We start from the raw sequence: 273,656 nt of genomic DNA, 5'->3' as shown, positions 1-273,656 counted from the left end.
GGTGATAGAATGGAAGACTGTAATGACAACATGCTTTCAAGGTGTGAGGTTTGAAGGAAATTGGATCTTTTCCTTTTTTAATTTTATTTTTATATGTACAATATCATTAGCAGGATTCCAATCTTTCCCTACCCACATTTTACTTTATTTTTTAAATGAGTAATTAGCTGTGAATTAGTAACCATTTCTTAGAGAATCCAAGAGCTGAGCCAGAACAAGCAACAGCAGGAAGTGGTGAAGACACCAAATTGAAAGATTTGGATTTATGGTTACCAGCACTGCCAACCTGTTTATTCAGACAAAAGCAAAGCAAAGCAAAACAAAACCAATAAAACTTTTGATTTAATTTTAAGAATTTAGGTTTTTTCAAATATTGCCTATAGAATTATGTAGAAAAACAACTACATTTCATGTTTACAGATGTCTACAGTCTCCACCGCAGAGCTTTTAGCGTACATGTTAATTGATGCCAGTCGTGTTCTTGATGATGAATGCCGTGTACCAGCTTGGCCGTCAGCCAGCCCTGACAGTGTACTTTTCCTCACACGCTCTCCCTTCTGGATGCCTTCAAAGCTCTGCATGCTTGTAAGCAAGTTTTGTTTTGTTTATAATTTGTTGATAATCTATTGCAAGTAACAGATTTGACTTTTGCTGTGCGAATTTTCTTACCTCCTTTTGTTTTATCCTTAGTAATAAGTATGTTTCCCGAGACTTTCCAGGGTCATGAATATATATCTTGTAGTTAAAGTGGTAAAATATTTTATTTTACAATTCTTATAATTTTGCTACTCCATAGAATTTTAAAATGAGTGACGATTTATTTTCCGCATGATTTTAATGAAGTTATGACTTATCCGAGTGCTTTAAAAGTGAGAGAGAAAAATAAAATTCCATCAGTTCTCCTTGCCATCTCCTATCATTCATTGTATTAAAATGTTATTTTTTGACCCCAGAACCCCCCTTCATGTCCTCTTCCAGCCACTAGCTTCCAAAGACTCGTCACTATTCTGACATCTGTCACCACAGATTAATTTTCTGTTTTTGTACTTTGTATAAATGGAATCAAACATTAAAAAAATGTTATTTTTGTTCAATTTTAGTCCATTTTAAAAGTTCACCTTTAGTGATATGCGAGTATTGGTCATTTAATTACATCTCTACCCTCACTTTAGATTCCCCATGTATGGAATACGAAGTGCATGTGCAGCCTGGGCCCGTCTATATTTGTTTGGTACCATGTATTTTTATCTTTTTTGCTGTCCGCACTTATCCTTCAATTGTTAAAGTGATTTGAGTTTGCTTTACTTTTGAATTTTATCCTTTCTGTTCTTGGTGTTGCTACTTTGTAAATATTTCCTTATTAGAGTAGTGTTGTCTTATAGATTGTTTGCTTTTTAATACATATTGGCCATGCCTCTGGATGTTTTAAACATTTTTATGATAGTATTGAAGCATTTTTGTCAAGCACTGACAATTTAAAACTCCTATCCTTTTTGTGTAGTGATTCCTTCTTGTTCTATAGCATTAAGTAATGTATGTTAGAATTTGTATTTTAATTTTTTTTTCCTAAATCTCAGTTGTCATCCTGTATGCATTTCTTGTTTCCTTTGATGTGTATTTATTTTCACTCTCTTTGACGTTCATACTGTTTCACTGAGAGTCAAGGTTGATCTTGGGGAAAAGAAAACCACATTTGTAGGAAAGTCAGGTTTTTGAGAGCTGGTTAGGCGAGCAGGTAGTCATTCCTAGAGTGGTTCTAACTCTGAAGAAAATTTCTAACTCATGAGTCGAGTCCTTGTCTCCTGACCCCTTGCCTTTGACAGAGTGGACCAGCTTATGGAGCAAATGAATATCCCTTGTTCAGTTTTGTAGCTTTTTTTGTACCCTTCTTAAATAATGATAGTTAAAAAAAAATACTTTGTGCATCCCAGCAGACATTTTCCACCTTACAGTTGTTAATAAAGAAAAAAAATTTTTTTTGGAATAGAAAGACCAGGACATGAATTCGGCAATCTCTGCTTAGAAGAGAAGTGCATAGGTTATTGTTTCTTAATTACTTTTGCCTGGATGATCTGAGTTTTAATTAAGTTCTTTCCACTCTATGTACTCTCCCATTTTTCTACTTTTGTATTGACGTATTCCACTATAATGCACCTCCTTCGTCACTGGAGAAGGCTTTGAGGGATGTAGAATGTTGTAGCACCATTGCCAGCTGTCTTCAAGTTTCAATAGCCACCAGCTTCATGGGGTTATTATCAGGCCTTTCAAATGAATTCTCCCCTTCCCTCACAATCCCAAACGACTCATCTTTTTTCTAAGAGAGTCTGTTGTATTACTAATTAAGACTTTGGGGTTACTTTATTAAAACAGGATTAATTTCCGAAAGATTTATATCAAAGATAAAATAGAGGCTAAGTATTTTATTTTAAGGATGACTATTGGAAGTCAATTAATGGCCACAGTGACTTTCATTCTTTTGTGATGGCTCTGGTGACTTCTGGAGAGTTCCGTCTGCACCTCTCCATCCAGTTTCAGGGCCTAAGAATGGAAGAGCCCTGGAGGCTGAAGTATTGTAGCCAAGGTGGAGGAAAGAGCCCCTTTTCAGAGAAGGTGTTTCTTTCTCCGAAGCTGTTAATCCAGGATCTATTAGCACATAGGAAAGTTATAAGCCCTTGCAACTTTCAAAGTGTCTGTCTATGTACCGATTTATATAGCCTCTAATTAAAAAATAATATTTTTGGAAGGAATATGTGTGTGTTTATATGTTCACTTGTGCCTAAAACAGGTCTGAGGGGAAGACCATTAGTTATTCCATGTCTTCTGAAAAAATTGTCTTCTGGAATGAAAACATGAAAAAAAAACTTTTTTTCATTATTGCTTTTCCTTTTCATGACAGAAACCAGTGCTGCATAACCCATATTTTTATCAATATTTATTATGTTTTAAAAACCATTTAGGGCCAGCCCCGTGGCTTAGTGGTTAAGTGCGCGCGCTCTGCTACTGGCGGCCTGGGTTCGGATCCCGGGCATGCGCCGACACACCGCTTCTCCGGCCATGCTGAGGTCGCGTCCCACATACAGCAACTAGAAGGATGTGCAGCTATGACATACAACTATCTACTGGGGCTTTGGGGGAAAAATAAATAAATAAAATTAAAAAAATAAAAAATAAAAACCATTTAATAATGATGGTTTATGCATCCTATTTTAAAGTCAGGATTTTAAAGACCTTTTATTTGTTATTACTAATTTGGGGGGATTTTGAAAATTTTTCAATTTAAATGTTGAATTAAAAGTGTAACCTTTTAGGGCTGGCCCCGTGGCTTAGCAGTTAAGTGCATGCACTCCGCTACTCGTGGCCCCGGTTCGGATCCCAGGTGCACACCGACGCACCGCTTCTCCGGGCATGCTGAGGCTGCATCCCATATCCAGCAACTAGAAGGATGTGCAACTATGACATACAACTATCTACTGGGGCTTTGGGGAAAAAAAAAAGGAGGAGGATTGGCAATAGATGTTAGCTCAGAGCCGGTCTTCCTCAGCAAAAGGAGGAGGATTAGGGTGGATGTTAGCTCAGGGCTGATCTTCCTCACAAAAAAAAAAAAAAAAAAGTATAACCTTTTATAAATATGTGGCCAAAAATGTTTTGTTAATTTTAAACTTTGTAAAGAAATTTTATTAGTTTGAAGTGTACTTAGATTTAATTCTTCTTGACTTTTTAAGATAATTGGACTATTTTTAAAACTACAAATAAATAATTGGATTTTAATTTGATAATCATATAGGTTTGTTATATTTGAATTTTTTTGACTATTGTAAAAATTCTTCTAGTGCAATATTTGTTGGAAAATATTCATCATCGTTTGTATAGGTTTATTTTTAATTATATTAAATGTAAAATCAGAAAAATATGTAATATTTGTTATAATTTTCTGGGGAAAAAGACAAATTTGACAACATTGAAAGAATGGATTGCCTGCAAAACACTGACATGGTGGAGTCACGGAGCCGCAGGGCCTTAGAGCTCATTTACCCGTGAAGGAACCCCTTCTCCAGCATCTCCTAGTAGATTCTATCTCCAGCCTCCGCTTCCAATGAGAGCACTGAAGTAGAATTCACAGTGGTTTCCAGGCTTGTCTGCATGTTGGAATCATCTAAGAGTTTCCAAAAATACTGATGCCTGGGTTGCATCTCCAAAGATTGTGATTTCATTCTTCTGGAGTGTGGTCTGGGCTTTGGAATTTTTGAAGATCTCCAGGTGATTCTAATGTGCAGACAAGTTTGGGAACTGCTGGTAAATCATGTGGATAACCACATCACCCTTTTTCAACATGAGAGAATCCACACCGGGGAGGAACCCTGGCTGATGTTATAAAGGTTCTAGAAGCATTTGGGTGTCGCTTCAGAGGATTTACAGCTACATGTACGTGTACACTGGTGTTTGTGTAAGATGTAGGAAACATTTCCACTTAAATTCAAGAACCATTTAATAGGAAGACCTCACTAGTGGCCAAGAATCCATGATTATGGTGTAGTAGAAACTACTGGGGACTGAGTGTTAGGATCCTGGCTCTGTCATTCTCTAATTATATGATTTGTTTTTTCCTTCTAGAGTTTAGAGGAAAAAGTCTAAAAGTTCTAGACTGTGAGTGTTTAAATTTTTTTCTAACTTTTCAATTTGAAATCATTTCAAACTTATGAAAAACTTGCAAAAGTACTAGGAACAATTCCCATGTGCCCTTCACCTAGCTTCCCCAAATGTTACCATCTTACAAAGTTATTAAAATCAGGAAATCAACATAAATTTTATTAACTTATCTGCAAATTTTGCCAATTATCCCACTACTATACTTTTTCTAGGTTAAGAGCCAATCTGGGATCACACATTGTATTTAGTTGTGTGTATATGTGTGTGTTTAATTGTCAACTTTGAAAAAAAAATTCGAAACCTATCCAAAAAAGTTGCAACAACAGTACAACTAATTCTAGTATGCCCTTCCCCTAGATAGATCAATTGTTAGCAGCCTGCCACATTTGCGGTTAAGCTCTCTCTCTGTATAATTCTTTTTTTTTACTGAAGCATTTCAGAATTAAGTTGCAGACATTGTGATCCTTTATCCTAAATATGTGAGTGAGCATCTTCTAAGAACAAGGACTTTTTTTTTTATAATAACCATCTTATAATTATCAAATTTAGGAAATTTAACATTGTTACAGTACTATTAATCTAACAGATGCTCCATATTCAAATTTCACCAATTGCCTCAATACTGTCCTTTATAGTAATTTTTTTCATGATCCAGGACCTAATCCGGAATCAAGTTTTACATTTAGTTGTCACATCTCCTTCATTTCCCTTTATCTGGAATAGCTCTTCAGCCTTTCTTTGTCTTTCATGACGTTGATATTTTTGAAGAATACAGGCCAGTTGTTTTATAGAATGGCCCTCAATTTGCATTTGTCTAGACCAGTGTTTCTCAAAGTCTGTGACTAGTGCTGGTCTACACATTGGTGTCACCCAAGCGTGTCAACATAGAAATAATTTTATGTCTCTTTAATAATAAAAATTGGGGGCGCCAGTGCCAGTCTTCCTCAGCAAAAAAAAAAAAAAAAAAAGAGGAGGATTGGCAAATGTTACCACAGGGCTGATCTCCTCACAAAAAAAAAAATTGGGGGCTTATATTTTTATGTCTTTTGATTTTGTTTTTTTAAGAATTCATTTCTATTATATTTTACAAAATACCAGTCCTCAATGGGTTGGACAGTTTCTTTAAAAAGGGTCCCTCATCACAGCTACTTTGAGCAGCACTCTAGATGAGATTTTGGAGGCTAGGGGCTGTGCTTTATTCATCTCCGAATCCATTACACCCAGACCACACCTGGCAGATTTCAGTAAATGGTTGCCTGCGGGATGATTGAAATGGCCCATACCTTTATTAGAGAAGCTTTTCTTATGCTGAGTCAAAATCTGTCTCTCCATAAATTCTGCATGGGAACCTTAAATCTGTCTTCAAAAACATCATATGACATGTCTACTCCTATAGTTAGGTGTTGGTTTGTCAGAGATTTAAAGATTGATATCCGGGTGGCTGGTGGCGTCGAAATTAAGTTCGTGCGTTCCACTTCTGGGGGCCGGGGTTCGTAGGTTCAGATCCTGGGCGCCGACCTATGCACTGCTCATCAAGCCATGCTGAGGCGGTGTCCCACATAGAGCAACTAGAAGGATGTACAAGGATGACATACAACTATCTACTGGGGCTTTGGGGGGATAAAAGAAAGGAAAAAAGGAGTAAGATTGGCAACAGATGTTAGCTCACAGCCAATCTTCCTCAGGAAGAAAAAAAAAAGACTGACATCATGTCTTAAACCCCCAGTGTACTCCAAGCAAAACTAGCTCTGTTCCTTTTACCATTTATAATGATTAGGATTAAGTTCTGCTGAAAATGAGAACACCTCAAATACGAGTGGCTTGTTGACTTTGTTTCTTATGTTCCACAAGTTCAGAAGTGTCATTCTAGGGCTGGTGGGAAGTTTCAGAAATCAATAGGGACCCAGCACCCCTGTCTTTGCTGTCCCATTGTGCTCAGTGTGTAGCTTCTACACCATGGCCCAGGATGGCTGCTCATGCTCCAGCTATTACATCTGCATGCCTGCCAGCAGAAGGAGGAAGAGGTGAAAAAGAGCACATTCCTCCCTTTGAGGACATTTCCCAGGAATCACACAAAACACTTCCATTTGTATTACTTTGGTCAGAACTTGGTCATATGGCCACAGTTAGCCCAAAGAGAGGCTTGGAAATGTCGTCTTTTATTTTGGAGATCTCTGTGCTCAGCGAAAAATTGGTGGCTTTTGTTTTTGGCTAAGATTCACCCTGAGCTAACATCTGTGCCAATCTTCCTCTATTTTGTATATGGGTCACGGCCTCAGCATGGCTGATGAGTGGTGTATGTCTCTACCTGGGATCCAAACCCACGAACCTGGGCCACTGAAGCGGAGTGTGCCAAACTTAACCACTAAGCCACGGGGCTGGCCCCTGATGGCTTTTTTAAGAAAGAAGGGAAAATAGATATTGGTTGACAAGTAGCAGTCTCTGCCATATTGTCGTTGTATGCGTGTTCTCGTATGTACGTCTCTTCTTAAATCTTCTGATTACTTGTTGGACGTTTTCATGAATTTAAATATAGTTCCAAATTGTATGTGATTTTCCAAAAGCAAGTTGGACATAATGTGTCTTATATAAATGACCTCAGTGTTAACCAGCATTTGAGTACCATGTCTCAACACTATGCAGCAATAAAGGACATGCAAAGTCAGAGACTTCCATAAACCCCTAAGAATATATACTCATTTGTTTGAGAAGCATTTATGAAGCTTCTGTTGTGTGCTTTGGAGTTGAATGAAAGATTGGCAAAGGTATTAGAAGATATGTTTTCTTGTGTGTTTACAGGAATTAAATAGATGTGAAATTGGTAAAAATGATAACACAGGTATACAAGATTAACATATTTTTATTTTTCTTTAAACGCTAATAAAATATAAATGGTGAAACCTGCCAATATTACTCCTTTTACTTTTTTGGTAATTTCTCCAGTTTCCACAGGGTGATATGTATGTGTTACAACATTGTGAATCACCATTCTGGGCAAGTATAGGGATTCATCATATATTTCCACTGGGGACGTTATTTAATGATGTCAGTAATAGCAGAACAGTAAAGGCTCCCTGGAGGAGGTAGCAGTTGAGAAGAGCTGTAAGTTAGGATTTTAGAATTCTATAGCTGGACCTAACCTTGCAGATTTCTACGTGTTAAAACTGTGGCCCCAAATCTATATCCTTCTGATGGTCTATCAGCTAGTTGGTGTCAATGTGGGCACCCTGCTTATCTCCCAGGTCTATGGTCTTTCCAGTATGCACTCTGTTTGTTCTGCAGATAACTGAGTATGTAAATATCTGCCTAGTTACTGACAGTACCGCTAACTCTAAATTCACTATGCCAGTAAGACTACTCTATGAGGGATTTGACCCAAACCTCACTTGATTCTGTAATTCTTACAAGAGCCCTGCAGGGAATTTTACTATCTCAATTTTAGAGAAGTGGAAACAGGCTGGGGGTGTGAGGTAACTTGCCCACTGTTCCACAAATGACAGATGGCATAGCTGGCATTAGAGTCCAGGTCTGCCTGTGGTTTTCTGTAGATTACACTCTTTTTAATGATGTAAGGAAAAAAAATTAAGTAGGATCAATGAGACTACTGGGATGCAAGATGCTGGGGAAAGAGGCGTGTGCATTTATAATAACAGCAATGCCTCATGTGTTCGGAACTTTGCAGTTAAGTTGACTATAAATCGGTCTAGAGGTGGTAAAATTTAATGATCACTGAATGAGCATTTTAGGTTATACCTGACGAGGGAGGTCACAAGCCACTTTTTGGTTAGTAAGGGGATGGGAAATAAAGGACCGCCATCAGACGTTTCACTGAAGTGTCTGGGAGATACAAATTTGGCTTTTGGCTTAGGTAATGTAAGTTTTTTTTTTTTGGTAAGATCGGCCCTGAGCTAACATCTGCCAATCCTCCTCTTTTTTTTGCTGAGGAAGACTGGCCCTGGGCTAACATCCATGCCCATCTTCCTCTACTTTATATGGGACGCCGCCACAGCATGGCTTGACAAGCGGTGCGTGGGGTGTGCACCCAGGATCCGAACCAGCGAACCGGGGCCGCCCCATCAGACCGCGCGCACTTAACCGCTTGCGCCACCAGGCCAGCCCCCTAAGTTTTTTTTTTTTTAAGTAATAGAAGTTTACCATATCAATGGTAAGAACAGTCACCCCCAACGCGTGCGGTGGGTTCCTGCATTGCATTCACTAAACACCCTTAGTGGATCCTCATTAGAGCAGCGCCTCAGGCGCATCGGATCCTGGCCTCAGTTTACAAAGTGAACCGATAGGCTGAACTGTATCCTGGGTCCGGACGCCGCGCGCTTGGAGGTGAGGTCGGCCTGCTCACTGCGGCGCTCCCAGCCCCACCCGCTCCGCATGCGCCGCTGATCGCTTCCCGCCCAACCCACTCCGCCTGCGCCGCACGCTGTGGCTGAGCGGGTCCGCGATCCTTTCCCGCAACACCGGCTCCCCGTGCGCCGCTGGCGGAGGTGTGGCCGGGCGGGTCAGCTGATCGCTTCCAGCCCCACCCGCTGAGCGAGCGCCGCTGGCGGAGGTGTGGCCGGTCACGTCGCTCGCCAAGAGTTTCCTCCCTTGTGAAAGGAGTAACCAAAACGGCTTCGCAGAGTTGTAGAAGGGGCCCAAAGATCTAGGAGGTGCAAATGCGCCGTTAGGTAATTCCGTCTGCGTACAAGCCGGGCCGCTGCGCGGGAGTGTTCCTGTCGCCGCTCGGTTTTAAGATCGGAACTTCAGAGGGAGACTTCGTGGGCGGCGGCCTCGAGGCGGACCTAGGCCGGGGCGATCCCACCCAAACCTCGCCGGGCTGCGAACATGGAGGAGGCGGCAGCAGGCCGCGCATCGTGGGGCTTCGTGCGGCTGCTCCCCGTTCTGGTTCTGGGCCTGTGGAGCACGCTGCCCACCGCAGGTAGGACCGCGGGGCCTGGAAGGGAGGGAAGGAGGGGCAGTTGTCTCTAGGGAGTCCCGCCTGAGGTCGGCATCCCCCTGGGGCTATACTTTAAAGAACCCCAACTCTGAGCTCTCCTTTGTGAAATGCGGATTCATGTACTGATTGGACAATTATGTATTGACATCTACTATGTGCACCTGTAGGAGGAGCCTTGAGACTGAGTTCTTCCTTCAGTGTTGTGCAGAGCGCTCTGTAAACTTAAGCGCCCCTTGCATCATTCTAGGTGCTGGAACTGAGAAGAAAAATCGGGAGGGGGGGAAATAAGTGTACTCCACTTGCGTACCAATGAGGCATCTTGACTGTGAGGGGAGTGTTTTAACCTCACGGTGACATTCAGACGTTCCCTTTCACTTTTTTTGGGACACTGATGGACGTTTCTGTCTAATTATCGCACAAGAAGCCACAGGCTGAAAGGCATTTGAAGACATATTTAAACTCATTACTAACAATAGAATAGAAGTTAAAACAATAAGATACCACTTGATACTTATTAGACTGGCCAGAATAGGCCGGGCTATGCCAAGTGGTGGTGGTGGGGCATGTGGCAATCTAAGTGTAAGTGTCTGAGTGTACTTCAGTGGGGATGTCCATGAGCTAAATGTGGATGCTCACCATGGAGAACTGGGCAGCAGCTTCAAGCAATGGGCTAGCTGTACACATAGCATTGTGGAACCATCTTGAAGGCATAGCGCTAAGAGAGAAACAATGACATAGAACTCAATACCGTTTACAGAAGTTTGAGAAATAAAATAAGACACAGTTTAAAACAAAAACAAAAATAAAGACATTAAACATCTTAGAATGATTGCCTGATAGGGGAGCGCAATGGAAATAAAAAAGCATAGTATTTCTATACACTTGCAATGAGTGATCTGAAAATAAAATTAAGAAAACAATTTCATTTACAATACCATCACAAAGAATAAAATAGGAATAAATTTAACAAAAGAAGCACAAAACTTATTACTCTGAAAGCTATAAAATATAAAACCATTGTTGGAAGAAATTTAAGAAGATCTAAATAAATGAAATGGAAAAACATCCTGTTTTAATCTTCTTGGGCTGCGAGTGGCTTAAACAGTAGAAATTTACTTCTCACAGTTCTGGAGCCTGGGAGGTCCAATATCAAGGTGCTGGCTGATTTGGTTCCTCGGGAGGGCCCTCTTTCTGGCTTGTAGAGGGACACCTTCTTGCTATATCCCCAGGTGTGGAGAGAGAGAGATCATTTCTCTCATCTCTGGAAGTCTTTTATAAGAGCACTAATCCCGTTCATGAGGGCTCCACCCTCATGATCTAATTACCTCCCAAAGGCCCCACCTCCAAATACCATCCCATTGGAGATAAGGCCTCAACAAAATGAATTTTGGGGGGACACAAACATTCAGTCCATAGCACATCCCAAAAACATGTTCATGGATTTGAAGACCACATTGTTAAGATGGCAGTACTCCTCAAATTGATCTATAGATTCAATGCAATTCCCATTAGAATCTCAGCTGACTTCTTTGTAGAAATTGATGAACTGATTCTAAAATTACTATGAAATTGCCAAAACAATCTTGAAAAAGAACAGAGTTGGAGGATCTTACGTGGATTAATGAAGGACTACGAATTCAGGGCCTGTGTACCTGAGACACCCCCTCTCCCCCCAAAAAGGAATTTGTTTCCAATTACATGGTAGTGTTGGAGAGTACCAGGCCTAGTACTTTCCAGGGTCTCCCTTAACTGAATCCTCTTGTTGCCACAGATTTCCTGGAAGTAGAGATGGCAGAGAAGCCTCAGATTGTGTTGCTGAATGACAACGCCACCATCTTTTGCAAGGTCCCTGGTTCCCTACCCCTTGATATCAAGTATATGGGTATCATCTGGTATCAGAAGAGTCGAGTGTCTAAAACAGAGAGCAAGCTGTTTGAGTTTTTCGGGGACCACCAAAAGGCATTCCGACGTGGAGCCATTGTGTCTCCACAGAGGCTGGAGATGGGAGACGCCTCTCTGCAGCTGCCTGCGGTCCAGTTGAGTGATGCGGGCGAGTACCGATGTGAGGTGGTGGTCACCCCTGAGAAGGCAGAGGGAACAGTCCAGGTAGAGGTTTTGGGTGAGTGCCTGAGGGCAGTGCCCTGTGGTTCCCATGGTGCTGAGGCTTGGGGTGGAGTTGTGGATGGGCTGAGTGGAGCAGAGGTTTAAAACATGGGCCAAGGAGTCAGATAGACATGAGTTTGAGTCCTGGTCTTCCATGGACAGCTGGACAACTTTGGGCAGGTTATTAATCATGCTGACCTCAATGTCCTCCCTCTAAACAAATGTAATAGTACCCACCTTAGAGGATTCGTTGTAGGGAAGAGTCTGTGGAAAAGGCAGGTAAGATGCTTAGCATAGTGCTTGGCCCATTGTAGGTGCTCATAAAAGATAAGCATAGTAATTATTATATAATGCACCTGTGGGCATCAGTGTTCACTGAAGAGGTGCCTCTGAGAGGTAGCTGGGAAAGGAGATGCTGCGCTCTGGCTCCACAGCTGAATCCTATTCCAGTTTGGCTGCTTACAAATTGAGTGATGGGGTCAGTCATTTAACATCTTTGGACCTGAATTTTCCCATGTACAAAACGGGGTGGTGAGTCATACCTGCCTCTTAGTGTTCTGAGGATTACAGACGATAATGTATGAACATGCTTAGCTGAGTGCTGTTGTGAGGTAGGTGCTCAGTCAAGACTTATAACAATATCCCCTAAGCACCTCTTTGAGCTCCACTTTATTATAAATAGGTCTGATATATGTGAATTTGCTTGGGAGGTGTATTAGTTTGCTAGGGCTCTCATAACAAAATACCACTGACTGGGTGGTTTAAATAAAAAAAGTTTATTTTCTCACAATTCTGGAGTCTAGAAGTCTGAGATCAAGGTGTCAGCAGGGTTGGTTGCTTCTGAGGCCTCTCTGCTTGGCTTGTAGATGCCTGTCTTCACATGGTCTTCCCTCTGTGCACATGTGTCCTAATCTCCTCTTCTTATAAAGACATCAGTCACATTAGATTAGGGCCCAACCCAATGACCTCATTTTAACTTAATAACCTCAATAAACCCCTGTTTCTGAATAAAGTCACAGTCTGAGGGCCTGGGGTGAGGACTTCAACATATGAATTTTGGGGGGCCACAATTCAGCCTATAACAGGGAGGCAATGTCTATGAGCCCTCCAAAATTGTACTTATGACTTTTAATATTTTACACATGTTGATTTTGGGGATAGGGATTTATATTAGTTAGGGTTCATTTCCTCTGCAGTTGACAGAAAGCCTAAAATAAAAGTTTTTATAAAAAAATTAATAGACTTTATTTTTTAGAACAGTTTTAGATTTACAGAAAAATTGCAGATAACAGAGTTCCCATATTACTCCCGCCTCCACACACCACTTTCCCTATTATTAACATCTTGCATAGTACAGTATATTTGTTATAATTAATGAACCAATACTGATTACTTACTATTAATTAATGTCTGTAGTTTATTCAGATTTCCTTAGTTTTTAACCTGACGTCCCTGATAATTTTCCTTGTTCTGAAGGCTGCTTTGAAATTCATATACATAGCTATTCCTGCTTTCTTTGGATTAGTGTTAGTGTAATGTATCTTTCTCAATCTCTTTACTTTTAACCTACCTGGGTCTTCATGTTTAAAGTGGGTTTCCTATAGAAAATGCATATTTGAAGTCTTTTTTTTTTTAATTCACTCTGACAGTCTCTGTCTTTTGGTTGGTGAATTTAGACCATTCATTTAAAGTGATTGTGTCTATAGTTGGATTACTATGTCCCATGTTTGTATCTGTTTTCTATCTGATGTACCTGTTCTTTATTTTTTTATCTTCCTCTCTTTTTATGCCTTCTCTGGTTTTAATTGAACATTTTGTACGATTTTATTTTCTCTCTCTTTGTATATTAATTTATACTTCTTTAAATTTTTTTTTTTTTTTAGTGGTTGCCCTAGAGTTGCAATGTACATTTACAACTGATCTAGGTCCACTTTCAAATAACACTGTACTGCTTCATGGTGGTTCAGATACTTTATAACAGAGTATTCCTAATTCTTCCCTCCTATCTCTTATAACATTACTGTCATTCATTTCACTTATCCATATGCTATAACCACCCAATACCTTGTTGCTATTATTATTTTGAATGAACAATTATCTATTAAATCAATTAAGCATAAGAAAAATATATGTTTTATTTTACCTTCACTTATTCCTTCTCTGTCACGCTTCCTTTCTTTATGTAGATTCTAGTTTCTGACCTATATCATTTTCCTTCTCTCTGAAGAACTTTTTAATATCTTCTAAGGCAGGTCTACTGGTGGCAACTTCCCTCAGTTTTCGTTTGTCTGAAAAAGTCTTTATACTTCACTTTTTGAGAATAATTTTTCTGGATATAGGATTCTAGATGGGTGAGTTTTTTTCTTTCAACACTATTTCACTCCACTCTCTTCCTGTGTGCATTTCAGAAGTCCTTTGTCATTCTTTTCCTTGTTCCTCTATAGGTATGTTATTTTTTTTCCTTTGGCTTCTTTCAAGATTTTCTCTTTGTTTTTGTTTTTCTGTGTTTTGAATATGATATGCCTTGGTGTAGATTTTTTGGTATTTTCTGTTCTCCAAGCTTCCTGGATCTGTGCTTTGGTGTCTGTCACTAATTTCGGAAAATTCTTAGCCATTCTTTTTCTTTTTGTTTTCTTTTTTTTTTTTTTTTTTTTAAATCTTAGGGAGTTTACTTTATTTTATTTTATTTTTTTTTGTGAGGAAGACCAGCCCTGAGCTAACATCTGATGCCAATCCTCCTCTTTTTTGCTGAGGAAGACTGGCCCTGGGCTACCATGCATGCCCATCTTCCTCTACTTTATATGGGACGCCGCCACAGCATAGCCTGCCAAGCAGTGTGTTGGTGTGTGCCCAGGATCCGAACCGGCAAACCCCGGGCCACTACAGTGGAGTACACGCACTTAACCGCTTGCGCCACCGGGCCGGTGCCAGCCATTATTTTTCAAAATATTTCTTCTGCTCCTTTCTCTTTTCTTCCTCTGGTATTCCTATGACGTGTACATTACACTTTTTGCAGTTGTCCATAGTTCTTGGATATTCCGTTCCCTTCTGTTTTTTTTTTCCCCATTCTTTTTTCTCTTTGCATTTCAGTTTGGGAAATTTTTATTGACATCTTTAGCTAGCTGATTCTTTCCTTGGCATTTTTAAGGCTACCGATGAGCCCATCAAAGGCATTCTTCATTTCTTTTATAGTGTTTTTGATTTCTAACATTTCCTTTTGATTCTTTCCTAGAGTTTCCATCTCTCTGCTTACATTATCCATCTGTTCTTGCATGTTGTCTGCTTTTTCTGTTAGTACTTTTAATTTTAATCATAGTTATTTTAGATTCCTTATCTGATAATTCCAAAATCTGTGTCATACCTGAATCTAGTTCTCATGCTTGCTTTGTCTTTTCACACTTTTCAGCATGCCTGGTAATTTTTTGCTGAAAGCCAAATGTTATGTATCAGGTAATAGGAACTGAGGTAAATAGGCTTTTTGTGTGAGATTCTGTGTTAATTTGGCTAGGAGCTGGGCTGTGTTTAATGTTAATGCTGTAGCTGTAGGCACCAGAGACTTCACTTTCCTCTAGTGTCTTTTTTCCCCCTTCCCTGTTTTCTTTGAGCTTCCCAATGAACTCCTTCTTAAATAGAGTCTGTGTCTTGCAGCTGTCTCAGTTGTAATCTGCTGTTATTATGCTGGAGCCCTGTTGATGTGATTGGGAGGGGAAGCGGTTTATAATCTTATGATTAAATCTCATTCTTTGAGTGGCCTGAGCCCCTAGGCTGTGACCTTCAGAAGTGTCCTGGGTGGGACAGGAAGGTTAGAGGGGGCTGGAGATGGCTAATCATCCTTCTCTCAGGCCAGATAAGGCTCTGTCATGGAGAATACACTGGGTATATTTTTAAATCGTATTTTTCCTGTCTGAGTTTTTCTTGAATGTTCACTGTGAGAACCTGGTGGGGTTCCTGGAGATAAAACCATTAAAGTGTGGTGGCCCCCAAGAGTTTTTACTCTCAAGCTAGTCTACACTCATCCTTTAGCAACTCATAGTAAGAGTTACTGCTTAAGTGCTTGTACCAGTTATGGCTCCAGCAGCTTCTTTTTACGGTAATATGATTTTGACTGTGATTCTCTCAATCTTCCTGTCTCTCTAGTTTTCAGGGTGGTGGTTTGGCCTGCCATCTCAATTCTCTGATGGATCTAAGAAAAGTTGTTGATTTTTCTTTGTTCAGCTCAGCTTTTTTTCTTGTTTTGAGGATAGGAGTGATGACTTCCAAGGTCTTTACACATCAGAGGGGAAACCAGAAATCAACAGTGACTTTTAAAATGGTAGTTTAGGGGGCCGGCCCAGTGGCGTAGTGGTTAAGTTCGCACGCTCTGCTTCAGCAGCCCGGGGTTCGCAGGTTTGGATCCTGAGCGTGGAACTACGTACTGCTCATCAAGCCATGCTGTGGCGGTGTCCCATATACAAAATAGAGGAAGATGGGCACAGATGTTAGCTCAGGGCTAATCTTCCTCAGCAAAACGAGGAAGATTGGCAACAGATTTTGGCAACAGATTTTAGCTCAGGGCCAATCTCCCTCACCAAAAAAAAAAAAAAAAGGAATTACATTAAAAAAATAAATAAAAGAGAAAATGAAAAGGTAGTTTATTTTTCTTCCACACAAATGTAGCCAAACCAGGGCAGGTATGGCAGTTCTGTGATCATGTGGGACTCAGGACCCTTCTATCTTGTCACTTTGCTGTCCTCAGCTTGTAGCCTCCACCTTGTGTTTGGAAATGGCTTCTCCATCTCTAGCCATCGCATGGTATTCCAGCCATTCTGCAGGAAGGAGGAAGAGTAGGGGGAGAGAAGGGCACAGTCCTTTTCTTTAGGATACCCTTATTATTTAAAGATACTTCCTGGAAGTTGCTCTTGCCACTTCTGATACATCCAAACTACTAGAAACCCTGTGTTCACATGGCTACACCCAGCTGCAGTGGAGGTTGGGAAATGTAGCTTTAACTCAGATGTGTCATTGAAGAATGGAAATTGGCAGCAATAGCAGTCTGTACCACGACAGTATTCCAAGGCTTTCCTCAGATTCTGAAAGGTGTCTGTGACACAAAGTAGCTTAAGAAACTGCTTTATCAAATTGCTGTAGGAGTCAAGGTCACAGCATATCAGCACCCTGCTGGCACGGGGACCAAGATATCCAGAATATTTAGCCTGAGCAGAATCCCATTCAGTTCACTGACCTTTCCTGCAGGCCTCCCAAAGGTAAGACATTGGGCTGATAATAAGCTAGTCTCTACCTACCTTCAAGGCATGACTTCTGTCCCCTGGCAGCTCACCCCGTCAGCAGCTTGTTCCTGAAGCAAGCCATGGTGAACAATAGTGAAGACAAAGTTATGTTGTGTAAGTCAAGTGGGTTCTACCCAGAGAACATTAATATAACGTGGAAAAGGTGGACCCAGAAGGACCCCCAATACCGGGAGGTTTCTGACGGCATTATCACTGGTCCCACTGTCAAGAATGAGGATGGTACCTATAATGTCACCAGCTCCTTGATGCTGAAGCCCTCTCTGGAAGACAATGTGGCCATCTACCAGTGTGAAATTTGGCACATATCTATGACCACCTCCCAGAAGCTCAACTTCACCCTGACTCTGACAGGTAAGCATCCACCTGGACATTTTGCCTACTGTTCACCTTGAGGGGGTATAACATAAAACTTTGGTTCCCAGACAGTCTAGCTGAAGATGAGGGCCAATGGGAAAGGAGAGAAAGCTTGGTCTGGCTTAGCTCAGCCCCAAAGTCAGCAGTCCAGACTAGGTCCCTAAGCCAGGGTAGATGGACTAATAGTGGAGAGTGCTGACAATAGTCCTCATGTGGAAACAGGGCTACTTGTTTGCTCATGGCCGTTTAAGTGATCTGAGTAGTCTATATGCCTTGAAGTGGGAAGCTTGCCAGCTGCTGGGAGAAAGAGGACAGTATCCTGTCCATGTCCCCTGAGGATAAGGGTCTGTCAGGGGCCAGGAACCCAGCCCTGCCAGCAACTCTTCTGGTCAGGCTCCAGGTGCACTGCAAACTGTTGGCTGGTAGAGGCTGAATCAATAGTTCTGTCTTACAGGTTGTGCCCAAGATGAGGAGGCCATAGTAGGGTGGTCCTGCAGTTGCCCAGGACTTTCCCCAGGCACACTGGATCCTTAGCTTAGGATGACACAACTCACTCCAGAACCCCACCTGCTGATGGGGTGGGGTTCATTGAGCTCATATCCTGGCTTCTGTGCTCATGGCTCTGGTCCTGAGTGGTTAGATGCATCTGCCTGGAGCTGAGAGGGGTGAGTAAGGCAGGAGCTGACCAGGGGCCCTGGGAGATGTGGTATTTCTGGCAAGTGCTAGCTGGGGACTGGGATAGTCCTGGAGGGAAAGAGGAATTGTTCTTGGAAGTGAGGGCCGGGGTGTGTGTGGGTGGTGTGTGCAGGGTATGTGCAGGGCATGTGGAATGTGAAATTGAGGTATGCTTTATGTGTATGGTATAAGGGGTTTTCCTGGGTGATATGTATGTCTTAGTCCATTTGGGATGGTATAACAAATTGCCACAGACTGGGTAGTTTATAAACAACAGAACTTTATTTCTCACAGTTTTGGAGGCTGGAAGTCCGAGATCAGTGTGCCAGCAGGATTGGGTGAGGGCCCTCTTCCAAGTTCAGACTTCTCATTGTATCCTCACATGGTGGAAGGGGTGAGGGAGCCTGCTAGGGCCACTTTTATAAGGGAACTAATCCCATTCTTGTGGGCTCCACCCTCACGACTTAATCACCACCCAAAAGCCCACCTCCTAATACCATCACTTTGGACATTAGGATGTCAACATATGAATTTTGGGGGGACACAGACATTTAATCTATAGCAACATATAAACAGTATAAGACAGTGTAGTAGTGTGGAAGCTCTGAACGTTGCGTTCACGTGTAGGTGGTGTTTGATATTGCGATGTATTTCTGGCAAGTGCTAAACACACTGTTCGATGTGTGGAGGTGTGTGTGATAGGAATGGAGGATGTCACCACGTGTGGCAGAGGGTTGGTGGTTATCTCTCTGACAGGAAAAGTGACACACAACCACACAGATCCTAGCAGCAGTTGTGTGGTCTCTCTGGGCTTCCTCTTAATGTTCTCCTCCTCTTTTTCTCTGCAGAATCCGAGAAGATAACCCACTTGGAGATCATTGTTTCCTCTATTGTAGCAATCTTAACTGGATTGATTTTCTTATCTTGGTGGCTTTGGAGAAGGTAAGGGCTCCAAGACAGAGTTTAGCTCTGTGCTGTGGTGTTGGCTCTGGGAGTTCAGGGGTCATGGCCAGTGGATGGGGTTGGGGAGTTCTCAGGGTTGATGCTGTGGGATTCCAAGTGTAGTGTGTGGTTTTTGCTGGTGCTGCGTTGGGAAGGACTTTCTCATCTGATCTCTGTGTGGTAGCTTGTGACTCTGGGGAGACGCACTGCAGAGCTCCTCTGCCTCTTCATAATAATCATCTCACTGTGAATTGAACCTGACCTGATTGGTTCAGATGAGGCCTTTGAACTCTGTGTGGGCAGCATTGTTGTTCTCACACAGAGAAGCCATGGCTCAGAGAGGGGAATTCTTTCCTCCAGGTGCTCAGATTTTGTTCATAGCTCAATGGAATAACTTACCACCAGATTTCACTGGCTTCATCAAGAATTTCTAACCCTCACCCTCAACCCTCATGTTCCCAAACTAAAATATGTTTCCAAATATCCTTATCCCTGACTCTGGCCCAAAGAGCCATTAAAAACACTCAAGCTGTAGAGGCTGGAGACCAGTGTAAATGTGTTGGTTAAAATGGTTCTAGACAATAAAATTGCCCTCAGCTATTTATAGGCCTGCCATGGCAGAATATGTGCAGTAGCTAAGACCTCTCATTATAAAAGCTTTAGGAAAAGCAGAATAATCAATTAATCAAGAAAAGAGGCTGTTTGTTTGTCTAAAGTTGGCCAACTGATTCATGGGACTTATTCTCCTGATTGGACCTAGGCCAATGAGAAAACTGGATATAAAGTGGTTTTCAAGTGTTTCTGGTGATATTTGTGAATGTTCTCTTTTTTCTTGCCTTCCTCTGGCTTCTGATATCCAGGTGCTGTTGTGGTAGCCAGACATTTGGCAACGATATTTGTTGAAAAAGACACTAAAGCCTTCATGGTCAGCCTGGGTTCTGTGGTTTGTAATGATGGCTCCAATCCTTCAGGCTTCTCTGTGTCTGTGTCCTTTGCCATGTAACTTTGCGGTGTTCTCCAACTTGGGGCTGCCCCTTGGGCTCAACCTTGTGATTCGCTTTGACCAATAGAATGAGACTGGAGTAAAAGCGTGCCAGTTCCAAGTCTAGGCCTCAAGAAGCACTGTGCGTTTCCATGTGCTCTCTTTTGCACTTCTGACGTTACTGAGAGGACATGTCCAGGCTACCCTGCTGGAGGATGAGAGACACTGGACGCTACAGCTAATTGCTCTGGTGGACGCCAGTCTGGGTCAGATGACAGCCACCCAATTCCCAGACACGCGAGCAAATCTAGCTGAGATTATCAGTGCTGACAAAGCCAACTCTCAAATGTGTGAGAAATACTTATTTTTTTAAAGCCACTGCATCTTAGGCTTGTTTACACAGCAAGAGCTAACTAATACAGCTCCTCAGGAAGCTGAGTTTTGACCAAAAGGTATGGTTGCCATGGAGATGTGCTGCTGAGACCTCCTTCTAGAGCCTGCTATGAAGAGTGTATTCAGTCAGCGTGCTCCAGCTGTGGCACCTCAGGGATCTGCCGCAGTATTTAAGCTTATGCCATGTTCCCCTGGGCAGCTCCAGCCAGTGGCTGAGCAAGGCAGGAGTCTTTGGCGCTCTCTGTTGGGATGGCTGAGACTGTCTCAGAGTTGCACTGTAGTCTGAGGCTCTTGCTACCCAATCCTCCCTCCTCCTCCCTTCACAGATATCAGATCTGCATCGTGCTCTGAAGGTTTTTCCCGCCTATTCCTGTACCCTCTCCCCTTTATCTTTCACACGCACTACCTCCAATAACTCTCTTGTACTGCCAACTCCATCTGGAAAGCTGCTTCTCAGAAGACCCACACTGAACAAGGAGGGACTGAAGAACTATATCGGGGTGCTTTCACTATGGTGCATTCGTGGCTTATTCAGATGAAGGAACCACTAAAAGGACATTGGCAGTTCTTACACAGAGCCAGACAGCAGAGACCACAAGGTTCCTCAGAGAATGCATAAGTAACTGAAATTTCTTTTCCTGATGACCCAGACAGCTTGCTTAAGAGCTGACTGTTCAAGCTGCCCTCCTTGATAGCCTCCCACCAGTCAGCTTATCCAAGAAAATGAAAGCAATACTTTCCAAAGAAGACATACAGATGAACAGGAACATGAAAAGTTGCTCAACATCACTAATCCTCAGGGAAATGCAAATCAAAACTTACTGTTTCCACATACTACAAAGCAATAGTAATCAAAACAGCATGGTACTGGTACAAAAACAGACACACAGATCAATGGAACAGAATTGAAAGCCCAGAAATAAAACCACACATATATGGACAGCTAATTTTCGACAAAGGTGCTAAGAACACGCAATGGAGAAAGGAAAGTCTCTTCAATAAATGGTGTTGGGAAAACTGGACAGCCACATGCAAAAGAATGAAAGTGGACCATGTGCTATCACCATTCACAAAAATTAACTCAAAATGGATCAAAGACCTGAAGGTGAGACCTGAAACTATAAAACTCATAGAAGAAAATATAGGCAACACACTATTTGACATTGGTTTTAAAGGAATCTTTTCAGATGACATGCCTACCCAGACTAGGGAAACTAAAGAAAAAATAAACAAGTGGAACTTTATCAGATTAAAGAGCTTTTATAAGACAAATGAAACCAGAATCAAGATGAACAGACAACCAACCAGCTGGGAGAGAATATTTGCAAAACATACATCTGACAAGGGGTTGATCTCCATAGTATATAAAGAACTCACACAACTGAACAACAAAAAAACAAACAACCCGATCAAAAAATGGGCAGAGGAAATGAAGAGACACTTCTCCAAGGAAGATATACAGATGGCCAACAGGCACATGAAAAGATGCTCAACATCACTAATCATCAGGGAAATGCAAATCAAAACAACACTAAGATACCACCTCACGCCCGTTAGAATGGTTATAATCACCAAGACAAAAAACAACAAATTTTGGAGAGGATGTGGAGAAACAGGAACCCTCATACACAGCTGGTGGGAATGCAAGTTGGTGCAGCCTCTATGGAAAACGGTATGGAGATTCCTCAAAGAATTAAAAATAGAGATGCCCTATGATCCAGCCATCCCACTACTGGGAATCTATCCAACGAACCTGAAATCAACAATCCAAAGAGGCTTATGCACCCCTATGTTCATTGCAGCATTATTCACCATAGCCAAGAAGGGGAAGCAACCTAAGTGTCCCTCGACTGACAATTGGATCAAGAAAATGTGGTGTATATATATACAATGGAATACTACTCAGCCATAAAAAAAAGACAAAATCGTCCCATTTGCAACAACATGGATGGGCCTGGAGCATATTATGTTAAGTGAAATAAGCCAGAAAGAGAAAGACAAACACTGTATGATCTCACTCATATGTGGAATATAAACCAACACATGGACAGAGAAAACTGGACTGTGGTTACCAGGGGCAGTGGGGGGGGTGGGCACAAGGGGTGAAGGGAGTCATATATATGGTAATGGACAAACAAAAATGTACAACCCAAAATTTCACAATGTTAGAAACCATTAAAACATCAATAAAATATATATATATACTATTAAAAAAAAAAAAAAACTTACTGTTTCCAGACTGTGGTCTGTTTCCATTTCAAACAGACTGTGGTCTGTTTCTTCTACTTTGTTCAGGGAACTCAATCTATACATGCCAATATATGAATAAAAATATTCAGCTGTCCTTTTAATTTAATATCTCTGAGTTATTCTTTGATGGAAGATAAGTGACTTGCTCTGGTCTCATGGCTAGTAAAGAGTGGAGCTCAGATTCTTAATCAAAATGCCATACCTCCAAGGAAGGTCCAGGGAGGGGGCAGGGTGGGGTTGGGCTGTGAAGGATAAGCCTGATCATTAGGTCTGGAGGACAGGCTCACTCTGTCCAGTTCTAGTCTGTTCTTAGTGGAGGACCTGTTGGTTGCTACGTTTGGGCCTTGCCTTGTTTTCTGTAACCAAACCAAGGTGGCTGATGCTCTTCCTAAGTGGATGTAAGTATGGGTGCCTCATCCAGGACAGAGGTGGAGTGTGGAGTGTCTCACCCCACAGCCGGGCTGTGGAGTGTCTCATGGCAGATGTTGGTCACAGGTAAGATACAGTGTGGTTCTGAGTGCAGTTATCAGGGATGTGCAGTTCTATTTCACAACCTTTGTGGGGCAGAGAAGCCCTGTTCCCATCTCTACTGGGAGTTGGACTAATGAGCCTGAGAAACAGTTCTTAGGTCACTTTGAAGGGGCACAATGAGCACATGGGGGCATAACTTGACATAGAAGTCTCTTGGCTTAGAGAGATGAATAGAACAGACTCCCCATTGCTGAGCTCCCACCTGAGGGTGATGTAGAGTGGCCTCTGGTGGCGGCTCCCAGGATTGCAGATGTGTTGGTGCCTGTTACAAGAATGTTATGATTGGAGGAGCCGATGAATCTCCAAGTGTGCAACTGGAAGGAGGATCGAGGCAGCAGTCAGAACTGTGGAACAAATGAAGTAGTCCAAAGCTGCTGACAGTGGTTGAAAGAGACAGACACCCTTTGGAAAAAAGGAGTAAGGCAATTAAGATTTTATAAATTTAGTGAAAGAAATTATAATAATTTTGTATAGATAGTAATAGAGTAAAATAACACAAGGGAAAAAAGGAAGAAAAGAAAATTAGATGAGGAAATCACAAATGGGATCTTTTTATAGGAAGATTAAAAAATTAGATGTAAAATGTGGGGGACTGTCGAATAGGCATTATTGATCAGAAGGGACTCTATGATGCAGAAAAAAAAGGCATCGAGGAGTTACTGAGTATGCTGGTCAGACCTTGAGAGACCTGAAGAGAGGCATGAAAGAGGCAGAATTATGGGATGACTTTCATTCTTCTACTTCTAAGATGGATGGGAAGCCAAGGAGACAGTAGGAATTTAACAAAGGAGAATCCAAGTCTCAGTCAGAACTGTATTGCATTTACTTCTCTCTGGGTTACCCTGGAGTAACTTCCCTGAAGATAATGGCACTATGAGAAAAACTGGAATTGATCAGATGAAGTAGAGAGCTTACAGAGGCAGGGTACCCCCACTCTGGGTTTGCTTTACTTTCGGTGCTGTTGGTCTGCAGAGGAGGAGTTCGGGACGTATCTGTGCTGCAAAGAAGGATACACTTTCACGAAGGGGCGGTATATGACTAGCATGAACTGAAGAGAGCTTCTGGGTCCTGCTGACCTGATCTGTCCTGTACACGGCTTCTCCCAGGGAAGGTACTAGATTGTGGCGTTTCAAATGCTCTTTGTATCACTGTTCCACTCATTTTCTGGAAGGACCCGAGGTCGGCGAGAGGCAGAAGTTCCCACTCCTGTACCCAAGATGGCCAGTCCAGATGGCCTGCTGTTCACGTCACACCAGAGGTGGGCCTGCCCAGAGTGGAAACAGAATAGGGTGTAGGTGGCACCTGCTTCCCTTCGCATGAAGGGAAGGGAAGGTGGACCTGGCAGAGAAGATGCCAATAATCTAGATTCTAGTGCAACAAACCCACTCTCTGGAACCCAGTTCTGACTTAAATCCCACTGTTCTGCCTTTCCCCAGCTCCTTTCAAGCTGGAACAGATGTGTTGTTCTTCAGACCTGCCCCAGTCTGGGTTCAGCATGACTTGGACGTGCAGAATTCATGTTTTCTTCCCCAAACTCTTCTGCATATCTTGGTACAAAATAGGGTGTCTGATACTTGGACCTGGGGAGACCTCAGAGATGAGCCCAGAGACCTGTGGGGAGTCAGGCTACTCTGCTCCTTACAGCAAGCTCCCTAGGAAAGTTCTCCTAAGGGAAAGATGTTGGGGAGGAGCTCAAGTGCAGGATGGAGCTGGAAGGATGCCACCTGTGGAGAGCAAGTGGATCCTGCAGAAGCTTGGTGAGTCCTCTCCAGCAGAAGGGCCAGAGGACCACTTCAGTGGGTCACACTTGGGCCATGTGGTGACTGGCTGGAGATGCCAAATCCATAGGCGTTAGGCCTGGCAGGTTTTCAGTAAGGCTAGTGGGCTGGTTTTCCCAGACTAGCAATTTAGTTTCACTACAGGAAGAGGGTGGCTTGGCTTTCCTCCCCTGTTGAGCTCAGGATTGAGGCCCAGGACACATGTCACACCATCTGGGTGTGGTTGGGGACAGACAGGTGGCAGATGTGCCCCATCAGGCTGCATTGCCTTCTGATTGGCCGGGGGAAGGATAGCCTGGAAGGTAGGGACCCCAGTCCTCCTGTAGGAAGGAGGGCGATGGAGGGTTCATCATGCACGTGGGTGAGAGAAAGTGTCAGTGAGGTCCCTCTGGCTCCCTGGATGTCTGGGACATAATCTAGGCTGTCACTTTCACAGCTGAGCCTGCCATCAGTCTCAAATCTGGGAGCTCAGGGAGGCCCAGGGGCTTCTGAATTACACTTTCCCTCTTGTTCTTGGTCTAGAGACAACTGTCTCCCTGCTCTCGCCCAACTCGCTCTCTGGATTTGACACTTAGAGCAAGGTGGCACCCCTAGTAAAAGCTGGAGTCCAGGGCACTGGGCCTGTGCAGCAGGGAGAAAGGAGCAGGGTTTTGGCGTGAGACAGACTTGGGTCCAAATCTTGGGCCTGCCACTTACTGGCTGTGAGATCTTAGCAAGTTAATGCCACATCTTGTTTCCTCATCTCCAAACTTGGAGGAGAACAGTGCCTCCCCCAGCACTGGACCACGGTGACACGAGGTACTTCCCTTCCCTCTCCCAGGGGCCCAGAGGAGAGCAGGTTCTGCACACAGGGTGCGGACTAGCTTGGACTGTTCTGTCTGCTCTTACGTGATGCCAATGCTGTCCTGGAGGCAGAATATCAGAAACAAATTCTCAGAGAAGTTCCTGCTGGGCTGAGTGGAGCTCAGGGAGAGCTTCCTTGTCCAGTTTAGGCCAGTGCCTTAAAGAGGGGGTGCCCCCGGATGGAGGGAGCACTATCAGTGGGCAAGAACATTCGGGGGGGTCAAGGAAGGCTTGGTCCAGCTGCTCCCTCAATGCCTGGAACTTTCCAGCTCCTCTCTGAGCTAAGCCTTAGGCTGGGGGTCTCTGGAAAGACTAGGACTAGTGGCCCCTGTTTTCTGGGATCAAGTAGGTCTTCTCTGTGACCAGCAGGTGGCGCTGAGCCCTCAGTTCTGCCGGTTCACTGTCACCAACAGCTTAAGGTGTGTGAGGGCATGGAGGAAGGTTACTCTGGATGGCGCCCCAAGGATGGTGCTGCTGAGGGGCTCCTCATTAGTGAGTCTGGCCCCTCCCCTGGCCTTAAGGACAGCCAAGCTGTGTCCCAAGAGCCAGGCACTGTCCTCGGAACTCTGGGCTGACTGAGTAGCTTCTCATCCCTTCTTCCTCTAAACCAGAAACGGGTCAGTTCAGCAAGGGAGAGGGTCAATGTTGCAGGACTGTGTGGGTGCAGGGAGGGGGCAGCCTAGAGCGTGGACCAGCAGCAGCAGCTTCCTGGCCCCTCAGCCCTGCCTCTGGAGTAGCTTGGGACAAACTTGCACTGATCCCGCAAAAGCCCTCTGCAGACCTCATACTGCAGCAATGACCCTGGCTTGTTATCCTGCACCCTCTCCATCATTCATTCATTCAGCACTTAGTGCCAGGCACAGTGCTGAGTCAGACACAGTCTCTGACCACAAGGAGTCAAGGACTTGGGGATGAGGAGGCAGACCCATAAACACAGGCAAAAGTAGAATGCCCACAAACACAGAAGAAGGGTAGGGACCATCTCTTTTCAGAGGAATCAGGTAAGGCCTCAAGGAGGCATCATTTGGCCTGGACTTTTATGGATTTCAACAGGCAGAGATGAGGCCTGGGTAGTCCAGCAAAGGGAACAACATAAGCAAAAGCTCAGAGGTAGGAAGGTCAATGTTATATACAAGGAGGGGATAGCGAGGCTGCCAGGGGGATGGGTGGCCAGAGAACCATAAGGTTGGAAAGCAGGCTAAGCCCAAAATGGCGGGCTACTGGGTCTAGCCTTGACCCAGAAGGTCATGGGGAACTACTGAAGGTACTTGACAGGGGAGGGAATGATCGCAACCCTTTTAATAAGACCACTCTGGTGGCTGCCTGGCCGATGGACTGCAGGGGGGTGATGGAGACAAGAAGACCAGGTAATAGGCTCTGCCACAGCCCATCATCAGGGTCTGAGCTGGGAGGGGACTCTGTGAAGAACATAAGCCCAGGCAGAGAAACTCAGCACCGAGGGGACACGTAACAGCACCCTCTCTGTTAACATTCGCTGGGTCAGCTGTCTCACCATGTGGCTAATTCAACATCCTAACAGTTAACATTTATCGAGCTGTTATTATGGACGAGGCACTTAAGCATTTTATATATGTTTTCCACTTACTCCCACAACAATTCTATGAGGTAGGTACTGTTAGTATCCCTACTTTATAGATGAGGCAACTGAGGCACAGAGGGTTATGTTACTTGACCAAGGTCTTAGAGCCAGAGCCAGGATTTGAACTCAAGCAGCTGGCTTACGCTTCAGTCATTACACTAACACATAAGGTGTCCCCGCCTTTCTCCCTGAGCACCCCAGCCTTCCAGCAGATCCCCGGGAGTGGAGGCAGGGCCCAGGGCTATAAGCCTGGTGGACGCCCAAAGGTTGAGATGGCCAGACAGGCTGGCAGGGCTGGGCTACCTGAGGCAGAAGAGGAAAGTGTCTCTGAACCAGGGGAAGAGGACCAGCCCCAGGTCTTTTTTCTGGCCTCCCAGCTGGGGTCTATGGCACCTCTGGAATGTGGGCTGGCAGCCCCCACCCTCCCTGTCCACCAGCACACCCTCTGCCTCCCCAGCAAGAACAGCCCAGAGTTTAGGTCATGAAGGGGGAGGCTTTATTGACAACGGAGAAGAAGGCAGAATTCTAGGCAAGTACACACAGCTCTGCGCCAAGAGTCCAGGCCTGGGGTCAGTCCTGTCAGGACCAAGGGCTTCTTTGCCTCAGGGACCTCACTCACCTCCACCATCCTGAGCTTTCCAACATCTCCTTTTCTAGCGACTCAAAGACCCTCCACGGCCAGCCTCTGGACAAAGTGAGTGGCAGCCAGCAGTGGGGAGCCAATACCAGAGTTTGGTCTGAGGCTCACCAAGTGTGGTGGGCCCAAGACTTTCTCTCCTCAGCCTCTCTCTGGCTTGCTGGTGTCTGCCCCAGCCCAGAGTGGGGGACAGAATGGGGCAGGCAGGCACAGCAGCCCCAGCCCATGGAGCCCTCACCATGGAAGCCTTGGTGTCAGGGGCAATGGGCAGGGGCACAGGGCCCCTCTCTTCTTCCCTGTGCCTGAGCAGGGCTCAGCAAAGCTGAGGGTCCTCATGCCATCTCCTTCCCGTCTGAGCCTGCCCCGAGGAGGGGAGTCCTGTCAGCCTCAGCCTGTCCCTGTCTGTGTAGGCTCCGCACCTCCAATCCTCCAGCTGGAATGCGCTCCCTCATTGACTGGCAGCCCTCCCCAGCTGGCCGGGCCCACCCTTTAGCCCATCACTTTTTCAGGGACCAAGGGCAGTTGTGGCCTGACCACAGGCATCTCTTGGGACCACAGAAACAGAGCAGTAGGCCCCCAACCTGGGGACCGTTTTTCCCCAGCCACCTGCCCAGCTTCTGGCCAGTCTATCATGGGGGCCCAGGACTGGCAGGAGACCCAGCTTTAGGGCCGGACACTTCCCACAGCTTTCCCAGCCTTGGGTGGGGGAAGGAGCACCAACCAGTCCTGAGCTGGGGCTGGGAGGAGCAGGGACAAAAATAACCCAGTACAGGCTCCTGCCGAGGCCAGAAATAGCGTAGTGACAAGTGCCTTGTAACACCCTGGGTGAGCAGCAGGCGGGGAGGCTGAGCAGAGAAAGGCCCAGCCTCACACCAGGTCCTGGCCTGGCCAAGGGGCCCACACCACGTCCACTCTACATCCCATACTGCCCGTGCGCACACAAGCGGTGTGGGGCCCCAGGGACCATGTCTCAGGACAGGGAATCCGGAAAGATGCTAAACTTGGGCCTGGCCTTGGCCACGGCCAGGCTGCGCTTGCGCAGGGGCCCACGGGCAGAAGCAAGGGTCAGGGCGTCCAGCAGGCTGTGGTCCTCATCAAGCTGGCGGGCCGTGCAGAGTGGTGTGGGCACTTTGATGGTGTTGCCAAATTTGGAGTAGTCCACAGAGTAGCGGCCATCCTCCTCGGCCACAATGGGGACAAAGCGCTGGCCCCACAGGATCTCGTCAGCCAGGTAGGAGGTGCGGGCCTGGGTGGTGATGCCCGTGGTTTCCACCACGCCTTCCAGGATGACGATGATCTCAAGGTCCTGATGGTGGTGCAGGTCACTGGGCGCCAGGTCGTAGAGCGGACTGTTGGCATCAATGATGTGGTAGATGATGAGGGGAGCCACCAGGAAGATGCTGTTGCCACCCACACCGTTCTCCATGGGGATGTCCACCTGGTGGAGGGGCACCACCTCGCCCTCCGGGCTGGTGGTCTTGCGCACCACCTGCATGCGGATGGTGGCGCTGATGATCATGCTCTTGCGGAGGTCGCCCACACGCAGCATGAAGCAGAGGCGGCTGTGGCGCAAGGCGATGACTGCATGCTTGCTGAAGATGAGGGTCTCGGCCCGCCGGTGGGCCTGAGCAGTCTTCATGAAGATGCAGCCCAGCATGATGGCGTTGATCATGAGCCCCACGATGTTCTGCACAATGAGGATCAGGATGGCCAGCGGGCACTCCTCGGTCACCATGCGTCCACCGAAACCAATGGTCACTTGGACCTCAATGGAGAAAAGGAAGGCGGATGAAAAGGAGTGGATGCTGGTGACACAGGGCACAGCAGAGCCCTCGTCCGGGGCCAGGTCCCCGTGGGCAAAGGCGATGAGCCACCAGGCCATGGCGAAGAGCAGCCAGCTGCACAGGAAGGACATGGTGAAGATGAGCAGCGTGTGCGGCCACTTGAGGTCCACCAGCGTGGTGAACACGTCCTGTAGGAAGCGGCCCTGCTCCCGGATGTTTTTGTGGGCCACGTTGCAGTTGCCGTTCTTGGACACGAAGCGGGCCTTCCGCTCACGGGCACGGTACCGGGGCTCCGCGGGGTCCTCTGCCAGCCGTGTCAGCACATACTCCTCGGGGATGATGCCCTTGCGCGACAGCATGGCTCCAGCGAGCACCAGGAGGGGCTTCCCCCATGGGGATGCCCTCCTGTCAGAGCCTAGGGCCTGGCTGTGGAGTTCCCTCCCTGGGCACCCTTCCACTCCGGGACCACCCTCAGTCTGTGCTGGCCTCACTTCTGAGATGCCTCCCCAACCAGCCTCATCCTCACCTCCACCTGGCCCCTGCTTCGCTTCTTTATTCCAGCCTCACACCTCAGCCCACCTGCCCATTGCCTAGTGAGCCCCTACCTGTTCCCCACCTGGCCCTGGATCCCAGCTCAACTCTCCTCCACCCGCTGGCCACCCCTGGGTGTCCCCCTAGGACCCCTACTCCCCACCCAGCCTTCCTTCTCAACCCACCTCTCTCACCTCGGAACGTCCCACCTCCGGATCCTACCAACTGACCAGACCTCACACAACCCCCACCGTGTCTCCCGTCTCACCCATTTCTGCCCCCGGCTCCCCTCCCAGCCCCAGTTTCATATCCTGACCGCCCTCAGTCTCACCTCCAGGTAAGGCCCCTCTTTCCTACCCCACCCCCGTGGCGCTCTCGCCGCTCTTCAAATCCCCCTCCAGCTCTCGTCCTTGCTGTCTCCTTGGGATCCTCCGCCCTCCAGAGCCACCACCCCACCCGGCTCAACTCCGGATCCCCTCGCCCCCGGAGCGACCCGGCGGGGCTCACCCGGAGTCTCTGCCTCCAGCCCCCCGCCGCCGCACGCAAGCCGGCGCCGCGCCCCCGCCCGCGTTCGGTCCCCGCCCCGCCCGCCCGTCGCCGCGGCACCTGCTCCTGCTCCTCAAGCCGCAGCCGCCGCCTCCCCGCCCCCTCCTGCGCCCGGGCGCTCGCGGCGGGCCGTGCTCCGTCCGTCTGTCCCTCCGCGGAGACCGACCTGTGCTAGGTGGCGGTAGAAGATCGAGGGCGGGGGGCGCCCGAGGAGTGGAGCGGGGGCCGGGGGCCGCCAGGGGGAGCCCGACCTATTCCTGAGCTGGAGGGGGGCGGCCACGGGCGCAGGCCCCGCCCCTCGCCATTCACATCCCCACTGCCCTCCTTCTTCGGACTCACAGTCTGGCCTTGGGGGTTTGCCCAATCAGATGCACCAAAGAGGTTCCTCCTGCCCATGGTATGAAATTCGGGCGGGGGGTTGGGTAGTGAAAGGAGTCGAAAGGAGTCATGACCCGCCCTCCCGGTCCGGGCACCGCAGCCCCTGTCGCCCTGGCTCCCCTCCCCCAATTTTCGCATACTCAGTCGGGTCAATATCCGCCTCTCGCGCAGTGCTGGGCTTTGCGGGTTCCCAGCCAAAAGAGGCACTGAGGGGCGACGTCACCAGCCCGGTGACTGGGGGACTTCTGTAATTAGGTGGCCCGAGGACTTCTCAACTGACCGCTAAGAAGAAAAGACTCTCTGGGGACGCTCTGAATCTTTTCTGAGTCGTGGATCCTTTGAGAATCTGATGAAAGCCACGGACTCCCTCCCCAGAGAAAAATGTACCTTAGTGGGTGTAGAAGCACAGTTTAACACCCACCACAGAGGATGCTGGATGCTGCACCCCGGAAGCCTGGGTGGTTGCATCCTCTCAATAGTGACCAACCCCCACCCCACTCCTGCATTTTGAAAAGGGTTTGACCTACTGGCGCTTGCTTTACACCTCCCTACACCTGGAGCCTGATTGCTTCTACCTTAGGTAATGGGGGGCATCTGGGTCTGAGGGGCTGTATTGGGCTGGCTTGGGCACTGGGGGACCCAAGCCCTTGGCCTGGATGTGAGTGGTGTTTCTACTGCAGGCATCAGCCTAGGGTTGCCCTGTGGCTTGGGCCCCAGTGGGGGTCCCCAGTTCTCAGCTGGGCCTGCTAGGTCTCTATGGTTGTGGCAGTAATGGCCCCACCTCCTCTCTGGGGCTCAGGTCCTTATGGAGGAACCCTTGACCCATATGTGTCCATTTATTGGAGTGGCAGCTTGAGGCAAGGGCCTGGAAAGATAGGGACAGTGGGGATGTGGGGCAGTGGGGGAGGGTGTGACTCATATTTTTTCCTCTTTCTTTGCCATTCCCACCTACAGGCAGAGTGAACACTACTACTCAGGGTAAGTGTGATCTTGGGCTATATCACCAGAGGTGCAGTGTCTCGGGTGGGGAGGGGAAAACAGGATGAGCAGAGTGAGGAGCTTAAGGAGACAGGGTTATGCAGGAAACTTCTGGGGCAACTAGAGCTGTTCGGCCATCAGAAAAGGATCCCTGGAGAGCTCCCCAGGGAGTTCGGGCACCATTGCAGAAACCCCTGGGGTCCAAGGAGGATGGACCTGTAGTTTTGTGTGACCCAAAGTGTAGAGCCAGTATAAACACTGAGTGGGACAGAGGCAGGCTTTGATTTCACGTGTGGAAGAGTCAGTTCTAATAACCAGAGATGACCCACATCCATGGAGTGTCCAAGTCAAGGTTGGCAGACGGTCAGGGATGCGGAGAGGGGTTTGGGCTGGAATGGCCTTGGGCATCCTGCAGGACTTCAGTGTGGGCAGGGCCCCTGTGACTTCCCTTCAATCCCATGGAGTATGGTGGGCGTGGAGGGGTGGGAATCCTCTTCCCCCTCCCCAGGCTCTGCTCCTGGGAGACCTCACAGTGGAGGGAGCTGCTGGGCCCCCAGAGGCATCTCAGAGCTGGAAAGGCCAGGCCCTGCCTCATGGTGTGGCTCTGAGGCTCCAGCCTTTCCAGGAGGGTGAGCCCCTTACCCAAAAGGCTCAGCCTCCTGCTCTGCTCTGTCCTGCTCCTCCTCATACTCATCTCCCCCAAACACTGCACTTCTCAGGCCCCTTTCTTGCTCAGATAGCTTCTCCACTTCCCTTTTGTTCATCGGCTTATCCCAGACTCCTTGTCCTGGCATTCAAGGCTCTCTCATCTTATTCCCACCTCCCCAAACCCCCCACGATGGGCCCTTTTCTCTAACCCTCTGCCTATCCAATTCCTACTCCTCCCATGCCCAACTCAAATCCTCCCTCTCCCAGGCAGCCTGCTGGGCCTTATAAGACTCTCCCTTCCTGAGCTCCTCTGGCTGCTGGAAGATCTGGAAGGGTCTGTGCTGGGCCCCTCTCCAATGACTGGTGCGTTTTCCTCATGTTGTACGGCTCTGACCCCTCACAGTCAAGAGGGACACAGGCCCAAGACTCCTGGGTCTGCACCCCAGGGCCTGGTACAGCCAGTACTGAAGGCAACGTGTAAATGATAATAAAATGATATGTAAGTGAGCACCTGCCATTTCTTGGCTGAGGGCAGGTGTGCACGCCTGTTTCATGATGCAGATGGTGTCTGAGGACAGCTGTTGTTTTGTCTCCCCTCTGTCTGGGCTCCGGCATCTCTTGGCTACCACCTGTCTGACTTGTGGTATATGCACTGTGCTTTCCCTCTGAAAGACCACCCTTCTCCCACTTCTGAATGTCCCTATTTGGGGAGCAGAGATGGGGACATGTGACCCAGGCCTAGCCAGTCAGTGTATTCAGCCCTCTGACCACAGTGACTGGGTAGGGGTGGGGATGTGACCCAATTTGATCCATTAAGATTTGCTCCCAATATTTTTGCTGGAACTTTTTTCGAAAGAAAGAAAGGGCATCTTTTTTTCAGAGGGGTAGTAAGTAAATTGGAGCGGCTAGTGGTCATCTGTCATTGGGGAGGGAAAGGAAGATGGAACTCAGAAATGGAGACACATCCCTGATGTCAAGCACCTGGATCCAGCTATACTTGAAGTAGTACACCTCCTGGCCTTCTCAGTCACATACGACAAAAAATTACAGTTTCTGTTTAAGCCCCTTGGAGCTGGGTTCCTGTCATTTGCAAGGGAAATAGTGCTAATCCAGGGTACCAAGGGCCCTACAATTTTAATCCAAGAATTAAAGTGAGAGGGAAGGGGGCCAAGCTATATGGAGATCTGCTACCTTATCTGATGAAATAATCACAAAAATGCTATAACACTTGTTACGGACTGAATTGTGTTGCCCCCAAAATCATATGTTAAGCCCTAATTCATATGTTGAAGCCTCCCAAGGTGACTGTATTTGGAGATAGGCCCTGTGAAGAGGTAATTAAGTTAAATGAGGTCCTAGGAGTGAGGCCCTCATCCAGTATGACAGGTCTTCTAATAAGAGGAGAGAGAGACACCAGGACTGTCTCCAGCCAAGGACGGAGGCCTCAGGAGAAATCAAATCTGCTGACACCTTGATCTGGGACCTCCAGCCTCCAGAACTGTCAGAAATAAAGTTCTGTTGTTGAAGCCGGCCAGTGTGTGGTATTTTGTTACGGCAGCCCTAGCAGACTAGTACAATGCTCATTTCACAGACAAAGAAGCACGCTTTGCCCACACTCCCACAGCGTCTTCAGGTCTCCCCGATGCCAGAGTCAGGCTGGCTCCACTGGACCCACGGCCACCCCAGCCCCTGCCCACCAGACCAAGCCCTGTTAGGAAATAACCAGTCTCTTTATTTGCGCGTGATTTACAGTTCGAAAACCCAGGTGGGAGGTGGGGCAGGGTGGCACGGGCTCCAAAAGGTCACTTGTCTGCACGGACAAAGGAGGCGAAGACGCTGTCCTCCCGGATGAGCAGCTTCTCTGGCGTGTCGAACTCGAGGATGGCGCCGCGCTTCAGGACAATCACCAGGTCGGCACTCAGGATGGTGTGCACGCGGTGCTGGGCGGGGCAGAAGGGGCTGGTCCGCGTGGGGCACGGGGCGGGGCAGCTGAGCGCACCCCCCTGCAGCTTGGAGGAGGGGGCATGGGGCCAGAATGTCCTGTCTCTGTGGTGGCTGCCCTTTCCTGGGGTGGCCCTGACCCCAAGGCCTCCATCCACTATGACGCGTTCTCCCCTCACTAAGTCTCAGCTCTGCCCTCCCCTCTAGGCTTCAAGACTCAGGGATCCCCCAGGCCCCTCATCCCCTACTTCTTGTGGAGAAGTAACCCTAGCTCAGCTCACAGGCCTTGGGATGGGGCGGGCCTTGGAACTTGGAGAATGAGGGGGAGGCCTGAGAGAAGTGTAGGTGCAAATCCCCCCTCACCCCAAATCCTGCAATCTGGGCTCCCTGTGAGCCCCCTGGACTCCTTGCCCTGTGCTGCTCCAGGGTCCTCTCTTGATTACCAGGCCCAGGTGAGCCCAGGGGCTGTCCACCGATGGCAGCCTCAGGAGGCCAGCCCTCCTTCAGGGTGTCCCACTGTACCCCATCAGTGGGGCCCTTACCGCGATGGTGACCACAGTGCGGTCTGCGAAGGCCGTCATCACCACCTTCTGGAGGATGTTTTCCTGCCAGGTGGGAGCAGCAGCTGTTGGTCCACCTGCCCAGTGGATGGGTCTGGCCTAGCTTCGGGGATGTGGGGCCTAGGTTTGTGGCCCAGCTCCCATCTGACCCCTCCCTCTGTCTGGCTCTAGTTCGCATAGGACTGACCAGGTTCCTGGCATTCAGGGGCTGGACTCAGCCTGTTGGGAGCCCAGCTCTGTGTACATATGTGTGCTATGTGATGGGTGATGGGTATGAAGTCTTTGTGGGTCTGTGTGCAGCTTGTGTGTGTGTTATGAACATGCCCTCAGACTAGCTGGAGTCGGGGTCCCCCTGGCCCTTTGCCTTTTCTGCCACAAATGGCCCTTGATGTTAAAGGCAACTTGAGCTTCAGGACTATGGTGCACACTTCTCCCTAATGCCCCACGAAAACCCTCTCCAAGACCCCCATCCCATGCATGTGCCCAGGACCGACCGTGGCCATGTCGATGGAAGCCGTGGCCTCGTCCATGATGAAGATGCTGGTCTTCCTCACGAAGGCCCGTGCCAGGCAGAACAGCTGCCTCTGGCCCTGGCTGAAATTCTCCCCGCCTTCCGTGATGATGGCGTCTGAAATGAGCCCCAGGGAGGGGGAGCAGTGCTGAGTTAACCCTGCGTTGTGAGTGGAGTAGATGGTGTGGCTTAGGGGGGTGTCAGGAAATGTGCGTACAGGGGTAAATATGTGGGCGAGTGTCGTGGGTACCGGTGTGTGCAGGGTTGCTGCACCTTACACAGCAACACGGATGCCGCATACGTGGAGTACAAGGAGAAGAGCAGCCCCTGGCGTTGTGCACTGCTGTGGCCCTGGGCAGTTCTGGGAGGGGTGTGTGCACTGAGTGTGAATGTGCTGCCTGTGTGTGGGCCTGGAGGGGGGCATTCTCTGAAGTCATCCCCCACTGCCCCAGGGGCTGCAGCAAATACACCAAGTCTCTGTCGACCGCTGGCCGGGGGCAGAGTCTTCCTAGAAGCCTTGATGAGTGACCTGTGCCTGTGATTTCCCAGTCTGTCCTCTCCTTCCTCCTTCCGGCAGAACTGGGCAGGCAGGTGGACGAGGAAGGGCAGGGCTGAGTATACCACCACGGTATCGAGGACTTGCAAGCTCTGTTGCACAGTGACCCCTACTGTCCCAACCCTGTGCCCTGCAGGAGGGGCCAGACCCTGAACTGACCAGTTGTGTGACCTGGGGCAAGTCACTTGACCTCTCTGAGCTTCTGCATGGTGAGAGGTAGGACTAAATGGTCTCTGGGGTCCTGCCAGACCCCAGACTCCAAAATCTGGGAAAGCCTGAGACATGAGTGTGACTTTTCGCTCTGCAGCCCTCACAGGGTCCCTCAGTGCCCAACCCGCTGCTCAGCCAGGAGTAGTTACCGAGGCCTCCTGGCAGCGCCTTCACCACCAGCTTCAGCTGGGCTATCTCCAGGGCCTCCCACAGCGTGCTGTCGGAGCACTTCTTCTCTGGGTCCAGGTTAAATCTGCAGGGAGACCCAGAAGGCCCCTCAGGGAGGGGAGCAGCACCCTGGCTCCATCCCCGGGGTACCCACAGAGGGCGAGGCTGGTGAAGGGAGCAGTGAGGACTGATTGACTTGGGGGCCTGGCTAGGAGAGGGGCACCAAGGTGGTGGCATCCCAGACCTGAGGGTTGGGGGACCCCTACAATGCCTGCCCAAGCCTAACAGGAAAGAGAAGGGCGTGAGGGTAAAACTCCTCTGAAGAACCAGCGCCAGCCCATGGTGCCTGGAGCCTGAGCAGGGCTGCTTGCCCAGGGAGGTGGGTACCCAGCTGAATGCTCCTGGCCTCGCCCACCCGCCTCCTCTTTAGGCTCCAGATCCAATGGAGCCGCGCCAGGCCTGGGGCTGTGGCAGGCCTGGCGGGCTGGCGGGACTCACCGGATGGTGCCGCTGAAGAGGACAGGGTCCTGCAGGATGATGGAGAGGCGTGAGCGCAGGGTGTGCAGTGGCAGTTTGGCGATGTCAATGCCATCAATGATGATGCGCCCTGCGTGGAGACAATGTCACAGGTGGGGCACCACAGAGGGCGATGGTGGTCCTGGGGATGGGTTCAGCCTGGGACATGGGTCTCAACAAGGATGCAGGAAAAGGCAGTGATTGCTGGGCCTCCTGTGATGTCTGACCATACACCAGGACTGAGGTCCCATCTGGTGGCTGTGTGTATACGGGGTGCCCACCATACAACTCACCTTCGCACACGTCCACCATGCGGAAGAAGGCGAGAGAGAAGGAGGACTTCCCACTGCCTGTGCGGCCACAGATCCCAATCTGGAAAGAGAGGAGCAGGTATGCTGTGGGCACCTGGCGTGGCTGGGAGCTCTAGTGCCAGCTCTGGGAGTGTGCAGGTGTGGGAGGTCACAGCATTTCTTCCTGTCCTGGTTTTCTGACCAGCTTCTCTTTGGCCAAGGGTGGGCCTGGGGTGTGGGCTTGTTTCCTGCAGTGGGTCCAGAGGGGCCTCCCATGGGGACCCACAGGCAAATGCAGGGTGTAGATGTCCATTTGCCTTGGCCTGGGTGTGGGCCTGGCTGTGCCTGGTATGTGGCCGTGGGGGAGTTGGGGGCACTAGTGTGTCTCTATGTGCATGGGTGTGGCAGGAGGGCACGGGGGGCTGAGTGTGGTGTGCAGGGATGTGTCTGTCTGTCCCACCTTAAACTGGAGCCATCTCTAACCCCATCGCTTCCTGGTCCTTGGGTACCAACAGAAATGACAGTAAATGGGTACCAACAGAAATGACAGAGACCATGAGGTGACTCCATGAGGCTGTCCAGCCCTGTGCCCTCCGCACCCCTGACCTTCTGTCCTGGGGAGATGAGGGCATTGACGTGCTTCAGCACCGGCTTCAGGGAGCTGTCATAGCGCACACTGAGGTTCTGGATCTGGATCTTCCCTTGGTCTGGCCAGTTCTTCGGGATCAGCGATGGTTCTGGAGGCAGGGCTGGGGGTCAGCCACCAGGTGTGGGCCACAGCCAGTATCCGTCCTACCCCCAGACTCTTTTGTGGTCCCCCCTAACCCAAACATGCCCCTTCCCTGGAAGTCCTCCTCCTGTACCCCTTACCCAGCAGCCCCTCGTAGCTCTCTGCTTCAGTTTTCAGGAGCCCGTGGATGCGTTTCACGGCCCCCAGCTGGATCTCCATGTCTGCCAGGTTCCTCACCATCCAATTGAGGTAGTTGGAGACCTGTGGGGAGTAAGCCAGTCACAGTCAGTGATCACTTGGTCCTATCTTTGGCCGCCAGGTGGCTCTTCCTACAGCTGAGAGCCCCCTCAAGCCTTTTGCTGCCCTCTGGCTGGCTGTTCAGGGTGGCCCTCCCTGGAGGTACAGGGAGGGTTACAATGAATGTGGCTCCTCACCCAGCACCGTCTGGGGCCCAGGCCCTGGGTGAAGAGGCAGGGCCCTGCAGTCAGCCTTCCTGCCCACATGGTCCCTCTGGCATCAGACTCAGAGTAGCTTAGGGTAAGGCCAGGGGGTGTTTCAGTTGGGGAAGGTGCCCTGGGGTTCCCTGAGTGCCAGTGTCTGACTGCTCCCGCAGCCCCTTCTGCTGCCACTCACCATTAGGGCGTAGGTGAGGCCCAGGCCCACCAGGCCGGCGGAGAGCTCCCTGTGCAGGGAGTTGGAGATGGAGGTCACGGCTGCGATGAGGACCACACAGGCACCGATGTACTCCTGTGGAGGGAAGGGAGCTGGCTTGGGCCCTTGGGGGTTGGAGCCACAGCACCCCCAACCCCCCAACCCCACTCCCTTCAGGGCAGAGAGCAGGTCAGCTGAGGCGCAACCCCAGCCCCACAACTCACTACACATCATCAGACACACAGGAGGCCTGGGAAGGCTGGAGCCCCAGGAGACAACACATGCACACAGCTTATGCTCCCCTCACTCCCCAGCCCCCTGTACATGCCTAAACACGCACGCATGCCTCACCAGCTGGCCCACACACGTACACAACCATGTGTGTCACATGACCCACCTCAGATCCACGCTCATCCCAGTTAAACACACAACTATTCTCACTATTGGCACACACCACAGATACTCAAGCCCCCAGGGAGTGATATGGGGAAGAGGGGCTCAGGTCAGACACAGGGAGGACCACCAGGGCGGGGAGAAGCAGGAGGGCTCAGTAACCCCACTGTGCGCACACGAGCTGGTAGTCCATCCTCTCTTCCCACGCACTGGCCTGTGTTTGGCCCTTGCTCTGGCTCCACAGGCCTATCAGAACCCCCTGTCCCGAGGCTTGGGGTTGGGGAGGGTGGCACTTGCCATGCGGACTTCTAGCCATCTGTTGGCAGCTGTAAGGAAGAGGGAGGCAATGTTGTTGGAGTCCGTGTATTCGAGGAGCTTCTGCTGGAACCGGGCTTCGTACCTTGGGGGAGGATGAGGAGGGTCTGAGGGAATAATCTTGGTCTACGTAGCCCTTGAGACTCTCTACCTATAGAGGAGGCCACCTGGGCCTCACCAGCCCGCAGACCTGTCACCTCTGCCATTTTATCTATGCTGTTCCTCTGTGGAATGCCCTCCCAGCTCCTTTGGACTTATTGAAACCTGTCAAGAGTCCCACCTCCTTCAAACTCTTATTTTCACCCCAAGACCTGTTCTCTCTAGGGCTTCCCTATTACAGTAAAGGCCCCTCCACCCACCCAGTTGCTCAGGCCAGAAACCCAGGAATCGTCTGGATTCACATCCAATCCCTCAGCAAACCCTCTTATTTCTGTCTCCCAAATAGCTCTTGCCTCTGCCCACTTCTCTCCTGCTTTGTGCCCACCACAAACTCACCTGGACTACTGATCAACTTCCAGATAGGTCTACCTGCTGGCTCCCTCAGTCTACTCTCCACATAGTAGCCAGCGTCATCTTTCTAAGTCATAAATTCATCCTACTTCTCTTCTTCTTAGAATACCAATGGCTTTTAGGATAGAGAACCATCTCCCTGCCAGGAGCCTGTGTGAGCTTGCTTCTGCCAACCTCACCAGCCTCCTTCCATGCCACAGATTCCCTTGCTCAAACGTTGCAGCCACTCTGGATTTTCTACTTTTATGACAATACCAATTTCTTCCCCACCTCAGGGCCTTGTACATGCTGTTCCTCTACCTGGAATGTTTTCTCCTCTGCTCTTCTCAAGGCTGACTCCTCTCAACCTTCAGGCTTTACCTTAAACGGCACCTCCTCAGAGTGGCCTTTCCTGGCCTATTGTTCTCCATCTCTGCAGCCTGTGTGTTTCATAATCTCTGTGCATATACTCATCTCCCTTACTAGACTGCAAACTCCATGAGGATGGAGGCCACATCTGATTTGTTCACCAGCGTATCCCCAGCAATTGGCACTCTCAAGAAATAGTTGTTGAATGAATGAGTGGAACCTTCCCTGGCCCTCTAAGGTAGATGGGATCTCTCTACCAGGAACTCCAGAGGCTTCTTCCTGTCCTCGTGGCCACATCACATTCTCACCTGCATGACTGCGTATGGATCTGCCTCCTCTCTCTCCTCAGCCACCCGCTCAGACCTGGCTGGCCTGGGCTGGGCCCAGAGGAGGGGGCAGGAGCACTTGTTTGACGAGGATTAAAGGAACAAATGAAAGCCATCTCAGCCCTGGTCTCAGGGACACGACGGAGGAGACTCGGAGGACTCCAGACGAGCCTTGTCGGGCATTTGCTTCTCCCTCTCGGGGGGTGTTTGGTCTGCTATGATCATTTCTGGGTGGAGGGCCTGTGACTGAACTATGTGTCTGAGGAGAGCGAAGAGGGTCTCTGATGTGTGAGAGAGTGTGCAATCGCACAGCCACGGGTGGGTGTGTGTGACTGGGTGATGTGTCTGAGGCGAGTGTGAAACCGTACGTCTGAAGGGTTTGAGTATGTGTTGAAGATGTGTGTGCAAGTGCATGAGTGTGGATGGGAGAGTCTGGGGGAATGTGTGACTGGTCTGCGGGGTGGGTGTGCGTGAGGGTGTGTGTGAGCATCTGTGACAGGTGTGGACGGTGTCAGGGCTGTGGGAGGAGCCCCAGCTTTGGGGCTATGCAGACCCAGGTTGGAGTCGAGCATTATTACTTACTGGCTGTGTCAGGACCGAGACTCAGTTTCCTCATCAGTAAGATGGGGACAGTAATAGTTCCTACATGGACTGGAACAATCTCTGAGCCCAACACTGAGCCCACAGCTGGGCACTCTTGCAACTCTTTTGGGAAAAAGCGGGGCCTCCTGGGAAAGCCCAGACAGGCCTGGGTTCTAAGCCCAGCACCAGCTCTCATCCTGTGTGACCTCAGGTTGGTTACCTGGCCTCTCTGGGTCTCGTCTCTTCACCCGTAAAACGTGGCTACTCGTCCCTATGTCACGGGGCTCTTGTGAGGATTAGATGCAGTGATGCACAAACAGCACTTAGCAGAGTGCCTGGCACGAGGTTAGCGTGCGATCAACACACACTAATTGGCTCTCGACAGGGCAGGCTGCGTGGCAAAAGCCAGTGAATTAAACACATGCAGGGGATGATTAAAAAGTCCTTCATTCGAATTTTAAAATCATCCAGCGTGTCAGTGCAGGGTGTGGAGGCCTCGCTGGGCAGCAGTTCCTCATTGATCACAGGCTTTGGTCTGAGGCTGGTTACAGGATGCTGGGACCCACTCAGATCCTACTGAGAGGGGCTGGCCCACTCTAGGAAAGTCGCCATCTCTCTGCCCCAGTCCTAGCCCGAAGGCCTGCAGGACACCAATCATAAAAGGAACATCACCAAAACTTAGAGTAGAGGCCCCGGGGTGTTGGGGGGCCTGGAACTGAAGGCACTGGGGAAATTCAGGCTTGAGAAGAGAGGGGGCTGCGGGGAGACCCTAGAGGCGCGCCAAGCCCCAAGGATCTTCTGTGTGGAAGCCAGCCCAGGCTAGGACAGGGGCAGGGGGTGTCCAGGGGGCAGAGCCAAAGCGAGGGCAGAGCCCGGCTTTGCTTTGTGTTGCTTAGACAAGACCCCTAAGAGGACCTCCACTGGCCCTAGATGCCCAGGGAGTGAATGGGGGCTGCAGTGCCGCCCCAGGGGCCTGGGCACCTCGCCCAGGGCTGCAGCTGGATGTTGGGGCTTGGAGGGAGGAGATATAAGCCTCCCTGGACCCCCTTGGTTGGTCCTTGAGCGCTAAGGTTACTCCTGGACACAGGGCTTAGTGTTGCATGGTTACTGTCACACCCCACACAGCTGTGCCATCCTAAAAATAACCTGGAATCACTCTCTGGGTGAGGCTTAGACACCAGAACCCAACTATCTGGGTCAGGGGTCTTTGGCCTGTCTGGCTGGAGGAGAGATGCCCTAGAGAGGAGAGACTGGGGCAGGGAGCAACAGTACCCCATACTCCACAGGCAGCTTCAGATGCTCCCCTCCAGCCCAACATCATGACTCAGGGTGGCAAGAGAACGGCAGGCGCACTGAAGTTTTCAGGGAATTCCTCCAGCCTGGTGATCTCTCACCTATCCTTTGAGTCCTATCTCCCATAACACCTCCTCTATGAAGCCTTCCATGACTGCTCCCTTCTATACTCCCATCGCCTGTGTCGTGCCCCTCGCTTTCATTCAGAGTACTTGTCACATGGGTTTGTCCTGGCCTGCGCAAAGCCTGGACTGTAAATGCCTCCAGGCCAGGGGCTCATCTGACTCGGCTCTGTCTTTTTAGTGCCTGGCATGGGGCTTAGCACATGGTGAATGCTCAGTAAATGCTGAATGAACAAGCGGGTTCAAGTCTGGGCTCTGTGGGACCTTACACAGAGAGGTTATAACTCTCTCAGCCTCAGCTTTCTTATCCGAGAAATGGGAATAATCACGCTCACCACCTAGGGTTGCAGGTGCAGAATGAATGAGATTGCATGTAAAACACTCAACATGGTGTCTGGCTCACCGGAGAGCCTCAATAAAGACGCCCTCAGGGCTGGCCTACATGACATAAGGGCCTTTCCAGCATTGACACGTGGGGACTCTTGTCCCAGCTTTGTTTCTCTTCTTGTTCCACCTTAGTTCACAGAGGCCCTGGGTTTGGCTGCAGGGCTGAGATCTTCCTTTCTGGATTGTACAGCTGGAGCTGACCTGGCCTGTCCCCTCTGGTGGACATCGTCTGGGCCTTGGGGCCTGAGGACGGTTGGGAGAGGTGTGTCCTGGGCCTTCCTAGATGGAGCCCTCAGAACTGAATCTCGTGACCTGTGACCCTGGCTCCACCCCCCCCCGCACCCCGACCCTGGGGTGAATCTGGTACCTGAAGGCCCGGATGGTAGTGAGGCCTTCCACGGTTTCAGCAAAGTGCGAGAGCAGCGGGAGCTGGGTGGTGTCATCCAGCTGCTGCAGGTCCCTGTGGGGGGAGCAGAGTGGAACGGTGAAGGATGGTTAAGAGGGCAGGCGCATGGCTCAGCCTGGGTCTGAATCCCAGCTCCACCCCCTACTCCAGTGTGGGCAAATGGCTTCACCTCTCTAGGCCTCAGTTTCTCATCTGTAAAGCACCTCCCCATTAAGCTGTTGTGAGTCCTGGACGAGCTCGTTAATGTAAAATGCTTCAACAGAGCACACCGGCACAGTTACTGTTATCCTGGGCTCCACCTACCTCGCGTGCACCTGTCTGTGCACATCTGCTGCACGGCCTTGCCCTGCGGTAAGGCTCAGCAGACAGTGTCAGTTTCCTTTCACAGGTGAACAACCTGAACCTTGGGGCAGCTGGTCAGAGGAAGAGAAAGACCAGCTCAAAGCTCTCTGCCCCCTCCCCAGTAACCACAATAGGTTTCAGCACATCACAGCCCAGGATCTAAGGAACTCCTTGAGGGATAAAGGCCAGAGGTTTCCACGGCAACATAATTGCTCCTGCTCCCCACAGCTGCACTTGACAGGCGCGTTAGTGCCCGCGAGGCCAGGTTGGGATACAGGAAACAGCTTTCCTGGGCAAACAGGCCAGGTTAGGATATGGGAAAGAGCTTTCCTGGGCAAACAGTCTCCAGGGCCAGAGTGGGTGCCAGGGGCATGGGGGAGTTTCTCTGGCAGAAGAAATGAACTTTGTAGAACAGCTTGTACACTGTTTAAAAGCCACTGTGATTTTGTGAATATCAACACGCTATGCTCCTCATGAGTACCAGGGGATCTGGATCATCCAGGTAAAAAGCCATTTATACAAATCTTGATCCTTGTGGGCAAGGAAATTGTGGCCAGAATGTATCTAAATTTAATTATTATTATTGGTATTTTGACCTTAGTTTCCAACCAACTATGTGCACTTGGGGAAGGTACTTAATTTTTCTGACCACAACCTGCAGTAAGAAATGCATCTTACATCACAAATCAGTGCACAGACACACACACACACCCCTACACAACCTAAACAAAGATTTCATGTAGCAAAGCCTGCTGTTACTATGTGAATACAGTCTGATATTTTCTGTTCTATTTCATTTTTTAAAAATGCAGGTTGCGATCTGTGACATTGATTTCATGACCCACTGATAGGTTGTAACTGACAGTTTGAGAAACACTGGCCTAGAAGTTCTTTAAAATTTTCCCTACAATTCGTTGAATCTATGAGTTTAACACAATCACTCCCAGAAAGAACTTCCTAGAGAATGTTCTTAGAAAATTCTAAGTAGGAAGGAAGCATATGTGGCTCTGAGGCTCATGGGGGCGAAAGTGATCAATTAGAACAGCTGTGAGAGGCTCCCTCAAGTCAGGCCTTCCAGTCACGCTCTGGACCCATGTGGGCTGGGTTGCCATAGCATCCCTCACCTCCATGCCCACTGACTTCACATATCAGCAATCAGCCTGGTCCCTGCAATCATACAACCCTCCTGGGCAGCATTTTGGCAAAATGAATGAAGGGCATACACATGTGCATTTATCCTGACCTGGCAATTCCCTTCCTGACCACATCTCTCGAGGAAATAGTTCAGATATTAACTGCAGTGTGTGTGTGCTGACAGATGGTTATGTTAGGGTCATGGACTATGAATATTTCTATTTCCTTCATTTCTATTTTCCTTTTTTGGGGACCATGACTCTACGATTTTTATGATGATGACGTTCGTAAGAGCACCAAACTGCCCACTGCAAAGCACATCCCATCCTCCACCCCCTGAGGCCACAAATGCTACCATCACCTGGATGCCACCCGGAAGTACTTCTGGATGAAGTAGCACACGACGGCCAGGGGCAGGAGGGCCACGAGGAACACAGGTGTGACATAGGAGATGACACCCAGAGCAGAGACGCAGAGCAGGGTGGAGCGGCTCAGGCACTCCAGCGTAGACGGGATGTGCTGGGGGGGTGGTGAGAGAGGGAGGCGAGTGTTGCTATTTGATTCTGTGCCGTGTTACCTGCCAACATGTTTTGCTCTCACTTTTTTACAGGCATCGTCTTAATCTCCCCAGCTACACTGTAGGCTCCCTAAGGGCAGGAATCAGGACTTTCTTTTCTCACCATTCAGTACGATGGCAAACAAAGAACACAGGCTGAATCAAAATGAATATTCTCCACAAAATCAGTCACCTTGGTTCAGAATATGCTGGAACCTTACTGTGGGAGCCAGGGGGGTCTTGGATGGAAGCCAAAGGGATGTGGTTTCCCTCAGGCCTTATTATGAAGGTCTCTGAGGGGAGGCCCCCCTCCCTGAGGCAGCATTACAATCAGATGGGGGGCTGCTGGCTTCCTCCCACAGGGCTCTGATCACCGGATCTGGGGAGGCCAGCACCAGACAGGAGAAGCTGCCAGGGGCCCGGCCGTTCTTTGAACTGGGGAAATGGATCGCTGTCCTGCGTACCTGGTCGATGGTGTTACAGTCAGATGAAAATCTGTTTAGGATGCTTCCAAGGGGCGTGGTCTCAAAAAACCTAAGAGGCAACCAGAAGGACAATTACTCATTCGTTTATTGATTTTCTTCCTGTTTATTGAACAAGGGTAGTTATTTCTTTCATTTCAGTGTCTCTGGAGTCATCCCCAGGTCTGGCTTCCCAGGGGCGGTTGCCTTTGCAGGTCTGTAGGCATCTGGCCTGTGTCCCTGAGAATTCCTGCAGCCTCCCAAAGGCTGCTGGCTCCTCGCTAGCCTCTCTGACTCTCAAGCCCACGTGTGACCACTGCCACCTTTCTCGGCTGCTCGCTCGGCCTGACTCACTCAGCAGCTGTCCTCCCAGGGACGCAGAGTCCTTTCTAGAGGGACAACCCGCCAGGGGGAACAGGCCCTGGGGACAGCCTTTTGGCTGACTTCCCTACAAGGCCATTCTGGCCGTCATCACTCTGGCCGTGACTGGGAATAGGCCCAAGCCCAACCAGAGAATTTCAGAACCACAGATCTGGGGCAAATAGAAGGTAAGTAAACTTCAAGGCAATGTCTGTGGGCCACAGAAAGCTCACGAGGCTGCAAAGTAAAAAGTGCAGTCAGCTGGGGAGGTCTGGCACTGACAAGGGTCAGATGACCTGTTTGCCTGTTGTGTTGTTAAACCAAGAGGGCCAGCCAATTGGGCAGTGACAGCTTTAAACCTCTTTTATACCAGGCAGCCTTCGGAGTTTTTATCCACCCCATTACGGGAGATTAGAACAGCTATCCTGTGTCCCCAGTGTCAGAGCCTGCAGGCTGGCTGAGGGAGGAGAGAGAGGCGGGGAGGGGGAGAGCTGAACTCGTGGGTGGAGACGGGCAGATGGTACCTGCTTGGGGAAGGGAAACTAACATTTATGCAGAGCCTGCAGACACTCACTTGGAAGGGCTGTTGTGACAATTAGATGAGTAACCATGTAAAATGCCTCCACCGTGTCTGGCTAAGTAAATGGCGGTTTCCCTCTGCTTCCTGCACCGAGGAGGGCACTTGCACACACATTGTCTCCCTGGGTCACCCACCCCAGAGCCTGTGACAGAGGTTGTGCATACTTGTTTCATAGATGGGAGAACTGAGGCCTCGAGTATGGCCGGGTAAGAGGGGTACCTCATGGGAGCCAGGATGATCTGGTTCAGCAGGCTGCGGTGCAACCTCTTGGCCACCTTCAGCCCCGTCCACTCTACTGTGACAGATGTGACGAGGCACAGCACGATGCCCAGGCTGCAGAGCACCGTGAACACCATGGCGTAGACTGTCTGATCGAGGGAGCACTCCTGGGCCAGGTAGAGAGTGAGGCGGGGTCCCGGGGGTGTCCGTGGCTCAGCCCTGTCCCCCCAGCCCCTGCCCTGGGGCTGCGGCCACACCTGGCTGAGGGAGCAGTTCCTGGCCGTGGGGCTCAGGGTCAGGGCGCTGTCGGTCCACTTGGCCAGCCAGTAGTCGATGGCCACCAAGACCATGTGCTTGAGCAGCTGGGAGAAGACGAGCAGCGACAGGAGCAGGATGCCGGCGGATGACAGGTACTTGGTGCAGGCTCTCCACGGGATCTTGGCGCGCTGGTGCAGCACCGAGGACAGGTCGTCCTCCTCCTCGCTCTCGGCCGCCTCCTCTGCAGGCCGCAAGAACCCACCCTGTGGCTGCACAGTTCACATCCCTCCAAGGGTGAACCAGGGGGTATGTTATCCCCACTTACAGATGGGAAGACTGAGGCACACAGACGGGAAGGGATTTCATCAAAGGCACACTATCTCGCCACTCCCAGAACCTCTAACCTTAGTCTCCCCACGGCTGATCAGACCTCAGGCCATGATTTCACTCCCAGTCCCACTGTCTGTACCTTCCTCCTCTTCCTCATCCTGCAGGAGGCCATCTCTCGAGGACACGGCCCGGGGCAGGCCCTGGGGTGGCTCTGTGGCTTTTCTCTCCATGACAGTCTCCTGAAAGACAGATGGGGCCTGGCCAAGTCCTCAGGGTGTGCAGAGGGGAAAAGGCAGTATAGGGGGCAGCTACCCCTGGTGATGACCAGTGTCAGTTTCCAGGTTGCCCCTACCTAAGGGAGGGTCCAGATATGTTTCACCCAGAATTTGCTCCCTCCCCTTCATCAGTTAATAGCACCCCAATATTCCTGTGGGAGACCACCTCTTCCCTATCCTTAGTCTCTGTGATTCAGGTGGGCTGATCATTCTCCCTGGCTCTGGGGGTGGGCATGTGCACCAGGACTGGCCAGTCTGTGCATTCCACATCCCTGGCCACAATGACTTGTTCAGGGGTGGGTACTTGGCCAAAGTGGACCAACAGGAGTCAGTCCTGGGACTTTTGCTAAACTATGGTGAAAGAGACACTCTCTTTCTGGCAGAGTTGTTGATCTGGGAGAATGTAAGCTTGAGACTGCTGATGGTCCTCACTGCTACCATGAGAACGAAGCCCGTTTGAGGGCAGCAGAGCTAAGGGATAGGGAGAAACAGATTCCTGATGACATTGTTTGACATCCTGGATCCAGTTCCACCTGAAGCTATGACACCCCTGGACTTTTCGGTTTCATGAGCCAATAAATCCTTAATTTACCCCCTTTTTTCCTTTACTTAGTCAGTTTGAATTGATCTTCTGAAACTTTGTAACTAAATGGTATCTGACTATCTCAGGAAAGGGGATGGCGTCCACCTGAGTCTGCCTTGGGTAGCTGGCACAGGTACTGGCTCTCCTCTGGCAGGAGCGAGTTCATGCCCAGCTGCCACATGTCCTTGGGGGGTTTCCTGGAGCAACGAGGGTGGGAAAGCCTTTACGTGTTCAGATTCTAGCAGAACCATCCCCTTGGGGGTGGCTGCCTGGCCCCCAGGATATAGCCACCTTCTCCAGCTCTTGGTCCTGCCGGTTCATGAGGGTCTTCCAGTGCTCAAAGAGCTGGCACTCAGACCTCTGGAAGTCCTTGAGTGTGCCCTCCCTCTGGATGGTGCCGTCCTTCATAGCGATGATCTGGAAAGGGGGAAACGGGCTGGCTGGGGAGGAAGCATGGCGGTCACACAGCCGCCTGACCGCGGAGTCTGAGATGGACACTCGCACATCCTTCCCCCCCAACAAATGGCCTCCCGCTCGTCCACTGCAGTGAGCCGGTAGTGATAACCTACCCTTACCAACACACTCTCAGGATTAAGAGCTTGGGACATCTTGGGGTAATTCTCACTGGCTGCCCCATACTTGATAAGAGCAGAGCAAATCAGTGCATCCTAGTCAAGCTGTCTGGGTACCCACAAGGACACCACCAGTGGCAGCTGTTTGCATATACTTAACAGGCTATTGCACACTACCCTTAGCTCCTCACAATGGAGGGTCTGGTAGGTTCCACCAGTGTTTGGTGAAGCACCTGTTGTGTGTGTGTCCACGCCTCTTTGAAATCAATAGAACTTATTTTATTTGAAATGCTCAATCTTTCATACTTCTGTAGACTCATCATTAATTCAGAAACCTGATCTCTCACTCGTGCTGGGGCTTAGGGACGGGTGCCCAGGAGTCCTGTTCACTGGTACTTCAAGGAACCAGGCACCTCCGTGTCCACCTTCTTTTGACTAAGGATTGTCCTGAACTGTCTTGCAAGGGTCACCACTGAAACCCAGACACAAACCTTCTGCACCTGTTTTAACAGCTTTTGTTAAAAATCTGGATTTTTAAAAAATCTTTTCCGATACATAGAAGGAAGACTTATTTGGGGAAAATTAGCAGGGCCCTTTGGCACTGGCCTGAAGCTCAGGGATGACCTCAGTGTTCAGAGACAAATTTATATAGGAGTCAGGCAAGGCCCAGAGGTCAAAAGTTGTATGATTTCCATCTTAAAAAATTAAATGCTTTCCAATTAATTGAAAAGTAACTATTGTCTACATGTTGAGGAATATGGGAATTTAATTAATGTGAGGTTTCCCCAAATTGCATTCTATTGATAACATTGAAGTTTCTATTACTACTGCTATTGTTTGTTTCCAGATTTTCCATCTGCTCCTAACTTGAATCCATCTACCCTCAATGGGTCAGAGGGTAGGAAGATGGCTCTCCCATCCAAATGGGCACTTGCCAAGGCCAGGGGGATGAGTCATCAACTGGGCAGGAAACAGAAGGTAGGAACTGAGAGTCTGCTTCTTTCTCAGACTCCTTGTGCTAGCCTCGCGTGTACCCACAGGGGCCCCAGGCCAGGAGGGGAATGTCTGCAGCTCTAGGTGACATCAAACCCTTGATCCGTGCAGGGCCTGCATGAAGCCATCCAGCACTCACCTCTTCTGCTTTGCGGCCCTCAGCAATTACTACTGAGACACTAATCAACTCCTTGGAAGACATTCGACCGACTCTCCCACCTCAGCCCTCCACAGCTTAGGCCTCTTGTGGCTCCTTACCCAGTCTGCGTGCGGCAGGTACTGTAGCTTGTGGGTCACTAGGACCACTGTGCTATTATCATCTCGGAGCAGCTCAAGGATCCCAGCCTGCATCAGGTGGTCACTCAGATGAACATCCAGAGCTGAGAAGGGGTCATCCTGGGCAGAGGGAAGAGTGTAGGGGCAAGTGTGGGGGGAGGGGGTAACAGTGAGTGTAAAAACCATCAGAGTTATACCAGCTCTGCTCTAGGGACTGACACTAGTTAGCTGTGTGGCCTTGGATAAAGCACCTTACCTCTCTGGGCCTCAATGGCCTCATCTTAAAATGGGGCTGTTAAAGTTATCACTCTCAAGCACATCCAATCACAAGCACTTCCTGACTCCTGAACCTCCAGTGGCCCCCCATTGTCTATAAAGTCCTAATTCCTTAGCAATAGTCCAGGCCCTTTACAGCCTGCTCAGTCTTCCTTTCCAGCCTCCCTTCTCATCTGTCTTGTCTAAGCTCCCTACACTCTAGGTTTCCAGGGAACTTGCCATTCCAGGCCGTTGCCTAAGCTGTTTTGCCTTTTGTCTTCCTGATGAACTCCTACTCATCCTTCAGTGCCCCACCTAAGCACTAGCTCTTTCTGTGTCCTTTCCTCACCCCCACGCCTAGCCTTCCCTCCTCTCTGTTCCCGTGATTCCTGCACAAAGTCAGATCTGGTAGTTTGTCCACTCCTAACCGTGAGGCCCCAAGAACTGAGACCCCATGTGCCTATAGCTGGTACAGAGTAGGAGCTTAATAGAAGTTTGCTGAAATAAATGAAAATATCCACTTATTTCTCTCTAACAAGGTTGTTTAAAGCTCACATGGGATCATGAATGAAGTAATTCTTTGTAAAATGCTGTGTATGTGTCAGAAGATAACAAAGACCATGAACTTTACATTATGAAGTGTGTTTAGCGGGGAGGGTTTGTGTGTATTGGGGGGGAGAGAGAATAAAGCTGGGATCAGAGACCTGTGTCCAAATGGCCTCCCTCTTTCCTTCTGTTTAACTGACTCACTCTTCAACGCCGTCCTCCAGGAAGTCCTCCCTGATTAGCCCTCATAGTTGTCTCTCTGGCAAGGACCATCATAGCCTGTGCCACACAGTTTGGCTTTCGACTGGGCTGTGGCTCTTGAGTGTGAGAGAGCTCTGTCTCCCTAATCAGACTCTAAATCTTTGAGGCCAATGGTTGGGTTTTAGAATTTTTCAGTATCAACTAAGGTGCCTAACAGAACTTGGCATGAAGTAGGGCAGGGATAACTAAGAAGTTTTATCTCTTGTGTGATTGCTAGTGGTTATCTGGAGGGAGAAGGATTCTGAGGCCAAGTTAAGATTCTATGGGAGGGTCGGCCCTGTGGCTTGGTGGTTAAGTGCGCGCGCTGCAATGCTGGTGGCCCGGGTTCGGATCCCGGGTGCGCATTGAGGCACCACTTCTCCGTCCATCCTGAGGCTGAGTCCCACATACAGCAACTAGAAGGATGTGCAGCTATGACATACAACTATCTACTGGGGCTTTGGGGGGAAAAAATAAAATAAATAAAATCTTTAAAAAAAAAAAAAAAAAAAAAAAAGATTCTATGGGAAAGAAAGCCCTGATCGAATAGCAGTGTCTGCCCTGGCATGAGATGGGAAGTGGCAGCACACAGTCCACGTATTTGCCATTCTTATAGTCGGGTGAAATAAGTGTTGATAGCTTGGGGCTGTCCTACAGGGAGGCGGCCTGTGACTACTACTCGCCTCCCCTCACAGCCACTGCAGAGCTCAGTGTGAAGTCCACAGCGGGTCATTGCACTATCCTTGCCTCAGCTTTCCCATCAATAAGATGAGTAGGTAATGTCTCCAGCAGGAGAGATTTGCTCCTGGAGAGGGAGGCTGTTGGGTGATGGGGTGTGTGTGTGTGTGTATAGACAATCAGCCAGGGAGGCAGCCAGGGACAAGGGCCCCAAGGGAGGTGCCGGCTGGTGTACTCACCAAGAAGACAACGTTGGTGTGCTGGTAGAGGGCTCGGGCCACACTGATTCGCTGGCGCTGGCCACCAGACAGGTTGATGCCCTGTCACCAAAGGGGAGGAAAGGTCATGCCCTCATAGCCCTTCAGGAGAGACTGTCCTGGCACCTTCTTGACTGTGAGCTCCCTGGGATAGAGGCCTGGATCTCTCCACCTCCGTGCCTCTCCTCACCTCGCAGAGAGGAGGAACCTGTACGTGTTTACTGGATTCATTCGGAAGTGGGGAGTATGACGCCCAAGTCTTTGAAGATTCATCATGTAGGTGCTAGGGACCATCTGACCAGTGAAAACCAAGACACAGGAAGTAGGGATTTAAATCACATACAAGGAGGACAGCCATGGGAGGATCCTATTTGTTTAAGTTTTTGGAGGACGGGCCCCACCTGGAGAGGGAACAGGAGAAACATAGCCCCGAGCTAGCACAGCGCTGTGTGGGCTCTCAGGATATACTCGGGGCTTGAATGAAGGACAGGTCAAGTTGTCTCCAGCCTGGGAAGGAGCTCAGCTGACCTTTGCACCAAGCAGGCCTGTAAACTGGTCAAGGTCAGCCACCAGCCCAGGCCTCAAGGACATCCTTTTGACCCCACTGCAAGCAACTCTTCAGCCTTCACCCTCTCTCGTTTCCCAGTTACCTGCTCTCCCTGAGAAGGATCTCAGGGCATGGTGGTGGTGATGGGTGGGGAGCAGGGGAGATGGAGGGCCCCAGCTTTGAGAAAACCCTGTGGAGGCTGCTACGAACCCGTTCCCCAATCTGGGTCTGGTCTCCATGGGGCAGGATGTCGATGTCCGGCTGCAGGGAGCAGGCTTCGATGACCATCTTGTACCTGGAGTGGGGTGGGGCAGGGACACAGCCGATCAGCCTGGACAGAGTTGTGCCTGGGCACTTCCAGAGGGCCATTAGCCTCTGGGCAGTTGTGCCCAGGGTGAGCAATGGCTTTAATGGGCCTCCTGATGGAGTGCAAGCAAACACCATGTGAGCTCGAAAAGAGCTGAGGGCAGCACCTCACACAGTCTCGGAGCAAGTTAAATATTTGAAGGATGAAATTGGATGGGAGCAAATATGCCACATAGGTGACAAGAGAGGGCCTGTGGCCTCTGTGTGGTGGGAAAGGCTCCAGCCAGAGCCCACGCTTGGGGCACTGCCAGAGGAAATCACTGCTGGTTGGTTTCTGCAGTAATGATGATGGCTGCTCAAATATTTGCCCAGCCTGCTCCTCTCATACTTCCCTGGCGAGCTCTTCACCTGGGCAGGTGCCAGCCAGGGTTCATGCAGGCATCAGAGTGTCTTGGTGACACATTCTTGGGTGTCAGGCAGCCTTGGATTTGAGACCCATTTCTGTCACTTACTAGCTGGGTAGCCTTGGGCAAGTTCCTAACCTTTCTGAGGCTTGGTTTCCTCATCTGTAAAATGGGGATGATAACAGCACCTGCCTGCTGGGGTTGTCACTAGCATTAGAGGAAATCACGTGTACAAAGAGCTTGGCACCTGGTAAGAGCTCAGTCGATGTCAGCGGTTATTACTATCACAGGAGGGAAAATAGTGCACGGGCTGCGGAGCTGGGGGAGGGAATCACGAGAATGGAGGGTCACAGAGAGCTGGGTCAGCCTTCCCACTGGCCACAAGAAAAGGCAGCGGGAGTCCTCCCCTCCTGCTCCCTCACCCACGGGAGCTGGACTGCCCCATGCCCAGGCACATCTGGATCGTTTCCAGATGGACCATATGGAACAAGCCGAAATCCAGATAAGCAGGCTGGAGAGCAGGATGGCTGGGTGTGGAGATTGAGGGAGGGGCAGGGCAGCTGGTGGGGCTTGGGGACTGGGGGCAGGTGGCTAACGCTGCCCACAACCAATTTCTCCCCTCCCCCAGCCTGCCTCCCTCTGAGAGGCTTTTACCGTTGTTTGTTGAAGGGACTCTCAAAGGTGATGTTCTCCTCCACGGTGGCATTAAGCAGCCACGGTTTCTGAGAAGCATAGGCCACGGGGCCTCTCTTCCTAGAAAAAGCAGGGTGGGAGCAGGGGAGACACTCTCAGGGCTGATTCTCAGAGGCAGTTGTCCAGCTGATGGCTTAGACGGGGCACGGGGTGGAGGCAGCTCTAAGAGGAGGAGGTGCAGTTGGCAGAAATCTGCTTTGTGTGGCCCCTGGTGGCCTCTCCTTCCCCCAGGGCCGGTGGCAGGCTTGGGTGCCAGGTCTTAGCTGACTGGAGGGGATGGGACCTCGACCCCTCCCTGCCTTACAGCCTGCCTGCCCTGCCCCTACAGTCCTTTCTCCTTTCTGAGTCTCTACCCAGAGCCAGGAGGAGGCCAAAGTGTGACCAAACCAAGTAACCACTGGACCCCTGGTTCCCTCCTTCCTTGAGTGGCCCTCAAACCGCTCGACTTTGAGGTTAGCAGGGGACTCTCATAACGGAAGTTTTTAAAAGAGCGGAACCAAGGAAACCACATTTAGTGTGACGTGGTTTTGAAGACAAAAAAAAAAAAAGAAAAGGAAAAGATGACCACCAGATAGAAGTGATCTGGTGTGCAGGGAGCAGCTTGATGTACAGATGCAGTGGAGGCTTCCAAACCACCTGATGGAGCACAGAGCCCCCCCTGGCCTCCTCTGCAGCTGGGCTGGGACCTGGGGGGCTGCTCTCCAGAGCTCTATGGCTCCCTCGGCCTGAGAGCCCCTCTGAGGAAGCCTGCCCTGGAGGCAGGTGCTCCCAGGACACAGTACCTGACTTCTGCATCGGCCACCGGCTCCCGCTCTGGGCTGCAGGGAGGAGGAAAGATGCACCTTCAGGGGACCGCATTCGCCATAGATGTCTGAGCTCCCTCAAACCCAGTCTGAATGCTCTTGTAATCCCTGGGACCAAATCTGCGGCCACAAATGCTGCATGAAGAATGGGGTGTGGCCATCCTGGGGGCACCTCCACTGCCTGAACCTGTGTAGTGTCCAGAACCCACGTGGGGTGTGTGAGGAGGGACCCAGGGTTAAGTTAAGGAGAGTGGGGGAAAGGCACCATTGGTGTAGGCTCATGGGGGGGGGGACTTCTTGTGTCAGAGGAGAATGAGGCGCAACATGCGGCTCCCCCAGACCCAGCCTCGCACCGCGGCTCAAACGCACTGGCTGAGGTCTCAGGCCCCCTGAGCTGCACAAACAGCTGAGGCAGGGAGTGCTCTCTGGCCAGAGCCGGGCGGGCAGGGCAGGCCGACATCAGCGCCTGCAGTGTGTGGGCGGGGACCTATAGCCGATGGAACTCCGAGAGGCACCTAGAAAGCCCACAGGGGCTCCAGGGTAATTTGCAGCCCCATGCGGCCCTGTCAGAAGACAGCCGTGGAATCTGGGGGGGTCTCCGGGAGAGACATGGTCAGCTGCAGTGCCCGTGTGCCCTGGACTGCCCCTAAGTGCTCCAGTGTCAACTATTCTGTCCCGTTGTTCTCATCCACACGTTCACACTTGTCACATACCACGAGCTCTGATTTTTGGCTCAAGAAATATGGTCACCATGGCTAGAGAGGCGGGGCCTGTCATCACACCCTGGCACTTGGGGACAAGGTGGGAAAGGGCAGAGGAAACACGGGGAAGTGAAACCTCTTTGGTGTTGGAGAGCGAAGGACAAAAGCTTAAACTTATTTAAGTTTAACCTTCCCAGTCCTGACTTCCCAGCATCTCCAGGGTGCTTCGAATGTTCTTGGGGAGGTGACATTAGGGAGGGTTTTGAGGGTCTCAGAGCCGCATTAACCTATTTCACTTGGACTTTTTAGACAACAAGAACATAAAGCACATTGAATGTAAAGCAACAAGACCAAATTTTCTGCTGGCCTGGGGGATACTCACCTCTTCTCCTTACAGCTGTGTTTCTCAAGTTTTTTTCATGATCACCCCCTAGGGCCATTTTAGACTATTTTTTCTAATTGTCCTTTCCCTGCCACATTTCTTTTCCAATTCAGTGGTTTTCATTATATACACAAGGCTGTGCAACCATCACCTCTATCTAATTCCAGAACATTTTCATCACCCCCAAAAGAAACCCCGGACCCATTAGCAGCCACTCCCTTCCTCCCTTCCCACACCCCGTGGCAACCACTCATCTACTTTCTGACTCTATTCACCATGAAATTTTAATACCGCAGAGGCACTGTGTGTCTGTTTATATACTATGGCCCACTGTAATATCTAAGTTTTTTCTCTCCCCAAGAACCAGATTTTGCCCTTGTTGAGAACGCATGTCTTATTACAAGGCCTCACACGTCTGAAATTATGTAGGCTGCACACCCCTGAATCCATACTCAGGATTGCCCCCTAGAGGCACCCCCTGCCCCCACCCAGCCCCTTCCCTTTATCAGGACCCACTCCCAACCCAGTTCCAAGGCTGTACCTGGGGTCCTCTCCCGTCTCACCATCAGGAAGGCTGCTGGGGCACAAATGGGAAAAAACACCACCAGTTAATTCTCACTCCATTGCCTTTCTCTCCATCACACTGGGGCTTTGGGGAAGCAATCCGCACCCCTCCCACCCAACCCCAGGGTCCCTAAGTGGCTTCCTTGGGGGCAGAAACTGCTCTTCTCAACCTTCGTCCTCCCGCAGCACCTGGCCGGGCACCCTCCAAAAGCAGGGCTTAATCCACGCTCCTGGCACGACTCAGAGCAGCAGGGAGGCTGGCTGGGCACCAAGGTTGTTTTATAGTCCAGAAAGCCAAAGCTCAGAGAGGGAAAGTGACTTTCCCAAGGGCGTAATCATTTCATACGGTGTTTTCAAACTGTGGGACCCAACAATTGGGTCTGAAATAAATGAATTGTAACTGCACTAAATAAAAAATCAGTGTTCACTGCATGTCGTCAAGATGTGTATTTTTTTGTGAATTTTTTCCCTTATCGATCCATGCGTGAACTTATGGACTGTGATGTAAAATGCATCTCATACTGTGGATTAGAGTGAACGTTTTTGAGAACCACTGAGTGAGGTGACCTGAATTTTGGTGCCAACTTTGCCAGTGCTCTTTCCCCTGCCCCAGGCACCACTCAACCTCCCAGAAGCGGCCTCCTGCCTGTGAAATGTGTACTTCTGCACATTTGGGGAAAAACGATCTGCTCTGTCGTCATACAGATCTTACTTTAATGACACTAAAACTGGCTAACATTTATTGCACTTTTATAAGCTATTTTATTTATTTATTTATTTATTTATTTTTGGTGAGGAAGATTGTCCCTGAGCTAACATCTGAGCCAATCTTCCTCTATTTTGTATGTGGGATGCCACCACAACATGGCTTGATGAGTGGTGTGTAGCTCCGCGCCCAGGATCCCAACCCATGAACCCCAAGCTGCCGAAGCGGAGCACGCGAATTTAACAACTACTCCACCGGCCCGGCCCCTTATAAGCTATTTTAAAGCTCAAAATAACAGTATGAAGGAGTTTTGACGCTTTCCACTTTACAAAGAAAGTGAGGCTCAGAAAGGCTGAGTAACTTACCCAAAGTCACACAGCCAGCAAGGAGCAGAGAAAATAGATTTGTTTGACTCCAAAGCTTCATGCTCTTAATGACCACACTACATTACTCGACAGTGATTACCCATGCCATAGCTCTAATAAATGCCTTCTTGTCAGGAACACCAGGATGGACAAAAACAGGGATGGAAAGAAGCCTGATGAAATTCTTTTCTGTCCTCTGCTGAGCGGCAGAACTGAATGGATATGTAATCACCAGATCCTGTTCTCCAAACTTTGTGGTCTCATTTCACTCTCAACTCAACCTAACCTCAAGTTCCCTAACCATCAGACTGCTGTAATTTATGGACAAGCTGGTAATGTGAGACAGATAAAAAACTCGAAGCTTACAAATTCCAACTCTGCGGCCACAGCCCAGACAAGCTTATCTCTGGAGTCTTCTGCCTTGACTGCTTCCAGAGTTGCAAAGGCTGTTATTTATCTGGAGGAAAGCGCATCTGCGGCCTCCCTGAGGACCCAGCGCACGGTGAGCTCTCTCGGCCCTAACTCAGTTTGTATCATTGTCTGGGCTGCTCAATTAGCCCTTATAATGGACTACCTTCCTCTCTAATCAACTCCTGTGTGAGTCTTTTATCCCCAGTGGGATTTTAAGGCAGGAAGAGCATGTTTTCAGCCCCCACAGTGCTTAGCACAAGACAGATCTGTAATAAACGGAGGTTGTTAACTGACAAGTTAATCATTTGCAAAGAAGGAGGGAGGGGGATTAGCACTCAATGCGGGCAGTCCTCATGCTGGGCACTGTGTGAAGTTGTTCGTATTCACCTCTGCATCCTCCCAACAACCCCAGAAAGAGGTGTCAGGATCCCCATTTTACAGATGGGGAAACTGAGGCTCAGAGTTTGCACACTGTGCCCAATGTTACAGAGCTAGGAAGAGGGGAAGCTGGGGTGTGAATCCAGGTTCATCTTTTCCTCTTTATATTGTAGTCCCAGCCTCCCTAGAATGAACCTCCCCAAGACTTAAGCATGCATATGTTTTAATCTGAAAAGTATAGAATGGTACATGGGACAAGCACTTTCTCTCAGCAATTGCTGGGCTCTTAAATGAGTGTTGGGGGCATTCGATTCCTCCTCTGCCTGCACTTTTGGGACCAAGCACTGAGCTGAAAGGATGATTCCCCCCAGCTCTCCAACCCCGTATCCTTCCCTCCAGCCAGCTACGGGCTGGGTGTGAGAGCCTGCCCCTGGGGGGCCCACCGTCTGCAGAGGCAATCAGACAGGAACAGAAGGCAGAAAGTTATAAGGGCCAAAAGAAAAGTAGGAGCAAGAAAGAATCATAGAAATGTTGGGGTAAAGTACACACAAACACACATGCAAATGCTTAGAGAAAAGACTGGAGACTTCTGGGCAATGGGATATTATCTGTTTTTTATCTTCTTCTTTATACTTGTATATCTCTTCTAATTTAATGTACATGCTTTTAGAATCAGAGAAAAATGTAATTTTTAAAAGTAGTTTGGAGAAGGAAGAAATCTGAGAAAGTGAGGAAGGGCCCCTAGAAGTTACAGCCGAGCTGAGCCTTGAAGGGGAAGGATGGAGACAGTGGCGATGGAGGGAGGGAATTCTAGGCGGGAGGAGGAGGCAGCCTATGGGCACAGGCAGGGCCGAGAAGTGCACAGAACATGGGCTCTAAAGTGTGTCCGAGGGGCTTCTCCACTCACTGGGTGTGAAACCTTCAGCAAGTCCCTTTACTTAGGGGAGCCTGTCTTTCCTTATCTATAAAATTGGGGTAACGGTACAAACCTCATAGCGACACTGGGAGAATGTATTATAAATACATCTCCTAGCTGTTTGGAGGGAAGGATGAGGGATTGGAGAGCTGGGGGATTGTCCTTTCAGTGCTTAGTCCCAAAAGTGCAGGCTGAGGAGGAAGGGGACGGCCCCACCACTCATCTAAGAGCCCAGCAGTAAATAAAAAGGGAAGAGGTGGAAACTGAGGTGGGAAGAGGAAGTTAGGACTCATAGGTCTCTGCAGTCCATTCATCCCGCCCCAGACAGGCTTGTTGCTGCCCTGAAATGTTACCTTTCTCCCACACTGCCCTTTCCAATTGATGTCATTGGGTCCTCATGCCAAGCCTCCAGGAGAGGAAAGGGTTTTTCTCATTGTCCAGGTGAGGAAACTAAGCGTCAGAGAGGTGAAGTAACTCGCTCAAGGTCACACAGCAGGCAAATGGCAGAGTCAGGACTATAACCAGAGACCATCCGGTTCCCAAGCCTGGCTCGTCACCTCCACACAGTGCCCCCTCTCCTGTCTGCCACCATCTCACCACACTGCCCCTCCAGGAAACCTGGGGTGCCCCTGAGCCCCTGACCCCAACTCCCCAAAGGCTCCAGGAACTGTATGGTCAGAACGGACCATAGGGGAGTCCTGAGAGGAGCCTATTTCTCACCCCTGGCGAATCAGGGATCTCAGGAGGCAGCCTTCACACCAACCACAACAAGACAACAGCATTCTGAGGCAGGCCCAGGGCAAGCAGGGCCCAGGCCCCCTGAGTGGGCGCAGACAGAAGTAATGAATAGTTGATGTGTGGGAGCCTCCGCAGGTGGTGGGGGCGGGGCAGCAGGGAGCTCCTCATAAGTCAGATCATCTTCCCCAGCCCCCCTCGCCCCAATGCTTTCCTGGGGCCCTGCTTCCTGCTGGTTCCCAGGGGACATTTATAATCATTCTACTGTGGACGTTAATGGCCCTATTCTTTATTTCTAGGCAAAGAATTTCACTTGAGCATATCTGCTAAAATTGACTTTTTATCAAAATGTTTTCCTCTTTGATATTAAGAAGAAAGTCTGCAAATTCCCACGTTAGTGCATTGAAGCAGAGAGCCAGGCAAGGGCAGGTGACTATTATTAAAGTGGATGTCTGGGAGCCGCATGGTTCTCCCTGAGACCCAGGGCGGCGTGGCTGATGTGACAGATCCGCTCAGGGCTGCAGCGTAACTCTCCCACCTGGAACTCAGAACCTCACCCCACGGACCCTCCGTGCCCACCCCAGGGCTCTGTCTGCATGCTTCTGTCCACCCAGGACTGGTGAGGTCCCTGAGGGCAGGCCTAGGTCTTCTCTGTAGCTTACATGGAGTGGTTCACAGAATACACATCCTGCGCTGGGCACCTGGGGTACAATGTGGAATAACCCTCCAGCCCCGTCCTCAAGGAGCTCTGTGTGAGGGGGGAGACAGACGCATCAGCAGATAACCACAATACAGTGCAAGGCACGCACTAATGGGATTCATACATTCCCGACGCTGATGGAAAAGTTGGTGGCAGAATTCTGGACAGCTTGGGCAAAGACATGTGGGAAGGAGAGAGATGTAGAGATGCTCCCATAACATTATAACTTTATAATAGCAGTCTCTTGAAGGTCATAAGTTGCCCCTGGTTCATTCATTTAGCAAATGAATTCATTTAGCAAAGGCACTGTGGATATGGAGAGACAAGTAAGATATAGTCCCTGTCCCCAGGGAACTCACTACGGTCTCTCTTGGGAGACTGGCTGGAGTCCAATTAAAGAGTAGTAGGGGACTTATGTTCCTGGCATAGAAGTACATTGTTGAAGAATAATATTTATCATAATATTTATAGGGCATTTACCATGTGCTAGGTTAAGCCTCACATCAACTCCATGGGTAATAAGAGAAAACTGGTAGAGAAAGGCCATGGAATTTCCCAAAGCACAGAGCCCAGATTTGAACCCAGGCAACCTGCCTCCAGAGCCTTTGTTCCTATCTGCTCAGCCATATTGCTCACTTGTTCATTGAAGGAATAAGTGAATGTTGTACAAACAAACCAATGTCCCCAGGGCATTCTCCATTCTGTACTTCCTAATCCCCCAGCTGCCTGCCTTGTGCCTCCTGGAACATTTTCTGGCAGCCTAGTCACCAGGTCTTGGCCCCAGTATGGATGAAAAACCTCAGAGCAGCCTGGCATTGCCCTTGCCTCTGGCTACAGCAGGCAGACTCAGGGGAGGGGCTGCTAGGTCAAAAGCTATTGTGCACTGGGCTCACTTTGCATGTGCATCATCGCCCTGCAGACCTGGGGCCCAGTGTTTGAGGCACGGAGCTCCTGCAAGTAATGGAGGGCAGCCCTCAATACTCAGCCCCCACACTTAACTCACTGCCCAGAATAGGTGGGCTGGACAGAGCTGTGTATGAGTCCAGGGTTTTGAGAGGCAGACAGCAGATGAAGCTGAGTGGTGTCTGCCCAGATTCCTCCTCCTCCCAGCCACTGTGATGAGCTCTTAACCGATCTCCCCGCCCACAATCTCTCTCCGATCCCTCACCCTTTGTCACCAGCATGATTCTTCAACAGCCTTCAGGCTAAATCTTATTCCCAGGCCTGGGATATAGGGGTGTCTGGCCTCAGCCCAGCCCACTTTGTCAGTCCTGTCTTCCCCCACTGCACCCCACACACCCACAGCTCCAGGCACCAGAACCACGTTCTTTCACATCAGCAGCCTTTGCCCATGCCGACACTCCTGCCTGGAACACCTTCCTCTCCCGCCCCTGCCTTTTCCATCTGATGACACCACACTCATCCTTCAAGGCTCAGACACCACATCCAGATGAGCCTTCTCTCCTTGACAGCAAAGTTCACTGTTCCTCCTCTGCTCCATTATGGCACTGATCTGCTTTCCCCTCCCTTAAGAGCAGGTGCTAGGTCTAATCATCTTTGCAACCCTATTGCTGTGCCCAGGGTCTGGCACACAGTAGGTGCTTAATAAATATGGGGTGAGTGAATACATCAATGTAGAGAGACCAGAGCATGAGTTTAGCATGAACAAATTCCCACAACTTCCTAGGGTTGGCTGCAAGCTAGCCTGATGCGTCTCGCTGTGCCTGGGAGGAAAGTGTGCCGTGGAAGAGGGCAAACCAGAGAAATGAGGACGTTCTCACCACCACCCCCTCCCCCAGCCCTGAACAGAGCCCGGAGCTGGGTCCCAGGCTGCCTGTTGAGGAGAGTGAGTGTCGAAGAGGACAGAACTGTGAGCACCCACCCGTGCAGTGGCTCTGCTGAGGAGGTGGGGGTGTGTCCCGGCCAGAGGGGCTGCTGGCCTTGGGACTGTCACACCAGCTATTTCTTCCTGTTGCTCCGGAGCCCCTTCCCTCTCAGCACACACTGGAAAGCCCATGCACTCGAGCACCTGGGTGCAAATCCCTCTTTTGCCATTCAAAAGCTGGGTGCCGTGGGCAACTTGCTTCACCTCAGTTTCCTTATCTGTTAAATGGGGATAATGACAATATCTACCTCACAGAGTTTGAAGACTGACTGAGACAATGAAGTAAATACAGTGTCTTGCACACTGTCTGGCACATAAGAGGCCTCTTGTATCCCCTGGGCTGGAGCAGAGGTTTCTGAAGAGAGTGGAGGCAGCAGTCAGACCCTGAGGGTTGGCACAGCTTGGAGAAGAGATGGGGGCAGAGGCAGGGCGGGGCTGAGCTGCTATCCAACACGCCTTCTTCCTCTGCAGAGGACAGATTGGTGCTGACGCTGGCGTGAGGGCAGCTGAGAGTGAGGGGGTTGGGGAGGAGAGGAAGAAAGTGGGGCGAAGGACCAGACTCACAGAGGGTTTGACTCAGGCTGAGTGGGACACTCGGGCTCTGTAATCCCATCTAGAAGAGGCCTGCCCTGAGAGAGGACCTGAATCCATCTTGCCCTCTACGTGGAACTTGGAGAATAATCCTTGGGACAAGGACCCGGGGACCCCAGCCTAAGGCAGCAGCCAGGCTTGAGGGAAAGAGCCTGGGCTTTGTTCCCTGCTCCACGCACTGACATGTAAGTCACCCAACCTCTCTGCCTTCAGTTCCTCCTTCTGTGAAATGGGGTGATAACATCCGTGGGAGACTTCAATGAGCTCATACTTGCAGTGCACTTCACAAAGGGCCCGGCCCATAGCAGGTGCCCAGTCAATGCTGGCTGCTTTCTTCAGTTCACAGTTCACGGGGGGGCTCCTGTCTTCCTGTCACAGACACACACTGTCAGCCAATGGGCCAGGCTCCTCACTCCAAAGCTGAGGGGCAGTAGGTACAAGGGACTGGCAAAGTGACCCCAAACCCAACACCTGGACCTTCCCAGTCAGGCTGTGCTGAGAAATCCCCAAATAAGACAGGGAATGGAGGCCAAGAACCCTCTGCCCCCAAACACACGACAGTCCCTGATGGAATTCAGGCTTCAGAGACCGAGGTCATAGGAAACCCAAGAGGCTCGTCTGCCAGCCCACAGCCCCGTTGAGGAGGGAAACTTGCCATCTGTTGGATGCACCATTCAGGGACATTCTGGAATAGCAGGAAAGGGGGGTCACGCAGGCATTCAGACACTGGGCCTAAGGCCTTTCTGCTCAGTTCTGTGCTCACACTTATGAAAAACCTGACATCCTGAATGATAATTTCCCCCTGGAAAGGATTGCTAAAACTTGCCCTCTGCTGAACTGGCTGCAACCTTTGTTCCTGAAGGAGCTTTACAAACCTCGATCAGTCCCTCTTCCCCTCGGTTACTGGGGGGCTCCCAGCCAGGTTTTGTGTCGACTGCATCCTCTGCAGCCATCCTCTGTCCAGCTTTCTGAACTCCTTTCCACCCTCTTCATTTCTCAGCTCTTCTTTTCTTACTTTTTAAAAGGCTTTTATTTTATATGTATCTATATCAACTAGTTTTAAGTGCTTTTTGGAAGTAGGTGGGTATAAATAATAGATTCATGATGGACTCAGCCTGGGGTTCTGCTCTTTAATTAAGACAGTGATCTTTGCCCAGACACCCACGTTTGTCTGGGTTATCTCTGGCTCCTCAAAACACCCACTGAACGGTGTGTGTCAGCTTTGCCGATGACCCAGCCGGAAACCAATGTTTGTGCTGTTGCTCCTCACGCTGGGGTCAATGCAGCCGAGTGAACGTGGGATCTGGAGTCAGACAGAGCTGAGTTCGAATTCCAGCTCTGCCACTTATTAGCTAGGTGAACTAGGGCAGGTAGTTTAACCCTCATCTATAAAACAAGAACTGTTAACAGTGCTTACCTTGCTGGTTGTCACAGGATTAAATGAAATAATGCATGCAGAGGACTTAGCAAAGCACCTGGTACATAGTTAGGGTTTACTAAATACCAATGACGACAATGAGAATAAGAATTAACTGCATTTATTGAGTACTCACTGAACACACAGGAGGTACTCAATAAATACACGATGCATCCTCAACTGAGAAGGATGGTTGAAAGGGGGCTGCCCACCTGCCCACTGTTAGTCTCTCTCCACTAGCTGAGCCCTGAGGATGCATTTAGTACCTGTTCCAGAAGACGGCCCCTGAGATCTTCTGCATCTCCCCTAGGGTGGCCAGGAGGAGAGAGGACTTGCCGCAGCCCACCTGCCCCACGATCATGGTCAGCTGGCCTGCAGGGAGGGAGGGAGGGCAGCCGATGGGAGTGGGGCCAGGAGGGAGTCTGAATGACCACCACCCTGAGAGACATACAGACAGATACACCCAATCCTGGGGCCCCCATTTGCTTTCCTCCTTCCTAGAATCCCCAGGGAGTCCTTTCCCCCTTTGAGCCTTTCCTTCTGGAAACCTACATCCTCCTTCTGGTTCCCCAGGTCCTTCCTCCACGGCTGATCCTCCTGCCCCTTCCTAAGCACTCACTTCTCCCTTTCTGTGCCCACACTGTCCCCAGTGTGAGTCTAGCTCCTCATGGTCCCAACAAAAGCCACCCTGGGTCTCACCTTCATCCCACCTCCCTGCTTCGCTCATGGTGCTGCTTCTGCCAGGATGGCCACCCTGCCTCATGGCCCGAGGGACCCTGCTCATTCTCAGAACCACCACCTCTTCCACAAAGTCCTCCCTCACTGCTCGGGACTGCTCTTCTTTTTGTGAAGTGCCCATACTGTCTGTCACAGATGGTTTGACATCAAAGCCCCGCTGTCTTGCCCTGTCCTTGCTGCAGCACTCCCACCTAGCACACGGACTCCTTGAGGATGTAGCCCACACCCTCGCTAGCCTTCATTTCCCAGAGCACCCACCAAGAGTGTGCACAGAGAGCAGGTATTCAAGGAAGGCTGATTTTCCCTTTTCTCTCCATGTCATTCAGTGGGACATGGGGAGGGGGCACTTCAGACATGACTCCAAGGGGGATGCTCCCAGACCATGATGGAGAGGTGAGCTGGGCCATACCTCGGGGGATACGGATGGTGATGTTGGACAGTGTGGGGATTCCATCGGGGGTCCACGTGAAGAAGCCTCCGATGATCTTCATTGGCGGCACCCCACCACCCGGAAGAGAACAGAAAGGCAGCTGGGTTCGCAGTGTGACTCGTCTCTTGCCTCCTCTCCCCCATGAAAGCCAAAAAACACTGATTCCAGTCCCTGGATCACTTCCAGGACAGGGGAGGGAGGAATGGCCTTCTCATGCAGATCCCTGCCCGAGGCACTCACCCCCAGGGGACAGCCATGGGCCCCCCATTAGGTGGAGATGGAAGCATTGTCCCTGGTCTCGGGACTCCTATGGACCCCACAGGCAGGTAGGGTGACCTCCGGGGCAGAGGACTCAGCCCTTCAAGTGCTGAGCTCCCTCCTGGAAACGGCGCTGGGGGGCTGGGCATGGGGGTGCAGGATCTAGGACTCACTTGGACACAGCAGTTGTCAGCATCCCCGTCTGCACCGGGGGCCAGCCTCTGCAGTGGGCCTGGGAGGCCCCGACAATCCTCCCGGGCTGGACGCTTGCGGTTCACAACCTTGAGGGGCTGGGGATGGTTAGGAGGAGGTGAGGGCCCACGGGGCTGGGAGCCATGCAGGGAAGGGAGCCCCCTTCCTGTGAGAAAAGGCTGGAGTATGACACAGCAGGGCGGGAGCAGCAGGCATTAGAGAAAAGCGTGAGTGGCAAGCGGAGGCCCGGGCACTCACCACCGCTGGGTACTTGCTGGGTTGGCCCTGGGGCGCAGGCTCCCGGGGAGCACACTGCTCCTTGCGGATCTCGGCACTGGACAGGAACTCACTCAGCTTTTGCACACTGCAGAGGAGGCACAGACACACCCCCCACCCTGCCAGGGGCAGAGGGCAGGGGAGAGAGGGGAGGGGGAGGCCTGAGGGAGCAGCTCTGAGAAGGTTCTGGGTCCTAGATGCGGCCCCCACAGAGCCCACACTGGAGGGGGATATGGGCATCCCGTTGAGGGGTGGGTAATAAGTGTTACCAGGATTTGTCAGGGCCGACTAGTCAGCTGAAGTAGGTTAGGGTCTGGATTAGGGTGGGATTGGCTAGTTTTAGAGTTAGTTTAATGTTAAAGTGGGTTAGTCTGGGTTATTAGACTGAAGGATGGTTGGTGTTGAACTTTATCACTTCCTCTTAGAGTTAAGGTTGGTCACTGTTAAGGTTAGTTAGGACTACGATTGGTTGTTAACAATAACTAATATTTTTTGAGCACATACTATATGTCAGACACTTACCTCCTGCTGGGGGAGGTATGGGGGAGGTGTTATTATTCCCAACTCCTGGAGGACAAGGCTATCCACTGCCGCCCCCCACCCCCATGGAATTTCCCTATGGACCCAGAGAAGGTTCGGAAAGCTTCATTCTTTTGATTCATTCTCTCCTATCCCTGGGGGTGTGGAAGCTTGAGAATTGTTTGTATGCTCTTTCCTCCATTTTGCTTGAATGTCCCTCAGGCCTGGGGCCAGACAAGCCCTCCCACTCTCAAGGCAGAACAGTCTGGGGCTCTAATGGAGCTGCGGCCCCGGTTTCCGTTCTGTGCACGACCCGGCCCCCCACCAGGAGGAGACTGCCAGCCTCTGCCGGCTTCCCCGCCCGTCTGCGCTCCAGCACTCTCTCTGCAGTGACCGGGAGGGTGGAGCTGGCCTCGGGTAAAGCTTCAGATTGGGTCCTACTCCACCTTCCCCAGAGTCTGATCTCCCTCTTTAAAAAGGCCTCAGCTACCCTGGTGACGGTGAGACTAGGAACGTTTGCATATGGAAATGCTCCTGGATCCGGCAAAGGACTTCCCACAGGTGTAGCGTCCTTGAATCTGTGGTTTCTACACAGAATCACAGGGCTGGGGTGGCGGTGGGTCAGGAGGGGTGATTACAGAAGTCACAATATCATGGCCAATAAAACTGAGCCAGCACAGCCAACCCTGGAAACGGGAGCTAATCCCTTTCCAGCCAGCTACTTCCTGGTCAGAGACTCCTACGACCACAGTTCTGCTGAGTTAGGCCCCCTTCTATCCATGAACTCCTGCCAGAGCTTCCTCATGCAAGCTGCTCCTTCCATCAGCTGCTTCATTCTGACAGCTACTCCTTCCTGCAGGCTGCCTAGGATCTGCCAGGGTCCCATGAGACAGGGGTGTTGCTTTCCTCAAGACTGAAAGGGCTTGGGTATAGAGGACGTTTTACTGTCTGGTTCCATTGGCGATGGGAAAGGACAGAGCCAGCTCTCCCAGAGGCATGGCAGGCCCTTGCTTTCAAGCAGCTATTTCTGAGGCCCAAGGAAATCCTCACACTCCAGCTATGGCATTCCCCAGCCAGAGCATCAGCCCGCTACCTTCAGGCTTGCATGCCCAAGAGGGTGATGCCTCTGGGTGAGTGGCAGAGTCACCACTGGGCTCTAGAGCCCCGAAGTAGGGGCCTCCCAGAGCCGTGGGCCAAGTGGGGACAGGACGGCAGGCACATGGTAGAAGTGCTTCCCTGGCTGGGGCTGTGAAGGCTCTGAGACCCATGGACAGAACAGAGGATGTTCAGCCCCAGGAAGACAAAGATTTAGTGGATACCTTCCGAAATCTGAGGGGCCAACATGTGCAGGAGGGATGGCACTCATTCTGTGTGGCTCTACAGGGCAGATCTAGGACCAGTGAGGTAGAATTATGAGGATATATCAATTTTGGCTCAACGTTGAATTTTTTTTTTTACAGAGTTGTCTTGGAGGTGATGTTGAGTTCCCTCTCCTGGGAGATATGTAAGCAAGTTGACTAGTCCCTTCTCAGTATGGCGTGGAGGGAAGCTACACATGGCCTATGTCCGTCTGACCAACCACGACCAGCTGCAGCAGGCCCAGATCAACGGGGAGGTGTGTCCTGGGACCAAACAGCTGTGGTTGCAGTGGTCACCGGAGCCAGCCCTGGGGCTGCCACAGGAGCTGCCTGTCCAGTGCCCTTGCTGGACCCTCCTCTCACCTGACTAGAGCTTTGACTGTAGACCGGACCACACTGGACAGCAGGAACAGCGGTGTGACCAGGATGTGGAAGAGGGAGAGGGAGGCGAAGGCCACCGAGGGGGAGAAGTCAGCCTCTTTGAAGAAGCTGACGTGGCCCACGAAGGTCTGTGGACAGAGGCACACGTGAGACGGGGGTGACTCAGAGTGTGGTCCCCTCCCACACTGGCAGCACTCAGCCCCCAGGAAGGAAACGAGAGGGCTGGAACAGGGGACCCAAGGGGACCTTCAGTTAGAGACACCGTCATCATCCTCAATCTCTCATGGCAACGTCCCCCGCAGGTTCAGGACTTCAAGCTGGAGGGCTGGGGCTGCTCCCTCCCTGTGCTGCCCCCTCCTTGCCAGGAATGACCAGGGAGAAGCCCTCAGGTTAGGTCAGCTCTGCCCCCTCTCAGACCTCAGTCCTCAGTCGGGGAAACGTAAACACCACAATTACAGAACCACCTCCTCGCCTGCCTGCCCCTGGCTACCTGGCTGGCTCATGGCCTCTGTTACCCAGAGTTCCCCGAAGAGCCAGGCCAGGAACCAGCCCGATAAATCATGTCCAAAGTGAATTCCCAAGTGTGCCTGACAGGCTGTGAACTCGCCACAGCTCAGGGACGTCGGCCCTGGGGGAAATAAATGCATCTTTTTAAAGAACTGCAGCCAGCACAGAAGCCAGGGATGGGAGCCCCGGGTGAAGGGGCTGTGGGCTCCTGGGGGCCCAGGCCTTTCCGAAGGGGGCTCACTGCCACCCCCACTGCTGAGCTCATGCACAGCTTTGGTCCAGATCACTTTAGAAAACCACCATTGTAATATTTAACAACGTAGAGAACTGTTCCTGCCATATTCTTAAATTTTAAAAAGCAGGTTAGGGGCAGGCCTGGTGGCGTAGTGGTTAAGTTCATATGCTCCACTTCGTCGGCCCGGGGTTTGCAGGCTCGGATCCTGGGCGTGCATCGACACACCGCTTGTCGAGCCATGCTGTGGCAGCGTCCCATATAGAGTAGAGGAAGATGGGCATGGATGTTAGCCCAGGGCCAATCTTCCTCAGCAAAAAGAGGAGGATTGGCAACAGATGTTAGCTCGGGGTTAATCTTCCTCACACACACAAAAAAACCAAAAAAAATAAAATAAAAATAAAAAGCAGGTTACAAAACTGCATGTGCAGCACAATCCTATTTTTGTCAGAATGTTATATTACGTGCCTTAAAAAAAGACTAAGAAATACATTCAAGATGTTGCCAGTGGGATTATGGGTGATTTAAATTCTCTTTGCCTTTTCCTTTCTGAATTTCCCAACGTTTCTAGAATAAATGTGTTTCAATTTTATAATTAAAAAGTTTGATAGCTATTTTTCAAAGAAAGCTTAGTTTCTTCAAAGACTAAGCCTCAGGTCTTCCAGGCCCAAAGGGTGAGGCCCCTGTCTGCCTGGAGTGGGGGAGGGCCCTCTCTGAATATAGACTTTCAGTCCATCGCTCTGTTTTCAGTCCCACTGCTGAGCCCATCTTCAGAATTATGTGCAGAGAAGGCCAAACCCTGGGCGGCCTCCCACTACAGACATTCCGCGCCCCGCCTCCCCCCACAATCCCAGGAGATGGAGCAAGGATCCACTTACGATGAGAACGGCTGCAATGGGGATGGCCGTGTTCATGAAAACTGCGGAGGAAGCACAGGGGCAGTTTAGCGGGAGGGATGAGGCCGCTAAAAATGGTGGTCTGGAGGCAGTGTAGCCTCTGGGGTCCGTTCACCAGCCTGTGGAGTGGAGCTGGGCAGGGTGGGAGCAGACCTCTAGCCCTGTGGCACCTCCGGCTCCTCAAAGCTCCTTGAAGTCCTGTTTCCCTCAGGACTCTCGTTCCACGTCTCTGAGACTTAAGCCTTTAAATAAAGGCTTAAACGCTCCTATTCTGCTCCACGTGGACAGGGTGAGGAAAGTGGCAGGAGCTATGTGTGGTTGGTGATGGTCAAGGGCCCAAGAGAAAGTGGCAGGAGAAGGGACTGGAGAGCTGGCTGCCTGTGGTCAACCGTGAGGTCAGCAGCGTATGTTTCTGGGGGCACCAAGTTGCTACTCCTTCCTGTGCCTTTGGTCCCTGTATCCCCCCACGCCAGGTTCTCTCTGAGGTTTGGAGGCTTCCTAATCTCCCATGGCTCTTGGGAAGGATTTCAAACTCATTTACACTAAGGTATTAGTGACTAAGGACAGCTTAAAACAGGGTCTCCCTTAGCTCTAAGGCTTAGAGTCCATGAGGTGGGGCGGTTGGTTTGCTGGAACAGAGGTTCTCTCCTTATTCTGTTTAAAGTGTGGCCCTCAGATCCTTCAAAAGGACCCCAGAGAGCAAAGAGAGCTGGACTTAAAGTCAAAGAAGGGTGAAGTCCCTCTTATGTATAAGCTGGGCAGGTCATTTGCCTTCCCTGTGCCTCAGTTTCTTCACCTGATTTTTGTAAACGTGTACTTACTTGTCCACACACTCTGGCTCTCTCCACGGTGAGAGGAGATAATATAGGGGAACAGGCTCTGTGAGCCAGAGGGCTGCCTGAATACCACACCTCACGGGCTACTAGCCTGCTCCATGGGTCACTGCTTCTCTGGCCCAAGTGTGAGATGTCCGAGGTCTGGGCATGGGGTCCTGAACTTTCAGAGACAGCAGCCGCCCCCCCCGAGTAAGGGATGACCACCCTAGCTGCCACCTTCCAATCTCATCCTCTTTCCTTCCAGGAGTCTCTTCCAGGCCAGCCCAGAAAGGAGTCTGGTTCTTTAATTAGCCCAATTAAAGCAGAAGGAGCCAGGAGCCAGAGGCCAAGGGCTTAGCCTGTGCACGTGAACTCGATCTAACGAATGGCAAAGTCTCTGACACTCTAAAGAAGTACAAATGGTCAACATCATTCCAAGAAGCTGACTGTCCACTTACTCCAAGAATTCTGCACCTAACTGGTACACACACAGTGCATGCTGGAGATGTGGAACCCCATGTGGATGGAAGAACATGGCCCCTGCCCTCAGGGGGCTCCTAGTCTGAGGAGGGAGACAGAACTATGCTTCCAGGAAGCCCCTGATATGATGGGGAGACAGGGAACATGCCCCTAGGGAGGTCGCAAGCAGAGAGGAAAGATATTGTGTCCATTTTTGGGGAATTCCTAATCTCATGGGGGGAGACACAGCCCTGCCATTGGAGAGCTCCCGGTCTCAAGGAGGAGATATGGCTAGAGCTCTCAGGGCCTGCTAATTTCTCTGACCACAGGCTTTGTATCAACACCAATATCACATACGACCGTGCTTTAACTGCCCTTCCTGAAGAAGGCTCCATTGTCTCCAGTGCCACCACAATGCCATAGCCCTCCCTCCCTCATAGTCTCTGGCAGGGGGCAGTATGAGCATTATTGGTTTTCCTACAGTATAAAGGACCCAGATCTGGGACATAGGACATAGCATAGTCATCCTGGCTTGGGAGAGGGAGGGGGAGGAGGATGCCCATGAGGTCTGGGCCCTTGACCATCACCAACCACATAGCTCTAAGTACGAGTAGCCTTGCCCATCCCCTCCAGGGCCAGTTATTCCAGAGGGGTCCTGCAGGGCAGGGGCCTCCTGCTGTTCCTCTCCTGCCCATCCCCATCAATTACCCAAGAGGAGGGGCTCAGGCTACAGAAGGCACCTGTGCACCCCCCCTCAGTCCCTTGCCCCAGCCTGAGACCCCTCCCACACATTCTGGGCTCAACTCCCAGCCAAAGAACAGGTTCAGAGTCAGATCATCAATCAGCCCAACTCTGCTTGGAAAGCAATCTGGCGCTCTGGAGCCAGAGCCACACAGAAGTTCAGACTTCTGATCCCGTAATCCTCTCCTGGGAATTTATCCCGAATAATCACTCACAAAGCCCTCAGCAAGACGGTGTTAGCTGTAGCATTGTCTGTCATAGCAGAACAAAACCCACAACCACAGCAACCAACCATCAGAAACGAAATACACTGGGAGCATCCATCGAGAGGGCTGCTTTAGTAAGCGTGGTACCTCAGCTCTAGTGGGGAATCCTGCAGCTGGAAAACGTGGGACAACTGACATTTTGTTCTACTGCATGTTTTCCCTGTCGTAATTTTTTTTCATTCATATTTTTTCTACTTTATTGTCTTTATTCTTGAAGCTGCCTAAAGTCCTTTGAGGAACGAGACAAGCCATAAATAAATATGAAAATGAGTGTTCCAAAGCTGATGCAGCAACATGGAGAATGCTTACGATAGAGTTAATTTCTGCCCTGTTCTGGCTGTTATATGGAGATGCTAAAGAATGAACATGTAATTTTCCACTTCCCTCATCCTCTCCTGGAAGGACGGCCTCTGTGTAGGGAGCTCTGCTCTTCGGGGTGGGGGTTGGGGGAACGGAATCACCAGCTGCTGTGTTTTAAAGGCCTCTCTGAAGATCCCCATTGGGCTCTGGGGTGGACATGGCTCAGACTGGGGATGTCAGTGCAGAGCCGGGAAGGCCTGGGATGCTAGAGGCTCTGGCCCCTCTCTGAGCTAAGCAGACGCCCTGTGTCCTAGTGCAGGTGGGGACAGAAGGGAGCTGGGCCTCCAGCTATCAAGGGTTGAACACCTGTGGCCTTGCCTCCATTTTCCTGAGCCACATAAGGCCCTGAAAGACCCTAAAGGTAGTGGAGCCGTGAGAAATATGACCAGGAATAGATTTCTCTCCAACGTTGGCATGGGGTGGGCTGACTCACTTTGATTTGATCTAGGGAAAAAACAAAAAGGAAGAACACGACAGTGCTCAAATCTTGAATGTCAGGGGGCAAGAAATACTGAGAAATAACACTAAGCGTAAGCAGAAGATTATAAAATGATGTGTGAGTGTGATGCTGTTATGCAAAAGTTTAGTTGCACGTAGGCAGGCCTGAAAGGCCACCTTCAAAAGCGAAAGCCTTCTGTAATGGTGTGGAGATATGCGTAGGTGTGGTTTTAATCCCCCCCAAAAATATTCCTTAAGAAATATTCATTCAAAAATTATGTTTTGAGGGTCTTCCCTGTTCCAGGCATTGTGCTGGGTTCTGGGGGTCCAGTAGCAAACAGTGTGTTAGCTTTTCATAACCCCCCAAACAAAACAAAACATCAACTGGAACCAGAGCCGAGCTCTGCTCCCCCACTCCCCGTGACTTTGCCCAAGGAATGCTGCCTGGCCTTGTGGGTGGCAGACCGGCACTGCAATACAAGGAGCTTTTCATTTCCAAAGCCTCGATAAATATTTCAGAAGCCATGTGTCAGGAAGGCACAGGCAGCCATTCGTGCCTCTGATTAAATTCATCTTTGTCCCCCGAGGAAGGCCCAGGGAGGAGCCGCAGGCCCACAGCCTGGGCCTAATCGCAGCTTGCACCTGCAGGAGGGGAACTGTATTTTGAAACTCAGAGGGCTACTTCCCATTCAGTCTGATAGCAAAGTCAACAGAGGGAGAAGGAATGGTGTGTCTGCCGCCGGCAGCAGGGGCAGAAACATGGCAGGAGGCCCGCAGTCGCACTGATTTCTGCCTCCTTAATTGATGAACTGCCCCAGCTCTCCATCAGCCACCTCCCCTCCAGGATATGCATCAGCAACCCCCTGTGGCTGCCCAGCTGGTGGAAGGAAGGGCAGATATGGAAGAGGTTCAGAGAGGCTGGAGAAGGAAGGGGGACCAGGTCTGGAGGTCACCTTGCCCCCCAACACTGGCTATTCTGAGTCAGGGTCTCCACCGAGGAGGACAGAAGGAGCACAAGACATGCCGAGAATGGTCAGGCCCTGGGTTGTGGACAAGGGCAGGTGCTGGGTGCCCTGCGAATGGGGTCCACCAGCACCATCCTGCCCCCGCCCCTCATTCACAGCAGATTTGGGTTTTGGGGTTTGATTTTGCTTTTCAAGACACGGTATGAGGCCAGTCACATTCATCCAGGGAGGGGCCCACCTGACTGTGGTTCAGACCCAACTGGGAAGAGGGAAGACCCCCGGCCACAGAACACTGGAAGAGATGGCAAGCACGTCTTTCCTTTACTTAAACTCCTTCACTGGCTCCCCCGCCTCAGGAGAAAGCCAGCAGCCTGAACACAGCACACAAGGTGCTGCCTGATCTGGTCTTGTTACCCTCTCCTCACCAAATTATGCTCTAGTCTTGAACACACCATCGTCCTTCCCGCCTCTAGGCCTTGGTGCCTGGAACATTCTTCCCCTCATCTGGCTAAGTTGTACTCATCCTTTGGGCATCAGCAACAGGCTTCACCTCTGACAGGGCTTCCTTGACATCCACCACCCCTAACACTAGGTTGGGTACAACTCTTATGGGCGCCTAGAATACCTCTTTCTGTTACTGTCACATGGCACCGCTGTGTGTCGGCTTCCCTACTAGACTGTGAGCAACCTGCAAGCAGGGACCAATATTTCTTCCTACCACCATATCCCCCATGCTTAGCACAGGGCCTGGCATACAGTAAATATTTGTTAAATAACTGAATGAAAGAAGCAAAAAGGCTGGGGCCAGATGAATAACACAAAAGAGAAAGTGGGGCAGTTGGAACTGACCCCGCGGCTCTGACCACATGCATGGCCACTGTTCATGGCAGGTCTCCCACAGGTCTGTGAGGGCGAGGATCACGCCTGCCTGCCCTTTAACACCCGGGGCCTCAGGAGAGTCTGGCACAGAGAGAAGGCTCTGGAATGGATGCTGCACAAAGGATAGAACGAATTGGCAGCATGTCAGTTGGTTGACTGCTAAGGCCTAGGACCCCCTCCGTCACTCCTGCAAAGCTTGTCCTCAAATACATGTCTGGGCTGGACGCCTGGAGTTATGCTGCTTCTGCAAGGAAACAAGGATTGAAGTGACTTCTAAGGGGGTGGCCACAACACTTCCTTCCAGCTTTTTCCCACTTTATCTTCTACTTGCGTGGTGCAGCCCAAGCCTCCTCTTGCATGGAGCTCTGTGTGAGCTCCCAGCCCACATGGGCTTCCTTCTTCTCTGTTCTCTGCCATTTGCTGGCTGAGGACCTCAGAGAGTCACTTCATCTCACTGAGCCTCAGTCTTCTGTACTGTAAAATGGGACAATAGAGCTACATACCTCACAGAGTTGTTATGAGGATTGCGTGCAGTCAGGTTTGCTAGGCGGCCAGCACAGAGCCTGCCACACCGTTTCATGTATGTTATATAAACTCCTTGAGAACGGGCAGCGCATCTTACTGTCTTTTGCATCCCTCCCGGTACTTAGCACAGGGCCAGGCAAACAGGGCTGGGCTCACACAACACCCACTGAGTAACTTACTTACATCTCTGTTTTTCTTTGATTCTGGATTTTGATGGTGGGGAAATAGTACCCACTTTCCTTTCAGCCCCCTGTACTGCCCTGCTCTGCGTGAGCTCAGGGCTCTATGCACAGGAGCTCTCAGTGATGCTGACAGCGAGACCATTAGATAGAGTGTCAGAGGCAACCCTGTCTGCCTGACAGTCTGACTGCCTGGAGTGCGAGGACCGGAATGAAAGGCCAGCAGGCAGCACCAGGATGGGCGGCATCAGGAAACGGGAACCTAAGGCTCCTCTCTGGCGCCAGGACCCTACGGCTGGCGCCAGGGGCGAGAATGAAAGATGCCCCATTACTTCAGGTCTAATCATCTGTGTCCTGATCCCTGGTGACAGAGAGCAGAAGGCAGGAAGTCTGGGAGGAGGTAAATGAAAACACACTCAAAGCATATACGTGCAGCTGGGAGGTGCCCCAACCCTACCACCCCATCTCTCCCTGCCCCATTGCCCACCAACACAAAGAAACCCATTCCAAGAAGGGCTGCGAACAAACCTGAGCAAACAGCATTTGTCTTTCAAAGCCCTCCTGCAGGGCTCGACCTTTTCCCTCTCCAGTGTCCTCTTCTAGGGACTAGCCTGGGCTGCTCTGTTTATCCTCTAGGTTGCCGAGTCCTGGAGAGGTAAGGGGCCCTGGGCAGACCCCTTCTTGGCTCCAGAGCCCCTCACTCCTTCCAGAGTCACCTCAGCTCTCGACGACATGGAGTCTCCTTTCCCCAGGTCCTCCTGGCCCCAGACCCTTCACAAAGCCATCGCTTGTCTTCTGAGGGCCCCATGGGACAAAAAGCATTTGTTAGATGGGCTTCAGTGGGCTAGCCTGGGAACCTAGACATCTTATAATGTTGTTTACAAAGGAAAACACGGCTCAGGTTGCAGTTTGGAACGCAGGAAATGAGTGCACATCTCCTAGAAGCAAAGCAGCCGCCACCTGCCTCCAGCTATACAACACGATCTGCCCCTACTTTGCTGCCAGGAATCTTGGGGAGCCAGTGCCCCCAATCCCCTTGCTGCTTCCCTCCCCTCTCTCTCATTGCAGCAACGGTGAGCCTGCCCCACCCCACCCTGCTGTGTTATTACAGAGAGGAAGTCGCCTGGCTGAGGGGAAGCCCTCCCCCACCTCAGCAGCTGCTCCCGCAGGTGGGGTGTCTGAAAGCCAGGTGTCTGAAAGCCAGTGGCTGTAACTCAGGTGGTGTACACAGGGTGGGGTTACTGTTAACACAACCAGACCCGGGGGCAGGCAGAGTTGGCAGAGAGGATGGAGAGGGCCCGGGGTGTGTGGACACTGATTTCTGAGCTCCCCAGATGGTCCTTCCCAATTTCTCCAGTCCTCTGGAGAGCCTCTGAGCACCACAGGGTCAGGGATGAGGGTTGAGGGGCAAGACCAGGAACCCGGAGTGTCTTGGTGAGGAATCCAGAGAGCAATGGCTGCCTGCCATACTCACAGCTCCATTCTGAGAGAATCGGGTCCTAGCAAGACTTTCTGCAGAAAGATGTGCTGTGTATGGTGAATGGCCTGGCCACTGCTGACTGGACCAGGGTTCCGCCGGAGGCACAGGACGCCACGGTCTGGCTGGACACGGGGAGGCGGGACGCCTGGGGGGCTCAGTGCAAGCCCTGCCCTGTGAGAACCTCTGGGTTGCATGATGGCTACCTGGCCCCACCAAACCCTCTCTAGGCAGTATGGACGCCAGGAACACACAGATGACCTGAGGGACCGTCTCGTCCTCCACGAGCCTATCGGGGAGACACAGCTAACACACTCTCCACTACTGCCCCACCACCTGCCACCCCCACAATGGTGTCCCTTCCTGGCACACCAAAAGAATCAATTTCAGCAGGGGAGGTGATCAGCAGTGTCCATCTCTCCTAACTTCCTCCCCTGTTTCCCATTCCCGTCAGAGCCCATTCTAGGTTGTTTCTCTTCTACTAAGAGAAAATAGACTGAAAATGATGCCCATTGTGTCCTAAATCTTCTTCATCCCATATAGGTTCTCAGCTCTGTGGAAAATAACACAAGGCCAGGAGGTAAGAGACTGTGGAGGATTTAGTCTGAGCCATGCTGTTAACCTCAGGAGGGACCTGACCTCAGGAAGGCGCCTGGCTCTGGGCCTCAATTTCCATCTGTAAAACCATTCTCCCAACTTGCAGAAAACATTTTCCATTTACCTCTCCTGGCCACAGTCTGTATAATTTCCACAGCTCTACCTTTTAAATCACAAATTCTCTCTTCAGCTCTGTTAATTCATTTAACCTGTACACTGAGTTGCTGTTGGTTTACTTTTTGTTTTCTCTCTCTGGGGGCTTCCTCTTGGCCCTTCCTATCATAACAGTTCTTAAACCCGACAGGTCAGGGAACCAGCTGCTAAAGATCTACATCCCAATTATGCACTTGAAAAGTAACCACCATGGGGTGGGTCCATGGAGCCACCAGACCAACTGGGAGAAACTTGCGCCAGGACTCCATCAGCCACCTGACCTCCATCAGCCCTGACTCTGATCTGGGGACTATTCGCCACCAAATTAATTTCAATGACAAAACTTTTAATTTCTAGAAGTTCTTTTGGCTCTCTTTTCCCCCAACACTTTCCTGTTTTGTCTTGTGGGTTTTATACTTCCTTAAGCTCTAATTATTTTAAACATATTTATTTTATTCTCTTCTTTAGACTATTCTGTCATCTCCAGGTATTGAGGGACCAATCCTCCTATTTTTTTTTGCATTTGCTGACTTTCACTCCGAGGGTGGAGCACTTTTCTCTGGTGGACTTTTATTCTTTATTATTAGCTCCTTGTTCAACAGGAACGTTCACCATAGGAGCCCTATGTTCTCTGAAGAGTGGTTTTAAACGTGTGTTTGCTGGGACCCTATGAGTTTTATTAGTTTTGGTCTTTTTTTCTCTATTTTCTGGGTTTGGGGTTCCCAAACCACTTGGTTAATGTAAATTCAGTCCCTGCACCTGTGAGTACCTCAAACTTGAGCTTCCGCTGTTGAAAGAGCAAGTTTCTCCTTCTCACAGCCCTGGTAGATGGAAGCTTCCTGGGGCAGTGGAAGCTCAGGCTGACTTATTGAAAGGAAGTCCTCACGCTTAGGAGGATTCAAGATGGTTGTTATTTATTCGTTTATTGCTGTCTCTAATAACATATCAGCTCAACAACATGTCAAAGACCTCATCTGTCTTTCTCATCACTGCACACTGAGGGCCAGCACGGTGCCCCGCACACAGCAGGCTCTCAGCACATATTTGCTGGATAAGTGACGGAAGAACACTGTGATTTCGCGGGGCTGTGCTACAAGAGAAAGTCTGAGGCTCGCCGGGATTGGATGATCGCAAAGCCTCCCGCTTCTGCCACCCTAACCCTCACCCAAGCCCTGACACCCTATCCTAGAATTCAGGCAGCAGCACGCAGGGCTGGCTGGTTGGGGTGGACTCACTGGAGATGGAGGTGTAGACGGCGAAGGCCCTGAGGCTGGTCATCTCCTTCTTGCGGGTCATCTCCACTCGCGTGCGGAAGATGTTCTCCCAGGCGTACAGCTTGAGTAGCTTGATGCCACGGAGCATCTCATTGGTCTGCTTCAGCCTCTCGTTGGAATACTCCTGCCAGGGGTCACCGAGTCAGAGAAGGGTTTCCTCTGCCCCCATCCCACCCAAGAGGAAGGAGATGAGTCAATGCCCTCACCATTTCACAGATATGCCCAGCTCCTGTCCCACAGGGATGCCCCTTCCCTTCTCCATTAATCCCATTTCACAGACAAAGAAACTGAGGCCTGGACAATGATAGTGTGGATGTGTGTGTGTTGGGAGGCTGTTTGGTGGCATCTGGGGGAAGAATGAAGAGACCTGCTGATGTGAGGGGGGAGGGAGCAGGCAGACACATGAGGGAAGGATGGGGAAAAGGGCCATGTGCACATCTGTGGACACTCACCAGTGTGCTCCGCTGGGCCTGAGAGAGCTTGGTGGCCACAAAGTACTGGACAGGGGCCAGGAGAATGATGACAGCTGCCCCGATTAAGGCACTGACTCCGAGGATGTAGTAAAGGAGAATCACACCCACGATGATCTGAGGGAGGGTCATAGGATGAGTTCTCTTTGACCTGGTGGCTGCCCTGCCAGGGGGTGTTGGCAAAATTCCCCCATCCCCAGTCCCCTAAAATGGGACATGCCTTGGTGCCCGGGTTTCCAAATTGTCTTGGGGGAGAGAGGAGGTGTGACAAAGCAGTCTCAGAAGGAGGGATTAGCACGATGGGCTCTCACACAAGCAGACAGTCTCTGGGCTGGTAACTAACCGCTTTTGTCTGCAAGGCTGGCTGAAGCGTTAACTCGCTCCCAGTCTACTTTCCAGATGGAAGTCTCAGAGCGGAGGCTGCACAATGAGTGTGACAGCACCTTTTGTTCTGCTTGCTGCTTATCAAGGCTGACATTTCACCCTCATTGGAAAAAAGTGATACATGAGGAAACGGGCCAAACTGCCACATCCGTGTCACGTAAAACCAGTCCAGGGTCAGAGAGTTTACTTTTCACTCTTATGCTCCTGGTGTCTTTAATTTTTTAGTGATTCTGGCAGGTGTTCTCTGAAAAGAGAATTCACTGTTTCTCGCTTTATGTAAATGACTGCCTGCTTCTGAATATTTATGAGAAGTGTAAATTACTCTCACCAGCCCCCAAAGCATCAAGATGACAATTTCTCAGGTTGCCTTCAAAAGCAGGCACTTCTAAATTCAGGGCTTATTCTAGAGGAACAGATGTGCTGTCTTCCTTAATTGAAAAAAAAAAAGTCTGCCTGGGTTAGCCCTGCACTCCCAAGCCCTCTACCAAATCGGCACTAAGCTCCTCGCAGCATCTCAAGGACAGAGAAGCGGGAGGGTGGCTCTGTAACTTCCATTAATTAGAGAATGCCTCCTGCATCAGCAGGTTCTTAGGGGCTGAATGGCCCCTTCACCACCTGCCTCCCAGTGGTTAACTGATGCGAAATGCTGGCACGGATGGGCAGAGGAGCACATTAGGAGATGAAGAACCGCCCACTCCTGCTGGGCCCTGCTCCCATCACCCTCCTGGCAAAGTATTCCTGGCATCCAGTCCTTTCATTAGCCACCCTTGTATGGAGGCAATCAGTGTGCCACTCAGCCAACTCGGGTTGATCCAGACACCAAGGAAGCTCCCAGGGCACTTCCAGAGTCACCACCAGGGCACCAGCTGGGGTCGGTGCCTGCACCCCCACCACCTCAAGTGCTGGCAGCCACTGGGGCAGGGGCTGTGCCCACCCCTCGTCCCGCTCCCCAGACTCTTCTGGTCACTCCTCTCTTCTGCATGGGTCTGAATGGACCCCACAGGGGAATACTCCAGAAATCAGGAATTCTGAGTGCGCACAGCAAGTGTGGGGAATAAAAGTGGTATTTTACCTCCTAGTCACAGGTTAGGAAAGCAATCTAGTGTAGCAGTGGGGAGATCACCATCCCTGGAGTCGGTAGCCCAGAGTTTGAATGCCGTCCCAGCACTTATTGGCTGTGCAATCTTGGGCAAGTTACTTAACCTCTCGGAGTCTCAGCTTCTTCATCTTTAAAATGGTGATTTTAATGCCCACTTAGCATGACTGTTGTGAAGATTAAATGAACACATACGATGAGCACCTAGAATAGCACCTGGTACATAGCTGGAGACCAGGTGGCAGACCCTCCTTCTTAAAAACAAACAAACAAACAAAAAGGTCTCATGGGAACCCTGTCACTAGGGAACCACAGAAAGGAGATACCTGGGTATGGTGCTGCTACCAGTTCACTGTGTAGCCCAGGGTAAGGCCCCTGCCCTCTCTGGGCCTCTGATGCCCACGGGATGAGGAAATGCAGAGCCCCTCACTATGGCTGAGTTTCTTCACTTGGTGTCCATAGCCTCAGGGGGCCCATAAAGCCCCTGACATTGTAGGCAAAATGTGTTAATGCACGTTTGTTTTTCTGAGAAGGTTTCATTAGATTCTCAGGAGTATATGTAGATTATATATATATGGTGGTCTAGGGCGGGGGTAGGGATGAGGAGTGACCACCAATGGGTATGGGTTTCTTTTTGGGGTGATGAAAATGTTCTAAAATGGTGATGATGGTTGCACAATTCTGTGAATATGTTAAAATCCATTGAACTGTATACTTTAAATGAGTGAATTATATCTCAATAAATCTGTTATTTAAAAAAAGGTATATGTGACCCAAAAATGATTAAAAACCAGGGAGAGCCCTTGGGGACAAAGGAATGGGTTCCTGAGCTAATTTCAATATTATCAAAAGCCTTGTGTGCAGTGTGGCCAACCAGGCTATACCTGACCAGGTTGAAGGGATTGTATCAACTCAGTGTGGTAACACTGGGTCTTGAAGGCTGGTCAAAGCTGTAAGTGGCAAAGGCGTAGCCCTTGAGGAATTAAAAATGGAAAACCAAGTCATACTTCATGATAAATAAACAAAGGTAAGTAATTAGTGGAGATAAAAATTCCTACCCCACAGTGTTGCGAGGGTTAATTACACAGGTGAGAGAGGCTGGGGCAGGGCCAGGCATAGGCCAGGGTTCTTCGTTGTTAGTTAGTATTTGTTAGTATTGTTAGCAAGGTGCATGTGCAATAAACATTATAAGTAACAGTAACGATAACAGTGCAACAGGTTTGGTGGACAGAATCTTTTGAAACAGGTTGTTCAGGGGACATAACAGAAAGGGTAAAAGGCTGGTGACTGTATTGGATGAACCCTCCAGGCCCTTTTGTAGATCTTGTAGTCACTGATCCAGCTTGGCAGAGTGGAAGGGGACACAGGGGTCTGGGCCTGGGTAAGTGGGAATGGGGCATGGCATACAGGGCTGTTTCCATAAAAAGGACCACCAGCTTCCCTGTCCCACACCCCCACCTTGTCTAGCTGCCTCCCTGTCCGAGCCTTTCTTCCTATTTTCCTTTAATGTCTTTTAAATATAAGCTTTACAAGTAAGGAGGACCAATAAAAGTCACTTGAGATTAAGGTTTATGGAATCTGCATCCCAAGAAGCAATGGCGTCTGGACTGGTAAAGTCCTCACTCCCACGACAGTGTGCAAGTTACAGGATCTGATCTTGACTGAGTGACTGCTCTGTGCTGGGCACTCTGCTCGCTGCTTTACTTACATCATCTAACTGAACTGTCATAGCAACTCCAGAGGGTAGGGATCCCCCCCATTTCATAGATGAGGATACCGAGGCTCAGAGGGGTTACGTATTTGAATCAGTCTTCTCACACAAGTCTATGGGTCTACGAGACTTTCCTCTATGCCAGGCAGACCCTGTGGAGCCTGCAGGCCCTTTGGGAATGGGTCCACTTCCAGCCTGAGCACCAAGGCAAAGATTCACTCCCAGGCACGGGACAGGAATCCCAGACTCTGTGGTGGAAGACCTCCGTGGGAGTTAGAGCAGACGAGGCCGGGAATCAAGTAAACCACGTGGAGAATCCTCCCGCTATCACGGGGGAGAATGCACCTCCTTCAGAGCCAGCCCCAAAGGTTGCTTGGCTTTTAAAACAAGCATGTTTCTGATTTTCAAAAATAATACCTGCTTATTGGAGAAATAAATGCATAAAGAAAATAAAAATCACTTGTAATCCCACCATGTGGCCTTCCAGTTCTTTTTTCTGTGTGAATCTGTGCACAAGTATACATATAGACATTCCAATTTAGTAGGAAACACACCGAGTATGCTATTTTGTAATTTACTCTTTTTGCTTAAAAATACATCATGAACACTTTTCAATGTAATTAAGTACCTTGCTACAACATAATTGTTTTTTTTTTTAATTTTATTTATTTATTTATTTTTCCCCCAAAGCCCCAGTAGATAGCTGTATGTCATAGCTGCACATTCTTCTAGTTGCTGTATGTGGGACGCGGCCTCAGCATGGCCAGAGAAGCAGTGCGTCGGTGCACGCCCGGGATCTGAACCCGGGCCGCCAGCATCGGAGCGCACGCACTTAACCGCTAAGCCACGGGGCCGGCCCCAACATAACTGTTAATGTCTGCAAAAGTGCTCCACATGTGACTATTCTGTAGTTTTGTAGTTAAAATGGCTGCATTTTAAAAGTCTTAACGATATTGCTGTCTCTGATCATCAAGCGAGATCCTAGACCACTTGCAGAGTGTGAGACAGTATAGGGACCCAGGGGTACACCCCATGGAGACCCCAGAGGGTGGAGGGTACAGGCGAACATAGAATGGAAGATGGTGAGCTCCCAGTCACCGGACATGTACCAGCAGATTCTGGTTTGTGTCCCCTCCCACTCCCCTCTCCACAAAGCACACATGCCTTACCTGTACCGGCATAGCCCAGAGGTTTGGGCACAAGAAGAAAAACCACATGAGCTGGTTGGTGTCAATGGCAACCAGGTTACAGATCTGCCCGGCAGTCATTTCCCCCATGGATAGGTTGGAGGTGGACAGGTGCATAATTTTATTGTAAATCTTGGTCTAAAAATGAGAGCAGAGTGTTTCACATTTGTCATCATCATCATCCTAGTCACCACCACAGATGTGACAAGTCTACAATTTGCCAGGGACTTCTCAGACAGTCTCCGTGGAGCCCCAGAGCAGCTCCATAAGGGGCACTGCATTATTGCTCCAATTTTACAAATGAGGCACCTAAGGCTCAGAGAGGTAAAGGCTTTGATTACAGATCAAGCAAGTCAGAGAGGCAGCATTCAAACGAGGAATCCATGCCAGCACGGCAAGCTGCCTCCCCAGCAAGCAAGATCTCTCCCTTGGGGACAGGACTTTATTAACTCTTAAATCTTAAAAGCAGATCTTCATGTCCGTGTGTTTTCTTGATTTACCAGAAGCCAATGGAGAACACGCTTCTGAGCCATAAAAATGATGAGGTGGGGCAGCCGCGTGTTTTAGTGTAGCCATCTCCACCCGGGGCAGGGAATATGCTCTGGGGCCAAGTCTTGTCTTAACTGAGCCTTGAAACAAAACAAGGGTTCAGCCTGTGATGGTCACATGTGAGGCACGACATATGAGTGTCGATCAGCCCTGGCACTGTCCTGGAGTGCAGCCCCTCCAAGGATCTTGTTCTGCCTCCTGGGGCAGATGGGGAACAGCATGGTAATGGCTCCCCATTAAAGTTCTGAACCTCAAAGCTCTACATGCAGAGTGATCATGCCTCCCAGAAAGATGGCAATTTTCAGGCTATGCGTTCTTGAACAAGGGAAAATGCACTCCTGTCTTAAATGTCCTAGGGATGCCTGCTCTTGAATCAGATTCTGGGCATTCTGTGGATTCCCAGCTCTTAATTCATCTTTTGTGTAAACCCAGGCTTTTTTATGGGTCAGCTTTGCTTAAAGCACGAAACTATTCTATGTATTTTTGTGATTTTATATACACCACAGGTAAGGTTTAAAATAACGGCAATGACATTTCTGGACAAATCTATGCACATCCTAGATTATGTGAAATCAGTCTTCAAAGAATAATAATAAACGTTGTTTTAGTGAAGTAGGGACATAGAGTAATCTATCAAACAAAGCATTATTAAGTAAAGACCAGGATAAACAGAAATACACAACTGACTGACAGCTAGTATACTTCAGCTATGTATAATATAGGAATTTTGCTTAATAACTTTTCATGCAAGAAATGTGGTTATTCTCAAATGCATGAAGACATAGACTCTTATCTATAATTTTCTGTAAATCTCTGAAAGGAAGAAGGTTTTTTTCCCTAATTTGTTTGCATAATTAATGCCAGTATTAATTGTGTCATATGAATTAATTTCTTTTTTTTTTTTTTTTTTAAAGATTTTATTTATTTTATTTTTTCCCCCCAAAGCCCCAGTGGATAGCTGTATGTCGTAGCTGCACATCCTTCCAGCTGCTGCATGTGGGACTCGGCCTCAGGATGAATGGAGAAGCGGTGCCTCGATGCGCACCCGGGATCCGAACCCGGGCCACCAGCATCGCAGCGCGCGCACTTAACCACCAAACCACAGGGCCGGCCCAGAATTAATTTCTTATTAATCCAAAAGATTCAGAGAGTTTGAGAAAAACAATTAGATGTTAATACATTAAAAAACCATTTTTGGCTCTTTTAGTGTAATTAGAAAACATTGGGCCAGTGTGTGATTTACGACATACAAATACAAAACAGATTCAATTACAAAACCGCTTGACTACAAAATTGGCTGCTGTTTGTGGTGATGCATGCCTGCCTGTCTCTGGAGGGGTCTGGGTAGAGGCTGGGATTTTCAGAGAGGTTTTCTGAACTGAGCAATAGCTTGATTCCTCCTAACTCTGAACCCCTCTGAGTCTTAGAGGGTCTTAGATTTTCCTGGGCTTTTTCACCATTCTCATACGACATCCTTGAGGAAACGGCTCTGCTTTCTCAATGGAAAACCACTGGGGATGGGCAGAGCTGTCAAGTACAGCTGCACAGGGTGTCCCCTCACACTCTAGGGGGCGCCATTCACATGGGCTACACCAAGATACCCAGAGTTTGGACCCTGACATTGTCCCCAGCCCAGGCTATATCCTTCTCCTCTCAGTCCCTTTTCTGCAAAGCCTCTGGTCCTGGCTCCCAGAGGACCAGGCAGTGTTAACGATTCTGAGGAATATTTCCGAAGAACGAGATGGCTTTGGGATTTAGTCACAACTTCCTAATGTCCTAATTCCTGGGAATTGCTTGGTATGGCAGAATCCCCCAGTATTCATTCTCTCCTTTTCACAAGGAGAATTTCTAGAAGGCTGGCAGAGCAACATTAGGGAAGGATTCAAGGTCTCCGATGACTGTGTAGCTGCTATACCAGCCCTGACTAAATGTGAAAATAAACCCCTATGCTATTTAAATCACAATCCTCCTCGGCCTCTCCATTCCAACAGCTGAACCAAGATTCTAATGAAAACAGTGGGACTTGGACTTAGACAACTCTCGTCACCACCTTGCCTGCAGGGGCCCTGAATCCTCCCTGACTTTGATTATCTTTCCAACTGACTCTGGGAAGGAAGCCACAAGAGGCAGCAGCAAGAGGCTAGACCCAGGGACCTATCAGGCCAGGTAAGTCTCTGTCATTAAGACCCAAGATCTAAGAGCTCAGATAGATCTTAGAGGCTATCTAGTCCTGTTACGTCAAACACGTTTCTTTTTTTGCACCCAAAGAAGGCTGTCTGGTAGCAGAACTTTGGAGCAGCATCTAGAGAAGAATTCTGAGGCTGTATTTGCGTCCAGCAGGAAAGAGTGCTGTGATTGATTAGTGATGTCTGTCACTTTCAAGGCTGGAAAATGTGGAGGCCTAAACCACTTCCCACCATCCCACACTGCCTTGTCAATGGTTATTGTTGCAAAACACCTTTAAAGGGCAACAGAAAAATAAATTCACAGCAGAATTATTCTTGAGTGTCCATGAGGATGAATAATGCGGGTTTTACTGTGAAGGGCAAAAATAATCATCCAAGTACCTGTATGGCTCCCCTCAAGTTAATTCCGGTTTCAATGGCGACATAGTAGGATGCTTGCAGAAATGTCCTTTGCAGCAGCAGGGCGAGGAACAGAAGGACGGCTAAGACATAGGCGTTAGCAAGGAACTCTTGGGATGAGACAAAGTAAACTCCGAGAAATTGCGTCTGTTGGGAAGAGAAGTTGAGGTGCTGTCATCGCCAGCAAAATGACGGCCATTAGTACCTGTTACTGTGCCATAATGGCCATTATTAGAGGACCCTCTATGCTTGCAAAGCCTGGTGCAATTGTTTATGAGTGAAATATCAGACAGATAAACCCAACTAAACATTCTTCTAACCACAGAGAGGACTGCCTTTACTGTCTTCCTCCTCCCACTGAGGGGCACAGAATGTGGCCCAGGTCTAACCTCATGCCCATAAATATGACTCCCAGCATTGTGGCCACTGGGCCCAGGGGAGCTCACTCTGAATGGAACAAGAATAAAAAGAGTGACTAGCAGAGCAGCCAAAACCAGAACTGCTATAACAAATCCCACGATGTGTGTTCTCTGCTACAAAAATGGAATCAGCTGAGGCCTTGGCCCACACTCACCCACAGCCTGCTCTGTGGTAATTTCTGGGCAGAGAAGACCAGTGGAAAATATGGCACCATAGTGCTCCAGGCGAGAGAGGAGAACTCATTGCCTATAATAGACTGGAAAGATCTCAGACCCAAGCCCCCCAGCCTCGTGGGCTCCTGGGACCTACTTTTAAATTTAAGGTTCTCTTATTGCACCCCAGCAAGATCTCAGATGATAAGCAATGGAAAAAAAGCAAATGTTTTGACTTTTTTGCTAAAGATACCAGGGAACAACAGCATGCCTGTTTCCAAATTCAGCATCAACAGCTCTCAGGAAAACTTTGATCTTGATTAAGTCCCTCACTCCCCAGCAGAGCCACATCAATGTTTCCATGAAGACAGAACTCTCCCCTTCCTGAGACTCTGCCCTGAACTCTGCAAGCTATTTGGAAGGCTGTGGGAGCTGCTGCAGGGTAAAGAGTGGCGGGAACAAAGTTAGGAGAAGGAGCCCGAGGGCACATCCGTGACCAAGATCAGGCTGAAAGTGGCAGGACTCTGAGTGGAGTCCTTTTCCTAGAGTCAGCAATCCTTGAATCCTGGATACAGGGTTTCCTAATGGTAGAAAAGATCTTGCCTCTAGGTTCAACAGGGCCCTCTACACCAGCCCTCACTGCTCCAGGGAGCCGGTTCTGCTTATAACCGTCTCTCCCTTGCTCTGTGGGACAGGGGTTTCTCCCTTTTGGGGAGAGCAGGAAACAGACACAGGGAGACCATTGAGGGATACATGCAGGACTCTTAGAGGAAGGCCCTACCGAGGCCTGAAGCCCCCAACTCTCTTTCTCATTCATCAAAGTACCGGAGGGGAAGGCAGAGGGAGAAGGGAGAGGGTGGGGGTGGGCTGGCAGCAGCAAAATGGACCTGAAAATTAGGCTGCAGGGAAGAGGCCTGACCTTACAGGAAAGCGAGGGACAGGACAGAATATTTATCAGGTGCAGAACTCCATCCTCATAAACCCTAATGAGAAGGGTACCATTATTAGCCCAATTTTGTACATGAGGAAAAGTAGTTTCAGCACAGTTAAGTGGCTGGCCCAAAGTCGTGTGCCGGTAAGGGAGAACATGTGAACATGAACATGTGTGATGCCAAAAACCCTACCCTAGACCCACTGCCTAGGCCTCATCCAGCCCTTTGACCTGAGTCTCTTGTTGTCAGCTACAAGCTTGTGGGGGACAGAAACATGGCCACCTGGCTGGTTCTGGGTCAAAAATGAAGGCATGCGGGCTTGGAAAAACCTTATTCTTTTAACACGTCTTGGGATTCTTCCGTCCTACTGCCTTCTGCAGAGACCCAGCTCTGGAGAACAGAGTCTATTATTTTAAAGCAACAAAGCACATCGTGGGAATTCCTGCCAAAGGAAATAATTTAACATAAGGAAATGGCTGTACATGCAAAGATGTCTCTCTCTGGATTAGAGCAGGGCAGAGAGCAAAAATCCATGTAAATGTCCAACCACAGAGAACAGTTAGATATATAATGATACCCATGGGAATGCTATGCACCCAAGAACACTGATCATCATGAAAGCTCTTGAGCAGCATGGAATGCCACTCATGTGCCACGTCACAATGATCAGAAAACACAAAGGCTAGAGAATGAGGGCTGGAAAAATCAATGGATCATGAATGCTGGTTAGGATATGGGTGGTATTTATTAATGCACTCATCAATATTTGTGCTTTTTAAACAAAACAACAAATTCTCTTTTTGCAGCTCTAAAGGCAAAGACTTGACCCCTTTCCCCTGCAACACATCTCCCCTAGGGTCAGAAACTATATTTCTTTGGATCAATAATTTTGTGACCTGTTAAAAATGAAAATCTCCCTGCAGGTATAAGTCATTAGGTCATTATTTGATCTCTCTTCAAAGAGACAGGTTAAAAGGGACAGGGCCCAGAATAACTGTTTTGATTAAGAAGTGGGTACTAGATTAGCCAAAGAGGCCTGCCCAAGGAAGGTGGGCCCTGGTGAAGTCTGGCGAGAAGAGGGTGGTGAACGGGTGTGAGGGCGCTGGCCACCCAGCATGCTGAAGGCCAGAAAGAACAGGCCAAGGACCTACAACTTGACGTTTGGTGGGGGGCAAATGCTTTGGAAGATCAGACGCCCTAGTCTCACATTTTCACAAGTTCTCAGGGTAGAACTTGTGTTTGTTTCCGGAGATTTCCCCAGTAGCACTCAATAAATATTTTTCAGTTAATCGATGCATATGATCTTCATCTCGCACCTACTTTCTTCAGAAGTTATCACACATTTCCCCATTTTCCAGTTGAGCCAACTGAGGCCTGCAGCCTGTAGGTGACTGCTGACGAGCACAGAGTCGCTGCAGAGGTCGGACTAGAACTCGGGCCTCTTGACTCCACAGTACCGAACCCCATTGCCCCTGCGGCCAGAAGTGTGGGGGGAAAGGCCCCCTTCCCTTGTCCTCTGGAGCTTAAAGGAGAGGCGGTCACCTGGGGGCTTGCTTCGATATTGGCAGGGGCCAAAAAGTGAACTCCCCACAGGTCCCAGCCCTGGAAGGCCCTGGGTAAACACAATGAGAACTATCTTTGACCACTCACGGGCCAACACAGCCACCTATCCATCCACAGCCCTTTCACATGTGGGTTAGAGCCTGGACTTTGAGGTTAGCATATCTGTGTTTGAGTCCTGACTCATGATATATTAGCCATTGTGTCCTTAGGTAAGTTCCTCAACCTCTCTGAGCCTCTGTTTCCGCACCTGTAAAATGAGGCCATTAAGGGTTTCTACTTCAGAGAGTTGTGAGAATTCAATGTAGCAATGCAGATATCTAATGTAAAAGAAACGTTTAGTAAGAGCAAGCACTCAATATACGGTGACTTCTGTATTATTCACTGAAGAGTCATTCCTCCTCTGCCTTCTGAGGGTCAGGCATGGAGCTGGGTGCTGGGCACACAGAGGTCAGACAATGCAGTTCCTGTCTTAGGGGGCCCAGGGTCGAGGTGGGGAGAGAGACAAGGAATGCTTTCATGGTGCAAGCACAGGATGTCATGGGAGCACAGAGGAGGAGCATCAAATTCAACCAGAGGAAGGCTTCCTGGAGGAGGTGACATTTGAGCTGATTCTTGGTGGCTGAGAAGGGGTTAGTGAGGTGAAGGGAGGCACGTCAGGCTGGAGCAGCTGCCTGGGCATTGTCCTGAAGAGACCAACCCACACGCTGACATCACAAAGTCACAGAAATGCATGTAAGTTCACAAAGTCACCCACAGTGATAGCTGCAAACAAGTGTACCAAAATGGGGACACAGACACAAGGAAAAAGACATATCAGGAGACACAGGACAAACAGAGGGACACACATATAGAATCATACGCAGTTCCCAGGAGAAGTGGTTCAGAAACAAACACATACGCACTCACACACCTACACACGTTTTCTCACTGAGGTTTAGAGGCCGTTCGAAGCTTTGGCCCTTAGATCAAAGCCAGATTTTCTTTCTTTCTCTGCTCAGCTGACAGCCGAGAGCAGTGCTGGCAGGTTTCAGACACCAGCAGTTCTTTATGCATTCAATTCCCTCGCTCTCCAGCCAGATCAGTGGCACCTATGGCAGGTGACAGATTGTGGGTGGGGGTTGGGCAGGAGAGGAAGCTGGAAAGAGACAGATCATGGGCTGTGCCCAGCCTGGGTCCCAACTTTCCCTGGGGAGTGATGGGGGACAAGCACATCAAAGATCTAGCAGGCCATGAGACACTTCCAGTAATTAAAGAAGAAATAAGGAATGTTTGTCCTTGCGGATGCCAAGGGAGGTGTGATTCTTGCCAACTGTGAGTGTCCTGGGAAGGGAAGAGGGGACAAGGCAGCCACTGATAATGAAGTAAACAGTGGTGCTCGGCTGTGCAGACTGCAGCAGGATGGACTCAGGGTGAGTGGAAAGCAGGCTTTCTCACCGCATCGGTTGTCAAACACCACAGCACGTAGCTAGAGCGCTTCCTTCTTTGTAGGTTCATGAAGACCAGAATAGCACCTGCCTCTCCAGATTAGAGCTGCTGGGAGGCAGGGGGATGAATCAAATAACCTCATAAATGACCCCTTTTCCTCATTTTCTGGGCCCGGGAGCCCAAATGAGAAGTAAGCCATATCCCAGGCAACCACACGATTGAGGACACCTTGTTGCTGACACGAGACTGTATGTACTTTCCGTTTCCCCGTCTGTAATTTGCTGATTGTATTTGGGCTGCAGAGAACAAACATTAAATCTGATAAGGCCTGCTGCCACTGAGGCAGGCCATCTGTCTCGGGGATTTACATGCTGACAAGGAACCCGGACAGGAGCATTCCAGTGAGAGGGCAAGGTCTGTGTATAAACAAAGAGAAGAGAGAAGGCAAAGCTGGCGTTCAGATGGGATAAAATTCCAAGTGTTCTCACACCTCTTTGGCGCATCCTGCCTCAGAGCTGTCTCCTTAGGAGACTCCTATAGGAGTTTTGGGGATCACGGGAAGAAGACCATGCGGACAAGCTGATCGAGGACCTCCCTGTGTCACTTCCCCCTAATATTAACAACTGGCTCCATGTTGCTGTGGATTATCAATGCAGAGTATTCTGGGGTCGCCTATGGTCAGGCTAACACTAACGGTGACACCCCTGTGGACAAGAGAAGCTGTCTCTTCCCCTCTCTTTTTGGGCCAAGGGAAGCTGAGAGGCTCAAAAGCCATCAAAGTCTAAATAAGCAAAAAGAGTACTCACATTCTGGATTGAACAAGAAATCTGCCCATCTTAGCCTGGCCAATTCATACTCACCTGTCAAGGCCCCATTCAAATTCCCCCTCCTCTATGAAGCTGTCATACCACTGGCTCAGTTAGTCTCTCCCTCTTCCCATATATAGTTCCCTGTATATACCTCCTAATAGTGGTATTTAACACACCATACAAAAATATTTTATTTAGATTTCTCTCTCCTCCACTGGATTTCACAATCCTTGGAGCCAGAGGTGATAGCTTGATAATAATAATAAATGTCAGTTTAGCATCATGGTTGTCCAGACCATGGAGTGAAAGAGACTTGGGTTCGAATCCTGACTCTGTCACTGACTAGCTGAGGGCCCCTAGGGAAAGTTACTTAACCTCTCTGAGCCTCAAGTTCCTCATCTGTAAAATGGGGATAAAAATATCCACTTCGTAAGTTGTATGCTATGTGACATATCTCAATAAAGCTTTTACAAAAAAATTCCCTAAAAGGTTGTTTTACAGATCAAATGAGATAACACACACAGATAACTCCCACATGTGGCCAGGCATGTATTAAGCGGTCAATAAGTGGTTATTATTACTGTTAATAGTCCTGATCATAACCACTGCCGCTGTATTCCCACAGCCCAACCCAGGTCTGGCACATAGTAGGGTTCAATAAATGCTTGCTGAATAAATCAGACAAATAGACTTGGAGCATCTCATATTCTCGGCCAAAAGTGCTCAGCTGATTAACTATATCTCTAGAAAAAAATAATATAAACCTTCTGAGGATTAAATGCTATCTGTGATTTGGAGCCCATGAGATGAATAACATTAAGCAAGGGAGTGTCATAAATTATTGAGATCTCTGATTCTCTGCACCATTTTCGAACTGTCTGTCTGGGGTTAAAAAGTTATAATGATATTCTTGCTGGGAAAACAAAACTCTGAATCTTATTAGAGGTGAAAAGTTTGCCATTTTCTGACCATCTAAACCTAAGTGGCAGCAAAGAAGCAGATGAAAGAATTAAGTACCCCACCCATACCCCCAGAGTGGCTGCCATTGTCCCAAGTGGGGCAAATAAACCCCCAGGAAGATTTTCTGTCTCTTTTGTCCAACAAATGTCAGTTTGCAGCATCTTTAGAGCTGGAAAGGCCATTGGATATCATCTTGTCCAAAGGGTTTCCATTATTTGTAAGACATGGAACGCTTTTTAAAAAGTAATTGTTAGTGGGACAGTCTAACATATTAATAAAACTGGGGTAGCTTTGAATGAAATCTAGAGTGTAGGGAGAAAAAGCCTTTCTCATGGAGGTTTCCCACTCCCCTCACCTCCGACAGCAGCCCCCAAGATGCCCCTGTAGAAACTCGAGTGCCATGGATATACAGAACTGAAGAAGACAGACCCCTGAAAAGGTATTCAGAGTCTGTTAAGATGACATGAACTAAAAGCCAACACATCCAACAAATCATAGACACTCTAGACACTGAATAAATGCTTCCTGCAACTTTCTGAATGACTAAATAACTGGGAGAGGGGCCAGCCCAGTGGCGTAGTGGTTAAGTTTGCGTGCTCTGCTTTGGTGGCCCAGGGTTCACAGGCTCAGATCCCAGGTGCGGACATACTCACTGCTCATCAAGCCATGCTGTGGCGGCATCCCACGTACAAAACAGAGGAAGATGGGCACAGATGTTAGCTCAGGGCTAATCTTCCTCAGCAAAAAGAGGAAGATTGGCAACAGATGTTAGCTTAGGGCCAATCTTCCTCACCAAAAAAAAAACCTAAAAAAAATAAATAAGCAGGAGAGGTATTATAGTGGTGATGGTGTGGTGAGGAGAGCAGGGCACCATAAACCCTCCTGAGGCACAAGCTCGCCTCCTGGCATTTCTGTTGACCGGATGCAGAGCATCTTCTGGAGGGGATGCAGCCAAGGGCCTTGTGCACGTGTGAGGAGCTGCCCAGGGCAGCCACAGCTCACAGACATTGACCTCTTACATGTTCTCATGCACGAGTGAAAACCTTCCGAAGGGTGCCCTGCTCTACCCCTGGGGCAGCCTACCTTGGTCTGGGAGACACGGTTCTCCTTCCCGAGGTGGTCCACGATCCCGAAGATGCACAGCGGTCCGGCAAAGCCCAGCAGGTCGGCCAAGATGCGGAAAGTGCTGCTGAGGACCAGGCGTCTCCCGAAGGCATGGGAGAGTGCCCGCCAGATGGCCCGGGCGCCCTGCGTACTCTGCGCATCCTTTCTCTGCCCAGGGAGACCCACAGCCAGGTCAGAGTGACCGAGGACCTGTTCATGGCACGGCCTGGCCTCCCAGGAAGCCCCTGGCTCTTGCTGCCTGAGGAAACCCAGTGGCCACATCTGCTGCAAACAAGTGAACTCCAGGAAGAAATCATGGAACCATCAAGTGCACCGTTGGGGGGGCCCTATCAATGCCATCATGGTCCAGGTGGGGAAACTGAGGCCAGATGATTGATCAAGGTCACACAGCTGGTCAGGGACTATGTGACGAGCACAGCACTGCACTGAGGGCGTGGCAGGTGCCATGCTCACTCGTTACCACCAGCCACTGCATCTGCCTCAGTGTCTCCCTGCTGTGCTGGGGCAGAGGCAGCGAAGCAGTACTGGACCGGGAGCTGAGAAACTGGCTCTGCCACCTACCAGCTGTGGGCCAGCTCTGGGCAGGTCACGGCCTTTCTTGGGGCCTCAGTTTCCACCTCAGTGATATGGGGAGACCCCTGCCTGGCCCAACTCAAAGAGTTATTTTAAGAATCAGACCACTAAAACCTTTGCTCTAAAATGGGTGAAAATTCCCACCTTTATAGTCATTGAGCTTCAGAAGGAAGGACACAGAGCCTGGGGGAATCCAATAGGGTCACTTCCCTTCTTGGGGCCTCAGTTTCCCCATCTGGACAATGTGGGTGTTAGATAAGATGACTTAAACTGTAAGGGCCATTCCAGCTGTGACTGGCCTATGAATCTTTAGTCCTGGACTTGTCCCTGGTTCACAGGGCAAGACTCTTCCCCTCACTGGGCCTCAGTTTCCCCACCTGTCTCACCAGGGGTTTGACCTGATGCTTTCTGAGGTCCCCATCTATGACTCTAAACTGGAGGGTGGGGAATGGATGGTGTGGCCGTGCCCCCACTGACCGCCTGGGTGTCGAAGGCCTTGCAGAGCCGCCGGTAGTTGGTGAGGGCCCTCATGGCGATAGGCAGCTTCCCAATGGCTCGGAGATCAATGGGCTTCTTGTGGGCAGTCTTGATGAAGGCGTTCATCCACCAGTAGGTGCCTTTGGACAGCAGGTTCACGAAGGGCTGCAGGAAGCGCACCCCCAAGTCCTGCAGGTCCTCAGGGGGCTTCACCTCCCTTGGCGTCTTGAAGAAGATATATCTCTGTGGGGCACATGGGCCACCAGGGAGCGGTAAGTGCAGCTTCTCACCACTCCCCACTTAGCCCCAGCAAAGACCTGGGCTCATGACATCCCAGCCTTGACCTCTAACAGATGGGGCCATCTCTTGCCTATTCCCAGGAAAAGGATCCCCCCATATCTCTTGGCAACAAATGCCAGGGCCTCCTGACTTGTAACTCTTCATTGAGGTCTACTCTGAATCCCCCTGGCTGGATTAAGTTGAGTTCAAGTTGGGTTGGGGAAGAGCAGGAGTCTCCATATACCATCTTCTCCACAGATCTGAGGATACCACCACGTTTCATGTCGAGTTTGCAGAAAGCAAGTGGAGTCATGCAGACCCGGGTTCAAATCCTGCCTCTTGCACTTACTAGCAAGATGTGTTTGGACAAGTTTCTTCTAAAATGTTTCCTCATCTAAAAAGGGGGTGGTACTTGCATCACAGGGGTGCTGTGAGGGTCAGATGAGGCAGGGAATGTAGAAGGCCTTTGCCCTGCAAATCACCAACTAAAAGCAGAGGAGTCAGAAAAATGCAAATTAAAGTAGTGCTTTATACTCGCGAGACTGGCACAAATTAGGAATGGCTATACTGCCACAGCTGGCTGGAGGAAGGGAGAGGGTTTTCTTATTCATTGCTGGTAGTTTACAGCCTTGCTGGAAGGCAGTCTGCAACATCAATTAAAATTTAAAAGACCAGGCCGGCCCCGTGGCTTAGCGGTTAAGTGCCTGCGCTCCGCTGCTGGCGGCCCAGGTTCGGAACCCCGGGCGCGCACCGACGCACTGCTTCTCCGGCCATGCTGAGGCCGCGTCCCACATACAGCAACTAGAAGGATGTGCAACTGTGACATACAACTATCTACTGGGCTTTGGGGGAAATAAATAAATAAATAAATAAAAATTTAAAAGACCCTTTGAACCAGCAACTCCACTCCTTGGACTCTCTCCCACAGAAATAAAAGCAGCAATACATAAAGATATAAGTGTGTTTAATACACTATTATTTGTGAAGGCAAAAACTTGGCAACAAAATGAATACCTATCAATAGGGCAATGGCTGAATAAATGATGGCTCATCCACATGATGGAATATTATGCAGCCATTAAGGAAATTAAATTAGCCATACCAGACTTGGAGGGGAGACTATCTCCTAAGAGATAGATGCTGGGTAAGAAAAGCAAGATGTAGAAAACTGTGTATTGATACCATTTTCATAAAACGAATATTGAGGGAAAAAACCTGCATACTTATATATGTGTTGAGAAAAAAGAACCCCGAATAGATACATGTATTGGCATTATATTAATAAAAACAAAGAGTGGAAAGACACATACCAGGTTGTTAATGTGGGTTACTTGGGGAGGGAAAGGTTGGGGGAGGGGAGAGAAGGGAGGGGGCAAACAAAAATGACAACAAAACAAAGACTTGTATGCAGCCACATGTACTCATCCATGTACATGTGTGACTATATGAATACATTGAAATAAAAACAAGTCTCCCCTCCAACCCAGAAAACTCCAAACAGCAAACCTCAGGAGAAGCCAGGACCTGAAGCTTTTCCCCTCTCTATGGGATTAAACCCAGAATCCTTCAGCCTCGGCTAACATATCCTGTCCCTTCCTTTCCCTCTGGGAGCCTGGGGTAGAGGGCAGCTGGGCTAGATGGAATGTTCCTCCAGAAGGTTCTCCCCTGGCCTCAACTCCCCTTTTGGGGGCAGGTAAAACAAGCTGACTCCTTCTACTCGGCTGAGAAGCAGGGTGGAGGCCCACTCGCCGGGCAGGACACTGGTCAGAGCCCAGTGTGTCCTCAGGTGGGTGGCAGAAGGGTGGCAGCTCAGGAGTGGCCTGCTTACCCTCACCCTGATGACGTTGACCTCCACGAGGAGCAGCAGCCCGTAGAGAATCACCAGCAGCCCCGTGAGGCAGAAGCGCAGCTGCGAGAAGCCGATGGCGTGGTCGTAGAACTTGACAAACTTGATGGTCTTGGTGATGAAGGCCAGGGTCCAGTAGACCAGCAGGGCTGCCGGAGAGAGACGGGAGAGCACAGAGGACTTGCGTGCGCACATTCGCGTGTGTGTGCACTCGCGTGTGTAAGTATAGGGGAGCAAAGGAAAGAAAACGAATGTGTCAGAGGAGGTGTGTGTGTAATACAAGTGTTAGGGTGTGAGTGTGCACATTTCTGAGGCAAGGGAGGTGTGTGAATATATGAGTGTGTCATTTTGAGATGACGTACATACATTAAAACATTCATGATAGGTGTGTTCACAAACATTAATAATCTGTAGAAGTCAAGCTGGTCAGCCAAATTTCCCTTTGCAATAAATAAGAAGACAAATAGGAAAATTATTTCTTGAATTTAACTAAGTTACAGGCACTGTGCCAAGTAAGTACTTTAACACATAATCTCATTTATTCCTTACAATAACCTTGTGAGGGAAGCACTGTGTCACACCCCCATTTAACAGACAAAGGAATCAAGGCTCAGGAAGGTTAGGTAACTGATCCGAGGTCACACAGTCATTAAGCAGCAGGGTAGCACGAGACCTCATCCTACAATGGTTTCCTTTTGGGATTTCCAAGCCAGGAAGATCTTCAAGGTCCTTCAATCCAGCTCTTTCATTTTACAGATGAGGAAAATGAAGCCCAGAGAGAGGAGGTGACCTGCCCAAGCTCACTGCAAGCTAGTGACAGAGAGAGGGTGAGGGCCTAGGTGCCTGGTCCGCGGTCCAGAGCCCACTACAGCATGAGGATGCTCCTCAGGGAGCCTGGGGGGGTGGGGATACAAAAAAGTGTCACAGTCCTGCGAGGCAGTGCAGATAGTGGTTAGAGCCGGCGCTGCAGCCAGATACGCCTGGGTCAGATCCTATGACTGAACAGCTATGTGACTTTGGGTAAGTCATTTAACCCATCCAGGCCTCAGGGTCCTCATCCATAAGATGGGGATAATGACAGTGTTACCTCTAAGGTTGTTGTGAGCAATGTATGGAAAGCATTTAGCACAGGGAGCCTGGCACACTGGGGGTGCTCTTTGGACAACAGCTGTTAATATTTTTATTATCTCCAGACTTCAGACCTGAGACCATGACCATCAGAAGCCATTAGTGGATTCTATCCCCTTAATCCCCACCACCACCACCCACTAATAAACCGTGGTTAGTTGGCAACAACCAAAACCAGCATTAACTAAGTGCCCTTTTAGGGGGTGCTTTAGCCCAGGCAGCTGTTCCCCGCTCACTCCCTAGAGCCACCAGCAGATCAGGCCCCTAGATCCCCTAGAGCTCCTCTTCAGCGGAACCAGAGAGGGAAGGAGAGCGTCACCCTGCTCCCCATCCCCAGGTGGGCCTGGACATGAACGCCAGCACGTCTCTTGGGGACGAAAGCTGGGGTCTGCCCCAGCCTGGCTCTGGGCTGGGAACTAGATCAAGATGTTGAACTTGCCCGGGGAGGGCAAATGCCCTCCATCTCAGGTCCCTGAGTGATAGCATTAGGACAGAGGGCAGAAGCATCTGCTTTGTGGTCCCAGCCCTCAGGACTGGGATGATGTTCCCTCAGCTTGGTCTGGTCTCCAGGTCACAAGGACCCCACAGCTGGAGGCCATCCCCCTGCTCCACCCCTACCCTTCCCCAGACAAACTCTATCCCAGGCATCAGAACCTCTGTCACCCTTAGTGATGGTCATCTTCTGGGTCCACGCCTTGAAAATATGCCTCACACTGGCCTTGCCTCTAACACTTAACAGACAGAGTCTGAACTGATCTTCATAACAATCCTATGACTTAGGCGGGGACTTACATTCCTATCCAGATGGGGAAACTGAGGCTCAGAGAGCCTGAGTGTCTTGTCTAAGGTCACACAGGGAGTTAGTGGTGGACCCAGGACTAAGCCCAGGGTTCTTTCCACAGTCCCATCCTACAGTGCTGAGCCCTCGGCCTTTGCCAGACACAGCAGCACTGGCAAAAGCTTCATGCTTGACTGAGAGAAAAGGAGACAGGGAAGAAAGTGGTGCGACACAGGGGCTGCCGGTGAGTTTAAGCTTTGAATTCCCATTACCCCGCTTCTTCCCTCCCTTCCCCTCCTCAGCCCCACATCCCACCCATCACCAAGTTCTCTCTATTTTACCTCCTGAATCTCTTAAATTCATCTACTTCTTTCCATTTGGGTGGCCACCTGGGTCCCAGCCGCCATCAGGTCTCCCCCGGACCACCTTGAGAGCCTTCTCATGGTTTCCCCACTTCCCCTCCTCCAATTTAGCCTCCTTAAAGCAGCAAATACACTCACATATGATCTCAATGCCCCCATGTGCACAGCAGCACTATTCACAATAGACAAAGGTGGAAGCAGCCCAAGTGTCCCTCGATGGATGAACAGATAAACAAAATGTGGTCCATCCATACAACGGAATATTATTCAGCCTTAAAAAGGAAGGAAATTCTGCTACAACACAGGTGAACCTGGACATTATTATGCTAAGTTAAATGAGCCAGTGACGAAAGGACAAAATAGTGTGTGAGTCCACTTATATGAGATACCTAGAGGAGTCAGATTCATAGAGACAGAAAGAACGGTGGTTGCAAGGGGCTGGGGGAGAGGGGAATGGGGAGTTATTGTTTAACGGGGACAGGATTTCAGTTTGGGAAGATGAAAAAGTTTTGGAGACGGATGGTGGTGGTTGTATAATATGAATGTACTTAATGCCACTGAACTATACACTTAAAAGTGGTTAAAAAGGTTAATTTTATGTTATGTATATGTTACTTAACACACACACACACACACACACACACACACACAGACACACACACACACAAAACCCAATCCTCAATGGCTTCCCATTGCCCTTGGGATAAAGACCAAGGCTTGTGGTATGGTCTTCAAGGCTCTGCCTGGTGCAGGCTCCACCTGCCACTCCAGCCTTCAAAGTTCAGTTCCCTTCTGCTCTCTGCACTCCAGCCACTGCTTTTCTCCTGGATTTCCTAATGTGCTTTGCTCTTCCTGCCTCAGGGCATTTGCACATGCTGTTCCTTCTGCCTGAAGCACTCCCCTCTCCCTTCTCTCAGTTAGTTCCTACCCATCCTTCAGTTCTCAGCTCAAGCATGACTTTCTGCTGGAACATTTCCTTGCTCTCATCTGGAGCCCCAGAATCAAAGTTATTTCACGGGACAATCTAAGCCGCATCGTGATTCACCCTTTTGCAGGACTCCGGACCTGTGACCAGACAGTAGCCTCCTCAGAGGCCAGCTGTTCCCCCAACACCCACTGCCCTCTATCTCTGCAGCTCCTGGGTACGTCCTTTTCACTTTTCCCCGTTCTAGGATTTCTTGCTCTGTAGAGAGCAAACCTCTAACAAAGAGGAATGGAAGGAGTTAGCCCTTGTTCCTTGGAGCATTCCTGGTCCAACCATGGGTGGTATTTGTGCTCTAAGGAGAGAACATTATGTGCTTTCTGGAGAAGGAGAAAATGAACTTGCCAGACGCCCAGACAGAGTGCTTCCGGGGGCACAGTCAGCCAGGCCCTGGTGGTTAACGAGGGCTTCTCTGTGCGTGAGAAGCTGCTTCAGAACCTGGAGCAGGAGGCTCGCTGAAGCCTGAATTTAACACCTCTCAACCTGCTGCCCCCGAGGCCCCCAACCACACTCACATGGGGGCCCCCGGGTGCGGCATCCCTGGATGATCCTGATGGAGCCCAGCTCTCACTTTACATGGGGAGGCAGACCTGTGATCATCTCAGGAAACACCTGCCGCCCCCTCACGTCACCACACTGTCACTGGGTTAGCAAAGAGTGTTCCAGACTCTGGATGTCAACTAGATGCTGTGACTCCTAAAAATCACAGTCTGACTTAATGACACACAGTCTGACCACAGCCTGACAGCCAGATGTACAGCTCCAGCCTTAGTCTTGCAAACTGAGCCCAACACAGAGGCAGACCTGTGGCCCAAGCACAGCCTGAGGACCCTGAGACACGTGGTCTCAGAAACGGTAAGAACCTGCCCGGGTGCCAGACCCTCAGGATCTAAACCCTGCTCTGCCCCTTGACGGGCTGGGCAGACTCGTGCAAGTCGCGTAACCTCTGAGCCTCGGTTTCCTGATGCGTGAAGGGGAGATAATAATGGCACCTGCCTCATCGCGTGGTTGTGAGGATTAAACGAGTTAATATAAGCAAACCGCTTAGGATCGTGCCTGACACCTAAGGGCTATGCGAGTGCTCACTGTTGTTATTTGTGACCTCTGAGTTTCAAGGGCCACACCTGTAAAACGGGGACAGCAACAGCACCAACAGGGAGATTGTGGGAATTAAGAGAGAGAACACGTGTGGGGAGCTTAGCACCGAGCCTGGCACACAGGACATGTTCAACAGATGTCAACAGTTGTCACTGTTGTTTCTGCCTGGGCCCCAGCCACACAGAGTCAGAGGGTCTAAGCGTCCCTGCTAAATGTTGGCAAACCACAGGCGCTGCTGCTGGGGCCGTCCTCTTCTTTCTCCAGGTGACCTCGTCTGGGCTCGAGCTTTAGACACCATCTGTAGGCCCAGGACTGCTGACTGTGTATCTCCAGCCCTGACCTCCCCCTGAAGGCCCGACTCATTTATCCAACTGCCCACCTGACCCTTGAGTTGGCTGTTCTCAAACTCGACATGCCCCCACACCACAACTCCTGCCCCTTCGCCACATCAGTTATTGATACCACCATCCGCCCAGGCGCTCAGGCCCAGAGCCCAGGAGTCATCCTTGCTCCTCTCCTGCCCCCTGACCTCATCTCCTACCATTCTTCCCCTTGCTCATTTGGCTTTGCCACACTGGCCTCTTTGCCAAGTTTGCTCCCATCAGAAGCCCTTTGCACATGCTGGTCCATCTGCATGGAACACTCTTCCCCCAAGTATCTGCCATGTTCACTCTTGTCAGAGGCCCTCCCTGAGCACCCTATATAGACAGCAACGTTGCCATCACTCTCCACCCCATACCCAGCCTTATTTTCTTCATAGCGCCATCACTACCTATCGGTTGGTTTGTATATTTACTGTCTTTGCCTGTCTGTCTCCTCCACCGACTATAAGCTCCATAAAGGCAGGGATTTTTCCTTCTCTACTTCTGAACCTCTAGCACCTAGAACAGGGCCCAACACGCAGTAAGTCCTCAGTAAACATTATCTGAACAAATGAATGGAGGAATCTGTCCCTATTCCGCCCCTTCCCCCCCTACCGATCAGCAGCTTGGGGAAGTTGGAGGTCTCGATGTTGTGATAGTAGACCACGGAGGTGACGGTAGCCATGAACGCCATCCCAGCCGGCATGTACAGGTGGAGATGGCGGGATTCGGTCACCCTGAGACAGAAGTGAGAGAGAGAGAGAGAAACAGGATGTGGATGTGCTGAGTTCCCCAACAGAGCAGCCCAGGCCTTGTGCTTTGGGCTCAGCCCCCAGCAGGGCCTCCAGATCACACGTGCAGCTCTGCACCATATACTGGCAGCTCTGCCCAGCCCATACCCCAAACACGCCCATTAACTAAGGGGCCCGAGAGTCCACACAGTGACGCTATGAGGGCTCATGTTCAGGCTTCAGCATTCATGGCCTTCTCTCCCTGGGTCCGTGATGACAGAACCTGGCCTAGGGAAGCCAGTGTTGGCAATTGCAGCTGCAAAGCCTCTGGCCTGGAACCAGTTCTCTGGGAATGAACACGACTGGATCCCTGTCCCTGGTGTTCCCTGGGCAGTACAGGGGTCTGTGACCACAGCTCACTGAGAGACAGCCCCATTTAACGTGAACAGAAGAAGTCAGCATTGGCACCCCTCCCCAGGTGGTGTAATAACAACACTGATAGTCAGTATTATTGGGCATTTACCCTGTGCCAGGCACTGTTCTAAGCATTTGATATATCTTAACTCATTTAGTCTTCATAAAATCCCCTGGAGTTGGTACTCTTAGTCTCCTCACTTTACGGTAGAGGAAAGTGAGGCATAGAGAGGCTGAGTAACAAGCCCAAGGTCACTGCTTTTGTTTCCTCCCTTGGATGGGGATGGAGGCAGCCAATACCAGCTCACCCTCTCCCCATTTTAACTCACAGAGGCCTCGGTGGCAGGTGGACTCTGGTCTGGTGATAAGACCCATAGGGGGCCGGAGCTCTCTCCCAGACCTCAGGCTTCCCCATGATGGTGAGGAGGCTCACCTTAACTGGCCCGATCGTGCCCTTCCACGGCTCCCTCCTACAGATGGCAAAACCCTCAGCCCGCAGCCTGGCATCAAAGGTCCAGGTGATGTGGCCTCAAGTCACTTTTCCAGCACTGCCCAGCCTGCTATTTCTGCTGAAGCTGTGTTGGGATCCCCTCCATTCCAAGAAGGCCTCCTCCAATCTCCTGCCTCAGCGCTGCCCTTGCTTGTGCTGCTGTTTCTAACCAGCATGCCAAGGGTCCCTGCCCTCAAGAAGCTGACAACGAGGGTGGCAAGTGGTGGGATGGTGGCAACCATGCTCAGAGCTAACTGTTTGACAGTCTAAAGAAGTCTAGGGAAGTGAGTCTGCAGATGGACAGAAGGCTGAGAGCACAAAGGAGGGGGTGGGCAACAAGGGAAAGCTTCACAGAGGAGGTAGCACCACACTGGACTTTGAAGGATGAGCAGGAGTTCAACAGAGGAGTGGGGACACGAGAGCCATGTTGGGACCCCAAGTGGTCCGGTAGGACTAGAGTGTAGGCATAGAGCCAGTGTGAGCTGTTCACCAAATACAATGCTCCCTTCTTCCTTGCTAAAGGAACCACAGTTTGCTCCAGCAGCAATGTGCCCAGCCCCAGGGAATAAACGGTGATTGGTTCAAGCAGCCACGCAATTCCACACCCCTTTGCCAGCGATTGGTCCAAGGGTGGTCATATAACCCAATTCTGGCCAATGAGATGTACAGGCAAGTCAGTGGAAGAAGATATCCTGCACAAAGAAGAGGCATGTGAGGAGCCTGCCCCCTTTGCCCTTGCCTAAGTGATAGCCGTCTTGTGACCATGGGGGAAGACATGGCGGACACACAGAGGATGGTGTAGAAAGAGAAAGGGAAGAGGATGGCTTCCTGATGCCATCACTAAGCCATCAAATCAACTGGAAAAGGTGACCTCCAGATTTCTTATTAAATGAGACTGTAAATGTTAATATTCTTTAAGCCTTGATTGGTGGATATTCTCAGCAAAAGGTCTTTAAACTGATACAGGAGGTATAAGGCAATCAGTCACTAGTGGGGATGCTGAGAACAGCCAATACCCTGCCCAGGGCTCTCCAAAACTCTTGCCTCTGTACTCCTTGAAATAATTTAGAAAAACTCTATACATCCTCACATATTTTAAAGTGACATTCAAAGTGTTATATCATAAGTTTAAAGAAATTCTTTTTTTGCAATGGGAGTTAGAAATGATAAAAATTTTATAAAGTTACATAAGATAAATAATAATCATAATTGAAAAAAATATTTCGTGACATCACAATAAAATAGATTTTGGCTGCTTTAATGAATAATATACACTGAATTAGGTAAGAGATTAGGTAAAAGGGTTAGATCTGGGCTTTTCCCAGTGTATGGTGGTCTGGGAAAACATTCTATATTTAAAAAAAAATCCTCACTAACCTATACTGCTTTGGTTGTTCTGAATTCAGAGCATCACACAGAAATAATACCCACACGAAGACAGGAAGCCCTACAGGTTAATGATGCCTTAATTAACCACCGAATGAGGCTGACCCTAAACCAAAGTCAAGTTTGAAAACCACTGCTTTACGCAGCCCCCACTCCCAACTGCCCCCTAGCCTTCCAGGCAGATCTGCAACCCCAGGCCCCCTAGCCTTCCAGGCAGATCTGCAACCCCAGGCTGGGGTGGACTGGGGGTGCCCCAGGGCAGGGGCTGTGGCTACTCCTCCCATCTGCTCCCTTCCCATGTCCTTCCTTCATGCTTGGATGCCCAGGGGTGTAGGCCCACAGATTGAGGCTAGCAAACACCAGGTAACAAGTGTCCAGTTGAGGAGCCCACCTGCCCGCTGAGGAGGGAATGGTGGTTCGCACTGAGCTGGAGAGGTTTGGGGTACAGGTGCAGCCCTACATAGGAGGGGCTGCTGGACAGCCAGCAGGAAGGACTCCTCGACCTGATTCATGCCAGTCTCCCACCTACTGGGAATATACTACCTACCCAGGGCTCTGCCACTCTGTCCGTGCTCTAATTTCATCCTCCATGGCCCTGTGAGGCAGGCAAGGCAGGGATTATGATGCTCATTTCACAGGTGGAGAAAGTGAGGCCCAGAAAGGCTGGGTGGCTTGTCCACAGCCCCACAGGTGGTACATAGCAGAAGCGCTAGCCAAAGACCCAGGTCTACCTTCTCCACGGGAAGGGGATTTTCCTCTCCATCACCCCGCTAATTATAACCCCTTGAGTACCTTCTGGCCTGAGGCCTCAAAGGCATCCCTCCCCTCTCTAGCATTTCTGCTGCTTTGGAAGGGGTGTTGGGGGTGGGGGCTGGGGGGCAGACTTGTCAGCTGCTAGTTACGTGGCAGTGTGCATTCTGGTCTTCTTGCTGGTCTGGGGCTTTGATCACGAGGAGGAGGCCCTAGGCAGGCAGTTGTCACAGAGAGTACTGCGGAAACCAGGATGCAGGGACATCGCGGGTGGGAGGGTGAGGGAGTGTGTGTGGGGGATCCCATCCCCCTGCCATCCAGCTGCAGGAGCCAGGGCCGGCAGGAGTGGAGTCTGGGCGTAGTCTGACTGCAGCTCAGAGAGGTGGAACCTCAGGTATTTAAGCCAAATGCCTCCCACCCTCCACCACCTCACTGAGGCCATCACTGAGCCTTGCCAATTCTTTGATTCTTCCTTGGTGAGATGGAAGAATTCCATCTCCTCCAAAGGAGGAGGAGAAGAATCTCCTCCTTTTCTGCGCCCTCAACTGCTGACACACCATTTCTGGCTGCAGTTCTCTCTCACCTGGCCTACTGCAGTCACCTCTTAAGAGCAGTTTCTACCTCCAGCCTCTCCCTGCCTCCAACCTACCCTGGACACCCCCTCAGGTTCTCACCTAAAAGTGCTGCGCGGATTACATCTCTTCTGTTCCAAACTGCTGACAAAATCCAACCCAAATACTCAGCCTGGCATTCGAAGCCCTCCTAGAGATGCCCCAACCCAATGTCCCAGTCTCAGCCTCCATCGCTCCCTTGTGCGTGTTTCATGCCTCAGCCCCGCTGCGCTGCTCCTACCCCACCTGCCTTCCTCCCGGCGGCTTTGCTCCTCCTTCCTCTGGCCCCGCTGGCCCTCTCCCTCTGAAATCCTCTGCCTGCCGGAACCCTAGTCATCCTTCCGGGCTCAGCTCAGAAGCCCCCTCGACCAGGAAGCTTGCCCAACCCTGCCTTTCTTTCTCCTCCCAGAGTATTTACTTGTGACATTATTTCATTCATTCTCTTAAAGTCAATAAATGTCTGCGGAGCTTTGTCATGTGCCTGGAACTGTGAATACAGAGATGAATAAAACCCAGGTTCCAACTCTGAGGCCTTTCTGTCTTGGGGGGTGGTGGTGGGGAACAGTGTGCAAACAGATATAAGCCGTGACATACAGGGTGATCTACGCTGTGGCAGAGGTACAAGGAGTGTGCTGTGAGGCCCAGAGGAAAGGTGGGCATGAGAAGTCCCCAGGGAATGAGGCTGGAGGCAGGGAGTGTTGACTGGGAGGACTTTGGATGCCAGACTGAGGACTTGGGGCCTTATAAACAACTGGGAACCAAGGAAAGATCTTAAGAAGAATAATTTTTTCCCCCAACAAGGTAACTCCAGCAGCTTGTGGAAGAGGCTGGGCATCTTCCACCAGAGTTGGGGCACTTTGATAAGCTCTAGGACTATTTCACCAAGACTTGGCAAGCAGATTTGGGTTCCCTCTACCCTGCTGCACTGAGAGCAGGGCCTGGGCCTCACTTGCGTCCAGTGCCTGACACAGGGGTGTTGCGTAAACAGTGGCTGGATTTATCAGCAGATGATACTGGCTCACAGAATGCAGGTGAGCTGAGGCCTCCCTGGGCCTTTCAGGAAGCACCTGGAGCAGATCCCCTCTCCTGAGTCCTCCGAGGGTCACTCACCCGTCAGACAGGATGCCCTCCGCGATCTCACACACCAGGACAAAGAGCAGCATGAAGGTCAGGATCCAGCGCAGGTTGTGTCCAGGGAAGTGGAGCCACGTGCTGTGGTGGATGTGTACCTTGGAGCTCTGACTGCCCCATCCTGCGAGGAGAGACAGGAAGAGGGGGGAAGCCTGGCTCACCTGGACGGGGGGTGTATGAACCCCAGGAAGGTGCTTGAGCATTGGGGGTGAGGAGTGTACCTATCTGCACACCTGTGCATGAGGATTCCTGAGTCTGGTAAACATGAACTAAATGTCCAAGCATGAAGCCTAGACCCGAGCAGGCCCACCTATGCAGGTACCCATTTTACACGCTAATTGTCTTGTGTGACAAGTTATCATGTAAGTAAACCATTTGGTTGAGAACAGAAGTGTAAATACTGGTACAATTTTTGATACGCATATGAGCATACATTGCATATGCTTCCTTCCTATTTCTGTCTAATTGTTTGTCTTTGTCAATAACTTTGTCTTGGCTTCTGCAGCATCTTCCTCCTCTTTTTAATTTAATTTTGTGACGATTTTTCCTTTCTTTCCAAAAGCTGTTATCAATGTTAAGATTTGCTTTTTTTCTTGAAATAAATTAACACATTTGGGGGAGGCAAGGGACACCCTATGAGTTGACAGAGCTAGCCTGCTTGGGAAAGTCGAGGTCTTGAAGAGAGATGAGGGGGCCTGGAGTCAAGAGGCACGCATGACTATCGCGGCGGTGGAGCCCAACTTTGCAGATGTCTTTTAAGCAGGGCGCTGGGGGCCGCTGGGGTCCCTGCATCCCTGAGTCGGGGCTGCTCAGCACGGAGGCTGAGAAGTTGTCTTCTGGAGACACACGCCCGGTGGGGTGCCATGGAAAGCGCATCCAAGTCCTCAGCTGCCGCCTCTCCTTGACCAGGGCAAGTGGGACCCCGGGACTGTCAGAGGCTACTGACCACCGTCTGGCTCAGCCCCGGGGAAGCACGGGAGTTCGCAGGGCCTCCATCTCGGCCTCCGAGGCGCAGGTTGCACTCTTCCCCGGGCGCAGCTGCGGCTGACAGGGAGGGTGCCTTGGGGGAGGGGTGACCCGGCTCCCTACACAGCACCACTGAGGGTGCAGCCCGATCTTTCCAGCGCGTACAGAACCCTCTTCTTTCCCCGTTCTCCACCCCAGGTCTGGCCTTGCGGTGGCAAAACTTGGGGATCCCCGGGGTCAGGAGCGTCCGCTGTCTGGTGCGGGTTCAGGGGCACCCTGGGGAGTGAGGGGACGCGCCGGTGTGCGAGCGCGGGGACCGCGGGGTAGAGCACACAGCCGGGGACCCAGGGAGCGAGGCGAGCGGCAGTCGCGGGGCCGGAAGAGGACACCGAGCGGCGGGCGCGCAGCGCCTCCCCCTCCTGCCTCCCCGCCTCTGCCCAGCCCTCCTCCGCGGCTCGCGGCGCGCTCACCGATGAAGAGGATGGGGAAGGTGATGAAGAGCAGGAAGACGTGCGGCACCACGTTGAGCGCGTCCACGAAGCAGCCGTTGTTGAGGACGCCCTGGTCCACCCGGTAGGCGGCCGAGTGGTTCTCGCTGCCGCAGAAGGCCAGGGGCATGGCGGCGCGGGCTCGGCTGCGGCTGGCTCCACGCGCCTCCCGCGCCTCCCGCGCCTCTGTCCCTCTCCGCTCCGCCGCGGCCCGGCCGTCAGGCCCTCCCCTCCCACCCTCCCCCGGCCCCGCCCCGCCCCGCCCGCGCTCCCGCTCCCGCTCCCCCACCCCGCCGCTCCGCTACCTGCGGGGCCGGGCGGGGCAGCCGGGAGCCCCACCCGCCTGGCGGCACTGGGCCCGCGTTCCAGCTGCGGCGGCCCGTGCGCCCAGATGTGCTCGGGACGTTTGTGAGTGCCCCGCTGCGCGCGTGCGCTGGGAAGAGAGGTGGCTGGGCACGCTCGAGTCTGGATGGGAGAGTAGGGGGTGCAGAAGAGAGGTGGAGGGTCCCCGTGGGTCCAGAGTGGGAGAGTTCGGGGTCTCGAGTGTGAGCTCCCTGCCCGGGGTCTGAGATGGGGGCTGACCTGGGCATGGTGCGGGTGGATGTAGTTAGATCGGAGGGACGTGGTGGGAGCAGAGTGGAGCAAGCGCCCACCCCATATGGGTAAGAAAAGCAGTGAGGAACATTACCTTGGGGGGCGCTTGAATATTTTCAAAAGCGGTCCCAGGCGCGGGGCGCTCAGAGGTGCTTTACAGCACATCCAGCCCTTTCAGAAACGGGATCTCCCTACACTCCTGCTGAGTACAGGTTACAATTTCTCCCGTTTTTCTGATGAGGAAGCAGACTCAGGGAATTTGCAGGACTGACGCAAGGTCTCACTGCCACCAAGTGGGGAAGCGTAACTTGAACCCAGCTCCTCAGAGCCCCCCAGCCCCATCTCCCTCAGGCTTGCATCTAATTCGTTGAAGCCGCCCGGCCACTGGCAGGTGAATGAGTAGAACGGTTCCCGCCCAAGGCTGAAAAAAAGGCGCTTGTGGAATTGTATCCAGCGAAAGCAATGGAGGCAGCTAGAAGGGGTGGCAAGAGAGAATGTTACCCCCCGGGCTGTATTCTTAACCTGCCACAGACAGGCTTAAGGAGTTCAAGGACCTGGTGAAATTGTAAAGACAGTGTTATGCCTTCCTACACTTTTTGGAGAGATTCTCACAGGTCCATAGCCAAAAAAGTTTCCGTCCTATGAAGAAAGAAGAGAAAATGGGATTTTAGGTTAGATTTTAGAAGAATTTCCTGAGTGAGGAGTATGGAGCATAAATGCATATGTTCCCAGAAGGGGCCGGGGCACACCAGGAGAAGATCATTGAGGCTCCGTGCCTTTGCAGGATGACGTCAGGCCAGGCCTCAGCTCTGCCTCAGGCCCTGCGAGAGGCCAGGACAGAGCCCGGTACCAGGGCAGAGGGCAGGGGGCTGGGTGAACAGCCTGGGGAGGGCAGGAGCTCAGGGTCTGAAGGCCTCAGACAGTCTCTGACTTTTGGGAATCTCTCTGAAGCTGAAAGATGTTTCATGCAGTTTCAGCCAAAATAGTGAAAATTTGGTGGCAGGAAATGTCCAGCACCAGTGGCAGGAGTTAATTAACCTGGGTGAATGCAGCCACAGAAAAGGTGACCGCTGAGTCCATGTAGCAAGTGGGAAAAGCTTGTGAGATAATGTCAGTTGGAAAGGCAGGAAACAAAATTGTGTTTCCCATGATTACAGCTCTATTAAATATGTGTGTTTGAATGCGAGCCCCAGGGGGATGCTCACACCCGGAAATGGCTGTTGAGTTAGGGTGGTGGAAATGGCTGTTGAGTTAGGGTGGTGGAAATGGCTGTTGAGTTAGGGTGGTGCGCAGTGTATATTAGCTACCTTTGCTGTGCTTATTAGTATTGTTATCATCATTCTCTTTCTGTAAAAATGAGACAGCTGAGGTTGAGAGAGATGAGATGGTGTGCCCACAGTCACCTAACAAGATTTTTTTTAATTTTGTTTTTTTATGGTTTTGAAACTTTCTGCAATGTTGCCATTTTGTTTTTGTAGTTACAATGTCAGTTTTCACCCTTTCAGCAATGCTATTTTTCCTTTTAGTAGTAATAGTGTATGTATTTTTAAAGGACAAGTCCCCAGTCCTGGATTCACCACTGTTAGTTGTGTGATGCTGGACGAGTCACCATTCTGTGCTTCAATTTCCTCATTTCTAAACGGGGAAGATAATAATACAGACCCCAGAGGATTAAAATGAGATCACCAGTGTAAATGTGCTTTGTAAGCCAGGAAGCTAGTCCAGCCTGCTTCATCCCCTGGGGGCCTACACAGGGGATCCCCTCAATCAATGAAGGTTATCTAGTGGTCTTTCCTTCCAAGGGACTCAGCACACAGTGCCTGGCACAACCCAACCACCTGTCTCTTCTGGACCATTTGAAATAAACAAAAAGCCCGGTCCAACCCCAGCTGGACCCAAGCATAAAGGACTATTAAGGGAGCATCAACTGGGACTAAGAGAGGTTACGTCTGTGCCTTGGGGGCGGGGGGGGGGGTGGCGCGTTTGCCTTCTCTAGTACAAAAACCTACTGTGTGACCCTCCTCCACACCTAGCTTTATAGTGAGGACACCCATCACACTGTCTGCCGTGTGGTGCCAGAGTTATTTTGAAAAGTGTAGAGTCAGGTGAACAAAGAGGCAGGAAAGGACTTCTGCTGTAGCGTGGATTATAATCTTGTAAACAACCCAAATGTCCATCAATAGAGGGCTGGTTAAAACAAAACCAACAAACAAAAAACATGGTATTATCCATACTGTGGAATACTGTGAGGCAAGTGCAGCGAATAAAGAAGGGTTCTATATTCTGACACGGAAAGACGTTCACGGCATAGACGTGGAGCAGCCTATGCTGCATGAAACCATTTATTTCGACAACAGAAGCAGACACGGAGCTACACAAGTCTCTGTGGGGAGGCGCTGGGTCTCAGGCTTTCCCACCTCCGGCGATGCCTCTCGCTTCTGTTGCAGGGCGCAGAAGACGAAGGACGGCACCAGGAGCTTGCTCCCCACAAAGCTATTCATTTTGAGAATTCTCGGTTGTCCTCCTGGCAGAATGGAAAACCTGGGTTGGATTTAAGGGACCTGGATTCTCACACTCGCTGGCCCACTGGGTGGGTGTGGCCTCAGGCAGGTCCCCTTCTCTCCTTTGTGTGGGGAAAGGGTTGACACAAAGCTTCAAAAAAGTCCCTTCCAGCTCAGATGTTGTTCAGGCTTTAGTGCCCTGTCTCTGTCTGGCTGACCAGGTGTGTCAGTGACCATGGCATAGGGAGTCATCAGGATAATAATGGTGACAGAGTGGGGTGATATTTCAAGAAATTAACCCTTTCAATAACCCCGATCAATAGTGAGTTGGTTAAAAACAAAGAAAAATCATGGTGTTATCCGTACTATGGAATACGGTGTAACAAGTACAGAGACTAGAGTAGGGCCATCTGTACTGACTTAGAAAGGTGTCTGTGTCGTTCACCGCCCACCCCCCACCCCAGACCGCCTTTAAGCAGATGACTGTGAAGCTGCGGCCACAGCTGCTTTCCACACTGTGGAAAGCACACACTGGCATATCAAAGCCTGTGTCCCCAGGGGGACTTAGAAGACTGTAAAATCACTAAGAGTGAGGATTGAGTAATAGACAAAATGTCATGGCTGGAACCTGGGAGAGAAGTAATTTCCCCTTTCAGCTCCATCCTACCCTACTGTCAGGAGGAAGGAAGAGGAAAGGAAGTTCTTGAGAGCAGAAACCTGTGCCCAGCCTCCGTGTCTGCCTGCTGTGTGTAGATTGTGCCAGAAAATCCACACATGGACTGTTTTGAAGAAAGGTTCCCTTAGTCCAGAGCAGGGCCACCAGACTGACAGAAGCAGGGGCCCCTCAGCCATACCCGCATGGGTGGATCATGCAGAAACAAGATGGACCCTCCCTGTCTCTCGGCACCACGTGACTGAGGAGGTGGAGAAAGAACTCCGAGAAAGCCCAGTGTTGATGTTTTCTGCCAGCCTGGTGGGATGGGGGCTTGAAGTAGAAATTAAATAAAATTCTTGTTCTTGCCCACCTAAGTTTTGGTCCAAGATCACCCTCACTACACCCTCTTCTACAGCAACATGACCCAGAAGGGCATCTCCATGTCTGGCCTGGTTGCTCTACACCCTTGAGGCCACTTGAGGTCAAACTCAGCCTCTCATTGCATCCCCCAAAAGATCCACCTCCCCAGTGCGTCTATTAAAAGTGGAGGCTTTACTGAACTCTTCATGGGGATGTGGGAAGACATGATTTGCATACTCACAGCAGAAACTTAGTAAAATTCCCCCGTTTCTCTATCCCCAAGGGTCTTCTCCTTTGTGTGTTAATTTATGTCTCCTCTTCCTCTCTTCCACACAGCCTTTTCTTAAAAACATGCCACTTGTTCTCCAGAGCAATTCAGCATTTGCCATCTGCTTGCCTGCCCACCTAGGTTTTCTCAACCCTGACTGTTTCCCTTCCTGAGCTGCTGACCATCCTCAAAACTGCTCTCTTCCTGCATAGGTGAATGGGGGAGGGGAGAGAGAATAAGATTTTCTCCCTTTTGGTTCACTAACATTTGTTGAGTGTTCAGTACATGCCACACACTTTACCTGTTTTAAATCTCAGAGGAGCTGCCTGGTAGTTACTATTACCAGAGAAAATGGAGGCTCAGAGGAGTTAAGCCCTTTTCCCAGGATCACACAGCTGGGAATTGGTAGAGAAAGGATTCAAACCCAGTCAGGCTTGGCTTCAAAGCCTGCGCTGTTAATCACTTCCCAAAGGGATGCCAGGGGTCTGAGGATTTCTCTGCCTGTCAGACTTTGTCTGCTGAGGAGGGAGTACAGGCCCCAAAGAACAGACCTTTGGGGAAAACTGCACATCTGTGCATTTTGCCTTTTCTCTGTCTTAGGAACCAAAGGAAACACCCCGTCACGGCATCAGGCACTGGCTTCAGTCAGGGGGCCGGATGGGAGGGCTTGAGCGTGAGGGGCTCTGCTGACTGGGCTTCACCCTGTGCGTGAGGCAGGCACACAAACGACCCCGCAGTGATTTGCTTTGGAGACAATCCTATTACTGATAGAGGGAAATGAGCGCGTATGAACTGCACGGGGGTCCCCAGGTGAGCTGGCCTGCTCCTCTCCCCACCCGAGGCCACACTGCAGCAGAATCTCCATCTGGGCTCAGCCACAGAGAACACCGGTCTCTGGTACAGCCTGTCCCCTGACAGGTGGCCTCTCTCTGGCACAGCATGGCTTCAGCAGTCTGGGCCGGGATGGCCCTGCCGGAGCTGTGGCTGAGGCCAGGTGAAGCGGAGTGCTGCTGAATAATCTGCCTTCCCTTCACTTCCCCACCTCCTGCCACAGAGGGACCTCAGCGCCTGTCCCCTAAGCAGAGGCTGCCTGGACCCAAACTCTGTGCTGGGAAAGTTCAGGTCCCGGCTCTACCCTTGAGCAGCTGTGTGACCTTGGGCAAGTCAACCTCCCAGAGCCCCAAGTGTAAAAGAGGAAGAATCGTCTCTTCCTCATGGATCATGTGTATGAGAAAGCCAGGTGCACAGCAGACCTCAGATCAAGCTTTTCCGTTTTCAGATCAGCTGAGGGTTTCTTTCCCCAAATCCCAAGACTTATTGATTTTTCCCCAGTTTTACTGAGATACAGTTGACATATAACATTGTATAAGTTTGATTATGTATAACATAATGATTTGATATATATATATAGAAATGATTACCACAATAAATTCAGTTAACATTCATCACCTCACATAGCTACAATTGTTTTTCTTTCGTTAACTTAAGATTTACTTTCTTAGCAACTGTCAAATATGCAATACAGTGTTATTAACTGTAGTCACCATGATGTACGTTACATCCCCAGGACTTATTTATCTTATAACTGAAGTTTGTACATTTTGACCTCCACCAATTTCCCCCACTTCCCACCCGCTGCCTCTGGGAACCATCAATCTGTTCTCTGTTTCTATGAGTTTGGCTTTTTTAGATTTTACATATGTGAGATCATACAGTATTTTCTTTCTCTGTGTGATTTATTTCACCTAGCCTAATGCCCTCAAGGTCTATTTACGTTATCACAAATGGCAGGATTTCCTTCTTTTTATGGCTGAATAATATTCCATTGCATATATATATATATATATATATATATATATATATACACACACACCACATATTCTTTATCCATTCATCCATCTGTGGACACTTAGGTTGTTTCCATGTCTTGGCTATTGTAAATAATGCTGTAACACTTACTGATTTTTAATAATTGATTGAGTTCCTACCTAAAACTTAGGTGGGCAAGAACAAAGTGCCAAGCTCTTTATTGCTTGTCTGGCTTGATCATCATCTCTCTTTAAGCCAGGTGTTGTAATCGTCGTTACACAGGGCAGAATAAGGCAAAGAGAAAACTCACTTGCCGAAGGTCCCCCAGCAAAGTAGGTAGCAGAGCCTGGTTCCTACTTGGAGCATCCTGCTGAGAAACAGGGCTGGGCTGGGGAAGGGGTGGGGTAAACAAGAAAGGCAAGAAGGGAAGTGGGAGCTCTCCAGTTGGAAGGAGGTGTGAGGTGGGGAGTGGGGGAACGTGTCTGGAGGTGGTGTCTGCAAGGCAAGCCCACGGTCCTTATTTAACCTTGGCTGCCTGAATGTGTGCCTGTAGGTAACGTATGTAGCTGAGTTCCCTGTGTGCTAGTGAAAACTCAGTGTGTAAATGGAGGTAAGTGTGGGCCTGCCTGCGACTGATTCTATGAGGGAGGAGGGCAGAAGACCCTTCTCTCTGCTGCTTGGGCAATGAAAGACCTCTCCACTCAGATTAGCAGAGACCTTAAAAGGAGGGAGGGAGGGAGGGAGGGCTGGGGGTGAGGGTGACAGAGACTCACAGCCACAACCTAACATTTACCTTCTTGAAGGAAACGTTGATGGACTACTTCCCTCATACCCCATGTAGAGTCAAAATCTATTTTTACCTCAAATGAGTACATTAAAAATTCAAATTGGTGAATGTATTCAATTTGGAGCTTTTTAGATAGCAGTGTGCTCTTGAGAAGATAACCATTTAATGATGTGGGTGCTCTGGGGCTTGGGCAAAGAACAGAGCGTGGAGTTTTGTTAAGAAGAGTGAGCCCAGTGGTTTGGAGAGAAGCATTGCCTTTTCCATTGGAGCTGGAGAAATCAAATCAGATTCCTCTGCTGGCCCAGTCCCCCGGCGGGAGAGGGTGGAGGAGGAGGGCGTTGAGGTGTTGCTTGCTCCTGTAATTGGGAGAGAGAACCTGGCTCAGCCACTGAGTGCTCAGATCTGTAGCTGAGGCAATTAGCCAATCAATTAACAGGCATTTCATGAGTATCTACTGTGTGCCAGCTGGGTTCCTCTGTAACCCTGCAAAGTGAGTATTATTGTGTCCTTAGGAATCTGAGGCCCAGAGAGGCTAAGGGACTTGCCCTAGCTCACACAGCCAGTGAGATGTGTAGCCTAGACTGAAACCCAGTTTCAGCAGAGTCTGGAACCTGTGTGTTTCCCATACCAGTGGTTCTCGAAGTGTGGTCCCTGGACCGGCAGCATCACCTGGGAATTTGTTAGAAATGCAAATTCTCTGGCCCATCCCAGACCTACTAAATCTGAAACTCTGGGGAAAGAGTTCAGAAATCTAGTTTAACGAGTCCTTCAGGTGATTCTGATGCACGAAAAGTTTGAGTTGCTCTCTACCACACTGTCTCCTGACAAACAATAGTAACAGATTGTCCCTGCCCTCAGGGGCTTGCAATCTGGTTGAGAAAACAAGATAAACATACATTTATTAAAAAAAAAAAAAATGGTGACTAGGCTTGGAGAGGTAGCCTGCTGGAAGCTTTAGGGGAAAAGGTGGCTTTGGGGGATGGCCCAGCCTGTACTGGTGAAGAAGGGGCAATACGGGCCGGCTGGGGAGGGATCTTGGTGTGTGTCAGGGTGGGGAAGCTGGAAGAAGACTTTCCAGACACAGAGCGTGAACCAAGAGTCCTGCTGGGATGAGGCGCACTGGGAGGAGTCATGGAAAATAGTGGGTGGCCGGATGGCTAGTGCTCTGGAATTCCCAGCGAGGGAGTACCCCGCATAGATTCCGCCCCTGCAGACGGCCGCTGTTCATTGACAAGCCACGTCGAGGAAGCACCCGTGATGTGTGCCCAGCATGGGACCGTGGAAGCTACAGACAGGCTCCCTCACCCGCTGACCACCTGCTTCTCAGCTCTCGGCCCTGGGCTCCAATGTCACTTCCTCAGGGAAGCTGTCCCGACCCGCCTGCAAGGAGCTGCTTCCCGGCTGAGCCCGAGTCTTCTGCAGGTCTGGTTCTGACACAGAGTAGGTGCTCAACCTCAGTAAATAGTTGTTAAATGAATGAATGAGTGGACGAATGAACAAATGAATCAGTCAGTGACAATGTTTACCCATGGACATAACAGCTGTGTGCTTGCTCAGCTAAGTGACAAGCTGACGTCTATAAATTGGATTCAACTTCCCCATTGACTTACGTTATATCATTGAGGTGCATTTTCCTTGTTTTTGACAGAGTCTTCATTCATTTGTTGGCACGTCTTTATTGAGATCAGGCTATGTGCTAGGTGCCTTACTAAGTGCTGGAGATACAGTGGTGAGTACAGGGCCTGCTCTGAGGAGCTCACTGTTTCATCTTTTGGAAGTTCCTGACACCTCTCTATTAAGGTTTTTGTGTTTTGTTTTAATTGTCACCCTTTTATGAGAATGGATTTAACCTCTTTTGGGTCAGAGATGCTTTTGAAAATCTGATAAAAGCTTTGGACCACTTCTCCAAAAGGAGATTCAAAAGCTGGGATTCATAAACCCTCCCTAAATCCATTTGTGGACCCTGAGTTAGGAGCTGTAGGCCTGGGGTGGCTGCCGGGTGGGTGTTTGTTGGAGTGGGCTGAGGGTTTGGAGCCGCATCAGGCAGAATTTTGCTCCCTGGTACCTGTCCAGTGAGTGATGGGGCCTGAACAGTAGAGTCTGAACTGACTCACTGGTCTCAGGGTTGCCCTTGACCGATGAAAGTCTGCGGCCAGAGTGGCCAGCTGTGCAGCACTCAGGCAGAAACTCTGCTTCCTCTGAGGCGGCTGCCTTTGTTGCTTGCATGTGATGCTTGCTGAGAACCTAATTTGTCTGTCCACCTGTGACCAGCACGTGGACTGTGGGGAAATAAAACTCGCTTGGATTTCTCAGTCCTCCTGTAAACAGCCCTAGCCTTCTGAGACTTGGAAATGTATAAGATATAAAGATAGGGAATTTTTGCTTTCACTTTCCCTAGATGCATTTTGCCCTTCATGTACCACGAAAATTAGATCTGTAGCCATTTGTCTAGATAATTGCTCTGATCCAAAAGGATAATAAAACATATCCTGAAACTCCACTTATATGCCCCAAAATAATTGAAAGCAGAGTCTCAAGGAGATATTTGTACACCCATGTTCGTAGCAGCATTATTCATAATAGCCAAAGGTGGAAGCAACACAAGTGTTCATCGACAGATGAATGGATAAGCAAAATGTGGAATATCATTCAGCCTTAAGAAAGAAGGAAATCCTGACACATGCTACAACATGGATGAACCTTGAGGACATTATGCTTAAGTGAAATAAGCCAGTCACAAAATGACAAATACTGTATGATTCCACTTATATGCGGTACCTACAGTAGTCAAATTCATAGACACAGAAAGTAGAATGCTAGTTGCCAGGGGCTGAAGGCACAGGGGAATGAGGAGTTATTGTTTAATGGGTACAGAGTTTCAGTTCTGCAAGATGAAAAGGGTTCTGGAGATGGATGGTGGTGATGGTTGCACAGTAATGTGAATGTACTGCATATCACTGAACTGTCACTTAAAATGATTAAGATGGCAAATTTTACGTTATGTGTATTTTACCACAATTTAAAAAAAATGATAATAAAACTTCTCTTATCTTCCCCAGAGGACAGAAGGGTTATAGCCAGGACCAGGTCTCTAGGTTAAGCCCCTAAGGTCCCAGAGGACCAGAGCACTATCCCCCTACATGTGCACATTCCAGAAGTTTAGGGTGAGAATCCATGATTCTTTCCATGCCTTCTTAAAGAAGCAAAGTTTTTTTTTTTTTTTTTTCCTCTTTCTGGAGAGGAGAAGGATAGCTGTCTCTCTCCTGTGTATAAATGGAGAAAATCCATTGTTTTCCATCCCTTGCCCGTGGAGTGTCCACCACTCATGTAGGAGATTTTTCCATCTGGTTTTCATTGCATCATCCCAGGAGTAAGGTCTGGGGCAATGGCAGGGGAGAGGAGGCAGGGGGCAGATACGCTTATCATTTACTGTGAGGTAATTGATAAGAAATCTGTCTCTGTTCTCAAATACCTCGTGTGTACACTCAGGATAAAATTAATAAAGATGGATATTGAAAACCCTGCCTGTACACATGTGTGCGCATGCACGTGCACACACAGGCACGTGCACACACATACACACACACGCACACACGCACATGCACTCAGCTGGGGGCCTGTCGGGGGAGCTAGTGCTGCTTCCCTAGGACGGGAAGGTGCATGGAGGACTTTGTACACCTAACCTGCGGGGAGGGGAGACAGCGCCCCCAGGTTCAGTAGTCGTAAGTGTGGGGACACAGAGGCAGGACAAGGAACACTCTTTGCTTCAGAACCTGGCTTTGGGAAGCTCCATCCTAAGAGGTGAAATGAGCCCCAAGCTGCTCTTCCTACAGCATCTGTCCCAGATTTATAAAAAGTTAACGTTAATTTGAGATCCAAGAACTGTGTCTAAGCACTTCATCTATATTCCTTTTGAGTCTCATAATTTATGAAGTGGGTACTATTTATATCCCTTTTATAGTTGAAGAAGCGGAGATAGAGATTAAGTAACGTGGCCAAGGTCAGATTTCAGTGTTCACTTCTCAGAATGTTTGGGGAGTAAGTGTTGGAACCCCTGTATCTCAGCCCTGAGAGGTCTGTGGTCAGAGCAGACCCCTCATTTCCCCATTTCTTGTCTCCAGCTGGTGGCCGAGCAGCAAGCCGTGGCAGCTGGGAGTTGGAGAGTGTTCCATACGCCTAGGGAGTTAGCCCTTGGCCTCCTGAGCCCCAGGTTCCTCCTAGAGGAGGTCACAGGGAGACGAAAAGGGCAGAACAGAAGGAAAGGAGAGGGGGAGATTTGGGGACAGAGGTCCTTAGTGGACACTGCTTTGTGCCTGCCCAGGTCCCTTCCTTCTTCTATAATGCCACCCCGATCTTCCTTTTGGAACTCGCCTTTCCCTTCACTCAGTCCATGGGGTGCTAGGGGGGCTACATGAGAGGATGTGGGACCCAGGCCTGGCCAGTCAGGGAAGGACTTACCTCCAAGCTAATCAGAGTAAATCCTCAGGATTTAGCTGGAACTTTAGGACAGAGGTGTGCTTTATCCACTGGGGTTGCACTACCTGGTAGAGTTCATTTGGAATACTTGAGGCCATCTTGGCATCAGATGGGAAGAACCTATCTGAGAATACAGCCACCCAGAGGAGGGTAGAGTCAAGAGCTGGTGTGATGGGTAATTTTATGTGTCAACTTGGCTAGGCCACTGTACCCAGATATTTGGTCAAACACGTCTGAATGTTGCTGTGAAGGTATTTTTTAGACGAAATTAACATTTAACTTAGTAGACTTGGGATAAAGAAGATTATCCTCCATAATGTGGGTGGGCCTCCTCCAATCAACGAAAGGCCTTAATAGAAAAAAGACTGATGTTCCCTGAGGAAGAGGAAATTCTGCCTCCAGATGTCTTCTGTACACAACATTGACTCTTCCCTGGGCCTCCAGCCTGCCAGCCTGCCCTACAGATTTTGGACTTACAATTCCTTAAAATAAATCTCTCTCTCTTTCTCTGTTTCTCTGGCGACCCCTAACAGTTACAGATGACCAGAACAGATTCCTGATGTCATTAACTCCTGGATCCAGCCAGACCTGACATCAGATACTCCAGGATTTTTCACTTCGGTGGTCGTCTTTAGTTGGGTTTCTGTCACTTACAACCCAAAGGGTCCATCTCAGGAGGGAGCAAGAGCTCATACTGACTGAGCCATCATTCCATGCCAGGCCCAGTGTCCCCCTTTTAAAATTGACCCGGGCTTTGAAGGATGCATAGAAATTCATGTGGACATGAGAAGGACGGGGTAGAGTGAATGTGTGCAAAGACACAGAGAAGTGACGGAGCATGGCATGCCCAGGAGACCGAAGAGTTCAGTGTGGCTGATGTGAAAGAAGCGACTGGCAAGAGACCAGGCTGGAGAGGTTGTTGGGGGCCAGGTGATGTGGGACTTCGAATGCCAAGCTGGGGAGTTTGGACTTTGTCCTGAGGACAGCAAGGGAGCCATTGAAGAGTTTTAAGCAGAGCTTAAACATGAACATGATCCGATTCAGGCTGTGGTTGGTTCACTCCGTAGTGTGAAGGACACAATGGAGCAGAGAGGAATTATCCTATGGCTGGAGTTTTTCCCGGTGCTCTGACCTCCTATGCTAAGCGTCATTTCTCTCTCATCTGCTTGAAGCAGGGTAGCACAGTGGGTAATGATGTGGACTCCTGGAGCCCCCCACCCGGTCTCCATCCCGGCTCTGGGGCTCACTGTCTATTTAACCGCAGGCATGTTACTTAAGTCTGGGTACGTCTGTTTCCTCAGTGAAGATACCATCTCTACCTCTTAGGGTTCGCTGTGATGATGATAGGTGAGTCACTACGTCTTTAGGGCTCAGCTCAGCACGGTGCTTGCCACACAGTAAACACCCAGTGATTAGCAGCAGTCTTATGACTACCATGGCCAATGGGTGGGCTGTGCACCCCAGGCCCCAGGAGGCCCTCTGCCCTCTGCCCTCTCCCTGTGCCAGCCCCACCTGCCTTTCCCAGGGGGCCGCGCCTGCCCCTCCAGTTCTCACAGATGCATGGCCAGCCTGGGCCCCAGGAAGCCGGGACAGGTCACTGCAGGGACATGAGGAGAAAAGGGCTTTCGGCTCTGGAAACAGATCCTTCTCCAAATCTCAGGCTTGGGAATTAGGCTGGTATCAGGTGAACATCAGCTTCTCAGCCCCGCACAGGCCCACAGTGGGTGTCTCGGAAGCACAGAGGCTGTAAACTCAGCCATTTCCCTCCGGCTTCCAGATGCAGAGGTGAGAGGCTCTGAGCTACTCAGCAGACCCCGGGGACCAGCTGTGGGAGGAACGTCCATGAGTCAGAGAAAATGCTAAAATTCGGAGTCAAAGAGCATCCTTGAATTCCCAGCCTTTCTAAGTTTTGTTTCCACTATGTAGTGCGGTAGAACGGCAGCTCTGCCACCACCTTAGGGGACCCTGGACATGTCACCCCTCCTTTGCTTCATTTCCTGAATCCAGTGATGAGGGTTAGATTCAAAGGTGGCAATAGTGTTCATCTCGTGGGCCAGGTGTGATCAGCTGTTAGTGGCTGCCTGGTTGGCGGGTCAGAGAGCGCGGGGTTGAAGTGGCGTCTGCCATACCTGGGGGAGGGGGTGGGTGGCGCATGGGCGGTCCTTGGCCTGGATGGGTCTTAGTCCCGAATACTTGGTCTGGGTCACTGAAATGGACGCCCATGCCTGGCCCAGTCCCCCCTCTGGACTCTGGCTCAGCAGTGTCCCTCACGGCCCCCACGGGAGGTCAGGAACTGCCTTAGGCCCCCACCTCTATACAAATTTTCCACTTCTTACCTGGTTAATGCCAGTGTCTGTTGGGGGAGAGCTGTGTACTTTGGGTGCAACATGGGACAACTTTCCAATACATGGGAATTGATTTCCTGATGACAGTGAAGAGGGAGTCCAGGCCTCATAAAAAAGGAGCCCATTGTAGCCCACACACCCTGCCAGCCCTCAGTGACCTTCTGGCTCAGGACTTATGTCACCCGTGTCCCCCGCCTCCCCTCATTCCAGTCTGCGTAGTGACACACCTTCCATGCCCCTCTCCTCTAACCAGGGGTTCCAAGTCCTTTTTATGGTCTCACTCATCAAGTCCTGAAAAGCACTGAGAAACTCATTCACTCTGAGGTGCCAATAACTAAGAATAGCTGGAGATGAATCTCAAATGATGAGATTCCAGGCATCAGCAGCTCAAAGGCCTCAGCAGCAGTATTTGTAGGTCACAAGAGGAGGTAACCATCCCTGAACAGCAGAACATTAGTTGTTCTTCAACTGTGGGGAGAATTGTTCTGCCAGCAGTCTAGAACTTGAGACAGTCCAGTGAGGGTTGCTCTGCCCCATACGGCACAGAGTGGAGAATAGTATGGTCTCTGGAGCCAGAGTGCCTGGGTTTTGAATGCCAGCTCCACTCCCTCCTCACTGTGTGACAGAGTCACTTAGCCTCTTTGTGCCTCGATCGTCTCTTAATAAAATGGGGTTGGTGATCATAGCAGTACCCACCTCGTGGGGCTGCTGACGAGGAGAAGAGCTTAGTGCTCAGAACAGGCCCTGGCATACAGTCCGTGCTACCTAGGTGTTGGCTGTTAGCACCAGGCTCCTTGGGGGCCCCGCACCAATCCCAGGCATTGCAGTTTGAGACGGCAGACACCAGGGTCCGGCCCAGGCCTGGCACACGGAAGGAGTCAGCAAATATGTACCCCTCCTTTTACCTTCGTTTTGGGATTGTCTCCAGAGCCAGGTTAGGAGCTACATAAGAAAACACAGAGAATTCCTCAGGCTGGCCGCTGTCTCTGGGAGCCAGCTATTAGAAGGTCATTGTGGCTTTGTCACCACTGAGATCAGCAAGTCCAGCAGTTTCTCTCTCTCTCTTTCCCCCTCCCATTGATCACGACTCACTGCCCACAGTCGCTGCTGCCTCAGCAGCCATGTTGGGTGGGATATGACCCCAGCCCCAGCCACAGCTGATTGGACCTGGGATTGGTCCCTGACCCAAGGGCCACACTCAGGTGAGTTGGTCCAATCAGATTCTCCCTCAGGAATTTGGAATTGGGAAATGGAGACTCAGCCAGGTGGTGGTGGTGGAGCTACAACTGAAAGGTCACCTAGAGTGGCAGAAGATCGTGATGGCCGTGTTCAAGCTAAGCTCTGAGGATGCAAGGGAAGCTGGTGGCAGACAGGAGGCCTGACTGGAGAGAGCTGCTCCTCTGAGACACTTTAAACCGGAACCACCTTCCACTTCCAATTCTCAGGAAGCCTGGGGACACCATGTCTTCTTGTCTTGGATTTCCCTGAGATACTTACAGTGACATGACCCCATCTCTTTCCCGAGCTAGCCTGAGAGCGTCCTTAGGCCCTTTAACCAGGAGGGCCTCGACTTACCACCTGCCAGCCCCTTGGATCTACATCCTTCTGCTTCAAGCCCTTGCCTCCTTCCATGAGGTTCTGCTGGATGTAATTTCATGGATGGAGTGGAGCCCCTGCACCTCCCTCCCTCACATTTTGTCTAGGTGACCTCAGGAGGAGCCGCTGAGGCCATGCTGTCCCTCAGAGAAGCTGGGGCACCCCACACCTTGAGGTGACACTCTGGGGCTCCTACCGTCAGCTGCGCTTTCCTGAATTGAGCAAAGTTTCTGCCCCACGGGCTTCATTTCCTGCCCTCCTTCTGCTGAGAAGACACTGGACCCCAGCCTAGCCCGTCTCCCGCTGCCCAGATCCTACTCCAAGCCAGCCCCTGGCCATTTGATCATATCCTTCATGTCGGACCCAGATCCCAGCACTGGCTTCTGTTTCTCACTCTTGAATGGGAGCCAAAACCTTATGATTTTCTATTTGACAGCCTTGAATCTGTCGCCCAAATCCACACTCACTCCTGTAAGTTGGAAAAGAAATCTGTTTATTTGATTAATGAGTTCAGCATAAGGATTGTGGCAGCAATCTTAGCAACAATGACAGCAGGAGAGAGGACAGGGATGGAGAGAGAGATCCAAGAGCCAGGTCCTATTAGAGTTTAAGGGAGGAGGCTCCTGGGGCCGGGAGAGACCAAATTCACAGGGCCAGAGAAAAGATGTGCGAGTCTGGGTCCCAGAAGGCCTCTTCAGAATGGCTGGCTGCTCCCTCCTCTATCTTGGCCTTCAGAAGAGTGGCCTGAGGTGTTCCTTACGCAGCCCTACTGCAGGGCCAGAGGGAGTCTGAAACCCCTGGGTGCTGGCTGTGGGTTTCCAGGTGCCTGCAGGCTAGTGTCTCTCAAGGCTGGTTCCAGGCTTTGTGTCCAGGAGGGTGGGTCCAGAGCTCACTGGCGTCTAGGTGTGAATTTGGTTTCTCCTTCTGGACTTCAGAAGAAGGTCCTGTGGGGAAGAGGACAGAGACCAGGCGGGTGCAGGCCTTGTGGGTGCACATTCAGCCCAGGGCAGGGCCTGACAGCAGGGAGCACCCTGCTGGCAGCACAAGGCCTGCCAACCTCTGAAGGCCCCTCTTGGTGCAGGCCCCAAGCAGCAACACAGCAGCCGTAGCCACGGCACACAGGAGGCTAGGGAGAAAGCAGAAGGCACGCCTGGGCTGAGGCAGGAGGGGACCAGAAGGCAGAGGAGCTGGGGTCCCTTGCAAAGAGCAGATGACAAGTGATGGGAAACACAGAGCCACTGAGGCCATCCCAGAAGCCATGGCAGAGCAGGCCAAGTGTCTTGGGAACATGAGGCCCTAATGTAACTTGAGAAACTTGTAACAGAAAAGTCAACAAGTCCAGGCTTGGGTCTGCCCCAGATGCTGCCAGCTGTGGGTTTGAGGCCACACCAAACACCAGTTTCATGGCCACCTGCCAGCTCTGTCCATAGGCACAGCCCTTTCATGGGGTGGGAAACACATCCCAAAGCTGGGCTCCACAGTGTCCCGTAGACAGAGGCCGGAGCCAAAGGAAAGAGAAGGCATGGAAGACAGATTGGTCTGAGCAGGGCTCGGGCCATGATAGGTCACAACAGGACGTAAGCAACTCTCATAGGCCAACCCTGGTTCTTTGGACCAGACTAATCGTCTCTTACTTGCCCTGGCTCTGCCCACGCACGGGGGCCCCGTGGGGTAGGGGCTTCCAGAGGGTAGTGCTCCCAGGGACGGGGAAATCCAGGCTGTGCTTCCTCTGGGCTGTCCCAGCCCATCATGCCCGGTTAGAGGCACTGTGTGTGCCCGGCAGAGAACGGGTGCCCACTGCTCCATCCTGCTCATTTGGGTGCTGCGTGGGACCCGTGGCATGTGCCAAGGGCTGTCGTGAGTCAGGACACCCAGGGCCCAAGCTTGCTACTAACTGAGCTCTGCTCGGCTCCCCCGAGTGGGAGGGCCTTTGAGTCAGACAGAATTCAGTGTGGCCAACAGCAGGCCCGGGTGGCACTTCAGGAACGTTGCCTCGTGCACCCCTCCAGACACTGGTCCAAAGAACCTGCCGACACGTGGGCAACAGACGGCCACTACATGCAGCATGGACAGACGGGCCCCTGCAGCCCGCCTGCCTATTCACCGTGGGGGCTGCCAGGCGCCAGCTACAGGAGGAGCCCGCGTCCATGCACGGCAGCACGGTCTTCAAGGAGCTTTCGGACCGGCTGGGGGCTTTCGGCTGCAGAGGAGGGAAGAGAAGAGCTACATACACAGAGCAGAGCAGGAAACACAAAACAGGGCTCGGTTACTCCCAGGCAGAGCTCCACCCAACCTCTCCCTTCACTTGGCTCCCGCCTCGGGTCCTGCCCAGGCCCTGAGGTCCAGAATTAGTTACTACAAGACCTCAGTTTCTCCAAGACATGCACAGAACTCAGCCTCTGCTGGGCAGGGGAGCAAACGAGTGCAGCCATGACAGGCAAGCAGAGGGTGAGGAGTGAGTGTGTGGGCAGTGGGGTTGGGGGGAAGGTAGGGAGGTTATGATAAGGTGAGGATGGAGGCCAGATGCCGCAGAGGCAGAGAGAGAGAGAGAGACAGAGAAAGAGAGAAAAATGGATGCAGAGTGACAAAGATGGAGAAGCAGGGACTCAGAGCCAGGGACAGAGAGAAGGAAGAAAAGGAGAGGGTAGGAGAGAAGGGGGAGAGGGATGAGGGAAGGAGGATGAAGGGGAGAAGGGCAGATGGGAGAGAGAGATTGACAGGAAGGAAGAGGAGAGGGGGAGAGGGGAAGGAGGGACAGAGAGAGAAATCCACACAGATACAGAGACAGGGGTGAAACAGATACAAAGAGAGACAGACACAGGGAATCACAGAGAAAGATGGAGATCAGGCCAGGGCTCCCTGGAGAGCCTGCAGGATGGGCCAAAGCCCGTGGTCCTGGCCTCTTGGAGTTGCAGCAAGAGGGAATTGCAGTTACATGATCAGGAAGGCTTTCCAGAGAGTAAAAGACAGAAACCTTTAAACCAGCTGATGATGATGGTGCAGGGGTTCTCAGTGGGGAATTGAATCCGGAGGCTTTGTCCCAACTTCATCATTTACTTGGTCTGAGACCTTGAACCTCTCTGGGCCTCGGTTTTCCATATGGAAAGAAGAATTTGGACAAGACAGTCTTGGCAGCTCTGACAACCTTGAGGACAGTGACTTAGTTCTAGGCTTTCTCCAGCCTGGGAGCTCTATAGAGCGATTACTACTAGACGCTGTGTGCTTGGGCCATTCCTTCAGGCTGGATGAAGACTGGGGGTGGGCTGGGAGAAGGGGGCCAAGATTCAGGAGGAGGAGGAAGAGGAGGTAGCAGGCCAGGCGCCCGTACACACTTACAGCTCATCGTCGTACTCCTTGGGGGGACAGACAGCGACCACAAGGTCGATCCAGTCCTGTGGGGAGAAGCTGTGTGACTCTGGGGCACGCTCAGGAGTCGCCCCTGACACTCCATTCCCATTCCTGGGCACCACAGCCCAGGATCAGCCGGTTGGGGCCTTTTTCCCATGGGGAGGCAGGCTCAGGTGGAGCTGGAGGTCTGCCTGGTGGGGATGGGCCTCACTGTGGAGTCCCATGGTCTGGGGAAGCTTCCAGTCTCTGGGGCTTCAGGACCATAGAGGCCCAGGTTCCCAGGCCCTCGAATGACACTAAGTTCCCAAATGCTGATCTGTGGACCAGGGCCAGGCAGCAACCTCAGAATCACTTGGGGAACTTCTTAAAACTCTAGACTCATGGACTTGGCCCCTGGAAATGTTGGGTAGGTCCTGGGAAACAGTGTTTTTAACAAGCTCCCTAGGTCATTCTGATGCACAGCCAATTGGGGGACTTGAGGCTTAGCTTTTTGATCCTAACACTTGAATACCCTCAATGGCATCACTGCCATCTTGGCTTGTTCATCATTGTCCATCCTTGGGTGTATCCACTAAAAAGTACATGAACTATCACTGGACCTCTCTACCATGCAATAGCTCCCAATACTGAACTGAAATCTCTTCCCAGGACCTCCGGCCATCCAATCCACTTCTGCCCTCAAGAATCACAGAGAACACTTCTGCCCCCTCTAGCCTAATGCAGCCCTTCAGATAATCAAAGTCATTACGTTACCCGTGAGTCTTCTCTTCTCCATATCCCTTCATGTGGGTCCCAGGCCCATCTGGTCAGCTTCCTCGGCACTGAACTTAATACCTCAGGCTCGGCTGCCTGCATACAGTTGCACAGATTGTGCACTGCACATCAGCGGGCACCATTCACACTGTAGTCTATAGGAGGGCACCTCCTCGGACTGTGCAGTGCACAGCCTGGGCGACCTTATGTGGTGGCCTTGACCTAGGTGAGTGTCTACTGAGCACAGAGAAGACTACCACCAGACCCTCCTCCATTCTGGACCCTCTACTTCTATTAATGCTTTCAAGTGACCCCAAGCCCTCTCTTGATTCCTGTTCAGAGTGCACTCAGAGACCTTGAGTCTTCTTTTCTTGGGTGGGTTGCCACGCCTGGTCTTCTGAAGTCTGTATTTGTGCCACTTGCTTTTTGGATTCAAGATCAGGAACCGCCATTTATTTTTCTGAACCCCATCTTGTCAGACTGAGACCACTGTCTGAATGGGGTACGTGGGTGTCACCCAAGAGTTGCCTGGACCCTAGACCCTGGCCCTGGGCAGCTGCACCCTGGCTGCAGGGGCCAGAGTTTGAGGCAGGCAAAGAAGGGAGGCAGGGAGGGGACTGCCCTTACTCCCTGATTCCAGGCCTTCTGCAGGGCGGCTTCAGCCTCGGCCAGGGTGTAGTCGGTCACAGTCTTGCCGTTGATTGCCATGACCTCGTCCCCTTTCACAACGCCACCTGCAGGAAGACGAGGCTGATTGACCACCTGGGCTGTATGTGACACAGGGCTTGGCAAAGAGGGTCACTGTAGGGCCCCAGAAGGAGCCTGATTCCTGGATTCTAAAAGCTCACATGAGCTCAGAAAGCGCAGGGGAAACGATCCACCAGGTTACTCAGAGGGCACTTCCTTCCCACTCCATCCACCCCCGCTCGCCGCAGCTCAGTAGAATCAGGACACCAGTGATGAATCCCACCCCAGCTACCCCAGCTTTCGTAGGGCCTCTGCTATTGCAGAAGGAGACAAACTAGCATTTCCAGTGGAGTTGTCAGAAACAGGAGCTAGTTCTGTGTGCCGTCCCTCTCTGCGCTCCAGCCCTGCTGGTCTGCCTCAGGTCCCTGAGCCCGCTGAGCTCTTTCCTGCCTCAGAGCCTTCACGTGCTGTTCCACCTGGAACACTTGTCCCTGCTCTCTTTCTTCTCTTCTTCTAGGTCTGAGATGACATGTCTCCTCCTCAGACAGGTCTTTTCTGACCCCCACTCACTCTAAAGTAGGTCTTTCCTCTTATTCTCTCACAGCATCCTGGTCTTTTCCTGCAGAGCATTTTTCACAATTTGTCCTCATCTATCTCTCTGTTGACTGATGGCCTCTCCCACCAGCCTGTCAGCCTCGTGAGGGCAGGGATTCTCTTTTGGGTTCACCTCTACATCCCCAGCACTTGACGTAATACCTAGCACAAAACAGGAATTCAATGGATATTTCTTGAATAAATGAATGATGTTGAAGGTGTTCCTGGATGAGATGACCTGTGATCTGATAAATTTGGGAAAAGCTGAGTTATAAGCTAAACACTTACTCACCGCAGGACTTGTCAGAACCTTGAATACGCTAATATGGATGTGGCTTTCTAAGAAGCAGACAGATTGTGCATGGTTTCCCATGTATCTTCAACCTCAGAACCTTTTTCTTGAGGAATTTCTGCCAGTCCTGATGTCTACAGAACACTCTGGGTTATGTTGAAAGACATCACCCAGAAGCCTTGCGGGCATGAAGGCCCATAGGAATGTGGTGTGTGTTACTGAAGATGGCAGCTGTGGTAGCATAAAACACACGTGCTCCTGGGAAACTCCCACCAGCTGCTTGTGTGTCCAAAGCAGTGCGGGAGCAAACTGTAGACAGCAGTTCCCTCTGGACAGCGGGCCTGGGCAGAGGTGACTTTCACGTTTTCATTTTGCACAAACCCAAGATGGAGCCCCAGGGGCAGTAAGGCTGTGGTTGGGCTGGGGCTTGGAGGGGGAGGGCCCAGGAAAGTTGGCCGTCCATCCTGGTCCTCGTTCCCTGCTAGACACGCAGACAGGTGGCCTCCCTGGGCCAAGCAGCGACCTTGCCTCAAATGGCACAGAAATAGGACAGAGGAGGAGGGTGTGGGCCGGGTGGGCAGCGTGGGCCATGCAGCTGCCGAGCTGAGGAGGCCCCCGTCCTACAGCTGAAATGAAGGCTCAGAGTGTGGCAGTGAGGGGCCTGAGGTCCACGAGGCCGTGGGTGGCAGAGCTGGACTTGCCGTAGTAACCCACAGAGCCTGGCTGCTGGCGACCCAGTGACCTCATCACTCCACCTCCTGCCCCAGGCCCTCACCCACCTCCATTCTACCACCTCGGGCTTGTGGGAGAGCCTGACTCCGGCCTAGCCCTGCCCAGAAGGGGTCCGATCACGGCATTCCCTGCTCTGGCCTGGAAAGGGGAGGAGGAGGGCCTTGGGCTCCTCCTTCGAGGATACCTACTCCTCCACAAAAGGCTCGGGAGTACTGAAAAGCCTCCCGGACCTGGAAGAAGAAACCACTAACGGTGGCGTTTCAGACACTGTCTGCCAGGGCAGTGGGTGGATAGTCTGAGGCAAGAGTCTGTGCCTGCGGTCGGCGAGGCTTTGCTCCTCAGCAGAGCGCGTTTCTCTTGATAAGGGGATCAAAGCAAAGCAAGAAGATCATGCCGCAGAGAGACCCAGGGTGGGGGGCGCCCGCCCCTCTGGGAGGGGGCGAGGCAGAGGGGCACTCGTGCTGGGCCGTAAAGCACAATGACCCAACTGCCTGGGTTCAAGTCCCGCCTCCACCGCCTGCTGGCTGCGGGTCCTTGAACAAGAAATTTAACCTCCCTGTGCCTCAGTTTCCTAAGCTGTAAAATGAGAATAATAACAGGACCCGCTTTTGGGGTCGTTGTAAGGATTAAATGAGTTAATACACACCAACTACTCAGACACAAGATGATGTGCCAGGTACTTAGAACAGCATCCGGCACATCGTTCGTTCCTGACAGACACTGGCTCTTATCCTTGCTAGAAGGATGGGTAAGGTTTTGATGGTTTGTCCCCTGCCTTTACACGTGCTGTCTCCTCTTCCTGGAAAGCTCTTTCCCACCTTCATGAGGCTAACACCGACTGATCTTTTAAGGCCCAGCTGAGGCATCACCCTTCTAGGGAGCCTTCCCGGCAGCCCCCTTTCCCTTGGTGGGTTAGGGGCCCCTCCGGGTTCCCACAGCTTCCCTTCACCCCCCGAGTCCTCTGTCAGCCCTTAGCAGACCGCACTGTTATCGTCAGTACTAGGCAATTCTGAGCATATTTTCACCACAGGATGGGGCGACCCTGCAGGGCAGGGTGGCATCTAGTTGGCTGAGTACCCACAGGTCTTGGCACCACTGTATGCCCATGGGCAACGTGTGGGACTGACTGGATGGATGGACAGAGCCAGGTGGGGGTCATTCTTGAGCAACTCTTGACTCACTCCAAGCGGGCAGCTGGTGGCTTTCCTGGAGGGCCCTGTATAACCATCACACCGTCGCCACTCACCGTGCCGCTCAGCGGCTCCCCCCTCGTAAACAGCTGAGACGACCACCTTCCCGATCGGGGAGTCCACACCACCTTCCAGGGCCAGGTCTAAGGATCCTTCCTGGTTAGAGGAAAATAGGCCTTAAGGAGCCAAGCAGACAGCAACCTGTGGGCACTTGAGCAGCCAAGAGCCTCGTGATAGGGCCACAGAGAGGGCAGGAGAAAGCATGGGGCCAATGGCAGTGCTGCAAGGGAGAAAATGAGGCATGGACGCGAAGCGGGGCCTGGGTGTGCGGTCTCACCACAGGAAGGGCATTGTCAGGGACAGAAGAGCATAGTCGGGATCTGAGGGGTCACCCAGGAGTCATCTTGAGAGCAGGAGATGCAGGGGCCAAGATAGGAGGGGGCAGGGCAGAGAAGGGGGGTGGCCCACCCCACCTCCATGTACCCAGGTACCTTCTTGATGCGTAGGAGCCGGACATCCTTCCCTATGATCTGCTCGGGGGTGAACTGGAGGAAAAAGACAGTGGGGAACTGTGAGTCCACCTGAAGGATAAGGGTGGGGGCGGGGGTGGGAGGGGAAGCCAGGCACCCATGGGACATTGGGCCTCACAGAATACATGGACAAGGGGATCCTTCCTAGCCCCACCCCCAACCGTCTTCAACCGGGGGTCCCAAGCCCCATGGGGGACACATGGACACATATGCAGAGGTGGCCACACAGATCCCAGATCCATTCTTCCGGGGAATATTGTGAGACTGGGTGAGAGCATGCCCTGTAAACGCACAGCACGGTACCTGGCACCTAGTTACTGCTCAGTGGGTGTAACTGTTGTAATGAACCACACACACACACACACACACACACACTCCAGCCGTACAGTTCACACTAGAATGTAGTTTGAAATAAGCCTTCCCAGGAAAGGACAGTTGGGGCCTCCTTGGGGCTCCTCCCATGCCCCCCTCATCCCCGGGACCCCCAGGGCCCAGAATGCACCACCAAACACGCTATAATCTCCTGGACCATTCCTGGGATACCCCCTGGGGGAGGAGTTCTCTCTCACCATGGAATAGGGGTCGAAGCTTTCCTCATATTTCCGGAAATCCTGGGAGCAGAGGGAGGGTTTTAGGGCAACAGAGCAGAGGCCCCTGAGGGTGACTCAGGAAACAAGCTTAGGGCAGAGGAAGATGATGGTGAATGGGTCAGAGGCGGGGGGGAGGGGGGCAGGTGTGGCCTGCACTGGGGACACAGGGAGGAGGCTGGCAGCCCCAAGAGCCAGAGCACCCCTGCCCGGGGAGAAGCAGGAAGCTACGGAAGCGTGTGTACGACCCTGGCCCTGGCCCCCGCGCTGTTCCAGTGGGGTGGGCATCTGGCTGGCAGGGGCACCCGCAGACATCTAGGTGGCCTGGGCAGGTAGTGCTGGCCTTGCTGCAGGTCTCCTCTGCCCACAGCCCCAGGTCTTTTAGGTCCACCCTCAGCTCCTCCAAGCGCCCACACGAGGCCGGGTCCAGGCTCTGGGGGTGCAGCCCAGCTTTTCTCCACCCAGTACTCTGACCCCAAAGAAGCACCAAGACTGCTCAAGAGGCTGCTCTCCCTGGGGAAACCAGCCACAAAATGAAGAGGGGGGGGACAAAGGGACATCAGGCACAAAGAGGAAAAGGGGGGCGGTCTGTGCTTGCCCGGTGCCCGGCACTGTTAATGTGATGCTTATCTAGAAGGCAAGAGGCCTCCCCAGAACCTCAGCCAGGGGAGGAAGCAGGAGGACACCCAGCTTAGGGGACCTGGCTTGGTGGGGGCTGTGGGAACAACTTCCCCAAGATACAGAAACAAGGTGGTGAGAAGGGGGCAGAGCCAGAACACACCGCCTTCCCAGGAGTCACATGCAGAGAGCGGGAGCCCTGGGGCCACAGACTGAGGGACCAGGCACGCCAAGCCCGAGGGCAGCAAAGCCTCGGATAGTCCTCACATGAAGGTGGGAGCGAACGAGAGGCCCTGTGGCAGGGGCCCACACAGACCTTGCTGGACTGAGTGGCACCACCCCTGGCACACAGTTCCCTAGGCCACACCAAGTGTCCCCTAGGTCAACATCATGGGGAGGCCACAGTCCCCTCTATGCTCAGCTTCAGTAACGAAGCTCTGGGCACAAGATGAGGGCCAAATATCAGCAGAGGGGTCCCTGGGCAGCTGCCTGCCCTCCCTCATTGGCCTTCATCACTCAGGCTCGACCCCAAAGAGCCTGGCCCAGCTCTGAGGCCACCCCCAGGTCAGTCTGTGGGTGTCAGGGCAGCAGACAGAGGCAGTGATGCAGCAAATCCATGGGTAAGAGGACTATCAGGCAGCACTGGGGGTCAATGCTCTTTCACTGAGAGGGCCCTGCCTAACCCTGCCTGTTTCTTCTGGAAACCAGGCAATGCTGGCTATGGGTCTCCCTCCCCTTGAGAATCCGCTCTCAGCGACTGGCCAGGTGGCAATTTGTGTCTTGTGTGAATTTAGATCAGAGACTTGTAGGCTACTACAGCTGGTCAGCCCTTGTGGAGGGAGCCCAACCCTTCATCCAATGGATGGAGAAACTGAGGCCCAGAGAGGTGACATTCATGCCCAGGTCACCCAGTCAGTGGCCAGTGGAGCGAGGGTTTATCTCCCTTGGACACCTCATCTTCCCGCCTCTCTCCTTTGAGACCTGTTGCGTCCTAAACAACAAGTCCCCTAAATGTCTATTTCATAATCACGGTGCTTTGAGAGGCAGGAAAGCATAGCATTTAGGAGCCTGACTCTAGAGCCCGACCTCCTGCATTCAAACCTGGGGTCTCACGCTAGCTGTGCCATCACGGGCACGTTTCCTCATCTCTTTGCGTCGGTTTCTCATCTACAAAATGGGGATGATAACAGTACTTACCTCCTAGGGTTGTTGTAAAGAGTAAATTAGTTAATATACATAAAGTATTTAGAAACAGTGCTTGGCACAGTACACCTTCTAAGTGTTATCTGTCACCTGTCACTGCCCAGTCATGTCTCACTCTACAGCTGGCACCTCCTCTTTGCTCCCTGCCTGTGGTCGAATCAGCCCGTGGTTGGGAGGTTGGCTGCAAGGGCTGGAGCAAGATCTCCATCTTGGGGTCTCTTTCATGGGTGGTGAGACAGCCAATCCCATGCCTGGCTCTAGGACATAATCCCCAGGAGGGGTGAGGAAGTGGCTGCCTGCCTGATACCACTCATGGACCAGTAAGGACTTCTGCAGCCCTGTGCACAGGAGCACCCCAGGCAGATGGAGGACCTGGGCCTCCACTTCCTCTCTGATGCTGGGTCAGTGTCAGGTGGGGTTTGGTGAAGCTGTCATCTGCCTTGAGGGGACAAGCCAGGGGAAGGGGCAGGGAAACACCTCAGGCAGCCCCTTCTTCTGTCCTAGTGCTGGAGCAAGCACCCAGCTTGGCCTCTGTGACCCTCTGAGGGTTCCTTCTGCCTGCTCTTCTATGAACAAACAGCAGCAAAAGAACTGAGGCCCCGAGATCCTGCTGCTTTCTCAGCTGGGGCACCGGGTCTAACAAGCCCAGGTCCCCACCTGATATGACATCCTCCTCAACCCCTGGCTGCGGGCAATAGGGGACACAGTGCTGGCCTGAGGCTCCTGGCAGATGGCGCAGGGGGCCACCTCAGAGCCAACGGGCACTCCCAGAGAGAGAAGTCAGAGGGGAAGGGACAGGGGTGGCGGGGAGGACCACAGACACACGATGGATATCATTTTACTTGTCTGAACGCTGTCTGATAAACCACCATCCTCTTCAACATCTCCTGCGGCTGCCAGAAAAAAAAAATAGTTCCACACTGGACATCACTGATAGGTCTCGTCTGCCCCCTGGTGCCAGAGCCTGAGCCTGCCAGCCAGGGCTGCCCTGGCAACATCCCCCCAAACAGACACAGCCTGACTTATGTGAGGGGCCTGCTCGACGTCCCCAGACACAGCAGCTACCCAGTTCCAGTCAAGCAGACAGCACCCTGTCATCAGCCAGAGAACGCAAGGCGGATGCATCAGCAGGCCGTCACAGGAGCATGAACTTGGCTCTTGGGGAGCTGACAGGACAGCGAAAGCTCAAAATAAGTATCTGAGCCGTGCTGCCCTGACATTTGGATAGGGTTTCCTTGAAAGACGAATAAAAATTCTGGCATGACTCCTCCTACTGTGGGAGGGCCTGCACCCCTGGAGGGGGACACATATGAGTCCCAGCTCTCTCAGCTGAAGGTGACTGGGGGTGGGCAGATGCTCCCCACACCCCAGAACCACCCCTCACACTCCCAGTCCCAGCGAGCAGTGAGAAGTGAGGTGGAGAAAGGGAGCGGGTCTGCTTTGGCCAGCTCCTCATCTGAGGTGGCCCACGACACAACAGGCCTTAGGGGCGGAGGCCAGGCAACTGGAGTCACTGTAGGTTCTGGCAAGATGGCAACGGAGGTAAGAACTTGGGCTCTGGAGTCAGAAAGACGCTGGAGTAAGGAGTAAGTCCTGGCGCTGCCTCGGGCAACCGACTTAATCTTGTAAGCCTCAGTTTCCTCAAGTGTCAAACACGGAGAACAACAGGAACCCTCTCCCGGATTGTTGGGAGGATTAAATGAGAGCGTGCAGAGCCCAACACACGGTAGGCTCGTAATTAGTCTGGGATGTTATTATCAATCCTTTTAGACGGCGCTCCAGCCTGTTGGTCAGGTGAGGAACAGAGTTTCACTGGTCGTGTCAACACCCGCTTACACCCATGTGGATTCACCTCTTGGCCAGTGAGAAGGTTAGGAGATGGCACCTGATATGAGTTTGTATCCCACCTCTCTCTGTCTCCAGCAGAACCCAGGGGAGACAGCCCTTGTCTGCTCCTCTAGAGAGGCCCTGGAGTGGACCCGAGGGGCTTACCAGGACCTCGGATTTCACGGCTGGCCTGTAGATGAAGTTGGACTCCTGGTGGACCATGACAGGTTTGGAGATGGTGGACACGCCAGGGCCTCGTGCAGGCTGTGGGCTTGGGCAAAATGTCTACAGAGTTAGTTTAAGAGAAACCCATGTGACGTCATGGCAGGGGTGGCCTGGGCCAACCATGGCACTTCAATACACATGCAAATGCACACCACGCACGTGCTGAGCCAGCCTGGTCTGCTCGCCCTGCCCTAGGGGCTATGGGTGTGATCTTCAGCAGAGAGACGAGAAGTCCACTGGCCACAGTATGCTATGAGGCCACACAAACTACTGGGTGGCTCTAAGGAACCAGGGATTGAGCCAGAGCCTAGTTGTGGGGCGCCAGCAGCCACTGTCACTCAGAGGATACACTTTCAATGCTCTCTCCTGGTGGCCTCAGGTGCCATCCAGCCTCCTCTCTCCCTAAGGGCTCTCTCTTCTGGCCACAGTTCCAGTCCTGGACTACACGCAAAGCATATGCTGTTCCTGGTGGGTGGGCACAGAGTCTCTGGAGGCCGGGGGTGAGGACCAGTGAGAGCAGCATCCAGAAGAGCTGATGTAACCTGTTTGCTCTGTTCTAATCCACCTCACCATCTCGGGCAAGACAAACTGGATCAGGTCACAACCCTGCCCCCAACCCCTGATGGGTCCCCACTGACTCCTGAGCTCCTTGGCTTGATCCTCAAGGTCCTTCATGAGCTTCTCTACCTTCCTTTGCAGCCTCATTCCTCACTCCTCACCTTCCTCACACTGCCTAATGTTAGCCTCCCAAATGCCAGGCTTCCTTGCCTCAGGGTTTTTGCACATGCTCGTCCCTCCTCCTGCTTTACCTGCCCAGGTCTTAGCTTGGCTATCGCTGCCTTCAGGAAGCATTCCTTGAACTTTCTTCTGCATCACCACCCCTCATCACAGCACCTGTGGTTCCCCCATCCCCCCGGAAGTGTGGTAGTTTCTTGCTTAGTTGTCTGTCTTCCCCCAAGACTGTCTCGGGCCAGGACTGCGCTGCCTATTTTGTGGTGGCTCTCCAGGCCCAGCATAGTCTGGCATATAGTAGGTGCTCATGAAACATGTTGCATGAATAAACGAATGACTCAATAATATGGTGGGCACATGGGACAGCGCCTGGGGGTAGATATGGCCCTGAAAACCTTCCTCAGGAAGGTGGTGGTGTGGCAGGCACACGTGCCAGGGTGACACAGGTGTTTGTTTCTACCATCTGAGGCCTGCTGGGATGGGGCTGGCTGCAGGTGTGTGATCACCACACTTCCTGCTGCAGCCCTGATGACCACCTGCCCGGAGCATCAGGGAGGAGGCAGGGTTGGGCAGGTGGTGCCAGGGCCAGGTGCGGACGTGGGCAGGACGCAGCTAACCAAATGGCAGCCCCCCCGCCTTCGTGTCAGGGACGACCCTGGCTTTGATGTCACTTAAGCAGTGATGGTCAGTTCTTCAGAGGCTCCTCGTGTTGGGGGAGCTTTTAACGTTCCCTGTTCTCTGAAGGGGAACTAAGAGTGGGAACTTTGTGATTCCTGGAGAAATCCGAGAAAGCTGGACCCTGTTTTGAATCTTGACCCTGACTCAAAAGTTTGCAGAGTTTACCTCCAATCTCATGTTGGTAGTTTCATCCAAATTTTCTTGTACCCTCATATGTCACTGATCATAGTTAATGTCTACTGAGCACCGACTACGTGCCCGCCCCCTCCTAAGTATTCATTTAGAATGAGTTCATGTATTAACTCACTTGATCCTCATAATAGGTAGGTACCATTAGCATTCCATTTTATGGACGAGGATACCCAGGCTCAGACAGATGAAGTAATGCAGACCCTAAGTCATCCAGCCAGTGGCCGAGCCAGGATTCACACCCAGGAGGTTCCTCCTTGCCATCTTTATGTTCCCTGCACTTGCAATGCCCTCCCTCCCATCCTCCATATCGCCATCTCTCAAGGCTCCGCTCATAAGCCCTTTACTCTACAGAGGCTCCTTCACCTCCCACTAGTATGAATCCCTCCCACAGCACCTGGCCAGTGCCAATTTCATAGCTGAATCCTGCCTGCTCAGCTGCTCATCCTTCCGACGGCAAAGTCCTAGAAAGCACAGGTGTGCCAACCTTCTGTGTGACTCGTCAGCACTGCTCCCCGGCCCCCTCACACAGAGAGGTGCAAAGCAGGCGCTCAATCAATAATTGCTGAATGGGATTTGTCGAGGAAAAGCTGCCACCCATCTTGGTGGGGACCACTCACAAGAAGGATGTGGTCCTCTTCATCAGGCTAAGTGAACCCCCTGCGAACCTGCTCCCGGCTGGGCTCTGAGGCAAGACATCCCTGGGACAGACAGACTTCCTTCTGTCGGCTGCAGGGCTCAAGACTCCACCGGAGGTCCAGAGCAAGTCCCTCTGAGAGTCCCCCGCCAGAAGCTGCAGCCTTGGCGGCATCCGGCACTTCCTTCACTCCCACCTTCGTTCCCCTGAGCGCTCTTGAATGCTCTGAGATGCCTACTCTACTCTTCACGCAGGAACTCAAATCCATGCAGGGAAGGTTCATAAAAACCACTGATCACGTACTGACTGCGCCCCGCCCCCCCCCCCCCCCATCAGCGACATGAGCTGCTTTAGCTCTGACTCAAGCTACTGGTGTCTACTGAGTAGACAGCTACTGATGCAGAGGAATATTCTGTTTTTCCATCAGCGAGACCAAAGCTCCACGTCTTCCTTGGGGATTGCCTCTTCCAAAATAGTCTTCGGATTAAGAACAATTAATAAGAAATATGTCTTTTGGGGAAAGATCACTGTTCTGCCTCCTGACATCCAAGACAAAGATCCCTAGTCTTTTAAAAGTAAATTTGGAGGTTTCTAGGAACTCTCCATCTTCATCTTTCCTGTAGCTGGAAGTTGGCCAGAAATTTCTGGGTTCATACTTCAAGCCAAGGTAGTTGGCTAGTGCTGTAGAAAATGGCGTGGCCATGTCCTAATACCGCATTGGACAGTGTTACCACCTCATTTACGGACGCTAATACTGCTCCACTGCCCCCCCTCCCTTCTCCCCTGTTAAACCAGGGGTTTATTTCTCATCGTCAAGGCTTTATCGAGAAATGACTGGCTGTAACAGAGAGCTCTGGCTATTCATTAACATAGCCTTGCAAGTACTACATTGAATGTTACCAGCCCATACTAGCCAAGAGCAGTAAAGAGAGAGCAACGAACATTGACACACCGTTGCTCATCCCAAGTTATCACAGGCAATTCACCATACAATACAGCACTTCAAAATCAGCAAAAACCACACCCATGCTGGATGACCACAATACGCTGGCTGCAAAGCTCATTCCTAGAAAGTGGGGTGGGGTGATGTTTCCTCCCACCTCCACTCACAGGAGCAGAGGAGGACACGGGAAACAGCAGCCCTGCCCACTCGTCCCACTTCCCAGCACAGCATTCAGCACAGGGGTAGTACCTTTGCCGGGAGTGGGAAGCTCCGTCCAGGGATGGGGGAGCTGGTGGGCTTCCCACTGTGGTTCTTGGGCTCCCAGTCCTCTGTTGGATTGCCTGTATCCCCAGTGCGGAAGGGGTGGCTGCCCAGTGCCTCTTCCAGGGCCGAGGGCAGTGGGCGGGTAGGAGTGAGGTCTTGGGTGGGAATAGATGGAGGGGGAGGGATGGGGATAGGGGGTGGAGTGCGCTGCACCCAGGGCGAGGACGAGGCGCTCACGCGGCCTGAAGAGGGAAGGACAGGGGGTGCCGGGACCTTGGGGGGTGGGTTGGAGGGTGGAGGGTGGGGCATCACAGGCAAGGCAGAGGGAGTCTTGGGGGGATAGTAGAACATGTCCAAGGGGATGTCATCCAGGTCAGTGGTGTGCAGGTGCAGCCCGCCTGCGAAGCGTCTCAGGGGTGGGGCCAGGGGAGACACAGAAGGCGGGGGAGGCGGGGGCCCTGTGGTCATCTGGGGGGTTACAAGGAAGTTCTGTAATTGTCCGACTAGGGCTCCACTTCACAATACATCGAGTATAATGCTCCTCCTTCTGTGTGTCTTGCTGCTGGAGACCCACCGCCCTCAAACCAGAACCACAGGGCTGTCATTTCTCTGTCCCCTGGGTGCCCAGCTGAGCCCACACCAGACAGCCGGTAGGGAGTGCCCAAATGCAGGAGGGTCCCGAGTTCCGCCAGATGTGGGTGATACGGTGACCACACAATTTATCATCTAAACTAGACCACACTTGACAGCGAAAGGGGCACTCGGTAATTACATGAGGACAACAGGCCTCACTGGGACCATCTCAGACGAGCTGAGACCTGTTGGTCACTCTGGAGACAAGCCCAGATCCACAGATACGTTCCCCTGCTCAAGAGAGGAAGGAGGAGTGGGCTGGTGAGGGTGGGCCCTGGACAGTGAAGCTTCCCATGGCCATCTCGCCTACCGCTGCCCCCAGGGTGGGTGGTTCTCAAGGCTGCAGGGGGCTCTATGTGGAGAGAAGGGCCCTGTTACCTCTGAAATCTCATTATCGGCAGAGGAAATCTGCTCGAGGCGCGTCTGACAGAGCCTCTCCACCCAATACTGAATCTTTTCCGACTCCTCAAGGTCTTCCCGCTCTGTCTCGGACACCTGGGACCCAGGGCCGGCGCAACAAGGGGAGGACAGAGGGGACACTTGCGTCACATGTGGGCGGCACACTCGGACCAGCAGCACAGAAGCACTTCTTAAAAACCCCAGAGCACTGTCGGGTGTGTCAGCTTTCTCGAAAAAGACCCAGCTTGTTCTCCCTGGCCCCAGAGGATGAGGAAACTAGGGGGAGAGGGTGTCGAGGTGTCCGGTTATTATGGGCACTTGCAGGCAAAATTAGAGAAAGGGCTCATGCATTACGTGGGATTAGCTGGCCCCCAGGATCCCCACCAATGCTGAGGCTCTTAAGATTCTCCAAGAATGGTTCTTTTGTAGGCTCCCGGCACATTCCAAGAGTTTAACTTTACTCTTTTTTTTTGCCCCCTCCAGGCTGCCTTGTCCTCAGAAGAACAATTTGATTTTATTTTTAATTTTGTAGCTAATTTGTTCCTAATGCCAGACCTAATGCACTTCACATTTTCCAGGACTTCTCTGGTTTTGTAATCTAATCAGCTTGGCATTCTGATTCATGAAAGCATTAAAGAGAAGCAGAACCAATAACATCTTCAACAGCTAGGGAGTTAAGGTCACCCGTCTCACCTAGGAAATAGGAATTACTCGTGCAGGAAGACTGCTTTTGGCATGTCTGCAAGGGGACAGCCTTAGATATATTCCCGGGTTGAGGTCTAGATTCAGACACACCCCATGTTGATGGGAGCAGCCTCAGACTCTTAGCCTGATTAACTGGGGGATAGCCTCAGACGCTTCACCTGCACAAAGGGGCTAGCCTCAGACCCATACCCTCAGAGCTGAGACAGGTTGGGGAAACCTAGTCTTTGACTCATAACCTGGGTAGTGGGCCAAACTGACTCAGACCTCATGACAGGTGGGGGGAAGGCTAACTGCACATCTACAGTCTAGGCAGAGGGGTTAGCCTCAGACTCACACCTTGAGTAGGGAGATAGGCCTAACAGCCACATCTCAGGTGGAGAGGCCTAGCCTTGGACTCATACTCTGGTGGGGTGGGGGCAGAGAGGACAGACTCAAACCTCTTGCCAGGTGTGTGGAGGGCTAATCTGAGTTCTCCAATGTGGGCAGAGGGGCAAGCCTCAGACAATACCTCAGCAAGGAGGCTGGTCTCAATCCGAAACATACACCTAAGCGGGAAGCTAGTCTCAGAAGACCCAGCGCGGGTGGGATGGTCTCCCTCTCCAGGAGGAGGGCAGGGCTCACTCCATCCTTGGACTCCATTTGCGGAGAACAACTCCAGCTGGTTCCCTGGTAGCACGGTGGGGAACAACTGAATCGCACCCCAGGGACCTTCACCTGGCCTGTGAGCAGGACACGCACCTCCTGGGCCAGCCGGTTGATCTTCAGTTGCTTTTCCTTTTCCAGCATTTCCTCTTTCTCTTTGTAAAGCTTTTGTTCAAACTCCAGTTCCTTCTTATTCTTTCTCAACTCCTGCAGGCTGTCATACTTGGCTTTCTTCTTATCTTTTCCTTTCTGAGCAGATGTGGCATTGTTTACATGACAAGGGCTACACGGGAGTGTTCACACTGGCACAGCACGGCAAACAGGGCATTCAGTCCTCAGACAACAGCAGGCAACCAGCCCACGGTTGGTTGGAAACCCTCCCCCAGCCCTGCCCCTCCACCCTGGGCATCGGACCTCAGGTTCAGGACAGGCAGGCCGCTGCCACCCATTGCGGAGTGGGAGAGTTCACTAACTAGCTGGGTGACCTTGGCTAAGTTCCTTAGCCTCTCTGGGCTTGATTCACCTCATCTCCAAAATGAGGGAAAAAACCACCCCATAGCCTTGCCATCCAGAGCCAATGAAATAATATCTATGAGAAAGCTTTGTGAACTTCAGAGTGCTGTATAAATAAAACCCATTGTATTTATTTCCTAGTATCTGGGCACATGCCTTCTCTATCATCTGGAGAGAAAGGTGTCTCATGTTCAGACACCACAGATGCATCCTGGGAGATTCTACAGAAAATCGGGGAGAGCTGGCAAGCCCCATGCACGGATCCTCTGTCCTGAGCTAGAGAGGTGGGCACCAGCCTCAGACCTGGGAGCCCAGAGCCAGGGACATCAGATTTGGCCCCGATGTTTAAGCTCCAGACCATTTCATCCTGGAGAATCCAAACCCACTGTTCCCTCTGGACGAGGCCCCTGAACTGAGGATTAGCCAGAAACTATAGGGCTGGGAGATGGGGGTAGGGGGAGAGACCAGCCTGACTGCTTTTTACCGGCTGTCAGTGTTTGAGAGGATTTGGGAGGGAGATGCAGGGCAGACAGACTCCTTATTTTTCCTGTTGGACTTGCACCTGCAAAGCCTGCTTTCCTGGCTGCTTCTCCCATGGGGTTGCAGGGAAGCCAAGGAGAAAGAAAGGAAGAGAATGAACATCTGTGGACTGCCTATGTACTGAGGGATTGACATTATCTCACATGTAGATATCGTCCTCTCTCTCGATGAAGGAGCCCAGGCGCAGAGAGGTGAAGTCCCTTGCCTGGTGTTAAACACCTAGCAAGTGGTGGTGCCAGGTTTTGGACCTGAGTCTTCTGGGTCCCACAAATTATCTACTGTGCCCTGACGAGCTGGGGGAAACGGGAGAACGGCAGGAGGAAGGTCAGCCCCCGTCACACACAGTATGGAGCACAGAGCACTCGGGAGAGGGGACAGCAGAGAGTCAACACTCTGGGGAATTCTGGGTGAAGGAGGGAACCCGCATGTTCACTGAGCTCACCCCCACCCTCTACAAGCTTCCTGGGGCCTGCTCTCAGAATTCCTGAATCATCCAAGCATCCAAGGCCAGGAGTGAGCAGTGGAACTTCCCCGCAACAGACACACAACTTCGTCCACAGCTGGAGGGACATGGGGGGTTATTTTGGACCTATGCCTGAGTCATCCTGCCTCCTCTCCTAAGGACAACCCCACCTCTGTACACAGGTAATGTGCTTTTGAGATGGTCTCCCATCTGGGGGACAGGGACCCACCCCACAGCAGTCTCTGAACCACATGAGAAAATGGTTCTCATTGCTTCCGAGTCCTGCCTGCTCCCTCCGCGTGCCCTGTTCACTAGACTCTTGGCTCAGTTGATAGATGAATCCTTCTCATTATGTTGTAGATTTAGACAGCAATTCCCCAAGAGGAGCCAGACACATCCTGCCTAATGGCAGCCTGCTAGAGTAAGGGCATGGCCTCCCACAGGGACCACCATGATAGGAAAGGCCGTTCTGTTGGTTTTAAAAAGCCCACGAGAGGTAAGATTTGAGAGCTAGGGTTCCTGGCTGGAGCACGCAGATGGGACTGCTTCCTTCCACTGCAATCCTCATCGCATTGCCTGCTGACCATGGCCTAGCCTCCTCCGTACGGGTTACATAGCTGGGGGTGGATCTGCCTCCCCCGCCAGAGGAGGGCTCCTAAGCAGGGCTGGTCTGCTTGATTGTCTCAAGCAGTCCTGGTGAAAGGGCTGCATCAGAACCTGAATCCTTCAGGCCCCGGCACAGACTTTGTGGGGCCACTGGCCTGGGGGCCTTGAGATCCAGAGGGACTCACTGCCAGGTTAGGAATAGAAGACATTGAGTTATTTTTTCAAATAAGGGGAATTCCGTGCATTGATGATCAGGGCCTTAGAGAGCCACTTGTACCACCTGGGGACTCAGTGCTCCACTTGCTGGGAGACAAAGCATCTCGCATGGTTCTGGGGAAAAAGACAATGGATTTTCAGAGCCAGCGGGAGGGAAGTGATTCTGTTGTCCTTCAGATGTCAGTTAAATTTATGGCAAATACTTCTTCTGGTCCTGACTGAGAGGAGAGGTAGATGAGGTGGACGTGCTCTTGTTTCTACCTAGAAGCAATTTTCCTCTCAATTGGAAATGAAATGAAAACTGTAATACCAGCTATATGTGGAATGACAGAACTAATGAACAGGGGAAAACAGGCCTCTTTACCAACAGCAATTTTCAAGTGACATGATTTCTGAAGGGAGGTGTGTGTGGAGGAGACGCTAATTCTTTTACATTTACCTGGTTATTAGTGCCTGGAAACCAGTTTACCTGTCTGTCTCCTTTTATTATTTTTTTTCAAGTAAAATCCTGTGTGTGTGTGTATGTGTGTGTGTGTGTGTGTGTGTGTGTGTATGTTTTGTCCCCTCTAGTTGAGTTCTAGGAGAGACTGTATACAGAGAAGAATTAGAAATCTAACCCCAGGAGACATCCTAAGCCATAGAGGCAGACTGCAAAATGAAAAGCACGGTCTATGAGGCCAAGGCCTTTCTGAGACCACAGTGGGGTGGAAAGCAGGCCCCTGAGGTGCTCTGTCCTAAGTTTATTCCATGTCATACGAGTCATGATCTGTGCTCCTAGGTAAAGACCTTCACCTCTGTCAGGAATAACATTGCCGCCTATTATCTTAACAGTGTCAGGTTGGAGGAAGGGGGTAGATGTTTCCAGCACATCAGATATTCCCATTTTACAGGCAAGGAGAAGTTCCGTATCATCAAGGTCACCCAGCTGCCAGCGCTTTGGTTTCTGGGGGACCAATATCCCGCCAGACAGAGCTGGTTGAGTGATGACACCTAAATTAGTTCACCCAGATTTACACTGATGCCTGATTCGCAAATACCAAGTCATCTCGAATGTCCGGTCTGCAGACAGTAACAGCAGCGTTTTCATAATCAAATGCCAAAGTGATTTAGAAAGAAAAAGGACGAGAGAGTTTTATGGGGCCTGGAGATACAATAATAAGATTTAGAGAGAAAATTCAGGGCCCCAGAGGCAAGAAAAATGCATTATCCTGGGCACACGCAGAGACATTTCTAGGAGAGAGTCACGGATAGTGTAGATCTTTGTCCCAACCTGAGGCAGCAAATCCTCCCTCAGCAGCCAGTCGGTGTCTGCCACAGTCGGTCTCACAACCTGCACTGTGTACACTCAACCTGATACTTCACTCTGTCTGACCTTCCGGTCTTGGCCTCTGATTCTACTTAACAGAGGAAGAAGCAGAAGCTTCCTGCCTCGGCCCGGCCCTGCCCTGCCCTGTGCCCACTGGGGCTGGCGCTGACCCAGATGGTGCCTGATGGTACTGGGGCAGGTCTCATTCCGTGAATACTTTCCCCACAATACCTCCGTGACAGCGCCCTGCCTTCTGACATCAGCCTGACAGAGAGGTGCATGGGGGGTTAGCCCTCCAAGTGAACAGGCCGGGTCACACTGTAGAGACTTGACAGGAAAAGAAACAAAGTTTGGAAAAGGCCAAAACCCACAGCAAACTCAGCAGCAAACCAGCATGGCACCCAGTCCTGTCCTACCTTCCGGATGGTTGGGAATTTGCCATCGTAACGATAAAACCACCCAAAGGCTGTAAGAACACAGAGAACAAAGCCATGAGACGCAGCACAGCTCAGCCCAGAGTGTCCACAGGCAGCAGCCAGGAGTGGGGTTCCCAAGGAACGTGTGGCTTTGTGGGATGACGAGCGGCACTGGCAGATCCAGCAGCAGAACTGCCCCCTCTGTCCGACTCTCCACTTACCTGGCCTCACCTGGGGTGGAAAGCAGGCCCAAGACCTCCTGAGAAAGGCCCCGATGCCCAGGACCTGGGCCAATGTCAACTGCCTCTCCCAGGACACTGGCTTCAGAAGTCAGTGCCAGAAAATCAGAGAAAGCCCCTTGTGGAAGGATGAGCTTTTCCAAATCACGGCCATAGCTCTCCAAACACAAAGCCCCATTGAAAGAGAACAAGGCCTCTCCTGACTGACATCGGCTTCCTCCATCCAAGAAATGGCCCGAGACAAAAAGGAGCCTGGGTGTCTGCCTAGAGCTGCTGTCAGATGGAACAAACTGTCTTGTCTCCTGGTACAGGCCAAGTCCTCTGCTTTCAATGTCGAAAGAGAAGGCACTGGCCGGGGGCAGCTCTGGGAAGGACGGCTCAGGCAGCAGTGGGCAGGAGATCTGCCTCCAGAAAAGCATATCCCCATCCAGGCCAGATAACCAGGGCACCAGCCCCCTGTCTTCCCCAGGCAACAGCACAACGGGGTAATACTGCAAACCTGAAGCTCCCCGGGCCAGCGGTGATGGCTTAAATGATTATCCACCCTTGACCAGCCTGAGTTCTGGAACAAGATCTTGAACCAAGCACTACCCCCTTAGTTGCTGGATCTTGGGGAGATCTAGGGAGTCCTGGGGGAGAGGCCAGAGCAGCAGAGCAAGGACTTAGGCAGGGGCAGGACTTAAATGTTTGAACCAGTAGTTCCGCTGTACTAGTGTGCGCCAGCTGACACGTCAGTCCTGTCCTCAAGGTTGTGTGGGCAGTGCTTGGACCAAGCCGGGGCTTGGAGGAGCTTCATAGACTCCAGTGGTCCCCACCACATGCTGACCCCTTGGAGTTGGGTGTCTGCAGGGCTAGCAGGAGGAGGCAGGCAGGGCAAGCAGAGCAGCAAGGCCAGGGAGTGAAGCGGGGGCTGCAAACCTGCTCTCCCCGCTCCTCCGTGCCTCCATCCGGGTCGTCTGCTGGCTCAAGCTCGGGCTCCACTCCCTGATCATCTACCCAGGAAAAGAGGAGGAAGCTGGTGAACCAAGAGAGACTTGGGGGACCAAGAGGCCAGAGGCGTTTCCGAGGAGCCTGGGGACCTGTGACCAGCTTCCTCTATGGGAGCTGTGAGGTCAGGGCAGGAACAGCACTCAGGAGCCCAGAGCAAAGGTTTGTTGCTCTGGGACGGTGCATGCAGTGCTTTCAACCTTGGTAGCTTTAGTTTCTCTGTCTGTAAAATGGGCTAACAACAGGGGCCTCTGATCTGACCGCAGAGTGACAGCCATTTTGCAGGGCATTCGGTTGAAACTTGGGAGTGTGGTACAGGGGATGGGAATATCTGAGTATTGTACACGTTTGGTGCCAAGGGCTTACAATGGGAGAGCAGATCCTCCTGGCTTCTTCTTACCACCTTTGGAGCCCTGGGTCCCGGGGATGTCAGAGCTGTGCGGGTGGGTTGGGGATCTTAAGGAGGTGAGGAGATTCCAAAGGGTAAAAGGGGCACATGTGGTTAGCAAGACGTGAATTTTGACGCAACATGGAGAATAGCAAACCACCCATTCCAGTGGTTTCCAACCTGGACTCTGGACTCCCTGGGACCTGGAAGGTAGTGTATGAGTCTGCTGTGAGCTGGTTATTAATAATTCAAAATATTAATTAGAAGAACTTGTCCATTAACCTTTAAAAAGGCTGCAAGTTAAGTTCCTTTGCTTTTGGTTCAATTTATGCTTATTCAACAGTGGAGCACTGACACTATCTTGCTAATAAGAATGTCTACTTAATAAAACAAAGGGAACACAAATGATTACTTAATAGTTTGGTAGGAAAAAAATTCAACTTCCAAACCATGGGGTCTATTGGGGATGGAGGCTAACTGACAGGGTCCTTGATGGGGAGAGAAGGCTGGAAATCTCTTGCTTAAACCTTTTCATCTCTCAAGACTCCTTCCAGCTCTGGGGTCTTTAATACCCTCCCCGCATTGCTTTAGCTAAGGAAAGTTCTTCTGGGGGCCTCTGTGACAGTGTGTCATGGACTTGAGGGCTGGGTTGGATGTTGGGGTTCTGCTGGGTCGGCCATGGTAGCCAGGCAGAGCCCCCGGGACAGGTGGTGGTGAGGGGAGCAGTCAGTCCCACCCACATTGTTAGGATGAGTGGCTTCATTTTCCAGGCAAGAGATACTCCACATTCTTTCCTATCTGTTCAAAAAATGCAGGGTCCACTCTTCACAGGCACAGATACCTGAGTCAGGTATGACCCCAGAGCTGAGGAGTGGTCAGGGAGGGGCTGGCTGCAGCCTGGTCCTGCAGACCCAACACGGCCAAGACCATCCCAGCCTCCCAGGAATGGGGAGAAAGGCAGGAGTTCAGCTGGCTCAGAGGCCTTCCTGTATGTCCTGACTTATCTCCAAACTGGAATTAAATCGCTGGTGCGTATGGAGATGGATGGAGGCGGCAGTGCCCCAGCTCAGGCCGGCAGACTCCGGTCATCAATCTCACGCTTCATGGCATTCCCTTAGAAAACATTTATATCTCGAGCAAAGGGAAATTTCTTACTCCTTTTATTCAAAAAGCTTGACTAAATAAATAGCTAGCTAGAGAACAGGTTTTTGTTTTCTATAGTTCCTGAGAGGGTGTGTTTGTTCTAAAGCCAAGACCCAGCTTCTAGGAAGTTACTACATTGACTAGGATTACTTTCATGAAAAGCAATTAAAATCGATTTCTCTCCTTCTAAAGCTCCTACTGCACTCATAAGAGCACATTAACTCCCTGTCTAAAACACAGATTATTCACCGGGAATTTAGCTCTGACCATATCCTCAACTAATACCGAATGTCACGGGGGAGGCTGATGAGAGCATGCTTTGTCCTTCAGAGAGGACCCTGAGGTGACACTGTGCCCTGCTGCCAGGAAAGAATGTGCTGGGAGCTGTTTGCCCTGCACTGGGGTGGGGGGAAATGGAACCATCCAGATGCCCTGCACCTCTTCGTTGATCCAAGTTGATGTCCCTCTAGGGCTCGGGTATGATTCAAAGTTGGGGCCAGAGCTGTCCAGACCCCATCACAGCATCCCAAATGGTTGCCACACAGCAGGAATGGGGAACCTTGGTTCTTGGGTGCAGATTCACCCCGTATCCGGAGGTTCCCAGGTCAGCTGAGCACAATAAGCTGGAGTAGAACCTGCCCCATGTCAGGTACAAATCAAAACAGTTGTCAAGTGAGAGTAAAGGCCCCACCAGGCATCCTGGATGTGTGATTGCCACGGTCCCCAAGCTGCCTGGCTCCTGGCTCCCCACCACAGGCCCAGTGAAGAAGCACTGAGATTGAGCCCCCCACTTTGCTCTGGTGGTGTGAGCTGCCCCTTGAAGAGACACCCTGGGAGTTAGGGTTGAGAGCAGGTGGGCAGGGGAGCAGTTGGTTGAGGTCTGGACTGAAACTGGAGGTGAGACTGCAGGACAGATCAAGAAAGGAGATGGGAGGGCAGAGGGAGCTGAGGCCCCAGGATGGCCGCAGTTTGGTGCCTAGGAGGGGTTTCACAGTCCCGACTCCATCCGTGGAAGGGTAGGACCACACAGGGTCCACGTACAGGGATGCAGGTGGTGGGGCACTTCAGGTAAGCTCCTCTCACAGTCGCCCATCAACCCTGGACCACCAGAGTCCTCTCTAACATGAGCCCCGTCCCCTCTTTCTTGCTGCTGTTTCACCCCAGCCCCAGTTAAGAACCAGGCGGGAAGAGGACCTGACACCCAACAACTAAGATGATAATCCCACGAGCAGTTCACTTTTGACACAGCTCTCCACTCCTTCTTCAGCAGCTCAAGGGCGGGGGAGGGGTCCGCCTGCCTGTGTCATGAGGCCCCCAGGACAAGAAGGGCAGACAGATCTCACCCCAAGGCCCAGATGATAATCCCATGAGCAGTTCACTTTGACACAGCTCTCCATTCCTTCTTCAGCAGCCCAAGGGCAGGGGAGGGGTCTGCCTGAGTCTGTGTAGTCGGGGAGAGCCTGGCAGAAGACCCCCAGGACAAGGAGGGTAGACAGATCCCACCTCAACGCCCTGGCAGACAGCCCCTGGCACATGGCTGCCCCTCCATGAAGGAAACGCAGCCCAGACAGCCACGGGCTATCCACCTGGGGAGGTGGTGGTGAGTGAAGGGAGACCAGCGTCTCCGTCTGGACCCCCAGTCCCCGGCCCCAGAAGGAAGCCCTCCCCTTGCACGGGATACGTACACTTGGGCTTGCGAAGGGGCACTGGGTGCACCTCGGCGGTGATGGTTTTAGGCGAGAGCAGCTGTTCCTTAGAGCCCCAGTCTTCTTCCCACTGCTTCTTAAACTTCTCTTCCTCCTCCGCGATCCTGAAATAAGACCCCCACGCCTGTGACTGGAGTCAGAACCTTCTCGGGCCCAGCTTCTGCCTATGGGGAAACCCCAGCCAGCCTGGGAGAGGCCACATGGTTCTAGCCGTGGTGGAGAAAACAAAGTCCCTGGCACTTGTCTTCTAAATAGAGTGTGAACCCCACCCTGCAATTATAAGACTCTGTTCTAGTGACCCTAATGTGATGGGCTTTACTAGGATTAAGGAACGGCTGTAAACAAGGGAGGATCCACCAGGGGACCAAAGGGCCAGTTAGACTGGGCCTGGAGATGGCCTCTGGCTGCCACACTCCCGAGAGCACCCTCACGTCCACACACAGACACGTGTGTGCAGACATGTGGAACCAGGGTACTCACTGTTCCATCTCCTTCCGGTATCTCTCATTTTCCTCTGCTGCCTTCTGGGCAATTTCCTTTCTCCTTCTGAAACACAAATGTAAGTTGGTATGTTGGAGTCTAAGCAAGAGAAGTTAACTCTCCCTTGTGGCTAATTCCTGCTTTGACAAAAGTTTTAAGTATTTCTTCCAGGCTCCCTCCCAAGGACGCATGGACCAGAGGGGGATGCTGAGGATGTGGGTCTGACAAAGCCTGGGCTGCATACTCTGTGGTTTTGGCTGGCACTGCTGAGCAGAGATTTTGTGCTGTCAGAGCTAGGAGGCAGGTCTATGTGGGCCACATTCTACGGGTCCACCTCCAAACCCTTAGATAAAGTGACTGACCATGGGCAGGGCCTGGCCTGAGTAAGGTCCTCCACGAGGAGGGCCCCAGACCCCAGGTAGCCAGGGCTGCTAACCAAGGCCAGGGCAACGGGCAGAGGTACCACCCAGGGTGCTTCTCCAGGCCAATTCTGTGATGGGGAGATGGGAAGATCCTGTTTACCTTCCTTTTCCAAATTCTTATTATGCTCCTACAACATACCTGGATTTGGGTTTTGATAGTAGTTTTTGATTTAGGAATTGTTTCCCTCATTTATTTTCTCAGTCCATCATCTCAACTAGTCTGGGGGGTCGGGGGTTGGTCGTATCACCATAGACGGGTATGAATCCCAGCTTGGCCATGTGCACTTTGTACACAAGTGGCTTAACCTCTCTGAGTCTCAGTCTCCTCACCTGTAAAATGGGTTAATACCATCTACCTCCCAGGGCTATTGTGGGAATGAAATTAAATAACATAGACAAGGCCCTAATACAACGCCAGCCACATGGCTGGTACTCAACAAATGTTACCTACTGCTAGTAGCATCCTCATTTTCCATATTCTCGGGTCTTGGAAATTGAGGGCTCTTCTCGGTAAAGAGGGAGATGCCCAGTGGTCTAGAGGTAGGGGATGGATAGACCAACCACCAATGAACCCATCTGGTCTAAGGACAGGCCTCAGAGGGAGAGGATGAAGTTGGCCCAGGACACAGTGGGCAGGAAGCCAAGTGGGTGGGGTCGCATGGTGGCCTGGGGGGGTGAGGAGGGGCATCCTGGCTGGCCACACTCACTGGCGCTCCATCTCCTGCTGCTCCTGGAGGATCTTGTTGGACTCCATCGCCAGCCGCTTCTGCATCAGAAGCTCCTGCCGTTGCAGTTCACGCTGTCGCACCTCTGCCAGCCGCTCCCGGTCTGTCATGAACAGCTCCCGGCCCTCGTGGGGGAGAAAAGAGGGCCTCTGCTCAGTCCGCTAGGGAACCCGGGCATCCACTGCCACAGCCCTGGCGGCCGAGATGTGGGCTGTCTTATTGCTGCGGCCCCCAGTGTCAGGCACTGTGGTTCCTGCTGTCTCTGACCAAACTTCTCCTGGCTGGGTAGAGATCCTCTCCCTCTGCTCTGTCAGAGCTTCAGGAAAGGAGACCCCTGGCCCTTCCCAAGGGGCCAAGGAGTATGCGGCAGAGATCAGGGCTCTGAGCAGCTGGGGCTGGAGGTCAGGGGTCATGGGGCCCCCACCAGCTCATTCTGGACTTACAGCTCCAGCTACGATGGAGATGGTCAGGCTGCGGCTGCTCTTCAGGATGTTCACGGCCTGTGGGGACAGGTGGACAGCTGGCTGAGGCCTGACAGACCAGCGCAGTCAAGGCCCCTAGAGAGCACAGAAGGTCTCAGACACCATGGCAGATGGAGGGGCGTGAGAAATGGAGGGCAGAGATGATCATGGCCGGCAGATGCAGGCCCCTCATCTCACCTCCTTGTGGTCCAGGCTGGAGAAGTCGATGCCATTGACTTCGACAATCTGATCCCCTATCTGGAGGAGAAATGGAGACAAATCAGCGTGTTTGCACTATTTGTACACTCACTCATCTACAGGAAGGGCTTCCCCTGGAGTCCAGGGTCAGACGTTGGGTCTTCAAGTGGCTGGACCTCAACTCTTCCCAAGGAGCAGAGTGGTTGGAAAGCTCTGATGGGGCCCTGGGAGGACCCCAAATGCCCCTCCACCCCATATCTCTTTCATCAGCTGTTAGTATTACACCATTAGAAGTTCATTTCTTTGGCTGAATTTATGACATTTGCTTTAAAAATTCAGTTTGTAGACATAGGAGCCTTTGGGCTTTTCATATAGCAGAGGCTATGTTGAGTCATAATAATAATTGATAAAATAGCTAGATTCATTGATCCCTTACTATGTGCCAGGCACAGTTCTAAGCCTATGTATTAATTCATTTAATCCACACATGACCCTAGAAGGAAGGCTATTATCCCCATTTTACAGGAGAGGAAACTGAAGCACAGAAATAGGAAGTAACTTGTCTAAAGTAGAGGTTAAGAGTTCCGGCTCTGGCACCAGATCATCTAGGTTTGAATCCCAGCCTTACCATACTGGGTGCATGGTCTTGGAAAAATCACATATTTTCTCTGGGTCTCAGTTTTCTCATCTGTATAATGAGGATAATGATAGGAGCTAATTCTCAGAGTTCTTGTAAATTTTAAAGGGCTGAGAACAATGTCCCATCCAGTAAACACTCCATGAATGTCAACTCTTTGACTATTGTTATTACATTCCCAAGCTCAGGACTAAAGGCTGTCAGAGCTGAGGACTGTAGAAAGGGTCAAATGTTACTCCCTCTGTGCAGCCTTCCCTTGGGGGGTGAGTGGGAAGCATTAGCCACTGAGAGCAGACTGTGTGGGAGGTGCCTCCATCACGTGCGATCGCACGCTGACCCTGAACCCCATTGGGGCCCCAGTGGGGCTGGCCCAGGGTCACTCACCTCCAACCCCACCTCAGCAGACAGGGAGCTGGGCTTCACCTGGCTGATGAAGATGCCAGGTTTCTGGACAGGGCCGCTGGAAATGCTGTGGGAGAGATGGGAAATGCAGGTGAGGCTGCGCTCACCCCCTGCAGTGCTTGCTCACTCTCAGTGTCCTGCACCCTTTGCCTGTGTGTGCGGAGCTCTGGCCACTCAGCATACAAGTGACCTGTGAGCTAAGTACCCAAGGCCCGCCCTCTGCTGTCTATCTGTCCAGCCTCATTGCCCTGTGGCATTAGCCACAGAAAACTACTTGTAATCTCTCCCACCTGATTCCTCACCCAATATATCACATATGCTGTTTCTTCTCTCTTTCCAGTGCTTTCCTATTCATTCCTTAAGATTCAAATGCTATCTCCTCTACAAGATTTTAACCAAACTCCTTATTCTAGTTGCTCCCTTCTTGGGGCTCCTAAAACACCTAGAGCAAGGATGGCACTTGTACTGTTATTCTCCCCTTCCAAATCTGTTGCAGACATCACTAATCGATCACAGCACTCTTTCCCACCAAGTCTAGATAAAACTTTAGAGTTCTTTTCAAACTCTTTAGCGTTCTTTTCCTACTCCAGGCAGCCATGACTAATTGAATAGAGACAGCACAGGATAGGAAACCTATTTGCCATCCCTGACTCAGAATGTAGCTCCATTAGCATCCTTGTCACTCTATACTGTAACTATTTATGTGGTTGGCTTCTATATTGGGCTGTAATCTAGAAAAGAGGGACTTTTTATCACTTACACTTGGCTGAAAAGTGTTGAATAAATGTGGATGAATGGAAATAATAAGAATAACTTAAATAATCATAGCTAATATTTACCAGCTGCTTACTACCTGCTAGGCACTAAGCTTGGTACTTTACTTCTGTCATCTCCTTCCTCCTCACGATAAACCTGTGATGTGGGTATTATCACTCTCAAATTACAGAGGGAGAAACTGAGGCTCAGAGTGGTTAAGTAACCAGTTCAAGGTTCTAGAGCTCACAGGTGGCAGAGCAGTAGCTGGAGCCTAGATCTATGACTGTAGTACCTACGTACTTAACAAGAAGGCCCCTATGGACTGATGCCTGTTTGCAATTCCCTGGCTGCCTCTTAAAGAAGTCCCACAAGGTGATAAGTGACAAGAGAACTGTGACAGAGATGACCAGCTGGAAAGGCTCCTTTTGCAGTGATTCAAGGCCCCACCAAAGGAACACGACTCTGTCTTTGGGCCTAAGTTTCCTCACCTGTAGCATGGGCCTGTTAGAGCTGTCCCTCTGGCCCTACTTGGCTGTTGTGAAGCTCAGAGGGAAAGCAGGCACCAAGAAGTGTCATCACTAGTGGACAAAAGTCTCCTCGGAAGCAGCAGTGAGAAAGAGGAGAGGTGCTAGGGGCCCGCTGGGGTCCACTGGCCATGAGTGAGCCCAGGGCACGCCTGCCACCCACCTGCAGCCAAGGCCCCGCGAGCCCACCAGGCTGATGAAGACCTTCTTCTCCTTGTTGTCCCGACTGCCGGGGGAGCCCAGGCTGCTCCACCCGCCCTGGAGGAGGGACAGGATAAGGGTCACTGGGTGTCCACATGTGTGCAAGTGGCCTCTTGAGCTCATAAGGCCTTCAGGACGAGCACTGCTGTCCCCATGTGAGCCTGACTGTCGTTCTGTCCCTGGCGGTGTGTCTGCACCAGCTGCACCCACCTGAGGGCCCACTGCCCACAGGGGCATTCTGGATGTGCTGGGGGCCTGTGTGCAGCCCTGAGGGCACATCCTAGAGCAAGCCCTCCCTTCAGGAGCAGCTGCCCCTTCTTGGAGACCACCCCATCCAGACCCCATCGCAGGTGGTGCCAACCCTTACCCCAGATTCCGACACAAACTGATCCACATACTGCCACTTGAGAGGCTCGTCGGGAGAGCTGATGGGAGGGGAAAGTACAAGGGAGGTCATTAGGGAGAGGTGTTTGAGGGACCAGGCCCCAAATCCAGATCTGCCACCTCTGGAGTATCTAGCGACTGCTGGCCCTGGGGCAGTGCTGGCCTGGGGGAAGTCAGACCTCAGTGCTGAGCCCGCAGGGAAGAGTCTGTCTACAGAGGAGGGTCCTGCTCACCTCTTCACGGGGATCAGGCCGATGTCTGTGGGAGAAAGGCACAGGGGTTAGGACGTCTCCTCTGCCCTCCTTCCTCCCGCAGGAGCTGGGTGCCCCGCTGCCCTCCCCACCCCACCGTCGGCACCTCCTGCTCTTCAGCCTCACTCACGTCTCACTTTGATGGACACAGTCTTCTTGGTGCGGATGAGGTTGATGACCTCCTCGTGGGTGCAGGAGGAGATGGAATACCCGTTGATCCGGACGATCTCGTCCCCGACCTTGGCCACAGACAGAGGGAATGAGCACCAGGCTGAGGGAGCATCAGGCAGCTGGGCAGGCTCATCACCAGATGCTCTGGGCCTGCTCTCCAGGAAAGGGGATGATAGCCATGCCCTCCCTCAGGAGAAACCTTGATATGTGTCCTAGTGCCTGTCACAACCAACCCACCTCCATCAGCCTGATGGACCCCAGGGCAGGTGGCACTGCCAAGCAGTCTTTCTGCCCCATTTTACAGATGAGGGAACTGAGGCGGGGGGTGAGGGGCACAGAGAGTGGGTAGCAGAGCTGGGAGTAGAACTCAGGACTCAGCACCCTCACTCCGGTGTCCCTTTCACCCCATTGGGGCACCATCAGGTTCTGGAATCCATGCAAAGGGCAACCCTTCACCCAGATTCCCACAGCTCTTCCCTGGCCTTTGTCCCACCCCACCCAAGGAGCAGACTCTCCTGTCTGTTAATCACCGCAACGCCGTAGCCGAGTCGGGGCGGGGAACGTCCACGGCTCCTGACTGGAGCTCACGTCATCGACACACACACCTCCCCTTTTTTCCCCTCTGTGGACACTCAGTGGACATTTTCACTCTGCCATGGCCCTGATCTCTGAGCTCCCATTCTGGGAGTAAGCAAAGAACAGCGAATGAACACAAGGCTTTGGCATCAGATGTCCTGGGTTCAAACCCCTGCTTTTATTCTTACTAGCTGCGTGACCTTGGGCAAGTCTCTTGAACTTTTTGACCCTCAGTTCCCCTGATCTGTAAAATGGGGGAATACTGTGGTTGCTGTGAGAATTAAGTGAGCGTGTACGTGTGAAGCCAGCCAGTGCCTGGCACAGCGTAAAGAACCAATAAGTGGTTGCTATTGTTATCGTTAGGCCTGAGCCCTAAATATTCTGCTCAGATCCCTCTTCTCAGACTTAGGCCTCATTAGACTGGGAGAGATGGGGGCCCCGGGGCCTGCAGGGCCAGCCCTGGGGACAGATCGTGGTGAGCTTGCCCCCGCTGGACACTGCTGTGGGCTCCTCCTAACACCTTGGCACTGGGGGTCAGTCCTGAAGTTCCTCATTTAGTAACTGAAGGGCCGGAAGGACCCTCAGACATCAGGTGAAACTGAGGCCCAGGGAGGTGATGCTTTCTCCAAGGTCACATAGCCATTAGCTGCAAACCAGGGACTGGATCCTGGATGCCTGTCTCCACCCTGAGGCCAGCGCGGGTCAGCTGCAGGCTTAACCCACACTGCACGTGCTGACCCTCTGGAGACCTGTTGGTATGTGTGGGGGACGCAGCTGCGCTCCCTGTGGGGTCTGGGGGCTGGGCGGGCACACAGCCTCTGAAGGGTCCTCTAGGCCAACTCCTACCTCTGCAACGCCCTCACAGAGTCACCTTCTTGCTACTGCTACCTGAACACTTCCCTTCCACGCCTGGACACAGATCCCAGTCTTCTCAAGGGCCTGACAGGAGTGGCAAGGGGCTCAAAAAGGTGCCACAGTGAGGGGCTCGCTAAAGAACTTTCTGGGTACATCTCATGTAAGGAGAACAGCTGGAGTAGCTCCTTGCACCCACTTTTTACAACAACTCTGTGTTTCTGTGAATCATATGAGGAAACTGAGGGTCAGAGAGGTAACCCTTGCTCAGGGTCACCCAGCTAGTCCACAGTGTTCCTGGGATTCAGAGTTAGATAACAAGCGTTGTCTCTTGGGCATCTGGCCAAGCCTGGCTGCAGCTCCCTGCGTCCTGCCCTCTCTGGATCCTTGCCACCTGTCAGAGCTCTCAAGTCCCATAGGAAAGGCACGGATTACTCTGTCCATTTTACAGCTGGGACAACCAAGGCACACAGAATCATTCTCTAGCTCCAGACTATATAGCAAGGCCACCCTGTGCAGGGCAGAGGAAGTAGACGCAGACACGATACACTTGAAAAAACATCAAAATATCTCCAGTAGGGGGACAAGAGCAGAGAGCTAGAGTCCCAGGGCTGGGTCCTATTGGTGGGTCCAAGCTCCCCACCCGGGGCCCAGCCTCACAGGTCATATCAGCAGGGTCGTCAGTCCAGCCAGGCTGTGAGTGAACATGCCCCTCCCCTGCCTTCCAGAATCTTCTCCCAGCCACCCTCAGCATGAGAGCTCCCCAGAAACATGACCCCAGACAGGTGAATAGATGCAGACATTTTCCCCGAGCTCCTCTGAGTGAAGTTCCCTGTCCTGTTCCTACAGGGCACCTGCCCGGGACCCAGTCAGAATGATTCCCACACAGCCCCCGGCTCAGGTGGCGGGATCAGCTTTCCTCTCCCTCTCGCTCCCAGGTGGGGCCCTGCAAAAGGCCCTTTGTGCAAGACCCACAGTGAAACGACGATCTGAGGGACAGTGGCACAAAGGAGAGATGAGCCTGTCAGCCTGAGAAAGGGTGGATACTTCATAAGCCTGAGAAACAGGCGGGAAGGGAAAATTCTAAGTTTCATTAAAACGCCCTGAGGCCCCCAGCCACGGAGGCATGGTTGAGAAAGGTCTGTCCTCAGAGGAGAGCTCACCCTGGAAAAAGAGGGCCTCAGCTGACGCCCGGAGAGGAACTCATTATGTTTTTTCTCTGGCTGCGTTTCTGGGCTGGAAAATGTGCCGCACAGGAGAGGAATAATGAGGGGGGCTGAAATTTCAGACGCCACCGGCGAGCCGTGAGACAGGGATTTAGAACAAAGCGATGTCTGTCAGCTCCCAGTTTCCACCTCCCACTCCACGGTGTCTTGTACCATTAGCCCTCGAGCCCCCTGAAGCCCCTGGCTTGGCAGCCAGATTGGGATGTTGATAAGGAACGTGCTGGAAGCTCTGGGAGGGGGTGGGAAGGGTGGGAGGGATGGGAGGCCCTCTTTTATCTGGACATACAAAAACACAGCCCTGGGCTCTGGCAGGAGTGAGACCTGGCAGTCTGCCCATCTCTGCTCAGACAGTGAGGTGTGGGGACCCCAAGGGAGAGGCATCTAGGGTACTGAAGAGAGATCCCGGGGCTTGGCAGTCAGGAGCCCTGGGTTCAAATCGTGGCTCTGCCACTGACTGGCTGTGACACTAGTCACATCTCTGAGCCTCTAGCATCTCTGTAAAATGGGGGTGATACAGCCAAGGCATATAATGAGAGCTGGTTGTGAGCATGTTACCTGGCACGTTACAGGTGTTTACTGAATCTGCCTCTCTGCTTACTTAACAAACACACAGCACCGATGTGCCAGGCACTGTCACAAGTACAATATGAATTCATTATTTCTCATAACAACCTGACAAGGTAGGCCGTATTATCCTCATCCTCATCTCACAGATGAGAAACTGAGGCATGAGGTTAAGTCATTTCACCAAAGTCACACAGCTAATGAACAGCGCAGCCAGGACAGCCGGCTCCAGAGTCTGCTCTGCAGCACCGCACGACACTGGGATTTCCTTCTCCCTTCCAGTAGAAGGCCAGGTGTCCCAAGCTTCAGGGGCCAGGACACTACCATTCTCCTCCTTCGGGAAGTGGGGGGGTGGGGTGAGGGCAGCAGTAGCAGCCGCTGGAGCCAGGTTCCCAGCTCGACTCAAGAACACAGGTAATTGCCTGCAGCCTGACTTCTATGGGCCTGAGGAACATCTGTCAGGATGCGTCAGCCTCTTCCTCTCAAAGGCTCAGAAAGGTGAGGTGACCATGTTATGCCACACAGCCTAGCGAGCGAGGGAGGCCCTGGCCCCCCACCCCCCCAGACTCCGCTTGCTCACCTGGAGCCCGACGCTGTCTGCCTGACCCCCTTTGATGAGGTGGGAGATGAAGAGCCCACAGCCGAACTCAAGGCCGCCACGCACGCTGAGGCCGAGGCCTTCCGGGTGCAGACGGTCCAGGCGCACCTCCTTCAGCTTCCTGTCACAGGAGAGGCTGGTGACGGCCCAGCCCTGCCCTGACTGCCAGTGCTGCTCCACGCACTAGTGAGTGACCCTGTCCACCCCAGGGTGACCTCTCCCTCCCCCTGCTTCTAGCCTGGAGGCTCCCTCACACCTGGAGCGCCGGGGTGTCAGTTGGTCGTATTCCACCTGGTGCTTCAGTGGGATCAGAGGCCTGATGGCATCAAACAGGGGCAGGCGGCTGGGCTCATTGATGACCAGCTTCAGGTCTCCCACAAGCACGACCACGTCCATGGTCCTGCGGAGACATGGGGACACCTGGAGCCTCAGGCATGACCATGACCTCTGAGACCCAAGGATTCTCAGAGGAAGCCTTGGAATTGAGAAATCTCCTGAAAAGCCCAGGTGCCTGGGAAGACTTAGTTCTCTCATGTAGGTATCACAGGGAAACTGGTGAGGTAGGGATTGTTAACCCATTTTGCAGATGAAACTACACCAGGATTCAAACTCAGCTCTGGCTAGTTCTGAAGCCCAGGATCTTTCCAGACAGGAAACTTCTGTGTGAAGCAGTAGTGACCCCTTTCATACCCTCATCTCCCACCTCTGATTGGCAGTAAATTCTCTGTAAATTCTCCCCTCACGATGTGTCTCACAGCCCTCCTCCCCACCCCGTTCAGACCCTCAGCGTCTCTGGCCTGCACTGCTCCAGCTGCCTGCCGACTTGCTCACTCTCATCTTTTCTAAATGTAAGTCATTCCCTTTTCAAAACCCTTTGATGGCTCCCTACGGCCAGAGGACACGAACCATTCTCCTTGGCAGGCTCAGGGCCTCCATGACCTGTCTCCATGGAACTGCTCTGGGCTCATGGCTGTATATGGTCTCGGTGTGCCCTGAGTTCTGTTCCCCAGATTACTTATCACTTCCCACTCACACCCGCACCTTTGCCAATGTTGATCCCTCAGCCTGGAATGTCCTTCTCTAATACTTCCACATATCAAAATCCTTATCCTTCAAAACCTAGCTCCAGCCTTGTTGGTCCTTCCCCCCACAGTTAGAAGTGACAACTCCTTTCTTCACATCCTGCTCTTCCTTCTCCTTAGCAGTTATTTTATTGTAACTTACATCATAATACGTGTTTGTAGTGTCTGTCCGTCTTCCCCCACTAGACCCTGAGTTACCGAGGACGAAAGCAGATCTTATTAATTTCCAGACTTTGCATGGTGTCCAGCAAGTGGCAGGAGCTTATAAACATACACTGAATGAATCAAAAAGCAGGCGGGTGACAGGAGACATCTGATGCTGGTGCTGGGGCCAGCTGGCATTTCCTGTCCTATCGCAGCAATCACACTGTTGAACCCATCTGGATCCTTGACAACCTCCCCCACTAGACTGTGAGCAACCTAAGGGCAGCAACCAGCCTGTCTTGTTCACACATGTGCCCTTAGGACAGAGCCATGCATAGAGTGTTTGTGTAAATATTTGCTGAGACAACTGAATGGCGTGTCCATTTGATTTCTAGGAGCATTGAGCATCTGCTCTGAGATCCCCAGGATGGGAGAAGGGGTCCTCCTGTCTCAGAACAACCCATCCCAGGGCTCCCTGAAGACAGAGGTACCCAGGGTGGTCCACAGGAGCTGGAGCCAACACACTTACTGGTGGTACATCCGTAGCACGTCATAGAGATAGTCCTTCTCTGCATCATTTTCAATCAGAAAATCAACCTGGAAAACCCAAGGGCAGAATTACAGTTCCAGGCCAGCACCCCCACAGCAGACCCCAGGGACACAGAGGCTCCCGCTGGGGACCTCCTTAGCCTCTCCTCAGGGCTGGGGTTGTGGGGAGAGGAGGGAAGCCAGGCTAGGCTGGTCCTCTGACCCCAATACATCAGACCCCTGCAGACCACCCCAGCATAGCCACAGGAGTGCCTCTGCACATCCAGACGTGGCAGGCTGAGCCTCGTCCCCAGGTGGGGTGACATGTGTGCACACAGGGACACACACATGCACACATGTGAACCCCCACATGACAGCGATGTACCCCGATGGCAGCAGTGCTGCCGCTCACCCCCTGGCTATGTCACTCGTGTCCAGGGTGGCAAGGCCAGTGCTGGCTCCCCGGTCTGGAAGAAGTCCACTGTCATACCTGATGGTGGCTGTAGTGCCGGAGAACTGCTTTCAGGAAGGATTTGGGCCACTTGCTCAGATAGCACATCCCACCCACGGAAGCACCCTACCACCCAGGTCTTCTGTGTCACCAATGCCAGGGGCAACTCTGCCCTGTCCTGTCCTGGCCTAAGCTGGTTGACTTATGGCCACTCCTTCCCCTCTCCAGGTCCCTGCATGTGTCCCCCCCGACCCCCACCCCCGACAGGGGGAGAGTCAGGTTGCATTATTTCAACTTTGCTGACGTCAATGGCCAGGACTCCAAGGTCGGGGTCAGGAACTGTTTCATTAGCACCCCAATCCCAGGGGAGCTGGTGGGCCAGGAGCCCCAGATTCCACTGCCTGGGAAGGCTCAGTGTGAATCTCTATGCACTTTATCCTTGGCTCTCTCTTCAGCCCAAGACTGAGCAAGAGGGCAAGGTGGAGGCTCGAGGGATCACTGGGTCCCTCCCTCCTCCAGCCTTCAGGCCCAACAGCATGGTCCAGGGCCTCGGGTCCTCACAGCGAAAGGCTGCTGCTGGAAGCTGCAAGCTCCCACCTGACTGGTCCTCAGAGGAGGGCCGGAGCAGCCCTGCCTTTCTGTGGGTATCTCAGGGTGCTGGGAGGCTGGGGGCAGTCTGTCTTCCCAACACAGAGGAGACATGCTGGGATTTCTGGCCTGAACAGGGGATACAGAAGGCAGATTTCTGCTCTCCACCTGGCAGTACCCCCCTTCCCTCTAAAATCAGGCTGAGCATCTCACTGAAGATGAGAATAACCGAGAAGGCCTGCCCCCTACTGACTCACAGCTGGGCTTCAGGGGCTGCAGAAGTTCACCCCACCTGCTCCAAGAAGGGCACTCTTGCTTTCTCCTATGTCACTGCCCCTCTCTTCCAGGAAGGGGCTCCCAACCAGCTAGAAGATGGGGGACAGAAGCACCTGCTTGAGTGGGTGGTACCAAAATCTTAGGGTGGCAGCGCAGGATCCTGCATACAGCACATATGTGGGCACCTCTGAAAGCTCATCTCCATGAACAGCACTCCGTCTGGGCCTATAGGAGAAGCGGGGGACCTCCCTAAGACAGGCCTGGGCTGCCCACATTTGGCTATGGTGGAGGAGTCTGAGCAGAGAAAATTCTGAACTCCTCTAGGATCAGGGGCCAGAAATACCTTTATAAATTGGATCATGTCACTTGCTTGCTAATAGCTTCTCATTGTACTTAAAACAAAACCCAAATCCAAATTCCTCACTTTGACTTATCAAAGCCCAACATCACCTACTGCCACTCTTCCTGGCTACACGGGCTCCCTAACAGTGCCTCCACAGACCACACTCGCTCCAGCCTCAGGGCCTTGGCATATGCTGTTCCCTCTGCCTGGATTGCCTCCCCACTTCCTTGCATGGCTGGCCTCCTTCCCAGAGAGGTCTTCCCTGCTCACCTACCCAAACAGAACCCATTCCCATCCCCCCAGAGATGTTCCAACTCCTTGATTACTACATCACAATTTGTAATTAAAGGCTTGCTTTTTTGTGAATTATTTTGTCTCCTTCATTGGACAGAAAACCCCAAAAGGGGAAGGATGAAGTCTGTTTTGTTCTAAATACCTTGTGCCTAACACATCATAAGTGGTCAATAAGTAAGTACGGAGTGAATTTGTCCATCCTCCTGGCTCCTGGTGTGCCCACACAAATGAGCTGGGAGGAGGAAATCCTAGAACAGCAGGGGAAGGGAAATACACATCTGCAGAGTCCCTGTGAATCCCCCTGGGATGGCCTCATGAGCTGCTCATGGGCTTTCTTCCACTGATCTCAAAAGCCTTTGGAGGCCGATACTCTCACACTGTTTTGCAGATGAGGAAACTGAAGATCAGAGAGGTTAAGTCAACTCACCCAAGATCCTACAGCAAATAAGAACAGAGCTCAGATTTGAACCTCGGTCTATCTGATTCCAAAGGCCACGCTCCTGCTGATGCACCACTTAGCGTGTGACCCAAGCCTTTCAGGGAAACGCTCCAGGGCCTCCTTAGGCCGAAATTTCAAACTCTTTGCTCTCAAGACGATCTTCCTTATCTCGAATCCCCATCTCTCTCCTCTGCACTGTTAAGAAAACCCTTTTGGCTTGGTCCATAATGAGCATGTCTGTATCGAATGACTCTTTGATGTTCTGCTCTCCAAGGGGAGCATGCAATCCCATCGGCTTTGGTTGCAGTGAGGACACCCTAACCAAAGGACCTCTAGCCTAATTCCAGCCGTGGCTGGTGACACGAGGAAAAGGATGGGAGAGGGAATCTCTCATTGGCCAAGGCCTTAGGACTGAAGCTCTCTCCCACCCCTCTCGCTGCATCATTCGGTGTAAAAAGTGATGGAGTGTCCTCAGTAGACAGTGTTTACCATGGGCTGGGTGTGGGAGTAGAAAACCAAGCCAATTTCAAATGGTAGAGCCTAGGATTCCATTTTTCCACCTTCCTGGGCCAAGCACAGACCACCTGGAAATGGTCTTTGTGGCAAAGAGCCCATTTCTGGGGTCCCCGGCTCCCGGTCGTTGTAGGCAGCCCTCCAATGCTGACCACTGAATCCAGACATCCCTACCCAGAAATCACATCCTCCCGGTCTCCTTCTGAGGCAGCAGCACAGTTCAGCTCTTTAGCGTGAAGTCCACCCACTCTCACCAGTTAGGTTCCTCAAATCCTGGTCTCCAGTTCTGCCCTTACCCGCTTCTCCAGGGTCATCTCCACCATTTCCTAAGCGGACTCAGGCTACAGCTGAGCAGACCTTCCCCCTCACACATGGGAACCTCCCCATCCTCACTCCAAATGTCCCATCTTCCTCATAACTCCAACTGGCCCATTTAAAAAATTATCCATATACCATAACAGCCGGGAAAACACCTGGTTTATGTGGAATGCCCTTTAAAAACGAATCTAAGTGATAAACCAAAATGGAGGTCACATCTCGACCCTGAACATTCCCCCCTGGAAATGTCTCCAAAGAGACTCAGCGATGACAGCACTGCTTTGTTCTTTGACCACACCCGAGTGGAAACACACTCACATCTTACTCTCTGGGTTTCAAAAGGCGCCAAGAAAGACAACTGAGAAAGACCGAAGTGTCTCTGGAAGCCTGAATGTGCAGTAACATCACCAGGGTAATTCAAATTTCACTTTTTAAATAGTTAAAAAACTTACACTCCCTCCTCCTGGAATCTGAGTTCAAGCAAACTCCTCAGGAAGGTCTGCCTGGCACCAGGCCAAGGATCAGCTTTGGGAGCCCCCGGTCTAGGGCACTCTGTACCATTCTCCCAGTGCCTTGCGCTCAGGTACCTGTAAAGCACGTGCGTACAGCGGGTCTCCGACAGCACCGCGCCGGGCACACGGGCACACAGTGCTCAGCGGTGTCTGCTGAATGATGCGTGAACTCCAGTTGCTCTAGTCTAGAGCCTTCCTTCCACCCTCTTGGCCCGGTCCTGGGTCACCACCTCCCCACGGCTCCTCAGCACACACCTGCTGCAGCCTCCTGGATCTGCCTCCTCTTAGCTCACTTCCAGCTCATCAGAGAAGAGTGGGTCCCAGATGCATGCACGATAGACTGCCCTTCCTTCTACCTCCTGATCCCTGCCGTCATTTAAGGGGAGCCCAAGCCCCCTCTTCTAGAGTCCTTTCCGACCATGCCCAGCCCAGAGTCTCCTCATCCGCCTCCCGGGCTGAGGCCCTTCTTGCCTGGCTCCTGTATTCGCGCCAGACTCTGCTTACTGACCGTCTACCGTCAGAGGAACTTTACACATATTATCTTTCACCTCCCAACGACCCTCTGAGGTGGATGGGCATTATCATCCCCATTTGACGGATGAGGAAATAGAGGCTCAGAGAAGTGGCAGAGCTGAGACTCCAACCTACACCTGCTGGCTCCAAAACCCCTGCTTTTTTTCAAACTACCACATGGTATCCACTTACCAGACAGAACTTTCTGTATGCATTTGTCTAATACACATTTATTGAGCACCTCCTGTGTGCAAGACACCAACTTCTTTCTCCAACTAGATTTAGAAAGCTTTTCCTTGTCTTGGATCCCTCTTAATATGGGCTCAGACACCTAAAGAAGCCCACCATCTACAAATAACTGTTGGGGGGAGTCTCTTTATCACATCACTCCCCCCATCCCGGCCCACTTTGTGTCTGGTCCCCTCCACCCAGCATCGGTGTTCTCTGGCTGATGCTCAGCTGGCTCTGTGCTATCGGCCTATATGGGGGTGGGGTATGGTTCAGGCCCCTTGTCTGGGGCACTGGAGGCAAATTCTGGGTTTGGCCTCGGGCCCTCTCCAGCCTCGTCTCCCAGCATTCTTCCATATGGAATGGCCCTTCGGGACAGCTTCACAGGGGAAGCACACAACATTCAGCTCACGCAAATTCAACTCCATGTGTGCACCCAGCCAAAGAGGGAGAAAGAGAGCAAGAATAATTAAATAATGCATGTTGTTCCACTCTCCTCGGCTGTTGTGGGGATTAAATGAGTAAATACATGTAAAGTACTTAGGACAGTGATCAGGGCTCCAAAACTTGTGCTGGGTCTCTTCCTTTGTGCCTTCAGACGCCCTCCCCAGCCTTCTGCAGCCTGCCCTGTATCCCAGGAAGCTTGGCCCGGGCTCCCTGGCCTCTGCTCCCTGCTGTGTTCACCCAGGCGTGGTGATAGGGCCTGAGGAGAAAGGGGATGGGGTTCTGATTCCTTGCTCCCTCCTGCTGGAGCCCCGTGTGGCAGGTCTGGGCCTCCCTTTGAGCTGTTGCTCTCGGCTGTCCTGCGGACCCTCTCTTCCCTTGCCCCTTCAGGAGCACCTGGCTTCCTGCTGCTTGCTCCCAGGCTGTCACCACGCCTTGTCAGCCCCGTGTCCCTGCCCTTCATAAAACTCTCTTTGTTTCCCATCTGGATGAGCCACCTGCCTCCTGCTGGGACCCTGGCTGGTGGGAAATGTTAGCTGTTAGTGGTGGTGCCGGCAGCAGTTTCTCCCTGTGGGCTCTTCCTCCACCTTTAAGATGCCTCAGACATCAGCTGTCCTTGGTCAAGCCTTTCCTTGGGCTCCCCAACAAAGCCTGTCCCGTCATTCTTTGTGCACGGGACACCATTTTGTCCCACTCCTGCCCGGGACTCGCCGAGCCGTGTGTCCTCTTTCTTTACTCCCCTGTCTCCTCACTAATCTGTGTGTGGCCCAGACACAGGCCGGGGTATGTGTGGAGGGCGAGGCCAACAAGCCCCTTCCCCATCTGGATCTGCACCTGTCAGTGCCTCAGTTTCCTCATCTGTAAAATAGGGACAAAAATACCTATTTCATGGGATTTCATCCTTCCATGAGAGATTAATAATTGTTTTTTATTATTCATGAGTTAATAACTGTTCAATGCTTAGAACACTGCCTGGAAAATAGTAAGTTCTAAGTGTTTGTTAAATAAAACTAAGTAAGGGTAAATGAAAACAAATGCTATAGTCCCAGCAGCTGGCAGCGAGTGGGTCCTCCACACAAGCTGTGGGAGGAACAGATCCCGCCACGTTTCCTCCCAGGCCTGCACAGCTTGCGTCCCGGACAGGACTGGGTTTATCTGGCTCTTGTTTATTATTCTTCATCTTTTCAAGAGGAGTCGTGTCTTGCCAACTAGTTGGGAGCATTTGACCTAGCGCTTGGCACAGCCCATCATGCCCTCCTTTTCCTGCTCACCTGCTGTTCCTTCCCCTCCAAAGGTCAGGGTGCCCGGGCTCTGTCCTGGGTCTTCTCTCCACCTGCACTGTCTCCCAAGTGACCTCATCAGTCTCGAGGTATGAACTACCATTTATTCCCCAAGGACTCACTGAGGCTGATGCCCAGCACAGACCTCCCCCAGTCTGCAGCTTCCGGCCTTCTCAGTCACCTCTCTACTTAAAGGCCCAAAGGGCATCTCAAATTTAAAACAACCAAAATGGGACTCTTGGTTTCCACCACCTCCTGCTCTGTCCCCACCAAGCTGCTCCTCCTCCCAAAATGAAGACTCACCCTTGATGCCTCTCTCCCTACATCCACAGCCAACCCACTGGCAAAGCCCGCCAGGTCTCCCTTTAACATGCGTCCTGGGTTGGACCACTCTTCACCCTAGTCCAAGCCCCCACCTCTGGCTGGGGCTGCATTATATGATACTTTCATTGGTTCACTTGTTAACCATCTGTCTTCCCCACTAGAATGTGCTCTCTCTAAAGGGAAGGGACTTTGTTTTGTTACTCAGTGGTTAGAGTACTGTCTGGCATATATTAGGAGCTCAGTCAATATTTATTGCATGCATACATGCATGAATGAATGGTCAGCAAATCCCTAGAAGGCAGGGGCTCTTTCTGACCCTCTTATTTATCCGCCCCCCAGGTGCCTGTCCTTGGGCAAGACACACTACAGATACCCATAAATGCATGATTGCTGAACAGGCAATAAAGACTCTGAGCAAATAAGTAACCAAGTTCCTGCATCATGCAGGTGCAGTGAGCTTTAGAAAAGCTAGTTCTCTGGGGAAGATGCCCCCTCCCCTCGCCTTGGCACCCTGACCCAAGGCTGTGACCCAGAAGGGCATGCAAGTGCTGCTGATGTCCTTGGGGAAACCATACAAGCCCAGAGGAATAGGCCTGGAGCCTGTTGGCTCATCCAACAGGATGCTCTGCAGGCACTGGCTGGGAACAGTGCGGCCACTGACCAAATGGTTACTCTAGGCCCAGAGCCGCCAGTACCTGAATTCCTATTTAATCCTAAGTGTCCTGTAAGCTAAGCACTACAAACCTCATCTCCCAGCTAGGAAACTAGAGCTCAGAGAGATTAAGTGGCTTGCCCAAGGTCTCACTGGCAGTGAGTGACAGGGCTGAGGTTTGACCCCAGTTCTGCCTAACTTCAGATAACAGACACAACAGTGGACATCCGATGAGGACTCACTAAGTGCCAGGGTCTATTTAAGCTCCATACACACATGTAGATCTCAACCAACACTCACAATAACTTTACTAGGTAAATATTATTGTTATCCTCATGTAACAAATTAGAGAACTGAGGCACAGAGAGGTCAATAACTTGCTCAAGGTCACACAGCACTTTCCACGACAATACACTACCTTTAATGCTACCTCCAACAACTAAAGGTTTAGATTATAAGCCATCCCCAAGGGGTAAATTTGCTCTGAAACACTAAGGAAGGGACATTTAGAAAGCAATCATCAGCAAGCTATAAATTTCACCCAGTATGTCTGAGTGTCCCTATCTCTATCCTCTGCTGCTTCATCCTCTCTCCCCAGTTCCTACCTGATCTCCAACCTGGGAGGGAAGGCTGCTGCTGTCTCCGAAGCAGCAGGGCACAAAGTCCAGCCCAGGCCTTGCCCAGCATGGCGCCTGCCCCGCCTGCACACACAGGGGCATTAATAGGTAATGACTCTTGTGATGAGGAAGAGCAGGGCAGTGGAAACACACAGGCCTGAGGCGCTTTGGAGCCTGCAGGGCCTGGCAGAGAGGAACAGGGGCTAATGTAGGGACCCAGTCAGACACTGGGGACCCCAGAGGAAATTCTCTCAAAAGAGGCAAAGTGTAGTTGCAGTACCCCATGAAGAGAAGGCAAAAGAGGACGTGACATTACTTTCAGCCCAGGGGCCGGAAGCTGAAATTCAAGCCTGAGTCTTGGGGTGGGGGACGGGAGGCTGTGCTCCTTCAAAGTGAGTTGCCTGAAATCTACACTTACCAAATGTCCTCAGTGGCTGAAATTTCTCCCCTCACCGCCCTTTGCAACAGGATGCGCTGGTGAGCACTGTCCCACACTGTCCTTGCTATTCGCCAGCCCTCAAACTGCTGCTGAACTTCCAGCTCTCTCTCACCCCTGGGATGCCCAAGGCCTCATTTTTAGGAGACTTCTACCAGTATGAGCTGCCCCCTTTGTGCCCCCACCAGACCTTGATCCCAACACTCAGCACCCAGCCATGGGTAATTATTAGTGGAGGGTCTGCTTCCCACCCCCACAACCTGCAATTGGAGGGCAGAGGCTGGGTCTGGCACAGAATGGGTGCTCAAAACATGTTTATTAAGTGAATGATTGACCCCTGGCCCTTAGACCCTGTGGCCCCAACACTGGCTAGCTCCTGGGGCTCCCCTGGGCCTCTCTGTGGGGAGACAGGGGGTAAGCACCCTGACCTTGCCTGCCTGAGCTCTGCCCCTCAGGCCTGGGAAGAGTTTTGGCTTGGTCTAAAGACACTGCCCCTCCAGGCTCCGGGACGGCCTCAGGGCACACAGTCGCCTGTCCCTCAGGCAGGGCCTGTGGGTAGCTCCAGACACCCCTGGCTTCACCCTTGGGCTCTGAGGCATCCTAAGGCCTGGTGGGGATGTCCGCTGGGTCTCCTCTCTGGCCTCAGGGCCTCAGTGGCTCTTGCACGCTCTGGAAACAGTTCAGGAAATGCCCTGGGTGAAATCCAGCAGCTTTCGGTGGTGGTCTCTGAGGATCCTGGACCACCAATGAGGCCCCTCAGTGGGCCACACTAGGGGAAATGTGGTTCTGCCTGAAGGGTCTGGCTGACTCTCTGTACCTCCTCCCTCCCTCCCACCGCCCCCGGCCAGCACCAGTTCCTCAGCTGCTTCTTGGCCCTAAGAAATGCCCTTGAGCAGCGAGGGGCTCCCTGAAGTGCTTCTAACTGGTGTTTTGAGGTCAAGGGACAGCCATCCAGTCCCCCTTGCTAGGAGTCCTCACCTCTCAGACACTGCCCGGGACCCTCTCCACATGCCCCATTTGAGCTGGTGGCACTAGGAGCTGTGGGAGTTGCCCACTATGGGGCATCTCAGAGAAACGTCCTGTCTTAGGCCAGGGCTGGAAGGAATTCCAACCCCAGAGAAGTCCCAGCCCCTGGAGCGCAGAAGGAGAAAGAACGCTTTCAGGAGCTCGGTTTAGCGGTTCCTACACCTGGAGTCCCAGCGCTCCTCCCTCATTTTACTGGGGATCCCTGCTGGAAACCTAACGACCCTGCGGGCGGCGGGAGGGGCGGAGGGGGAGGAGGGACGGTGTCCCAGAGCACCCAGAGCCCTTAGGCCCGGATGGAAAAGGGAGGCGTCCCGGGCACTTGGGGCGCAGCTCTGACCTTGTGCCGGAATTCTCGGGCCACCTTCCGGTCCATGGCTGGGCCAGATCGCGCCGCGTCGCTGCGCGGCTCGTTCCTTCGGGGCCCGGCTGCCCGGAGTCGGCAGGCGCCGCGACCGCGACCAGCCGGGCCTGGGAGCGGCGGGGGCGGTGCCCGGGAGCGGGGGGTGGTGCCTGGGCGGGCGGGGGCGGTGCCCGGGAGCGGGGGGTGGTGCCTGGGCGGGCGGGGGCGGTGCCCGGGAGCGGGGGGTGGTGCCTGGGCGGGCGGGGGCGGTGCCCGGGAGCGGGAGGCGGGGCCTGGGCGGGGCCCCCGGGAGGCCGGAGACGCCTGTCCAGAACCTTCTTGCCTCGCGCTGATGCCCCGGGAGCAAACGGGCTGGAGTGTGTGTACGTGGTGGCGGTGGTGGTGGTTGGACTCGAGGCTGGCTCACCTCTTGGTATGGCCCCCAAACACACGCGGCTGAGGGAGAGGATCTCGGGAGGCTTGGGGAGGACGTTTGGGACTTTTTTGTGGGGGCTGGAATACAGAGGTCCTGAGACTCACACATCGGTGGGTAGGTAAGGGGTGGGCTAATCTAGTCAGTTTTCTCTGGATACACAAATAGAAGCCCATTCGCCCTCCTGAGGCTGTCTGTCACCCCCGGCCATGCATCTCACCTTCAGCGTACATTCCAAAATGGCCTTTTCCATGGGCTTTTCCCACTAGGAAGAAACGTTTGACCTGTGAATTCCTTGGAGCTGGGTCTTCCTGTGGCCCACAGAGGCTTGAACCAGCGGGTAGGAGTGCCCTTCCTCAACAAACCTCCCCTCCCACCTCCCTCCAAACACCCCTCCCCCCCCAAAGCATGGGAGGGCCTGGCAGTGACATCCTGATTTACTGCTGACCTTTACCCAGGGCCCAGATCCCATCTGGTTCATTTGATTCAATTCAACCAAAGTTTGCTCAGCTCCTCAGTCTAGTGCTGGGGTGCAGACAATGAAGCAAGTCTGGGACAGACTGACAGGAAAGAGGGTGCCCAGGAGAGGGGTGATAAAACAGGTGTGAATGGGGAGAGTGGGGACCTTTAAATATGGAGCTTGTGCCTGGATTTAACCCAGGCTGGGGGCTTGACCTGTTTGCACCATGTCAGGGGGCATGGGATAGGAGATGAACAGTAGCCCAAGTCAGTGTCACTTCAGGGGCACCTAAAGACCCCCTCCTTTGCATCCCACCCCCGAAAGCTGAAGTTGTGCAGTAGACTATTTTTATTTGGGCTAAATTATTGTCTAGTTTAAGATGTAAATCCCTCCTGGAGAAGAACCTTAAAATATTATCCATGTTCTTGCCTTGGTATTGACTAGTTAAGTCAGAAATAAAAGGGAAAGACTTGTGGGATTTTCAAAGGTCCAGGAAAGACACATAAAATATACTGCCCTCCAACTTACTTTGTTGATATCTACATTTCATAATATGTCATATGGCTACTTATTTCATATTTAGAATCCAGGCTGAGTGGCAATGCCCTTACAAGGGGAATGTTGGCCACTGGCACTCTAGTGCTTCCCCCACAGACTCTCTTCTTAGAATGCTCCCCTCTTGGTTTTGAGGACAGCACTGAGTCCTGGTTCTCCTCTCCTATGAATGTTCCTTTTCTAGCTTCCTCTGAGACCACCCTGCCTTCACCCATTCCTTCACCAGTGTTCTTGAAGACTCCATCCTTGGCTCTCTCCTCTTCACCTTTCCATCTATGCCTGTGGCTTCAAATACCCTGTGTGGGAATAGCTATGTGTGCGTTATTTACCACTCTATTCCCAGAATAATGTGTGGTGAGGAATAGATGCTCAACACATTTGTTGAATGGATGAATCAATGAATGCATCCCAAATCTATACCCCTCCCCCGGGGTCTACTGGGGCCATCACCACCACCACCACCACCACCACCACCATCATCATCTGCAAGGCCTGGCTCGTAGTTGGTGTTCCACCACTTAGTTGCCAAGCAAATGATGCAAAGGTTTCCGAGGCTCTCAGGCCCACATTTCCACCATTTTAAAGTTCCTCCTGGACAAGGAGTGTACCTTGTTCACAAAATTAGAGTTGTTTTTGTCGAAGTCTGCCTTTGATGGGAGCAATAATGTGGAGTATGAGGCACTTCTGTCATTCAGTCAACATTTCCTGAGTGGGGCCTGAGCTAGTACTGGACATACCGAGGACTAGGTCATGATCCATCCCTAGATGTGCTCACAACTGGGGGTAGGGTGGGCTTTTGGGGACCCGGGAGGCGGTAGTGGGGAGTGGTGGAAGTGCAGGCTAGGACTCTGCAGGCCTGAGCCCTGGTTCTGCTACTGACCACTGAGTGCCACATCCCAGGACCTCTGCAAAAGGAGAGCGGAGGACCACTCATACCAGCATCTTGGTCTCCCGTGTAACAGGCTTCCAGGACTCAGGTTCCTGAGCCAGGGATCTCTGAGGAGTCAGGGATGTTGGAGGCTGCACTCGCTGCCTCCTTGCTCCCCCGGAGGACTTAGGGCTGAGTGATCTGAATCCAGCCTCCTCTGGGGAGGAGGAGCCACAGCCCAAGAAGGGCACAGGTTGGGCCAACTTCTGGCGCCTAAATTATGGTAATAAGCTGGGCAGTCCTGTCTCTCTAGCTAGGGGAGGAACCAAGCGCCTGGGAGGAGGAGTCGAGGGAACCCTGGGGCCAGAGAGCGAGAGGAACGAGGCCACCGAGTGGAGGTGTGACCCTGACTTCGCCTGGAGAGGCACTGCGGATCCCGGCCCGCACTCAGGCTTCCCAGTCCCCTCGCCCCCATGGGGGCCCCAGCCCCACGCACCCCCGCGCCCGTGCTCTGCCTGCTGCTCGCTTGCGTCTGGCTGGCCCGGGGTGAGCCGGCAGGGCAGTCTCTGCGGGTGCAGTCGCTCAAAGGTGAGAGGGGTGTGGACTAGGAGAGGCTAGGGGATGGCGGAACGTTTAGGGGAAAGGGCCTGGGCAGGTTGGAGAGAGGAAGGAAAGAGAGAAGGTTTGAGGGAGGGAAGGAGGGACAGCGAGGGAGAGGGTAGGAGAGAGGGAATGCAGAAGGGAAGAGAGGCTGGTGACGGCTAGGGCAATGGGTCTCAAGCTAGGCAGGGTGGAAGAGACCCAATGTGGGGAACTAGAGAGCACTGGGCCTCGGAGAGTGGGAGGAATGAGGGAGACCCTTGTTGGAGAAGAGTCGCCAGGGAGGGGGGAAAGGATTTGAGAAGGCTGTGGGAGACAGAATGGGGGCGATGCCAGGGGGTGTGGGAGAGGCTTCCTAGCAGGTGGGGGGTGGGTGTGGAAGGCCCAACAAAGGGAGCCATAGCTTGAGTGAAGAAGAATCCCCTCCCCAGCCGCAGCACCCACAACCCAGGGCAGTGCAGAGCTGCAGCCTGAGCCAGCCCAGGATCCCAGGTGAGTAGGTGGGAGCTTGTGGCTGCCCCACCCACCGCTCCCAGCTTTATTCCTGGTGTGTGTGACCCCAGGGGTTAGCACGGAGAGTGAATGGGCCTGGGGTGGTGGGGAGGCATGGCCCATTCCTAGCCCCTCGCCCATGCCAGGCTTCTTTCTCATCTAGCCACAGCCATCGGGAGGCGATCCTTGTCCTAGGGGATGCTACAACAGTGATGGGAGGCCAGGTAAGGGGGGGCCCAGGGAAGGGGGCCTCACTGGGCGGGGGCTTATTTCTGTCTTGGTCTGAGGCTGGCGGGGAGCTCTGGAGGTTGCAGGAAGGCTGTCTCTGCAGTTATTCATAAGGGAATGAACAAGGTTCCTAGTACGTGTCTGAAGTATGCAAATTCATAAGACACCTGCATTCCCACTGTCCTAATCTCCTGGGGCCCTGCAGCCAGCTCAGTTTTTTTTTTTAGGGGAGGAGGGCACAGTACTCCTGAAGTTACTGTCAGGAGACAGCTGAGCTCTCTCCTCCCCAGGGTGAAAGTAGGAAGGTGAGGGTTTAGGGGAGTGGAGTTCTGTTTTCTCTGCCTGGCCTGTGATGGCCCTAAACCTGTCAGAGGCCCCCCTCCATACCCTGAGGAGAGCCCCAGCAATGCTGCCCTGAGAGGAGAGACAAAAACTGGGCCACCTGGTGGGGTTTGCCAGGAAGAATTGGCTGAGAAGCAGAGCCCCAACTACTATCCTCTGAGTTTTGCCCATTCCCCATTGCGCACCCTCCTGGGGTCCTCTGTGCTCTCAGAAGACGTGGTGGTTTGCTTTCCCTCTTTGCCAAACTTCTTTGGTCCATGGATCAGGTAACTCAGGTTCTCTTTCTAATCCTGGCGTGCATTTGTCTCCTTTCTACAACCACAGACATCTCACAAATCCAGCCCACTGGCAGCCAGGCCCCCCAGAGCATCTTGAACCTCAACTCATGCACCCTGGCCCTAAGGGTCAGCTCTAGGTAGCTCCTTGTGCCAGCAGGTTGGGGAGCATCATTTATGATAGAAAACAGTGTGTCCCAAATACCTGTCCTTTGGAAATAGATATGAAGACCCCAAAGTAGGAGGGGGCACTCCGATTCTGTAATGTGTGGATTTTCTGGGTTTTTAATTTCTCACTGGCCTACTTTTCTGGGCCGTAAATTTTAGAATCACAGTCAGGTACAGTTTGAGTTGAAAGATAATGTCGTTCTTTTTATACATGGGGAAATCGAGGTAGGTGGATGACTGGAGGGACCCGCAGGAAGCAGGTGGAGCTGGCCTGTCCCCCCACACCATGAATGCCCCCACAGGGCTCCGGGAAGCCTTGCATTTTAGTGGGGGAAATGATCCTTACCCAAGCACCTCATTCCCCTGGCAGGCTTCCTTCCTCGCTGGATTGCAGGGTAGGCCTCCCCTTTTCCTTGGGGAAGCATCTGGACCAGGCAACCCCAGCGCGTTTCTCACATTACTCCTTAGAACAAATAAGGGTTGGGAATGGCCCTTCTTTAAGGTGATGGAGTTGGGGGGAATGAGGCCATTAGCTAGAAAGTGAACCTGGGGACCCTTTGAGGGCTTCTGCCTAGAATACCCTCAAGGGTAAGGGAGGGGTCCCAGACCAGCGGCCCACTGACCTTCATTTCAATGCTGCTTCACTCCTACAGAGCTCAGCCATTCTCCAGACAATTGATGGTGTAGACCCAGGGTCCACAGACCTGGATGGGGAAAAAAATGCATTGTTATTTACAGGAATCTTAATCTAACTGAAATGTAGTATTCTCTTCAATTATTATTATAGGCCACAAACCACAAGAGTATGATCAGTGTTGGGAACTGTCACCAATAGAAATCACAGATATTGTCATATCACCTTACAGGTGTTGATGTCCCCAGCCCTCATTTATGCTCACTGCTTCAGAATTCTTGCAGTGATAGGATCTGCTGCTAGGTCTTGTTATTTAATATGTTAATAAAGAAACACTAATATTACTAAGTCACACATTTTTACAAAATATTTTCGGAACTGTATTGCGATATAATCAATGTCCTTTGTCATCTTACGTTTTATTTTCTGTATCTATAAATATTATTCTGAGAAGGGGCTCATAGGCTTCACTAGACTGTCAGAGGGGTTTATGGCATAAAAAGGATGAAGAACTCCTGATCTATACTGAAGCTAAGCATTTGGGCAGGATTTAATATTTTCTCCAGAAAATGGCCTCCACCCTGTGGCACAGGCTGGCTTGACCTCGCAATACCAGCCTCAGAGGCCACTTCTGAGGTGGAGACAAGGAGTGGAGAGACCCAAAGACCCAGTGTAATCGGGCTCTTCAGGGCCTGTGGGATGATGGTGGTGACCGTTTTCCCGGCTGCTGTCTCCCGTTTCCTGTGGTCTCTGAGGCCCCCTGAGACGGCTTACCCCCAGGGTGGAAGCCTGACTCCTGGGGCTCGTTCTGGGTCTGCAGGGTAAGGAGAGCCGGGGAAGACCCAGGAACTGGGGCCATAGTGGGATGGGAATGCTGAAATCGGGCCAAGGAGGGGCCAGTGACCTTGCAGGGGGTCAGCAGGACAGTGAGAGGGAGGGGACAAGTGCCCGGGGATGAGGTGGAGAGACTCGGCATGGAAGGTGGGGCAAAGACTGGGTTAGGGCTTCAGGGACCAAGGGTTCTGGATACTTTCTATGTTCCAAGTCCTTCGCTGGAGGCTGGGGATTCAGTCTGGGGATGCAGAGATGGCAAGGAGGGAGGAAGACACGTGAGACAGACACCCACAGCGTAGTTTGTGCCTTGGTGGCCCTGGGAACAAGAGCAGGAGCTCCGTGAGGGCGGGGACTTTGTCCTGTTCACTGCGCCTGGCCAAGACCGGGCACAGAGTTCTGGGAAGTTGTACAAATGAGGAGGCTGAGGCCGAGAGGGAGAGACTGCTGTGCTCCGAGTCCTAGTCCAGGTGACATTAGGTAGGAGTTCCAAGAGGTCAGATGTCCAAGTCACTTAGCCGTGTGGTGACTGAACACTTGTGATGTTCAGTACAGTCCTAATTTCAGATGGTTATGTCTCGAGACACCAAGTGTTGGGATTTCTGGTCTGAAAATAGGATTTCTGAGCTACGCCTTGCTTGTGTCCTCCTCTGATTTGTGGTGACAGGGAGCGCCCTGACTTGGAGCTGAGTTCTGAGGACTGCAGGTAGTGACCTTTGAGGCAATGTTTTTGCTGTTGTTGGAAGAGCCCAAAAGGAAGGTTGGGGTGGGGGGCAGGGTGAGATGTTCCCCTGCCCTGGGGTGAGGGGCTGCCTTTGTTTCTTAGCTCTGCCCCACGTGGTTTCTGTGGTAAGGAGGAACCATGTTTGTTCTCTAGACAAGGGGGTTTTGTGTTGGGCTGTGGAGGACACAGAGGTTTACTAGGGAGGGAAGGAGGCAGGGGCACTGGGGGATATTGGAGCACGGAGGGGAGGGGTGTGTTCAAGCAACCGAGATGCCACTTTTGAGGGTAAAAACCAGCCTCCACTCCTCTGGGCCTAGGGCAGGCCTGAAAATCCATACCTCTTCCGGACCTCTCAGAAGTGGGCCTGGGGAGGTGGAGATGCTGGGGCACCGAGGGGCAGGGGACCTCACTGCCTCTAGGTGATGGACAGGAACGGCTAGACCTCTAGGAAGGTGCCCTCCCTGAGGCCAGCCTTTGATCGAGTTCTCTTCCTTCTGTCTTTAAAAGGGGGCTGATGCCCTGGACCCCTTGGCCATGTCTTCCTGGGAAAGGCGGCTCCATCGGGCCAAATGTGCACCATCTTGTAAGTGGCCCCCTCCTTGTGGCCTGTGGGCTGTGCGGGGGAGGGTCCTGGCCCACAGAGAGGCCTGTGAGGGCAGGCTGGTCTTCCCTCAGGGCCTCTTGTGACCTCTTCTCTCTGCATGAGGTCTCCTTCCACCTTCCCCAGCTCGGCCTCTAACTCCGTTCTGCTTTCTCCTTGCTGGCTGAGGAGAGCTTCCTCTCCAGTGTCTTGTCTTATGACCACAGCCCTGTGGCTTTCCCTGCTCACAGTCTCTGACTCCAGTGAGATTGGGCTTCCTTGCTTAGTGGTTGTTTTCCTCCTCCACTTCACCCTGTTTCTGTGGCCTCTTTTTACGTTCTGTGGCATTGCCCTTCATCTTGTCCTGTGTCTGTGGCCTTTCCCCTCACCTGTCCTGTGTCCGTGGTCTCTCGGCTCACTCTGTCCTGTGTCCATGGCCTCTCCCCTCACCTGTCCTGTGTCCATGGCCTCTCTCCTCACCCTGTCCTGTGTCTGTGGCCTCTCCCCTCACCCGTCCTGTGTCCGTGGCCTCTCCCCTCACCTGTCCTCTGTCCATGGCCTCTCCCCTCACCTGTGTCCTGTGTCCGTGGCCTCTCCCCTCACCTGTGTCCTGTGTCCGTGGCCTCTCCCCTCACCTGTGTCCTGTGTCCGGGGCCTCTCCCCTCACCCGTCCTGTGTCCGTGGCCTCTCCCCTCACCTGTCCTGTGTCCGTGGCCCCTCCTCTCACATCATGCTCCTTTCCTCACCACACTCTGCTGTGCTTTGCCTTCTCATCCTCTGTGGCCTTTCTCTCTACTGTGCTCCAAATACGAGGCCTCTCCCCCCTCTCCGGGTTTATGCCTTGGCCTCTTCGCCTGAGCTTATGGAACAGTGAGGAGAGCAGTACTTGAAGATCTCGAACAGTCTCCTTGCTCACCGCACTTGCTCCATATGCTCAGTTCTGCCTACCTTGTCTGGCGGCCAGGAACTTCTGGCTTAGGGAGCTGAAGGCCCAGGTGGCCACTTGGTGTATGGTGAAGGCAGGTACTCTAAGACCCCACCCCACCTACTTGCCAGGGAGAGGGCCAGGCAGTGGTCTGAGGCACCCTTAAGGCTAGCTCCTGTGGAATGTTGGGGCTACCTGTGATGGGGATCTGAGTTCCATGAGCTCTGAGAGGGCTGGGGCCTGGTGACCCCGCATGAGGGAGGTGCTGTGTCACTGGGTTCTGCTAATGTCGGCTCGATGGGGAGGTGCCTTCTGTGTCTCCCTTGCAGACTTGTTCTCCTGCTTCAACGGGGGTGAGTGTGTGCACCCGGCCTTCTGTGACTGCAGACGCTTCAATGCCACTGGGCCGCGCTGCCAGATGGGTGGGTCTGGGCTCCATCCCACCTCTGGGAGGGGCCATGGGTGCAGGGAAGGCTGTGCGTCTGAGGCCTGGGGGTCCTGGGCTCGGGAGGGGTGGGGGTGGCCCTGCCAGGGCCAGAACCCTTTAGCCTCTGACTTGGTGCCCACTGCAGCTACACAGAGAAGTTCTCTTTTCCCTGGCTCAGTGTACAACGCTGGCCCTGAGCGGGACAGCATCTGCCGGGCGTGGGGACAGCACCACGTGGAGACATTTGATGGCCTCTACTACTACCTCTCCGGGAAGGGCAGCTACACACTGGTGGGGCGCCATGAACCCGAGGGGCAGACCTTCTCAGTCCAGGTGAGGTCGCCCCTGCCCTGCTGTCCAGGAAGGCTCCACTAGGCCCTGGAGGCTGAGCTGGCCTGGGCTCTGCTTGTCACAGTTGGAGAGTCTGCCCCCGGAAGGAGCTGGGGGCTCCACAGTTCTCTCTCACCCACTCACTCCTGGTTGCCCCTGGCCATTCATTCAGTCACTCATTCATCCAGTATTTATTAAGTGCGTGCCTGTACTGTTCTTGGCACAAGGCTTGGTGGTGGCCTTGTGAACAACAACACAGATGTGCTCTCTGTCTCTGTCACAGAACTTATAGTCTAATGGGGAAAATAGACATTAAATCAAATGAATCATTTCAAGTACAACTGAGCGCTACAGGGGAGAAATGCCAACTGCTAGAAGAGCGTGTGATGGAAGCCCAACTTTGCTTATTGGGAAGGATGATGATCAGGGAAGACTTCCAGAAGGAAGTGACGTTTAAGTTGGGCTCTGAAGAATGAGCTAGAGTTAGCCAAGTGAAGGGTCGCAGGGGTGGGGGATGGATGTGAGAACATTCTAGATAAAGGGAATTTGGATGCTAGAGACCTGAGATAAGAAAGAGCATTGTGCCTCAGAGGAAATGGTAGAAGTCCTGGATGACTCGGTTTAGGGTAACCTCCTCTAAGAAGGCTTCCTGGGTGCCCTGAACTCCTGAGCTTGCTGGGGGCTCGTCTCTGTGTAACCAAAGTTCCACATCATTATGCCGTCATTGCATTTCTAGAAACAGGTCTGTTTCTAGGTGGGTCTCCTCTACCAGATGTAAGCTTTTCAGGCCAGGGACCAGGTCTTATCATTTGTGTTCCCGGTACCTAGATTAGTGCTCGGTATAAGTTTGCTTGTATCTGAACACGTGTGACTCACTGTCAGGCAGACCTGATTTACACGCTTACCCCGTGTGTTGAGTGGGGAGTCACCGTCAGGCACAGGTCAGTACCCCTCCTCCTGGAGAAAAGTCGATTTGGGGAGCCAGCTCTGCTGAAGGGCTCCTCGGTCAGTACTGAGTTAGGGCCTAGGGGTTGGGAGTTTGGGGAGATCCTAGTGCTCAGTGTCACCCCTCTGCCAACTGGGCATGCCCCTTCTGTCTCAGGCATAGACCTGCTAAGAGGCTGCCCTGGGCCCTGGGACCATGCTCTGGATGGACTGGGGACTCTGACCAATTCTGCCCTCTCCACCTTGGGGTACCACACATCAGAGTTTTTCATGACTGTGTCATTTCATGATGGATGTGCCACAATTACTTAGACTAATGGGGTGCCACGCATTTGTGGATTATGAAATCAACTTATTTGGTCACAACCAGCATCAAAAAAAAAAAAAAAAAAGGGAAAGAAAAAACAGAGAGAATAGAAAATATTATTAGAATGCATTACACATTAATGGGGGTAAATATTATTTTGTAAAACTTTTGTTTTATGTATATATGTGTATATTTATATTTCTTACTATGGATTATGGTCAAAAAAGTTTGAAAAATACTTAGACTATGAGGTGGCTTTCACAGGTCCCACTTTTAGTTGAAGTGGCTCCAGCCTGCTTAACCACATTTATCAGTAATCTAATGGAAGGTTCACTCCTGGGAAGAGTTTCCACGCTTGGAAGAGACACATTTGCAGACCTTTTTCCTAAGCTCTGAGAGCCTCCCCCCATCCCCCTGGGTCCTGTGGCCTTGGAGGTATGGGTTCTGTCAGAGCAGGGCGCAGAGGAGATGTGTGTGAGGGCAGCACAGGAGTGGCATGTGCGCCTGTGTGTGCAGGGAAGGGCTGGACTGTGCCTCTAGGGTCGTGGTAGGAGTGTGTGTTTATGGTGTGTGCTTTGAGTATGCCCTGTGAGTATGTATGAGGGGTGTGTGTGTGTTCATTCTGCATGAGTGTGTGATGGTGTGAGTGTCTATCTTGGCTTTCAACCTGATGGGATAACCTGGGAGAGATAAACAAAACATCCAGAAATAAAGAGAGAGCACAATGTACTGGAAAGAGCCCTGAATTTGAGCCATCAGAGCTGGGTTAACACCCTGGCTATGTATGTGACCTTCGTCATGTCACCTCTCTGAGCACCTGTTGCCTCCTCTCTGAAATGCAGATAATCACAGCTCTGACCTCCCTGTGGTGTGGTGGGGACTGGGAGAGATCACAGAGGAAGGGTGCTTGGCGCGCAGGGGGCAGGCAATCAGCATTAGCTGAAGCTTAACAGGGTGCCCCTAGGCACAGAACCGGAGCTCAGGGCCAGGTGTGTGGCAGGACCCTGCCCACTGGCCTCTGAACCCCCCAATCAGGTGCACAACGACCCGCAGTGCGGCACCTCCCCGTACGCCTGCTCCAGGTCTGTCAGCCTCTTCTTGGCGGGTGAGCAGGAGATCCGTCTGGCCAAGGAGGTCACCCGCGGAGGCGTGAGGTAACTAGGACACCTTCTGCCCTGAGCGCTCCTACTCGCTGGCGCTGGGGCAGCTGGTGGGGGGGGATGGGCGAGCCCCCGCCCTTCTCAAGCCTAAAGGAAAGTGCTCTCTGGGGGCGAACAGCAGAGTTTCCACCATTAGGGCAGGAACATACTGGCAGGCCAGCTGGGTTTCTAGTCCTCTGAGTTTGTGGAAAGATGAGTCCCTGGGGATTTTCTGGAACTGTCAGGCCCTGTGCGTTTCCAGACAATGGGTGTTCAGGCAAATAGCAGAGGTTTTCAGATAACTGAGATATTTCCACTATAAGCTTAATTTTTTTTCGTCCACAATTTGAAGGAAATCTGAACGGATCATACGCAGTTCAAGCCCCCCTTAAAGCAGATGCTGAGCACACTTTCACCTTTTCTGATGACATAGGGTCATTTTGAATGTCGCTTATCTTGCTGGGACATCAGGGACACCTGGGGGACACTTGAGGAATGGGAACTCTTTGCTCCCACACTAAATGGCCCCAGACTGTGGTCCTCTCTGAAATCTTTCTTGCATCTCTTCTTCACTGTCCTTCCCTTCCCTGGTTGTCCACTGTCACTTTATGTTGCACCTTGGTGGTGGGGGTGGGGGTGGGGGTGGTCTTCCTGCAAGTTGCCAAATTCCAGATTGGCAAGGAGACAGCGTACCAGAAAAACTGGGAGAGTGTCAAGATTGCTGTAGCCCTGCGTATCTTCTTTTGCCCCCAGTTCTCCTTCTCTCTCAGCTTTTTCTTCCCCTACACAAAAAATAAAGTAAGTGTCTGCTTATACCATCTCTTCTGTCTAGGAGAAGGGAGCTGGCAAATTCAGTCACTCTAAGATTTATCCCTGCCAGGGAAATTGCAGTTTTAAGAAGCAATTTTAAAGCTCTGTAGACAAAGGAATCCCTCTCTAATGGTGGACTTCCAGGCCCCTGAAAAGTCAGGGGGAGGAAGGGTGGGGACCTCGGATCCCGTGGTACCAGTGACTGCGTGGATGAGGCAGGTGCCGTGTACGTGATGGGACCTGCAGGAGGGGACAGTAGGTCCTTTGGTGAAGGGACTGGGCTGGTTGAGGTGGTGTGGACACCGTGAGGCTCTGGGCTGTGCCCTGCAGGGTCCAGCTGCCGCATGTGATGGGGAGCGTGCGTCTGCAGCGGCTTGCTGGCTACATCCTCGTGCGGCATCAGTCGGCCTTCACGCTGGCCTGGGATGGTGCCTCGGCTGTCTACGTCAAGATGAGCCCGGAGTTCCTGGGCTGGACCCATGGGCTGTGTGGGAACAACAATGCCGACCCCCAGGATGACCTGGTGACCAGCTATGGTGAGGTGCAGGGCAGGTGGCCTCTGAGGGGTTTTGGTGGGGGTGGGGGACAGCTCATGGGGCAGGACCCTGAGGCCATGGTACTAAAGACCCAGTGGGAGGCCAGGGCCCCTTCCTATCAAGTGTGTGGCCTTAGGCACATTCTTAACCACTCAACCTCAGTTTCCTCATCTGTAAAATAGTCACGATGAGAATTCTCTGTAGGGTGTGTGAAGATCTAATGGGCACTTTGCTAGGTGGCATTGATCCTGCGAGGTGTGTGGGTGTGTGTGAGGGGTGGGGAACAGGGAGCGGAGGGCCAGAGAGAGCCAGAAAGAGAAAGGGCCCAGTTGCACTGAAGGTCCCTGTGGAGGAGTGGTAAGAAGTAAAAGTGAAGCGTGCAGGGCCAAACCATGGTGACTCTTTGAGCACCCACAACATAGCGAACACGTTTCATGCATCATCTCGTATAGTCTTTATAGCAATAATTTCATGGGAGGATTATTGGCCCCGTTTCTCATATGGGGAAACTGAGGCTCAGAACAGTGCAGGAACTCGTCCAGGCTCACATACTAGTTCTCTGATTGCAGGGTGTTGCCTTCCCTGGGTCTGGAGCAGTAGGGAGCTACTGCAGGTTCTGAGCATTCTTGACTTTTATCACCAATCAGCTTTTTCAGGAGAGTGGCTCCGTTGGGAAATGCGGATTGTGATGGGAGCTCAGGAGGCCAGATTCTTCAACTCCTTTCCCACCTCTTGGCATCTCTGTGGCTCCGCCTGCCCTCCCCAGAGCCTTCTGTGCCCCCCACCCTGCCCCTCCACCCGTGGTCATGCTGGTTCTCCCTGACAGGGAAGCTGACGGACGATGTGGCTGAGTTTGTGCACAGTTGGGAGGCGCAGGCCCCCAACCAGCCTCCAGGGCCCACAACCTCCTCCCTGCCTCGCCCACCGTGCCTGCAGCAGAGCCCGGGAACCATGCAGGTCTGGATCCTGGGGAGAGCCCCCACCCCGGCTCCTGAGCCCCCACCTGAGTGCCTGGCTTAGGTTGGTTTCCCCTGGCTGCAGGGATGCAGGGTTGTCTGTGCCCAGGGCCCCTTCCCTGTCCTCTCCACTCTCCTCTTTCTCTCCCTCGGGCCCAAGTTGGGTTCCATGTGGGGCTGGCAAAGTCAGAGGGCTGAGCATGGCCCTGCCAGCCCCCGGCTCTGGCTCCTGGTCCTTGCCCCAGGGGGTGTACGACCAGTGTGAGGCGCTGCTGCGGCCGCCCTTTGATGCCTGTCACACCTACGTCAGCCCTCTGCCCTTCACGGCCAGCTGTACCAGTGATCTCTGCCAGTGAGTGGGCAGCCGGAGCGGGGTTGGCATTCGGTTGTGGGGAGACCTCTCCCAGTATTGGGGTGGGGGCTCAGCATGTGGGCCACTGAGCCTGATAGTCCCAGGCAGGTGGATGTGCTTCCCGAAGCTCTGAAGTTCTTTTCTGCATGGGTGGGACAGGGCTTCCCTACTCACCGAGGTCCAGAAATGGGGCCTGACCCCTTGAGGGTCACACAAGTCAGTGGCCATGCTGGGACTAGAACCCAGGTTTCTTGCCTCCAGTTACAGTTCTGTGTACCTCGATGCCTTCCCTGGTCCCCTTTCCCAGCTGTGTGGGGAGGAGGGGTGCCCTGAGCCCTGGCAGTCTCTGGAGGGTGCTGGAGGCCTGGTGGCAGATTGGGCCTTGCTCCAGCGTGACCCTCGGTCTCCCTGCACAGGTCAGTAGGCGATGAAGCCACCTGGTGCCGGGCGCTGGCAGAGTACGCCCGGGCGTGTGCCCAGGCGGGGCGGCCCCTGCAGGGCTGGAGGACCCAGCTCTGGCAGTGCGGTAGGTGCAGCCCTGTGTGGTGGGCAGCGACGGGTGCAGACAAGCTCTGTCCTGGGCCGTGGGTGGTATTCTCAGGCCTCAGCTCAACATCCTGTCCTGCTCAGAACCGCGGTTGTCAGAGCTTTAAGCCCTGAGGTCCTGTCCTCATGTGACAGATGGGAAAACCGAGGCTCAGAGCAGGAGGGCGTGGCCTAGGGCCCCAGAGTGAGATGGGGGCCGTTCTCAGAGCCTCCCGGGCTCTCGCCAATTTCCTGGTCACCCAGGGTTCCCACTGGAACTAGAGGGTCAGGAAAATCAAAGCCCTCCCACCCCGACCCCAGGGCCTGGGGAAGGGGCTGCGTTGGTCCTGGCAGAGCTGGGGCCAGTCAGGAGCTGACAGGCCGTGCTGCTCCCTTCCTCCCCAGCCGTGCACTGCAAGGAGAAGGCCTTTATCTACAACGAGTGCATTGCCTGCTGCCCCGCCTCCTGCCAGCCCCGGGCGTCCTGTGTGGACAGCGAGATTGCCTGTGTGGACGGCTGCTACTGCCCCGACGGTACGCCAGGGGTGGGGGGTCCCTGGCGGCATCTTCCCGGCCTGGCACAGATGCGCGTGCAGCAAGGGCTCAGAGGATGCCTGTTTGTGGAATGAATGAAGGGAGGAGCAAACAACTAATAAGGGAATAAATGAATGAATGGCTTAAGGGAGGTGAGGGTGGGGATGGAACTGTGGCTCTTGAGAGGTTCATGGGGTATTTAATTTCATCAGGACTGAGCTTTTTAAGGTGTGTAGATGAGGACAAGTCATTCATTCACTCATTTATCATACATGCATTTGTTTACATTCAGACTGTTTTTCATGGTGTATAAATTTGCAGCCCATCTGTAGTGTGCGGCTCACTTGGTTAGGAGGGGGGCTGGGATGAAAAATATAAAGATGCAGTCATTGACTTTAGGGATCAGAATCTGGTGGCAGTGATAAGACACTTACACACAAGACCCTGGTGTAAGACACAGTCTGGTGAGGACCAGCTCAGGGGCCCAGACAAGAAGAGATGTAGGAATTCAGTGGGGGAGGGGGATTGTCAGGGGATGCTTCCTGGAGGAGGTGGTAGCTAAGCTGGTTCTAGATGCAGTGACAGGCTTTTGAGAGGTGGCGGGGAGAAGCCAGTCAGTATGCGGGTTGTTTGAGGTGGGTGGTTCTCTGAGCAGAGGTCTGGAGGTGAGATTACTTGCTCAGAGGGGTTCAGATCTGGCCTGAGCCAAGGGTTTATACAAGATAAAGTTTGAGAGTGTGCTCAGTGGTGAAAGAGCTTGGATGAGGGGGAAAGAGCTTTATCACAGGCCCTGGGGAGCCGTGAAAGGTTTGTGAACAGGACCAGGGGTGTGTTAAGTGGGCCTTTGCTGTCACCCTAGGGCTGATCTTTGAGGACGGGGGCTGCGTGGCACCAGCTGAGTGTCCCTGTGAGTTCCACGGGACCCTGTACCCGACTGGCTCTGTGGTGAAAGAAGACTGCAATGCCTGGTCCGTGTCCACTGCTGGGGGTGGGGAGAGGCAGTGAGTTCCAGGGCTTTCCACCAGGGCTGCCCATCTGGGGTCTGGGAGCCCTGACAACATGGGGACACTCACTCAGCATCTCTGAGTCGCAGGAGATCTTACTAGATCCAATCCGGAGGGGAATCTCCACCACGCATTTAGAGATGGGAAGACTGAGGGCAGGGCAGGAGCTCTGTGGCCCCTGTGGTCCTCCAGCGTCCATCCCAGGCCTGGAGGGTGAGCCCCTGCCCCCTCGGTCTCTGTGTTTCAGCACCTGCACTGCAGGCAAGTGGGTGTGCAGCACATCTCTCTGCCCAGGTACGTCTGGCCCCCACCTACACTCCCCCCCTTCCTCTAGTCTCACGGCCCCTCATGGCAGGAGTGTTCTGCGGGGCCAGGCCTGCTGGGGGGACAGGGAGTGGTCACACAGTTCTCTTGGCTTGGCCTGCCCCACTTTGTTTCCTCAGAGCCACGTGGCCTGATTAAGGGATTGCTCCACCCCCTGTCAGGGGGGGTTTTTCATGGGGTCTTGTATTTCTAAGGGTCTTCCTGAGCTTAGGGGGCTTGGAGCAAGACTGGCCTCCAAGCTCAGAACCTGGTCTCCTGTCAGAGGGAGATGCCAGCACAGGGCCGCGTCTCCCTTCCTACAGGCCTGTGGGGGCAGGGCTGCGTCTCCCCAGTGACCAGGAGTCCCAAAGGGAAGCAGGGCTCCCAACACTGCCCTGATTCCTGAGGACAGGGTGCTGTCTCCTCCTCGTGCTCTGAGCCCGCAGGGTGGAGGCAGTCCCCGGGGGCAGCTCCCATGGGTCAGCTGCCTTTCTCTGCCCCTCAGCTGAGTGCTCAGTGACCGGCGACATCCACTTCACGACCTTTGACGGCCGCCGGTACACCTTCCCTGCCACGTGTCAGTACATCCTGGCTAAGAGCCGCTCCTCAGGCACCTTCACGGTGACACTGCAGAACGCCCCATGTGGCCTGGTAAGGACTGGGGACCCCAGGCCCAATCTAGCCAGCTCCCCGTGCCCTCTGCCCCTAGAGAGGCTAGGGGACTTAGGGCGGGGCCCCAGGTCTTTCCACAGCCCACTCACCTCGCTGTCTATTCTTTCTGGGCAGAGCCAGGGGGCAGAAGACCAGGTTCTGGCTCTAGAACATCTGCTGAGAGTCACTTCCCTTTCCTGGGCCTCAGTGTTTAAAAAAATCTCTAAAATAGGTCTAATTCAACTTAATCTTCTCTGCTTCCTTGGACTGTACCTTCAACATCTCTGTATTCATTCATTCAGCAAACACTGAACATCTATTTGTGCCAGAAGGTGTGTTGGGTCTTGGAGATGAATTAGCCCTGGCTATGCCCTCCTTGGCCTTATAGTTTAGTGGGTGAGGCAGACAAATGACCCCATAACCCAGTATGTTATAGGAGCTGTGACAATGTGGAGAGTACTGGTAGATCTCCATAGAGGAACTTTTCCTTGTTATTTTCCCCGGGTGTCAGGTGGGAGGAAGGAGTGGATCAGGAAAGGCTTCCTGGAGGAGGTGACCCCTGAGCTGTGTCAGCCACTTGTCAACATAACTGAGAAAATGACCACCTTGTGAGTCTGGTGTAGATGTGGGTTTGTCTGTCTCTCAGTGGTGACTGCATTGTCTCTGAGCTAACCATGCTGAGCTGCCTCACGAGCCCTGGTCTGGGCTGCACTCAAGCTCCTCCCTGCACAACAAAGCAGGGGTTCACCCCCATAGCCAGAGCCGCCATCCCCCATCCCACCTCCCTACTGGCCTTCTCCAGCCGCCAGTGCTGAGGTCCCTCAGTGGGAGCTGACATCAGCTGGAGGTGCCCCTCCCTGGCCCTGGGGACCAGGGCTGAGCATGGACGAGATGGGGGGCTGGGCTTTCTTCCTCTTTAGGCCTGAATGACCCCCTCCCCTCTCTCTGCCAGAGAATGGCCTGGCCCTGCCCTTGGCTGCTCTCTGAGTCAGGAGGATACGTGGCCTCAAAGTCGGGTCACTCCCATCACATCCTGAGGGTGGCAAAAGAAAAGGCAAAGCAGACAGACAGCCCTGCTAGGCTCCTTCCCACTCACGGTGTTCTCAGTCTTAGAATGCCTGAGGGCTGTGGGACCTCGGGGGTCCCTTACTCAGCCCGCTCTGTTCCTGATGGCAGCCGCCCAGCCTCGGCCTAAGGCAACCTGCACACTGCTGGACAGCGCCTCTCGATAGCGCATTCTTCTTACCGTGAGCCAGGTCTCCTCCTTGTGACTTCATCCACGCTGATGAACCGATGGAGGGACGGCTTTGTGCCAGCCCTGTGGGGGGCACGGTGAGGGTTATGCAGATGAATCAGACCCCGGTCCTAGCCTCCAGGAGCTCACAGCCTGATAGGGGAGGTCAGTCATGTCCTCAGGTCGGTTGCTTCAGTATGGGATACAACATGATCAGTGCCGTAAGTGGGGAGATCTGTGGTGGAAGAAATATTCCTACAGGTCAGAAGAAGGGCTCAGGGAAAGCCTCATGGCAGAGGTAGCATTTGAGCTGAATGACCTAAAAAGTAGGCCTAAAAAGATACATAGAAATAAAATATGTGTGTTTGAGGATAGGGAGGAAGGGCAATCCAGGAGGATTAGATCATATGAGAAAAGCAGTGAGGTTGGAATGTTCTAGAATGCATTAAAGCAGATGAAGAAGGACTGTTGCTGGGAAAATGGGGAGTGTGTAGGAGACAAGAGGAAGAGTCAAAGATCAGGCTGTGCCTTTAATCCTGGGTGAACAGAATGGGGTGGGTGAGGACATTAACAGAGAGGATGATGATGATAAAATATTTCACAGTGCTTTGAACTTTGACTAATCGCTTTTGCATACAACATCTAGTTTAAGGTTCAAAATACCTTCACATAGTAGTCGTCATTATTCTCCCCATTTTAAATATGACGAGACAGGTCCACAGAGCTTAGAGCGTTCCTGACACCCACAGCCAGCAGGGGGCGGAGCTGAGCCGGACCCAAGGTTGGCTGTTGTCCGGAATGCCTGTCACAGCCTCTTAAGACACCCACCCCAGAATCAGTGTAGTGTTTACAGGCTTCAAAGTTTTCTTAAGTAGCCTTTATTTTTTAGAACAGCTTTAGATTTTACAGAAAAATGCAAAGGTAGTACATAGAGTTCCCGTATACCCCACACCCAGTTGCCCCTGTTATTAACATCATACATGAGTATGGTACATTTGTTTCAAATAGTAAACCAATATTGATACATTATCATTGACTAAAGTCCATACTTTATTCAGATTTTCTTAGTTTTTTAACCTAAGGTCATTTTTCTCTGCCAGGACTCCACATTACATTGGGTCATCGTGTCTCCTTAGGCTCTTCTTGGCTGTTACAGTTCCTCAGACTTTATTTACGATGACCTTAAAAGTTTTAAAGAGTACTGGTCAGGTATTTTGTAGAATGCCCCTCTGTTGGAATGTGTATGATGTTTTCCTCATAGTTAGAGTAGGGTTATGGTTTTTTGGGAGGACGATCAGAGGTAAAGTGACATTTTCATTGTATCTTATCAAGGGTACATACAAGCAACACGGTTTACTACTGTTGATGTTGATGTTGACCTTGGTCATCTGGCTGAGGTGGTGTTTGTCAGGTTTCTCCACTGTAAAATTACTCCTTTTTCCCCCTTCCAGACTATTCTCTTTGAAAGGTAGTCACTATCTTCAGCCCACACTTAAAGAGTGGGGAGTTATGCTCCCTCTCCTCGAAGGCAGAGAATCTACATAAATTGTTTGAAATTTTTCTGCATAGATTTGTCTTTTCTCCCTCGTGTATTTTTTCAGTCATTTATTTATATCAGCACGGACTTATGGATATTTATTTTATACTTGAGTAATAATCCAATACTTCTTTATTTATTTTGTTACTCGAATTGTTCCAGCTTGGCCATTGGGCAGTCTTTAATTGGCTCCTGTGTCCCTCTGACATACCCCCATCATGTGTGTGTGTGTGTGTGTACTTTTTCACTTTGTGGCCCCACAAGATACACCAGGCTCATCTTGCGTATTTCCTGTCCCATTCCTAGAATCAGCCATTTCTGCAAAAATATCATCAGGCTCTCTTGGTTCCTTTTATTGGAGAATGGAATTAGAAACCAAGATCTGGAGCACTAGTTGTCCTCATTGCTACCTGGGTATCACTTCTTTAGGCCCTCTCAACTGGCAAAGGAAATATATGTGTAAACCATGTATATCCTTATATAACCAATGTATATACACATATATACACATAAATATTTCTATGAGTATCCCTCTGTATCTGTATGTGTTAAACACGAGTTCATGTTCCATCTCTAATCCATTACCACGTGGGTCATTCTAGCCTCCTCTCCTTGCTTCTCTATAAACACTCATTCAAACAGTGAGAAGTCTGGCTTCCACCATCTGCCATCCATTTATCTAATTGTTCAATTCCAGTATATGTGTATAGGAGTATCAGAATTATTAACCCATATCTCCATGGGAAATAACTTTATCAACTAGAGTACAGTGGTTATGCACAGTTTAACTCCACTTATTTCCAAAGTTGCTTAGGTGAACACCTTTCCCTGCACCCCTTTCAGTGAGGTTGTTTCATATATTTGTAATACAGTTAGATTCTTTTGTCACAGTCTACATTCCACACTGGGATCCCCTGACATCCTACAAGATTTTTTTAAAATTACATACATTAGGGTTCATTCTTTATGCTGTGAAGTTCTGTGGGCTTTGACAAATGCAACCTCTAAAGTATTTCATGCTCATATTCTTATCTGCATCAAACCAGATGGGACCAACCAAGTATTGCTATATCTCTGTTTTGTAGAGGAGAGAACTGAGGTTTGGATAAGTTAAGTGAGTTCTTTAGAGTCTCATAGCTTTCAGTGACATCGGAACTTGAACCCAAGACTTGGACTGAAGGGTGCAGGCTTTCTTCCTGCATCAGTGACATGTCCAGAGGGGACCAGAGGATGAGTGAGCTTGACAAAGAAGGTGGTGTTTTAGACAAAATGATTTTGAGCTGTTTCAGGGATTTTCTGTCCCCTTGGGCAGGAACTTGGGAGGAAGGTTGTAGCTTGTTGCACAATGTCTTTCTGAAAAGTTTCAAGCCCTGGTCATTTCATTTCACTGCCTGATTGTATCCCATTCCTGTTACATTTTCTCTAGCTGTCTTTGGACTTAGGATGAAGTCCAAAAATATTGCAAAGCTCTGCCTAAGCTGCCCCCTAACTACCTCTTGAACTTTATCTTAAACCACTTTGCCCAGTGGGCTCTGGCCCCTCTGGTCTTCTTTGATGTCCTTGAATGCATTCAGTGCCTTCCCGTGTCAGAAATTTTTGTACAAGCTTGTCCCTCTGCCTGGATGTCTCCCTCCTCCCCTTCTCCCTTGGCCCAGCCAGCTTCTATGCACCCTTCAGATCTCAGCTCAAATGTCCCTTTTTCCCCATGCCTCTGATCTGCACAATGGGGTTGTTAGTAGTACTTATTGAATAGAATTGCTGTGAGGATTAAGTGAGTAAGTATATATAAAAAGATTAGAACAGTGCCTGAACATAGTAACTCTACTAGAGTTAGCTGTTATTATTATAAATTGTAGTATTATTGAGTTTTATAATTGTTATGATTATTTTGACATTATTATTATCTTTCTCTAGGATGGTCTTTCCTACCTCTGTAGACTAAGTCTGGCTCCTTCGCTATATGCTTTCCTAGCACCTTATCCCTGTTTGCAGTGCTGATCACAATAATAATTAAATAACCAACTTTGAAATTACTTATTTAATGTCTGTGTCCCACATGAATACATATTATCCATATTCTCCAATACATGTTCTACATAGGGCAGGGACTATATATCTGTCATGTCATCACTGTATGATTGTATGGATGTCTTCCTGTGGAAGGGAGGTTTCAATGGGCCCACTGTGTACCACCCATTTCAGAGATGAGAACCTGAGGCCCAGAGAATATTAGCTCATTTCCTGCCTGCCTCTGAGTGGAGCGTGATACTCTGCAGGATGCAACACATGGAAAGAGCTATATAAACACCCATAAATGGATGAAATTAAAGTCCTGGATTGCAGTCAAGTGGGGAGGCCAGTGTTTCCAGGGCTAGCCCCTGCCATCCAGGGTCCATCTCTGCTCTGCATCATAGACAGCCTGAGAGTTGACTCTCATTTTTATTTGCATTATGCCAGCTCTGCCACTAAACTTCTCCAGTCTGAACCTCTGCCTTCCCATTCCTCAGACAAGGGCATTTGGTTAGAGGACCCCTAATGTCCTTTGGGGCTCTGTCACTGTGAGGAGCCTGCCCCTGGCCTCAAATGGCACTAGACTCCCTGTTCCTGGAGGGCTCTGTTGGGACCAGCCGGACAGACAGACTATCTCTGCCCTATTGGCCTTCCTCTCTCTCTCTCCAGAACCAGGATGGAGTCTGTGTCCAGTCAGTGTCAGTGATTCTGCATCAGGATCCTCGGAGGCAGGTGACCCTGACCCAAGCAGGGGATGTCCTTCTGTTTGACCAGTACAAGGTCACCCCACCCTACACAGATGGTAAGGCTTTGGTGGATGACAGCTAGCTGGGAGCTGGCTGCCCAGGCCTCTTCTTCCAGTTTCCTCTAGCCAGAGGAACAGCCACATCGGCAAGAGCTCACATTGCAGTACTAAGTGAATCAGGCCAGCGGGCACCTTGGTCCTAGGAACATGGCCTCCGGACTTGTAAAATGGTCTTTGTCCCCACCCCCACATGACAATAGGCTTCATAGCAGTATGATGGCGTCTCCTAACGTTAGGATATGAATGGAGCTGTTTTCCATCCCTACTCTCACTATTTATTAATTACTTATTATTCTGTCTGATTCCACAAGGGATTTGTGGTAGATTGTAGGAAGCACATCTAACAAAAATGGCAAAACCATTAAGAAATAAAATAGCACCAGAGAAAAAGAAAAAGAAAAAAAAGAACATGGGCTCAAGATTGAGAGGAAGGGGGATGCAAGGGGTATATAGAGGCCAAAGGAATGCAAGCCGCAAAAGGTGTAAAATTCGCTACAATTGCAAAAGGTGTAAAATTCGCTACAATTGAATCTAAAATTTAAAATTGCTACAATTGAATGTAAATCATATTGTGAGCTTCTTGATGGCCGTTGTGAAAAGAATGCCAGTTACAGAATTCTCCTTTGCTAGAGAAAGAAACATAGTTCCTTAGGGAAGCAAAGCTTTAATTGGCACCTGATGCTAAAAAAAAAAAAAAAAATCTCAGCCCGGGCTGCCTGGGTCCTGATTTCATTTATACTCATTATATATTCATTTCATTATACATTCATTTCATTATCCCTGGGTCCTGATTTCATCATTGAACAGGATTTCCTCATGGATCCCCAAACCGACCCCCTGGCAGGGCTTCACCGTGTGTGAAGACGGGTCTGGGTGGGTATGGGGGTAGGAGGGGGCCACGCAGGCGGAGTCAGCGGGTGGGGCACCTATTGGCCGAACTTCCTCCACCCCCTGTCCCGGTGCTGTGCCCAGACGCCTTTGAGATCCGGAGGCTGTCCTCCGTGTTCCTGCGGGTGAGGACCAACGTAGGTGTGCGGGTGCTCTACGACCGGGAAGGACTGCGGCTCTACCTGCAGGTGGACCAGCGGTGGGTGGAGGACACCGTGGGCCTCTGCGGCACCTTCAACGGCAACACGCAGGACGACTTCCTGTACGTGCCCCTGCCCCAGAACAGCAAGGAGGGGGGAGGTGGGCACCTTAGGGTCGAGTATCCAGAGGCACTGCCTAAAAGGATCATTCCCAAACTCCCATGGGCTCTTGCTGTGCCCGACATGCACCATTGATTATTTATTCCTCTACTTTTAAGTTTAAGTATGTTTCTTTAAGGCAATGTTCACAGTCTTCTCTGTGCAGAAGACAGCTGGGGAGCTTGTTAAAATGCTGATTCGTGGGTCCTACCCCTCAAGAATCTGATTTAGGGTGGGGCCCAAGAATCTAATTTTTAATAAGCACCACTGGGGTTCCAGTATATGAGGTCTGTGGACCATACCTTGAGAGTGAGGTCTTAAATTGGGGGACCTCAAGCTGGGTTTGATTTGGCTCATGGTTTTGCTTGTTTTAATTGACTGTGAACACCTTTGGATGAGTGTAAGCTACCAATGAGCAATGATGCCCCAAATCCTGCTTTCTATCCCACTGGGCCAGGCCAACCCATGTAGCTTTCCTGCCTGGTGCTTGAGGTTTCCACCCTGTGAGCCTCCGGATATTCAGGGGAAAGCTGTTCCCCGTGGACTGACAGAGGGTTGAGAGATTGGTTATCTGGGCATGGACACAGTTTAGGAACTTGGGAGGGGACAGGAGTCTGACCTTCCAGAAAGGAGAACAAAGGGTTGATCTTGAAGGCTGCAGGATCTGGCCAGTCCTTCAAGTTACAAAAATTAGATGATGCAGAAGGAAACACAAGAGGCTTTCTTCAGCCAGAAATGAGAATTCAGATTCGTTCAGAAAGACAAGAATGAGAAAACGCTGAGAGCTTTTCAGTGCATGTGCATTTGAAAATGTAGCATTCTACTCTGTCTTGCCTGGTGGGGCTGATGTCAGGGCAGCTGGCCAGAATGGTGGGGGCAGACCTTGGTTTAGTTTATGGGCTGCTTGCCACCCTCCTAAATGTGACCTCTGGGGGGAAATGGTGCCCTGTGTAACTGACTGCTCTCACTGCTCTGGAGCAGTAATGTGGGCGTGGTGGGTGCCAGGCAGAACCCACCCCCTGTGGATGCTGTGATCTCACCATTCCACCATCTATGCCTGGGTTTGGTGACTCTTGGAGACTGGCTATGTCTCAGAAACATGCTTCTCCCCTTTCCTGCCTTTACCGCCCCTTTGTGACTACTTCCTACCTGTTGAGAAAGGGAGGTCAAAAGAGTGTTCAGGGACTGCCCGTGGAGAAGGGAGGAGGACGTCTTAACCCAGTGAAGTTAGGTTCATGGTGTCCCTGTTTCTCTCTTTCTGACGTGAAGAGCTGGGGGTGGGTGGGGAAGGTGGGGCAGCGTGTGGCCCCAAGCCCATTTTGTGCCCCTTTGGAGCCTATTAAATGTGATGTGTGTGCATATGTGCACATCTGTAATTATATGTGTTTGAAGGTGACTGTGTAGACCTCCTTGGTTGTCTGCACGTCTGGCATATATTTGTGCTCTGTGTGTGTATGTTGAGGGTGTGTGCAAGTGGTGTATACAGGCCTATATGTGTTACATGTTTGGGTGTTACATGTACGTGTGTGCCTCTGAGGTATGTGTTCATGCTTGGGCTCTGTGTGTGTATGCATGAGCACCTGGGTGTGTGCTGTATGTTCACCTGGCTCCACACGGGCAGGTGTGTGAAGGTGGCTGTGCTATGGCTGCAGGTCCCCAGTGGGTGTGCCAGAGAGCACCCCACAGCTCTTTGGCAATTCTTGGAAAACACTGTCTGCCTGCTCCCCGCTGGTCTCTGGCTCCCCACTGGACCCCTGTGATGTACACCTGCAAGCCGGTGAGGTGGGGGGAAGGAGGACGGGGGGTGGGGTTGGTGGGACTGGTTTGAGAGAGATGGGATGGGAACTCTGGGCGTGAGGATGCTGGTCAGATTGGGTGGGAGTGATCAGAAAAGGGAGAGCTGCAGGGAGGGGACTGGAGTTCCTTTCTGGGGAGGGCTAGGCAGACGGGAGGCCTCACGTTCTACCAGTGTCACATCTTTCACACACATTTGTACTGGCTCCCCAGTCCAAGTCCTCACAGTGGCCCCACCAGGCCCTCCCGCTCTGCCCTCCCTGTTAGCTCACCTCCTGCTCCTCTGCCCCCCACCATGCTCCAGCCCCACTGGCCTCCTTGCTGTTCCTCCTGCACAGCCAGGTCTGCTCTCCTCTCCAGGCTTTCCACTTGCTGTTCCCTCTGCCTAGAATGCTGTTCCCTTGTAAAAACATGCTTCATTTCCTTACCTCTTTCAAGTTTTTGCTCAAACATCATCTATCCACTGAGGCCTTCCTAACCACCTGTTTTAAAATCACAGGTGCCCCTCCTGCCCCACCTCGCACTCCCTGTCCTCCTTCGTAGCCTTCTCTCTCTCCTTAGAGTCTTCACCTTCTCATTTACTGTATGAATTGTTTGGTGATGGTCTCCTCTGACCAGAATGTAAGCTCCGTGCGGACAGGGATTTCTGTCTCTTTGTTCACTCTTGTGTCTCCTTCCGTGAATATGGATTCGTGCTGGCACGAGGTGGAATGCATTGCATGAATGCATGTACACATGTACACACTCCATGTGCACAATCCCCTGAGCTCTGGGAAGGCAGGAAGATGCTAGGACCCGGGGCACCAGCACACCAGACCCGTGCCCCTCGCCCCTGTCCTTCCTGCCTCCAGCCTCCTATGCGGTGCAGTCCTGCAGCGTGCTCACGGGGGAGCTGTTCGCGCCCTGCGCCGCCTACCTGAGCCCGGTACCCTACTTCGAGCAGTGCCGCCGGGACGCCTGCCGCTGCGGGCAGCCCTGCCTGTGCGCCACGCTGGCCCACTACGCCCGCCTGTGCCGGCGCCACGGGCTCCCCGTGGACTTCCGCGCCCGCCTGCCCGCCTGCGGTGAGCGCCCGGCTCTGCGCCCAGGCCAGGGCTGCAGGAGGGGCCCAAGCTCCAGACCTGAGAGTCTGCCTGCCCCTCAGCTCTCCCCTGGGACTGCCCAGTCTCCTCCAGCCTCGCACCCCCAACTGCTTCTCCTCCGGTGCTCTCCACCTCTGCCAAGGGCCGCCATCCCCCGTCACCCAGGCCTGACACCTGGGACATGTGACACGACTGCTTCTCTCTTACCCTCTCCTTCAGTCCATCTCCGAGTCCTGCTACCCCCAGATTCACCGGCTTCTTGCCATCTCCATGGCCACCCCCCTAGTCAGAGCTACCTAATTGGCTTCCCTACAGCCTCTTCTCGCTGCAGCCAGAGTGAGCTTTCTGAGGATCCCCACCCCCACCCTGGGCCACACCCCTCCCCACATCTTAGTTGTCTCTGTGCCCTCAGCCCGAGCACAGGGCTCCACTCTCAGGAAGCTTTTAGCAAGTGTTTGTTAAATAAATGGTGTGTGTCCCTGGCAAGGCCATGCCCCTCTCTGAGTCGAAGTTTCTCCAGAGGTGGTTGGACAGGACCAGTGGTTCTTAACCCTGGCTGCACATTAGACTCACCATGGGGACTTTTGAAAAACATCCATATCTGGGTCACGTCCAGTATCAATGAAAACAGCATATCTGGCGGTGGGGGCCAGGCATCAGCGTCTTTGAAAGCTCCTAGGTGGCTTTGATGCGCAGCCTGAGTGAGCACAGCTGAGCTTGACAGTCTCAGGGGATCTGCTGGCTCTCACAGGGTGTGGGAGACCCCAGGGGAGTCGGGGGGGGCGTGGCCAGATGAGAAGGGGGCAGCCCTGAGTCTGGACAGAAGGCCCGAGAGGCTGCTAGATGGGGTACAGTTGATCTTCACAGCCCATGTGTGTCATAGCCGTGGAAGTGAGAGGGGCAGAAGTGTGCGTGTAATACACACCTATGCATGTGCGAGTGTCTATGTGTGAGTGATGGGGTGGGTGTAGGGCTGTCAGGGGGCAGTGACCTCCGCCCCTCCCCCAATACCACTACATAGGAGGAATGCACTGCAGAGAAAAAAACACTGATGGCAGGGGCCAGGCTGAACTTGGGAGGTGGGGCCCACCCCTGCCACTCTGCCATTCTGGTTTAGTGGGGACAGTGGGACACTAGGGTCAGACCTGGGTTCAAAGCCCAACTCTTACCTTAACCTGCTGTGTGACCTTGGGCAGGTGTTTTAACCTCTCTGGTTCTCACTTCTCCTCATCAGGATGATGACCCCACCCCACACGGTTGTGGGGACAAGGGAGACAAAGCACAGTTCCATTTCCCACTACAGCACTGTCCTGTGAGGCTACCAAGGAGTATAGCCCCTGTGTGGCCCTGTGTGGACAAACCTGCCAGGAACTGGCCAGCCCTGAGGCCTGTGGGGTTGATGGTGGCCGTGACCTCAGTGGAGAGGAGTGTGTGGAGGGCTGTGGCTGCCCACCCGACACTTATCTGGATACCCAGGCTAACCTCTGTGTCCCCAGGTGAGTGGGCGGGCTTGACCCCTGTGTCAGGTGGGGAGAAGGCTAGGGGTCTCCAGGGCCTCTGAGACTGGGGGGCCTGCCTGGGCCTCTCATGTCCGTAATTCAGCTCACGATTGCCGGGCAGACATTGGTGGGTGGGCACGCTTCCTCCTCTGGACCCCACTCCCAGGCCTCTTTCCTCAGCTCTGGCTCTTCAGGCCACTGCAGCCGGCTTTCCCACAAGACAGAACAACCCCAGAGAGCCAAGACGGTCTCTCGCCTCATCCCCTCTCTTCTGCCATAAATATTTATTGACCTCCCACTGTGTTCCAGACATTTCTAGGCCCTGGGAATTCAGCAACAAACAAGAAAGAATCCTGTCCTCACGGAGCTCACATTCTAGGTGGAGAGACAGATAATAAGCAATAAACAGACAGAGCGGTCTGGTGGCGACAAGAGCTATAAAGCCAACTAGAGCAGAGCGAGAACAGGGAGCCCTGGGGGCTGGGAGATGTAGGGCTGTTACAGTTATGTCACGTGAGGTGAGCATGGAAGGAAGGCCTTTCCGGTGAGGTGACATCTGAGCAGAGACCTGAGGGAAGTGAGGAAGAGTGCTCCAGGCAGAGGGGACGGGACGGCCCTGAGGCCAGGCTGTAGGTGTGTCCTTGTCCAGCCAGGGTGGATGGCCCTCAAATCTGGGACCCAGCCCCGACCTCTGTCCCCGGTGCCAGGCTGGCTTCCTCCCTCCCTGGAGAAGTGTCACATGTCACAATAGACGCCATTACTTCTCTCTGTGTCCTTATGCCCCTGGCTGGCTGAGGGGGGTCCCTGTCCTTGGCAGTCCCCGCCCCAGCTCCTGAGTCAGCTCACCTTTCTCTGTTCCCGGATTTTATAGGAACCAGTGCTCCTGTCACTTCCAAGGAGTGGACTATCCCCCTGGAGATAGCGACATCCCGTCCCTGGGCCACTGGTGAGCTCCCTAGGTAGCAACGTTGTTGTCCTCTCTCTAAGTGTAAGTTGTTGACTGAAGAAAGTACAGCAGAGCAGATCTTTCCATGAAGCGACAGCCACCTCTCGCTCTGTGTGGGGCCCAGGGACAGAAGTGGGGGTATTTGTCTGACCCCTGCAGCGATCTGAGTGCAGGGACTTGGGGTCTCCGGGTCCTGCAGTAACTGGGGTTCCATGTCTGGGCTCTGCAGTGACTGGCTCCGCTAACCCCGCTGCCTCTCTGTTTCTCTCTCTCTGCAGCCACTGCAGAGGTGGAGTCCTGAGCTGTGATGGCAGAGCCCCAGGTAAGGGTGGCTGGAAGAGCGGGGGTTCTTCTGGGGCCTCCCCGAGGGTAGTGGGGATATGGAGAGGACGGGGGGAGCTAGAGGACGGATCAGGACGGGAGAGCCCACCCCACACCTTGCCTCACACTGAGCCTTCTGTATTCCTTGCTTTCTTGGGGAAGGCTCCAGCTTGGAGGGTGGCATCCGGAAATCCCGCCCCAGCCTCAGCCCCACCTTCACGGCTGTCCCTCCTGCTTCTTGAGGAGAGGCCGAACTGTCTCCCGCCGGGGCAACCAGCTAGGGTGTCTGGACAGTCGGTTGGCCTCCCCCGAGTCCTGGATTTCCTTGGTCTGAGCCGTCACGTGTCTACTGACGCTGACTCTCTGCCCGGCCCAGTGCTGGACAGGGGTGTCCTGGAGATAGGGAGAACAGGCTGGGCCTTTGGGACTCTCCCAGGCAATAGAGATGAGGGTGGGGCAGCATGGTGGTGGGTCAGCCTGTGAGGGGCTTGGAGGAGGTGTAGTAGAGGGCTGGAGACTTCAGGGAGGGCCTCCTGGGGTGGAGGAGGCCAGTAAGGACGGGTATTGGCACAGAGGGGATCAGAGGATAATCATATGGCAGGTGACAAAGAGCAGGGCCTCCGGAATCACGCAGCCCTGGGTTCGAATCCTGCCCAGCACTCACTAGCTCTGCAGCCCTGGGTAACTCACTTCACCTCTCTCTCTGAGCCTTCGTTTCCTCTTGTGTATATAACTGAGATTGCTACGTTCTCCCCATGATTCGTGTATATTCCTGAAGGTGGTTTTCTCTTTGTAGCTTCTGGCTTCAGATTTCTGCCTCCTTGAGACTTGCATTCCATCTCCTGTGGCTATTCCTTTCTCTCTGCTCTGTCCCCAGCTGGCCATGGAACTCAGCTCCTTGTATTGATTTCCCTGAAAAAACCTCACTCACACAAGTGTGAGTGTGCACTGCCGACTTGACTGAAGGCTCTGAGAGAGAGAGAGAGCCAGAGAGTGAGAGAGAGAGAGAAAGGGTTTAGCTCGTAGAAATACAGTTGTCCCCTCTTATCTGCGGTTTCGTTACCCCTGGACGGCAAAACCACGGATGAGGGAAGCAAAACCGTTGATGGGGTGGACTACTGTAGGGTTTGGTATTATTGGTGGTTTCAGGCATCCACTGGGGGTCTTGGAACATACCCCCCGTGGATAGTGGGGGACTACTGTGTAGGTGATGGGAAATTGACTTCCCTGTTGTTAAGTCTTCGGGCCACCCTGCCACACTCATGGCTATACTTTCTAGGTCCTCTCTTGGTCCCTCTGGGGCACTTCCTCTCACTTTATTGTGCCTTTTGAAAGCAGAAGTGGCTTCTCTCCACTGTGTGGGAAAATGGGGGATAGTAACCCGTCACAGAGTTGTTGCAGGATTGAATAAGCAAATGCATGTGCAGTGCCAGGAACAGTACGTGGTGGACAGGACGTGTTCAGTAATAGGTGCTGGTAGTGGTGGTGGTGGTCCTGCTGTGCGACAGCACACATCCCTCCTGCCCACTGTGATGTGCATCTGGGAACCCAAGGAATGCCTCAGGAGCAGCCGGGCATGAGACAGCATCAGGGCCGCATCTCTCCCTGCATCCCCCAGATGCTGGGTCCCCAGGTGGTCCTGGCCGCCCCTGCTGCCCAGGAGCCTGCCCCCAGGCCCGGGTGTTTCAAGCATCTTGCTGAGTATCCCGGCTCTTTCCAGCACCCACCCCTTCCTCTTCCAGCTGCTGCCTGCCCAGCGGGCCAGGTCTTCGTGAACTGCAGTGACCAGCACACTGACCCCGAGCTGAGCAGAGAGAGGACATGTGAGCAGCAGCTGCTGAACCTGAGCGTGCCAGCCCGTGGCCCCTGCCTCTCAGGATGCGCCTGTCCCCAAGGGTATGTATCCATGTCGCCACAGTCTCCCACTCCTGAAGGCAGGCAGAACCAAGGACCACCAGGTGGAGTGAGGGGTAGGGAAACCTCACACAGCCTTGCAGGGAGGCACTAGCCCAGGGCTCGCCGGTGACAACGTAATGGCCAGCGAGAAATCTGAGGAACAGCAGGGGCGTGGGGAGCCAACCTGGAGAGGATTCTACATGGCTCTGCCTCGTACCAATGTGTGACCTTGGACAGGGAAGGGGCCTGGCTCAGTTTTTCATCTGTAAAATGGGAATAATAATAATAATATTACTTACCACTTCAACGGGTTGTTGTGAGGATTAAACGAGATGCTGAAGTGGAAGCACTGAGTGGGGTGTCTGGCGTAATCTAGAGGTCTAACGGGTTGAAGACCATGTTTCAGCTGTCAACGTGCAAAATTCTGACCAGGTGAAAGGCTGGTGCCCCTGTAATACTCAAAAAAGAAAGGCCCCAGCCAGCGGAAATAGTCTCCCTCCCGCGTGCCTGGCACCACCATTGAAGCTGTGAGATCTGCGTAAGCTGAGTTTGGTGGGGTGCCTCGTGGGTGCTCTGTATGCCAAGATGGCGGCAGGGGCCCAGTGCCCTGCTCTGCCACTTCTCATTCCTGATGCAGTCTTGCTTCAGGTCTGGGCTGAGAATATAGTGGGCACCTCTTCCCATGACTTGGCAGCACTGGGCTGTGACCCTCAGCCTGTGCAGAGACCAGTGGTCAGCTGGGAGTCCTGGCATAAGCCTGGCAGCCAAGAGAAGTGAGATGAGGGTCAGGCCTTCTAGAGTGGGAAGAGGAGGGCATAGATCTTTACTATTTATAAAACACATTAATATTATTATCTCCTTCAATCTCAGAGCATCCCTGGGAGAAAGGAGGGGAGGATCATTATTCCCATTTTGCAGATGAAGAAAATGAGGCCGGGGTAAGGTGGAGGGAAGCGGTCTGCCCAAGGAGCCATTAATCAAGCCCGACTCTGCTCGCTCCCAACCCTGCCCTCTGGCCAGAGCGTCTGGCTCCGTGAGGCCCAGGGTCTGGTCCCCTGCACAGAGGTCATGATGTGGGTAATGAGCCTGCCCCTTCCTAGGCAAGGGTATCCACAGGAGACTCCTGTGGGGTCTTGAGAACTTGCACAGGATCCTTGGCCCAACTGGCAGGGTACAGACACCGCCTGCTGCCACTCGGGCCCCAGAGGAGCTTGTGAGGAGTGTCTTTCATTGAAGGCCTCTTGTGGCACCATCTTTGTGTGCATAAGCCTGCCTCTCGGCCTGAGGACAGGGAGGGCCAGGGCCTCTGGAGTCGGGAACTGAGGGCCACTCACTGCCAAGCATGATGGCAAGGCCACAGAGGCAAGGTGGAACTGGGAGAGGTGGAGTCAGCTGGGAGAGCTGGGCTGGGTTGTCCCAGTGACTCTGTGTGCCCCCTCTGAGAATGTCCTCATTTATAAAATGAGGGCTGATGGCTCCCTCCCAGAGGGGCTGGGGAATGAAGGATCCAGCGAGATCCCTCTCAGGAAAGTGGTTTGGTATCTAAGTGTCTGAGTCTCTAAAGCTGTACTCCTCAAATGTTAATGTGCACACAAACCTCCACCTGAGACTCTGCGCTGCTAACAAGCTCCTGGGAGATGCTGATGCTGTTGGTCTGGGGACCACACTTTGAGGAGCAAGATTCTAAAGCACTGCCAGACATTAGGGGTTAGTTCAACTCAGAAGATCTCGAAGCTAGAGGGGGTTCCCTTTTCAGTCCCCAGGCTCCAAAGGCTCGAACGGGCTGGGTGACCTTTGACAAATTACAAGGCCACTTGGGCATCAGTTTTCTCTGTCAGGCCCTGCTGGCTGTTTGCAGGACCAGTCTGAATGGGCAGTTCCCAAATCTTCCTCCTCTGTTCCAGGCCTTTCAAAGTTCAGTCCAGGTCCTGGCACTGTGCCAAGAGCATCCACCATCCAAGAGCTGGCGGGGTGAGGGAGGTCAGGCCCCTAGCCCAGTCACCTTAGTGTTTGTCACTAGCTATGTGATGTCAGACAAGTCACTTAATTTTTCTGAGCTCATCTGTGAATTAAGGGTAGTAACACCCACTGTGCAGGGTTCCGGTGAGATTTAACTGAGACCATGGCTGCAGGGAGCCGAGCACTGTGTAGTAAGTGCTCTGTAAAGACTGTTCCTTCCCTTTCTTACTGTTGAGCCCTCATCACCTCCTGGGGTATCTGCCCTGGTGGCTTGTGTGCTGTGTCAAATGCCCTGTGAGGAGCTTACGCACGTTCCACAGGGCTTGTCAAAGGGAAATTGTTACAGTCTCAACTTGTAAAGGAGAGACAGGAGTTTCCTACCATCCTGGAACGTCCTCTTGGGAGCTGGGATAGGGATCCCAATGATGCCCAGGCACTGTCCTAACAACCCTGCCCGGGACCTCTGGGCCCCTGGGCCCCTGGGCCCCATGCCCCGCTCCATAGTGTTTCTAGGACTCTCTGGGTGCTGTGTACTGCTCCAAAGGACCCTGGGCCACTGCAGGGGTCTGGGGCATTCTGTGCCACTCCAAATTTCTTTGCATCTGGGTGCTGAGCCAAGGGCCCCGGGGCCAGTAGGCAGTGTAGCACAGTGCTTTGAGCACAGACTCTGGAGTCATGCTTGAATCCTGATTCCACCACTTCCTGGGTGACTTAGTTAATTTCCCTGAGTCTCAGTTTGCTCATCTGTAAAATGGCACAGAATAAGCTCTCTATGTGAGTAGACAGCATTGTCCTCCTTCATTTGTATCCTATGCATTTGCAAATGTCCCTTGACAGGGCCCTGGAATGCCAGAGTCCCTTAACAGGTAAGAAGAGGGTGCTCCACAGGTTGAGGGCACCTTGAGGACAGAGACCAAAGCTCCTCTCTGCATGCTTCTCTCTGTGGGGGGCACACAGCAGGTGCTCAGGGATGCAGGCAGGCCTGCAAAGGGCCAGGAGGGAGCAGTGGATGGTGGGCAGCAGGGACGACCCCTCAGGAAGGGGTGAGAGACAGGGCCTGGGGTTGAAGGTGAAAGGCAGTGAGCCAGCCCATCACTGATATCTGGTGCAATTATGGCGAAAGGAGGGACAAGAAACCAATATTTATTGTGCATCTACTAGGCGCTGGGCAGTGTGCCCAGGTCTATAATTAAATTCTCATAATGCCCTTGAGAGGAAAGTGTCATTATCCCCGTTTTACGCATGAAAAAACAAAGGTTTAGAAAGGTTATGTGGCTTCAGGGAAAACGTAGTGAATTAAGCACATGCTTTTCTTGTCTGCTTCCTCCCACAACTGCAATGAAATGTTGGTAATGGAGTTAAAAAAAGCATAAATCCCAAGGGACAAAGAGCAGGAGTGGGGGTGACAGTGGCATGAGATGGGTCAATAGTTTTTGAAGAAGAAACGAGGGTGGATGTGTAGAGACTGACCTTGCTGAGCAGAGGGTGACAGCTGATGCTTGCAGAGGAGAAGGTCAAGGAGAAACAACCTACGTTGTGTTGACAGCTTCAGGAACAGGAGGCTCCAGGCATCTCAGAAGATGAGGTGGTGGGAGGGAGACAGGAGGATGAGTTGCAAGTTTGTATAAGGAGCAGTTAATCCCCTAGATTCCCTCCCAGCTCCCTGGGGTCACTCAACTGCCCTAGCCCCATTCTGCAGGAGAAAGGTGGTAAGAGTTTCTAGGGAAACAGAATCAGAGACTTTGATCTTGGGGCACCAGGAGGGATGAGATGCAGAATGAAAACAGGGAGATGAAGTGACAGCCTACGGGACCCGCCCTCTTCCCCATGTTGGTTCCCAGGATGGTGACATTGAAGCCTTTGCCTCCCAGGCCAGAGACGAAAGAGGATTCTTCTCTTGAAAATTGGCTGGGCCAGGAGAAAAAAAACTATAGAAATTGATATTTTGGGGGTTCCCCAATAAAATTTGGGCCCTCCTTAAATATGGAATTTCCAATCAGCTTCTGGTGCCTCACTGGTTTTTTTGTTTTTCCTTTTTTAATTTTTTAATAGTGAGGCATAATTTATATACAGTAAAATGCACAGATTCTAAGTATACCGTTTGCTAAGCTTTGACAAGTTTATACCCTCTTGTAACCGATACCCCCATCAAGATATAGAATGCTTCCAGCGCCCCAAAAAAGCCTCTCTCATGCCCTGTGTCTTTTCCCAGGCTGTTTCTGCCCCACCCCCTCCCCTGTAGTTCTTCATTTCGGCATAGACATGCTCTGCCTGTTCTGGAAATTCGTGAAAATAGAGTCACACAGTATCTGCCCTTTGATGTCTGCCTTCTTTTCCTTAGCATATGTTTTTGAGGTTGACCCACATTGTGACATTTTCCAGTAGTTTGTTTCTTTTTATTGTTCAGTAATATTCCATTGTCTGTATATACAATAATTCATTTATCCATTAAGTGTTGATGGATATTTGGGTTGTTTCCTGTTTGGGACTATTTTGAATAAGGCTATTATGTTTTTCTCTTGGGTGGGTCCCAAGGTAGATTATGTTAAGAAACTGCCAAACTATTTTCCAAAGCATTTGTACAGTTTCACACTCTCACTGCATGAGAGTTCTGACTGCTCCACATCCTCACTAACACTCAGTGCTTTCATTTTTGTTATTTTAATGAGAACGTAGTCATATCTCATTACGGTTTTAATTTATATTTCCCTAATGACTAACGATGAGTACTTTTTCATTTGCTTTTTGGCATTTGCTTTTTGGCCATCTATATATCATCCTTTGAGAAGTGTCTGTTCAAGTATTTTGCCCATTTTTTTATTTGGTTGATTTTTTTTATTGAATTGTAGAAGTTCTTTATATATTCTGGATGCAAGTTTTTTGTCAAATATGTGTACAGCAAATATTTTCTCCCAGTCTGTGGTTTGCCTATTTACTTAATGTGTTTTAATATGTCTAAAAATTTCTGATGAGCAGAAGTTTTAAATTTTGATGATGTCTAGTTTATCATTTTTTTTCTTTATGACTAGCGTTTTCCAGCTCCAAGAATGCAAAGATATTCTCCTGTGGAGATATTTCCTCTAGGAGCTTTACAATTTTAGCTTTTATAATAGAGTCTGTAGTCTATCCAAAATTATTATATTTTGTATATGTTGTAAAATATACACTTTATTTTTTTTCTGATGAATATCCAGTAATTCTAGTCCCATTTTAATAAAATACTTTCCTTTCTTTATTGAATTACTTTGGCACCTTTGTAAAAAACCAATTGACTGTGTAAATGTGGATCTATTTGAGGACTGTCTATTCTGTTCCATTGATCTATATCTTTAGGCCAATATCACACTGTCTTGATTTCTGAAGCTTTACACGTCTTGAATCAGAAAGAGATAGTGCTCCAACTTTGTTCTTTTTCAAAGTTTTTTGGCACTTCTTTGCATTTTCATGTAAATTTAGGATCAGCTTGTCAATTTCTACAAAAAGGCCTCTGGAATTTTGATTGGGATTGTGTTTAATCTATAAATCAGTTTGGGGAGAACTGACATCTTCACATAATGACTCCTCCAATCTACGATATGGTGTTATTGCTCCATTGACCAGGTATCCTTTAATTTCTCTCAGTGATGTTTCATAGTCTTCACATAAAGGTTTTGCCCCTTTGTCATTGAATTTATTGATAGATATTTGATTTTTTTTTGTCCATCTCATCTATATTGTCAAATTCATTTTCTTAATATTGTACATAATATTCTCTTATTTTCCTTGTAATATCTGTACAATCTGCAGTGATGTCTCCTCTTTGTTCCTGATATTGGTAATTTGAGTGTTTTCTCCTTTTTTACTATTTGGTCTAGCCAGGCGTTTGTCAATTTTATTGATCTTTTCAAGGAACCAACTTCTGATTTTGTTGATTTTCTCTATTGTTTCTCTGTTTTCTATTTCACTGATTTCTGGTATTTATTGTTTCCTTCTTTGGATTTAATTTGCTCTTATATTTCTAGTTTGGATCTTTGATTGTATTCTTTTATTATTTTCTAATATAAGCATGTTAAGGCTATAAATTTCCCTGTAAGCACTGCTTTAGCTGCACTCTACAAATTTTGGTAGTATGTGTTTTCATTATTCTTATTGCAATATTTTCTAATTTCCTTTGATCTGTGGGTTATTTAGAAATGTTACTAAATTTTGAAATATTTGGAGATTTTCCTTATATCTGTTTGTTCCTGATTTCTAATTTAATTTCATTGCGATCAGAGAATATACTTTGTATGATTTAAAGCCTTTGAAATTTATTGAGTGTATGGTCCAGAATGTAGTTGTCTTGGTGAACTTCCTATGTATGCTTGAAAATAATGTGCATTCTGCTGTTATTAGGTAGACAGTTATTTAATTGTCAATTAGGTTGAGAGCAGTGGTAGAGTCATTCATATCTTTTACATCTTTGATGACTTTTTTGCCTATTTGTTCTATCATTAATGGAGAAGCATGTTGAAATCTCCAACTATAATTGTGGGTTTGTCTCTTTTTCCTTTTAGCTCTGTGAGCTTTTGCTTGTGTTTTTTGAAGTTTTGTTGTTTGGTGCATACCCATTTAGGATTGTTATGCTCTCTTGATAAATTGACTCTTAGTATGAAATCTCCCTCTCTATTGCTGTTACTGCTACTTGCCTTGAAGTCTGCTCTGCCTGGTGTTAACATAGCCGCTCCATTTTTCTTATGACTGGTGTTTGCCTGGTATCTTTTCCCATCCTTTTACTTTTAACTTATCTGTGCCTTTATATTTCACTTGTGTCTTTTGTAAAAAGAATATAGTTGGGTCTTGCTTTTTTAGCTGATGTTACGGCTTCCCCCTTTGAAAACTGCAGGGTTTACACATTTGCATTTAGTGTAATTGGGTTGGATTTAATATTACTATCTCGTTATTTGTTATCTGTTATCCTATTTGTTTTTTCTTCTTTTCTGCCTTCTTTTGGGTTATTTTTTAGTATTCTATTTTGTTTCTTTTATTTCATTTTAACTATATATCTTGGTATTTTTATCTTTTGTGGTTTTTCTAGAGATTATGGCATGTATCTTTCATTTACCACAGTCTACCATTAAATAATATTTTACCACTTTATTTCATTTACCCCCTTCTTGTCCTCTGTACCATTATTGTCATACATTTTACTTCTACATATTTTATAAACCCCACAATTCACTTACATTAATCTTGCTCTAAATGCTCAGTTATCTCTTAAAGAAGTTAAGAAATATATACTTTTTATATCTACCAACATATTTTCCATTTTGGGAGCTCTTCATTCCTTCATGTGGATCCAAGTGTCCATCTTCCTGAAAATCTCCCTTTAATGTTTCTTTCTGTGCAAGTCTGCTGATTTCTCTGTGGGCAGCCTGGGTAGTAGGGTCAATGCCATGTCCATGATCTGTTCGTTAGTATGCAGCTAGTGCCTCAGGGGCAGCTGGCGTCCAGACTGGTCAGTGGGGATGTGTCTGGTAGAGCTGAGCCTTGCTTCCTGAGGGGTGGCAGAGACTTCTGAGCTGGGCCAAGTCTGTCTCTGGTCTTTACAGTTACCAAGGTACCTCTGAACTCCATTGGGCAGCAGCAGGATGGTAGTTGGTACATGGTCAATCTCTTCTAGGGTAAAGGCTAGGGTATCTGTGAGGATGCAGGCCCCTCCACGGATGGCAAATATGGGAAGGGTGCTGTCCTGACCACCCCCTTGCTGTGTCCCTACAGCCTACTCAGACACGGGGATGCATGTTTCCTGCCAGAGGAGTGCCCATGCACCTGGAAGGGGAAGGAGTATTTCCCTGGGGACCAGGTCATGTCTCCCTGCCATACCTGGTAAGTGAGAGCCTCATCCAGGCTCTGCTGTTTGCTGGGGGTGAGGATGGATATGGGAGGCAGGATCATAAGCACAGTCTAGCATTCCGCCTTCCACCATGTTCATATTCATGTTCTGTGTTTGTGCGTTATGTAGGGGCTTGTCTACATATACAAGTGTATGCATAGAAAGAATTTTGGGGCGTATTTTTTGTGAGTATTTACGTGAATGTGAATTTGTTCAGACATGTATATGAATATGTGTACATGCACATTTGTAACCATGACGATGTATTTGCATATTTATATGAACATGTAAGTGTGGGCACAAATTGAAAATGCGTAGACTGCATATGTGAATGCACCTGCACATGCATGTAGATGAATAGGTGGCTATTTACAAACCTGAATATCTTAGTGAGTACATACAGTTATGAATTTGTGTATGTACACAGGTGTGTTCATATATATTTGTGTGCATATGCATTCGTTGAGTATGTGGGGACATGTATGTGCAAAGTGTGTGAATGTGTGCATGCATTGGGTATCCATATTTGTATTTACATGTGAGTGAGCATGTACAATCATATGCTGCATAATGATGTTTCGGTCAACAACGGACTGCATATACAATGGTGGTCCCATAAGATTAGTACCACAGATTCTAGGTCTGCAGTAGGCTATACCATCTAGGTTTGTGAAAGTACACTTTATGATGTTCGCACAATGACGAAATCACCCGATGACGCATTTCTTAAAACATATCCCAGTCACTAAGCTATGCATGACAGTATGTATAAATGTGCGTTTGTGTTTTCCTATGAATATAGACATGCCTATATATGAAAGTAAGTGAGTGTGTATGTGACTATATTTGCACACTGTATGTATATTAATGTAAATATACATGTGAGACTGTGTGCACCTGGATTGGATTCTATGGAAACAGACTTGGGGCCAGTTCTGTAGGGCCTAGAAGTGGATCGAGACTCAGCCTGCTAAACAGGCTTCCACTGCTGCTGGGCCCAACTCACATTAACTCGCCTTCCAAAGGCTTGGTTTCTAGAGGTGTCTGTGGTGATTCTTTTTTAAGCAACTTATTTTCCCACTCTCCACCTGCCCTCTGGGACAGCTGAGAGTCTTCCCCACCTAGTAAATCACCTAAATCTTGAGATTCCCCCGATGACCCTCCAAAGGCCTTACAACTACCCCAACAACCAATGAGGCATCTCAACCGTGTGTCCCAGGCTGGGCAGCTCCCCTGCCGCCTCCTTTGCCAGATTCCCTCAGAGGTTCCTGGCACAGGGAGCATCTGTGAAGGGCACATGAGCCTCCCTGACCTTCCCCCTGGGCCCTTGCTCCCCTGCAGAGGGCCCAGCCTGGGCTTTCCAGGGCGCTGGGAGTCCTAGTGCCCCTGCAGCCCTGGACATGTCTGCAGGACCCAGGGGACATCTCAGGGCAACTCTCTGAATAGTGACCAGAGCACATCAGCTAGAATAGTGGGGCTAAGATGAGGAGGAAAAGGAGACAGGAACAGGACCCCTCAGAGAGGTCTTCCCAGCTCATTCCAGTGGAGTCCCCCACCCACTGGAACCCACTTCCTATCTTGGGCCCACATCATATTCCAGTGGCTGTCCAGAGGGGTCAGGCTGAGCACAAGATCCTGTGTAAAGTAGCTTGGGATACTGGCTCCTGGTCTGGTGTTTTGGAGATGAGCGTGTTCTGTACGAGCCCTTCCCAGCGCTCATCTCTCCGGAACTCTTACATCGTTATAGGCAGAGGAAGGTCTCCTAAACTTAGGGATTCCTCGCACCTTAGTGAGTGTGTGCACCTGTGAGTGTGCACAGGCACCTGTGCTCCAGCTGGCTGGATTGAGGAGTCCCAGGTGTGGCGAGGGGATGAGCAGGTCCTCCGTTGTCCCGCTACTGTCATAGCCACACTGCGCTCTGAGAAGATGCTTGGGTCCTTCCCCTTAGCTCTGGGTGAAATTTCCTCATCTCAGGGACATTCGGTTCTTTGTGGAGATGGTGGTGTGGAGTGTGGGAGGCAGCCTTATTTGGCCTCAGGGTCAGGGGCAATGGGAGATGGAGAGAATTCTGGGGGAGGGGTGAGTAATGATAAACCGGTGTCTTGATGTTGGGGAGCAAACTTGGTCACTGTTCCAACGTCGAGACCAGTCAGGGGTGGCCTGATGTGGGCTGGAAGCCCCTGGCACTGGGGCCCAGGGGCCCAGCAGAGAAGCTGGGGAAGGTTCCATCTTGGAGACCCATCCAATTAGCTAGAGGATGGTCCCCAGTCCCTGTCCCATGCTGGGGTTGGAACTGTCCTGTTTCTCTGGCCGAGAGGTTGGCCATGGCGCTTCTTTCCATGTCAGCAGCAGAGTCACAGTCAAGCCCATCCACTCCAAGGCTGGTTTCCCCAGATACATCAGAGTGTATTTATAAGGTCAGAGCTCTGCCTGTCTGACCCCAGAAGTCCCAGGCCGCAGAGCTCTGTGCAGGCTGTGTTCTCCAGTGTTTGTGGGATTTTGTGAGTGTAGTGGGCCAGAGCTGACCATGGGTCTCAAGTGCACGTGGTGAGAGATTGGGACCCGCCAGCCTGGATTCGCCCAGGGGGCTTAGGCTCGAGGATTGACTCACTTTGTCATGTCAGGGGTTGCCAGCCGCTGCACCAGCACTCCTAGCCTCAGGCAGGAGGACGGCTGTGCTATGCTGAATCCTCTTCTGTGAGCACACTATGCTCAGAAATGGTGGGGGGTGTTGGGTGGCGGGGGGGAACCAGGAGTCAGGACCAAAAGGCTGGGGTTATTTTGGGATTTAGAACCTTGACGTAAAGAGGCTCTGTCTTCATAGGAGAGGCCAACTGGCCGTAGAGTGGGTCTTTTCTCCCTTAAGGGACTGAGAGATATGTGGGCAAGGTTTTACTTTTTAACTCAGTTTTTAACTTCCTAATACAAGCCTTCTCAACATTCCCTCTTGAAGGACATGTCACTGTGTCTCAGATTCTGACTGCTCTCCACTGGGGAGGTGGGTGCTGGAGGGGTGTCTGGGCTGATGGGGCTTGAGTGCTGGATGGGATCTGTTTACCAGGATGGGGCCTTGCTGCCATCTCTTCCCAGCTCTGTGTTCAGTGTTGTCATGTTGGTAGCATGAAGTTGGCTGTGGTAGGAGCATCTACAGCACTGCATACACAGCTGGGTTGTCATAAGCCACGTAGGTGGGCGTGTGACTGGATGTGTACGCAGGCTTAGAGAGATGAGGAGTCGGTGAATGTGTGTATATCGTGTGTGATTGGAGAGAGCCTGCCCCTCGTTGTTGCTGTCATACGTGGAGCCCCAGGTCATTCCCTTTACTCCTGAAGATTTCAGCTCGAACTCACTGTCCACTCTGTCCAACCCTGCTCCTGCCCGAATTCTTGGAGACTTCAGTATCCGTTTAGAGATGCTTCCATTATTCCAACATCGTAATTTCTTCATCTTCTCTCTTCCAGTGATCTTATCTCCACGCTAGTGGTGTGAGTGGTCGTCCCCTAGATTGTCTCATTCCCAGTATCTCAACCAGCCCATATCCCAATTTCATGCATCTCCCCTCACCTTCTGTCTTTCTCCACTCCCTCTAGTGCCCTGACACCCTCAATCCTTCACCCCCAGCCAGCTTTCTAATCCATGGACTCTACCAACTCTCCACTGCCTCTCACCCCCTTGACATCTTCCCTTTCCTTTGTGCTAGGCCCACAGTCCAGCACTGTGATCACTTCCTTGAATACACCCTGAGTTCTCTTGCCCCTCTCCTGCTTGGCCCTATTTGTTTGGCAAAGTCATCCCCTCATGACATCCACCTTTTGCACCTGCCTCCAGGCAGCTGAGTGTGGCTGGAGGAGCACATAACCAGGCAGCCTGGTCTCACTTTAAATTCATGACTCTGCACCTCACAAAGGGCCTTCAGGCTGACCAGCCCTCACGCTGTATTTCCCTGGTCTGGTTCTCTCTTTCATCCCCCTACGTGACTGGGTCACACTTTCTCCTCCCTTTTCAAAGCCCCCATACCAACTCCCATCTCCTCACTCTCAGCTGATGATCTTGCTTCCTGTTGCACTGAGAAAATTGAAGCCATCAGAAGAGAATTTTGCAGACTCTGTACCCCTTGTTCTGCCTTTCACCTATACCGGAGATGAACTGAGTGTCTGTGCTCCAATCTAAAGCTGGTTCCTTCATCTGTGCTCTAGATCCCACCCCTCTCACCCATTCAGGGGCACCACTAAGCAGTCCTCCTCTTTCTCTCCCATGTCATCAGTTTTTCATTCTTCACTAGATCATCCCCATCAGCATAAAAAGTAATTTGAAAAATTTCCAACTCCCAGCAATGGCTCCATTTCTGTGCTCCCCTTTTATTGTAGAACTTCTCAAAAAAGTCGTCTATACCTGCTGTTTCTAATTCTTCTTCTCCCATTCTCCCTAAGCCCACTCTAGTCAGGCTCTTTTCCAACCATTCTTCCAAAACTGTTCCTATCAAGATCGCCTATGATGTCCATGTTGCTGTATCCAACGTCCATTTCTTGGTCCCCATCTTCCTACACCTGTTGACAGCATTTGGCCCTGCTGATCCCTTGTTATCATCCCCTCTCCCTTCATACATTTCTTCACGTAGCTCTGGGACTCCTCACTCTCTTGGTCTTCCTCCTTCCTCTCTTGCTGCTCCATCTCAACTTCCTTTGCTGGTTCTTCTTCTCCTCCAAATTCTTAATGTTGGAGTGCCCCAAGGGACCTCTGCTCTTCTGTATTTATACCCAGTCCCTTGGTGAACTCACCCAGTGTCTGATAAGGCCCATCCATATGAAGATGAATCCCAAACTTCTACCTGTGGTCCACGTCTCACTCCTGAACTCCAGACCCACACATCCAACTGCCCACTTGATGTCACCACATGTATGTCTAATGGATATCTCAAGTTCAACATGTCCAAGGCTGAACACCTGATCTTTCTCCTCATACCTGCTTCTCACTCAGCCTTGCCCATCTGGGTTGATTCTTCCAGTTGTTCAGGCCAAAAAGCTGGAGTCATCCTTGAGTCCTCTCTCTTACTACCTACATCCATGCTGTCTGCAAATCCTTTTGGTTCTGCCTCCAAAGTAGATCCAGAACCTGATACTTCTCATTCCTTCCACTGCTGTTAGCCTGTTCTGAGCCACCATCATCTCTCCCCTGATTTGTGGAATAGTCTTCCGACTGGTCTTCCTGCTTCCATCCTCGGCCTCCATCAGCTTAGACTCAGCATGGCAGCCAGAGTGGAACATAAATCAGATCATGTCATCCCCATCATCAAGTCCTCCAAACACTCCTTCTCTCAGCAAAGCTACTGTCCTTGTAATGGCCTTCTTGGACCTGTGGGATCTGCCCCGCTGTTACGTCTGTGAATTCCTCCTCCGCTCCTCCTACACTCTCCATTCTAGCCATGTTGTCTTCCTGAGTGTTCCCCAGGGCCTTTGCAAAGGCTGTACCCTCTGCCCGGAATGCTCTTCTTCTAGATGTCCATATTTTAATGATGTTAATTTTTTCACCTCTGTTAAGTCTCTGCTCACATCTCTCTGACCACCCTATTTAAAATTGCAACCCACCCCACACACATTCCCAATCCTCTTTATCCTCCTCCTTTCCCCCCATAGCACTCATCACCTTCTAACACACTATGTTACTTATTCATTCTTACTTATTATTTTTTATTGTTTAGCATGCATCTTCTCCCTCTAGAATATAAGTTTCACAAAGGCGTGGGTTTTTGCTGTTTTGTTCACTGATGTGTCTCAAACTCCTGGAATAATGCCTGGGATATGGTAGGTGCTTAATATTTGTTGAATGAATGAATGACTGAATAAATGGTTGGAGTGGTAAAGAGCATGTGGACTTTGGAGTCACATAGATCTGCGTTCAGTCTCAGCTCTATTATTTATCGGCCGTGTGATCCTTAACCTCTCCGAGCCCGTATCTCCCACACAGAATGGGGACCCACAATCCTGCTCTCCAGCTTCTGTTGGAGGTTGATAATGTTTGCTGATCTCTGGCTCAGGGGCACACAGTGGGCGCCCGATAGGCAATGGCTCTGTGGTGGACAGTCAAGGTGGGGTGGAGGGTGTGCCTTGCGAGCTGGTCTGGGCGCGTGTGTTTCAGCGTGTGCCAGCGCGGCTCCTTCCAGTGCGCTCTCCACCCCTGCGCAGCCACCTGCACTGCCTACGGCGACCGGCATTACCGCACCTTTGACGGGCTCCCGTTTGACTTTGTGGGGGCATGCAAAGTACACCTGGTCAAGGTGAGCTCCTGGAGGTGTCTGCCCGGTGGGCACCGTGGGGACCCAGAGCAGCTGAGGCTGAGGACCTGGCAGGCGTGTTGATGCTCTGGACTCCAGTCTGATGCCTAATTGGGTGGGTGGAGAGATCTAAACCCTGGGTGTGGCTCTCTGGAGATGGAAAGAAGTGCTGAGGAGCAAGATCAGGGCTGGACAGAGCCCACCAGTCATTAAATACCCTACTGCCTGTCCACTCACCATTATAACCCTGCCCCATCTGGTCCAGTGGTTTTCTGTCTGTAACAGTAAGAGCAAATGCTTTTGCAGCCTTCATTATATGCCTGGTGGTCTACTGAGCCATTTTTGTGCATTACTTCACTGAGTTCTCACAACAACCTGAAAGGTAGAGTTTACTGACCACATGTTATACATGTGACAACTCAGGTTTAGGGAAGCCAGTCAGTGGCAGAACTGGGGTCAGGTTTGAACCAAGAAATCTGACTGGAAAGTTGATGTGCTTAAGGAGTTACGTGTTGAAGCTGTCAGCTCACCCAGAGGAGAAGGAATGGTGATGTTGGGGTGGCACAGTAGAGGCAGGATCCCTTCCAGAAGGAGCAAAGGGTACCAACAGGTCAGGTGGGAGAGTGCCAGAGACACACCCAGGGGACCTTGGTTTTGCTAAGGGCCTGTCCATCTCATTATATAATACTAAGAGTAACAGTAATAATAATAATAATAATAATGAAAAACCTTTTATGGCGTGGGTCCTATCTATGGGACAGTCACTGTACTGGGTCTTTCACATAATGTCAGTAACTCCACAAGACAAAGATTATTGACCCCATTTTATTTTATCTTTTGAATTTCAAAGGTAATGCATGCTCTTCTCTAACATTTAAAACAATATAGAAGCCTATATTAAAAACAAACTTTCCTCTTCACATCTCTTCTGTTCCCAGTCCCTGCTGAATAGCCACTACTCATAACAGTCAGGTGTGAATTCCGCAAGATCATTTTCCATGAGACAGACAGACAGACAGACACATACACATATATACCTTATTTAATTTATATGAATAGGATTCTGCAGTTTGCTTTTTTACTTAATAGTTTGCATTTTACTTAGTAGTATACTTTGGACATTATCTCATATAGTCCGTCCACACTTTTTCTTTCTTCTTTTTGTAGAATTCTGTAGAAAGTATGTGCTCTAGTTTGTTTTATTGTCTGCCATGGATGGACATTTAGGTTGCTGCCTATATTTAAATGCTCAATGAATTCTTGTGTGGATGTGTCTCTAGACTCTAGAAGTGGAATTGCTGAGAAAGTTACATACATTTAGAATGTGTTCAATGACTACGGATTACCCTCCAGAAAGGCTTATACTACCATCATCGGTGTGTGTAAGGCAGTACCCCCTGCCCCACACCCCCGCCAACACCAGTCATCCCTATTATATATTCATTCAATCATTCATAGGATCTTTTTGGAATGTCACTGCATGCTAAACACTGCACCAGGCACCCCAAAATGAAACTGAACTTCGGAGAACTAAACTAAGTTGCCCAAAGTCACACAGCTAATAAGAAGCAGAAGTGGATTGAAAACCACTTCAGAGTCCATGTCCCTCTACCTCTGTGTCTCTCAGCAGAATCTCTTCTCTCCCTGGTTTCTTGAACTAGCTTATTTTCTCCTCAGAGCACATCAGCCTTCAGCTTCTCTGTGATTGTAGAAAATGTGAACTGCTACAGCTCGGGCATCATCTGCAGGAAGCTTATTTCCATCACTGTTGGGAATTCACTCATTATCTTTGATGACGACTCAGGAAATCCCGTAAGGCCTGGTGCCGGGGGAGGTTGTGTAGACAGTTTGCAGGTTCACAGGGTCTGGGGCAGAAGAGGGCTATGGACTGGTTTCCTTGCCACAGCACTTTCTCTTGAAGTGCCATTGCTTGAGCAGCCCAGATTGAATGGCTTGGCCAGGGTCAGGAACACAGAGGCCAATGTCAGGGCGTGAGGGAGACAGAGGAGCTGGCGAGGTCCCAGGGAGGGCAGTGACTAGTAGCCAGACCCAGCTGACCCGGGTGTTGGGGGGCACTCGGGTCTCAGGAATGAGCATCTCTGTTCCCCTAGAGTCCCGAGAGCTTTCTGGACGAGAAGCAGGAGGTCCACACGTGGCGAGCAGGGCTTTTCACACTGGTGCATTTCCCCCGGGAGCACGTCACCCTCTTATGGGACCAGAGGACCACGGTGCACATCCAGGCTGGGCCACAGTGGCAGGTAGTCACGTGACGAGTGACTTTTCAGGGCCCTCTGCTCCTGCCTGGGGCTGAGCCAAGGCACTGGGTGTCCTTGGGCGAGCTGTACCCTCACCAGGGAGCCAGGAGCATCATGCCTGCTGTCCCATCCTCCCCCAAATGCCCTGTGCCCCTTCTCCTCTGACCCTTCTCCTATCTCTCGTCACACTGTGGCTCTGGTAGTCACTTCTGGGTCCATGACAGACTCCCGGGCTCGTGGTGACCCCTCTGCCCGTGGGTCACCCCTGGTGTGCCTGTAACTGACCGTGGTGTCCTCTCTTCTTTCAGGGCCAGCTGGCGGGACTCTGTGGGAACTTTGACTTAAAAACCGTCAATGAGATGAGGACCCCAGAGAACCTCGAGTTAACTAACCCGCAGGAGTTTGGCAGCAGTTGGGCTGCAGTCGAGGTAAAGCCTCCCCAAGCCGGCTCATGTCCCTCACCCAGCTGGGCCCTGGCCAGCACTGGGAGAACCTGGCGCCGGGTCAGGGAAGAGGGACATTGGTGGGAAGCTGCCCCTGCAGCTACTCTCTCGCCTCTGACCCGGCACACCCCAGCCCTAGACTCTGTCCTGTGGCCTGAGGACACGCGTGGTCCGGTCTCACAAATCAGGCTGCACACCTGCCCTGGACCAAGCCCTGGTGGAAGGATGAGGGTTGGGAAGGAGACAAAGTCTCTGTCCTAGGAGAGATGAGCACCCAGTAGGGAAGGTCAGGCTTGTGAGCATGACCATCTTACCCATCTCTGTGCCCTCGGTGCCCGGCACTAAGTCTAGTGCAGAGGAAAAACCAAGAGAGACTGATGTGGGTTGAGGCAGTCAGAGAAGGCTTCCTGAAGGAGGAGGGACTAGTGTGGTACTTAAAGGATAGGCCACATTTGGAAGGATGACTGTATCAGAGGGAAGGCCTCTGAGAGGGAGGACAGCGTTAGCAGAGGCAGAAATGAGAGGGGGATGTCCTTGAGGTTTGGGAGATGTCTGACTGAGGCTGCCAAGCTGTGAGCAATGGGGGGGAAACAGCACTGAACTGAGAGCAGGAGGCTTGGGTTCTTGTCTTGGATCATCCAGTGACTTGCTGGGTGACCTTGAGTAAGTCCCATCTTCTCTGTGGTCCTCTGTGAAGTGAAGGGGCTGTGTCAGGAGAAGGATGGCTATTAGATTTCACCTCATGTGACAACTCTGATTGGTCAGAAGAGGCTGCCTGGGAAGCCGTGTTGAGAAATATCTAAGACTTGTGTCACGCTTAGCTGGAAGGAGAACTGTGATTGATTATTTCTGTCTGCCATGAGTGCAGCAGTGGAGAGTGGTGATACGAGTGTTACATATTTCCCTTTCCTGGACTGAGTGATCTTAGATCCCTGATTCTCTGTTGGGGAGCAGACGGAGGTGGACCTATGTAGACTTGGGTTGGGGGCGCAGTTAGTCATGGCCTGGAGCTCAGTGTAATCCTGAGGTGAGTGGGACAAGGCTGTTCTTGCAGCCTCAGAAAGGTGTGCTCTAAGCCATCCCCATTTTAGAGAAGCTGAGTGGGTGGCTGACATCTATTGCTCGCCTCCTCTCACTCCTCACTGCTATTTCTCTCTCAGTAATCCCCATGGGCATACCCTGGGGGCTCCAGTGAAAATGCAGGCCTATAGGAGGAGGTTGGTGGACCTCGGGGAAATCTGTGCTAGTTATCTATGGCTGTGTAACAATATTACTACAGACTTAGCAGCATTCAACTACATGCATGTATTATCTCACAGTTTCTGTGTGTCAGGAGTCAGGGCACGGCTTGGCTTGGTTCTCTCTTAGGGTATCACAGGCTGCAGTCAAGCTGTCAGCCAGGGCTGGGCTCTCATCTGGAGGTTCGACTGGGAAAGGATCTGCCACCCCACCCGCTCGCATGGTTGTTGGCAGCATTCAGTTCTTTGCAACTGTAGAGCTGAGAGCCTCAATTTTGTTTTCTAGTTGTTGGCCAGAGACCACCCTCAGCTCCTAGAGACCACCCACCATTCCTGCCATGTGAGGTTCCCCAACATGGCTGCTTGCCTCCTCACAGCCAGCAAGGGAGAGACTCCAGCGGGATGGGCTCAACAGTGTTATGTAACACAGTCATGTAGTAACATACACATAACCATGTCTGTCTCATCACCTTTGCCATCTTCTGTTGGTTTGAAACAAGTCCTAGGTCCCTCCCACACTCAGGGGAGGGGATTCTACAAGGGCCTGAACAGCAGGAGGTGGAGATCAAGGGGGCCACTCTAAGAGTCTGTTCGCCACATCAGGGAACAGGCATCTGGGGGGTAGGGAGGTCACAGCCCTGACTCTGCCCCTCAGTGCCCAGACACCCTCGACCCCCGGGACACGTGTGTCCTGAATCCTCTCCGAGAACCGTTTGCCAAAAAGGAGTGCAGTGTCCTGCTCAGCGAGGTGTTCGAGACCTGCCACCCTGTGGTGAGTGGACCCCGCCCTGGTGCTCCTGTGCCTCCTTCCCACTCCCTGGACCCCTTCTGCCCTCAGACCCCCCACGCCTTTGGAGAGATATCTGAGGTCTAGAGGGGAGACCCACCTCTGCTATTGCCCTGCCTCCCGCCTACTCAGTTGAGTCTGCCCTGTCCCAGATGACCAGGGACAGACAGCCAGACAAGCAGAGCTTCTGTGCCCTTTGCAAGCCTGTCTCACTCTGGCTCTTCCTCTCAATCAGGAAGTTCTTCTGAATAGTGAGCCCAAACCCCTCATGCTGCGGCATCGGCCCACTGCCTGTTCTGCCCTCAGTGGAGACAGGGGAGGGTGGGCATTCAGGGCCTGCTGTCAGACTTGGCTGTCGCTGGCCCTGGCTGGCAGTTCATACGCCGTGTCTGTTTCTCAGCCCCACCCTCAGCCACTGGATCCAATAGCCCAGGCCCAAGGAAGGAGAGAGCTTAGGTCTCCAGGTGGGGTCTGCCTGGGCCATGGAGTCATTGCTTTCCTCTGAGCTGGCCGCCCTTCTGTCCTCACCCCACATGGTAGCTCGCCCCGTCCTGTGGTCCCTTCGTGTTTATGTCGCTCCCTGAGGCTGAGTGGCATCAGCCAAGAAGCTACCGGGCTGACATCCAGGATCTGTCCTCTGACCTCCAACTTCTGACCTCCTCCAGGTTGATGTCACTTGGTTTTACTCGAACTGCCTGACGGACACATGTGGGTGCAGCCGGGGTGGCGACTGTGAGTGCTTCTGTGCCAGCGTGTCCGCCTATGCCCACCAGTGCTGCCAGCACGGGGTGGCCATCGACTGGCGGACCCCGCGCCTCTGCCGTGAGTGTCCAGACCAGTCACCCAAGGGGGTAGCGGAGCCCCCTCTGTGGGCAGGCCTGTGGGTGCCATCACTCTGGCTAGCACTTACTGAGTCCTTGCTGTGTACCAGGCGCCAACTGCTTTGTGTGTATCATTCATTGAATTCTTACAACTACTCATTCCTGTTGTACAGTTGGAGAAACAGGTGAGAGAGAGAGAGACTAAGTAACATACTCACGGTCACACAGATCAGTGATGGAGTCAGAGTTCCTCTCCAGATACCTGGCTGCAAACCTGTGCTCTTAACCACTTTGCTGGAGGAGTTGGGAGCCCTGGGTTCCAGACCTAGGGCTGCCATTTGTAAGCTGGGTGACCTCAAACAGGTCACCCAGCCTCTCTGGGCTCAATTTTCTCATCTGAAAAATAGGAATAGACCTGCCCAACCAGGTTTATTGTGAGGATCAAATGGAGCAGTGAATGTGAAAGCCCTCTGTCGGCTGAGACACGCAGGCCCCATCAGAGGCAGCACAAGATATCAGTTTATTTAGAGCAATGGTGGTCTGCAAATGCTTTTGTTTGCACACTCCTACGAATTAAAAATATTTTGAGCACACATATATATGCATACATAAATACATGTACCTATATGTACTATTGGTAGTGTAAATGTATATCACAAAACAGATACAAAAGTAAATATTTAAAGATGGAATAAAATATATAGAAAATTATTAATTAATTGATTATTATTTGTCCCTGCACACCAATGGATCTTCCTGGTGCAAGCACACCTCACTTTGGGGTGCCGCGGTTGTTACTGAGGCTCTGGGGCCAGACTGTCTGGGTGACCAGGCTGGGTGACCTGGGGCACGTCCCTTACACTCTGAGTCGTAATGGAGGGTTAGGAGGACTGTAGCGACCTGGCAGGTGCTGTGGGGTTTAAGTGAGACCGTGCAGGTAAAGCTGTTAGCCCACTGCTCTCACTACTGCTGAGGATGCTGTCGTTTTTCTTGGGGACGTGGGCGCTGGCGTGTCCTCAGCTCTGGGGGCTTCAGCCAGGACTACCTCAGGAAGAAGATGGAGCAGAATCTGCCTTCGGGCTCCTTTTCTCTGCCTGTTTTTCCCTGAGACCCTTCCCCCACAGTTGCCCTGGGTCCTCAAGCAGTCTGCTTCTCCCTCTGCTTCTCTGATAAAAATCCCCCAGGAAGAAGGAAGCACACGCTCACTGAGGATCCGCTGTGCGACCAGCTCCGTGCCTTCTGTGTGTTAACTCATTTAATATTCAGGGACTAGGGTCAGGCAAGGGTGGTGCTCACTGGGGCTCAAGATTTAAGGGGGCGCCAAAAAACTCAGTAATCAAGAGAAATCACACTTAAGGCAATATTTTTTTAAAAAATCAAAACTAATGCAGAAATATCTTTGATGAATAAAATATCAAAGTTTTAAGTGATGGCAGGATCAATATCATTGATTTTTGCTTTTGCCTCAGGCTCCAGTGTGGCTCGGCAAGGCACTGTCACTGATCCTGTCTTTATTTTTAAACTTTGATATTTTGTTCATCATGGATATTTTGAACTAATTTTGAAATTTTAAAAACATTGCATTAAAATATTATATATCTTGATTACTGAGATTTTTGATGCCCCCTTGAATTTTGCACCCTAGGTGAGCACTTGCCTTACCCTTGTCCAGACCTCGCAGGTCTGTGGGGCAGATATGCGTGGTGGTCCCATCTTATAGAGGAGGGCACTCAATTTCAGGGAGGTTGAGTAACTCGTCCCGGTAAGCACAGCTGATGAGTGAGAGAGATGGGATTTAGACCCAGGTCTGACTTAGAGAGCTGGCTCTTGGCAACTCTTCGGGGCCGCCTCCTGTTGACCTAGTGCACCCTTGAAACTAGAGACTCAGAGATCTTCTACTTTTCTAGTTCACAGTGAGGAGAAGCAGGTCCTTGGCCATAGCCACATGGTGGGTCAATCTCTGACTCCTAGAGCTCTTTCCAGAGGGCAATGCCAGATGCAAAGGAATGGTGTTGATCATGGGGTTTGGGGTATGGGGTAGAGTTGGTGGTTCTCTTAAGACCATGCCTACCAGTGAGGGAGGCCCCTCCTCAGCCTTTATCCCAAGTGTACCCAACTGGCTCCTCATGGCCTTGCTCCTGGCTTTAGGTGGCCCCTGCCAGGTCCCCAGTTTACGCTGACGGACTGAGGAATCCGTGGCTGACGCACCAGAGGAAGAGGCTGTGGTGCTGGGCTGGGCCACTAGAGGGCGAGCTGAGCACACGCTTGGGGGAGTTTGTCCAAGCCTGATGGAGATTGCGCTGGGGGCCTGAAAAAGCCTTGGATCCTGGAGGCCCCTGGTCCCTTCCCACCCAAGGCTCCCGAAAGACTGACTTGTATCTCGTGCTTGCATTCCTCCAGGACCCTCCGCAACATTTCTGGTTGGAGCTTCCGGTCCTTGATTCTAGTCTTGCCCTTTGGGGCCACACACAACGCACCCTTCTGTCCAACATTCATTCATTCATTTATTCATTCGTTTATTCATTTGATACATGCTAAGCACCTATTCTGGGCCAGGCTTTGAACTTTGTGCTGGGGGCACAGAGAGGAACCCTTGTATTTCCTACACCTTAAGACATCTGAATCCAATGACCATGCCTGAATCTTGGAGTTTGGGAGGCAGGCCAGGTCTGGCCCTTGGGGAAGGAGGGAGAGCTGGGATGCTAGGGGCCTTGGTTCTGTCCAGCTGTCTCAGGATTCTCAAGAAGTCTCTGTTCTCTCTCTTTCAGCATATGATTGTGACTTCTTTAACAAAGGTAAGCCCGTCCTCCCCAAGTGGAGCCACAGGGGCCAGGGCATTGCCAGCCCTGACCTGGTGCCACAGCAGCGTCAGCCGTCCTGAGGCCCTGTTGGCCCTGGAAGAGCTGTGACATGGGGCAGGGAGGGACTCCATCATGCAGAGAGAGCCCTGACAGTGCAGGGGCCAGGGATGCCCCGGAACTCTGTACCCAGCAGCTCCTGCAGCCTCTGTCGGGACTGCAGGCCAGGCCAGCTTCCCGGACGTTGTGCTCAGCCAGCGCAGCTTCACCAGGATGTAAAAACCCTGTTTGCTGCAATGCACCACCCTCCGGCCTTCACAGTTTAGCTCATCAGGCCCACAGAATGTTGTCTTGGGGTTACCGAAGTTCTGAGTTGGCAGAGGCAAATGCAAACTGCTCTCCCTGAGGATGGCTGGGCAAAGCCTATGGCCTGGCTCAGCCTGTCAGGTCATCTTCAAAGGTAGCCAAGGTCGCGGGACACCAAGATGTGCTCCCACTCTTGCATTAACTAGAGTGAAAACACAGGTCATGACTAAGGACCCCAGGGAGGTTAATGTCCAATGTTAGAGCCAATTAGTCAGTTTAATCACTGGGGTCTTAGGCAGTGGGGGAGGGCTGCCCAGGAGTAGTTTTCAGCACTGATCTTTGTCCACATGGGCCAAGGTCAGACCTTAGCAGAGTTAGACAGCCATCAGGTCCCTGGTGCCAGTCACATTGGACTTCAAGTCCCCCGTTCAGGCACCGTCCTGCCAGGAGCAGGCCTGTGAGAGTAGAGGCCCAAGGCCTTGTCCTCAGTTACCTGCATTATCAGATTACAGTTTGAGGAACATTCCCCTGGCAGACTATGGCAGGTGAAATGGAGGGGGACAGACTAGAGACAAGGACACCAGTTAGGGGGTCTGCGAGATGAGGGCTGAACCAGAGTATAGCATGCTGGTTCACAGTGACTGCAGTCCCTAGGAGCCCCTGATGGCCCAAACCTTTGAGCCCTAAAGGACTGAATCTGTGTTGGGAGAACTGCATCCCTGGGACGGGCGAGGTCTGTCTGACATCAGGCAAGACATTTCAGCAAAACAGCTCAGAGCAGTTTTCTCCCTTCTGTGGCATTTTAGGTGGCAGTAACTGGCAAAGGACAAGCTGTTTCTAGCATCCTCCGCCCACCCACCCACCCACCCATCCGTTCCTTGCTCTGTTCTTCTACCAACATTTTCTCTGGTCCAGGCCCCTGCTGGGGGCAGGAAATCAGTGGTCAGTGAGATGTCACAGTGGTGCACTGGAGCCGGCCGCGCCAGCACTCTAGAACCAATTGTGTGGTCCCAACTCCACATTCGGTTGGTGGTTTGAAATTGGCCACTGGTGGGAGTATTTACACCATGAAAATCAGCGAACACTACAAATTGGGATTTTGTTTGTTTTTTGAGAGTTGGTGGTTAACCATTTACCGGCACAGCACTGCCTGTCTGCCATCTAGTAGGGGAGATGCATGTGGACCCCTGATCGAGATCCTCATCATGACAGCTGGGATCAGTGTGTGTTGTGCTCCAAGGGCTGGTGGAGTGCAGAGGAGGAGGGATGACATTTGTGTGTGGCGGGAGAGGGTGCAGGCAGAGCTTCACCAAGGAGGTGACATTTGAGTGGGGCCCCAGAGACTGAGTAGGCATTTGCCAGGCACACAACGGGGAGGACTGCTCTGAGTGGGTGGGACAACACGAGTGGGGACATGAGGTAGGACGCAGCGCGGCTCTTTCAAGGAAGAACTAGAGAAGTTCAGTGCACCAGGGGCGAGGTGTGGGGAGGTGGGAGTTAGGCAGGGGTTGGGGCGTGAAGGGCCTGTGAATTCAAGCTGGGCTCTTGGAGTCTATCCTGAGGGCAATGGGGAGCCATTGACAGGACAGGAGCCCTGTCCCAGCCAGGAGTGTGGCTGGAAAGGTGACTCAGGGCCCCGGGAGGAGGAGGCACTGGAGGGCAGGGCACACCAGGGGCAGGGACATCAGTTACAAGGCTGTTGCAATCGTCTAGGAAACCCATGCCCCGCTGCAGTCATACCAACAACTGCAGGAATCCAAAGGCCACAAAGTGACGCATGTTTGAAATAAGGAAATGCTAATGTGGAGTCCAAGCCTTCCCAGCCTTCACCCCTCAGGCCTCAGGGGGGCAGAGACTAGGTCTGACGTCTTCTCCCAGAGGCCACCCTGATAGAGCAGTGCCTGGAAAGGTAGAGTCTCAGAGAGTGGGACAGGCCCACAGAGAGACACTTGGGGAGCCCAGATGCCCCCTGTGGGTGGCCTCTTCCCAGGCTCCCTGTGAAATGATTCAGGTGCTATGCAGAGGTAGTTCCCATCAGGGGCTGACAGCCTTGGGTCGCTGTCTCTTCCTTCTCATGGAAATCAAGGTCCCTGGGGCTTGGGGTGAGGCAAGTGACCGAGAGCACCTCCTTGGTACCCTATCTCTTCCCCACCTCTGGTAAGGATGGGCAGGTAGGGGTGGGAGGTGGGCAAAGGCCCAGGGAGGCAGGGCTGACTACTGAGCCCTTTCTCTCCAGTGCTAGGTAAGGGCCCCTACCAGCTGGCCAGCTTGGCGGCTGGTGGTGCCCTGGTGGCCATGAAGGCGGCTGGCGGTGCTGTAGTCCTATTGAGCGCAGAGGACGTGGCACCGGGGGACACTGTGGACTTCCTGCTGACGGCTGCACTGTACAAGGCCAAGGCCCACGGTAAGGCCCACCTCCGGCCCCGCTCCAGCCCGTGGTGGAGGGAGGCAGGGGCCTGAGGAGGAGAGGTTGCTGAGGCTCTAAGCCATCTGCGGGGGCTGCAGAAACGTGGGGCTCCAACAGGTGCCCCTTGCCCAGTTGAGACAGGGTTCTGGGTCAGCCTCTTAGCCTCTTCAAAGGGACACCTTCTATCTTCCTCTTGAAAACAGTGGGGAGGCCAAGGTCCAGATGTACCTTTGTACTGTGCTTTACACAATAGGTGTGTTCCAGAAAAGCCGGGTGGGAACAGCTACTTCCTCTCCCTCTCCCTCTCTGTCTCCTCTTCCTCCTTCTCTTCCTCCTCCCCTCTTCCTCCTCCTCCTCCCCTCTTCCTCCTCTTCCTCCTCCTCTCCTCTTCCTCCTCCTCTCCCCTTTATTTCTAAGACTGGATGGACTGTACATGCCAGAGGGGAGCTCGCTGGTGTGCTGACTCAGGCGGAGCCTTCTCCTGTGAAGAGAGGAGTGGGCTCTTGGTTTGCTCAGGTTGTGGTCCTGAACTCTGGGCTGGTGGTTACACGGACTGGAGCACACCGGGGACCAGCCCCAGCCTTCCGGGTCTCAGACTGAAGAGCTTTGCATTAGTGGGCACCGTCCTCTAACCTCAGGGTTCAGTAGTGCTTGAGGGGTGGCAGAGCCTTGCCTGGTGGGGGTGACCCCCAGGTGGTGTCTGTGTTGGGCCCTGGGCCAGCCAAGGACTCAGGCCCCCAGTGCTAGGAAGCCTTCTCTTCTGTGGCCATGGCGTGTATCCCAGTGTGTGTGGTCACTGTGATCAGGGTTTCTCTCCCCAATCCTGCTGGTCTCATCTAGCCCAGGTAGCCAATTGTCCATGTAGGATGGTCCATGTAGGCAGTCCCAGCATCAGCTGGAACCTTGAACCAAGACACTGCTCAGAGAGTTTATCCCAATCTAAGAATTCAAGTTCTCAGATTCTCACAGTCTGCAACTTATCTAGTGATGAGGATTTCACTCTCTCTTTCTCTCTCCCTCTCTTTTCCTCTTCCCCTCCCTCTCTCCTCCTGTCTCTCTCCTTGCCTCCCTCCCTTTCATTGAGCCCCATTCCCATGCCAGACACAGAACTGGGCACTGGGGAACTAGGGATGTAAGAGACAGCATCCCTGCTCCCCAGAAGTCTGTGGTCCCATCCAGGAGACAGACATGGTCAAAGGCAGTTACAACACCTCTGGGAACACTTGGGAGGAGCCCCTAACTCAGTCTTGGGGAGTCAGGAGAGGCTTCTTAGAATAAGTGATATTCTCCTGAGGGATGGAAAGGAGCCAGGAAGGGGCTTGTGAGCCAAGCTCAGGAGTTGGGTCTTTATCCCGAGGGCAGTGGGGAGCCATGGAAGGCTTTATGGAGGAGAGGGACCCTGGGTCCTGTCCAGCCCCGGGCACAGCCAGCATCCCCAGCTATGGGTGATGTTCAAGGTGGTGTGAGCTGGGGCACAGTAGAAGGTGCCAGGAGGAATCACACCACTGAACCAGAAAACCTGGAAGTGAGGAGCCAGAGGCTGGGCCACAGGAGGGCCAGAAGCACCCCAGCACCCCAAAGGAGAACACTGCCTTCTGAGATGTTCCTGATCCCCAGATCTGTGTGGTCCTGCTTGAAGAAGAGTGTCTTACAACCTTCCAGATGCAATAGGCCATCTGCTTAGTGGGGATTTTCTTTTCTCCATTCAATATTTTAGTCCAGTAGATAAGATCTAGCCGAGAGAGGGTGTTGATTTTCCAGAGGTTTTATGGGCATGTTATGCAGAAGCCCAGAGTAGCCTGGCCTTGCAGAGCGTCACTGTGGACAGCATCTCCAGAGGCTGTGAAGTCCAGCCTCCATCTCAGTCAGGCCTGGGTCTCATGGGCAGCTAGGGGCAGAGCCCAGTGAGGAACCAGGCTCCCACCCCCACCCCGTCCTGTGCTCCTTCCCTTGTACTGTGGCCAGGGTACTGGACATCAGAAGAGAAAGTGCCTTCCAGGGGAGGTCTGGGGTGGATGCATGGAGGAGGTGTCCCTTGAATTGGGCCTTGAAGGATAGGAAAGATTGTGATGGGAAGAAATGGAGAAGAAAATGTCGCAGAGAGGATTCGGCAGTCATTTAGGTCTAAGCCTCTCACTCTCGGGGGTATTGATGTCCCATAGGGTGTACTGAAGGGACACAAGCCACAGCCTGGCACATCTCCCTGGGGTATCGATTTTACTTGAAGATTTTCGGGGAGGTTACTTATTTAATAATAACAATAGCTCACTCTTCTGTAAACTTACCATGTGCCGGGCACTGTTCTAAGTGCTTCATATATAATGACTCAGTTAATCCTCACAACAATCTTAGGAGGTAGATGCTGTTATTTTCTCAATTTAAAGATGCAAGAACTGAGGCCCAGAGAGGGCAGGTAATTTACCGAAGGGTGCATTGCTTGTTAGTGATAGCAGCCAGCCTTTTGGCTCCAGTCCTTTATTTGAACTGCTATGCCATGTTGTCTCCCAAACAGAGAGACTACAAAAGACGTACAGTTTAGAAAATGGAAGGAAAAAGTCACTTGAATGTTTAAGGAAGGACACAAGACTTTGTACCTCAAGGCCGTGGTCTTAGCCTCTCACCAGTTAGGAGGACTTGAGGGCAAATGGTTGAGAACCTTGATCTAGGCCAACCCCAGTCTTCACAGAGGAGGCAACTGAGGCCCAGAGAGGGGAGAAGACTTGCCTGAGGCCACACAGCGAGTGTGAGCAGGGCTGGGGCTGGGACTCTGCATGCTAATCCTCTGCTGCTGGCTCCTGGATCCCATTCCTGGGGCTGACTGTGCAGTGGTCAAGATCCTGGGCTCCAGTCCTGCCTCCACCATCAGGGTGATGCTAGGCCTCACTTCTCTCATCTGTAAAATGGGGTGACATAGCATCCTCTTCTCACCTGTTGTAGAATTGACTTGTTCCTTACCTTTATTTTCCCCCCACTTGCACGTAAGCTCCACGAGGGCCGGATTCCTGTCGTTTTGTCCCTATTACATCCCCAGTGCCTAGAATGGTGCCTGGTGCACAGCGGGCCCTCAGTCAGCCTGAGCTGCTGAATGAGTGAATTCGCCACCTCACAGGGCTCTCCTGGAATTTAATAAACCCGCTGGTGGGGGCTTGCTGGGCCTTGTGCCCGGCACATGGTAGGTCGCTGACAAAACGCGGTTGTCGTCACTGACATTACTGATGAGTTCTTCCTTTAGCTGCCTCGCATCTCCTCACAGCTGCCCGGAGGTGTAGCAGGGACTCTCCACAGTCCTTCCCGGGACACAGGGGCCCCTAAGAGGGAGGGAACACGCACCAGGCCCCATGCTAGGCCTTTCACAGTTTATCCCTCGTGGCCTAGAGGCATGAACTCACTTGCCCACCACACAGCCAGCTGTGGCAGGTGGAGTCTCCAGACTCAGGACCATCCTGGGCACCTGCTTGTGGATTTGGGGACCGGCCACTCCACAGCAAGCCCCACTCTCTAGAAATGGGCCTTGTGGAGATGGGAGAGAGGACAGTGGAGACTGGCTCTGGGCCTATGGGCAAGCCCCTTCCCCTCTCTGGGACACTGTTTTCCCCTCTGTGGGTTGGACTCAATGTCCGCTAGGTCCACCAGCTCGGACCCTCTGGGATTCTGGGAGGAGCAGGACCCAGAAAACTGAAACCTGGCAGATCACCAAAGCCCGGCTCATCCAGTGCGTCCAATAGAACATAGCTCCTCCAGGGTGGCCGTTTCTGTCCATCCTGTTCACTGCTGTGTCCCCGGCATATAGAATAGCACCTGGTACACGGAGTGTCCTCAGCACTGTTTGCAGGAGGAGGGGGAGGAAAGGAAGGAGGGAGAGAGGGAGGGAGGGAAGGTGGAGAGAGGGAAAGAGGGAGGGAGAAAGGGAGGAAGAAAGGATAGAAGGGAAGGAAGGGGAGAGAGGGAGGGAGGGACATAGTCCGACTCCTCCTGGAGGCTTGTCAGTCGGCAGCTTCTCCAACCTTCCACTCCCCTCAGGAAGTGGTGGTGTGGGGCAGCCAGCAGGCCCCAGTAGGTGGGCCGAGGGGAGGCGGGGCAGGCACAGAGGCGCAGGGCCCGGCTAATGCACAGGGTGTGTTGCTGTCCTGAGTCACTGAGAGTGCAGACGCGTGCCTGGGCGTCTGACCCCCATCGGGACCTCTCTTGCGCTGACCTTACCCACGCGGCTCTCTGCAGACCCAGATGTGGTATCCCTGGAGGCAGCGGACAGACACAACTTCTTCCTCCACGTCACAGCCAATGGGTCTCTGGCGCTGGCCAAGTGGCAGGGCAGTGATGCCTTCCACCACCGTGCCTCCTTCTTGCTGCACCGGGGGACGTGGCGGGCGGGCCTGGTGGCCCTGGAGTCCCTGGCGGAGCCCGGGTCCTTCCTTTACGTGTCGAGCCCCACGCTGGCCCTGCGGCTGTACGAGCACACGGAGGCATTCCGCCAAGGCACCCTCTTCCGCCTTCTGGGTAGGTGTCCAACTCGCCATCACCCACGGCCCCTTGCTCAACTGCCCTCTCCCACCTCACCCTTCCAGTTGCCCCCAAGAGACAGGATCCTCACTCTCCTGGCACAGGGAGGCCACCTGGGTATCACCCCTGAGCTGGGAAGTGGCCCGGCCTCCATGGTGGTGACCTAGGGAGCTGTGGGCAGTGTGGCTTGGGGCCGAGCTAGCTTCCTGGGTCCTGCTTACTCCCACAGGCCAATTACACAGTCTAAAAATAGGGCGGCCTTTGTGGAAGTGAGGCAAGAAGTGATGGTGGCTGCAGCTTGTCTAGCCCGCTGGCTCAGGTTGGGGCACTTGCCTGCCCCACGAGCTCAAAGACTGCCCTCTGGGGCACCAGGCTGAGGAGCCAGCAGCCTCCCTGTCCCCCGTGGGAGGCCCAGGGCCCTGGGCAGTGATGGGGCAGCTCCATACCCCTTCCAGCTGAGACCAATGTGTTCCAGGGCTTTGCCATCCCCCTGCCAGGGGGGTCTGCCCCCAAATATTTGTTCTCTGCCTAAACCTGGAGGAAGTGATCGCAGTTTCTTTACCACTCCAGGTCGGCCTTTCTGTCCTGCATGTGCACATGTATGTTCGTGTCTGTGAGGATACCTCGTGCTGTATGAGTGGATCTGTTTACATGTACACATGTGTATGTGTGTCTCCAGCCGGCCTTTTCATTTATGACCCCTGCTGCACACACGCGCACACACACACACACACACACACCAGGGCGGGGCCAGCTCATTCTTACATTCAGCATCATCTATTGAGTCCACCAGTGAACCCCACCCAGGACAGATTCCTCACTGTCTGATGGCAGGACTTGTGTCCCTTTCTGGAAGACAGCGGGGCAGAGTGGAATGAGCCCAGGTTTGAAGCCAGACAGCTTTGGGTTTGAATCCTGATCCTGGTTATGGGCACTTGGAGGAGAACCCCATCTCCTGACTCTGTTTCCTCACCTGTACAATGGGCATGTTTACCACAGAAGGTGATTGTGAGGATTGACCGTCTCTCACGGGCTTTGCTCCAGGCCTGGCTCGTGGCGGATGCTCCCCATATGTAAGTTCCCGGTTCTGGTCTCAGGGATCTTGGAGAAGCAGGCTTCTCCACAGTCAGCAGCAGTGTGGGGATTAGGAATTCAGGAAAGGGCCGCTCCCTCCAGCCTGCTCAGGGCCTGCCTGCACCTCCCTGCTCAGGCCATGGTTTCAGACATCCGTGGAGTGTGTCATGGTGGTCTGGGGTCTTGTCTGCATTGAAGCCCCCCATAGGCTACAGACTTTCCCTGAGGAGCCCTGATTTGTCAAGGCACTGGCCACAGGGCCTTTCTTGAGGAAATCTCTCTGGGAGAGTTTAACTTGCCCAGCATCTTCTGTGCCTCAGTTTCTCCAGCTATAAAATGGGGATAATAATAGTGCTACTTCATGGGATTATTGTGAGGATTAGTGAGTAAATCCTTGTGAAATTTTGAGTGTGGTGCCTGGTGCCATTTAAGAGTTGGCTGTTTTTGTTGTTGTTGTTATTATTAACCTCAGCTACGAGGGGCAACAAGGGCAGTGCTCAGACACACTGCACCCGCCAGGTCCCGAGACTGGCTTACAAAGAGGCTACTCCAGGGAGGCCCTCTGGGGACAGAGAGGGCAGGGCTGGGCAAAGAGCAGCTCTCTCCCCTGTCACGGGGCCTTGGGCTGAGAGGGGAAGGGATTCCCCCAGCACTTGACCTCATGGGAAAGCCTCTTGCCTCCACGGAGGTCTGCAGTGGCCTGGCCAGAGGCAGCACAAGGAGAAGGAGACTGTGTCCTGTGCAGGGCAAGCCTGGCCACCAAAAGCCCAGAGGGGCAGGGTGACAGGGCATCCTGATGTAGAGATCAGGGGTCCCAGCCTCCTCCCTGGCCACCCCTCACAGCCCAACTCCAACTGCCCACTCCATAGTCCCCCAGTCCTCAGCCCCTTCACCAAATTCCCAGAACCCCATCCCAAGGATCCCCCAGGCACTGACCCCAACTCTCAGGAATAGTTTCCTCTTAGGTTGGTTTTTGTTTTCTTTGTCTTTGCTTTTCCTGCATGAGTCTGTTTGTCTCTCCCATGGGGCTGGGCGGGCAGGGGCTGGGCTGGATTCCCTCCGTGCTCTGGCACCTGACCCTGAGCTGGTGCCCAGTCCCACTCAGTCTTGGGACTCTGGGGCGGGTTGCCTTTCCAGATGCCAGGCCCTCGGGGGCTGCCTACCCCACCTGTGAGTGGCGTTACGATGCCTGTGCCAGCCCCTGCTTCCAAACCTGCCAGGACCCACGGGCAGCCAGCTGCCAAGACATGCCCAGGTGAGGCAACATGGAGACAAGTGTGTGCACCACTGGGTGTGGGCATACACGAGTGTGAATGGGCTTGTATGTAGTCTGTGGGTATAGGCGTGAGCGTGTACTGAGGAGTGTGTACTCACATATACTTGTGCGTGCATGTTTCATGTGCTGTGTGTGTGGGGATGTGTGTCCCAGGGTGAACCTGCCATTTATGGGCGTGTATGAATCTCTACATGATGTGCATGTGGCTGAGCCCTGTGTGTGTTTGTGTGGATGGACAAGTGTGCATGGGCTGTACACAGCTGTGTACACGTGTATGTTGGGTGTTGGTGCAGCTGTGTGTGTGCGTGCGGGTGTATACACTGATGTTTTGGCAGTCTGTGTGGACGTATACGTATCTGTGTGAATATTTTTGAGTCCTGCAGGCGTGGAGGAGGTATGTGAGAATGTGCCCAAATGGAGACACAAGTGAGCATGTGCGGGTGTGTGCACAGGTGTGTGCATAACCAGACCTTGTTCATGTTTCCCTCTCGGCCTGAGGGGTGGGGTGTGCTGCATGTATGTTTGGGTCTGTGAGCTCTTGCACACAGTGTCTCCATGGAGGTTCATGTGAGTGTGTACATGATACACACACACACACACACACACACATGTCATAAGAAAGGATGAGGTCTGTGCTCAATTCAGGTGAGAAGAGGTGACCTCCCCACCCCCATCCTGCAGACCGCTCACCTCTCCCTGCTCTGTCTCAGGGTGGAAGGTTGTGTGCCTGCGTGCCCCGCCCCCAAGGTCCTGGATGAAGTCACGCGGAGATGCGTCTACTTGGAGGACTGTGAGTGGCCTGGATTTCTCATCCCTCCCTTGGGTTTCGTGTGAATCCCCAGGGTCTCATGGACCAGTCATGCCCAGAGCCCCCAGGTCTCTGGAGAAGCGGGGTCAGCATAGGGGCCTCTGGAAGAATGCTGTAGAGCAGGCAGAGACCTCATCCTGTCCAGTCTCCCCATTTCACAGGAAAAATGAAGCCCAGGTGGGGAGGGACTGGCTTGGGGTCTCCTGGTGAGAACATGGTACAGCCAGACTTAGACCTGGGGTCTCTTGGCTCTGGCCTCAGGGTTTGAGGTATAGGGCAGAGTCCAGACCCGCTGACTTCTCTGAGTCACCTGACGCCACATGACGGAGGCCCCTGGGTTGGTCAGGCAGCCTGACTGAACGTCGGAAGCTGCCTTCGCTCTCTCACCTAGAGTGCCAGTCCAGGAACCCACATCACCGCCCGGCCCAGCGACGACCTACAGCCTCTGAGCCTCTTGTCTCGTCTGCCCAGGTGTGGAGCCGGCGGTCTTGGTTCCCATGGAGGCCCTTGGCAATGAGACCCTGCCTCCCAGTCAAGAGCTGCCTACCCCCATTGATGAGGAGCTGCACTTTCCACAGGAAACTCCTGAGGTGCCCCACCACAGGCCAGCGCTCACCCCAGCTGCCCCACTCACCACGGCCCTGAACCCACCCATGGCAGCCACTGAGGGGCCAAAGCTGTCTCCAGGCCCCACCCAGGCGACTCTCCAGCAGCCACTGGGGGTCACCACGTCTAATCTCCCTGCCCACCCCACAGAGGCCCCGGCCAGCAAGAGAGTGACTGCCAGCTACCTGGCCACTCACCATGCTCCAGAGTCCTCATCCCTCCCCCTTTCGAGGCAGACACTCACACCTGGCATGGGGTCGGGTGCCATGGAGATGACCAGGGTAGCTGTGACCTTTGCAGGGAGCCCCAACATCACAGTCTCCTCCCGGTCGCCTCCTGCACCTCACGTCCCACTCACGACCAAAGCTGTGACAGTACCAGGCCCTGGCTCCTTGCCTGTTAAGACGACACCCCTCCAGCCCCTCCCGAGCCTGCAGTTGCCTGCAAGTCCCCCCTCCAGGCCTGAGGCTTCCCCTGGAGTGACCTCCAGGCCCCCCACTTCCTCAAGATCCCATGAGGCTTGGCTGACACCTGCAATAACGAAGGTCATGAATGGGACAGGGATCCCCCAGCCCATACAGGTCCAGAGCTTTTCCAGTCCCAGCAGCCCCCCAGCCGAAGCTAGAACAGCAGAACAGGTTTCTGTCAGTCCCCTGGTCACCCAGAAAGTGGAGGTGGTGCCATCCACAGAGAAGGTCCAACCTGGCCCCGGCCAGCCCACTGGCCTGCCGGCATCCCCACTTCCAAGCACATTCCCCACTGCCCTGCCCCGCCCCGCCCGGCATACCACCACAGCCACCCGGCCTCCAGCTCTGCCCCCAGGGACTCCGGCTGCCACCAGCCTGTCCACAGTGGCTCACGGGCTGGAGGCCACACCCCTCATGTCTCTGGAGTCAACTCGGCCGCCCCAGCTCCTCTCTGGCCTGCCCCCCGACACCAGCCTGCCCCTGGCCAAGGTGGGCACGTCTGCCCCAGTGGCCACGCCCGGCCCCAAAGGCTCCGTCAGCACCCCTCCATTCCAGCAACAGGCCACATCTCTTGCCATGGCCACGACTCCCCCTGCTCGGACACTCAGCCCGACACTGCCTCTCACCCCGGCCGTCGTGGCCCAGGTGCACCTGCCCAGTCACACAGTCCCTCAGGCCACAGGCACAGCTCCAGGCCTGCTTCTGGGAGGCACGGGGCCAGCCTCTGGAGTTGTGGCCGTGGCTGAGGGGGTGGCCTCCACAGTAGCTGTTGCTCCACGAAAGAGCACCACGGAGAAGATGGCCATCCTGTCCAAGCAGGTGTCTCTGCCCACCTCGATATACGGCTCCGCCCAGGCGGGGCCCATGGAGCTCATGCCTGCTGTGGCCCACACTCTTGCTACCTTGGCAACTGAGGCTGAGGGGCCCTGGGCCGGCACAGTGCCACTGGTGCCCACATCCTATCCCCTGAGCCATGTCTCGGCCAGGACCGCCTCCCGAGAGAGCTCGCTGGTTCTGCTCCCTCAGCTGGCTGAGGCCCATGGAACCTCTGCAGGACCTCGGCCCCCAGCAGAGCCGATGGGAGAGGCCACCACCAAGCCATCTGGGCGCTCGGCACCAGCCCAGAGCATCGCAGAGGGCTCAGGAGAGGCCTTGGCAACCACCACTGAGGCCAATACATCTGCTGCCTGTATCGTGAGTGACTTGTCAGGGTTCTGGCCGCCTGTCTGTGGACCCTCCATGCCCTCCCTCCCCTCGTGCCACCGGCTTAGATACCACCATGGTCTCACATTCCTAGGGGAGGGGGGCTAGGCCTGCTGCAACTTCTTCTTAACCTGCTGCCAGCCCGCAAGCTGGGGGTTTAGTGACTCTTCTCACCCCAGGTGAGAAGGGGCATCCGGCCCCAAGCCCCTGGTGCCTGAGAAATTCTCCAGGTTCCTCTGGGCCCCGGATGCCATAGCAGGGTCACACTGTGTTCCATCTGGGCCTCAGGGGCTAATTGGATGGTGTGGTGTGACAACACGGGTGTGCCAGTGTGTGCGTGTTTGTGTCTGTATACCTGCATGGGTCTGTGTGTACACACGTTTGTGCCCACGTTTGTGAGACTCGGTGTGAGTGCTCACATATCTGTGTGTGTGATACATGGTGTCAAGAGTGTATGTCTGTGCTTTTTTTGAGAAATAGAAAGAGAGAGTGTTGTGTGTGTGTGCACGCTCATGTGTGCATACCCATATGGGTGTGCTTGGGTTTCTATGAGCACGAGCTACTGTGTCTACATGTCTAAGTGTCGGGAGCTCTCTGCACAGGCCAGGCAGATATGCAGAGGTCTCCCGGAGTTAGTCCCCTGCAAGATGGGGGTTTAGTGACTCTTCTCACCCCGGCCCCAAGCCCCTGGTGCCTGAGAAATTCTCCAGGTTCCTCTGGAGAGGAACGGACCCCCAATCTCGTGCTCAGCCCAGCCCCGGGCCCCGATGGCGTGTTGGGTGGGTGGAGGGTGAGGGACCATTCCGTTATAGTTTTACCTCAGGGTCCCCTGCCCTGTGAGAGCCTGCATCGGAAAGGATCTCGTGCCCTTGCAGCTCTGGGGGGAGTGAGGTAGGGGAGTGAGTGGCTGTGGTGCCTAGGGTGGGCACTCAGGCTGTCCTTCCACCCTGTGCTCCAGCCAATTGCTGAGCAGGACTGCGTCCGCCACATCTGCCTGGAGGGCCAGCTGATCCGTGTGAACCAGTCCGAGCACTGTCCCCAGGGCATTGCACCTCCTCGCTGTGGTGTCCTGGGCCTCGCTGTGAGGGTGGGAGGCGACCGCTGCTGCCCCCTCTGGGAGTGTGCCTGTGAGTCCTGGGGTCCGCCAGAGCCTCCTGAGCCCCCCTCCTACCCCCACCCCAGCATGACCTCTGCCCCTGACCTGGCTGCTCCCTGGTCTCGGGGTAACCTTGACTTGAATGTGCCTCCCCGTGGGACCTCCTAGTGTGACCCATGACCTGGCAGATTTCCTACCCTGCGACCTCTGGTCTCCATGTGACACCTGCTCTGAGCATCCTTCCAGCCCCCAGGGCCTCTGAATCACCCAGGAAAAGGCCCAGACCCCTGCCTCCTGTTCCTGGTGGCCTTGGCCCTGGCGTCATCTGTTTGCTCTCGTCCCTGCCCCATCCCCCCAGGCCGATGCTCAATCTTCCCTGATCTGAGCTTCGTGACCTTCGATGGGAGCCACGTAGCCCTGTTCAAGGAGGCCATCTACATCCTCAGCCAGAGCCCAGATGAAATGGTCACTGTCCACGTCCTCGACTGCAAAAGCGCCAACCTGGTGACAGCCCCCTGCTTCCCGTCCTGCTTGGACTTGGGGATTTGACTAGGCTTGAAGGGGACATTGAGCAGTGAGTTAGGTTTTGAGGAGTCAGAGGCGAGGACAGATGTGAAAGCTCCCTCTGTCCCCCAGCGGTCTCCTGGATTGGGCACATGGGCAAAGGGCGAGTGAAATCCACCACCTCCTGGCTCTTCCTGGGACGTGCGCCATCCCAGCTTGTCCCAGCTGCCTAGACCCATGTGGCCAGTATGGTAGTGCAGAGGAGCTGGAGTGCCGCTCCAGGGATGCAGCCCGTGGTCAAGGGTGCCAGCTGCAGGGATCGCCACTAGGATGCCCCCATGAGCTAGTGGAAGGAGGCACCTCTTTTTTTGGGGGGGGGGGCTGGGCTTGCATGAGGTTAGGCAGAGCCAGGAATGTTCTGTAGAGCCAGGAAAATTCTGCACCATCTGCATAGTCCCCATGGGTGCCCCTGACATATCGTTGGGGGAGGGGGGCAGGGACGGGGGCAGGAAGAGAGTGCTCAAACTTGGTCTCCAGGATGAGGAGGCAGGACTGGGCTCTGGGTTGATGAGGGCTGTGCTTTCTCTTCAGGGGCACCTGAACTGGCCTCCGTTCTGTCTGGTGATGCTCAGTGTGACTCACCTGACCCGTCAGGTCACCATTGACCGGTTCAACAGGAAGGTGAGTGCATCAAAGAGCAGACCCCCCCCCCCAGGCAGGGCAGCGGTCAGCGGAGGGGCAGGGCATCTAGCGGGGGCCTTTGAGGCCTATTCACTATTGGGGGCAGGGATGGGGAGGGGACCCTCTTAAAGAAAAATAATGCAAGATTAGGTATATTTAGAAGTGATTTTAATTAGAAAACTTGTGTCCACCCTAATGTCAAGTGAGAAAGTGTACCAGGAGGAATATTGTGTTGGAGAGGAAGTTAGAATGGCAAGAGACAGTGGCCTTACATGATTGTGGTTAAAATATCTAGCTTCTACAATTTTTACAAAAATATATGGCCATGTGAACACATTCCTAGGGCGCCTTGCACAAAGAGGACTGGGTAAGTGAGGAGTCCTCAAGTTAAGCTTCATTAGCTTCACATGAAACCCACCTCTGTCAAGGAGGCCGGGTGTCCAACCCCAGCCCACCCCATGTCGGATACCCTCCCTGGGGGTCTGCCTTTGCTCCTGCTGACCGGGGGGTGAGAGAAGCTGGTTTGTCTGCTCCTTAGGTCCCAAAGTCATGCCTCTCCTCACCCATTCCTGAGCCAAGGCCTGCAGCCCTCCTGTTGGAATCCGCCCTTGAACACCAAACACAGGGCCACCCTGTCCTGTGGGGCTCTCAGGAATAGGGCTCAGGGCAGTGGGTTTTCCAGGAGATGGAGGCTTAAGCCAAAAAAAAAAAAAAAAAACCTCCTTGGGTTACATCCCTTACTTATTTTTATTTTTCCATTTTTAAAAATTAAGATATAATTTACATACAGTAAAATTTACCCGTTTGTGCACAATTCTACAAATTTTAACAAAAAACCACAGTCATGTAACCACCACCACGATCATGATATAGAACAGTTGCATCACCCCCAAACATTGCTCTGTGCCATTTTGTTGTCAAACCCTCATCCCACCTCCTGACAACCACTGCCTTTTGTCCCTATAGTTTTCCCATTTCCAGAATACCATATAAATGGAATCAGAGTATATAGAGAGATTCATTCATGCTACTGCACGTATCAGTAGTTTGTTCTTTTTTATTGTTGGATAGTATTCCATTGTACGGATGTACCACCATTTGTTTATCCATTCACCACTTGAAAGACCTTTGGGTTGTTTCCAGTTTTTGGTGAAAACAATAAAGCTGTTATAAACATTTACGTAAAGGTTTTGGATGGATAAAGTCACCAGGAGTAGATTGCTGGGTTCCATGGTAAGGATGTGTTTAATTTTACAATAATTTGCCAAATTGTTTTGCAAAGTGGGCATTTAGCATTCATACCAGCAACGCATGAGAGTTGCAGTTGTTTCACATCTTTGCCGGCATTTTGTAGCATCAGTTTTTTTTTTTTTTCTCCAGTCATTCTAACCAGTGTGTAATAGGATCTCATTGTGGTTTTAATTTGCATTTCCCTAATTGCTGATAAAGAGTTTATTTTCCATGGTATATCTTCTTTGGTGAAGTGTCTGCTCAAATCTTTTCACATTTTAAAAATTATGTTGTCTATTTTATTAAGTTTTGAGAATTCTTTGTATAGTTTGGATACAAGTCCTTTATTAGACATAAATATTATCTCCTGGCCTGTGGCCTGTTTTTTTGTTAATCTAGAAGTGTCTTTCAAAGGGCAGAAGTTATTAATTTTGATGGAGTCCAATTTATCAATTTTTTCTTTTATAGATCACGATTTTGGTATTGTATCTAACTAACCTTTGCCTAACCCAAGGTCACAAAGATTTTCTCTTAAGTTTTCTTCTAGAAGTTTTATAGTTTTAGGTATTACTTGAAGGTGTATATTGCATTTTAAGTTAATTTTTATAAATGGTGTGAGGTATGCGTCAGATTCATTTTTTCGCCTGTGGATACTCAATTGTTCCAGCACCGTTTGTGGAAAAGACTATCCTGTCTCCATGGAATTTGTCATTGCACTTTTGTCAAAAATCAGTTGACCGTTAATGTTCGGGTTTATTTCTGGACTTTTAATATTGTTCCATTAATCTATGTATCTGTCCTTTAACCAATGTCACACTGCCTTGATAACTGTTGCTTTTTATTAAACTTTTATTAAAATTAGGTAGTATGAGTCTTCCAACTTTCTTCTTTTTCAAAGTTGTGTTGGCTATTTTAATTCCTTTATCTTTCCATATAAATTTAGAATCAGCTTGTTGATTTCTATAAAACATCCTTCTGGAATTTTGTTTGGAATTACTTTAATTATATAATTATTTGGGGGGAGAATTACAATCTGTACATCAATGAGTTTTCCAATCCATGAACATGGTACATCTCTCTATTTATTTAGGTCTTTGATTTTTTTATTGGTGTTTTTTAGTTTTCAGTGTAAGAATCTTGCACATATTTTGTTAGATTTATCCCTAAATATTTAATATTTTTGCTGCTATTATAAATTATTCTGTTGTTTTTATTTTATATTCCAATTGCTCAATGCTAATATGTACAAATACGATTGACTGTTGCATTTTTAAAAAAGTGTTTGCCATTGAGTTTTTGTTTAGATGGTTGTGTGTACACATGACTTTTGCGTATTGACCTTGTATCTTGCAACCTTGCTAGACTCACTTATTAGTTCTTGTGGATTCTTCATTGTTTTCTACATAGACGATTATGTCTTCTCCAAATAGAGACAGTTTTATTTCCTCCTTTCCATTGTGTATGGTTTTTATTTATTTTTCTTGCCTATTCCACTAGCTGGTCTCTAGTATGATGTTGAATAAGAGGGATTGAGAGCCAACATCCTTGTCCTGTATCTGATCTTAGGGAGAAGGCATTCAGTCTTTCACTATAAAGCATGTAGTTAGTTGTAGGCTTTTTATAGATGTCCTTTATCAGGTTAAGAAAATCTCTTTCTCATTGTAGTTTGCTGAGAGTTTTTATTACCACGAGCAGATGCTGAATTTTTGTCAAACGCTTTTTCATGCATCTGTTGAGATAATCGTATTGTTTTTCTTCTTTAGACTTTCTTTTCAAGATCATAATATTGGTGTTTACTTGAAGAATGAAAGATTTTCAAATTTATTTTAAATAAGTAGCTTACAAAGAATAGTTGTTTTATTTAGAGAACATTTTATGTATATATAAAAAAAACTGAGTCAAGATTTACATTTACAACACCAGCAACAGGGTCTTCAATAAACATGTTTAAAAGTAGAAGATAGTTTACCTAAAGTAAAAGAAACTATAATCCTGGGATTCAATAACTGTGCAATCAACTTTTAAGAGTAATCAGACAAGTTCAATTTAACTGTCATGTTAAAAAAAATCTTGAACTCTCTGGATTTCCTAGTTTCAATTTCTAGCTTTAATAACTTCAAATCACCCATTCTTGAAGGTCTGTTATTATTGTTTTTTTGATGTTTTTTATGATTCTGGCAGTTCTTGATTCAGCAAGTATATCATAAACTACACAGAGAGGTGTTTACTGCTTGTTTAAGCCCCAATGTTGTCCAAGTTTCACTTATTATTTTTTCTTAGAAATATCTGAGCTCTCTGTGAGAATGCCTTTCTTAGCCATTCCTGTTTGGAAAGCTTCCCCAAGGTACAAAGCTTCAATGTTGATGCTACTGAGGTCAGACCAGTGGTTTGCATCAGGAGATTTTGTCATGGGGCACCCACAAAGAGAGCCAACTGCTGATGGAGACACAGCAATTCAGCTTTTTATTGTCATCATTCCTCAGACTGTTTTTGTAAGACATTTTTTTTTAGAACAGTTTAAAATTCACAACAAAATTGAGAGGAAGATACAGAGATTTCCCATATCCCTCCTGCCCCCATACATGCGTAGCCTCCCCCATTACCAGCATCACTCACCAGAATGGTGCATTTGTTACCAATGATGAATCTACATTAAAACATCATAATCACCCAAAGTCCATAGTTTACCTTAGGGTTCACTCTGGGTGTTGTACATTCTATGGGTTTGGACAAATGTATAATAACATATATTCATCATTGTAGTATCATACAGAGTATTTGCACTGCTCTAAAAATCCTTTGTGCTCTGTCTGTTCACCACCCACCCCCACAACCACTGATCTTTTTATCGTCTCCTCAGTTTTGCCTTTTCCAAAATGTCACATAGTTTGAACTATATAGTATGTAGCCTTTTCAGATTGACTTCTTTCACTTAGTAATATGCATTTAAAGTTCCTTCATATCTTTTCATGGCTTGGTAGCTCTTTTCTTTTTAGCACTGAATAATATTCCACTGGTCTTCTTTAGACTATTAATATGATGAATTACTTTGATTTTCAAATGTTGAACCAATCTTGCATTCCTGGAATTAACTACACTTGGTTGGGATATGTTACTCTTGTTATACATTGTTGGATCTTCATGAGGTGTATTAGTTTAAATTTTCTTTTCTTGTAATGTGTTACTTTAGTTTTGGTATCAGAGTAATGCTGGCATCATATAGTGAATTGGAAAGTATTTTCCCCTCTTTAGTTTTCTAGAAGAGTTGGTGTAGACTTGGTAATATTAATATTTCTTCCTTACGTATTTGGTAGAATTCAACAGTGAAGCCATCTGGGCCTGGAATTTTCTTCTGGGGAGGTTTTTAAATACATATTCAATTTCTTTAAAGGACATAGGGCTATTCTGGTTACCTATTTCTTCTTTGGTAAGCTTGGATAATTTGCATCTTTCACAAAATTTGTCCATTTCATCCAAGTTGTCAAATTTATAGGCATTAAGTTGTTCATCATATACTCTTGCTACCTTTTAATGTCTGTAGGATCTGTGTTTAAGTATCCTATCTCATTCCTGATATTAGTAATTTGTGTCTTTTCTTTTTTCCCTGCCCAGCCTGGCTAAAGGTTTATCAAATTTATTGTTTTTCTTGAAGAATGATTTTATTGGTTTTCTCTATTGTTCTTTCATTTTCTATTTCATTGATTTGTGCTCTTTATTATTTTCTTTCTCTTGCTTTCTTTGGGTTTAATTTACTCTTCTTTTTCTAATTTATTAAGGTGGTGGCCTAGGTCACTGATTTGAGAGCTTTCTTCTTTTTCTAATATAAGCATTTAGTGCTACAATTTTCCCTTTGGGATACTGATTTAGCTGCATCTTACAAATTTTGATATGTTGTGTTTTTATTTTCATTAACTTCAAAATACTTTTAAATTTCCCTTTTGATTTTTATTTGACCCATGGGTTGTTTATAAGTGTTTTCTCTTGTCCCCAAATATTTGATGATTTTCCAGATATGATTCTATTATTGATTTCTAATTTAGTTCCATTGTGTTCAGAGGACATACTTTGTCTAACTTGAATCCTTTTAAATTTAGTGAGACTTGTTTTATGTACCAGAATATATTCTGTCTTGCTAAATGTGTATTCTGTTGTTGGTGGAGTGTTCTATGCATATCGGTTAGGTCAAGCTGGCTGATAGTGTTGTTCAGGCCTTCTAAATCCTTATTCGTTTTCTGTCTACTTGTTCTATCACTTATTGAGAGAGACGATGTTGAGATTTCTGACTATAATTGTTGATTTGTCTATTTCTCCTTGGAGTTTTATCAGTTTTTTATTCACATATTTTGAAAACCTGTTATTAGGTGCATAATGTTTAGGATTGTTATGTCCTCCTGATGAATTAAGTCCTTTATCAGTATGAAATGTCCTTTTTATCCAGGTAAAAGCCTTTATTCTGAATTCTGTTTTATCTGACTTGTCTATAATAGCTTCTCCAGTGTTCTTTTGGTTAGTGTTAGCATGCATATCTAATATCTATATCTAAGATATATCTTTTTCTATCCTTTTTCTTTTAGCTTATTTATGTCTTTTTACTTAAAGTGGGATTTTTGTAGGGAGCAAATAGTTGGGTCTTCTTTTTCTGTTATCCAGTCTGCCAATCTCTGCCTTTTAATTGGGGATGTTTAGACCATTTACATTTATTGTCATCAATATAATTAGGTTTGTATATGCCATGATGTTGCTATTTGTCTTCTATTTGTCCCCTCTGTTCTTCATTCCCCTCCCTTTCCTCTTTTTCTGCCTTTTTTTGGATTATTTTTAATGATTCCACTGCATCTCCTATAATGGATTATTATCTATACATTCTTATTTTTCTCTTTCAGTGGTGGCCTTAGAGTTTTTAGTGTATATTTTTAACTTGTCAGTCTGGCTCAAGTAATATTATACTCGTTACATATAGCATAAGAATGTAACAGTATCCTTCCACGTCCTCCCTGTCTTTGTGCTACTGTTATCACACATTTTACTTCTTCATTTGATATAAACCCCATGGTGCATTGTGATTATTTTTTCCTTAAACAATCAATTATCTTCTAATGCAATTTTAAAAATAAGAAACATTTATATTATCCACATATTTACTATTTCTGGTGCTCTTTATTCCTTTGAGTAGGTCAGGATTTCCACCTGGTATCATTTTTCTTCTGCCTGAGGACTTCCTTTAACATTCTTATAGTGCAGGTCTGCTGGTGATAAATTCTTTCAGCTTTCATATGTCTGAAAAAGTCTTGATCTTGCTTTCATTTTTTAAAGATATTTTCACTGGGTTTGGAATTCCAGATTGACTTTAGTTTTTCTTTCAGTACCTTAAAGATTTTTCTCCACTATCTTTTATTTTTTAATTGAAGTGAAATTGACATAACATAAAATTAACCATTTTAAAGTTAACAGTTCAGTGGCATTTAGTACATTCACAATGTTGTACAACCACCACCCCTCTCTAATTCTAAAGCATTTTCATCACCCTAAAAGGACACCTTGTTAAAGGTTAGGGCGATGCTCCCTATTCACCTATCCCCCCAGCCCCTGTAAACCACCAATATGCATTCTGTCTATAGATTTGCTTATTCTGGATATTTCGTATAAATGGGGTCATACAATCTGGGATGTTTTGTGTCCGGTTTCTTTCACTTAGCATCGTGTTTTTGAGGTTCATCCACATCGTAGCATCTATTAGTACTTCATTCATTTTTATTGCTGAATAATATTCCATTGTATGTACACACCACAATTTGTTTATCCATTCACCTACTGATGGACATTTGGGTTGTTTCCACCTTTTGGCTGTGTTTGTGAATGGTGCTGCTATGAAGTCCCACTGTCTTTTGCCTTGCTTATTTCTGATAAGAAATCTCTGTCATTCTTATCTTTGTTTCTCTGTACATAATGTGTCTTTTTTTCCTCTGGCTGCTTTTACAATTTTCCTGCTATCACTGTCTTTAAGTAATTTGGTTATGATATGTATGGTAATTCAGTTCTCTTATGGGGACTCCAATTCTATGTATATTAGGCCACTTGAAGTTGTTCCACAGATCACTTATGCTCTGTTCATCATTTTTTTCCAGTCTTTTTTTCTTTCCGTGTTTAATTTTGGATAGTATCTATTGCTCTGTATTTAAGTTTATTACTATTTTCATCTACAGTGTCTAATTGTCTGTTAATATCATCCAGCGTATATTTCATCTCAGACATTAATTGCATTTTTCATCTCTAGAATTTTGATTTTGGTCTTTTTATATCTTCCACATCTCACTTTAATGTTCTTATGTTTTCCTCTACTTTCTCGAACATATAGAATATAGTTTTAGTAATTGTTGTTTATGTCCTTGTCTACTAATTCTGTCATATGTGTCAAGTCTGATTGATTTTCCACCTCATCTTGGGTTGTATTTTCCTGCTTCTTTGCATGCCTGGCAATTTTTTATTGGATTCCAGACATTGTGAGTTTTGTCTTATTGGATGCTGGATGTTCCTTTTCTTTTTAGAAATAGTCTTGAGCTTCCTAACAGTTATACTGCTTGGAAACAGTTTGATCCTTTTCAGGCTTGATTGTAAACCTGTTGGGTGGAGCCAGAGTAGCCTTTTTGCTAAGTGTGATTTTATTTTTTATTCTAAGTAGTGATTCCTCACTACTGAAGCAATAGCCTTCTTCATCCTCACCTTATTCCCTATGAATTATGAGATTTTTCCACACTAGCTGGTGGTAGCTCTAAATGTTCCCAGCCTGGGGTGAGCACTGAGGATTGTTCTGTCTGCTCCTTTCAGCTGGTTCTTTCCCTGGCCTCAGGTAGTTTTCTCATCTGCATACACTGATTGGTATTCAGGACAGGGTCAGGACAGGGTCCAAGGGGGACTCTGCAGAGCTTCTGATCTCTCTCTCTCTCCTGTCCCCAGCTCTCTTCTTTTCGATATTCTGCCCTGTAAAAACACTAGCTCTTTTGGCCTCTATGAACTCCCAACTCTTGTCTCATAAACTCGGGGAGACCATTGGACTCTGCCTGGGTTCCTCCTTCCTGCACTGAGGCCTGGACCCTTTCTCTAAGCAATAACCTTGGCAATCATAAGGCCCGTCTCATTTGTTTCCCCTTCTCAGGAGTCACTCTCCTGCACTGCCAACTGTCCAATGTCTGAAAACTGTTGTTCCATCTATTTTGTCAGGTTTTTTAGTTGTTTAAGGCAAGAGGGTAAATCCAGTCTGTATCACTCCATCTTGGTCTGGAAGCTAAAGCCCAAGTCCTTAGTTTTGAAACTTTTGTCCTTTGTCCCTACTTGGACCTGGAGTCCTGTGACCTCTGGGCTTCAGATATGAGTGTTCACTCCCAGAACTGGGAGAGCGCCCCAGGATCGTGGAGCCCAAGCCCCTGTCTGTAGAACTAGGAAGGCTCAAGCCATGAGAGAGCCCAGGACTTCCCCAAGGTCAAAGTTTTCTGACTGCTGGGCTGGGGCACCCTCTACTTCAACACAGTAGTTCACATGCTGGATAATTTACCTAGTGATTAATAAAACAGTTATTCTTGGGAGAGGTGTAAAGTCATTACAAATATTTTAACATCCTAATCTTTTCATCTCCCATTTCTAAAGAGTAAAACTAATAATCCATAATACATCTAAATTTAACCCTGTCAATATGCAGCAGAGGTTGTAGCTTTGAATTTAAAGTGTTTGAGAGAATTGAGGTGTGCTGCATATTTAACATATCGATTGAACCCTCAATTTATGTCAGGCCCAAAGGCGGATGCTGTAGATTCAGAGGTGAATCAGACATAGTTTCTGCTCTCAAGAAGCTCACAGCCCACTGGGGGCCTTGATGAGGGAACAGATGGATTCTGTCTCAATGGTCAACACAGAGATGGGGAGACCCCAGAGAAGGGGTGCCCAACCCAGAGGCTGAGGATTTTGGGAAAACCTCCCAGAAGAAATGATCTGAGCAGAATCAGGAAAGAAGAGCATGATGAGGAGGGCGCAGGATTGGGTTTATTTGGGCACAGACATGCAGCCTGCCTCCAGCTGTTGCATTTCTTGTTTCATTGTTTTGTGCTCATAAAGATGTTCTCAGAATTCCTCCATGCCACCTTGGAGTGTGTCTTGGCTGCATGTGCCTGAAACAGAGCCTGGCACATAGCGGGTGCTTAATAAATGTCTGTTGCATAAATGGATGGATTTGACGGACGGACGGACAGACAGAAGAGCTGTGCTCACATTGAACACCTCCTCCCCCCACAAGGTGATCGTGGACTCGCAGCCCGTCTGGCCCCCCGTGAGCAGACACGGGTTCAGAATTGAGGACACTGGCCACATGTACGTGGTCCGGACGCCGTCACACCTCCAGATCCAGTGGCTCCACAGCTCAGGACTCATGATCCTGGAGGCCAGCAAAGCCAGCGAGGCCCGGGGCCGTGGCCTGTGTGGTGAGGTGGGACCCAGCTGGGGGGAGGGGTCCATCTCTGCCCCCAGACACAGGTCTGCCTGGACCAGGGAAAGCTGAGACAGAGCGCCAGGCCAGAGGTAGGACCAGCGGAGCTGCCAGGGCAGAGGGACCTAATGTCTTGTGTTCTGGGGCTGAAGCTGCCAGCAGGGAGATGGCGCAGGGCTCTGGCTTCAGCCTGATGTCACTTCAGCCGAGATTGTCTGTCAGCTCCCCTGATAGCTCCCTAATACCAGATAATCCTTCCCATCTGCAAACGCCTGGGCACTTCACAAAGCACTTCCACACTCTGATCTCACTTATTCCAGGTCATCCACGCAACAGCCCTGAGAGTTGGCCCTTGAAATAAAGAAGAAAGGTGGCTCAGAGAGGTTAAGTGGCTTGCCTAAGTTCACACAGCAGAGCTGCCACAACACATGGAACTAATGCTCTTCAGAACACAACATGATTGTGAGAGCATAACCTAAGGGAATGAATGTATTTTGATAAGAAAAAAGGGCACAGGAGTCCTTTGCAGGAGCAGAAGGATGTGGGCTCCCACGGGCACTCCATCACAGACTGCCATGATGATGATGATGGGTGACACGGGAGTACTTACACACACACACACTGGCATGCCCTCCGTTCATAAATCTGCACCCATTTTGTTCATTCACACCTGTACCGCTGTATTCAGAATGCCCCCTACTCATGGACCAGCACGTATAAGACTGCTCCATGCTCACTCTTTCATTTGTGCAACACACATTTACCATGTACCACTCACTAGGGCAAAAGAGACAAAATCCCTGTGTTATGAAACTTCCGTTCTCACTGACACAAACAGCTCTCCTTACAGACACACACACACACATCACCACCAGCACCACCACCTCCACCATCCATTTCTCGGCATTTCTTCCTTCTGCTGTGTACACCTGCTGAAGAGTGCTGTGGTCAGCAGTAACCTGGTGGGCCACCTCCTCCCTAGGATACCTTTGTGACAGCCTTCGGTGACTCCCTGCCAAGACCCAAAATGTGACCATTGGGATCGTTGATAAAATCTGAGGGTTTTGTATTAAATCATGCTTTATATTCACAAAACTGGTGGCTGGGTGTGTCAGAGCAAAGTCAGCTCATTTACATCTCTATTTTATCCAAACTAACACTTGGTTCCCTGGGCACCCTGCTAGGCAACGTGGGGGATACCGAGAGAGGGAGGTCTAAAGGAGGTGAGTCCTCGCACTCAGAGAGCTGAAAGCTTCTGTGAAAGACAGACCTGCAAACCAAAATCTGTTACACAGAATTGGGAAGGTCACGGACAGGTCCCTCTGTGGGGCCCTTGAAGGAAGGACTTCTGAGAAAGCTTTTCAGCCAAGTGCAGGGAAGTGTGTGTGTGTGAGAGATGAAGCTGGAAGTTAAGTCATGTTAGAAACTGTGACAGATAAACTTCAGCCCTGCCCCCAGCTCAGTGCCTTAATACCAACAGCAGTTTATTCCCAAATGGGGAGTGATGATTCAGAGACCCAAATTCCTTCCATCTTGTGGCTCTGCCATTTTCAGCTTCCAACTCCATAGAAGGGAAAAGAGTTGGGGAGTTGTTATGGACCAGGCCTGGAAGTGGTGCCCATCACCTTCACTCACGTGCCATTGGCTGGGACTCAGTCACATGGTCTCACCCAACCACAGGGAGCCTGGGTGACTGACCAGGAGGAAAAGGAAACAGTTGTGATAACTAGCTAGCAGTGTCTGCTAAAGCAGGTTTTCTGGGATAACTTTCTGTTTTGATATAATGTCAAACTTAGAAGTTGCAAAAATAGTATAAGGAACTCCCGTATACTTTTTACCCAGATTTACTGATTGTTCACATTTTGCCCCAATTGTGTCTCTCTTTCCCTATTTATATATATGCCCTTTTATATGCATATACTATATATATATATATATATATATGCATTTTTTCTGGACCATTTGTAAGTAAGTTCAAGACATTGTGCCCCTTTGGTTGGTGTGTATATCCTAAGAACGGAGATATTTTCTTACTCAGTAGGTTTCTTAGCTTCTCTGTGCCTCATTTTCCTCATCTGTAAAATGGGGATGATAGTAATACCAGCCTGAAAGAATTGTCATGAGGAATATGCTGAGTGACAGTGACACCTGTGAGTGGTGGTGATTGTGGCTATTGGGATACTTCTGCCCTTTCAGGTATCTGTGACGGGGATGCAGCCAATGACCTCACCCTGAAGGATGGCTCTGTGGTGGGGGGAGCCGAGGACCCTGCTCCCTTCCTGGATAGCTGGCAGGTGCCCAGCTCCCTGACCTCAGTGGGCCAGACGCGCTTCCGCCCAGACAGCTGCACCACGGCCGACTGCTCGCCCTGCCTGCGCATGGTGTCTAACCGCACGTTCAGCGCCTGCCACCGCTTCGTATGTGCCGCCTGGGTCTGCCACAGGGGACCCCCGGGCCGGGAGTGGTAGCGCCTGCCTGTGGAGGGGCCTGTGGCCAGGGCAGGGAGGTGGAGATCTGGGTGAGCTCCCCAGACGGGGAGCCTGCAGAGGCTGGTTGTTCCTCGGGGCGGGGCTGGGAGGAGCTGGGCCCTGGATGTGGGCCATCAGGGTACGAACCACTGCCTCTGCATGTGCCCAGGTCCCCCCAGAGTCCTTCTGTGAGCTGTGGGTCCGGGACACCAAGTACGTGCAGCAGCCCTGCGTGGCTCTGACCGTGTACGTGGCCATGTGCCACAAGTTCCACGTGTGCATCGAGTGGCGGCGCTCCGACTACTGCCGTGAGTTGGGGGGGGGGGGCGCGGGGAGGGTCTCCTCCGCTGTTTCTGTTGCTCCCACCCCCTGTCAGAGTCGGAAAAGGCTCACAGACCTGAGTCCAAGTCTAGGCTGTCCCAGGTTTAGTTATGCATTCATTCATATTAATTAATAAACATAAATATTTTATTAATAAATTAATAAATTTATTTTAATTATAATTTGTATTAATTATGTCAAATAAGTCTTACTTATTTGTTATTTAATTTCTCCAAGTCTCCTTGCCTCATCTGTAGAATGGGGGCAGTAATACTAGCTCCCTCTAGGGCTGTTTTGAGGGTGACAGGAAATGATGTGTACAGAGGGCCTCACACACGCCCATCAATGGTTACTGTCCGGTAAATATGAGTTCCTTTCTCTCCATTTTTGGTCATCTTTCTCTTCTTTTGGTCTCTCCCCTCCTTCCTCGAGGAAGGAAGTGAGATCCACCTTGTCCCACCCCCAGTAAGTTTGTATTAGTGGGGTTGGCAGGGGTGGACTGCCTACAGTAGTTTGATTTATAAATGTGAACACATCCAGAGATTCTGGAAATAGCCCCCGGGAAGACCACACCTATATTATGACCGATAAAGGATGAAAAGAGAAAACCATCTAGACTAGTGTTTTTCAAACTGTGGATCCCAGTTCAGTGGGTATGAAATCAGTTTTGGGGGTCAGCACTAGCATTAAAAAATGCAATAGAATAGAAAAGAAAATACTAGTGTGTACTGCACCTAGAAAGATTAAGTATTATTTCGTGAAAAAGTTTTTTGTTTCAATGTATCAGTGATTCTCAATCCCAGTGACCCTTTGAAATCACCCAGGGCACCTCAGGATGTGTTAAAGCTCCGGCCCCACAGTCAGAGATTCTGATTCCCTTGGTCTGCGGTGGGGTCCCGGCAATGGTTTTTCAAAACCTCCCAAGTGACTCCTTTGCAATCAGGTTTGAGGACCACCGTTCTACATGCATATGTGTATTGAACCACAACGTAAAGTCTAGTTTTTACAGTCAAGTTTGAAAACACTGATCTAGAGCAAGAGGTTGGCAAACATTTTCTATAAAGGGCCAGAGAGTAAATATCTGAGGCTTTTCCGGCCCTATGGTGTCTGTCACCACTACTCAGCTCTGCCCTTGCAGTGCAAAAGCAGCCAGATACAATAGGTAAATGAATGGGTGTGGATGTGTTTTAATAAATCTTTATTTACAAAAACGGGCAGCAGGTCAGATTTGGGCTGTGGGCTGTGCTTTCCTGACTCCTGACCTAGAGGAAGGAGGCAATGACAGCAAACCCCTTTGCACTGTCCGCTGAGGCACGGCTGATGCTCTGAGCCCCCTCCTCACCCTGCCTGGGGTCTGAGATAGGCCTGGTGCCGCTGTGCCCCTGCAGCCTTCCTGTGCTCCAGTGACTCCATGTACCAGGCATGTGTGGCCGCCTGTGAGGCCCCCGAGACGTGCCAGGATGGGCTGCTGGGCCCACTGGACCCGGAGCAGTGCCAGGTGCTGGGCGAGGGCTGTGTCTGCTCTGAGGGCACCATCTTGCACCGGCGCCACTCAGCGCTCTGCATCCCTGAGGAGAAATGCGGTAGGTTCCTCCCCTCCCCAGGTGGGGCCCTCCAAAGCTGGCTTTACCCTAGGGTCTCCTTCACCTTCCTGCTGCCCATGGCTGAGGCCCATCGGCATCCCTCCAGTCTGCTTTGGGGGTGGTCAGTGTCCCAGTGAGGGTCTCACCTGGGACAGTCTGGGTCCACCCACGCTTCTCAGTCCCCTGCACCTTGCCATGCCCCCTGCTGCAGCCTGCACCGACAGCACGGGGGTACCGCGGGCCCTGGGGGAGGCCTGGAACAGCTCCCTCAGTGGATGCTGCCAGCACCTGTGCCAAGCTCCGGATACCATCATCCCGGTGGACCTGGAGTGCCCGGGGCCCCGCCCTGAGAGCTGCCCACGCTTTGGGGAGGTGGCCTTGCTCCTGCCCACCGAGGATCCCTGCTGCCTGGGGACTGTTTGCGGTGAGTCCCACCCTTCGCTTCCCTGGACCTCACCTGCAAGACAGTTAGAAGGCTCCAGCTCTGCCTACTGACCTTGATGGCTAAGACAAGGCCTTGGCAAACCAAAGTGTCTTGTGGGGGGTGCTTTGGAGGGTGCTTTGGGGGGTGTGGCAAACCCCTCCTGGGAGGCAGGGGCTGAGCCTTCTGAGTCAGTGAGGGGTGGGGCTTAAAGTCACGGGCTCTGGAGCCAGGTGGCCTCATGGACTCCTCCTCCACCACCCAGCAGCCTCATGACCTCGGCAGATCTTTTCACATCCTCTGTGCCTTAGTCGATTCTCCTGTAACACGAGGCTGATAATACTACCCACCTTCTGGGTTGTTGTGAGAATTATAGAAGTTAATACTGATCTAGAACAGCAACTGGCACATGGCCCATCTCAATGAATGTTAACTCTTTTTGTTCTTCTGTCCCAGTCCTGGACCCTCTGTGTGACCATCAGAGACCCCTTCCAGAAACATGGGTCCTGGGGACTGGGGGAAGCAACGGGGACGGGTGTCCAGGGGCTGGGCAGTGCTGGAGGCTGGGGGTAGTCCCGGCCTCCAGGTGACAGGCACTGTTGTCCTGGGCCAGTGTGTAACCAGACTCTGTGTGAGGGCCTTGCCCCCACCTGCCACCCAGGCCACCGGCTCCTCATCCACTTCCAGGAGGACTCCTGCTGCCCCAGCTACAGCTGCGGTAAGAGGTCCGGGGTGGGAGAGGGGTACACCTACCGCCCGGGGGCCGGGAGCCCTGCAGCCGGGGTGAGGCAGCTGGGGTGAGGGAGCAGGGACAGCTCTGGGGACTGGGTTCTGGCTGGAGATTAGGGCTGAGCGGGGATGGGGACCCAGGCATGACCAGGCAGGGTCTGCTCCCAGCCTAAGTTCTGTCTTTTCCCCAGAGTGTGACCCAGCCCTGTGCGAGGCGGAGCGGGTCCCCAGCTGCCGCCAGGACCAGACCCTGATTGCGGGCCGCCTGGGGGATTCGTGTTGCACCTCCTACTTCTGCGGTGGGTGGACATGCCATCAGATGTTAACATGCACAGCTGGGTCACAGCCACCCTCTTCCTCACCCCTGCTTCCTTGGGTGGCTGGGAGGAAAGGGGGGGGGGTCTTCGGGAAGGGTGGTCACAGGAAGAGGGGTGAGATCCCTGTCCAGAAAGAAGGGTAGGAGGAAGAGGAAACTGATCTCCACTTCCCCCCCGTAGATTACGGAGCATGAGGAAGCTGGTGCTTGTTCAGTGTAAGACTTTAGGTGGACATGTGGGAGAACTTCCAGATTCTGACTCCAGGACAGGTCACAGGAGACCAGGACACACTGCTGTTAGTCTAGCTCATGTCACAGCTGGGTGCCCCCTCCCAGCAATCTGCTCTGTAGCAAGCCCCCCTTGAGGGGGACTGCCTATGACAGCCATGGCCCTCTCCCCCTCAGCCTGTGGCGACTGTCCTGACCCGATCCCCGAGTGCCAGGAAGGGGAGGTGCTCACCGTGGACAGGAACACCACCGAGCTCTGCTGCCCCCTCTACCAGTGTGGTGAGTCCTGGCTGGACGCGCGGCCACATCTGGAAGGGGCTCCAGGGGCCCTTTTCTGTGTCACGGGGCCCCTTCACAAAGTCCTGGCCCAGGACGGATGAGAGTGGAACAGGAAGCAACAGGGAGCCCCCAGGAGGCAAGCTCTAAGCGTGGAGCGGCCGTGAGGAGGAGGCCCCACCCAGGGAAGCTGGACAGGCCGTGCGAGCTGGATGGTGGGGTTCCAGGCTGTGACATGCATGGCTCTGAGGCTTCATGAAGAGGTCCCCTCCATGGAGGTCTCCAGGGGCCAGGGGGAGGGACACATGCTTAGGCCACTCCAATCCTCCCAGCACTGATCCTCAGTCCTCCTTCTCTGTCTGACTCAAGGCCCCCGCTTCAGAGTCCATTTCACCACTGTTCCCACAGAACATGCTCCTGGAGGCTGCATCCCAGGAGACCCTCATGCTGAAGCCTCTGAGGCTCTTTACTTTGTGATGATCAATAAGAGTGGGCCCTTCCTGATATTTTTACAGGACGTAGTACCTGTATGCACGATGTACATACTATGTACTGTGTACATAGTACCTTATTGTAGTGTGTACTGTGTACATAGAACCGTAGTAGTACCTATTAAGGATAATACAGCCAGCATTATGGACTTGAAGCAAACTTAATGGGTCAAAGTTAACAAAAAGGTTAAATTTAACTTAATTTACAAAAATTGCTTTGCACACTGACTATAGGAAAAACGTGAGGTGGACCTGAGTTGCACAGAGCAGTGTAGGTGAGGGGCACCTGCCAGGACACCCCAAGGGCCACCCTGACTGGGTCAATGTCAAGAACTCACTTTGAAACAATGTAGGCTCCCATGGAGAGTTCCCCAAAAGATGAGGCCAACTGACAAATCAGCTCCACCTGGGGTCTCAGAGGCCACTTGTCACAGGGTTTACAAAGCTGATCTGAGCAGAGGGTCAACGTCCTGCCTCCTCTCTCTCCTCTTTCTGCTTCTGTCTTCACGCTCCTCCTCAGACTCCCTCTCTTGTTCACGTGCCTCTCCGTATTTCTCGGGAGGTCGTCTGGTGACGTGGACCGAGGACAGGCATAGTCAGTCAGTCATCGTTTGAGTCCCAGTTCTACCATTTCTAGCCGTGTGGCCTGGGGCAAGTTACTAACCCTCTGAGCCAAGGACCCTCATTTGTAAAATGGTGATAATAGTATGCGCCATGAGGGGCTGTTGTGAAGGCTAGAGATAATACGGGTGAGGTACCTAACGGTCCTTGGCATACAGTAGGTGCTCAATAAACGGAGGCCTATTGATATTATTACCTTCAGTCTTCATTATGCTTTTACTACAAAAGCACTATATATGCCCGGTAGAAAGTACAAAGTCCAAGCAGATACAAAAAAGTGAAAATCCTATCTTCTTACCTCCTAGATCCTCCCCTGTCAACACTTCAGTACACATCCTTCCAGATACTCTCTATGCCTTTGTGTATGTGTGTTTACCAAAATGAGGTCATACTGTACATGCTCTTTATTAGCTGGCTGGGAAAACATGATCTTTACCTTTCCTTCTTAACAAATTTTCAAGTTATAGCATACACAGTCCATGATTCCCCTGGCTTGTCCAATCCAGGATCCGATCCAGCGCCACACGTTAACATTATGTCTCTTAAATATCTTTTAATCTGGCACAGGGCTCTTTTTCTGTGTGATACTAAGTTGTAGAGTTTGGGCTGTGGTCCAGCAGAAAGTCCCACCTTCTGGATTTATCCATTTGCTTCCTCTTGGAACTGTTTATCTTGTTCCTCTGCCCTTTGTGCTTCCTGTAAACTGGAAGTTTGATCTAAGACTTGGTGGGTTCAGGTTAAAAATTTTTGGCTAGACAGTACGTGAGCTTCATAGTACATCACATTGGGAGACCATACTATGTGGCTGAGCCACTGTAACTGATGTTAATGTTGGCCCTGGTTCAGGGTGGTGACTGTCAGATCTCTTCATCTTACGTTTAGATTTTTCCTCTTTCCACCAGAAAGTAACCCATTACTTCGACACTATGCAAATGTCCTTCTCCCCCTCCACCTCATAATTTTTTGAAATACCAATTGATAATCCTTATATATGCATATATATATACCAATAACTTTTTAGTAGTAAATCACATAAGTCTCGCAGTCGTTCACCTTCAGCGCTGACCCTTGCACCTCTCCTCCCCACCAAAAAGTTGTGCTTAGAGATTGCCTCCCTCCTCGCCTTGGTCTCTCAATGGATGAGAATGGCCGAGGAATCCTAAAGCGAGAGGGGACTGCCTGGAGACTAGTAGGAAGGGAAGTGTGAGCCCGAGAGTGTAGCATTGGCTGAGGCCCCAGGCTCGGGGTGGGCTACAAAGTGGTGGTTCCCGCAGGGTGGGAAGGCTTGTGCTCTCCTCTAGAGGGAAACCTTCCCTGTCGGCCTAGTTCTATGGGAGACTTCAGGAGCACAGACTTCTCCTCAGGAGGGTGTCTGAGGACATTGCAGGGACCTAAGGAGGAGCTGGGGGTGCCCCCTCCTTAGTCAATGTTGCATTTCTGAGGATTCATGCTCCAAGGCGTCTGTGACTAAGGTGTCCCCTCCTCCCCTCCCATGCAGAGTGTGAGAGCTTCCGCTGCCCCCAAGTGCAGTGTGGCCTGGGCACTGCCCTGGTGGAGGTGTGGAGCCCAGACCGCTGCTGCCCCTACAAGTCCTGTGGTAAGTCCCTGGGCAGGGACGCCCCTCCCCAAAGGCGGAGACCCAGGTCACCATGAGGAGGGGGGAGCCCAGCCCCACCACTGTCAACTTGGCTCAGAGTCTGTCCCTGCAGAGTCATCAGAGGGAAGCCACCCGAATCACCTTCCTCCCTCTGCCCCTGTCTCTGAGTGCCAAGCATCCCTACATTTTTTTCTCCCCAGGATGAAAAAAGGAAAAAAAGCCAGTTCTTTTCCATCTTAAAAAGTCTTTATTGCAACTGCCTGATAGTAAACATAATTCTTGTTAAAATCCACCTCAAATCCCTTTAGGAAGCAGGTGGGAGTGCCCGTGATCAATAATGACCACCAGTGAACTTCATGTAAAAATGCTACTTAAAAAAGAGTTGAGAAACTCTATTTTGCATCTGGATCTTTTGCTTGTCCTTTTCCAGGCCTAGAATGTACACCTCCCAAGGACAGAGATTCTGGTCTGTCTCACTCATTGCCTTGTCCCCAGAGCACAGAGCAGAGAGTAGGCACTTGAAACTGTTTGCTGCAGGAGTGAGTGACCCAGAAGGGTGTTTCTCAGCCACTCTGACCTTGAGGTCTCCTCACCCTGGAGCTAGAGCTGGTGTGTCCCGTTTGCTCGTGGTGCCTCACAGCTTAGAGCTGGACCTGCTTACAGGCAAAGGCTCAGAGTAGTAAAGCTGAGCTTGCTAGAACATATATTTGAGAAATGCAGATGGTCAGAATTCCCTCACTCCTTTGCCATGTTCCTTCCTGGACAGGCCCCACATCTGTTCTAGTATGGGCTCCAGAGCCCAGAGAGGGAGGAAGTCCAGATGATTAAAGGGAACATGTGATTGGTCCATCTGCCAGTTTATCCTCACCCCACACCCAGAGTGGAGCTTGGTGTTAGGACCCATCACCGCCCCACCTGACCAACCAGGGGAGCTGCAGTCCCCATGCAAAATGGAGGGAGGCTGGAGGAGGGGCTGTTCCTGCAGTGAGGGGTCTGGGAGGCCCAGGGGGACTTCCGCCTGGACAGCTCTGGTGAAGTGTGTCCTGGCCCCCCTGTTTTTCAGAGTGTGACTGCGACACAATCCTGGTGCCTCGGTGCCACCTGGTATGGAGACCATGCCCCTTCCCACCGTCCCTGGTTTGCCTCCCACTTTCCTCTCCTCTCTATCCACCCCTTCCCCTGGAGACCCTATCCTTTTAATCTATGCAAAGAGCCTTCAATTGCAAGTCAGCATTCTTGTCCCAAGGTCTGCTCTCTGGGCACAGTGGGCATGATCATGCCTCATAGTTGTGGTGAGGATTAAGTCTACGATGATGATGAAGATGCTGGTGATGACGATGATGGTGGTGGTGATGGTGGGGATGGTGAAGATGATGATGATGGTGATCCTGTGATGATGATGGTGATCATGTAATGATGATGATGATGATGGTGGAGATGGTGGGGATGATGATGATGGTGATCATGTAATGATGATAGTGGTGATGGTGGGGATGGTGAGGATGATGTTGATGGTGATCCTGTAATGATGATGGTGATGATGGTGGTGATGGTGAGGATGATGATGGTGGTGATCGTGTAATGATGATGGTGATGATGGTGGTGATGGTGAGGATGATGATGGTGGTGATCGTGTAATGATGATGGTAGTGATGGTGGGGATGGTGAGGATGATGATGGTGGTGATCATGTAATGATGATGGTTGGGATGGTGAGGATGATGATGGTGGTGATCCTGTAATGATGATGGTAGTGATGGTGGGGATGGTGAGGATGATGATGATGGTGATCCTGTAATGATGATGGTGGTGATGGTGGGGATGGTGAGGATGATGATGATGGTGGTTCTGTAATGATGATGGAGATGGTGAAGATGATGATGATGGTGATGATGATACTCATGACAGTAGCTAATGTTTATTGAGAGCTAACTACATGCCAGGAACTTTCCTATGCCTTTATGTATATTATCCTATTAATTCTCATGACAACTCAATGAGGTTAATTCTGTAATCATCTCAATTACACAAACAAGGAAACTAAAGTTAAGGTCATGTAGCTAGTAAATCACAGAGCCAGGATTGGAGCCCAGGAAATCTGACCCCAGAGACCATGCCCTTAATCACCAGGCTGCACAGCCACTGGGGGAAGTGAAATACTTTAAGAAATGTAAAGTTACGTTTAAAGTTACATTTTTTACATAATTTTCTGGATTATATGTATTCCCCCCACCCCAGCACACATTTCCTCTCATTTTGTCCCCCATCCCATCCTCTTCTCCCTTCAACTGGTGAAGGAGGAAGGGAAATAGTACAAGCTGTGCAACGGTCCCTTGTTGATGTGGCCAGTGGGTGCTCAGGATGACAGGAGAGGCCTGAGGCCCCGGGAGAGGACACTGGGAGTGCTCCTCAGAGGGAGGCTCAGGAGCCACACGGCATTGCTCTCTCAGCAGGAGGGTGACTGAGCTAACAGGGTCCCAGGGGCCCCCAGGCCTGCCAGCCCCTCCCTGCACGCTACAAGAAGGCGACTGACAGAGGGGCCCAGGTAGCAGACTGCTCCCGGGGTGGGTTGGGCGTCTGCACCCCGGGGTGCTGACCACCTCTGCCCCACCCAGTGGGAGAAGTCCCAGCTGGATGAGGAGTTCATGCACAGCATGGAGAACGTGTGTGGCTGCGCCAAATACGAGTGCGGTGAGTGGGGAAGGGAAGGCCGTGGGGTAGCGGGGGGGGGGGGCGTGAGCCACGGGGGGCCAGCCAGGCTGGGGCGGTGTGGGGGCCGGGCTCTCGGTGACTGTTGCTGCCCTGCACGCCCATCCAGTGAATGCCCCCGTGTGTCTGAGCCGAGAGCTGGGGGTGATGCAGCCAGGCCAGACGGTGGTGGAGCTCTCGGCAGATGGCGTGTGCCACACCTCCCGCTGCACCGACATGCTCGACCCTCTTACCGGCTTCTACCAGATCAACGCCACCTCCATGCTGTGTGACGTCCACTGCGAGGCGGTAGGGACAGTGCGGTAGGGACAGTGCAGTGGGGGCGGGCTGGTCAGGAGGGCTGGCCTGGGAGACCCAGGTGCTCCAGGAGTCAGAGGGCCCTTGGAGCTTGCCCCAAGCTCTCTAGACAAGTGTGAAGCGTGGGCATCAGGGCGGACCACAGAGAACTCTGTGGAAAGTGCTGAGAATGGGGCTGGGTTGGGAGAGGGAATAGCAGAGTGGAGGCCTGGCGAGAGTGGGGACTGACAGAGAGACACACGTTCACTTGTGCCTGGCATCTTCCCTGTGCTTTTGGTTTGTGTGTTTGTGTTACTACCCTTTGTCGAGCACTTATACATGCCTGGTACCCAGGACAGTGACTGGCTCCTAGTAAGGGCTAAATACATGTTAGTTGAATAAAAGTGGTTATAATTATTCCCATTTTTCACATGAGAGAACTGAAGTTTAGGGAGGTCCAGTCATTTGTCAAAAGTCCCACAGGAACTGGGACTCAAATTGAGGTTTACCTGGAATGAGAACTGGTACCCTTAATTACGAGCAGTGCTGTCTCCGAAAAGGGTGGAAATGCTTTGTCCGCTGGGGCTGGGCCTGGGAACCGTAGCAGAGGAGGCTCAGGGCAGATGTAAGGACGACCTTTCTGCCCGAGACAGGAGGCTGGGAGTCCCCTTCCTGCACATCTGCAGGGGCCCCTCTTGGCGCTCTGGGCTCTGAGACAAGCAGACAGCGGGAGAGGCGGGGGCAGGGAGGTGAGCACTGCTGAGGCCCCTCTCGCCCTGCCTCGCCCTGCAGAACCAAGAGTACGAGCACCCGCGGGACCTGGCGGCCTGCTGCGGCTCCTGCAGGAATGTGTCCTGCCTCTTCACTTTCCCCAACGGCACCACCTCCCTGTTCTTGGTATGCAGCCCCTTAACTGCCCACCCGGGAAGGGTCCCAGTAGGGGACACCTAGGACCAGGGCCCAGGGTCACAGACAGAGTCCTGGGCAGTGCCAGGTCCTGGGCCGCACCTCTCTTCAGAGCTGTGCCCTGTCAGTTCACTCAGGCCATCCATCTGGCCACAAGTCCCCACTGCCCACCTCTGTGCCCTCCAGCCCGGAGTGTCGTGGGTCTCGGACTGCACCCGCCACCACTGCAGCAGCACTCCCCTAGGGGCTGTGCTGGTCCGCTCACCCATCAGCTGCCCACCGCTCAACGAGACTGAGTGTGCCAAGGTCAGTGCCAGCCCCCTTCCCTCAGCATGACCTGAGGTCTTACCCATGGCGGGGTACGGTGAGGGGGGGAGGTCCTATGTGCAGGGATGTGTGTGGGGGGGTCCCTGGAGCCCACACCTGCTCTGCCACCCCAGCTCCACCTCTCTTCATGCATTTTGCTCTGACCACATCACACCCACATCCTCACACATCACACAGCCACACGCAGGTGCACGCACACATCCACTGTCGCGTGTTCTAGGCACACTCACTCACACACCAACACAGGCAGTCGGCTACTCGCGCACACCACATATCCCACAGGGCCCTTAACACCTCAGCACGCCAGTGCGCACACCACGCACCACCACATACCAAGGCACTCTTGCACACATGCACCACACAGACGCACAGTTCAGTCCTGTGGCGGGAACAGCACTGGTGGGGACAGCTGTCACTGTGGGCACAACTCAAGGGAAAGGATTTCCTGGAGGATTTGGAGTTGTTGTTGAATTGTTAAAGCTCCTGAGATTAATATTGGACATTTAAAGATTTCTTATCGTACCTAGAAAACATGCACACAGACGCCCATACACACACCTACATGCAAAATCATACATGTACACACACGTGTATATGCTCAATCAACCATACACATATACTGACACACACACACACACACACAGATTTACAATGAACTGTCACATGCGTTGTTTTATCCATGTCACAATAGAGGAGGAGGGCTAGCAGGGATCATTGCCCCCATTTTAGAGATGGGAAAACTAAGCCCAGAGGAAAGGAGCAGCTTATCTAGGCTGAGATAGGGCCCAGGCCGCTGACCAAGTGGGTCAGCCCCTGTACCCCTGCCCTCCCTGACTCTCTGTGTGGGGAGCACTAACAGGGGCGGTGGGGGTGGGGCATGAGGGGAGTTGCCACTGGAAAGATGGGGCCCCACACCATGGTAACCCAGGCTCCAGCCACACTGGGGGCTGCGGGCAGCCTTAGTGCCAGTGTCCCAATCAGTGAGGTTAGCTCCTGGGTCTCTCCCATGGCCAGCCCGGGGGCCCCTTCTCCCTCTGGCCGGGGCCTGATGGCCAGCAGGGCCTGGAGCTCCCGCCCTGGGGCATCACAGGAGGAAGAGTCAAGACTCTTGGACTCTTTGCCTCTTGCTGGGATCGTGGCTCCTGGCTGGGGCGGGGTCTCCACCCACCTCCCCTGTTCTCCCTCTAGGTCGGGGGCTCGGTGGTACCTTCCTTGGAAGGATGCTGCAGGACATGTGAGTGAGCATGGTGTGGGCACAGGGGTGAGGGGCTCTGGTGGGAGGACAGGGTGTCGTGGCCGGGCTGAGAGGGCCAGGTTCCTGGACTGGCACCTCTGGTAGTGGCCCTTCAGGGGTGAGTAGATGAAGGAATAACACCCCCCGCCCCCAGTGCTTATGTCCCTGTCCCAACACGAGGCCTCTGCTTCTTGTTGGAGGCAGGGGACCCTGGGTCCAGGAGGTCAGTGACTCAGCAGCCACTCTGCCTCCTCCCGCCCCTGCCGAGACCCCCAGCCCAGATGCCCCTCACGTGAATTCTCCCTGTGGTCAGGAACCCTGTCTTGGAGGTGCCTCCTGGGTGGGATTCAGGCCCATGGGGTCCCTGACCGAGCCTGAGGGAGAGCTCTGTGCATCTGTCCTCACACGAGGCCCCTGGAATCTGCAGCCCCCAACCACATACGCATGCACATCCCAATAGCCTTAGGACGTTTGCCCACATGCCTCCCCTCCCCCAGGGCCCTCAGACCCTTCCTGGGAGGGCGGTAGGATTTGGGACCCTTTTATGTCCCATCACATGCTCCAAGGAAGCTGGGCTCAGTGCCTCTTTGGCTGATCTCTGACCCACAGCTCGTGTCTCCTGAATGTCCTGTGTACTCCCCTATGACCTGCGACCCATGTCCCTCTCCCCAGGTTCCCTGGGGACCCTGTTTCCTGTGGTCCCCATTAGCCCCGCCTCTCCTCCTCGGGTTAGTGTCCACTGCTGCCCAGGTACTCCTCTCGGAAGCCCACGGGGCCGAGGCAGGCAGCGCATGGCTATTTCCAACAATGTCCCTTCTGCTCGGTGGCCCTGCGCTATGGGGGCAGGGGAGGGGAGGGTGCTACCCCCGCTGCCTCTGGCGAAGGCCATCCGGCCGACAGTGAATGTGGGTGGTGAGCCGCGTCCCCCGGGGCTTGCATGGGAATGCTTCAGCCATGCCCGCTCACCTCGCGCCCACCAACGCCCAGTGCCGCCACTGCTTTGCTCCCGCTGGTCACTCCGCCAGTCTCAGTCCAGGACCCGGAGGGCCATGGCCAAGACAACCCTCGGTTCTCCTGCCTCCTGGGAGCGGAGAGGGAGGACAAAGTGAACTTAGTTCTGGCCAGGAGTCCTCCAGCCCATGTGGCAGGAAATCCACTGTGGTGAGGCCCAGAGGCCAAAAGAAAGGATTCCACCCCATTTCCGGCGGGCACCCTGGGCTCACAGAGCGAGTGCATGCATCAGATATTTATGGAGCACCGACATGCCAGGCCCTGTTCTAGGCACAGTGGACACATAAACGAGGCCACGTGGAGCTGACATTGCAGTGGGAGACACAGTAAAACATGTACTAGGATGGATGCATCTGGTTTTATGGAGACTGAAACTTGGGGGGGCCTCATTAAGAAAAAGAAGACAAACTTACAAATCCATATTGAGGTGTGAAAGTGATGATTTATTTAGAATGAGAACAGAACTCACGAGAAATTGTGGAAAGAGCCCATGCAAAAGAAAGCCCTCAAGCTTATGTTTCACCAGCATGATCATAAGTGTGCCTCTGACTGGTGACCATGCCCTGGAGAGAAACAAGGCAAAGGAGGGGTCAGGGAGGGAGGACTGGGTGGAGGGAGGATGTTGTGATTTCAAGAAGGAGATCAGGAAAGGCCTCGGTGAAGAGATATTTGAGCAGGTGCGGGCGTGGACGAGCACAGGATTGTTGTTTGTGGGAGGCGTGGTCCAGGCTGAGGAAACTGCAGGCTCGTCAGTTTCCATCCCTGTAACAGTTGTGCGAGGTGGGCGCCTCCCAGCCCTGTTTGATAGATAAGGAAACGGAAGGAACCTGCTGTGTGCAAGCATCGTGCCAGGGACTGGGGTTTCCATTCATTCCCGAAATTGCAGAATCTGAACGCTAGAACCCCTCTCAGAGTAGGAAAGCTAAAGCTCAGAGAGGGGAGGACACGTCCAGGTTCTGGGGCTGGGGTGGGAGGCAGCCTGCCTTGTCCAAATCCTCCTCTTCCCTGGCCCAGAGCCCCCGAGGCCAACCAGGCCTCCTCCTCTGTCTCCCCTGCCTTCCCAGCCTCCTCTTCCTCCTCCTTCAGGGTGCTGAGTCGCAGGCTTTCCCCCTGACGGGGAGGGGCTCTAGTGCAGGGGCGCTAACGCTGGTAGAGGGTTCTCCAGCAGGCACTCACTGCCCCAGTCGGGCCTGTCCTGCTCCCGGAGTGCCTCTCAGCTGCAGCTGCCTCACCCGCTCTGTCCCCCCAGGTAAAGAGGATGGGCGCTCCTGCAAGAAGGTGACCATCCGCATGACCATCCGCAAGAATGAATGCAGGAGCAACACCCCCGTGCGTGGCACCCACGTTGCGGGGGGGGCGGGGGGGCAGCACCCACACAGCAGGGTCGAGGGGGCAGCCAAGGATGAGGAAAGAGGGGACTTTGGGGGTGGGAGCTATACAGCTGCCTCACGGGCCTGCCCGTCTCCAGGTGAACCTGGTGTCCTGCGATGGGAGGTGCCCGTCCGCCAGCATCTACAACTACAACATCAACGCGTACGCTCGCTTCTGCAAGTGCTGCCGTGAGGTGGGCCTGCAGCGGCGCTCCGTGCAGCTCTTCTGTGCCACCAATGCCACCTGGGTGCCCTACACGGTGCAGGAGCCCACCGACTGTGCCTGCCAGTGGTCCTGAGGCCTGGCGGCTGGGGCTGGCTGGACCACCTCTTTCTGTGTCCAGCAGACTCAGTAGGGGGTGGGGGAGGCACTAAAGGTGTGGAGAGCTGTCCGTGCTGAGCAGGGAACGGCAGGCAGAGGCACAGAGAGTGACCAGAACAGGCCGCACCTGCCCATCCTGGCTCCCTCTCTGGGCTCCCCCTCCTCCACACATGGGAAAGTACCACAGCTGAGGGCTTGGGGAGCTCAACTCCATCCCTGGCTCAAGGTCCCGAATGGTCCCTAGATGAGGGGCAGCGGCCCCTGCACATCTGTGACTCTGGCTGCCGTGCTTTGGGGGAGGGGGTGAGAGCTTTCCTGAGAAGCCGGGACCAGAGCTGGGCCCAAGTGCAGGGCCAGGATGTGGTGGCCCATTCTCTTTCTTGGCTCCTTTGACCACGGGAGAGCCACAGACACAGTAAAAGGAAAGGGGGCTTTAATTGCAACACGCAGGCCTGCGTATAGCCACCCAGGAGAACTTCCCAGAAGCAAAGAGGGTAGGTTTCCAGGCCCAGATCCTCTCACCGATGTCTGTGAGGTCAGGCCCAGAGACTAGGGAATGGGCTTGGTGACCCTCAAGTCCCCTGTAGCCACAAGAGGGATGCCCTGGTATTCTGTTACTGACGTTGTCATTCAGGAAGGGATTTAGAAGAGCAGGCTCATGGCTGCTCCATACCTACCCCCACCCCCACTCCCCTTCCTGCTGGGTAGGCTGGCTCTTGTGAGGCGGTGGTGGGAAGGAATGACTTTCTCAGCGAGGGTCTAGCACAATTCATCTCAGTGTTGGTGGACAGCCCACCCCTAGGTTGTTTAATGGTACCTTCAGCCTGCAGGGGCAGTTCCTGGCTTTGTGATGTGCCTTTTCTCCAAGGAGACAGCAGCGTTGGTCTCTGGAGGGGCCTGAGTGTAAGTTTCGTGGCTCAGCCAATCCCTGGCTCTCTGCTTCATGGGACTGTTTAGCAGGAGAGCATCTGTCACTGGAAAATGCAGGCCCTGTGCGTGTGCATTGTGTCTCTGCGCACTTGTCAGAGCCTGTCTCTGAACCAGAGTGTCCTTCCTGAAGCCAAGGCTAGGGCTCCCTCCACACCCTACTCTGCAGCACACCTCCTCCTCCCACCACCATGCCACTTTGTGCTGTTGGGTCCAAAGGGCATGAACATGAGGTTGTTCAGGCCCCAGCACTGCCCTACACCCTACATGTCTGGAGATGTGTGGCTGCCCTAGTGCCCCTAGGGTTGGGATTCGGGGCCTGTGCCAGGATGGTCCCCAGCTGTTCCTGCAGCCTCTTTGTTCCTATATCTGTATTCTGTTTGTATATCCAATAAACCACGGGAAGACATCAGGCCTCTGAGCATCTCTGAGGGTATCAGCTTTGCTTTGAATCTGAAGTAATTTCAGCTGTGAAGGGAAGACCCTGTTTGATGGCCCTGGGGGTCACCCCACCTTCTCCTGCCCCACCTGTGCCCAGCACTGTGTCCCACTCAGAGCAGGCCCTCAGTGGGTGTCTGCTGGTTGGAACTGAACTTATAGGAGACCAGCTTCTAGGGGAAGGGGTGGGAAGAAGGAAGAGGACATTGGGACGTGGGGGGCTGGCACCCAGGTGAGGGTCCTGAGGAGTGGTCCCAGCTCTGTGGGGCCAGGGTCAGATAGATGCCTCTCACACAGGATGTGGATGGGACAGGTCTTGGGTGTAGGTTTCATGTTGGCCTCTCAATGTTTCTGTGTTTATTTCTCTGTGGTTCTCTCATAGAGCTCAGTAAGTTTTTGCAGTCACTGTTGACTGTTCTAGGTTTAGGGAGAGTCCAGGGATTGGGTTCTTAGTGACCTTTTAGCTTTAAAGGACCATCAGCCCATCTAAGGGACAAGTGGGAGAATGCTTTCCTGGGTTGTCCCATGTGGGAAGGAGTAGGAGAGGAGAGGTCTGAGGAAGCACCCACCAATAAGAGGGGGAAAGTCCTAGGGCCTGAGTCAGTGCTTAGGGTGCAAGAGCTTCACCCTGCCTGGAAGGGTGGAGCATCCCCTTTGAAGCTAACACTTGGAATGCTTGGTTTTTGCTTCACAAGTAAGTGTCTCCTCTCATCGTATATCTGAATGCTAACATGAACCCTGAGACTTTTCCTAATGAAAAGAGAGCTTTATAGCCTCTTAAGAAGCACACTTCTAAATAAGCAATGGATCAAAGAAGAAATCAGAGTGGAAATTAGACAATATTTTGATTTGCATAATTATAAAATTATGACACATTAAACTTGTGAGATGCAGCTAAAGCAATACTTAGAGGGACATTTATAGCCTTAAATTCATACTTCTTAATTTGCCATCATTTTAGCCAGAGATATAGTGGGACAGGGCTTCCACACCTCTCCATCACTGATAATGATCAAAGGCTTGTAATCAGTCATTTTCTCAGCACAACACACTCCCTAAGTCACATATCAGTAGCTTTCAGAGAGAGTTTCAAACTCTGAGCTCAACAGAACATGACTTTAAACACACCTTTTAAGAGAACTGATTTAAAATATTGATTCTATTATACAACAATATGTTTAGATTAAGACATAGGTGGTTCTTTAGTCATTGCTGGAATCCCAGTGTTCCTGGCTGTTCATCCCTCACCTCACGACTGTGCCCATCTTTTACATTCATGTACATGCTGGCAGCTTTTGAACAGGGCCATCCTAGTTAGCTGTTGTGTAAACAGGCAGAGAGCACCAGGTCAAGCCAGCCAGCCTTGCCTAGATGTCTTTCTGCAGCTTCAGTTTGGAAGGGTGGTCTCAGGCTTTCGGATGCCCATTCTTCATATCCTATCTGTCACTGGTGGCCCAGCTTTGCTGACTTGGCCCTCCTTGGCTCCAGTTGGCAGCAGTGCCCAGGCCACCTGCCCCACCCCTACCATGTACTCACAGGTGGCCATAGCTTCTGATGATCACACTTCATCACTGGAGTTGCAGTGTTCCTGGCTTTTCATTTCCCACCTCACCTTCACTCCCACCCAGGCACCCGCTCCTGCCTGTTCCTCCTGGAAGCCAACCTCCCACCCCAACCTTTTGGCCAAAACTTGCAGTCCTGTTCCTCCAGCTGCCTCCTAGGAAACCAACTCTTTTTGGCTTAGACGCTTTAGTGAAAGATTAACAAGAAGCGCATCAGCAACCAGCATCATGGTTGGTGCATGATACCCTGCTCTGCACTGCGGGGAAGACACAGAAACCTTAGTCAATGTTGCCCAATTGCCCTCAAAAAGCCGGTACTAGGAGTGCTGATGTGAGTGTTCATTGATACAATTTGGAAATGTTGATTTACATTAAAAATACTTATACCCTTTGACTAAGCCGTCCTATTTCTAGGCAGCTATGGGAGGCTGAACAATGGCCCTGCAAATATGCCCACATGTTAGTATCAGGAACCTCTGAATACATTACCTTACATGGTAAAAGGGACTTTGCAGATGTGATTAAGGATTTTTTTTTTTTTATAGAGATTTTTTTTTTTTTAAAGATTTTATTTATTCAGCTTTTTCCCCCCAAAGCCCCAGTAGATAGTTGTATGTCATAGGTTCACATCCTTCTAGTTGCTGTACGCGGGACTCGGCCTCGCGTTGGACGGAGAAGTGGTGCCTCCGGGCGCTCCCGGGATCCGAACCCGGGCCGCCAGCATCAGAGCGCACGCACTTAACCGCTAAGCCACAGAGCCGGCCCTGATTAAGGATCTTGAGGTGGGGAAATGAGCCTGGATCATCCAGGTGGGCCCAATGTAATCACAAGGGTCCTTTTAGAGGAAGGCAGGAGGATCAGAGTCAGAGAGACATGTGGTGACAGAAGCTGAGGTTAGAGCGATGTACTCCGAAGTTGGAGGAAGAGGCCACTGGCCAAGGAATACAGGCAGCCTCTAGAAGCCGGAAAAGGCAAGGATTGGATGCTTCCCTAGAGCCTCCAGAAGGAACACAGGCCTGCTAACACCTTGATTTCAACCCAGCGAAACTGATTTAAGAATTCTGACCTCCAGAACTGTAAGGGAATAAATTTGTGTTGTTTTAAGCCACTAAGTTTGTGTTAATTTGTTACAGCAGCAGGAGGAAACTAATACGGCATCTAAAGAAAAAATTCCTACAAAGAGGCGTGTGCCAGGATGTTTGCTGCAGCACTGTCTTCAGTTTAAAAAAAATTGGGAACAACTTTCAATGCCTCTCAATAGGGAATGATTAGATAGCCTGGCACAGCCCCACCACACAACATTACACAGCCCTTTTGTACGCTGACGTGGCAGGCTCTCCAGGATATGTCCAATGAAGAAAGGAAACTGTAGGTCATCTCCCACAGAGTGAGCCACCTCCTTTAGGCACCTATGCAGGGACACACATGCACACACACCCCTATATGCTTCTCATTCCCTTGAAGGGTTTTTGGACTGAGGAGGGCGCTTCCTGGCTGCTTGGGCCAGCTGGTTCAATGGCAGCGCTAGTCCTGGAACATCCTGTTTGGTTCTTAGGGTCCCAAGGGCTGTTGCTGTGTACGGGAGGATGAAGTGATCGCCCCAGAACAGACTCAGGTTCAAGGGGTATCTGGAGCATCTCCCTGTCCCTGTTTCCTCCCCACTCTCTGCACCTGAAAACGCTTGCGAGAACCCCAGGGGCCGCACCCCAGGCAGGTAAACAAGCAGAAGTCCAGGACCCAGCCACTCCTAGAGCTGGTAGTCGAGCTGGGCGCCTGCCCAGCCTGCAGCCTCCTGTGACGTATTTGCAAACACGAGGGGTTTTGAGCCCCAGAACCATCCCATTTTCCGTGCTTCAGGCTCAGGTTCCCACCCCGATTTTCTAGGCTTAATCCTCTTCCTGTGGAAATCAATAAGG

General features: G+C 51.4%; 5 protein-coding genes and 1 non-coding gene across 13 annotated transcripts; 2 read left to right on the top strand and 4 right to left on the bottom strand.

The window, feature by feature from the left end:
* The first annotated feature begins 9,174 nt into the window (after positions 1 to 9,174).
* Positions 9,175 to 22,407, top strand: NCR3LG1 (natural killer cell cytotoxicity receptor 3 ligand 1). Of its 2 annotated transcripts, XM_087433144.1 has the most exons (6): positions 9,176 to 9,580; positions 11,370 to 11,443; positions 11,591 to 11,717; positions 17,014 to 17,340; positions 18,867 to 18,960; positions 19,821 to 22,407. In XM_087433144.1, exons 1-6 carry the CDS (start codon positions 9,487 to 9,489, stop codon positions 19,861 to 19,863), a joined length of 759 nt encoding a protein of 252 aa, XP_087289270.1. In that variant the 5' UTR covers positions 9,176 to 9,486; the 3' UTR covers positions 19,864 to 22,407. The 2 variants fall into 2 exon arrangements, with proteins under 2 accessions (XP_087289269.1, XP_087289270.1); XM_087433143.1 differs by having other exon boundaries at positions 9,175 to 9,580; positions 11,370 to 11,717.
* Positions 22,408 to 27,809: 5,402 nt separating this feature from the next.
* On the bottom strand, positions 27,810 to 30,386 carry KCNJ11 (potassium inwardly rectifying channel subfamily J member 11). Its single transcript, XM_004418478.3, has one exon. It carries the CDS (start codon positions 30,115 to 30,117, stop codon positions 28,945 to 28,947), a length of 1,173 nt encoding a protein of 390 aa, XP_004418535.2. The 5' UTR covers positions 30,118 to 30,386; the 3' UTR covers positions 27,810 to 28,944.
* Positions 30,387 to 34,550: 4,164 nt separating this feature from the next.
* Positions 34,551 to 110,372, bottom strand: ABCC8 (ATP binding cassette subfamily C member 8). 6 transcript variants are annotated; one of them, XM_087433138.1, is made up of 39 exons: positions 110,191 to 110,372; positions 108,734 to 108,875; positions 103,857 to 103,978; positions 98,514 to 98,680; positions 96,407 to 96,649; positions 95,315 to 95,503; positions 87,953 to 88,117; positions 84,819 to 84,974; positions 80,441 to 80,575; positions 79,950 to 80,112; positions 70,843 to 70,883; positions 69,208 to 69,353; positions 66,950 to 67,055; positions 66,673 to 66,789; positions 66,221 to 66,296; positions 65,340 to 65,445; positions 56,947 to 56,982; positions 55,302 to 55,337; positions 54,481 to 54,579; positions 53,327 to 53,411; positions 52,552 to 52,632; positions 50,576 to 50,713; positions 49,044 to 49,169; positions 48,034 to 48,133; positions 47,564 to 47,805; positions 47,307 to 47,473; positions 46,151 to 46,220; positions 45,492 to 45,649; positions 43,616 to 43,708; positions 39,663 to 39,765; positions 38,955 to 39,068; positions 38,462 to 38,582; positions 38,198 to 38,328; positions 37,595 to 37,673; positions 37,284 to 37,392; positions 36,767 to 36,870; positions 35,835 to 36,010; positions 35,323 to 35,385; positions 34,551 to 34,779 (listed from the first exon to the last, which is right to left on the bottom strand). In XM_087433138.1, the coding sequence occupies exons 1-39, from the start codon at positions 110,336 to 110,338 to the stop codon at positions 34,642 to 34,644; spliced, it is 4,791 nt and encodes a 1,596-aa protein (XP_087289264.1). In that variant the 5' UTR covers positions 110,339 to 110,372; the 3' UTR covers positions 34,551 to 34,641. The 6 variants fall into 6 exon arrangements, with proteins under 6 accessions (XP_087289264.1, XP_087289267.1, XP_014638827.2 ...); XM_087433141.1 differs by having other exon boundaries at positions 34,551 to 34,731; XM_014783341.2 differs by having other exon boundaries at positions 35,835 to 35,968.
* Positions 110,373 to 126,074: 15,702 nt separating this feature from the next.
* Positions 126,075 to 173,435, bottom strand: USH1C (USH1 protein network component harmonin). 2 transcript variants are annotated; one of them, XM_014783350.2, is made up of 26 exons: positions 173,304 to 173,435; positions 163,714 to 163,781; positions 162,215 to 162,358; positions 161,941 to 162,079; positions 158,102 to 158,210; positions 157,954 to 157,978; positions 157,704 to 157,761; positions 157,299 to 157,393; positions 155,838 to 155,922; positions 154,817 to 154,876; positions 154,601 to 154,657; positions 154,140 to 154,282; positions 153,011 to 153,076; positions 152,510 to 152,634; positions 149,225 to 149,298; positions 144,104 to 144,256; positions 142,640 to 142,756; positions 141,614 to 142,096; positions 138,126 to 138,245; positions 136,976 to 137,026; positions 134,295 to 134,336; positions 133,687 to 133,740; positions 133,252 to 133,351; positions 130,328 to 130,434; positions 128,936 to 128,991; positions 126,075 to 126,543 (listed from the first exon to the last, which is right to left on the bottom strand). In XM_014783350.2, exons 1-26 carry the CDS (start codon positions 173,337 to 173,339, stop codon positions 126,531 to 126,533), a joined length of 2,580 nt encoding a protein of 859 aa, XP_014638836.2. In that variant the 5' UTR covers positions 173,340 to 173,435; the 3' UTR covers positions 126,075 to 126,530. The 2 variants fall into 2 exon arrangements, with proteins under 2 accessions (XP_014638836.2, XP_004418537.2); XM_004418480.3 differs by lacking the exons at positions 136,976 to 137,026; positions 138,126 to 138,245; positions 141,614 to 142,096; positions 142,640 to 142,756; positions 144,104 to 144,256.
* Positions 173,436 to 176,044: 2,609 nt separating this feature from the next.
* Positions 176,045 to 270,127, top strand: OTOG (otogelin). Its single transcript, XM_014786825.2, has 56 exons — positions 176,045 to 176,210; positions 176,654 to 176,714; positions 176,878 to 176,938; positions 180,424 to 180,499; positions 181,751 to 181,843; positions 182,027 to 182,181; positions 184,466 to 184,584; positions 185,710 to 185,915; positions 186,742 to 186,872; positions 187,117 to 187,223; positions 187,640 to 187,749; positions 188,154 to 188,282; positions 189,142 to 189,250; positions 189,534 to 189,580; positions 190,095 to 190,240; positions 195,691 to 195,823; positions 196,799 to 196,976; positions 198,666 to 198,790; positions 199,659 to 199,871; positions 201,193 to 201,385; positions 202,260 to 202,334; positions 202,613 to 202,656; positions 204,398 to 204,551; positions 212,250 to 212,357; positions 218,500 to 218,638; positions 220,313 to 220,447; positions 220,747 to 220,893; positions 221,199 to 221,318; positions 223,227 to 223,343; positions 224,024 to 224,180; positions 226,948 to 226,974; positions 229,520 to 229,687; positions 233,909 to 234,187; positions 236,402 to 236,519; positions 237,251 to 237,330; positions 237,820 to 239,615; positions 240,583 to 240,751; positions 241,079 to 241,224; positions 241,816 to 241,905; positions 251,420 to 251,603; positions 253,805 to 254,025; positions 254,246 to 254,384; positions 255,786 to 255,980; positions 256,192 to 256,404; positions 257,015 to 257,119; positions 257,322 to 257,429; positions 257,852 to 257,953; positions 260,561 to 260,659; positions 261,723 to 261,763; positions 263,274 to 263,349; positions 263,477 to 263,655; positions 264,436 to 264,540; positions 264,736 to 264,855; positions 266,065 to 266,110; positions 268,371 to 268,450; positions 268,590 to 270,127. Exons 1-56 carry the CDS (start codon positions 176,096 to 176,098, stop codon positions 268,788 to 268,790), a joined length of 8,790 nt encoding a protein of 2,929 aa, XP_014642311.2. The 5' UTR covers positions 176,045 to 176,095; the 3' UTR covers positions 268,791 to 270,127.
* Positions 245,504 to 245,619, bottom strand: LOC147916551 (small nucleolar RNA SNORD89). The gene has a single exon (XR_015552847.1). It is a non-coding gene; the product is annotated as a small nucleolar RNA SNORD89 (small nucleolar RNA).
* Positions 270,128 to 273,656: the final 3,529 nt, after the last annotated feature.

The sequence above is a fragment of the Ceratotherium simum genome, chromosome 7 (genome assembly GCF_057802395.1).
Source record: "Ceratotherium simum simum isolate JZ-2026a chromosome 7, ASM5780239v1, whole genome shotgun sequence".
NCBI classification, from domain to species: Eukaryota; Metazoa; Chordata; class Mammalia; order Perissodactyla; family Rhinocerotidae; genus Ceratotherium; species Ceratotherium simum.
The sequence above is the reverse complement of the archived record's forward strand: the minus strand, read 5'-3'. Positions and strand labels throughout refer to the sequence as shown.

Coding starts and splice junctions, on each gene's coding strand:
- NCR3LG1 (XM_087433143.1), top strand. CDS start 9,487: ATGGAGGAGGCGGCAGCAGGCCGCGCATCGTGGGGCTTCGTGCGGCTG. Junction 11,718..17,013: donor AGTCCAGGTAGAGGTTTTGG/GTGAGTGCCTGA, acceptor GTCCCCTGGCAG/CTCACCCCGTCAGCAGCTTG. Junction 18,961..19,820: donor TCTTGGTGGCTTTGGAGAAG/GTAAGGGCTCCA, acceptor TCTGATATCCAG/GTGCTGTTGTGGTAGCCAGA.
- OTOG (XM_014786825.2), top strand. CDS start 176,096: ATGGGGGCCCCAGCCCCACGCACCCCCGCGCCCGTGCTCTGCCTGCTG. Junction 199,872..201,192: donor CGCCCGCCTGCCCGCCTGCG/GTGAGCGCCCGG, acceptor TTCCCACTACAG/CACTGTCCTGTGAGGCTACC. Junction 202,335..202,612: donor ATCCCGTCCCTGGGCCACTG/GTGAGCTCCCTA, acceptor CTCTCTCTGCAG/CCACTGCAGAGGTGGAGTCC.
- USH1C (XM_014783350.2), bottom strand. CDS start 173,339: ATGGACCGGAAGGTGGCCCGAGAATTCCGGCACAAG. Junction 142,757..144,103: donor TCAACCGGCTGGCCCAGGAG/GTGCGTGTCCTG, acceptor CCTGGGTCCCAG/GTGTCCGAGACAGAGCGGGA. Junction 134,337..136,975: donor ATCAGACAGCGTTCAGACAA/GTAAAATGATAT, acceptor CTCTGCTCCCAG/GATTTCCGGAAATATGAGGA.
- ABCC8 (XM_087433138.1), bottom strand. CDS start 110,338: ATGCCCCTGGCCTTCTGCGGCAGCGAGAACCACTCGGCCGCCTACCGG. Junction 84,975..87,952: donor ACTTGAGGGGAGCCATACAG/GTACTTGGATGA, acceptor TCTCATTTTTAG/ACCAAGATTTACAATAAAAT. Junction 66,297..66,672: donor CTGACAACTGCTGTGTCCAA/GTGAGTCCTAGA, acceptor CCGCCAATGAAG/ATCATCGGAGGCTTCTTCAC.
- KCNJ11 (XM_004418478.3), bottom strand. CDS start 30,117: ATGCTGTCGCGCAAGGGCATCATCCCCGAGGAGTATGTGCTGACACGG.